This window comes from Pelodiscus sinensis, chromosome 26 (assembly GCF_052426305.1).
Source record: "Pelodiscus sinensis isolate ZL-2025 chromosome 26, ASM5242630v1, whole genome shotgun sequence".
Lineage (NCBI taxonomy): Eukaryota > Metazoa > Chordata > Testudines > Trionychidae > Pelodiscus > Pelodiscus sinensis.
The window spans coordinates 3,966,561-4,204,982 of record NC_143077.1 but is presented as its reverse complement, the minus strand read 5'-3'; the positions used below and the strand labels follow the sequence as shown (position 1 = coordinate 4,204,982).

At 53.9% G+C, this 238,422-nt stretch overlaps 8 protein-coding genes across 24 annotated transcripts; 4 read left to right on the top strand and 4 right to left on the bottom strand.

Moving 5' to 3' along the window:
- Positions 1-3,120: 3,120 nt before the first annotated feature.
- YARS1 (tyrosyl-tRNA synthetase 1) lies at positions 3,121-16,878 on the bottom strand. The gene is made up of 14 exons (XM_075908643.2): positions 16,745-16,878; positions 14,852-14,942; positions 14,002-14,148; positions 13,641-13,816; positions 13,176-13,305; positions 12,721-12,801; positions 10,434-10,526; positions 8,986-9,121; positions 8,260-8,345; positions 6,829-6,964; positions 6,180-6,277; positions 4,954-5,147; positions 4,675-4,816; positions 3,121-3,800 (listed from the first exon to the last, which is right to left on the bottom strand). Exons 2-14 carry the CDS (start codon positions 14,906-14,908, stop codon positions 3,690-3,692), a joined length of 1,587 nt encoding a protein of 528 aa, XP_075764758.1. The 5' UTR covers positions 14,909-14,942; positions 16,745-16,878; the 3' UTR covers positions 3,121-3,689.
- Positions 16,879-16,893: 15 nt separating this feature from the next.
- S100PBP (S100P binding protein) lies at positions 16,894-71,842 on the top strand. Of its 5 annotated transcripts, none has more exons than XM_075908641.2 (6): positions 16,895-16,991; positions 31,108-32,524; positions 32,853-32,947; positions 34,311-34,417; positions 39,449-39,548; positions 71,638-71,842. In XM_075908641.2, exons 2-6 carry the CDS (start codon positions 31,268-31,270, stop codon positions 71,717-71,719), a joined length of 1,641 nt encoding a protein of 546 aa, XP_075764756.2. In that variant the 5' UTR covers positions 16,895-16,991; positions 31,108-31,267; the 3' UTR covers positions 71,720-71,842. The 5 variants fall into 5 exon arrangements, with proteins under 5 accessions (XP_075764757.2, XP_075764756.2, XP_075764754.2 ...); XM_075908639.2 differs by lacking the exon at positions 71,638-71,842 and adding an exon at positions 41,012-42,726 and having other exon boundaries at positions 16,896-16,991; XM_006117527.5 differs by lacking the exons at positions 16,895-16,991; positions 71,638-71,842 and adding exons at positions 23,042-23,192; positions 41,012-42,726.
- Positions 42,845-94,978, bottom strand: FNDC5 (fibronectin type III domain containing 5). 5 transcript variants are annotated; one of them, XM_089773460.1, is made up of 8 exons: positions 94,827-94,978; positions 88,872-89,007; positions 84,688-84,901; positions 66,862-66,973; positions 64,930-65,128; positions 62,195-62,284; positions 55,025-55,158; positions 42,845-46,458 (listed from the first exon to the last, which is right to left on the bottom strand). In XM_089773460.1, exons 3-8 carry the CDS (start codon positions 84,789-84,791, stop codon positions 46,450-46,452), a joined length of 648 nt encoding a protein of 215 aa, XP_089629586.1. In that variant the 5' UTR covers positions 84,792-84,901; positions 88,872-89,007; positions 94,827-94,978; the 3' UTR covers positions 42,845-46,449. The 5 variants fall into 5 exon arrangements, with proteins under 5 accessions (XP_089629586.1, XP_089629585.1, XP_089629583.1 ...); XM_089773459.1 differs by lacking the exon at positions 42,845-46,458 and adding an exon at positions 48,711-52,544 and having other exon boundaries at positions 66,862-66,977; XM_089773457.1 differs by lacking the exon at positions 42,845-46,458 and adding an exon at positions 48,711-52,544.
- An 18,728-nt stretch (positions 94,979-113,706) lies between these two features.
- Positions 113,707-132,898, top strand: HPCA (hippocalcin). The gene is made up of 5 exons (XM_075908736.2): positions 113,707-113,859; positions 115,980-116,016; positions 127,348-127,745; positions 130,304-130,409; positions 132,232-132,898. Exons 3-5 carry the CDS (start codon positions 127,368-127,370, stop codon positions 132,327-132,329), a joined length of 582 nt encoding a protein of 193 aa, XP_075764851.1. The 5' UTR covers positions 113,707-113,859; positions 115,980-116,016; positions 127,348-127,367; the 3' UTR covers positions 132,330-132,898.
- Positions 132,899-134,715: 1,817 nt separating this feature from the next.
- On the bottom strand, positions 134,716-144,194 carry TMEM54 (transmembrane protein 54). The gene is made up of 6 exons (XM_075908735.2): positions 143,978-144,194; positions 142,115-142,308; positions 138,894-138,953; positions 137,980-138,168; positions 135,878-136,009; positions 134,716-135,011 (listed from the first exon to the last, which is right to left on the bottom strand). Exons 1-6 carry the CDS (start codon positions 143,988-143,990, stop codon positions 134,919-134,921), a joined length of 681 nt encoding a protein of 226 aa, XP_075764850.1. The 5' UTR covers positions 143,991-144,194; the 3' UTR covers positions 134,716-134,918.
- A 3,798-nt stretch (positions 144,195-147,992) lies between these two features.
- Positions 147,993-203,347, bottom strand: RNF19B (ring finger protein 19B). 3 transcript variants are annotated; one of them, XM_089773481.1, is made up of 17 exons: positions 203,192-203,347; positions 200,526-200,651; positions 198,695-198,805; positions 198,458-198,552; positions 196,804-196,876; positions 196,387-196,582; positions 189,384-189,386; positions 175,327-175,347; positions 166,641-167,199; positions 158,081-158,286; positions 156,243-156,387; positions 155,749-155,911; positions 154,632-154,746; positions 153,877-154,017; positions 153,294-153,501; positions 152,298-152,429; positions 147,993-148,724 (listed from the first exon to the last, which is right to left on the bottom strand). In XM_089773481.1, the coding sequence occupies exons 1-17, from the start codon at positions 203,264-203,266 to the stop codon at positions 148,280-148,282; spliced, it is 2,814 nt and encodes a 937-aa protein (XP_089629607.1). In that variant the 5' UTR covers positions 203,267-203,347; the 3' UTR covers positions 147,993-148,279. The 3 variants fall into 3 exon arrangements, with proteins under 3 accessions (XP_089629607.1, XP_075764847.1, XP_075764848.1); XM_075908732.2 differs by lacking the exons at positions 175,327-175,347; positions 189,384-189,386; positions 196,387-196,582; ... (3 more) ...; positions 200,526-200,651; positions 203,192-203,347 and adding exons at positions 170,072-170,130; positions 171,692-171,786; positions 188,708-188,781; positions 190,925-191,020 and having other exon boundaries at positions 166,641-167,203; XM_075908733.2 differs by lacking the exons at positions 175,327-175,347; positions 189,384-189,386; positions 196,387-196,582; ... (3 more) ...; positions 200,526-200,651; positions 203,192-203,347 and adding exons at positions 188,708-188,781; positions 190,925-191,020 and having other exon boundaries at positions 166,641-167,203.
- AZIN2 (antizyme inhibitor 2) lies at positions 170,469-226,245 on the top strand. 7 transcript variants are annotated; one of them, XM_025181889.3, is made up of 12 exons: positions 210,934-211,093; positions 211,353-211,467; positions 214,859-214,950; positions 215,780-215,951; positions 216,911-217,084; positions 218,408-218,580; positions 219,264-219,398; positions 220,956-221,121; positions 221,286-221,448; positions 221,815-221,927; positions 224,606-224,820; positions 225,861-226,154. In XM_025181889.3, exons 4-12 carry the CDS (start codon positions 215,850-215,852, stop codon positions 226,003-226,005), a joined length of 1,386 nt encoding a protein of 461 aa, XP_025037674.3. In that variant the 5' UTR covers positions 210,934-211,093; positions 211,353-211,467; positions 214,859-214,950; positions 215,780-215,849; the 3' UTR covers positions 226,006-226,154.
- A 5,156-nt stretch (positions 226,246-231,401) lies between these two features.
- NDUFS5 (NADH:ubiquinone oxidoreductase subunit S5) lies at positions 231,402-237,265 on the top strand. Its single transcript, XM_075908667.2, has 3 exons — positions 231,402-231,559; positions 234,806-235,023; positions 236,942-237,265. Exons 2-3 carry the CDS (start codon positions 234,808-234,810, stop codon positions 237,044-237,046), a joined length of 321 nt encoding a protein of 106 aa, XP_075764782.1. The 5' UTR covers positions 231,402-231,559; positions 234,806-234,807; the 3' UTR covers positions 237,047-237,265.
- The last annotated feature ends 1,157 nt before the right edge of the window (positions 237,266-238,422 follow it).

Here is a 238,422-nt window from a genome sequence, read left to right as displayed (position 1 = left end):
GCCCTGCCCAACGGCCTCCCCTCGTGGCCAGGAGACGCCCCCCCAGGGCCGGAGAGGCCCCGCGCAGCTGCGGAGGGACAGCAGCAGGCCCGAGGCACACGGCTCCGCGCGGGAAAGGCCCGTTGCCGCGTGGGGGCAGCGTCAGGGAGACCGAGCCGGGGGTGAGAAATGGGGCCCAGGCCCCTACCGGGCTCAGAGCTGCTACAGCCCACAACCAAATCCCAGCTCCCTCCAGCGCGGTTACGGGGCAGGGGCAGTGTGAGCCCTGGGGAGAGACGGTGGGTCTCCCACTCTGCTGCTGAGGCGGGGGGGACTCGGCCCTGGGGCCAGTGGTGTGTAAGCACCAGACCCCACCAGCAGAGCTGGGCAAGGGAGCTCCACCAGGCTGTGGCGGGGCCCTGGCTGTACTGGAAGGGCAATCCCTTGGCAGTGCCAGGCTGGGCGGAGGGGGCTCCACCAGGCTGTGGCGGGGCCCTGGCTGTACTGGAAGGGCAATCCCTTGGCAGTGCCAGGCTGGGCGGAGGGGGCTCCACCAGGCTGCGGCGGGGCCCTGGCTGTACTGGAAGGGCAATCCCTTGGCAGTGCCAGGCTGGGCGGAGGGGGCTCCACCAGGCTGTGGCGGGGCCCTGGCTGTACTGGAAGGGCAATCCCTTGGCAGTGCCAGGCTGGGCGGAGGGGGCTCCACCAGGCTGTGGCGGGGCCCTGGCTGTACTGGAAGGGCAGTCCCTTGGCAGTGCCAGGCTGGGCGGAGGGGGCTCCACCAGGCTGTGGCGGGGCCCTGGCTGTACTGGAAGGGCAATCCCTTGGCAGTGCCAGGCTGGGCGGAGGGGGCTCCACCAGGCTGCGGCGGGGCCCTGGCTGTACTGGAAGGGCAGTCCCTTGGCAGTGCCAGGCTGGGCGGAGGGGGCTCCACCAGGCTGTGGCGGGGCCCTGGCTGTACTGGAAGGGCAATCCCTTGGCAGTGCCAGGCTGGGCGGAGGGGGCTCCACCAGGCTGTGGCGGGGCCCTGGCTGTACTGGAAGGGCAGTCCCTTGGCAGTGCCAGGCTGGGCGGAGGGGGCTCCACCAGGCTGCGGCGGGGCCCTGGCTGTACTGGAAGGGCAGTCCCTTGGCAGTGCCAGGCTGGGCGGAGGGGGCTCCACCAGGCTGTGGCGGGGCCCTGGCTGTACTGGAAGGGCAATCCCTTGGCAGTGCCAGGCTGGGCGGAGGGGGCTCCACCAGGCTGCGGCGGGGCCCTGGCTGTACTGGAAGGGCAATCCCTTGGCAGTGCCAGGCTGGGCGGAGGGGGCTCCACCAGGCTGTGGCGGGGCCCTGGCTGTACTGGAAGGGCAATCCCTTGGCAGTGCCAGGCTGGGCGGAGGGGGCTCCACCAGGCTGTGGCGGGGCCCTGGCTGTACTGGAAGGGCAGTCCCTTGGCAGTGCCAGGCTGGGCGGAGGGGGCTCCACCAGGCTGTGGCGGGGCCCTGGCTGTACTGGAAGGGCAATCCCTTGGCAGTGCCAGGCTGGGCGGAGGGGGCTCCACCAGGCTGCGGCGGGGCCCTGGCTGTACTGGAAGGGCAGTCCCTTGGCAGTGCCAGGCTGGGCGGAGGGAGCTCCACCAGGCTGTGGCGGGGCCCTGGCTGTACTGGAAGGGCAGTCCCTTGGCAGTGCCAGGCTGGGCGGAGGGGGCTCCACCAGGCTGCGGCGGGGCCCTGGCTGTACTGGAAGGGCAGTCCCTTGGCAGTGCCAGGCTGGGCGGAGGGGGCTCCGGCCCCCTCTGCCTTCTCCAAACCAGGCTCAGGCCGCTCCAGGTTGTGTGTGGCCGAAGCCCAAGGCTTCAGTATTGCTGAGGAGCTGCAAAGCCAGTGCTCCCCCCGAGCAGCCAAGCACGCGGTTAACGGGGCAGGCAGCCTGCAGGGCCCCGCAATGCCGTGGGTTACCCCAGGTGTCCCCTTCGGGCTGTGGGAACGCACCCCCCCCCCAGGCGGCCCCGTCTGGCGCACCGGGCAGGGGAGGAATCGCTCTCTGGTGTGTGCTACCCTCGCGTCGCAGACAGCCTGGCCTGTGTGAGTGGGGGGTGGGGAGGAGGGCTCCCCTCCCATTGCCAGCCTCCTGGATCCAGGGGAGGAGAATCGGGGCTGAGTGTCCAGGCCCCAGGGGCCTCTCCAGGCACCTCGACTTCCACTCATCTTCCCTGTATTCCAGAGCTGGGCTCTTTCCCCTACCCCAGCCAGGCCCTGCGTCTGCACTGGCAGCTCCTGGGAGGCGAGAGGCTTTTCAGATGCTCCACCAGCTGCAGCATTAACTGAGCCCCACAGCCTGGAGTTTTACACCCAGCCCTGCTCCCCAGAGCCAGGCACTTGGATTTCTCTTCCTTTACACGGGGGCTGGTGCTTTGACTGCCTCCGTTGTGAACCCAGCTGCCTTGAAGCTGCCGAGAACCGGCCCAAGCTCTGTCTGTGTCTTTGGTTAAAGATGATGATTGAAACTGGCTGTCTCCTTTGGTTTCTTGGGGGGGGGGGGTTGCTCCTCTAGGCTGGCTGGAGGCCCCCACTCTTACACTCCCTCCCCCACTGCCCGCGTGGAGATGGGGCCCTCAGAGACACGAGCGGTTCAGCTTCTCACCCTAACGCAGGAGAAGGGCCAGGCCCCTGCTGGAGTCCAGGGGGCAGCAGCGCCCTGTTCCCCCGCTGCCAGTGGCCATGGAAAGCCCGGGGTAGCTCCCCACCTCCCCCTCCAAGCTAGCGCTGCTGGCAGCAGACAATTGCCTGGCACCTCCCCTTGCAGCCAGCTAAGGGCTTAACCCCCTGGCACGTCCCCGCCATTCACCTCCCTTGCCCTGCCCTGGAGAAGAGACCTCAAGGTCCCACTCAGCTGACGAGGGCTCTAGCAGCGCCCCAGGCAGCCGAATCCACGTAGGGGCTTAGTGACAGCCCAGCCCAGGGGTCTCAAACTCCCTGCCCAAGGAGTTTGTACAATCAGGTCTGGGACTCGGGGGGAGGGGCACCTGTCCATTACTGGCCTCCAAACCCTGCCCCTTCCTGCCATTGGCCCACCCTCTCCCCCGTGGCCCCCCGGCCCTGTGGGGATCACGGGGAGGGGAGGAGACCAGGCACCGCGTGGCCCCACCACACCTGCTGAGTAAGTTTGACACTTTATTGGGGATTAACAATGACAGATGATTTCAGACCCAACATGGAAGGGGGCAGACGCCACCCACAGCTCCAGCTGCCTGGCCCTGGAGAGCCCGGCGCAGAGCCGGCAGGAGGCAGAGGCCGGGTTACGGCAGGATGCCATGCAGTCCCTCTTCCCCGGTACGCACCACCCAGCTTTGCCCAACGTGCCTCTCGCCAACTGGCTGCACCGAAAATTAACGAGCTTTCCTCAGGCTTGCAGCCAGCTCCGGAGCAACGTTCAAAGCCACTGGCCTCCGCCCCGCCAAAGCAGGAGGAAATAGCACAGAGCACGACAACAGGCTGCAGCCCTGGCTCCTGTTGAGGGCTCCGTGTCCCGCTGGATCAGGCTGGGCCTTTTCCAGAGACCCGCTAGGTGGGAACAGGCCAGCGGCGGCTCTCGGGGACACAGGCTGTTTCCGGAGGCGAGGTGTGCACCGTCTACCGCAGTCAGCCGTGGCGGAGGTGGGGGAGAGAACCCAAAACGCAGCAGTGAATGGCTACAGGCGGGGAGAGGAGCAGGGCGCGGGCGGGCCCGTTAACTGATGCTCCCGCCCTTCAGTGTTTTACACGAGACGTTCCCCAGCTTGGTCATGAAACTCTTCTGCTTCCACTGGGCGACGCCGTCCTCGGAGATGCGGAAGTCAGCCTGGGGAGAGGCAGGGGTGACGTGTCAGACCAGCTGGCCAGTGCCTGTTCCCTCGTTGTACCGGCCCCACGTGGCCTTGGGGCGGGGAATCCTTGTTCGGGGCCCTCAGCCCCCATGTCCCCGGGGCCAGGCCGGCTATTCCTGCCAGGCCCGAGGAGGGCACTGTGCCGTGCTACTTCCAGGAAGGGCGCAGGGGACTCTCCACCTCCCTGGCGGCACCATCGGTCACTCAAACTGGTGGCTGCACACTCACAGCCTGCTGCCCCACTGCTCTGCCGCTGACTTCACCAGCTGGTACCCACGTGCTTTCCAAGCAAGGGGCGCACAAGATCCCCCTTCCATGGGGGAAGCAGGCCCAGAGCGGGACTGGGACTTGCCCAAAGCCGCTCACCGTCTCTGGACAGGACACGGCCCTCGGGTCCCCTCTGTAGGTCCCAAGTGAGGCCAGCTGCTGGGTAACAGGCTGAGATGGGCTGGGTCTGAACGGGTCTAGCCCAGGAGTACTGCCCCCGTCCCCATGGCCAGTTGGCAGGCGCCCGGCTAGCCAGGATTAGGCAGTGCTGGCCAGCTGGGTTTGTCAGCTCCGCAGGCCGGGGGTGGAGACAGGGCAGGACTGGGAGCCAGGAGACGCCAGGTCTAGGCTCTGCCCTCTGTGACCTCCCGTGAGTCACCGCCGCGCAGCGTGCCTCGGCCCCCCTGGAACGGGAGCCACAGCCCTGTCTCACGCAGGGGCTGGGACGCCTTCTGAGCCTGGGAGGCTGCGTCAGGCCAGTGAGGAGCCTGGGGGACCCGAGGGCTCAGCTGCCAGAGCGGATGGGGCCTCTCAGCGTTGAGTCGGCCCCGGCCCGGCGGGCACGAACCTTCCCCCTCTTACCTGCAGCTTCTCGAAGACTCTCTTCTTGGGCTTGAGCTCCTCGTCGGGCTGCCCGCTCTCGTAGCCGTCCACGTAGACCCGCTGCCCCGGGCAGGATCCCGCCGGCGGGTCCAGGGGCTCCACGTGACGGGGCTCCCCCACACTGCGGAGAGGCATGCAAGGCGGGGGAGAGTGAGCAGCTGGGACTTCAAAGGGGCCTGTCCTAACCCTCCCCCGAGGGAGCAAGGACCCTGGGAAGGGGGACAAAGAGCCAGGGGGCAGCCTGGGCCCCAGCCTCACCTGGAAGCGCAGAGCAGCATGCCCTGGGACTCCACGCCCCTCATCTTCTGGGCTTTCAGGTTACATAGCAGCACTACCATCCTGTCCTGCAGCTGATCCCTCGGCAGGAACTGCACCAGGCCGCTGACCACCGTCCGGGGCTCCGGCTCGCCCACGTCAACCTTCTCCAGGTACAGGCTGTCTGCGTCGGGATGCTGCCGGCACAAGGGCCCGTCAGTTACCGTGGGGGCGGGGCTGCGCACACGCAGGCCGGCTGGCGCCCGTACGGTTGGCACGCGGCTCTCCGAGCGAGACGCTGCACAAGGGAACAAGTCTCCCAGTGCAGCCTCCACCTCTGGAGGAGCCAAATCCACAGCCCCACTGCTCTTCACTGGCTCCCTCCCTCCACATCTCGGGCTGGGAGGTGGCAACCACCAGTGCCAGGAGGGAGAATTTCCCATGGGGCAATTTCCTTCATAGTCCCCGTTAAGTGAGGTGACCGGGAGAACGTAAGAACGGTCTGGTTCCCAGGACACACCGGAGACCAGTGCTGGCTGCCTTTGGGGACAGGTCCCCTCTCCACAATACAATCCCATTAATGAAGAGTTCTAGGGACGAGGAACTTTCTTCCTGACCTCAGCAGGTGCCCACCTGAGGCACTGGCGCATTATGACCCCTGGCCCTGCTAATCTGCTTTGGTTAGCTCTGTGCAGCGAGACTGCAGCAGCGTTTCCTTTTGTTAAAGCATCTGATCTTTATGTAAACTAAGCTGCTTGTCTCAACGTCCTGCAGAACTGAGTTCCGCAGGTCGGCCTTGCCGTGTTAACAGTACAGAGCTGTTTAAAGGGAAAGCACGCTGTTTGGGGGCAGGCCTCATCCCCAGCACCATCTCGGCTCAAACATGCCTCCCAGCAGGTAGTTTCTAGATCCCACACACCTCACGCAACTGCCCAGAGATGGCATTTTGCAGTCAGAGCTCCTGCCAGACAGGACCCAGTTTTCTCACTGCCTCCCAAGCCTGGTCCTCCCGTACGGGGCCTTCCCAGGCACAGGGTGCTCAGAAACCCAAGAGAAGGGCTGCAAGGCCTGGCCCTGCAGGGCAAATGAGCGCTAAGAGCGCAGAGCGACCCAGCCCGTTCTGCCAAGCCGGGAAGGGTTTCCTTTCCTTGAAAACCACTGGTCTCTCCCCCTCCTTCTTTGCCATCCCTGCTCTCCCCTTCCCAGGACGCTTGCTAAAGCTTCGCTACCTTTTCCACGCTGATCACTTTGCCAACGCGGATGTCCAGCTGCGACGGCACCACGTCCTCGGGGTTTGAATTCTTGGTGGAGTTCTTCACCGAAGCCTCTGCATGCGCAAAGGAGAGAGCGTGAAAGCAGCCTGCACTGCGAAGAGCTGTGCCCAGCCATGCCACAGCGCCCTTGTGGGAGGGGTGCAGGGTCTAGGAGAACACGAGTCCTGTCCAGCAAAGGAGCCACGGGGTCTTGTTTTCTAGGAGTGCCCAATTAATGCAAAAACACCCAGCAGACTGCAGCCACTCGCATCTTTAATACAGCCTGTGGGGCCCACCGGTCCCAGCATGCAGTGCTTCAGCTTGAGTGCAGCTCGGCAGGACATGCTGCACTGCATGCTGGGATTTGTAGTCTCTGGGATAAGCACATAGCCCATTATTTCCTCACCCCTCATTGCTGGGGGCAATCCAAGTCAGAGGGGAGAGATGCTGGCCCAGGAGAGGAAGGAGAAGGGCTTCCCTAACCAGCGGCCGAGGCCAGCATTCCCCCAGACTTGGCCATTGCTGGCTTGGAATTCCAAGTCCAGATTCTTTCCATTTGCTCTTTGCCCCACTGGGAGGCCTGTGAGAAGATCCCCTCCCTTGGAAGCTCATGGCATTTGCTTACTGGCTTTGGAAGGGTCAGGATACGCTGCGCTGGTCAGTTTCTTCAGTTCTGGAGTATGGAACTTCTCTCTGATGGGGTCCAGCAGCTTGTTCAGGGCCATTTCCACGGAGCTCTTCAGGTCCCCCGGGTGCACGACCTGCCACGGGAGTAACCAGGGTGTGATTCGGGGAGTTTCTCTGGGGGCAGGGGGAGACGTAGACAAATGGACAATTGAAAGCTGTCCCAAGGGGCAGCCAGTGTCTCACGCTGGGAGTGAAGGGGCTCCCATCCTAAGACGGGCAGGGCTGGGTCACTAGTTGGATGGGAGACCCGCCCCGTTCGGAACAGCTGGGAGCTGCAGGGTGTGGACCGGTGACTCAAGCAAGCTTCCTTGCGAGTCAGCGCTGCACCTACTGCTCTTTGGTGCTGCTAGGGGGCGCTGTGGCAGCGGAGATGTAGAACGTCAATGGTGAGACTTCAGTTGAGAGAGCTCATGGCTGTGTCTACACGGGCGGGTTGTTGCGCCAGTGATATGCAAATGAGGCTAAGTGTGGAATATCGCCGAGCCTCATTTGCATACCTAATGAGCCGCCATTTTTGCGGAAGAGGCTCTTGCGCTAGAAGGAGCTGTCTACACCGCCCCTTCTTGCGCAAGAAAAACCCTCTTGCGCAATGCTGTTATGCTGATTATTTTCAGGAAGAACAGCTTTGTGCAAGAGGGTTTTCCTTGCGCAAGAAGGGGCCGTGTAGACAGCTCCTTCTAGCGCAAGAGCCTCTTCTGCAAAATGGCGGCTCATTAGGTATGCAAATGAGGCTCGGCGATATTCCACGCTTAGCTTCATTTGCATAGCTCTGGCGCAACAACCTGCCAGTGTAGACATAGCCATGGTGTTTTGCCTGCCCTGGCCAGCAAAGAGCAGAAACAGGACACCACCATTCTGGTCAAATTCTGTTTTAATAATGATATTTCATCTCCCTTCAACTTCTCCTCGAGTCTTAAACCGGAAACAAATTCTTCTCCACTTGTTATCTTAAATTGCTGGGCAGTGTTACACTGTGTTGTTAACTATCCAGCACTTTTCCACCCAGACACGGCTGCATTTCCCTGGGCGTGGTTTGCTAAATTTGTAGAGTGCCAGGAGGTGAAAGGCACTGCCCGAAATGACAAATTATTAACCAGACCTACAGACAGGCAGGCAACAGGGAAGTTACCCAAACCCGCAGGAATGCGCTTCCCGAAGTCTCCGCACCAGTCACCGATTGTCGGGCCAGAATCCCCCTTAATGATGCCCCATGCAACTTGACGGACTTACACACGCTGCGAGACACCAACATTTGCCCCGCAATCAAAGCCTGTGGCAGAGGACACCGCATGGCTCTCTCTGCTTGGCTCCGGGGGTGTTCCAGGCGCACGGCACCGTGGGCACGCGGGAGGCGAAGAGAAACTGTTACCTCAGCAGCAAAGTCCTTTTCCAGCTCGTCGTAAGCCGTGTAGGTTTTGTTTCCTCCCCATTTTGCGTCTCTCAGTATCACAAACTCTGTGCCACAGGGAGGGGTTAGAGGGTCAGGTTAACAGCGATAAATGCAAATCCCCCCCCCCATCCTTCCACAAACAACCGACGAGCGGCGTATCAGCTGAGACCAGAAATCACGTCATCGCTGGGAGCAGATGGTGCCTGGCTCTGGAAGTGGAGAGGCAGCGCCTGATTCTGGAGCCTACGCCAGCGTTCCTCTAACCTTTTCCATCCACGTGCAGAATCATTTGTTTTATGTGCACTGAGGCGTGTGTGGGTGTGCCCCACCAGTGGGTGTCCCTAGCCTCTGCCAGAAGCTGGGAAGGGGTGACAAGGGGATTCCTTGTTCTGGTCACTGCCTCTGGGGCACCTGGCATTGGCCACTGTCGGCCGACAGGCTGGGTGGACCTTGGGCCTGGCTGTTCTGATGTCAAACGCAGACTGAGCGGTGGGCGCTCTGCTGATCAGCTGGGCAGCATGGGAATCTCTTCTGAGTGGCCGCACAAGCGCCCAGCTTACGGGACCACTGGCGGGTGCCTCGTGCGAACGTGCAGAGCACAACACACTCGCTTTCACGCCTCTCGCCGACATTTAAGCAGACGCGGGCCAGCAAGGGCTCTTGATGAAAGCTCCACCCCCACCTCCCAGGCCTGGAGACAGTCACCTGACTTGAGCGGGAAGAGGACGTGTTTGATGAAGGACAGGACGCCGTTGTTCTCCACGTTCCCCGGCTCACAAAACGCCTTCTTCAGCTTCTTCTTCACATCCTCCTTCCGGTCCAGAAGGTCGATCTTGGATTCCTAGGAGGTGGGGGGAGACCTGTGAGCTGAAGCAGAAGGGAGCAGCGCGGTCCCTCGGGATCCTGCACTAACGTAGCCTCACCGTGGACACAGAGGAGTTTTACTGTAGCTCAGTCGGAGGGTGCAGCCGAGCTACCTGCGATGAAATCCAAAGGCAGCTGTCTCTGTTCTGGGGCGCTCAGCATCTTTTCCGGTCTCTGCCCCAGGAGAGGCGAGGAGCACTGGAGCTGGTGCTGCCCCTCTCAAACCAACACTAGCAGTAAGGAGAGAGAGGGGCACCCAGGACTTAGCCTACCGCCTCGAAGGGGGGAACTGCTCACCCTGCAGGGTGGCTGCTTAGACTGACTGGAGGAGAGTCACAGTTCATCAGCCTACCTGGGAAGAACTTCAAAAAGATCTCACCAAGCTGAGTGATTGGGCAACAAAATGGCAAATGAAATTTAATGTGGATAAGTCTAAAGTAATGCACATTGGAAAAAATAAGCCCAACTATACATAGAATATGATGGGGGCTAATTTAGCTACAACTCATCAGGAAAGAGATCTTGGAGTCACCGTGGATAGTTCTCTGAAAAGGTCCACGCAGTGTGCAGGGGCAGTCAAAAAAGCAAATAGGATGCTAGGAATTATTAAAAAAGGGACAGAAAATAAGATGAAGAATATGTTACTGCCCCATATAAAACTATAGTACTCGAATACTGCGTTCAGATGTGGGCTCATCACCTCAAAAAAGATATTTTGACATTAGAAAAGGTTCAGAAAAGAGCAACTAAAATGATTAGGAGTTTGGAACAGGTCCCATATGAGGAGAGGTTAAAGCGACTGGGACTTTTCAGTTTAGAAAAGAGGAGACTAAGGGGGAATATGACAGAGGTCTATAAAATCATGAGTGGTGTGGAAAGGGCGGATAAAGAAAAGTTATTTACTTGTTCCCATAATAGAAGAACTAGAGGACACTAAATGAAATTAATGGGTAGCAGGTTTAAAACTAATAAAAGAAAGTTCTTCACACAGCGCACAGTCAACCTGTGGAACTCCTTGCCAGAGGAGGCTGTGAAGGCTAGGACTAAAACGGAGTTTAAAGAAGAGCTAGATACATTCATGGAGGTTAGGTCCATAAAAGGCTATTAGCCGGGGGTAAGGAATGGTGCCCCGGCCTCTTTGTCAGAGGCTGGAGAGGGATGGCAGGAGACAAATGGCTTGATCATTGTCTTCGGTCCACCCCCTCTGGGGCACCTGGCACTGGCCACTGTGGGCAGACAGGACACTGGGCTAGATGGACCTTTGGTCTGATGTGGCCGTTCTTATGTACCTCTTCTGAAGAGCTCATCTTGCTGCCAGTCAGCCCTGGGACCATTGGGTTCATCAGATGGAGGCGCTTGGTGTAGCCCAAGGAGGGCAGGTACTAGGGAAGGAAAACAAAGAGTTAAGCAGCCTTTAAGCAGCCCATCTGAAGAGCAGCTTTCACCCTCACTGCCCAGCGTGCTCTCTCCTGGCGGTGGAGCTCCAATGCAGGGCAACTAGCTCAAACCATGTTTCTGAACCCCAGGAGGAGGCTCTGTTCTCGTCAGACCAGACCCACGCCCGGCAAACAGCAGGGTGCAGCGAGCCACAGGCTCAGGAGCGGTGTAAGGCGGGCTGCGGCAGCTGGCGCCCCAGGCAGAACGCGCAATCGGCGCCCCCGCCTTCAGGGCTGTCAATGGACTGACGTCATCATCGGGCGCCCCATGACATCATCATCAGGCGCCCTAGGCAGCGGCTGAGTCCACCTATAGTCACGGGCCGCCCCCACACAGGCTGGTGCCGAGACAGGAAGGAAAGCAGCATTACTGTCACCCCTGGGTGGGACAGGGCTCCAGCAGCAAACACCGACCGAGCCTCCTGGCAGGGAATCCCGGCAAACGTCAGCTGCCTCAGCGCACTATAGGGTGAGGTGTTGACAGAGGTTTGGCTGCGGGTGTGTCCCCTCTGTGTGCTGCCCAGCCCTGCGCAAACAGCTGGCAGGGCAGATTGTGAGCAAACTGCCCAAGGACCACACGATTCATGAAGGGATGAAGGCACAAAGCCACGTTCAGTGTTGACAAAGCCCAGAAATAGCACCTGGCAGACTCTACAGCAGTGGTCACCAACCAGTCGATCAGGATCTACCGGTCGATCTTGGAGCCTCTGACAGGTGATCCTGACTGGTTTGGCCAGGAAGCTACCAAGTGCTGGCACTTCAGTTGCCCCTCCACCCACTGTCCTGCTGCTCCTGCCCTCTGCCTTGGAGCTGCCCCCCAGGAGCCTTGTGCTTGCTGTGCAGGGTGTGGGAGGGAGAAGGGGGGCGCCGAGGTCAGGGTGTCCCTGCTCCCCCCACTCCTGTTCCCCATCTCCACACAGAGAGAAGGGGATGGAGGGAGCTTGGCAATGCAAATCTGTCACTCGCACACTGTGTCTGTCACTCTCACAGACACGCACTGTCCTTCCCTCCCGACACGGACGGGGGGTTGTTACTACTTTTACTGCTTGCAAAGTGGGTCATTGTTGGGTTTTGACTGGTCTGTGCATTCCATAACTTGCATTTCTCTCCACGCCTTACAGTTAGTTCTAAACTGCCGAACCTGGCACGTCTGAGCAGGGAGTCTCCACGTGCTGTCCTTGCCAGTGGACACCAGGCCTGCAGCCCCCAGTGATCAGTAACAGAGAACCGTGGCCAATAGAGGCTGTGGGGTCAGTGTACCTGTGCCATCCTGTGTTGGCTGTTTGGTTGCTCCCAAGGTGGTCAGAGGAGGGAGGGACTCAAGCCCCCAACCCTATGCTCCCCAGGCAAATGCCCTAGGCCACACCAGAGCCCACCCCACCTCCCTACCTTCAGGGTGTCCCCTCTCGCACTGCGAACCCCTTGGCCCAAGACCAGAGCCTGCACCCAACCCTCTGCCCCAGCCTGGTGAAAGGGAGGGAGGATGGGGGAGGGGCCTCAGAGAAGGAGGCGGGGCAAGGGTATTGGGTCTGAGGTAGATCCTGGATTGCACTTGAATTCAAAAAGCGATCTCGTGCTTAAAAAGCCTGGAGACCCCTGGTCTACGAGGATGCTAGGACAGGTCTGCCAGGGACAATGGCCGTAGCTCAGTCAGCAGCAGTCACCTGCCCCTCGGCTGGCCAAAGAGACTCATCTTTATACGCGGATACAAACACATTAGTGCTCCCTACTGCTGTGACCTTGTATGTGCTGGTTTGCTCAGAACATTTCTAGTGTCACCCTGCCTGTTTCTCAGCGTGTTCCTGTTATCCCCGGGCAATGGCTTTGTACCATCTTGGATCCCACATTGGTTTGGTGCTCCTTGACACCGGGATGTTCTGCGGGAGCGCGCTGTGACTAGCACGTCTGAACGGCTTCGGCCTCCTACCCGGCCTCTGACACTAGAGCTTGTCTCAGGCTCCCTTCTGACTGCAGGCAGCCGCAGGAACCCGAAGACAGGTCTGGCTGACCCCACAGCCGCCCTGTATAACACAACGCTGGCCACCCCCCTGCAGGCAGAGTTCAAAGGCCGAGCCCTGGACCAGCCGCCTGGGGAGCCTCTCACGTTTCTGGAAGTTCAACCCCCCGGCCCCGTTCTAACCTTTTCCGCAAAGGTGAAAATCTTCCTCTGATCCACTCCTCCAAACTGAGCATCAACCTTCAAGTACTCCTCGTCCAGGGCCTGCGGGGAGAACCCCCACAAGCGTGAGGCTGCAGCACAGGGAACTCACACCCCTGCTGACTTTTGGCATTCCCAGCTCTCTGGGCTGGGAGTCCCAGCTGAATCCCCCCCACACTGGGGCTACGTAGGGTGTGTAAACTGGTATGAACACCAGTGAAAACAACCAAGCAAACCTCCCCAGCATCGGCACCCTGCACTGACACCGGGTGAAGTCGCTGGCATTTGGGCTGCGCATCAGATACTCCTGCTGATTAGGGAGAAAGACGATCTGTCCTAATCAGCAGGCGGGGAAGGAGGATGGCGACTGGCCCGGTCCAGGCATTGTAGTCTTCCAGGGGAAGGGCATGTGTGGCTGCCCCCCTCTCCAAAGGTACCTGCAGTCCTGGGTAGAGCAGACCGCTCAGCAAGGGATACTCCACTTGCTTCACCACCTCTGCTCCAGCTTTCTTGGCATCGTGCTGGGTGACCAGGGAGGAGAGCCTGTAGACGTCCAACGTGTATTCCCTGGGGGGAGAGAGCAGGTTGATACGGCTGCTGAAACCAGACAAATGGAAGCTTCAAGCCTTCCTCTTCTATAGCCACCGCACAAAGGGGGACGCTGGCTGGAGCAGAGAGAAATCAGGGGTCTGGGCATCTCCCCCCCCCCCCCTCGGCTTTCCTGAGAACAGGCCGATCCCCCAGCTGGCTCAATATCCCACTTGTCCCCCCCACCCTGATTCCTTCCTGGAGCTTGTTAGCACCTGAGCTAGTGGAGCCTCACTCCTTTCACGTCGCTCCTCCCCGATCCAAACCCCCCGGCAGTCCCTGAGAGCCTCTCTCGGCTGCTCCCACCTGCTTACCTGCTGAGCTGAAAGTCGGTGCCGCGGATGAATCTCAGCTTGTCGAGAGGCACGCCGATGCTCTCCAGCATGGCCTTGATCACGTTCTCATAGTATTGGGTGCGCAGCTCCAGCAGCTCCCACGGAGCCTTCATGTTGTCCAGATAGGCATGGAGGTCAGCAAACAGGATCGTCACCTGGCACAGAATGTGGGGGACGAGGGGTCAACATACTAGTGTCACACAGTGCTGCAGGCTCCCTTCTGCCACCCAGCCTGGAGCTGAAGGTCTCTCCTGCTTCCTGTCTCTGAGTGTGAAGCCCCCCCACCCTCCACTCCCCTTTGGCCTCCCCAAGGCCTCGGCATCGAGGCTAGAGCTGGTACCTCGCATCCGGCCTTCAGGAAGTCTGCAATCTTGGACATAGGGACGAAGTAGGCGACGTGAGGCTTGCCTGTTGTGGCCGTCCCCCAGTACACCTTCAGATCTCGCTCCTTCAGGATGGCCATCAGCTTATCCTCACCGAGAACCTCCTGCGAGGAGACCAGAGGCTGTACATTACACCGCGCCACACACTCGGCCCGCCTGCTGACCCGGCAGAGCCCACGGCAGCCGCAGAAGGAATGCAATACGCTGGGCTCATAACCCCAGGAGAGGAGGGATGGTTAGGACTCCGGCTGGGGGATCAGGTGTGATACCTGGCTCTCTCTGTCCTGGGTTTAGCCTCTCTAGGCCTCAGCTTCCCCATCTCCAGAACAGGGGCACTGATATTAATCTACCCCACTGAAGTGCTCAGTTGGTAAATCCATTAGTGGCCGTGAGGCACCTGATGAGCACTCTGGAAGAGCCAGGAGATAAAGAAAAGCCCCAGCAAGGCAGCTCTGTAGTCTCCCCATTCTGCAGCTGGGGAAATGGAGGCACAAAGAGGTGGGCACTTCCTCGAGGCAGGAGCCAAGCCCAGAAGTGCAGTTACAACAGAAACCCCATCAATCACTTAAAGAGGGATGGGGGAGGGGGTACCAGGAGCACTCCAATCCTCTTAGATCAGCTTCCTGGTCAGGAACCGGCTTGGTGTTCGGTGTCCCAACAACCCCGATGCTGCAGGATTTTGGGCTTTGACGGGGGCCCCCAGGCGCTATGCAACACGAGTAACCGCTAGGTAAGCAGAGTGAAGCCTGTATCCTGGGTGTTTCTCGTCTCAGTTATGGTCCAAAGAAGGCCCCGCTCCCAAGGTACCTGCAGGTTCCGGGTGATCAGGTGGCATTTCTCCTTCGGGCTCAGCTTGTCCCCCATCGTGTCAGCCTCGAACCAAGCAAGCCTCCACAAACTGTGATTAAATAGAAGATGCGTCACAAGAGGAAGGGGGGCGGGAAGGGGAAGGACTCAAGAGGCCCAATCACCCAGGGCACACAATTTGCTGGTCCTGTGTAGAGGGGGAGGAGAAGCTGGGCAGGGTTCACCTCCTTGCTGGTCTCTTGGCACAGCTCACCAGAGTACTCCCTAACTTCTGATTTATTACTATCAACTTCCCCTTTCTTCTAATTTTTTTCCACCTGCCTTTACTTCCCCTCTAACCCAGATTTCTGTTTCTTAATGCAAGGTGACCATCTTCTGGATTATGGCTTTTTGGACCTCTCAGGTGTTCTTAAAACAATTCCCAATTATTCTTCACATTTCTCTCATTAAATTCTTCCTTACAGGTGATTTGGCTTAACATTATTTTCAGCCCTGTGATACTAATCCTATTAAAGTCCCAGATACGTATCTACATATCACTGGTCTGGACTTTATTCTACTTGCACACTGTATATGCGATCTTAAAATAAGATACCTAACTACCATTACCTTTTAATTCTCTGATCAGGACTAAATATGTTCAGAGCTTTATCTAATAAAGCAAGAGCCAATAAAGAATGCCTCTGCACTGGCTGCAACACTGGTTGAGTTATGATGAAATTGTCATAAATTGTGTTTAGAAATTCCAAGGATGCTTTAATACTGGTAGCAGGAGACCTCCCTCCAAATGTGTCATGCAAACTGAAGTCCCCCATGATCCAACAGCTTTTTCCCCCTTACACATTATAAATATGGGCTTGCCTCCTGCTCAAGATATTTGCTGAGCTGAAGCAAATACCAACCAACATCCTGCTTTGTGGGTTATTCTGGACAACAATCCAGAAGTATTCGAGATAATTTCCTTGAGTTTTCAGGGGCACAGAACCAGCAGATGCGGGTTCCAACAGAACGCCACTCCCCTTCCAGTCCCCAGCTAGGTTCCTCCCATCGATAAGTAAACATTCCAGTAGCGGGAACCCCCCCGCCCCCCCCAGGAACGAGGAATTCATGTTCCTAGGTCAGCTAGCTAGTCCAATTCCTCTGGGGGCGGGAGGGGCAACTATTGCTTCTCCCTGCTATTTGGCTCCTTGATTAATTGTAGTGTCACCATCACAAAACCGCTGGTCTCTTCCCCTTAAAATCATAGTCCGGGAAGGGATCTCCAGAGAGCATCAAATCCAGCCCCCGTCCTCCAGGGCAGGACCCAGCGCGCCCCTGACAGGTGTCTGTCCAGCCGGCTCTTAAAACGCTCCAGTGCTGGAGATGCCACAACCTGCCCCTTCCCCCCCCCCCCGCTGTCACATTGACGCCCCCCCTTCTCCCTCCAGCCCTTTCCCCGGAGGTGGGGCCCCTCTCCGCTGCTCAGCCCCCCCTCCCAAGAGCCACCCCCCCTCACACCCCCCTCCCTCCGCCCCATGTCCCGGGGCTGCCGCCGGCGCCCGCAAGCTGTGGGTCTCGCCAGGCTGGGGCGCTCAGGGCGGGGAGGGGCAGCTCTGAGGGGGGGGGGCCCGGAAAGGGGGGGCAGGGCGGGGGGACCCCCCGTGGGGCAGGGCTCGGGGGGCCCCTGGGGGGGTGGATGACGGGGGGGGCCAGGCCCGGTGGAGAGGGGCCACGGGGGGGGGGGGCGGGAGGGGGGGGGGGGCAGGGGACCCGGGGGGGGGTCACTGGGGCCAGACCCGGGGGGGGGCGCTCGGAGGGGCCAGGGCAGGTTCCCGGCTGGGCGGCCCGGGGGGGGGGGCAAGGCCGGGGGGGGGGGGGCAGGTCTAACCCCCCCCCCCCCCCCCCCCCACTCACCGCGCGGCCCGTCTCCAGCTCCCGCTTGCATCAGCCCCGCGCGCCGGACTGAGCCTCCCCGCCCCGGGCCGGCGCTTCCGCCGCAAGGACAGGCCGGAGCAATCGAGCGCAGAGCACGTCGAGGGGGCGGGGCCTCGCCGCGGCTGGGGGGCGGGGCTTATTACGCGCTCTCACCCCCCCCCCCGCTCCCCCTCCCCGTTCACACGCCGTCGAGCGGTCCCCGGGGTCGCGTCCGAAATGGCGGCGGGTAAGTGAGTGACTCCGCCCCCCCCCCAGAGAGCGAGACGGGGGGGGGGGTTCTGACCCCCCCCACCCCGAAGTGGGCAGAGCTGCCCCTCCCCCACCAGGTGGGCTGTGAGGGGACGGGGGCCACCCAAACGCCCCTCCCCCCCGTGGGTTGTGATGGGGCAGGGCTGTGACCCCTGCTGCCCCTCCCCCCACGTGCACTGTGAGGGGGGGGCCTGTCTCCTGCTGAGATGCACTGGGCAGGGGGGTGAACCGAAGCACCACAGTGGATGCTTAGGGACTAATCTGCATATCGGTTAATTGGGATAACGAGAGATCTTGCTCCAGAAAGCTCCCCGGGAGGAGGGGCGGCTGTTATAGCTTTGATTTTTTTTTTTTGTCCACTCCGGAGGAACCAATCTGAAAGCGGAAGGCGAAAGTGATGGCGAAAGGAGAGAGAAGGGATTTCAAGAAGGCTGCCCCTCGCCCGGTCAGGGAGTTGGGGGGGACGGTGCCATTGGGAGCAAGTCAGAGGGGAAACAGTTGAAGATGGTTGGCAGGCTTTTTTTTAAAGAGGCGTTATTAAGGGCACAAGATTGAAGCTCTCTAGTCCAGCACCCTCGGGACCTGACCGATGCCGAGCCAGAGAATTTGCCGGACCGGGGAGGTCAATATTGTCTAGCAGCATCACCAACACTTCCACAGGTTGTAGGGCTTTTAGAAGGCATGTAGGAGTAAATTAGAGCTAAATAACAGCACAGAACATTGAGCTAGGATTGTAAACAAACTTTACAGCAGGGATGGGGAGCCTAAGGCCTAGGGACCAGATGTAGTTCCCGGCTTGCCTGGATCCGGCCCCTGAGGTTCAGGGCTTCTCCCCCCCCCCAGCATTGGGGCGCACACACTGGTACTGCCCCCCCACCCTCCTGACCCAAAAAAGATTTCCCACCACCACTTTACAGGACCACGGGAAATTTGGCCACACCCATGATAAGTGGACATCTAGCAAATGAAAATCATGCCGGACCACGGATGTTGCCAGACCAGAGAATGCCGGATTAGAGAGGTTCAACCTGTACTCCACTGCACAGGAAAGCTAGGAAGTCTAGGAGGAGGCCACCCTGATGTAACGAGGAGATCCTGACTGATCTAAAAATCAAAAAGTTGTCCTACAAAAAGTGGAAACTAAGTCAAATTACAAAGGATGAATATAAACAAATAACAAAAAATTACAGGAGCAGAATTAGAAAAGCCAAGGCACAGAACAAGTTCAGACGTTACAAATACATAGAAGCAAGAGGAAGGCCAAGGACAGGATAGGCCCATAAGAGGGAAAAAGCGTACCAGAAAATGTGGAAATGGCAGAGGTGTTTCGGTTTGGATGCCTACCATAGTCAATGCCAGTGAAAATGGGGCAGGTTGAGAAGCTAAAATAAGAAAAGAAAAAGTTAAAAATTACTTAGCCAAATTAGATGTCTTCAAGACACCAGGGATTCTAGAGCACTCAAGGAGCTGACCTAGGAGATATCTGAGCCATTATCTATTGTCTCTGCTACACTTGCGCCCTCTTTCGAGAGAGGGATGCAAATGCAGCTGAGAGAAATTGCAAATAAGCGCAGATTTGAATTTCCCATGCCTCATTTGCATAATCGCGGGCCACCGCTATTTCGAAAAACCCTATTTCGAAATACCAAACGCTCTGTAGATGCTGTTATTTCGGGAGAAAACCCTTCTTCCGAAATAACCCTTATTCCTCATACAACGAGGTTTACCAGTTATTTCAGAAGAAGGGTTTTCTCCTGTAATAACTGTGTCTACACAGTGTTTGTTATTTCAAAATAGGGTATTTCGAAATAGTGGTGGTCCACGATTATGCAAATGAGGTGCAGGAAATTTAAATCCACACTTCATTTGCAGTTTCGCTCAGCTGCATTTGCATCCCTCTCTCAAAAGAGGGTGCAAGTGTAGACATGCCCTTTGAAAAGTCTTGGAATATGGAAAAGATTCCAGAAGACTGGAAAAGGGCAAATGTAGTGTCCCTGTATAATAAAGGGAATAGGGGCAATCCAGGAATTACGGAATAATCAGCTTAACTTCTGTACCAGGAAAAATAATGGAAGCATATAATTAAGGAACCCATTTGCAAACATCTAAGGCGATAGTAATCACATGGATTTGTAGAGAACAAAGCTTGTCAAATCCGCTTGATAACTTTCTTTGACAGGATAAGGAGGGTGTGGATAAGGAGCAAGTGATAGGCATGGTATATCTAGACTTCAGGTATTTGATAACTGTCTCGCGTGACCTCATTAAGAAAGTAGGAAAATATAGTGGCTCCTCTGGGCTATAAGGTGGGTACGTAACTTGTTGGATAACTGTTCCCAGAGAATAGTTGTGATTCACAATCATGCTGGAAGCACATAATAACTGGGGTTCTCCAGGGATCAGTTCTGGGACAGGTTCTGTTCAATATCTTCATCAACAATTTAGCTAATGGCAAAGAGGGTATGTTTATAAAGTTTGCAGATGATACCAAGCTGGGAGGAGAACAGGATATAATTCAAAACGATCTGTACAAACTAGAGAAATGGTCTGAAGTAAATAAGGACAAATGCAAAATACTTACCTAGGGCATGTCTCGACTACGTTTTACTTTCGAAAGAAGATATGTGAATTCGGCGGCAATTTGCATATCATCTTCCGATGGCTTTTTCGAAAGAACCTGTAAACCTCAATTTTTGAAGAAGAAGGTTCTTTCGAAAAAAGGGTTCTTTTTTTAAAAAAAAGAACCGTGTCTAGACTGCTTGCTTCTTCGGAAAAAACCTCTTTCGAAAAAGCGATCGGAAGAAGATACGCAAATTGCTGCTGAATGTGCGTATCTTCTTTCAAAAGTAAAATGTAGTCTAGACGTGTAGAGAGGAACAATCAACTGCACGCATACAGAATGGGCAGTGACTGTCTAGGAAGGAGTACTGCAGGAAGGACTCTAGGGGTCAGAGTGGACCGCAAGCTAAGTATGAGTCAACAGAGTGACACTTGCAAAAAAAAGCAAAACTGATTCTGGGCTGCATTAACCAGGAGTGACATGAGCAAGACACAAAAAGTAAGTCTTCTGCTCTGCTCTGATTTGGCCTCTCCCCATCTTATTGTGTCCATTTCTGGGTGCCGCATTTCAGAAAAGATGACAGCAGATGTTGCCGGACCAGAGAGAGCCGGACTAGAGAGGTTCAGCTGGTATTAGCTCAGTTTTACAAATACAGCTTAGCCACTCAAACACTACCTGTTTGTACCTTCAAATTCATCCGGCATGTCAGGGGTGAGGCTGGTCCTCCGTCTCTTAACACCAGGCCTTCAGGGAAGGGGGTAAGTATGCTAGGGTAAGAAGTTCTTTATCTTCAAAATGTTATCTGTGGGAATCCTAGAACTGTAGTATGTTATTAGGAGCCATAGGGTTGCAAGATCTGTTATTCTTTCATTTGTTCTAATAAGGATTTTAACGAGCTGGCTTTGTCCTCAGTTTAAGTGCGCTCGCCACACATCCCGAGAACCCTTTTCTGAGAGAGAACTTTCTGGGTTCTCTCTCACTCAATGGCCTGAATTGGGATAAGAACCTAAATACCTTCATGTCCGTCCGATGCGGCCAGTGGTGAGTCATAACCCCTAGCCCAGGGGTGGGCAAGAGGCTGCCAGCGGGCCGAATCCGGCCTGCCAAGCCACCAGATACAGCCCACGGCCCCCTCACTGGAACCCTTAGGCAGGGATCAGTTCACGTTTTAGAAAGCCAGTTGCCCTCGGCTCCGGAGGGTTGGGGAGGGAGGAGGGAGACTTCTCATGCTGTTCCCACCCCCAGCAAAAACTCCTAGCTGCCATTGGCCAATCTCTCAGTTTCCGGCTAATAGGAGCCAAGAATTTTTGCTGGGAACAGGGGCAGTATAGGAGGCCTCCCTCCCTCCTCGTCCCCCCTCCTCCTTCCCCTCCACCCGAGCAAAGCCACCTTCACCCAGAGTCTGCCTCTGGCACCCCAGCTTCTCCCTCCCCCAACCCTCTGTCCCCCCCACACATACCCAAACCTTCTGCTCCCTCCTGCACCCATATCCCCTCCCAGATCTGGCACCCCAATCCCCTACCCCAGAACACAAGCCCTTCCTAGTTTAGGTCACATCCCAAAATCCTGCATCCCACTCCCCTGCCTTAGGTCACAAGCGCCTCTTTCACCCAAATTCCCTCCCAGGCCCTGTTCTCCCTCCTGCAGCCCAATCCCTTATCCCAAGCTCCCTTCTGCACCCAACCTCCATCCCAGACCCCTCCCCTCCTCCATTAATATCCTGGAACAGTGCGGCCCTCGACCACTTTCCAAAATCTTGGAGGGGCTCTCCCGTCAAAAATTATTGCCCACCCCTGCCCTAGCCCATGAATTCAGGTCAGCAGTAGGGTGCAAGAGGGAGTGCAGGATCTGGGAGGAACAGGGGTGTAAAAGGTTTGAGTTATGACTAGGGATGTAAATGGGTAACCAGTAAGCATCACCCTAACTTGATAATGCTTACTGTGTTACCCTTAACCTGCAGGGGCTGACGCAGACCCCCATGAGCAGGGAGCTGTTCCGGCTCTGCAGATCCCACCATGGACCCAGCCTGGTGCACTGTGGGCAGAAGCGCTTCAAACTGGCTGGAGCATCACGCATCCACAGTGGAGGGGCGGGGGGCTGCTCCAGCCCGTCTGTGGTGGGTGTCGGGGGCGGCTTCAGCCTACTTGGCTCCCCGATAGGTAGTCGACTAGTTGCTTACATCCCTAATCCGAGCACTGGATGTGAGTGGAAACCAGTTACGTGGAGAAGGTTTTGGTTTTTGGTGAATTTCCTCGTAAGAAATGGCCTGGGCATCGTAAAAGAGACGTCACGCGTTCCTTTGAGTGTGCTCTCGAAATGGAAAATAAACATGGCTGTGGTATTTCAACCTTGAGGCTGCCTTTAGAAATGAGAGCGCTGGCAGCAGGAGAGGAGGAAAGCCAAGTTTTTAATTGGACGAAGGCAGGGGGAGGCTGAACAAACGTGAGTTAACGATGAAACAGAAGCTGTTCAGATGAAAGGAAAACTAAAAAGGGAGACAGCATGTCCCAAACGTGCCAAGTGGAAAAATAAGTCAAAATTAGGCAAAGTATGGAGGAGGAGGGAAAAACTGAGTTTGTTGGAGCGAGTAAAATTTAGCAGTAGGTTGGAGACAGTAATGGAAAAATCAAAGTTGGAGAGGACATGACCTAGGGTTGTGACTGGTTTCAGCAGAGGTTTTTAATGAGTGTTTTTGAGCGTTGGGAATGTTTTGTTAAAATGCTATCTGTACTGAGAGCACGGGAAGGGAATTGTGCAGATGTTAATTTAATGTGTAATGTAAACAGCCAACAAAGAGGTGGCAGAATGTGAATATGGTAATAGATAGATTTAATGTTAATTAGTATTTTAATGGGTTGGAAAAGGCATAGTCTTGCTAATTTGGGAGAGCTCCAATCAGCACCAAAAGGTTGGTTGCTGTGAGATGACCTGATTATAAAGCTACCAGAAGATTTACACGCTGTTGCTTGCGTCCTTCAGGGCTCGGGGCGTGGGGGGTGCGGGAGTCAGGGCAAGAGCTTGGGATGGCGTGTGGGGGAGAAGAAATAGTCTAGTAAAAAGATATGAACAGAACTGAAGTCTAGGCTAGGGAGTTGAAGGTCATTGGAGCTGCATATAGCTTTGAAGTAAAGGAGTTGGATTTCACTTTATATAGCTGCTAAGCTGTGCCATTCCAGTCCACATTGGTAATTAATATTCGGACAGTTTATTGTTCTCCAAGTTTACTAACAGGTAACATCCGGCCAATGTCTCCTCCAACCTTTTTCTTGCTTTACTAGGACCTAGAGAGATGGAGACTTGTAACTTTTTTTTTTTTAAACTTTGCCCAATGGAAGGTATCTCCTACGACGTAACTCATGCTTCTACTCTGAAGATGGACTCTTCTTAACTCAGTGGGTGTACTCTCTGTGGGTAGTCAGTTGGGTCTGCTTTACTAATGAACATGTTTATGTTTTGCTTTAGCTAGTCCTGCAGAGCCAGCCCAGCTCTGGGACCAGGAGCTAGATTCTGTTCTGGCTCGCGCATCAGCAGTAGCATTGTGACTTCAATTCTGATTACACAATCTTTTGAGGTGTGATGCAGGAAGCACAGAGCCCAGGTTGGCTTTCCGAGGGAAAGGTGAGTCGTCAGAGGTGGCAGTTAAAGAAACTGCTGTTTATTGGTCTAATAGAGTAGCCCACCACAGAGCGATAATCTACGGGTTTCAGTCTCATTTTTAGTTTCTTTTCATTTGCTCTTTTTCTTCTGTTAAGATATGTGTGCAAAAAATGGTGCAAATTCTGACTGGTGGGTACCCTGTACCATATCAGGTACCTTCTAGGGGTGTTGGATATCAGGTAATTAAATAGTTGGGTAACCACATGAAATCTTAGTAGTTACACAACTATGTTACCCCATTCTTCTGCCTCTCGATCAGAGAGGTAGCAGCTTGGGGAGGCAAGGGGCATTGGTCCGCGAGGGGAGCCGGTTTAAAAACCTCCCCTCAGGGACCGGCTGCCTGCGCTGCTGCCTCTGATGCAGAGGTAGCAGCATGGGATTGTAGCAGCCCCTGTTTGTGGGGGTTCCAAGCTCTCCCCTCTTCCCCCCCCCCACCCCCCGCAGACAGAGGCTGCTTTGTGGCAGCCTCCTGTGCTCCCCCTCCTGCCCGTTGTTGCCTCTGATAGAAGCAGCGGGGCAGGGTGAGGGAGGCAGCACCAGGGAGCCAGTGTTGGGGGAACCAGCTTTGAAGTCTGCTCCCCACCTTGCTGCCTCTGATTTAGAGGCAGCCGGGAAGGGGGTAATACAAGTAGTTGACAAGATTAATTGATACATCTAGGCTTATCAGATTAATCGTATCGTCGACTACACATTGACATCCCTAGTATCTTCCGCTTTTTCTTTATGTATTGCTGCTTCCTTCTGTCTGCCCTTTCTTTCCTGTGTTTGGACTGTCCTTCTGGAAGAGCCTCAGATTGGGATGGCAGAAGGTTTTCTACGCAGCAGGGCTGCCTCACTTTCTTCTGTAGACAGTGTAGCTCCCTAACAGACCTCTCCTCATTAGACCCAGCAAGCAGGCAAACCACTAGAAAGTGTGGAGAGTATGGACAAAAGGCGTTTCTTTAACCCAGTTGGTCAAAGGAGACAGATAATCTCTCCCATTGTTGAGACTCCCTGATTGAAGAAAGTCAGATTAATCCTGGTTCCCAGACTAAGATACGTTTTACAGAGTAAGAGTTTAAGAAAATCAAGAGATGTACAGGAAACTACTACAACTTTGTTTGCAGGGTATTTTGGCTAATGGGGCCTGTATGAAGTATGTTTCTAAAAGGGATATAAAATCCCATTAAAGTAGTTAACCGATAAAACAGGGACAGGCAAGGAGATCGCTCAAGACCCTGCGGGTTAACGATAACTACTAAGCATCACTTGGTGAGGTGGTGCTTCCCAGTTAACCTGTTAACCATTCACATCCCTAGTTTCTATCTACTCTTCTGTTTTAATAAGTGTATGTATTTGGGATAGATTCTGGTGGAGTAGCTATAGAAAGGGGCTAGCCATCTGCATGGCAGACATAGGAAGAGAATGGCATTACAGCCGGTCCCTGAGTTACGAACACATTGACTTACAACCGTTCGTATTTACGACCAGCCTCCTATACAGCTGGTACCCGAGTTAGGAAAGAAATTCGCACTTACAAACAGCACGGCCGTACGTAAGTGAATGTAATCCGATTTACGAACAGGTTGAGTTACGAACTACTGTTTGGTATGTAGCTTGTTCGTACGTCGGGGACCGGCTGTATTTTGTTGTTGTAGCCCATTTAGGCTGGCTTGCCTAAATTAATATAACTACAGAACCTACAGATCTGTGTTCTGTAGGATAGTAGCTCTCAACTTTTCCAGGTAACTGCACCCCTTTCAGGAATCTGATTTGTCTTGTGTGTCCTTAACTTGACCTCACTTAAAAACTTACACAATCAGACATACAAATAGAGAAGTGTCACAGTTCACTGTTATTGAAAGTTGTTAACTTTCTCATTTCTACCATACAACTATAACATACATAAACTGGAATATAAATACTGTACACTGAAACATAAGTACAATATATGTGTCAGTATAAACGCCTCATTATTGGTCTGAAATGTTAGTGTGTATGGGCTTTGCTAGTGCTTTTTTTGGTAGCCTTTTGTAAAACTATACAGTATTTCCTCATTTAACATTATAGAGATGTTTCAGAAAATGATCGTGGTAAGTGAAAACGTGTTATGCGGGGTCAATTTTCCCATTAAAATAATGGAAAAGGTGGGGGTTGCATTTCAAGTGGTGGTGTCTGTTGGGACCGGGACATAAGGTTGGGGGAAAAAGGGGACTGGGTTACAGCAGGGAAGGGAGGTGTTTGGTTCTAGGGAAGAGAAGGGGAGGGGAATTGGGTTGGGAGTATGTGACGGGTCTGCCAGGACCCGCACTGCGTCCGGCGAGAGGGGGGTTGCTGGGGAACGGCGTGGCGAGCGGCAAACCCTCTGCCGCTTTGCAGGGAGGCAGGGGAAGCCCCGCACAGCTGCTGGTGACGTGCCGGCTGGGGAAACCCAGCCGTCGGCCTGAAAGCAGGGGCGGAGGAGAGGGGTCAAGGTGTCCGGCAAGGGGGAGTCAGTGGGGAACAGCACGGTGAGCGGCAAATCTTCCGCTGCTTTGCAGGGCGCTGGGGGAAGTCCCGTGCAGCCACCGGCACTGGGCCAGCTGAGGACATCGTGTTATTCCAGGGACGGTCGTGTAATTAAAAAAAGTTCCCTAAAAAAAAAAATCGCGCTATTGTGAAAACGTGTTAAGCGGGCACGTGTTAAATGAGGAACTACTGTACAAATATCTGTATGAGTTAATGTACCCGTTGGAAGACCTCTACCTACCACCAGAGGAAGCTCTGATTGAGAACTGCTGCTGTAAGACATTAGCTTAAACAAATTAATGTAAGTATAGTAAGTCTGTGACCTTTGGCAGAGTTAATGGCCTGATGATTCCCCTTAGATTTTTGGGGAAATAGGAATAGCTTGCTCCATGGCAGCAACTGAAACCGAACAGTGAATGGCAACCTAAGGTACATGGAATTGATAATCACCAATCTGCTTGAGCAAGAAGGGATGGGTATGGTAGTGAGCACAATGGCGTTAATACGTATTAATGTGCTAACCTCTGGCAGGAGGACAGCCCAGTATTATGAGGGGGAGAACATAAGTCTTAGTCATGGAAGTTTGAGCATTAGCATGAATATTTGTGATACTCAGGCCCTGTTATAGGACAAACTAGTATCTGGAATCAGTGGTTTTGTGCGTCATTTGATCCTTCAGTTCTATCCTTATTGTAGCCTATAAGGCTAGCCTGCTTGCGTGTCTATATCTCTTTTCTTATGGGTTTCTTATTTTCTTATGGGTTTGATTATTTGTTGTATTCTATTAGGTTTATCTACTATATATTTGAGAGAGTGAGTCTGTCTGTCTATTCAAGAACTTGTCCTAAGCAGTAAGAGCTAGGACCACCAAATTTGGTAGGCAGCGTCCTCTTCTCATGTCTTACAGCAAAGTAAGGGTTTGCTCATGCCAGCACAATGGGATGTGCCTGGAATGGGATTGAGGCTTCTCATCAAACCATGCAGAAAAGAGACAGAATCACAAGGCAGGTAGAAGGGACTGGCTAGGGGTGCCTCTTTTAGGGGGGGAGGGGGAAGGGGCTGAAGTTCCCATTCGTACGGGAACATTGCTGGGTGTTTCCCTTTGTCAGGGAGCGAGGGGAAAGTGCCCAGTTTGCTGCCTTCCTCCCTCTGGCTGTGGAGCACAAGGAGCAGACAAACCTGGACCTGTCCCAGCCTAGGGAGATGTGCCTGCTGGAGCTGCAGCAGCCATGGAGAGGCACGTCTCACCTGGCTTAATTGAGTTAAGGACCCGAGGAACACCTAGTAAATCCTCTAGTAGATTTATAATAGAGTGTTTTGGTTGTAATGTGAGGGAACCACAGGCCACATCCTGACTGTCGAGCTAAGGCAAAGTTAGCATGCGTATGCTTGGGACCTTTCACCTAGATAAGTGGTCATGAGCTAAACCATAAGTTCCACATATGGTTGTGACCTTGATCGTAGACACATCACAAAGAACTTGATCTGACCTCATGTCTACTCTATAGGCTGGTGTGTTTGTATGTAAGTGTGCCCTAACGTTTTGTGGGTTAGGAAAGTAAGTTTGGACATAGGAGGGCTTAAGTGTTCAGGCTTTATAGAAGAGGTGACCCATCATGCCAAAGAAGGCTCTTTATTCTTGGTTTATTATCCTTTTGTTTATTAATCTGTTAGTTCCTAATTGCAAGTTTTAAGTCAGTTAAGTAAAACTCTAGTTAGCCTCTTTCGTTCTTTAGCCTCTCCTGAGCGCTGCGCCTTCCCCTCAAGAATTGAGGAAGCTGGACCTAAACTATCTTGGCGTGCTAGCGGCGAGGCTGGTCCTTTGCCTCTTACCACCTGGTTATCCAGGAAGGATGTGAGGATATTAATCAAAAACTTGTTAGTGCATAATATCGCATGCACCTCTAGAACAATATTCTTGCCTTTGTAACTCTGATTATTTTACCATTTGATTACTAGTTCACTTATCTCAGTGAAAGTGTTTAAGGGTACGTTTGTCTGTGTGAGCATCTGCGTCTCCTTTGTAGCCTGCAAGCCTCTATACTCTCTTAAACCTTTCGCTGTTTTGTCCTATTCTAGCAATAATGCAAGGACCTCCAGGAATCTTATCCTGTTTAGAAGTTGGCTTTAGCAGTAGTATGGATTGGTTCTAAGTCAGAGTTAATATGTGTGATTTTTTAAAAGGAATTATAGTTAGATAATAGTGTGTGGAAATTTCCAGCTAGGCCAGAGGTCAAACCACAAAAGACCAGTGTGTTGACACAGAATGAATCATTCTCTCATGAAGTCCCAAAATACCATGACCTGCCAGACTGAACATCCTGCTTTACCAAGCAGGGGCAGTGAGCGACTTGTGGTATTTCTTGGTAATTAAGCCACAAGTTCCCTTTTTACCCATTTTAGAAACTTGTCCACAAAGGCGTGAAGTGATTTTTCATGTCCTGGTTTAATGCTCCAATCAAATGTGTGCCCTCTCCAAAGCCTTAGGGTGTGGAAATCTGTTTTGGCCTTGGCCATAGGTGATGCAAGAATGCCTATGAGATCCCTATGTACAGGTAACCTCATGCTTCATCCTGTCGTCACCTCAGAAGGGTGTTATGTCAGTAGACGCAGCGGGAGTTGCTCTGAGGGCCATGAGATCGTAGGCATAAGGGAATCCCATTTGCGCCCATTGACATCAACCAGTTTCCTCAGCATCACCTTTAAGGGTCGATTGGTTCGCTCCCCCATCCCAGATGACTGTGGTCGGGATGGGAAGTGTAGTCTCTGCAGGACTCCCATCAATTTAAGACAGTTGGAAAAACTGCTCTGCTCTGCGATCCCTGGTCTGACTCCATTTTCGCAGGCATCCCCTGGCGAGAGAAGACATTCTACCACCACCTTGGCTGTTGGTTTTCAGAGGAAAAGCCTCTAGCCATTTGGAAAAGGGAACCACAAGATACTGGTTCCCGTTTGGGGTGCACGGTAGAGGGCCTATGAAATCAATCTGCCAAACCTCCCCTTTCCCTCCTCCGCTGGATCCTCGTACACTTGGGATTGTAATGGTGCGCTCTGTTTGACTGCATTCGGGGTAACCTGAGCACAGGTTAAGCAGGTGTGTCGGTACTACAGCTGCATATCTAATCCCAGAAGTGGCCACCCATCCACATTCTGGAGACATTGGATGGTTTTCCCTACTCCCTGGTGTCTTCCTGTGGGAGTATCATGAACCATGTGGATCATTTCCCTTCTCAAAGGAGTAGGGACCACCTGTATATGATAGCAGTTTTCAGGTATCTAAAAGGGTGTCACAAGGAAGAGAGAAAAATTGTTCTCCTTGGCCTCTGATGATAGGTCAAGAAGCAATGGAATTAAATTGTAGCAAGGGAGGTTGAGGTTGGACATTACGAAAAACTTCCTACCTGTCAGAGTGATGAAACACTGGAATCAATTGCCTAGGGAGGTTGTGGAATCTCCATCTCTGGAGATACTCAGGAGCAGGTTAGAGACACACCTGTCAGGGATGGTAGACAGTACTGGGTCCTGCCGTGAGGGCAGGGGACTGGACTCGATGATCTCTTGAGGTCCCTTCCAGTTCTAGTGTTCTATGATACAGGGAAAGGAACCCCCTTATACAAGAGGACGTTGTCCACTCCCTGTAATTGCTGTCTGTATCTCCCGTAGCGAGGATTTGATTTGGGCGGCCATTCCCCATCTGTCTTTGAAAGTTCTTGAATTATTTCCATGGTTTTTTTATCTAGGGCCTGCAACTCTTTGAGATCAGGCACATCAGTCTTGACGGCTGCAACAGGACATTTGGGACCAAGAGTAGCAATGAGGGTTTTTAAGGTTTTCTCTTCCCAGGGCTCTCCTGAACAGGCCCCTTCACAAGCTAATCTATCAGCTTTCTCGTTTTCAAGGGCATACGGGTTGGATTTGGAATGAGCTTCAACCTTTTTAACTGAGATTAAACATCCTGAAGGCATGACTTTGGGAGCCAGGTGGCGGATGTACTTTAACAGCAAAGCGTATTTAATCACATCGGTGGATGTGAACTCGTTTTTCTCCCAACAGGGGAAGTACTCGGAGAGAGAACTGCACACCTAGGCTGAATCTGAGAACAGACTAAGGTCCCGATATGGAGCTTTGGTGGGGGCTTGCACAGAGTGTTCCAACACGCAAGCTACTGCTGCCCATTTAAGGCCTTGTTCTAAGCCAAAGCCTTAAGATATAGTCCATGTTGGGAATGTGTGAGAACTCCAGTGTGGCTAACTCCAGTGTAGCTACTGGGGTGTGCATGAGTTTGCCCTCTTCGAGGCTCTTCTTTTCCCATAGAGGGAATGGCATGGATCCCATATCCTGCATGTGGAGTACCCTAGCATAGAAGCTAGACCCAGCAACAGAGTAGATAACTAGTTTACTGGCTGTAATTCTCTAGCTGATATTTGAATAGCTTGAGCAAACTCTCCCTGTTATAACATTTAATAATATTTATTTAGAATCATAGAGCTGGAAGAGACCTCAGGAGGTCATCATGTCCAGCCCCCTGCCCAAAGCAGGACCAATCCCACTACATCATCATTTAAGTCACAATAGTGCGAAGAGAAGGCTCTGAAGATCGAATGCCTTTGGACATTGGGTTACTTGCTCCGGGGTGAAAGTTGAGAGACACTTCCCTTGTTGCTACACTGAGAAGGACTGCACTGAAGAGACACTAGGTGCAATGCTTCTTGCCCTTTAAAAGTTAGCCTGCAGGATAGGGATGCGAACGATGAGTCGACTATCTGATAACCATCTGATAAGCATTTGCTTAACAGGCTAGTCGACTAGTCACCCCCCTTGCTGTCCCTGTCAGAAAGAGGCAGTAAGGGAAGGGGGAAGAGGAGGGAGTTCTTCAGGGTATTTCAAAGCAGCAGGGCCGCATGGAGCCCGGGGTCAGCTGGGGGCTCCACCGATGACTCAGGCTCCATGCAGCGCTGCCACTTTGAAACACCGCAGGAAACACGGGGCCGGCGGGGGACTGACGAGTTCCCCACTGGCCCCGTGTTCCTGACAGCTTTCGTCTTTGAAGTGTAGCAACAGCCCCTTGCTACACTTCAAAGGCGGAAGCACCCTTATGGACTAATCGAATAGTCGATGCAAACGGCATTGACTATTCGATGACCCAAATAACTGAAATTTTACATCCCTACTGCAAGGTGCCCTAGATAGCAAAGTGACCGGCATTTCGAAAGCAGGTCAGTCAGAGGATAAGCTGTTCTAGGCCAGATGAAAATCCCACCCTGGCCTGGCCCAATCAGGGGAGGTGTACATCTTTGTCCAGAGGAGACTGCGAAGGGAGTAAGTTAGCTGAGACAGGAACAGGGGAGAGACCCTCCTTTACTTTGCTTACGTTGCTTTCTCTTTGCAGGTAAGTGGGATCCAGTCCTGTGACTGATGAATTTTCTGGAAGAGTGAAGCACGTTCCGGGTTGATTAGAGGCTCAGTAAACGCTGGTACTTGTGCTGCCTGGTTTTTAGTGGCCAAAGCAGAAGCAGTGAGGTCACTTACGTACCGAGCCCCAAAGCACCATGGAGGACAGCTCTCCGCATTCCTTTGGGCTTGATGTGCTTCATAATCTTAAAGTGACTCTTGTTAATGACACAGCCCCCAGGGCTAAGCGGCACTTAGGCTTCCTGGAGGAGGATCAGCCCCTGCAGTCCCCTGCTAAGAAACTGTGCCACCTGAGTCATTACTGTAGCACTCCGTGCCCATCAAAAAAGCTACCACGGTGCTCCTCAGATTCTCCCTGCTTTCTAGACTCCTCTGCCTGTCTGGATGATACCCAGTTGGAGAACATTGTCATCCGAGTGAGTCTTCCAGAAGACAGCGCTGTGGCCCTTTCTGTGGATAGAACCAGATGTTTTGATGATAGTGAGCCAGATGACACTCTGCTGGAGCCCTCGGATGACGAACAAGGGAACTCTCCCTTCAATTACACGGAGGAAGAGTGTAAGGAATTGTTAGCAGATGATAGCTTAGAGGACCAGCACTCTACTGGAGAGAGTGCCTTGGTGACTCAAGATGTATGGAGCCCAAGTGAGAAGGAAATGAGCAGCAACTATACACAGGAATCAGTCCACTCTGAAGACACCAAGGCGTCATTCAGAACTATAGATGAGTTTGTAAGTAACGAGTTTCTGTCTCAAACTGGCTCTTTTGTTAATCCTGAATATCATCCAATTCTTGAGACTCAAACGGCCCCTTCTGTGGGGGAAGGAGGCCTGGCCGGGGACTGCTTGAAAGCCGGTGAAGCCATTGGCACCCGGTTGGACTGTGACCTTCAGGGGCTTCTCAATCTTTCCCCGACTGATGCAGACTCAGTAGATCAGCTGGAAGGAGATGATGGCTTGGAGGAAACCGGCGGAAAAGCTTCACGAGTAATAAGACACGACCCGCTCCAAAGGGCAAGCAAACTTAGTGCAGGCTATGATGAAATCAGCTCAAATAGCTTGGATGTTGAAGAGGACCCTGAGTGCCTGGCTTCTAAGGAGCCGCACAATGCAGGCATGGAGAGCGTGGAAAAGCTGCTATCAGAAATCAAAGAGCCATCTCCTTTTGATGCGCACTTTAAAATTGCCTCGTATTCTCCTGCCCCTGCCTGTGGCCACAGTAAGGATGAAATGGAGAATCCAGTACCTCTGTTGCAACTGCCTCTGAAAACCTCTGATGTCTTAAATTGGGACCCTTCCAGAGGAGCTGGCAATGGATCATCAGGGACCTTTGGCTCCCCAAAAGATTTGAACCAGGAGTCCACCTCTGTTGAAGAATCATCAGACACTGTTAAAGTAAACACACACGTCTCTGTCTCTTTCCGGTTATAAATCAGCTTGGCCTTGGTGGTTTTTACAAGAAAATGTTTAATTTTAAAAATGGTTAAAATTGAAATCCTTTTGGCTTTCAACAAAGCAATCAGCTGGCGAAGCAGAACAAATGGGCAGGAGGGTGGATGGGTGAGACGTGATTTTATTTAAACGTCGCTCGGTGGGCAGTAGCAGTATCCGGGTGTGTCCGTGGCTTTGCAGCCTTGCACAGTCAGTGAGTTTTTCTGCAGGCAAATAATGAACACAGGAGTGTCTTTTGTCCACCTCATCCTCTTTCTCCTCCTCTCTCCAGAAAAACGCGGTCGTCTTAGACCAGAACCGTGGAGAAGAGCCCGCCTGCGGGAAGAAGCTAGGCAAAGTCATTCCCGTGCCGCAGGTGGAAGAAAGGTAATATGTTAGGCATTCCTTGGCTCCGCAGTTCTCGCACTGGTCTGTGGAGCACTTGCTGGGGGCCTAGAGACCTGGCTGCTTGTGAGGTTAATAACGCTTCTCGCTTCCGCTTGCTGAATTGCACAGAAAGGCGGGGATTTATAGACTGCACTGGGAGGCAGTATTCCCATGTGAACGATTGCTGTAGTTGTCCCAAGGGTTACTTGTGAAAGGTGGGATCACCTCCCCTCCCACTCCTGAATCTGACAGCCTGTGTCGGAGATGTTCTTAGGCTAGGTCTATGCTACGCCAGAAATTCGACTTAAGAGACGCAAGTCCAGCTGCGAGAATTGCAGAGCTGGAGTCGTTATAGCATAAACCGAATTTCAGGGCCGAGCCCACTCTGGGAGGTTGACAGGAGAATCAACTTCCCTTAGTCCTTGCAATTCTAAGGAGTACCAAGTCAACAGGACGCCCTCAGCGTTTGATTTAGCTGGTCCTTACTAGACCTGTTAAATCGAACCCTGGAAGATCTGCCTCCGAGCATGGATCTTCCTGGAGTACTGCTTGAACCTCTCTAGTCTGGCACCCTGGGAACCTACCCGGTGCTGAACCAAAGAATTTGCCAGACCACAAGAGGTCAGTATTGTCTAGCAGCATGACCAGCACTTCCACTGCTTGCTGAGCTCAATTAGAGCCAAATAACAGCACAGAACACTGAGAGCCAGGCTACTTTTTCGAAAAAACCCTGTAGTCTAGCCACACCCTGCGTGGTCACTGGTCCCCTTTATCCCTTGGGCTTCCAGCAGATGGCAGCAACAGTCCACTGAGGAATGAGAGGGAACAGTGATAGCTGTCAGAGCAGGCCGTGCACAGCGCTGGTGTAGCCAGGCCTGTTCCCGGATGTTAGGGACAGGATGGGGGAGCAATGTCTTTTATTTAACAGAAGTTGGTCCGATAAAAGAGAGTCCCTCGCCCACCTCGTGTTTCAAGCTGGCAGTGTGAGGTAGGGAAAGATTCTACCATGATCTACTCTTACTCCTCAATGGACTGTTGCATCTGATACTCTAGATTTGCCACGCCCTTCCCTCCATCTTCTTCTGCGCCCAGTCCCGCTCCAACCCGGCTTTGTGGTGCTCTCTGTTATTGTCACGGCTAATGGGGACAAGTGTCCGCTCCTCCCACAGGCTGAGCACGGACTTGTCGGCTGTCCTGCTCCTAGGAGTGGCTTGCCACGTCTCTCCTCACGGTTAATGTGTGCCGAAAAAAAAGGCACTTTTGTCTGAATCAGCCACACAGAAGAGCCTGCTGCTGTTTGTTACACGGAGCTTTACTTCCCAGGCACGTCCGACAAATTAACTTTCTTTTTCTTTCTCTTTAGACCAAAACGCCGGTTATGCATTTCCGAAGTAGAACTCGAACAAAAGAAGCATATTTATATCCAATGTGTGCGTGCCCATATACAGAATTCCATGGATCCTGCACCAGGTAACCGGCAGTGAGGACTGGGACAGGGTGTTGGGCAGAGGGGACGGCACAGAGCAAACCCCAAGGGCCACGTTTAGTTTGTTGGCGTTCAGCAAAGCTGGTTCAGATCTTGTGGTTTTTAGGCAGCAATAAGAATAACGTCGCCTGCTCCGCTTGCAGCAACGAGGGGTCCAATATGTCACCGGCCTTACGGTGGGACTAAGCAGTTTCTCTGACTGCAGTAGCTGAGATGGACCGAGAGTTTGAGGCACGTGCTCGGGTGGCATGGACAACGCAGGCACGCTGAAACACTGGCACTTTGGGCAGCGAGGGCTTTGCACTTGCACTTCGGTCGTAACGTGCAAAATGGGAGGAGTGCTCATGGGCCCGTGTCTGTGGGGGCGTTGTAGCTGTGATCATTCCTCCAGGAATCTAGACCAAAATGCCCACCGGATCTGGGCTCTCCCCCTGCCTCTTGCTGGGAAGGGGAACCGAGCAGGGGACTGAAAGAAATACCTCGGTATGCCACCCCTTTGGTTAGCCTACAATACAAAAAAGCCTACCTATCACTTGAACGGTTAGGTCTTGATTTGATTTAATATCTTTAATTTATTAAAGGTCAGCTGTCTTTATTAAATATGTCATACTTGTCCATTGGCAGCAATTTAACGTCATTGTTCACAATCTGCTGCGTAACCTCCCCATCCCTCTCACCTGCCCCGCTTCGCTGTGGTAGCATAGCTCTCGTCCGTCACTCGTATGTTGCCTGTTTCGGCCGGAAGCTAGTTTGAGATGGGGACTGTCTTTTTACCTGTCCAGCCCACCGCTACACATACAGCTTTTCTGTGCTGTTGGTGGCGTTTATAGGCTAAATCACTTAGTGTCGCTAAGCGGGTTTTGCCCACGAAAGTTTCATGATGCAAGATTTATTTGTGTTCGTCTCTAAGGCGCCATAGGACTACTCGTTTTTAGTGTAGCCAATTCCTTTAACTGCCAACCATTCAATCTCGATGGACACTGTCTAGTTGGGACGGAGTCCATTTTCTGAGCTAACTTTTCCTTGTCTGGCAAAGTGAGTGGACCTATGGCTTTGAGTGTCTGTGGGTATGTCTACACTACCCCGCTAGTTCGAACTAGGAGGGTAATGTAGGCATACCACACTTGCAAATGAAGTCCGGGATTTGAATTTCCCGGGCTTCATTTGCATAAACTGGGTGCCGCCATTTTTAAATCCCTGCTCGTTCGAACCCCGTGCCGTGCGGCTACACGCGGCACGAACTAGGTAGTTCGGACTAGGCTTCCTAGTCCGAACTACCGTTACTCCTCATTCCACGGGGTTCGAACGAGCAGGGATTTAAAAATGGCGGCGCCCAGTTTATGCAAATGAAGCCCGGGAAATTCAAATCCCGGGCTTCATTTGCAAGTGCGGACTGCCTACATTACCCTCCTAGTTCGAACTAGGAGGGTAGTGTAGACATACCCTGTGTGTCCTTCTGCAACTAGGGAATGGAATATTTCCAAAGAAAGACATTTGCTTGCGGCTTTCCACGTGCATCTAAATGCTGCAGAGGCTGCATCCTAGCGGATGTAACATTGAGATGCGCTTTGAACATCTGTTTCCAAGTCACTGGCTGAAACTGTTCATAAACTGATCACTAAAGAGATCATCAGGCGGCTCACTAGTTGAGCATTCAGTCTTCATTCAGCCATCAGTGGAATGAAATCCTCTTTGATGAGAGCCTCACCGTGGGTTCCGTCTGGCCCTGAATCCACTGCCGCTAGTGCCAAGACTCTCTGTTCTTACTTCATCTCCAGTGATGTGGCTTGCAGCACCGATTGTTCACCCAGTATTGGTACTTCCTCTCGGTCTGTAAGGGAGAGGTCCCACAGAACAGCTGCGACCTCCCTTGTTTTAAAGGGGATGTGAAGAACAAATGCAACGGTGAGTTTTCCCCTTCCCTCTATCGATCCTTCTCTTGCCGTTTGCAAGGTGGTTCAGTAAATGGGCCGTCACAGGATACTGACGTCCTAATTGTGCCTGTTGAACAGCAGGTGGAGCAAGCACTGTTCAGACAACTTCCAGGGCCTCAATCGTAGGGCTCTTCAGTACCTGGCATGCAGGTCGCTAATAGGGTCTTTCCTTAAGAGCGTCTCTGCTAGTAAAACTGTCCCAGGTGTGTGTCCAGGGGCAGATCGACACAGCATGTTACAGGGCTTCTTCCCCATGAAGGTGACATGTTTATCACCGGTCTGGAAATGCATCGTTTGCATAGTAAGGCTTCCCAGCTGGGTTATGCCGTTGGCAACCGGGCTGAGATGTGACGAAGCTGGATCCTCTGGACCAGAGGGACAGAGAAGGCAACTTGTGAAGTGCCACAGAGGACAGTTAGGACCAGATTTGTGTTAACACCTTTCATTGAAGGTCTTTATTAAATAGCAGGTCCCACGGTTCTGGGAAGCATTGCAGGCAAGGAGGGTTCAGTAATACAAGGGGCCTAAGGGCAGCTGTTGGCTATGACTTAGGGGAAGATCTAAGGTGTGGGCTGAGCTTTCCTGAGGGAGGAATCCTAATCAAACCAAGCTTGGGACCGAGGCTTGAACAGGGGTATGGGCTGTTTGTGCAGCAGGTTGGGAAAGGTGCCTGTTCACAGTGAGACTTAGTTGGGGCTTGGGGAGGGGAGCTTCTGGAAGTCAGCTGTTTCGTGGTAGCATCATCTCTCCCTCCCCCCTCCAAGCCGCCAATGTCCATGGATAGCTTTTCTCCTTTTTACTGGTTTGGGAGGATGGGAATGTGTCTCTAGGCAAAGGGAAATAATCCAGTGCTTAGGGAACATACCTGGGAGTTCAGATCCACATCCTGTTGACTCATGCAGACTGGCCGTGGCAAGTCACTTCGACTTTGCCTTCCTTCCCCTTTCTCCGTCCGTAGACAGTGATGACTATTCTTCCTGCTTTCTCTGAAGCGCTCGGAGGTCATTCGATTAAATAAGGCTGGGAGCACAAAGCGTTCTCTAACTGGCCACGTTTTCAAAGAGTCCAAATACTCCAAGGAGACCAGATGCTGCTTACGAGTGGCAAGGGATTTTTTTCTACAGCTGGGCATTGGCTTTCCACTGTGATCCAGGACCCACTCATAGTGTGAAGAGGTGGCAGGTTATGAAGTGTTGGCTCTTCTTTTTAGCTACGGATCTTAAAGCGATTGCTTAATGGCCCTCTTCTAGGGAAAGAACTGCTGTGCTTGCCAATGGAAAGGGACGTTTTCTTATGTTTTTGTGAATGGGCGGGAGAAATGGCCAAAGACCATCTTGAAACCTAGCCCATGCTATGACACTTTTGAGACGTTGCACTGTAGGGAAAAACCCCGCCCTGTCCCTGAGGGAGTGAGGGGTGGGCAGAGGAGCCGTATGGAAAAGATCAGTCACCAATTTCTGTCTTTTATAAATAAAACTGATTCTGAAGTTTTCTCCTGGCTTTACATCACGCTGGGGCAAAGCAGGAGGAAAACCAGCTGAACAGACAATTACATTCCCCTAATCTGTGGTTGCTGTACACAAAGCTCCACCGCGCTGCACCTGTCCTCTGTTACGGCTCCAGCATACTCAGGCTTTTGGTGAGTAAGGAGATCTGGCCGGAGCACCTCTGTGATCTCACCCAGCATCTGAGAACAGCAATCAGCTGTCAGTTGCCTCAGCCCTGCTTGGCACATGGTTTTGGGGGAGGAGATAACAGGGAAAGAAGAAGACACTCAGTGAGGGGCAGGGTTTTCTGTAAGCGTGGTGCTTGTGCGGCCACTCAGGAGAAATTCAGATGCTGCCCAGCTGACTAGCAGAGTGCTCACAACTAGGTTTTGTATTTCTACTGGTGGTGCACATTCGCACATGCTTCAGTGCAGGCAACAACATTTATTCTGCACATGGATGGGAAAGATTGGCAGGAACGTTGTCAGGGGTAGAAAGAGTAAGAACTTGTGGTAGATCAACTGGGAGAAATCACAAATCTTCCAGTGACTTCTCATCTACTCTAAATAGATTGAAATGCTGGGTTGCTGTCTGAATTGAGCGGCTCGGCAGCTTATGCCTGATGGGTCTCTGCATTTTGTCAGCCCTCTTGGCGCTTTGGCTTGAGCGTGGACGTCCAAAGAGTCGTCTTTGGGAAGTGTGCTGTTGAAAAAGAATGGCCCTTGTCCGACTCAGGACAGGTCTTTGCAAACAGAAGCGAATGTCCCAGTGGATGAAGGAGAGGTGGGGCTGGTCTGTACAGAGGCCCTCCGTAGACAGTTCCTTGCTGGGGAATGGAGGAGGGTACCCGGTCGAGCCACTTGCAGTGTTAGCAACATGGCTGCAGTAGCTAGATGGAAAACTACCAGTGTTCACATTGGCTGAGGAAGGCCACTGTTGTCTCTTGCTAGCAACGTCATAACGGACTTCCACAGTAGCGTGTGTCGCAAGGAGTGTGCAGGAGTCTCACTTGCACGTCCACGCGCTGACACATGCAGTGGGCAAAATACAAGCGTTGCAGATACGCTTTGAACGGCTGACTTCCCCCTTTTGTGATCTGGCCACGCACGCTCACGGACCTTGCCAGACTGTCCGTTGCATTCTCTTGCCGAGGATTCCTGGTGCAAGGCCATTAGAGAATGCCTGATCTACTGAAAGGGCTTGTTCTGTGCGGTAGGCTATGCGGCTGTATGATCAATAATGTTACATCCTTGTCAGAGCTAAGTGATGGTGGATAAAGGTGTCTCTTGCTACACTCTGCTCATAGATGTGCAAATGGATCCGTACAGGGAGGAGCGGAGTTTGCTACTTGGAAAGCTTCCTAGCAAGTAATATTCTACTTATGTCAGGAGCAGGTGTCTGCAACATTTCCGTGGAAGCTCGAGTGCCCTTGAAAATGGACATGTCTTTCTGGAAGACTCTGTCTGCCCCATGGTGAAAGACCAGGACCCACATTAGGAGCTGGGACCAGAGTTCCCACTCTGCTACTGTCTTTTATCTAGCCTCATGTGGCATGCCTGATCTCCCATTAACTCCTTCCTTTGCTGAATTGCAGATGCTTTACATGAGTTGTACGCTCTGATGAATAAGGTTGCCAGCAGAGAGTACCAAACCCAGGATCACAGATGGCAGCATCCATCCGACCTCACCATGAGGTATGGTATCAATGTTTGTGAGGGTGGGGGAGCAGAGGAAAAGCCCCTCTTAAAATGGGGAAAGGAAACCGACTTCACAAAGACCCTTGTCCAGGAGCTCATAGCCACGGCCGGTGTTTTGTTTTGTCTTTGTTTTGAAACTCATTTAAGAATGTGAAGTAACTAAGGCCTGAACGTGGGCTCTTGTTTGAAATGGTTATAGCTTGAGAGAGAGTCTCCTGGATTCTAACTATCTATCCAGAGAAATAAAACGCCGCAGTGCTCACCATGCCTGACGGATGCTGTGGGAAACAAAGCTTCAAGCCAAATCAACATGACAGCACAAGTGTCCGGTAAAATGCTTCTATGATCTCTTGCCAGTGAAAGTTACTACGAAGGTTTTCCTCCCTAGAGGAGGCTCCCCTCTTCCATCTCATCAGAGAGGAAACCAGCACGGGAGCGAGTTGTGTTGGTGACCCCTGATACGGACGCCAGTCTTTCCGGACTGACGCTGTCCAGTCACGTTGCTGCGTTAGGCCTGCTTAATCATGATACCTTGTGCTGACCTGCTGACGTAGAACTGAGAAGCTGCTGGCGTGAATAGCCCGAGCCAGCCAGATGCTCTTTCTTCTAAATAACTGTATTGACCGTTCATTTTGTTTTTGTAAGCATGACCCCACCCAGCGGCTTCCTCTTCACGAATATTATTTCCTAGCCGTGTTGAGATCTCGGCCCAAGCCAAAGTGAAAGACTGAAGAGGAGCCCGCTCTGTTCCTAGCAGACGGGGGGATGCAGCATCTGACAGCAGTATGGAAAAGCTTTGTTTCCCTGCATCTGAAAGTGTTACAAACAAGTTCACTAAATGGAATTGGATTGTGGGATTTTTGTTTAGTTGTTTTTTTTTTTATTTGAAATCATTAAGAATACGAGTGGCCAGACTGGGTCAGACCAAAGGTCCATCTTGCCCAGTGCCCTGTCTGCTGACAGCGGCCAATGCCAGACGCCCCAGTGGGAGTATTGTAGGAAGTGTTTTTGAGGGGGTTTGGTTTTTGAACAAAGCCAGCAGCTTTTGCAGAATGTGCTAGCTCCCGGCAATGGCAATATTTGCATGCCAGCAGCTCCTTCTTTGGGAATTAAATGAGAAGTAAACTCTCATGCACTGAGCAACTTTCAGACTTTCCTGGCAGGCCAAGGAGAAACAGATCTCTGCAAGGAGGGTGAGAGAACAGAGAAAGCACTAAAGATAATGCACCTGGAAGGACTCTTCTTGTGCTCTCAGGCTGTTACTTAACAGGCAGCATGGCTAGATCGTTTTCGTTCAGAAATGTTGGCATAGAAAAGTGTCTGCAGACTTCCAGTGCAGTGGAACTAGGGAGGGCATTTTGCAAATTAGCCACTGATCCTGCTACGCTTGTATGCATGCTCCTGCACTCCATGTTTGCCTTAATTCTCCTGTTACCGTTCTTCCTCTTCTGTTCTTGCAGAAAATACCCAAGGTTCTCCAAGAAACCCAGCCAAAAGTTCAGCCTTACGCAATGGGTGAGCAAGAACTTGGCCCACTACCGTCGCTTCCAGGACATTCCTGACCACTTCCGGCGTAGCTCTGTCACCGCGCCCCCCAGTGTCTGAGCTACATGGTACTGAGGGACTGTGCTGGGTTTTTTTTCTCCGTTTAGTTTTTAGTGATCCTGTAGCATTAGCAGTTTGTCTCGTGGTTGTTTGCTCTGTGGATTGTTCTGTTTTAATAAGGCCAGTTCAGGGATTTTATGTGTGTTGTGTTTTTGAGACCTTCAGAACCTCCTTTTAAATACAGGTTAAATATGGTGAACTGTTCTGTACAGGTAACATTGTAGCATTTCTTCTCGGTGTTTTCCATTGAAACAAAAGTAAACTTTCCAGGGAGCAGCTGACAAGCAAAGGTTCCCCACTGTTCAAAAGGAAGACTTTTTGTTGGCTGTGACTTAATGGATATAACACTTCAGCTACCGGAGCTCAACGATGCAATTTAGAATCAAAATCTTTTCTTCAAAGCCTGGGCCCAGAATAAAGCTTTGTGGTTTTTTTAGATCGACTACTAGCTTCCCTTTGGACACCGCTGGCGATGGAATCACCTGCTTGGTCCATGTCCCTTTGTGAAGGTTAATACTGTCAGTATTCTCGGGTGACACATCAAGTTGGCATAAATTAAGAGGCAATTGGAGAACAGCCTGTTTTCCCTCTTCCTCAGATTTACTCGCCTCCCTTATTTGTCATCTTCATTTGTCCCTTTTATTTGCAAACTGTTCCATGTAGATTTGCACTTGGGAGTGTTTATAAATATTTTGCACTTTCTAAAAGTCTCTTGGTTTTGATATTACCCAGGGTGCTGGGGATGTGTGTGAGCGGACCCTTTCCTGCCCTCTGCCCTTTCTGGTTTCCTACCCGTGTTCTCGGAATAATAACAACTGTGACTAAAGGAGCCAGCTGTCTCTCGCCAGAGAGCTGGTTGGCCGCTCTGAAGTGAAAACAGCAGAGAGATCTGAACGAACAGCAAGGGGAGAACTTGAGCCATATGTTTAAGAAGCGCCTAGATGCAAAAGCTTCCTTAGCCACTTACCTGTGTTCCGAGGAGTCTGTTTCCTTGTTGGTCTCCGGCAGCTTAACAAAGTAACACAACCAGCAAACCGACAACTGGAACCCGCCCGCAGGCCCTGCGTCGTCACTCCGTCCTCTTTCCTACCTGGGCATAGTAGCTGTCTCTTATGTTGGGGGGGGGCAACCTGTCGCCATATTGGCTCTTCTGCCCCTCAAGGCCTTTCTTGCACCCCATCAACAGCTTAGGGGATGTGTGCTAGTCTCATGTCCCATTATGATAAACACATTCTTCAGGGAGACGTTTTATTTATTTTAAAGAGCAAGTTAGCCTGAGTTATTGCAGTGAAGGAAGATGAAGCATTCATGAGCACTAGGCATTTGACCGATTAACCGGCAAGCATCACTCTTACCGGGTGATGCTTAGTGGTAACGGTTAGCCAGCAGGGACTGAAGCAGTCTCCCCGCCTGCCTCCATTTAACCGGTTAACCACAATGTTTGACTGGTTGACTAATTCAACGGGATTTTACATCCCTAATGAGCACCTATCTAGCAACTGCTCAGAACATGAACTCGCATCAGTCCTTGTATAGGGCAAAGTGGATCGTATGATTAAGAGTGAGCTTTGTGGCTCTTGTCTCTTCAGCTGTCTCAGTGTAAATAGCAGCTTTGCCAGCTACTTTGCCTTGTGTAGTTCTAACCTAGTCCCTAAGGCAGAACAACATCACATTGCAGAATCCACAAGTGAAAAATGAAGGTCCTTTATTGAACGGAATACATGTATTATTTCCATAGTCACTTCTGGAAAGTTAACGGGACGTGTGTCTCATACAAATGACGTCAAGGACTTGAAAAAGCTCAACCAGCCAGTGCAAGCTGCTCTCTGTGCCTCAGGGGAGGGACTTCATATTGCCGCCTTTGGGGTTTTAGTACAACATGCTGGGTGAAAGGAGAGGCCCTTGCTGAGCTTAGCACTGCTTGTCTTCGCTGTGCTTCCACAGACCTGTCCACGAGTAGCTGTGGACTGAGTAATGGGAGTTGTTCCATAATGCATCGGTTGGCGCGGTGGTAAGTACGCCTGTGGGAATCCCGTTGTGACGAGGCACATCCCAGATCTCTGCAGCTGTGGCAGCTTCACCGGAGCTCCTCCAGGAGGCAGAGGGGAATGAGCTCTCTTGCAACTAAAATCAACTTCCCTGAGAAGGAGCAACTCCGTGACTGCATGGTTCATCTCTCCGTGGACGCCATAGCCTCAAACGCCTACAGGGTTGCCTTTAAACTAGGGATGTTAAAAATACTAACTGTAGCCGATCCCAGTTTACTCGGCTACCCACTTAAACACCAATATTTTGAACCCACCGCCAGCCCTGCGGGCTGTTGGCACCTGCCGTCCACCCGCCTCACGGGCTCCTGGCTCAGCTGGCTGCTAGCAGCCATGGGAGTTGAACCGATAAGCATCAGCTGATCAGTTAACTGGTTACATTCTTACATTAAACCTCCAGCTGTGTTTGCTCTTCTTGTTCTTGCTAGTTACTCACCCCTCTAAACCAACTTTTTATTGGTGGGTGGGTGGGAGATTATCCTGTTATAAAAACTCCTAACGGAAGGGCAAATGTACACCATGGAGACAGCTGGGTCTAAACATTAGTAATATAACTCCGATTGACATAGATAAATTCTACTTACTGCGGGGTCCACACCACACTGGGCCAACTGGAAAAAAAGCTCTTCTCGTTCTGGTGGAGTGGCAGAGTCGACAGGAGAGTGATCATGTCTACACTAGATGCAATAAATTGACCCTGCTGGATCAATCCAGCCCCTAGTGGAGACCTGCCCAAAGCGACCGCCTCAAATATACAAGGGTCCGCTTCTGTTCCACATCCCTTAACCAATTTTTGTCCAGCCATAAGTGTTTGCGTCAGGCAGGTTTAACTGAAAACTAGAATGAATTCAAACATTTTAAATGAGAAAAGGATCCGTGTAGTCGCCGGTATTTTTGTGTGTGACAGTTAGGGATGTAAAATCCCATTTAATTGGTTAACCGGTTAAACATGTTTAACCAGTTAACTGATTAAAGCCCAGGGGGACTAGAGCAAAACTGTTCCAGCCTGGATTTGTCCGCGGAGAGCCCAAGCCCACCCGTTAAGGGTGATGGTTACTGGTTAACCTTTCATATCCCTAGTTAGTCGTTCTTTTTTCCTGTGTTAAAGTATCACTAAGCACGTGCTGTAAATCTGTTTCACTAAAATGCTCTATGTAAAGCATTGGCAAAGCAGTCCATCAGCAGTGGGTGACAAATAATTCTTGAGTACAGTACATGAAGTAATAGCAACATAGAGTCAACTTCACGCCCTGATTTTCTCTGGCAGCTGACAGGGAAAATGACAAGAGCAAAGCATTGAATAAATCAGAAACATTTGGCAAATTTCACACGGTCTCTCCTTTTATCAGATATTCTCATGGCAGCTTTGGCTAATTTGACTTTTAAAAAATAGCACTGTGCCTGGGTTTTCTTTTTCAGTGTGAACGTGTACTCTATTTTGCCCTGATGTAGCACCTTTCGATTCTGGATCTGTAGAGGCTTAACAGTTTACTCACCTTAGTAAGCATCATTTTGTAACTGCAGTGTCTGTGGCACAGAGAGGTTAAATAATTTGCCCAGAGTCCTGCAGTGGAGCTAGAAATAGAATCTGGCTTTGCCTGACTCCTAGCCCCTGGTCTGACTACTGCAGAAAGTTGATCTACAGAAAGTCGATCTAAGCTACACCATTCCAGCTATGTGAATAACATAGCTGGAGTCATTGTACTTAGGTCTGTAACTGCGGTGAAGACACCACGATTAAGTCGACCGCTGATGCTCTCCTGTTGACTGCACTTACTCTGCTTCTGAGAGAATACAGGAGTTGATGGGAGAGCACTTGCGGTAGATTTAGCATATCTGTTGCTGCTGGTCGATCCAGTCTGTGGTGGAGACATGCCCTTACTCTTGAGTAGAAGGGTTGAGTGCAGCATGATCTGCAGTCAATTTGGTGGGTCTTAACTAGACCCACTAAATTGACCGGCGGGTGGATCAATCTGAGCATTGATCCGGGCTGTAGTTCAGACATCGTCTTGATATACTGCATTTGTTAATTAAAGAAAACATTTTTCCAGCCACTGTGGAGTCCTAGGAAGGCTGTTGTATAGGTGTGTCAATTTGCCATTAGTCTGTAAATGCTGAGGTGGGAGTGCACCCAATTTTTAAGGCTATGTCAACAGCTGAAACATGAATCTTTTAGAAAAATCTCAATCAGAAATGTCCCCAAACCAATAGAACATCTCTTGTGGTTTTACCACTCTAGATCTTACTTGTTGGGAGCCTTGCATAGAATGGGAAAATAATATCACTTGGCAGCTATTGATTGGGGTGGTGAGATTGTTAGCACCATTCTTAGAGTGGCTGTTGTTGTGTAAGCCGATGAGTCTCAGGGATTTATTTGGCTGTACGTCTCGACAGGGAGTTATTTGTGTGCGTCCCTAAAAGATAGATCCCTGCGCTGAAGATTTTGTCTCTAGAGCTTACCTGCTCCTATTGCTTGTCTAATAAGGAAGGGGCAGGGGCTCTCTTGGATTCATCGTTTCCTAGGCTGTTTGGAAAGCAAAGCGAGAGGAAGTAGTGTCCATCGCCGTATGAGTTACATTGCAGAGTTCATTCCCCTTGCAAAGGCCCCGCTGCTGATGAGCCTTTCCTCCAAAGCCTGAGAAGTATCACTGGATTGGCTGATGTTGGAGTCTGACCGAGATGAGAGCAACTAGGCTATTGAGGGTCACTAACAATCAGCCCCGTGTCACGTCAGAGCTGGGGCAGAGGGAGGGAAGGACACGAGCAAGCAGTTCGGTGCGACTGTGGATGCTTCGCTGTTGTGCTCCTTTATGCATAAAGATGTCGAACAAGATTTTTCATACTAGTCCTCTTGGCTTTTATGTGTGTCTTAGAAAGCAGCTATTAAACTATACACGGCAGTCAGGAGACGATTTCGATTAGCCTTTTCCTACACGAGTGACTCTAGTACCAGGTAGCCATGCTGAGACAATGAAACTGCTCTGAACGAGGAACACATAGTAAGGTCTTTCGCGGGAGAGGGCGGTGGTGTCGGTACAACATGTGCTGTGTCTAGGGCGGGCTGGAGAAGAGTAGGTGGAAGTGGGGGAGCTTCCTTCTGAATCTGTGCTATATGATCTTCCTGTTTCTCCCACATGCAGCGGCGCTGCTGGAGGGCAGCTCTGCGTGTTCTAAAGATTCCAGGTTCACAGGCAGCCTGACTGATAAAAGATCTCATTCTTCAGCATTACTGCAGTTAATAGCGTACCTCAGAGGGGCTGCAAGGGCAGAGAAAGAGAGAGATTGTATGCTCCTGGCAGGACAAATTACATGGACTATAGGTAGGGGCCTCATTGCAATTATTTCCACCATGGTAATGCCCTCTAGCCTCAATGCGGATTGGAACAGTCCATTGTGCAAGGCACCCCCCTCCCCAACATCTGAACGCTGTGAAGAAATGATTTACAACTTGCAGTGTAGTAAGAGCATTTACCATTGGGTTGCACTCTAATAGCAACAGCAAGACGACAGTGATCCCAAAAGCTAGCTAGCTACAAGTCCTAGCTGTTCTCCTCTCAGCAGCTGATTGGATCTTCCTGCCAAATCTCTTTGCTGCCGTGTAATTTTAAAAGGATGGAGATAAAATATGCACTAAAACCTGACCTAAAAGCTGATCAATTCCCTCCCTTATCTACTCCCTCCCCCATGCCAGTTATACCTTCTGAGGAGGGGGATAGTTATTAGAAATAAGCCATGTTTAGCAATTGGTTGTGTGGCTGAGTTTCTCTGTCCGTTTTAAAGGACAGTGATGTGCTGAAAAGTGTACCATGGTATCTTGGGGTCTGTCATTATTGTCTTTCTCTGTGGCTCCACGTCAGACTCATTCAGCTTGCGAGAGGAAAAGATGGCTGTTCTAGCTGCCAGCCCTGTGACTCCATCTGGGATCTGAAATTCAAGCTGTGCCTCTCCTGGCTCTATCACTAATTACAACGCTTCTGCAGTTGGAGCGTAGTTAAACAGAACGAATGGTGATGCATGAGCTGGAATAGAATCCAGCTCGCTTGCCCATGGGTGTGGGGGCTAAGAGGACTAAAAAGTTGGAAAATGTTTTTTAGTCTGTATGGTCAGCAGATATGACTGAATTCACAGCCGGGGGAGCCCCATGGAGAAAGTAGATAACTTTTTAACAGCAATTTTAAGAAACAAGGCAGGCGCCACAGGTAGCCGGTCGGCCTGTCTGCTAGTGGTCTCGATACAGATAATTCAGTGGTAGGTTAGGATGTCGCAACAGTAAGCCTTATTGCCAGTCTGGAGGAAATTACATTTGGCTCAGTGTGCACTTTAAACTCCATTCCCTGTTTGTCTGCTAGAAACTGAAATCTGCTAATGCATACGAGTGCCCACCAGGGATGTAAACAAGTTGTTAAATACTAATCGTGTAACCGATTACAATTTAGTTGGTTACACGGTTAAACAACGGCATTTTTTAACCCATCAGTAGCTCCGTCAGCTGCTGACTACCCCCTAGGCAGCCAGTGCCTGCCGGCTGCTGGCCCTACGGGCTTGCTGGCCTCGCCATCCCATGGGTTGCTGGCTGCAGGCTCCCAGCTGGCTGCCAGTGCTGCGGGCTCCCTCTGGCTGCTGGCATCGCGGGCGTTTAACTGGTAACTGGAATCTGTAAGCATCAGCCTATCTGTTAACTGGTTCAACTCTTGCATCCTACTGCCCACATTTTATATCTGTGCAATGCATGTGCCACTAGGATACACACTTTTGAATGATGTGACCTTTGGTATCTTGGGCAAATGCTAGAATGAACAATCTGTTTCTCCCCATTTACAGCTCTTCCAGTGAGTTGTTGTCTGCTGGGATTGTAAGAACGTTGTCAGCTGTGGAGGTGTTTCCTCCTTTAATGAACGATGTCCAAAGTGCATAAATGTTCTCGTTTTTTCTCAGAGAACTGCGGGAACAGAGTTTGTGCTGTTGGTTAGGGTAGGAGGGAAGTGACTGGGAAATTGATGGCAGTTACAGTTGTGAATGTAAGGACACCCCGTGTTGAATTGTTCACTCCACGTCGCCCTCTGGGTACAGTTTCACTAAACCCTCATGTGGGGGAGGAATATATTGACTAAATTGGTGCCTATAAGCACAGGATTATGGTGCTTTTTAAGAAATAAAGGCAAGTGGTGCTTAACTTTAGACATACGTTGGCCTGGAGATAGCGTTCTCTCGTTGTGCACATCGACTATGCGTAATTGGTTCCTGGAAATCACTTGAATTAGTCCCCAGTGACTGCACACCATCCTCACAGCCACTTGGATGTTTGCTGCATTTTGTTTTTATGTTCAGTGGAAAATCATTTATTGTGGGGCTCTTTGGAAGCCCTTCATTCTGGTGCGCTCCTGCCTGCTGCTTAGCCCGCAGCAAACACGGCACTTTGCAAACCTCTCCCTCCCACACTTAGCTAAAATGCAGCGGACAAGCCCAATCACATTGGAAAATCTTGGCATCCTTTAAGGTGATTGCAGATCGTACGCCCCCCCCCCCTTTTTTTTAAATGCTTACATGGTTTGTTTCTTAATGCAAAGTCTTTTCTCTGATTAAGGGTAAAACTTCCAAAAGTGCCTAAGTGATATTGGCATCTCTGTTCCATTTTCAACAACAAGTGCTTAAATTAAATATAAATTAATGGAGATGCCTATCTCCTAGAACTGGAAGGGACTTGGCAAGGTCATCAAGTCCAGTCCCCTGCCTTCATAGCAGGACCAAGTACCATCCCTGACAAATTTTTGCCCCAGATCCCTAAATGGTCTCCACAAGGATTGAACTCACAACCGTGGGTTTAGCAGGCCAATGCTCAAACCACTGAGCTATCCCTCCCCCCTTAGGAATCTACATTTCATTGAGTCGTGGGCATCTAAGCACCGAAGATGCTTTTGAAACTAGGACTTAGGATAATTTTCAAAAGGGCTGTGTGTGTCTTTGGGATATAAGCAACTAGTCAACTACCCAGTAAGTTGCTTCCCTTCCCCCCCCCCCCCCCCGGGTACCTTGCTGCCTCTATCAAAGATAGGCCGGGAGGGGCGGGGGAGCAGGAGCTAGTGCTGGGGGGAGCCGGCTTAAAAACACAGTCTCTGCAGAGAGGTCAGGAGAGGCAGAGGTGTGGTGGGGGGACTGGGCGTGAGCCAGGAGTCAGCTGATTCCTGGCTTGCGCTTGGTCCTCCACCGCTGTTGTGCCGCTTCCTTTGAAATGTATTAAGAGCCTGACCGCTCTTAATACATTTCAACAGCAGAGCCACAGCGGATTTAGCTCCCGGGACTGGGAACTAACACTGCTGCATCTCTGCAGTTTCCCCGTTATCGACTAATTGAGTAGTTGATAGAAATTCCATTGACTCGATTAGCTGATTAAATGCAATGTAACATCCCTAGCGTGTCTGTCTCTGCCTCTCTTCCTTTCATAGCACTTCTTTAGAAGAAATATATTCTTATTCAATCCCTTCAGTTTATAGTTCCTGAAAAATGTCTGCATTAGCGAGTCAGCTGCATTTGATAGCTTGGCATTCCTTTCTGGTATGAGTGGATGGTTCCTAGCCTACATCTGTTTTTTCTCGCTAATAGCATTATTACTGTACCTTTTAACACCTGCAGTTATAGAGCGTAATGATACACTCCTTTGCAAGCTGCCACATCATGGCCTGAATACTTAACTGTGAACAAAAAGCTGTGCCTCACATTTCAATTTCGCATCTCTAACAAACAAGAAGTGCATCCCTGTTGGAGTGGAAATAGCTAATAACCTGCCACTAGGAAACAACAATTACTGTCAAAAATGGGAAATGCTCTCTGCATTCCCATAAACATTTTTTTTTTGTATAAAAAAACATAAGCCTGATAAATTACCCTGACTGAATTTCCTCAGAAGCAGCTAGGGTCCAGTTTGGGGCCTGCTCGTTTGCTTGTCTGCGTCAAGATTATGATAGAACATCTCTGATCATTTTGTACATACCATCCCAGCTGTTCTAAATCTTCCTTTAGAGATAGGCTGTGGATTTGGAATGACGGGTCTTTGCCATACGATGCCTACTAAGCCAGAGAGTTACACAGCAGCGCTATTTTGGATTAACGGCCGTTATTCCGAAATAACAATGCAAGTGTCTACACAGCAATTCTGTGATTTTGAAGTAACGGACGGCTTATTCCGACTTCTGTGAACCTCATTCCATGAGGAATAACGCCTCTTGCGAAATCGCTGCAGTGTGGATGCTCCACTGCTGCTATTTTGAAATAGTGCCTCCCCAGGGCCATGCAAACTAATTACTCCCCAGTGCCTCCTGGGGCTCTAAATCGAGGTCTCGTGTCCACATGAGGGGAGCCTGCCTCGGACTCATTTTGAGGCTTCTCTGTAGTGTAGACGTGCTATTTCGAAATAAGCTTAGTTCTACATGTTACAGCTTCTTTCTCACCTTAGCTCACAGCCTGATCATAGTTAACCCTCCTGGACCTTTACTTGCTGCCTGCAAACAGAGGCGGGGCAAAACAGCCACATTCATGATTGCCCCAGAAATGGGAGTAAAAGGCCGTCCTCTTCTGGTTCATGCATTCTGCCCCGGTGTGGACCAAGAGGAAACATCACCCAACTTCAGAAGGTACAAGGAAAGCTGTGCCTTTAATCTTTATTGTACATTAAAAAGTGGTTATTGCTCCAACTGTGTCCGAGGTATTGACCTCTCCCTCGCGGGGGTGGGGAGTAGCTTTTGGCAAAGGATCCAATTTAGAAAACGATAGGAGGGCTGGCTGCCTCCCTGAAACTGGCAGTGGGGAAGCCCTTGTTTATAAGATGCCTCTGCCTGCGAAGCTCCCGGCGCCTTCCTCCTGGATGGACTACCTGAGAGAGGCGAAGGGGAAGATGTCCGACCTCAGTGCCTGCCAGCCTGGCTTTGTGCTGTGGCTTTTGAATCACTGTCTTGCCTGAATGCAGGTTGCTTTGCCGTGAGAGGAGTTCAGTCTTACTGGGGCTAACCCGTGATGGAATGATCAGGGTCTTATGTTCTCCCCCAGCAGGTCGGGAATGGCCTTGCAACTAAACAAAGATAAAAACCTGATGGCAAAGCGCTGGTTCCATTTGACCTCTCACCTATCTGCCTCCAAACCATGTAAGTCACAAGGGAACCTGTCAACTCCTAAAGCAGAGAGGAGACTCCTCATGTTTGTGGAGGAGGAACTCTTCACAATCGAGTGTTGTGAGGAATAGCGGAGACAAGAGATGAGAGGGGAACGCCACTCATCAAACCCCAGTAAAAGAAGTAACTGGGGCGTCATGGCCTTGACTATCCTTGGGCAGCAGTCCCTCGGCAGTGATTACGATGGCTGTCAGCACTGGGAACCGAGTATCCTTGCATAGCAACTGTTCTCATCCTGACTTTGTTTTGGGGATTTTTTGCACTAACTGGCCACACTTTATATGAACCATTTGTTCCACTGTCGGTGGAATCAGTCAAGCAAATATAATAAAGAAAACAGTCCAAGTTCTCCTGGAATCCAAACCCTGGTTGGCTTCTGGTCTCTGTTGGTCTGTGGCCCGCAGTGCTGTGAATCCCGCCTTGCTTGTTTTAGGTGGATTGCAGCATTGCGGAAGAGAAGAGACGGCAAAAATCAAGACACACACTGCAGGTCCCAACTGGAGAGCAGCCAGCAAAGTAGTGACCGTCCAGATGGAAACTGTAGTTTGCCATTGTTAAAAACACTCCCCCTCCCCCTCCCCCACCTGCAAAAATGTCTCACCCCACAAACATGAGCGCTATGGAGTGAGGTTAGTGTACACAGCAGCCCAAATCCTTTCCTTTGCCATGGGGTGAGGTTTCTTTCTCTCCCGAGGCGAAATGGCAAATGCAGCCTGAACCCATGTGGATGCGGTTGACATGTGGGGACAGTGACGCAAAACAGAACTACAGTGACATTTTGTGCATCTCCAGAGAGAGGAAAATCCTTCCAGGAGAGAGAGAGGGGAGCGGGGATGCTAAGTCTGTTGGGATTTGTTACAGCCTAGGTGCCTTGTGAGTCTGATACACAATCGCCTGAAGGCGTCAATTTCACTGCAGCTTTTTCTTCTCAGCCAGTGGCTTATGTGGGTTTTTTCAGGATTTTTTGCTTTCTCTCCAGATGTCTTGTGCAGAGCAAGGGCAAGGAGATTTACGTCAGAAATTGACAACCAGTCGGTCTCTCCAAACCACTCCGATAGTATTTCACGTCCCCAGTCGTCAGGGCTCAGAAGCAGAGAGGGAGAGCGAGAAATGGAGTCCATCTATCAGATGGCAGGCTGTCATGCTTCGATGATATTCACCGAGGGCTTGTTTTTTGGAAACTAGAAGAAGGGGAGAAGGTGGAAGAAGGAGAAATGGGTAGGGATCACTAAGGAAATGCCATCGGAGATTTGTTCAGGGCAGTGGGGCTTTTTACATGATCCTGTCACCTGCAGCATAATGAAAATGGGGCAGTGATGGAGCTGGTGTTCATGCTGGCTGCAAGTGCCGGGCAAAGAAACAGTCTGAGGACTTCCCTCTGGATTTCAGGGGCCCACTTTATCATCAGCATGCACCTCGGGCAACAATTGACATCTCTGCAGAATGCAATAATTCTGCTTTATTAGCATTTCCTCCCCGCCCCCCACTTTGCGCAGATGGAAATGACTCCACTGGGGGTAGAATCGGGACCAACTGGCCCCTAGTAATCCAGGGGTATGTGACTTAGTATCATGCGCGTCGTTTCTGAAATGCAGAATCTGCATGGAACCTCCAATTCAGAGGCCAGTGATGGCGCTTGCGACCGTGTTACTGCAGCCTAATGGAGATCAGAATTTTATCCTGTTTCTTTGGACAGCCTGCTGCTCAGTTATGGGGCACAGCCCACCCAGCCCACAGCCCCCAACTGCAAAATCCACACAGGCTGGCGCTGGGGCACATGTTTGACCCCAAAGGATTGCAGGCGGATACAGAAGATTCCTTAAACCTGGAGCTAAGGCTGTCGCTGTCATTAAATATTCCTGCACTGGGCAGGATGAAGGAACCAGGACAGGAGACAGGCCCACAACAGCAGAGTTAATAAATGTCGAGCAGTCCTAAGCCAGATCTGTTCATCCCCATGAAGGGGGGCAGGCTGCCAGAGCTGGGAAATAAAGTGTCATCAGAAATCACAGAGCCAAGTGAGCAGAAAATGTTAGGCTGCTAGATTGCATCCCAAGCCCTTTCCGTCTGTCTCTGAACTCCAACGCAGAGCTGCTGTCCACCTTCCAAGCCATGGGTATCCCCCTCCATCACCCTGGATATTCAGGACTATAGAAATGAAAGTGGAGGGAAGCATTTGAATCTGAAAGGGAAGCAGCATGTTTGAACAGGTGCCTCACCGAGGAACCCCTGCTGTTATTTTGTTGAGACCTGATCCTGCAAGTTACTGGATGGGGAGGGATTCCTGTGCTCACAGAGAATCCCATTGGTTTCCGTGAATTATTGTGGTTGTGCCTGCAAGCCCTAGGATCACTGAGCTAGGTGCTGCACAAACAGACCAAAAGGTTAGTCCCTGCTCTGCTGCAATTCCAGTTCTTGTTGGCCTCATTCAAACCGCTTCCACGTCCACTTCGACATCCTAGCAAGGGTCTTTATTGAGAGAAATGGTCATGGGATGGCTTTGGTAGAATGTTTGTGCAGAGTTTTGAATTCCTAACTGACTAGTCACCCCTCACATCTGCTTCTGCAGAGTTTCACTCCCAGGGAATGTCTTCACACCTAGGGAATGTGACCTATGTGCCCAGTCAGAAGTAACTAACACAGCTCGGCCTCTGCTTGCAATAAACCGCTCACAAATGAGCAGCAATTGGTGAATAATTTCAAATGATAAATAAATGGAAGGCAATTGGGATCTGCTCCTGAGCAATTTGGAAACAGGAAAAAAAAAAAAGTTTGAGTAAATGACTGGGTATAACTTATTTGCCCAGCTCTAGTTAAATTACGCTGTGGAAAATGACATCATATCTTACACCTCATAGCAGCTCCTTCTCTTAAATAACTGATACGCTGTTAGCTGAGAACAGCTCTCACATCCCCTCTGCCCCTCACGTTTGGGAACGTCTATGCAGCAGCGTGATTCCGGAATAGCGGATGTTATTCCGAAATAACAAAGAGCGCGACTATGTGGCAAGCCGTTATTTCAAAATAATGTCGAGCTGGAGGACGTCTTACTGTGACTCCCATAACCCTCATTTCACGAGGTGTAAGCGAAATCGAAGGAGAGTGCTCTTCCTTCGATTCCCTGCTGGGGAGACAGCGCCAAAAGCCGAATTAAGCTATTTCGACTTCAGCTACGCAATTGACATAGCTCAAGTTGTGTAGCTTAATTCAACTTTTGCCCTGCTGTGTAAACGTGCCCATTCTGACCTGTAATAACAGCTGGGGGGTTCTGAACGTAAGAGTTTTGGCTCCCGTGTTCAGGTGACAGTACATCGCCTGTAAACAGCCCTTTCCATCCAAAGTTCTCAAAGGGTTTTACGAATGGGGGTTGATATTATTACTCTAACTTCCCTGAGGGGGGAACTGAGGGATGGAGGTTAAGTGATCTGACCAAGGTCACTTAGTGAGTTGGGAAAAGAACCCAGGACTCCTGACTTGCAGTTATGTTTTCAAGCCACTAGACCATGCTGTTTCCTCCTACTGTGAGGGACCCACTTCTGTGCATTGGCCCAAGAGAACGAATGAGATCGCTGGGTTAATTCAGCTGAAGCCCAACTGGAACCTGATTGGCTGCTCCTCCCCCCCCCCCACGAAACCCTCCGCCCTGTCGACAACATTTTACCTTACTGCGCAGCAGCCCTCCGCCCTGGTGCTCAGGCGTGCTGCTCTCTGACGGGCTCTTGGCTTTCTCCTTGTTGTTATTTGGTTCGTTATCTTTGATGATGTCATACTGCCTGCAAAACAGGGCGATCACTCCTAGCAGGAAAAAAGGGGAGAGGTCACATGGGTGAGCCGAGCCGCGGGAGCCTGCGGTGAGCTGAGCCCGGTGCCGCTCTGCGCTTTCTGGCAGATCTGAGCCACCCTGACACCACGGCCCGCAGATCCTTTTCGAACACAACTGCTGGCTGCTTTCTTCCCAAGTGCTAAATCCCACTCTCCCCCGGGCAGACACGAGCAGAAGATCACGTGCATTCCCACTTCCCTTTCATGAAGCAGGGCAAGTGTTTAAGCTTCCTGTTTGGATAGCAGCTTACACAGGGTTGGAGAATCCTAGAACTGGAAGGGACCTCGAGAGGTCGTCAAGTCCAGTCCCCTGCCCTCCCGGCAGGACCAAGCACCGTCTAGAACAGTGGTCTCCAACCTTTTTACACCCAAGATCACTTTTTAAGTCTCAGAACAGGCAAAGATCTACTGCCCCGCCCCTTGCTTGAAGCCCCGCCTACATTACATGAGGAAATCTAATGTAAATGTACTGCACAGGTGCGCAGTTCAGAGAGGGCTCAAGAGCTACTCTTAGAGCCCCTGAGATCTACCGGTAGATCGCGATCTACTGGTTGGTGACCACGGGTCTAGATCATCCCTGACAGGCGTCTGTCCAACCTGCTCTTCAATATCTCCAGTGATGGAGATTCCACAACCTCCCTAGGCAACTTATTCCAGTGTTTCACCACCTGACAGGAAGTTTTTCCTAATGTCCAACCTCAACCTCCCTTGTTGCAATTTAAACCCATTGCTTCTTGTTCTATCCTCAGAGGTCAAGGAGAACGATTTCTCTCCCTCCCCTTATAACAGCCTTTTAGGTACTTGAGGTTTAGTATGACCTTTGCTTTGCAAGCACAGGGACCTATTGGAATTCCCATTCCTTGGAAATGCACCCTCCAAATTTTCCTTTTCTGAAGCCCAGAGGGGAGCAGTTGAGACCTGTGCCTGCCTACAGATGAAAGAAACCAGGCTCAGCAGGACAACATCTGCAAATATATGACAGCTACAGCCGGATGAGCTGCCAACGGCCTCGCACATTGTTTAGGTGTGTAGCGAACAAAGCAGAGGTAGCCATGACAAATGACAAAGGGTGAAAAAGTCTTTCACCGCAGTTTGTTGTGTTCTGCCCAAATAACCACCTCTCTGCCTCCCAGGTTCAAGCACAAAGTAACAGCAGTGCCAGAAAGGGCGATTGACAAGCCCGTTGCTTCTTGCATCCTGGAAAAGGATCCAACTCCCATAACAACAGTTGTCTGCAGGTATATAGGCTACGTCTAGACTGGCATGATTTTCCGGAAATGCTTTTAACGGAAAACTTTTCCGTTAAAAGCATTTTCAGAAAAGCACGTCTAGATTGGCACGGACGCTTTTCCGCAAAAGCACTTTTTGCGGAAAAGCGTCCGTGGCCAATCTAGACGCACTTTTCCGCAAAAAAGCCCCGATCGTCATTTTCACGATCAGGGCTTTTTTGCAGAAAACAAATCTCAGCTGTTTACACTGGCCCTTTTGCGCAAAAGTTTTGCGCAAAAGGGACTTTTGCCCAAACAGGAGCAGCATAGTATTTCTGCAAAAAGCACTGATTTCTTACAGTAGGAAGTCAGTGCTTTTGTGGAAATTCAAGCGGCCAATGTAGACAGCTGGCTAGTTTTTCTGGAAAAACGGCTGATTTTCCGGAAAAACTGGCCAGTCTAGACACAGCCATAGAGTTTCCCACCTGTTGGTCTCAAAGCGCTTAGGAGTGATGGGAGTTGGAATGGGTGTTGTCCCCAGGTAGTGCTGTTACACGAGTGCTATCTTATGTGCCAGCAAATTGTCAGCCTTGGGAAGATAGGCTGCATAAAAGTATCCTCCTTTTCAGATGAGAAACTTAGGCAAAACCAATACTAGAGCCCAGACTTTGACACCAAGTCTTGTGTCCTTGGCAATGAGCCATCAGAGAAGTTCAATGTCTACATTGAACACACATGTACATTCAGGCTAACTGTAGTTTCCATTCACCAGTAATTAATTCCATGCTTGAGTCTCAGGTGGCTCAGACACAGGGCTGGGAAAAGCCATGGTCTGAATGAAACTTTATCAACAGCTTTGGTGAGGTTTTCCTCCACTACCCATGTTCAGTAAGTGACAGTCATTTTGTCTAAAAGGGGAATTTACAAGGCCACTTTCAGAGCATTGGCTGAGTCTGTGCTCACGCTAGGAGCTAAATTTCAGAAGATGGAACAATCTCTTGTCTGGATTAACCCTTTTAACGATCTCATTTAATTATTCTACCTCAATTATTTTCTCAGGCAGGAAATTTAGCTCTTAAGATACAGAGGCAATAACTTCTTTATCTATTTTAAAGGATCAGGGACTGGAGACACTGGGTTTCCCATTGTGTGTGTTCAGCTTCTGATGTGGTTATTGTCAACAGTGACAATCTCACACTGCAGAAAGCGGGTATCAATGCATGTACCAAAACTGCAGATTTTTCTAATGGGAAAAATTATATATGACTCTTGTCTGGTTGCTGCTAGTCCCTCTGGATTCACTTACAGTTGGAAAGCATCTCTGGGGAGCAAGGCAGGACACCAATAAGCCCCCCGGCCTTTTTATTTAAATTGCTAATAACCAAGATTTGTTGCCAGATCTCAGAGTTGTGACCCGCTGCCTTCTCCATCTATCTCTGGCGGGCTGCCAAGTGGTGTCCTGTTTAGCATATATGGACCAAATCCTATGCTGGTGTAAATTTGACACAGCGGCACGGAAGTTGGCAGTTTACACTAACAGTTTACTGTCTCTTCCAGGCCTGATTTAACCCTTCAAACTCTATTAATCGAGGGCTCTAAGGAAATATGCACACATGCAAAATTACCTTAATATGGAGGCGGTTAGTCTTATCGAAGTTTGCGGGGTCGCCATGTTAGTCTGTAGCTGCCAAAACAACAAGGAGTCCTGTGGCACCGTAAAGTCTAACAGATTTATGGGGGCATCAGCTTCTCTAGTTTGGTGAGGTGGGTTTTTGCCCACAGAAACTGATGCCCAGATGTCTGCTAGGCGTTACAGTGCCATGGGACTCCTCGTTGGTGCTGTAGTCTCGTGAAAGCCAGGCAGTAAGCTCAATCCTGCTGGGATCAGGGAATCGTAGGGTGGAAGGAGGCGACCTCGGGAGGTCGTCGTGCAGAAGGACTGTCAAGTCAGCTTAATCGGTCACCGAAGGGCCCCCCACCATGAGGAAATCCAAGGGTGGCTAGAAGTGACCTTGCAGACTATGCCAGCCCTTTTCCAGCTACTGGCGCAGAGCGCATGGGCCAGGGGCTGGGGCTGCAGCGCATGGGCCGGTCTCCATATTTCATAGGGAAAGTCTCCAGTCTCCTACAATGAACAGAATTATCACTCGTTGCTCTAACGCTTAAGCCAGGGGTGGGGAATATCAGGCCTGGAGGCCGGATGCAGCCCCCAGCTTGCCTAGATCCGGCCCTCAAGACTCCCCCCAGCATTGGGGAGCCCCACCCCCACCCCTCTACTGGAGCACACGAGGCTAGGCCCCCTCAGATTCTGATGTGCAAGGGGAATGTGAGGAGGGTTTCTCTCCTCAGTCGGGGGCCACATTAGTGAGGGGTGGGGTTGTTTTGTTTTGGGAGGGGGGGTTCTTTTCACGTGTGTGCGCCCCCCCCCCCCCCCCCGACTGATTTTTCTGTGGGTGAGTGGCCCCTGACCCAAAAAAGGTTCCCTACCCCTGGCTTAAGCAAAAGGGCGAAACCTTTTCCCATTTCCTGTGTGAGCCCCCCGGACCTGTTCTCGGAAGGGAACTGGGGCTGTCCAGTCAGCCCCACATCTCTAGCGTGGTTTGGTTGCTTCCCCACAGTAGCACTTTTTCTCTACACGCAGTAGATGCAGAATGTTCCTGTGAGTGGGACAATGGGAGGAAAAATCAACTGGAAATACCGGCTTGGACTCGATGGCTTATATAATCCACTGTCCCGTTAATTCCCTTGCATGCCAGTTCCCTGGTTTCACCTGAAATAGCTTCCCCCAGCCAATGTGACTGTGCAGCTCACGGGGAGAACATCGTGCTGCTTCATGAATGTTTTATGCTGCAGCAGCAGCTGCGGAACGGTGGCCGGGGAAGCTGGGGCGCTGTACAGAAACCAACAGGCACAAACTTTCTCTTCCATTAACTCGTGGCATGCTGGCCCCAGCCTGGGCCGCTGGCTGCTGAGGATGCTGAACGCTCCGGGCAGATGGAAGGGGTAAGGGCGTACTCCCCTTACATATTTGCTGGATGGGCCTGGTCCTCAGGGGCAGATGAGAGTTTTGCAGGGTGCAGGGCCGATTGAAGCGCGGGGCCGGGGGCAGCACAATTTCACGCATGCGCCACGGCCACAGCCAACAGGTAGTAGCGCGTGCGTGGGACCTATTGAAGCACGGGGCCCAGGGCAGCTGCCCCACTCGCCATGCCCTATATCCGCCGCGGCTGGTCCTCCTTTAGGATAAACTGCTGTAGCTCTGTCGAGGCCAGCGGGGTTATGCCAGTTTACACCAGATCTCAAACTCATCATGGGGAATTCTTTGCTTTCCTGAGCTCTTCAGGTGCTTGGTTTCTTTTTTAAAAACTGTACGGAAGGATTTTGATGCCAGGGTGGGGTCATGGGTGGTGGGTAAAGGCCCAGCTGGGGGAAAGCAAGCCCCCAGCCCCTCCCCTTCCTCCCAAGGCCCCGCCCCTGGAGCCAAGCCCTGCCCACCCCCAGCTCAGTCCCTTCCCCATAGCCAATTTTGGGAAGTCTGTGCCTTCTCTTGCCTACATTACCGGACACCCATGGGTGGTGTATTTATTGACCTGCCTGTTAGCAGCCCCTTCCAAGCCACTATTGTCTAAGACAGTGTTTCCCAATTTTATTTGGCCACAGAATCTTTTTCAGCTTAAAAGAATTTCAAGGAATTCCTAGGGTTGCCAGGGTAAAATTTGTCAAGCAAAAAAAAAAAAAAAGCAAAGCCGCAAAATAGATTCTGTCTCTTTAAGAGAGGTGCGGGGGAGTGCTGCGTTCTTGGAACCCCGGGGTTCTGTGGAGCACCAATTGGGAAACACTGGTCTAAGGAAATCCCACATGCAATCTTCTAGGCCCAATCCCACTGCAGACTGGTTCCGGGATTGAAGAGAGCAGAGGGAATCTTTGCTCTGTCAACGGTGGGTCTGACCCTACAGTGTTGACTTTTAAAAGACAAGGGTTCCAATCCTGTAGGCCTGAGACAGCAAAGCTCCCACTGAGTCAATAAAAATTACCAGGAGTTCATAGTCTTTAAGGGGCCCAACAGACTTGTTAGGACATAAGCTTTGGTGAGATGCAACTCACTTCAGCAGAAGTGTCTTTTCTGCCCACGTATTGAGGAAGTGCATTGTATCTCACATTGTATCTCACGCCCTAATACAAGTGTTAGTGACGGCTTTAAAGGGCCACCAGACTCCTGGTTGTTTTTGTTGAAACAGTCTAACACAGCTACCCCTCTAGAACCATTGAATCAAGGGGATTTTAGGTTGCATGAGGTCTGCAAAATCAAGCCAAGTTTCTCAAAAATTTGTTTTGGTTCCAAGTCCATTCTTAGGATGAAAACACAAGGCTGGACTTTCCAAAGGGCTAAGCATTCGGCTGCTACTTTTGGCATTTAGTTTGCTTGTAGCTGCTACAGATTTTCCCCTTTTCCTCCCCTGCCCTTGGTCTGTCTCACTCATCGGTTCATACATTTAAAGGCTAGAAGGGACCATTAAATTGTCTAATTTAGATTGATGTTACTGGAGCGCTTTAGTGGGAATCTCTCTCTCTCTCTCTCTCTTTTGAGACTGGGGCATTTCCTTCACACGATACACAGTCAACCTGTGGAACTCCTTGCCAGATGATGTTGTGAAGACCAGGACGTTAACAGGGTTCAGAAAAGAACTAGATACATTCATGAAGGATAGGTCTAGCCATGGCTATAAGCCAGGGTGGATAGGAGCTATATTTTTAGCCTTTGTTTGTCAGAAGCTGGTAATGGGTGAGAGAGGAGGGATGATTCCCTGTTCTGTTCAGTCCCTCGGGGGCACCTGGCATTGGCCACTGTCAGAAGACAGACTGGACTGGATGGACCTTTGGTCTGACCAGTATGGCCATTCTTATGTTCATCCTGTACCACGCAGACCTTTGCAGATTGGTTGCTCACAGAGTTTTATCCTTCCATAGCCTCATTGGTGAGATTCCATGCAGAATCAGCCAGCTTTGCTCTCCTCTGTGCAGGAAATTTGCTCTTTAAACAATTTTTTTTTATTCTTATACCAGATTTTAAGAGGTTTCTGGTTCATTGCTGGCCTGATATTTTGAGTTTGGCTGCTCCAAATCCTTTGTTCTTTTAACAATTCAATTGTTTTAAGAGATCTCGACGTGGATTTTCATAACAATAGAACGGTGGATGCTCGAGAATGAGACAGGAGGTCGTAACTCACTCTTAGTTTGTGATGTTTGTCTTTAGAATCTCACCACACTTCCCAAGAGCTGTTGGCTTGTGTGTGACCTGCCGGCACGTCATGAGCCACGTATAGCGAGAGTGACAGGTTTTACTTGGGCTGTGTCCTGTTAATGAGCCAGAAGGGGCCAACGGGTTGGTATCAGGTGCGGGGTTCAGTTGTTGTCTGGAAGGACTGAGAATGTAGATTTTGCCTCAGTCGATCAGACAATTGGTTCATTAAATCCATTCTCCTACCGCCTGCTGTACTAAATGAGATTACTTCAAAGCCTGCCTCCAGCAGCGCCAATTCCTGATACTACAGAGGAAGGTGAAGTGTACTTGTATCCAAACATGCAATGCTGCATGAGGGGCCAGGGTAGGGATTTTGTGTATGGACACACACAGACACACGCACACAGATATGCGCACACAGACACACACACATGTACACGTACACACAGAGACACACACAGACAGAGACGCACAAGCACACACAGAAAGACACAGACACACAGACACACACACACTCTCCCTCTCTTTCAATGAGCTCGACTCTGGGACGTTTACCAACCTGCCCACATGAACAACACCACGACAATGATGAGAATTTCCCCAGCTCGCAACTGCTGGTTTTTCCCCATCTCCTTCATTGTCACCTCATCTGCACAGGGGAGAGAGAGAGACACAATGAGATTCATTTGTGCAGCGAGCTCAATCAGACTCTGCTTCTTCGCTCCCCCTCTCCCTCCTCCTCGCTCTCAGACCAGTGCGGGGTGGCCGTCGGTCTGAAAGGTTTGGAAACGTGAACCCCAGACGATTGCACTAAAATCGCTCACTGGACACCCGTTTAATTGTGCCCCCGCCTTGCACGGTGAGTGCACAAGAGCCACAAGCAGCATGAATTGTTCAGAGGCGTCACACCTCTGGCAGGTGGTAGCACTGTCACTTCTCTCTGTGCGCCGGGTGCAACAGGAATCCCTGTGACAATGGCATCTAAGCCCTGTGCATTCGAGCCGCCGCGTCGCTGTTCCATGCCGAGTTCCTGCCAGCCCTCTCCAGATTGATGCCGGGCAGCAGGCAGGGCGGCATGATCTTTCTCAGCAGAGCTGCGGGATGCAGGCCATATTGGGCCACCCTGGCCTCAAAAGACTAAGAAGATTGCAGATCAGAGCTCCTGGGAAGCCCACGATGCTCTCCTCAGTGTTCTCCGATGAGTGGCAATTCGCTATTTACAGACTCCAAATCACTGCAGCAGAGTCAAGCACTCCCGGCAGCCTAGGAACCCTGGATGAAAGCCCGGCGATACAAAATGGCCTAAACTAATCACCCGGGAGCCCTTTGTCACCTGTTCCTCTCATCGCCTGCTCGTTAGAGGGCCCCGGGAGGCAGAACATCTCTCTGACCTGCCTCGACACCATCTCATTGTGGCTGGATGATTGCTCAGATGATAAGGCCCTTCCCTGACCGGCCGGCAGTTGCTGACTTGGCAGAAACATTCCAAAACCTTTTTTAAAAAGCAGCGTCTCCATTAGCTCCAAGGGTAGGGCAGGTTAGTAACTCTCCCAGCCTTGCCTCAATGCTGCTGCAGCGTCCCTGGCACGGACCCCTGGGGTTCTGTCCCAAACTGCAAGAATTTCCCCCACCATTCATCATGCTGATCGCCATGCTCCTGCCTGGTCCCATTTCATTTGCAACCACCACCAGGTAGATTTGAACCTGGGAGCTGAGTATAGGAGCCTCTACCTTCTGAGCTAAAAGCCAGCTGGCTCCCAGCCCCTGTTGTAGAGGTCTCGTGATCTTAACTGTTGCTGTGGTCTAGGTACCACTTGCATTGCTCAGTAACCACACTAGGGCTATGTCTACACTCGCAGCTTCTTGCACGAGTACAGAGCATCCACACTGCCCGCCCACTCTTGCACAAGGAAACTTACAGTATGGTGTGGTAAGAGAGGGCTCCTTCTGCAAGCGCTATGCTCTTTTTTTATCAGGTGTAAGCCTTCTTGCGCAGGAGCTCTTGTGCAAGAGGGCAGTGTGGACGCTTGGCTGGGATTTCTTGCGCAAGAAAGTCCTCTGGCTAAAGTGGCCATCAGAGCTTTCTTGCACAAGAAAGCGTCCACACAGCCATGGGTGCTCTTGCGCAAAAGCACAGCTCGCACATGGCAGTGTGGACGTGTTCTTGCACAAGCCTTCTTGCACAAGAACCCTTGCACAAGAACGGCGGTACTTTCGCAAGAAGCCGCCAGTGTAGACGTTGCCTAAGTGTGTGGGTTACATCTCCACCACCCCCAGGGGAAAGAGGGATGGAAACGCAGGTGTCGGCAGCCCTAGCGGCTGTGGTTCTAGGCCTCGCTTTATTGGAACAGGCCGGCCTGGCTGCGCTTAACGGGTGAGGCAAAAGTCACATTATCAGTGGGCGGTCGCGTCCTTACCAATAGGGTGGGGGAGAGGGGGGAATACGCAGCCCACAGGCCGGACGCAGTTCGCCAGGGTTAGCCCCAGCACTTTATTTACCTGCACGCCCGCAGGTACGGCCACTTGCAGCTCCCATTGGCCGCGGATCGCCCTGCCCGGCCAATGGGAGCTGGAGGAGCAGCGCCGCTCAGGGTTTGGCCCGAGGGGCTGGCTGGCCTGGGGCAGTGGGACGGAAGGAGGGTTTTAGCTCACATCCTGTTTCCAGTCTGGCCCTTGTTCCTTTCCTTTCGGTCCCTGCACGCCCCCCAGTCGTGGGGAGAGAGGGCGGGGGCAGCACCCGCTGCCAGTGACTTTCAAGGGCAAGTAAGGTCACGGCCACCGGTGCGTCTGACCCACAGGTGGCTCTTGGTAGCATGAGGCAAGTGCCCCGCTCCCCCTCCCTGCCCTTCTGGTGGCCCTTCCTGCACCCCCCTCCCAAGCTGCCTCCAGTCTGACCCCACCATGCAATCTTCAAACACTTTCGCTAACTTTCTATTTTTGCCTCAGGGCGCTGAACCTACCAGAGACGTGTCCCCGTCACAGTATTTCCGCCAGCTCCTAAGCCTTCGCTTTGGGCTCCCAACCGCTCCTATGGGACAGTAACTCTCCCCTGGGGAAGGGTCCCGGAAATGCCAGGACTTGTGCGTAACGCGTAGGGGAAGAGTCCCGGGACGCCGACGTGCTGCCTCTGCACGTCCCCCGGGCCGCTGCCGCCTGCAGTTCTGTAGTCTGAGGCTGCTGACTGCAATGGGTGTTACTTCGGCTGGCCTGCCTTTCGGACGCACCAGGCACTGTCCCTCACTTCCCCAAGCATCCCCTGCCCCCCACGCATCTGGGCATCTTGCCCCCACTTGCCTTTATTTTTTGAGGCCAGCTTCTCAGCTTCCCGGGGGGTCTTGAAGAGGACCGGTTCGCTGGCCGGGCTCTGGCCCTGGATGCTGATGGACTGGACATGCACGATGTACTCCGTGTCCTCCTCCAGGTCCCAGAGGGCGCATGAGCGGGTGGTGGTGTTCACCTCTTGGATGAAGCGCAGCATCCGCACGTCCTTCTTCTGCAAGGCCAAGGCAGGAAAACACAGGCGCTCAGGCAGGGCTCTGTGTCTGGGTGATGCTTCCCATCCCCCCCAGGGCCCCGGGCAGCTCCTCCACATAACGCTCCCCCGGCCCGTGCACAGGAGGAAAGACACGTGCTCTGCTCGGATCACCCAGGTGCCTCGAGCCGCGAGAGCAGCTCCAGCAGCTTAAGCAAGCAGGCACCAAGGAACGGCCACTCGCTCATCCGACAGGCCAGCCCCCCCACCACGGACACAAGCGTAACCCCACTGCCTTCAGCGGAGAGACACCTGGTTGATCCTGGAGGGATCTGGGCCAGGATTTGTAGAGGAGGCGACTTAGCGAAGGCTTGTCGGAGCAGGGCTGCCTCCGTTTCATGCAGTCCACGGAGATTTGGAGCTGGTGGCATGAAGGGTGCAGCCGCTGGCGCTCTCTAGTGTGTCCTCCCCCTAAGGCCCAGGGCGTGAACGCCGGTCACACGCTCCGTCTCCCGGGAGCTTGCTTGCTGCAGCTTGTGTAACTTCACAAGAAGCAAGGGGCGTTGAGGAGGGACATGAGGAAAAACTTCCTACTTCTCAGGGGGGTGAAACACTGGAATAAGTTGCCCAGGGAGGTTGTGGAATCTCCATCTCTGGAGAGATTGAGAAGCAGGTTGGGCAGAGGCCGGTCAGGGATGCTCTAGATGGTGCTTGGTCCTGCCGCGAGGGCCGGGGACTGGACTTGACGACCTCTCGAGGTCCCTTCCCGGTCTAGTGTCTCTGATTCTATGCCTCTATGAACAGACCAGGAGCCACAGATTCCACTCCCAGCAGCTGTAGCTCCGGGCTTCTGGGTGAAATTCCCCCTGGGCAGAGCCCAGCCCGAGGCCTTGGCCCCTTGAATGTCCCCGGGAGGTCTCAGCGACGTTGTGGGGCCTGTGCTTCATGCTGGCCCCCGAACAGGTGACTCTCGGCCTGGAGGAGTGAAACGGCGACCTCCCCGCGCTGGCTCTCAAGAGACCCGCTCTCCCCTTCCCCACACGGCGGCAGCTGACAGTTCTCGCTCTGCACGTCCTGGGGGCCAGAGCTAGTGCTGAGATTTGGGGCGGACGCTAGCTCGGGCAGGTCGCACTTTCTGCCTCGTCACCGGTGGGCCCTGGAAGCACGGTGGCATGAAATGCTTCGGCCCGCCCCTGCTCTCAGTGAAACCTGCAGCAAAACTCCCAGCCCCTCTGCCCCTGAGCAGGTTCCTGAGCGTCGTTATAAGGGCTTTCCCTGCCTTGAGGTGGGACAGAGCTGGGCGGGGATGGGGGGAGATGGATGGGGGAGTCCTGGGTGCAGGTGGGGTGGAGGATGGGCAGGGGAGGCTTGGGGTGGGGACAGGTTGGAGAGTCCACCGGCCTGTCCCTTCCCCGGTCTCCAGAACTGATGAGTTTCCTCGGGGCATTTTACGGCGGGAGCAATGCCCCTGCTCAGCCCCTTTGCTATGAAGACAAGGGCTTGCTTGGCACCGTCACCCTCCCCTGTCAGTGGGCCGTTCTCTGTCCCCGGGGGTACGCGTCTGGGCATCGTTCACGGAACCGGGTCAGGGTGAACAAAGAGGCTGATTCAGAGCCCTGCAGGAGCCTTGGGAGAGCTGCGGGCCGGGCCGGCTGCACCCTGACACATCCCGAGTTTCCCCTTTCCTCCCTGCCGGCAGAGCTGCGGGGGCCCCAACCCGTGTGCAGAGGAGGGGGGCGAAATGCGGAGGATACCTGCTGGGAGATGGCAAATCCAATAACCACTTCATCCTCCAGCACATCCCAGGTCACGACGGCCGAGTTGGCCTTCAGATGTTTGACGGTGACGTTGACGGGAGCCGACGGGCTGTCTGAGGAGACAAAACACACGTTTTACCGCGGCGGAGTCCCTGGCGCAGGAAGGAGCTGGAGAGGGGGGGCCCTCGGTTCCTGGAAGGGAGCCAAGATGGGTTGCTGCAATAAGAGGAAACAGGGTTGAACCCGAGTCAGCCACTGCCCCTTCGCTAGGGACACGGGTACCCGTATCCTCTCCAGACTCAGTCCCCTGGGTGAGTTAGAGCCGCATTCAATCTGCATGGGAAACATTGAACCCTTCAGACACCAGCCCAACGCCCGCCGTGAAGCTGGTCTGCCACAGAACCCCCTCCCACAGTCGCCATCTAGCGCAGGGGTGGGGGCCGCACACAAGTAAAAACCCCCCAAATCCTCACTGACGTGGCCCCTTGCTGAGAAGCAGAAAGACGCTCCCCACATTTCCCTCGCACACCAGAGCCAGGGGGGCCCAGGCTGGTAGATTTTGCCAGGGGGCAGTGAGAGGGGCTGGAGTGTGGGCTCCCCAATTCTGGGGGGGAAGAGCCGGGCAAGCCGGGGCTGGCTGTGGCCCCCGGGCCTTGGGTTCCTCATCCCTGCTCTAGCTGGTCTGTGAAACTCCCCTCCTGCCCCGCTTTCTCCTGGAGCGCTTGCCCAGCCTCTGGGACGACGGGCCAGGCCCCCAGCCTGCGGGACCTCCGCCGCAGAGGGCGGCCTGTAGCTGCAAGCATGGAAATGCTGGTGGCCCCATTAACCCCCTTGTGGGTTTGAAACCCACGTGCCGTCCAGGGGGGTGTTTCTTTGATGCGTACGGCCCCCTTCCTGGGGAATGCTGGTGTGTTTTGCGGTGCCGCGAGGCCAGGCAGGGCAGAGGTGAGGCCTCCTCCCTTTGGGCTGGCTGCTGCAGGGCCGACTGACCAGGGCGCTTCAAAGCGCGGGGCCTTCTGAGCTTCCTGGCTTAGAACGAGCGGGAGAGACCCCTGGCCCCGTCCAAGCAGCGCTCGGAGCTTCCGTGGTCACCAAGGGTTCGGGGCGGGGGCTGGACACTATAATAATCGGCGGCTGGAAGAGTTTGCAGCCGGAAGACCCTTTGGCCCGAGCTCAGTTGATCAATGTCAGTCAGAAATTGTCGCCGTCTCTTCCCACCTGCGATCTCTGTCCAGTTCCCAGCAGCCAAAAGGAAATCCCTTTCGTTACTGTCAGTAAATGAACCTCCAGCTGGCAGCCTCATCAGAGAGGCCAAGGACCGGGCCGGTGGACCCCCTTCAGGACTCAGCGGAGGTAGCCCTGGGACTGTACCCTGGGCTACAGAGAGGCCCTTCCACTATTCCCTGCACCGCCCCCCTTTCAAAACCCAGTAGGGCAAAGAACAGCAGGGTCTTAGAATCATAGGACTGGAAGGGACCTCGAGAGGTCATCGAGTCCAGCCCCCCGCCCTCAAGGCAGGACCAAGCTCCGTCTACACCATCCCTGACAGATGTCTATCCAACCTGTTCTTAAATATCTCCAGAGAGGGAGATTCCACCACCTCCCTTGGCAATTTATTCCAATATTTGACCACCCTGACAGTTAGGAATTTTTTCCTAATGTCCAATCTGTGCTGCACTTTAAGCCCATTACTCCTTGTCCTGTCCTCAGTAACCAAGAGGAACAAATTTTCTCCTTCCTCCTTGTGATACCCTTTTAGATATTTGAAAACCCCTATCATGTCCCCCCTTAATCTTCTTTTTTCCAAACTAAACAAGCCCAGTTCATGAAGCCTGGCTTCATAGGTCATGTTCTCTAAACCTTAATCATTCTTGTCACTCTTCTCTGCACCCTTTCCAATTTCTCCACATCTTTCTTGAAATGTGGCGCCCAGAACTGGACACAGTACTCCAGCTGAGGCCTAACTAGTGCAGAGTAGAGCGGCAGAATGACTTCACGAGTTTTGCTTACAACACACCTGTTGATACAACCTAGAATCATATTTGCTTTTTTTGCAACAGCATCACACTGTTGACTCATATTCAACTTGTGGTCCACTATGACCCCTAGATCCCTTTCCGCCATGCTCCTTCCTAGACAGTCGCTTCCCATCTTGTATGTATGGAACTGATTGTTCCTTCCTAAGTGGAGCACTTTGCATTTCTCTTTATTAAACTTCATCCTGTTTACCTCCGACCATTTCTCTAACTTGCTAAGGTCATTTTGAATTATGTCCCTATCCTCCAAAGAAGTTGCAACCCCACCCAGTTTGGTATCATCTGCAAACTTAATAAGCGTACTCTCTATCCCAATATCTGCATCATTGATGAAGATATTGAACAGTACGGGTCCCAAAACAGACCCTTGCGGAACTCCACTTGTTATTCCTTTTCAGCAGGATTTAGCACCGTTAACAACAACTCTCTGACTACGGTTATCCAGCCAATTATGCACCCACCTTATCGTGGCCCTATCTAAGTTATATTTGCCTAGTTTATCAATAAGAATATCATGTGAGACCGTATCAAATGCCTTACTAAAGTCTAGGTATATGACATCCACCGCTTCTCCTTTATCCACAAAGCTTTCTTTGATAGGATAACGAGCCATCAAATTAGTTTGGCATGACTTGTTCTTCACAAACCCATGCTGGCTATTCCCTATCACTTTATTACCTTCCAAGTGTTTGCATATGATTTCCTTAATTACCTGCTCCATTATCTTCCCTGGGACAGACGTTAAACTGACCGGTCTGTAGTTTCCTGGGTTGTTCTTATTCCCCTTTTTATAGATGGGCACAATATTTGTCTTATTTCATCTTGCAGAGATTCACCCAGCCAAGGTCCGTGAGTCATGCCTGATGAATTTGCTCCAATGCATTGAGGATACGACTGAGCCGAGAGGTGGGGTGGGGAAGCAGCCGGCACAACAGGCTCTGACGGCAGCATAGAAACAGCACATGGAGCTAGGGGTCTGCCCCCTTCCAACGTCATAGAATCCTAGAGCTGGAAGAGACCTCAGGAGTCATCAAGTCCAGCCCCCTGCCCAAGGCAGGACCAAACCCAACTCAATCAACCCGGCCAGGGCTTTGTCAAGCCGAGACTTAAACACCTCTAGGGATGGAGACTCCACTACTTCCCTAGGGAACCCATCCCAGTGCTTCACCGCCCCCCTAGGGAAATAATTTTTCCTAATATCCAACCTCAACCTCTCCCACCACAACTTGAGCCCATTGCTCCTCGTTCTGCCATCTGTCCCCACTGAGAACAGCCTCTCTCCAGCTTCTTGGAACCTCCCTTCAGGAAGTTGAAGGCTGCTCCCAAATCCCCCCTCACTCTTCTCTTCTGCAGACTAAACAGACCCAAAGGTCCAGCCCGGCCGTTCAATCCCGGCACGGTGCTGAGAAGTGACCCCGGCACGGGGTGACTTTGGGACGGCGATTGAAAGGGGTGAATTACTGGCTTAGTACCCAGGACCAGAATGCGGAGGCTAAAGACCATTCAGGATGGGGAGAAGGAACGTGGGAGGCACCAACACTGGCATCTCAGTCCCTTGTGTTTCGCAGGGATATGAATGACCTTGAGGAAAGGAGAACATGGAAAACGCCTTCGTTTTCTGACGGCATGAAATGGGGGGCAGGAGGGAAGAGCCGGGAGAGCAAACCCCGTTAGCCCGAGTAGGGTAATACTGGCTGTGATGTGCATTGCAAGGCGGCAGCCCCCCGAATCTGTGTCCACAGAGACGGGAGGGAACCTGTAAAGCAGGAGTCACAATACGGAGCAGGTGGCAGGGGATCACGGGGGCGTCACTAAATCCATCTGCATAATAGAAACCCCCCGAGACTGAGGGGTGGTCACAGGCTGATGCGCTGAAATGGAATGTAATGGGCCGGAGGCGGCTCTCCCTCTCCCCCAGCAGAATTCAGGGCACGCTCCGCTGGACGCAGTGGAGTTAATCCAGCCTAAAACCGATGGGAGAGAAGAATCAACTGTGAAGCAAGGCAAGTGAGTTCTCTGCAGGCTGAGCCGAGCGAACCGTTTGCGGGGAAGATCGGCTGGGGTTCTGCTTTCCTCCAGCCTCGCTGCCGTTCCGGTTTGTTCCACGGACGTCCGGACGCGCTGGGCCAATCGCGCTTTCTGTGCCATTCCAGTCGTGTGGCGATGAGATCGGTGCCATCCGGTTCCTGCTCTCTGACGGGTCCTGGGCGATCATCTCCAGCGCAAATGCTTGTGCGGGCAAAGCTGCTCGTTGGATTCTCTGACGCCGTGCGTGCAGATCTGCGTGTCGCTCGCTGCCAACGCTTGTCAGCAAAACTCACAGTGTTCCCAGAAAGGGACCCCAGAGGGGTAATGTTCATCTGGCCTCATTTCATCAGGCAGGATATCTGGGGAACAGGCTATGCAATCGTCACCCAGCACATTAATTTCTGATGCTCCGGGGACAGCTGCATCGGTCTTTTAGTCAATAAGAGGCCATATGTTCCTGGGTTTGTGAGTTAGCTGTTTAGCTTCATTCCAACACAGGCCAGAACCCTGCCTTGCTCTGAACTGCAAGAGCATCTGTGTGGCAGTGTTTGAGTGAGCGACATGCACACACATGCAGAGATGTTCCCCTTTTTGGGCCAATGACTCTCCTGGCCCCAGGGGGGTGGTTCCACTAAAATCATGCTGGTTTCTCATGGGGAACGGCTGCTGTGAAACAAACCGTGACCCCTCTTTTGTTTCCTTCCCGCAGGGAGCTTTCACAAGGTGGACCCCAACCCTGCCCACCGCAGGCGCTGCGTGTCGCAGCCATGCCTCACCCCTGCGGACTCTGAGCCCTTTGGAAAAGAGCAGGGCCCCGCCGTCTCCGCGCAGCAAGGGGGTGCGAGCAGCGAGGAGAGCCGCCACTCTGCGCGTCATGCGGAGAACGCCCATTAAACGCGCTGCCGATGACTAAAGAGCCGTTTTTCTTTAAAGACAGAAGCACTTTTATGACTTTGGACTGAGCTGGCGCTGGCCTCTCGTCCGGCAGCCGGCGGCTCCTTGTGTCAGCCTGTAGGATGGGACGCCGGCGCTGCCCGCCTGCCTGGTAGCGTGCTGTTGCCTAGGGATTGATATCACCACCCTTGCTGGGGTCAAGCAGCCATCAGTTAGCTGGGGAGATTGACTAGACCCTGGGTTCCCAAACTGGGGGGCGAGCCAAGATTCCAGGGGGGGCATGAGGCAACTCAGCCCCCCCATCAAGTTTTGCTGCCCCACTCAAGTTCCTTTTTTTTTTTGCTTAACAAGGGTTTTTTTTGGGGGGGGTGAGGGTTTTTCAAAAATCAGAAAGGGGGGGTGATGCTGAAAAGTTTGGGAACCACTGGACTAGACACTACACCATGAATGGTACGTAGAGAATCCCTACCCAGCGCTAGAGTGGTACCCAGCTGTGCCTACTAGCTCGTATCTACCTATGGATGTGTACCTATAGGTACCCTGTGCCTACCTAATACCTAATACTCTAGATTACCCTATCAGAGCTAGATTCAACACCCTATGGATAGTATACCTTATACCAGGGCGGGGCAAGATGCTGCATCTGGCCGTATTCTAGTTCTATCCTGCTGCCTGTGCCACCGAATTTCCAGGCGGTGACTCAAGCAGCAGGATCTGGCTCACAGTTCATGGTCGCGGTGCTACCTGGCAAGGGCTGGAGCCACGAGCCTTTTAAATAGCTGCAGCAACCTTGGGCGGCTGCCAGGCAACGCGGTAGCAACAGGGCCAGGAGCTGCAAGCTATTTGCTGTGGTTTTAATTCAAGAACTACAGAGGCTAGTCCCCACCCCCACCCCTTTCACCCAGGCCCCCCCACAGAGCAAAATTCATCAAGTGCCCCCCCCCCCCCCGCAAAAAGTATTGCCCACCCCTGCCTAATACAGTACAGGTTGAACCTCTCTGGTCTGGCAACATGTTGCCGGATTAGAGAGTCCCTGGACCAGAGAGCCCCAACCGCAGAGGTTGAGAGCGCCTGGGTGCGGAGCTGGTCTGGTGGGCTGGCAGCCCGCAGGGCTAGTGACCTGGGGGCAGGAAGCCCGGCCAGCAGCCTGTGGGGGCCAGTGGCTAGGGCCAGCGGTGGGCCGACAGCCTGTGGGGCTGGGCAGCCAGGAGCAGACCCAGGAAGCCAGGAGCAGGGCCAGAGGGAGCAGAGCAGGCAGTCCACAAGGCCGGGCGTCCAAGGGTGGCTGCTCTCCCGCGGGGGATTGGCATCTGGGAGCAGAGTCCCGCGAGTGGGGCCGGCATCCTGCAGGGCCAGGTGGCCAGCAGCAGAGCCCCACCGGTGGGCCAGGGGCAATACACTGGCCAGGGTGGCAGCCAGGAGGGGAGCCCCAGGAGAATGCGAAGACCTTACCTCCCTGGTCCAGCAAACTCCCTTGTTCGGGCCCGCTCAGGTCCCGAGGGTGCCGGCCCAAGGAGGTCCGATCTGTACCCCACCTATAAGTAGACTGTGCCTGCTTCTGACCTCCTACCTAATCCAGCTGCTGTATAGTTAGTGTCATCTCTGTGTCTGAGCCATGCCTGTGTAGTGCTACGTGCAGTGCACACTACACAGTCTGTCCTTAATAGCTTGCGGGTCGCTAACACTTTCACTGCACCCGGTGCCCTATTGCTAAGGGATCCAGCAAAGCCAATACAAGAGACCATCCTTCTTAGCCAGGACCTTGCCTGCCCCAGAGTAGCCTTGGATGCCGCGCGTGTCCTCCTGCTCCATCCAACTGATTTTTGTTTGTTTTCTGGAGTGTTGCTTAAGAAAAATACCCGACCCACCCAAAGCCCTTTGTCTGCCCTCCGGCCAGGTAGGTAGCCTGGGCTGCAGGGCTCCCAGACGCTCGTCTGTCCTCTGTGCCCGAAATATCCTTCGCCTGCGTCAGCATGAGGGTTTCCCCGCAGAGGCCGATCCCTTTGTCGTCCACTTTGATCAGTTTCCGTTCCATCTCCTGCCCCCCGTGCTGTGCAAAGCATCAGCCGCTTTCCGCACCGCCACCTCTTCCTGCTGCCTGCCAACTTTCCTGGATCCGGGGCTGCTGAAGTCTTCAAGTGGGGTTTCCAATAGCTCCCAAGTGACTTAGGAGCACACGTCTCCCTGAAAGGGGGCGGAACCTGGGTTCCTAAGCCACTTTGAAAAGCCAGCCCTGTGTCTCTCTCCACTTGCCTCCTTGCAGGGAGACACTGGGCGCTTTTGGCCAAAGATCAGATACGGGGCGTTAGACTCTGGGCGAGAAAAAAGAAAACCTGAGATTTGCAGTCGAGCCAGAAGACGCAGGGCTGCATGCCTTAAACACACGCTTGCTCTCTGCAACGGAAGCTGCTGGAATTGGGGTGTCTGCTCCTGGGAATTGACAGCCTTCCTGCAGGAGTCACAAACGTGGGGTGTGCCTGTGGGAATAGAAAGGACTAGCCTCTGGAAGGGGAGCCGGGCCCAGGCTCCTATGGCGTCCTCATGGAGCTGGGAATAGGCCCCTACAAAGTTAAACAGAAATAGACTCAGCAGTCCTTGGCTGTCCCTTGCATAGGATGTGGTAGGGATGTAAAATCCCATTTAACTAGTTAACCAATTAAATGTTAAGTTTAACTGGTTAACTGATTAAATGGGGGTTGGGAGGGGGGGTCATTCCAGCCCGATTGGGCTACAGCGCCCATCCCCCACTCACCTGTCCACCGCCTCCAGCTGCTTCTGACCCCTTGGGCTGCCGGCTCCCAGCCTGTGTGGACTGGGAGCTGGCAGCTCTGTGCAGGGGCCCAGCGGTTCTGAAGCAGCCCTCTACCTGTGGCAGCCCTCAGGTGAGGGGCTGCTCTCCAGGTACCTGGTAAGCATCACCCGTTAAGGTAACCAGGTAACCAGTTACCCATTAACCAGTTATCCACTAACATAGGTCTTGTATTCCCATTGCACTGGTGGGCAAACTGAGGCCGGCATTAAATGAGGTGCCCAAGGTCACACAGAGTCAGTGTCAGGGGCTGGCTGAGCTCAGGAATTCCTGGCTCCTCTGCTCGAACCACACCCCATGCTGTTGCGAATCTGTCTCTGGAAGCCTCGCTGAGTTCGCAGTGCCCCCGCTCTCGTCGTGAGCTTTGACTGTGGCTGCCAGCACAAGCCCATGTGTGTCCCCTTGGCCGTGCCGGCTGCAGAGAGCGGGAATTAAACAGAGGACGTGAGGCTCTGTGGCCCCATCGCAGCCTGGGAGGTCGCTTGCCCGAGCTGAGTATCTGCGCGGCAGGAGGATGCGGCCTGCGAGCCCATTTCTAAGCGTCGCCTCCCCCGGTTTGGGGTGTGAAGCCTCCTGAGCAATCTCCGCTTTGAGCTCAGCTGCGAGAGGCCTGTGTCTGCACCGGAGCGCAGATGGGGCCGCGGCGAACTCGCCCTGGATCGGGGGCCATTTCCGACTCGCTTCGTTCCGCTTCGGCAGGCAGCTCGGTGACGGGCTGAACTGAGTCCGACCCTCCAGCCAGAGGGCCAAGAACCTAAGCGGCGGCCGAGGCTCTGAGCTGGATCCACCTTTCCCATCGCTACCTCCCCGTTGCCAGCCCTTTCCCAGGGGAGGCGGGAAATGTCAGGCTGCCACCGGGGTGGCTATTTGTGACCTTCGCGACGGAAGCAAGTGGCAGAAACACCCGGCCCATGGGGGAAGGCTGCAGGGTCCTTTCTCCGCAGAGCAGAGAGCGGCGCGAAGGGCCTGGCTTTCTTCGCTCTCCCGGGGGTGCTTTCTTCCAGGTGTAATGGCTCGTGGGCTTGCTGGGGTATTTTGCGAGGGCTGCAGCCGCCTTCGGCATTTTAACGCCCCGAGCCTGCGGAGGGCGTGGGAGGGAGCAGGGACCCCTCCGGGTGCCGTGCAGGCTCTGAGTCACATGAGAAAGGCGAGCCGGCAGCTTCAAAGGACAAGGAGCCCGGCGGGGGAGTCGCTAGCGCTGGAAAGGAGTCAATTCTTCCCTGCAGACCACCCCACCCCCTTGCGCAACGCTACCACAATGGCCCACACGCCCCCGCACCTCAGAGCCATGGGGTGCCCAGGGCCTGCGGGAAGGGTCGCCGTTGGGACTAGGCCGTTTTGTGCCATTCGGTCGGCACAAAGGAGCCGGACGCCGGTGCCATAACGGGCCAGCTGAGAATCGCGCTGGTGGGAGGAGCTGGCAGGGCCAATCCTCAGCTGGGAGAGCGCATAGGTCCGGGGAGTAGAGGTGTGGGGGGTGCTGCAGCACCCCCAGGTTCTGCACCTGGCTTCCCTGTGCCTGGGGACCGGCCCCTCCAGCTCTGGGTCCCAGCCTCCAGGCACCCCCTCCCCTCGGCCCCGCAGGGTCCTGCCAGCCCATGCGCTTTGCAGCTGCCCCGGGATCCTATCTCCATGGGCTTTGCTGGCCCTCCAAGGTCCCACCTCTCCGCAGGCTCCCCTCACTTACCAGCCCCACGGGCTCCACCAACCCTCGGGGTCCTGCCACCCATTGGCCCTGCCGCAGGCTCTGCAGCCCACCGGCCCCACAAGCCCCGGCATCCTGCCTTTGGCCCAGGACTCTGCAGCTGCCCCCAGCTATAGCCCCAGCCTGGCGCAGAGACGGCTGCCAGCTCCCAGACTGGACGAACCGGACGCCATTACAGCGATGGAGTCTGGGCCGGGAGAGCTGGCACCCTGATCTCAAGGGGTGTAAAGGGGGGTTCAGCTCAGCACCCCCATCCCAAAAGTAGTTCCAGCCCCACTGCAGTAGCTCCTAGGCTGCATTCACCGGCACTGGTCCCTGTGGCCCCCCGGTCTCCCGAACGGAGGCGCTTTCAGTCGCAGGGGGCCCTGCCCCAGAACCCGGCTCACTGCTCTGAAGTGAGCACTGGGAATGACCGAAGGGTTGGGCCCTAGCTAGTGTTTGCTTATAAACCCCTAATCTCATTAAATCCTAGCGACAGGAAGAAATGGGGATGGTTTGGGGGGTCGTTCTGCCATCCGAGGGCCAGACTGTTCCTGAGATCGGTTTAATCCAGAGCCCACCTATGCAGCTTTGAGTAAAATGTTCTGGTTTGTGGCTCCCTCGCTCTCTACAGCTGAGTAACACAAGAGACGTGTTCTTAGCCAGCCTGAGAGTGTGAGGTCCTTGTGCGAGGCACGTGGGGGCCAGAGTTGTTAAAGCAAAAAAAACCCAAAAAACTGCATGGTGAGGCTTTTTGGCCCTAACAGGCTGCTGGCGGCCGCCCGCCGTCTTGCCTCCCTGAGCCAGGCCAGACAGCTCCCTGGTAAGCACGAGGGTTGTAAAATCAGAAAGTATCGGACATTTTAGCTGTCCAGTATTTTCTGTATTTTTATACCGGACAGGAGGCGAAAATAACGGACTGTCCGGTTCAATACCAGACACATGGAACCCTACTCAGCACCCATCTTTGCATCCAGATTTCCAGACGAAATCTGCGCCCCTCTAGGCCCCCTGAATAAAGACCAGATTTTTCAGATGTGCAGCGTTCCCAGCAGCCCACACCCTGACATTTACGGCCAGGCTTTTCCAATGAGAGCAGGGCCTACTCTGCCGCGCTCTTCTGCAAACCTGTCCCCAGTTATGGGGGCTGAGTCTTCCGAACATTCTAATTGTACATTTCTCTGTGCTTCCATTTCCCCGCCTGTAAAATGGGTGCAATACACCTGCGGGCCAGGAGGGTCGTGCCAAACAATTATGAGTCTAAAAAGAGTTTCAAAATATCGGGGTAAAGACTTACATGACAAACATGAAAGCATGGGCAGTGGGTTTGCTAGGCGGGGCACAGCATTGCTTTCCCAAACCGCCAGGCGTGGCCTCGCCAATGCACCGCCCCAGAAGGGATTCTGGGGGTAGAGAGTCTGGGGCCTCTCCCTGTGCTCCAGGGCTGAGAGCCTGGGGCCGCAGCGCCCTACCTCCCCCGTGATGCTGAGGGGGTGGGGCCTGGGCACAAGGGGCGGGGCTGGGGGTGGGGTTGAGGGCTTGCCTCCCCCAGCCCTACATTCACCCACCACCCATGCGTGAAAACGGTGTCCCTAGCCTCTGTTTGTCTGGAAATGGGTGACGGGAGGAATCACATGAGGATTCCCTGTTGTGTTCCCTCCCTCTGGGGCATCTGGTATCGGCCACTTTGAGCAGACAGGACTAGATGGACCGTTGGTCTGACCCAGACTGGCCGTTCTTCGTATGTTCTAAAGCTTGTGCTCTAATGTAGTGTTTGGCTAATGTTATTACTACTGCTTCATTCACATCCTTTCCCCCTAAAATTAACATCCCTCACAACTTGTTTGTCTTGAGCTGCCCCATAACTAGGGCTAAGTGCTGCTACACTACAAATAACAACAATCACCCAAATAAATCAAGCACAGGGAATTCCCAGATCCCTGTGAGAGAGTTAACCCAATTAGCTGCGATTTACAGCCACGCCGGACAAGGCATTAGAAGATGCACTGTAGGGAACCTTGCTGATTCTCAACGCTGTGGGCCTAGGATTTCTGGGCCTCTAGCTTTTAGGCTTCTGTAGAGTAACGGGACTGGAGCGGCTATTCTTTCAGCTTTGATTTGCTCAGAAGTAGCCAAGCGGTGTGTTTTCATTGCCTCGCCGTTCAGCGTTCCATCACGCCGCTGAGCACGTATGCAAACGGCACCGTCCGCTTTCCAGTCGCTCGTACGTACATTAACCAGCCCTCGGAAGTACGATTTACGATGGCGGTTTGACAGATGGGGAGATAAAGACACAGGCAGGTGAAATGGCTGGTCCAAGACCAGACAGGGCATATCTACGCTGCGATTAAACCCCCAGGGCTGTGTTTGGTCTGCAGGGCTATAAAACGGCAGTGGAGACCAGCTTCAGCCCAGCGTCTGGGACCCATCCCCCTTGTGCCTATACAGAATAATGAACAGTTATCTGCAGCCGTGGGGTGTCAATCCCTAATGCACTACAGGGGCCTTTGCTGTCTAGATCTACATTTGCCCCTGTATCAGATACTCAGGGTTTCACTATGCATGTAAAATTTGCATGCTTCGGTTCTCAGCTAATTCTTTTAATCGAATTATTCTTGTGTCAGGCGTTAATTTGGCTTCCGGGTACTTCCTGACATGGGAGGTTTTTACTTGACAACCAGAAGTAAAAACACCGGGTCAAATTCAGCACCAGCTGAAATGGGAGCAACTCCACTGCAGGCTGCTTATGCAAGCCGCCAATTTTATCATTTGGATGCAAGCAGGGTGAGTCCCCGGGTCCGCGTGGTTTGCACAAGGACATCACACTTCAGCGGCAGCGCGAGACTAGAACCTTGTGGGCTTGTCTTCACCCAGGCAGCCGCCCTTGTAGCGCGGGAGGAAGAGGGGTTAATATGGGTGTGACCGGAGCCTGCTTGTCTGTGGAATAAATCCCCATGTCAGGGCACGCTCCGGCGGGCGGGACACGAGACTACCGTGGCTACTTGAGATCAGATGTTCCCTGTGCAGAGGCTGGCGCTGAGGTTAGAAAGCGCCGCACTTCAATTAAATCCCATTCATGCCAAATGCAGAAATCAATCGAGTGCTTATGGAATTCAGCAGCGGGCCAGGAAGCGCCGAGGCGGTAGTGAGGGGGGTCGCTCTGCCATGTGTAATCCGGTGGGTCCGACAGCTCACTGCTTTTTCCCCTCCTTTCACGGCTCGCTCCGGTTCTGATAATGGGCCGGATGCTGTGCGGTGCTGAATGCCATCGGCGTCCATGGGACTCAGGGTGTCAGCACTGTGTAGGATCAGGGACAGCTACCCCCACCCCTCCCACCTGCACTTAGCTGTATCTCCTCTGCCCCTTTGTAGTCAGCGGGGCTGTGTGGGAGGAGCTGAGGGCAGACTTGGGAATTACGGTCATTACATAGCTGGAAGTGACGTATCTTAAATCGCGTTTTCGTGCCATCCACACAGTGGGAGGGGGACGGGCGTGGGGTGGTTGGTGAAGGTAGCACTGGGAGAAGCCCTGCCTGCAACCCCACCCCTTCTGACCAGGCTCTGCCCCAAACCGTGGGGAGGGAGGAGGGCGGGAAGCCCCAGCCTCCCAAGCCTTGGAGCATGGGGAGGGAGGGTGCTAGGCACAGCAACACTCCACCCCCAGTATGTCTACAGCAGGCGTTCTGGGAGCGGAGTGTGGGCGGGGCCAGACGCACGGTTTGGGAAGACAGAGCCTCCCCCGCCTCGCACACCCGCCGCCCCTGTCGACAGGAGCAAACACTCCCGTCGGCTTCTCTTACTCCTCGTGAGGAGCAGGCCTACCAGCGCTGATGGGAGCACCCTTTGAGTTTGATTTAGCGGGTCTTCACTAGACCCGCTAAATCGAACCCCGAAAGATCGACCACCGCAGCGTCACTCTTCCGTGGAATGTCGACATGGCCCACATGTCCGGTGACACAGAGAGCACTGAGCGGCCCTGAAGCAGGATCCAGCCGGATGTTCTTTGATAGGGCACGTGGATGGCACAGAGAGCCTGGCTCCCTGAATGTACAGGACTCGGGGCCCTGCCCGGCTTCCATAGAAATCACTGACAGTTTTGCTGTTGGCTTCAGCAGGAGCGGGCCCTGTGTTGCACTGCAGGATGGCTCTGTCTAGCCCCCGGGATGTGTCTCTTTCCCCTCCCCCTCCTAGGGATAAGCCCGCTTTGAAACGCCTGGTGTGCCGCAGCTGGCAGGCGTGCTGTTGGCACTCGGAAGTGGCAATGGCTTTGGCCTATTTTGAAGTCTTTTATCACCTTTGCATAGCGCCCTCCTGCTGCCCCCGCAGTCCGCATGGGCTGCTCAGCTCCCCTCCCTCTTCCGCTGCCTCTGAGCGATGGGGACTGGTCCGATGCAGCTCAGGCCGGGCAGGGCAGACCGGTCAGGCTCCAAGCTGACTGCTGATGCAAAACCGAATCACATTTCAGCCCCACTAAAGGACTTGCATATGTTCTCAGCCACCCCCCTGCGCGGCCAGTATCAAAGTTAGCTGGGGGGCTTTGCTAATGCAATTGCGGCTCTGAGCCTGACGGCTGTCCGACAGCATTACAGTACAGAGGACATAGTACACGTCTGCCTTTCCCTTTCAAGGCTCCCCCCCCACACACACACATACACACATTTCTTCTCGGGCTGTGGCCTTCGGCTCATGTGATAAACCCATCCCGATCTGCAGAGGAGCACGTCCCCTGCACGGACACACCTATGGGTGCATGACAGGCCCCCTTCTGGGCCTGGCTCCCTCACCCTTCTTTGCTCAATCAGCAGCAGACATTTCCAATATTATTCTCCGGTCCTTTGTCAGGAAAAAGTGTTTTTAAACGGTCTGCTGGAGCCTGGGCCCCCAAGGTAGATTTTTTGGGGGTGTCTAGACATCCTGTGGAGGGCCTGGCATTGCCGTGAAACCATTCCCAGTGCATCGGGCCAGCCAGATCCTGCCCATGGGAGGGAGGGTTGGATGCTAATTCAGAGACAAAAAACCTTGGAATTGATTCCAAGTCTCTTTTTTCCACACTCTGGCAGGGCTGGCGACAGACTTTGTGTGGGGGGGGGGGGGGCCCATGGCAAGCGTCCCCTTCTCCCTCCCCACATCAGTGGCCCTGCACTCAGGCAGGCACACCCACACCCAGCACTCTGTCCTTGCTGACGAACACACAGGGGTTCACACAGGATGTGTGTTCCCAGGAGTGTCAGAATCTATAGGCTCCATTGATGGAGTGAACCCCTAGCCCATTCAGATGATGATTAATAATCATCTATTATTAATCACATACCAACACTGCCTGTCTCACACGTCCCAGCTGAGGATCTCTAAGCACCCTGCTGACACTGACAGGTTGCTCTCTAGGAGTCTCCTGTGAAGCCAGGAAATAGCATCGTCTCCATTTTACAGCTAGAGCAGCCAAGGCCGTGGAAGAAGGATGCTCTTGTGGTTATGCCTCGGGGCTCCGAGGCTCAGCCCTGAGCAATCACAGCCTCTCTGTGTGACCTTGGGGGAACGTCTTCATCTCCGTGCGGCTCCCCTTCTGGAAAATGAGGGTTGCTTAATAGAGGCCCAGCAACAAACAGACTCACTCAAGGTCAGAAAGCTGGAAATAGAACCCAGATCCTCCCGGGGCTCTGCTTTCACCACTAGGTCGTGCTGCTATCCTCATTTACCTAGCCCCGCCGCCAAGACGCCTGGGCCCTTTACAAGGCACAAAAGAACGACGAAAAACAGACTCTGTGAAAACCAAACTGCCAAAAACTCCTCGTGTGCTCCCAGCCTGCCGACTCTGCGGTGACTCAAGGGCGAGGAAAAGAAGAGGGGATTGTCCTAGTGACAAGAACCCGGGAAGGGCACTGCAATTGCAACTGCCTTCATCGTGCTGTCTGTATTTCCCCGTTTCAGTCTTCGGGTACCTCTAGACTGCTCTGCACACTGCAGATCTCATTTCGAATTTATTTCGAAATAGGCTATTTCGAAATTTGGCGTGTCTCCATGGCACCAAATTTTGAAATAAAGCACGATTTTGAGGCATCCCTTATTCCTCGGGGGGCGAGGTTTACAGGGAGGCCGAAATAGCGCATCCGTTATTTCGAAAATGCTTTCAAAATAGCGGCACGCGTTCCTTGGACGCAGGGTAACTATTTCGGGACCCCGGAGCGATCCTGAAATAGCTTTGTAGTCTAGACGTGCCCTTTTAGCAAGCTGTGTGATTCCCACCACGTCTCCCAGCCTCTCATTTGTGAAACAGTAACTTCAGGGTGTCAGTGTCTGCTGGCAACACAAACAGCGGCCAAGGACAATTGTATCAAAACCAAAGGCACCTTTGGGGGGTCCCTTCTGTTCCAGCACAAACAGGACAAGGACTGGCAGAACGACAGCAGCTAACCCGTGTGGATCAGACACGGGCAGTTTTACCCCCTGGAACCAGGCACCATCCAAAAACGCCGAATGCTGAAATGCAAGAGCCTCTTGTGATCCGCCTTTTGCAAATCAAGGCAGCTGCGTTGCTAATGCCTTAACGCCACAGTTCCTGCCCTGTCTCGGGCCCTGTGTAGGAGTGGAGTGAGTGTGTCGGCACTTGTACCAATTCTTTTAAAATATAACCGTGGGGGAGCGGGCGAATCCCGAGCAAGGTGGCAGCGAGAGGCCTGTATGGGGTGAAGACTGGAAGTTCTGCAGAGGGGGGAGAACACCGGAGGTGGTTTTAACATGAGAACGAATGTCGTGGTGACCCCCTCCGTTCAGAACGCTTCCCCCTCAACGTCGCCAAGGAGCCGGCCGCCGAACGCCCCTCAGAGGAAAGGGGCCTGGTTGTGTGGGGGCCAGTGCACAAGACACCCCAGCAAGTCAAACAGCTAGTCTCTCCCGTACGACCTCCAGCCCCTGGTGGCTTCCTGGCTCCTGAGGGAGGCTGGTGTGTGTGGAGGGGAAGGGGCTGGAACTGCAGAGCAGGACAGGAGCCAGGTGGACCCGGCTTGCCCTTCCCTGTGGCACTCGAAGCTGTTCGAGGAGACGCATGTACTAAGGGAGGTGGCGCTGCCTTGGCCGGGTCCCAAGAAGGGGTCGCAGCTTAAGCACGTCTGTCCTGGTGGCCGCATGGTTATTACTCAAGTGACCAGTGTCTCTGGGTGTCCACCTGGAGACACCCCTGAGGGCCCTGCTGGTCAGCGAGCTAAAAGCCAGGCTCCTTTCTGGGGTGCGAGTTGGAGCGCTGACCCTGAGCCCGAGCTGCATGGGGCTGGACAGGAATCACAGTCCGTAAATGAAAGCTGTTTCCCACGGGAACAGAGTCCTTGGTCTCTAGCGCTCGGGGTAGATCACACAGGGAGCCGCCTGCCCGTGCTCACAAGACACACGCACTCTGCAGACTCCGACATGGCTTCATTTCCTCCAATGTTGTTATCAAACCATCTTTTTAGTGAGTCTACACAGCCTCCCCCTGCACACACAGACACACACACAGCATCCCACACACACAACATCTCCTCCACAAACATAGACACACACATTCTCCCCTCCACACACACACACACACACACACACACACACACACACACACACACACACAGACACACAGCATCCCCTCCACACACACACACACACAGCATCCCCTCCACACACACACACACACACACACAGCATCCCCTCCACAAACATAGACACACACATTCTCCCCTCCACACACACACACACACACACAAACACACACACACACACACACACACACACACACACACACACACACACACAGCATCCCCTCCACAAACATAGACACACACATTCTCCCCTCCACACACACACACACACACACACACACACACACACAGCATCCTCTCCACACACAGACACACACACAGCATCCCCCCCCACACAGCATCCCCCACACACCACATCCCCTCCACAAACATAGACACACACATTCTCCCCTCCACACACACACAGACACACACAGCATCCTCTTCACACACAGACACACACAGCATCCCCTGCACAAACATAAACACACGCATTCTCCTCTCCACACACACAGAGACACATAGCACCCCCCCCACACACACAGCATCCCCCCCAGACACACAGAGCATCTCTTCCACACACAGAGAGACACACAGCATCCCCTCCACACACACACACACACTCTCTTGCCCCTCTCTCGGCCCGGAGGCCAGGCGGTCCGTCTGGGCTCTGGGGGGGGGGGGGGGGGCAGTGTCGCCCCAGGCTGTTCCGCGCGGGGAGCCCCGGGAAGTTTGAAACGACCCTGCGGGGGAGAAGGGGCTGGGGGGGGGGGTCCGGCGCCAGAGCCCTCCCGCCCCCCGGCCCCGGCCCCGGCCCCGGCCGCCCCTTACCTGCCTCCACCAGGAACAGGCCGGCGCAGCTGCAATAGACCAGCAGGGCTGCGCCGAGGGGCACGAAGCAGCGACCCGTCCTCCGGCGCGGGGCCATCCCGCATCGCGCGGCCGCAGGCTCAGGCCCGGGCTCGGCGGCGGGCGCCCGGCGCGGGCATCTCAGGACCGCGGGCAGCTCCCCGGCGCGGCTCCGGCGTCAGGGCTGGCGGCCGGGCTGCGGGGAGGGAAGAGCGGAGGCGCTGAGCTCCATGGGGCCGCTACCGCAGCGGGGGGACGTGCCCCGGCCGCCGGCTCCATTCATGGAAAGAGCCGCCCCCCCCGTCGGATCCCAGCCCCTCCTGCGCGTCATCAGCAACCTGCCCGCCCCGCCCGGCAGGGGAGACAGCGCCTGCCCCCCCCGTGGAGAGACCGCCCCTCCCAGCCCCCCCTCCCCGTCTGCTCCTGGCTAGACCCCCCCCCCCCCCCGAGGAGAGACCGCCCCTCCCAGCCCCCCTCCCCGTCTGCTCCTGGCTAGACCCCCCCCCCCCCCCCCGAGGAGAGACCGCCCCTCCCAGCCCCCCCCCCCCCGTCTGCTCCTGGCTGGCTGGACCCCCCCCGAGGAGAGACCGCCCCTCCCAGCCCCCCCCCCGTCTGCTCCTGGCTGGACCCCCCCCGAGGAGAGACCGCCCCTCCCAGCCCCCCCCCTGTCTGCTTCTGGCTGGACCCCCCCCCCCCCCGAGGAGAGACCGCCCCTCCCAGCCCCCCCCCCCCCCTGTCTGCTTCTGGCTGGACCGCCCCTCCCCCCCCCCCGCTGGACCCCCCCCCCCCGGAGGAGAGACCGCCCCTCCCAGCCCCCCCCCCCCCTGTCTGCTTCTGGCTGGAGCCCCCCCCCCCCCGAGGAGAGACCGCCCCTCCCAGCCCCCCCCCGTCTGCTTCTGGCTGGACCCCCCCCCCCGAGGAGAGACCGCCCCTCCCAGCCCCCCTCCCCTCCCGTCTGCTCCTGGCCGGACCCCCCCCCCCCCCCGAAGAGAGACAGCCCCTTCCAGCCCCCCCTCCCGTCTGCTCCTGGCCGGACCCCCCCCGAGGAGAGACCGCCCCTCACAGCACCCCCGTCCCATCTGCTCCTGGCCGGACCCCCCCCCGAGGAGAGACCGCCCCTCACAGCCCCCCCCCCCCTGTCTGCTCCTGCCCGCCCCCCCCAACTCCCCGGCTCACTCTCCCTGCTCCGGGCTGGACCCCCCCCGAAGAGAGACCGCCCTTCTGAGCCCCCCCTCCCACCAGCCCCTGGCCGGTCCCCCCTCCGCGGCCCCTGCAGCCTGCCCAGCGTCCCGAGGGTTGCAGCGGCAGCACCCAGAACCAGCCCGGGCATAGGACCCGGAGCTCGCTGGGCAGGCAGCCCGACCCCCACAGGGCGCTGGGAGCCGGGAGCAGGAGGCTGCCTGGTGGAACTGCAGCCCGGCGCGCTGCCCCCTGCCCCGGGCTGCTCCGATCCGAGCCCAGGCCGCGCCTGGACAATTCTCCGGCACCGGCCGACTCCTCCGGCCCTGGCCCAGCCTGGCGAGAAGGGCTGCGGGGCTGGAGCAATGAGCCCCCAGGAGCGGGGGGACGTGGCCCGGCAGAGCGCTGTGACTGCAGCCTCTGGCTGGAGGACAGCTACATAACCCCCCCTGCATGCCCCCCCATGCTGCCAATTACAGGCCAGCAAAGCCAGCTTCCCTCCCAGCACAGGGCCTGGAGCAGAGCAGAAAGCCCCCGGCTGGGGGTGGGGGGCGAGAAGTCACCTCTGGTGGAACCGTCCCCTCTCGATTGGGCTCCGTGCGGTGGACAAGGCTGAGCCGGAATCCGGAGCGCCTGGACTTTCAGAGCCCTTGGCCAGCTCCCTCTGCCAGCCAGACGCCGAGAACCAAGGCCCTAACCACTAGGGACCACTGCACCTCCCCCCTTGCTCCTGCCACAATCTTAATAGAGAAATGGAGCCCCTGCACATGCCCCTCCCCGCACCCCCCTCCACGCAGGCACCAGACACCCCTGGGCCTCACCAGGAAGAGGGTTAATCCTGGTGTCCTGGCCAAATTCAGGTTTTCCCTCCCTGCCTTCCATCTCCTTAAACTTACACGGGCAGTTTCAGTCCTAGCTTAGCCTGCTGTGGCCTTGTTCAGCAGAGGCAGGGTTTGGCCCCAGGGGCAGGCAGCTGCAGTGAGGTGCCCTGGTGCAGTGAGGATTGTGATGCATTTCCTGCTAACCTTTCCCCCTCTTCCGAGGACAGCGGGGCCTCTCTGAATTGGGAATGGGGGACACGGTCGGTCGCTGAGTCCCCTCCCTCGAGCGTAGCCCAGCAAATCTGACTCTGCCAGAAAGGGCTGGGCTCGTGAAAAGGGGGCGCCGACTTGTCTCGCACCCCAGCTGTAAAATCCTGCAGCAAACGCCCTGTGAAGTCAACGGAACCTTCTACTGGCAGACGCCAAACGACGTCCCTAGCATGGGGGTGGACTCACTACCTGAGAACCGCACGTGAAGAGGGACCGGCTGGTCGCCCTTTCCTTCCCGTTGGCCTGAGGACGTGCAAGGATTTAGCCAGATCACGGCTGGCATGTAAGTGCCATGCACTCTCCTTTTGCGTTGGGGGAGGTTTGAGAGGGCATTGGGGAGAAGGCTGGGCGCAGGGTCAGCTGTGAGCATCACCCCCCCCACACACGCACATGCACACGCACATGCACACGCACACGCACACTGGCATGTCTTGGTCGGTCTTTCTCCCAGGCTTCCTTTCCCATATTACTAAATTCAATTCGCACGCTCTTATGCACCGGGCACCAGAGAGGGGTGTTTCTATTTCAAGCGCTGCCAGTCCCCTGCTGCATGAACCTGTCACTTCCCTCTCTGTGCCTCTGTCTCTCCTCCTACCCTGTGTGTGTCTTGCCAGCGCAGGCCGTCAGCCCTTTAGGGGAGGGGCTCTGTGTCTGTACAGCACCGAGCACAACGGGGCCTTAGTCTGGATCCCAGTTTCTGGGCGCTGCTCTATCCCAAATCACAATTGTACATTCCAGATCCATGCCTGGCGAATTGCCACAGCCTCCCATAGAATTATGCCAGAATCACAGCTGGCCTCTTGCAGCCTAGGGGGACGCAATGGGATTTTCTGGCTTGCTCTGTACCCGCAATGGTTAGCTATCCAATACCCTCGCAACAGCTGGTACTCGATGGCAGTGATGCTTTATTACCAGGGCAGGCCCATATGCAGGAATTTCTGTGTGTGTGTGTGGGGGGGGGTGCTTTCTTGTAAATGTGGACTGCCAGGGTGTGACTGCACCACCCCGCCATGGTCCCCCAAATAAGCATGCTCTGGCCGGCTAGGGGAAGACTGGGGCTGATCCCCCCCATCCCAGGAGCAAGACCTAGCCCTGCCCCCAGCCTCACTCCTGGGGGGCGGAGAATCAGCCCCAGCCTTCCCTCAGCCGGCCGGACCATGGGGGAACATGGAGGGGGGGCGTTCGCACCCTTTGCACACACCCCCACGTACAGGCCTGCAGGGATTCGCGTAGTAGCCAATATAATTGTATTGTCTAATACTCCCCAGATCTGAATGTAGAGCCCAGCTCGTGGTACTGCCTGCGAGGCTAGAATTAGATGTTCGTTTCGGTTAACGAAGCTGGCAGGGTTCTGATGGAAGGCGACGAGTGGAAGGGAACAGAGGCAATTTTCCCGACTTGGACCAAGCCCACCGGCCAGATGTCACTGAATAGGCAGGCCCAGCTCTTGGCAGGGATGACGGGCACTGTCGCAACCCCAGGAGCTAGACAAACACGACGCCTTTGGTCTCTGTTCCCCTCCTGTGCTGCGCCCGCAGAAGAATGGAGCCAGTAGCAGCAGGCACCCCGGACAGAGGAGCAGACTCTGTCCCCATGTGGGTGGCCCTGCGGGCTTTGAGACCCCCACAGCAGAGCGAAGTCCTGCTTGTGTGGACAAGCGGCTCTAAGGGGGGTGGCCAACGCATACTCTAAGGCGCCCATGGAATTACCCAGAGTATCCCCTTGGCCAGACCTGTTTTCACTGCAGCGTTGCGGCTTGCAGAGACTACAAGTTCCATCATGCAATGCTCCAGACGCTGCATTTGCTATGGGCCACACCCCTGGAGAGCTGCAATCAGCTGCTTTCTTTTCTAGCTGCCTGCTAAGGTTTTCATGGAGCATCAGTCACTACCATACCTTGAGCCTGTTGCCAGCTCAGGCTCCTGGCACGTTGTCAGTCGGAGAGAGTTCACTTTATAGGCCGGCCGGTGCAGCAAGTTGCAGTTACACCCATGCGATGGATTTCCCCAGGGACTGGCAAGCAAACTGGGCCCTAAGAATAATGATAGAAATGTAGCCGTGTTAGTCTGGGGTAGTTGAAGCAAAATGCAGGACAATGTAGCAATTGGGCCCTAAGAAAGCAAATGCGCCACGTTCTCTGTTGCTTTCCTCCCTCTGCCTCCTTTCAGAATGGAGGTGAGAACCCCGTGTCTGGGAAGAGGGCAGCAGCAAGTAGCCCTTTATTGCAATTCGCCATCTTGGATTAGTCTTTGTAATGCAGGAGTGTCTAGGCTGGGCCGGTTGTGTGCCTCACATGCCCGTCGTAAGTGACGGCCCCTGCTTCGAGTGATCCCCTTCCTACAGAGCCATCCTTCCTCAACTTTAAATGATTATCTCCAAGGGCCGAGTCTGCATTTATTCACTAACGGTGTTTCCTGGCTGTCAGCAACACTCACACCCCTCCACCACTGGGCTCTGGGTTCTGCATGGATGAGTCTCTCTTCACCTGGAATGTTTGTGAAGGAGCATATCTGAAAAGAGCCTTTAATCTCCCTCCACGCGCTCCTCTTTGATTCACAGCTGGGCACAAGTGCTTGGCTCCTTACAGAAGCTGATTGCTCTGCAATTAAATGGCTCGCCCAGTTAATGCCTTCGCCTTTCATCTCCTGGCTGGTAACAGATTAAACTTCCAAACGCGCCAGACAAAGCGAAGGCGTGAAGGAAAGCAAGGGAGGGATGGAGGACGAGCGTGAATGAATGTAAGAGATGACAGAGGATCCATTCCTGACTGGTCGCTATACTCAGTCTGGATGTGCTGTATGTCCATTATTCTTTTCACGGGCCTCTGAGGTCTACAACCCCTACTGAACTCAATAGGGGTTCAGGCACTTAGCCTGAGAAACTGATCCTGCCAGGAGTTATGTCTACACTGCAGCACTATTTCAGGATAGCATATCTTATTTAGAAGTTATTTCAAAATAGCTTATTTCGAAATCTGGCACTGTCTACACAGCACTTATTTTGTAAGAAATCACTATTCTGAAATGTCCCTTACTCCTCGTAGAATGAAGTTTACAGGGATGTCAGAATAGCGAGCCCCTTGTATTTGGAAATAATGGATGTGCTCCAAAGACGTGGAATAGCTATTTTGGAATATCTCCGGTAGCCCAAAATAGTACTGCAATGTAGTCGTAGCTTTAGGGACTAACAGCTTTATTAGGGAATGAGCTTTCATGGTAAACCCCACTTCATCGGATGAATCGGAGTGGAAGTTACAGAAGCAGGGGGTATATTTAAGGAAGAAGTTACTTGTGTGAATGAAGCTAATCAAGTCAGGGTGGAAGTGGCTCATTCACAGCATGTGGGGTGGAGATGTGAATATCCAGAGAGGAGGAATTGCTTTTGTAATGTGGTAACCAGTTGAGATCCTAATTCAGTCCTAACTTGATGGTGTTGAATTTGTAAATGAATCCCAGTCCAGCTGTCTCCCTTTGTATCTGGGTTTTGAAATTCTGTTGTAGAAGAATTTCCTGGAGCTTAGGCCCATAAAAGGCTATTAGCCAGGGGATAAAATGGTGTCCTTGGCCTCTGTTTGTCAGAGGCTGGAGAGGGATGGCGGGAGACAAATCGCTTGATCATTGTCTTCGGTCCACCCTCTCTGGGGTACCTGGTGCTGGCCACTGTCGGCAGACAGGCTACTGGGCTAGATAGACCTTTGGTCTGACCCAGTACGGCCGTTCTTCTGTTCTTATATTCTTAAGAATGGCCACTTTCAAATCCATTACAGACGGTACAGGGAGCGTGAAGTGTTTCCCTACAGGTTTGTGTGTTATCAGGGCCGGACTAAGGGGTGGGCTAGCCAGGCAGCTGCCCAGGGCGTCAACCTATGTGGGGAGCGCCCGGCTCCCAGCAGGCTGCAGTGGCCACCCGGGGCGGGGGCCATGTTAACCCCTGCAGCACCAGCCAGCAGCGCCTTTCCCCCCTCGGCCACAGGGCCCTGCACAGCCAGGCACAGCCCACCCCGAGCTGCACGCCATCGGCGGTGGCTGGGCCGACTGGGCAGTGCATGCACCATGCGTCCGCCCACGTGCCCCGGGAGCGGACCTGCGCATGTGTCGTGCACCGGAGGCAGGGCCGCATGTCCCGGGGGCGGGCCCGCACATGCGCCATGCGCCCGGAGGCGGGGCCATGCGCCCGGAGGCGGGGCCGTGCGCCCGCACATGCGCCATGCGCCCAGAGGCGGGGCCATGCGCCCCGTGGGCAGCACCACACACCTGGGCTCGGGCCGGCCCTGTGTGTTATCATTCCCTGATGTCTGATTTGTGTCCAATTATCCTTTGGCGCAGAGACTGTCCAGTGTGGCCAATACACGTGGCAATCCTGCTTCTGTAACTTCCACGCCAGCGCAGCTGATGAAGCGGGTTTTACCCATGAGAGCTGATGGCCTGATAAATCTGTTAGTCTCTAAGGTGCCACAGGACGACTCATTTTCCAAAGGTTGTAAATGAATTAGTGTCACCCTGGTAGGACCTCTGGCCTCTGAATTCCATTTGCTCCAACCCAGGCCCCTGTTATAGATCAGGCACCAGACTTGATCCTGGACGGCGCCTCAAACACCCCCCCCAGCAAATCAGTCAATGCCTCCCCCCGCTCTGAAAGGACAAGCACCTGCCAAAGGACCTAACAGAGAATGTCCATTCCCTGTAACACAGCTGCCCTATCTAGTATGGGGTAATGGTGTGTGCGCGCGCGCACACACGCACACACACACACACACACATGCACACACGCACATGCACACTCATACATGCACACACTTGTGCACACGCACACGTGCAGACATACACACACATGCTCAGTACAACACTCTTTTGTTTAAATCAGATTCTACAGCGACCTTTGTAAGCCTCATAATCTTGCCCCTCCCCAGCTCTCGCTCATCTGGACAGTAGCCTGAGTAGAGAAAAAGTGCCCGGGTCATTGTGCCGCTTGGATACCCCTTTATGCTGCTGTCCCCTTGTATCCACCCCAGAAGGAACCAGAAGCCGAGCTATTTCCTACCTCACATTTCAGTGTGTCACAGGATGACTGAAAGCAGAATTAAAAACACCCTCCATTAGCACTAATAATTACCACCGAAAACCAATGTAGGTCGCCCAGGGCCCGTACGGCCAATCTTTCTGACAGAAGCACTTCGGTGGCCCGCCCGCTGCCTTTCATTAGGTGGGCTGATAAATCCAATATTCTTTGCAAGACGTGTCGTTTGGGTTCCTTGATTGTCAGGCAAAGCTTTCCTGGGACAGCTGAGCCGGATGGAAGCGCCTGTCTCTGTTGTTTAGCTAAGGCCGTCTGGCACGCCGGGGCACAGGCGATCCAGAGCGGCGTGGAAGCAGGCGCGCTGATGACAGGTTCCAAAAGGAGAAGGGGTGAGAATTCCAGCCAGCTTAGCGTGGGGGCTTGGAAGGGCCGTGGCTACTTATTGCCCCAGCTCAGGAGGCGAAAAATAGCAGCCCCGCCTGTATCACCAAAAGAAGGGCCTTATTTAAGCAAGCGCTGTGGGGAGGTTGCAGGGCTGGAGAGCCAGTGCTGGCTCCCTGGTGCTAGGGGAGGGGACGCCCCGAGGCTCAGGGGCCGGATCCAGACAAGCTGGGGGCCGTAGGGTCCCTACCCTTGCAACAGAGCGTTCTGATTGAGAGCCGCTCGTCAGTGGGCGAGATTCCAGCCGTTCCGGTCATGCCCAGAAGAGCAGGTGTCGGGGGACCTCAGAGGCAGTGAGCTGGGCTCTGGGGGGTGGCGTGTCCAAAGCCCGGCTCCACCCCAGATGATGAAACTCCCCTGAAAGCCTGGGAGCTGCCAGTCAGGGCAGAAAGTGACAAATTGAAGTCAGGGATTGATCAGATTCACTTTGGGACTTTCTCTGCCCCTTTCCCATGCCCCCCCCGCCAAGCCCTGGATCACTTCCTGGGGGGCAGGGACTACTTCCTCAGTAGCTGGGCAAGGATAACATGGCAAAAGCTTATCGGTCAATGCTGTAGGCCACATGCATTTCCTTCTCCCGGCCGCCAGGACATTTTTTAGGAGGCTGGCCAGAAGCCCGGCTCAGTCCTGGCTCACACCAGGCCTGGGACCTTCCCCCGCTGCGGTTCTGCATTTAAAGTGTATTCGGAGCCAGGCAGGCAGGCAGCCCAGCTCACACCAGGTCTGGGAGCTCAGACTCCACCCCCGGACAAGGACTACTGCTACCTCGTGCTGCTGCCTCTGTATCAGAGGCAGCAGCGTGAGGTGGGAGGCAGCTGGTCCATGGGGGGAGCTGGGTTTTAAACTGGCTCCCCTTGTGGACCAGCTCCCGCCTTGACACCCCACGCTGCTGCCTCTGATAGAGATGCGGAGTGGCCGGGGGTGCCCCAGGAGTGGGGCCGGAGCGCACTGGCTGCCGGGCCTGCCCCCGGGACTACAGAATAGTTGAGTAACCAATAAGAATTCATGAGGTTAATCAACGATTCAATTAACCGATATTTAACATCCCGGGAGCCACGCTGAAGCAGGGGGCGGCGTGTGAGTGGGGCCAGGCTGGCACTTTGGGAAGGCAATGCCTCCCCCTGCCTCTTCTACCCACTGCCCATGGGCTGGACTGTCACAGGGTGCTGCGGGCTGGCACTTAGGGGCACTGGTCAAGACCCGTGTAGGAGGCTCCAGACTCGGAGAGCGGGAGGAAGTGCAGGTCAGGACAGAGGGGCGTTAGCAGAGCGTGCGGAGGAGTCTTGCACAACAGCTGCGCACTCCCTGGCTAGACCCGGCGCAGGTCAGGGGAGCAAAAAATCCAGCTCCAGAAACCGAATGAGAAACCCCCCAACCGGCGGGACGCTGGCGAAAGGAAAGTGGATTTAGCTTCGTTCCTTCACCATGAAATTGGCTGGTTCGAGCACAGGGAGGATGGAACGCACACATGAGTTCCCAGAGCATCTCCTGAGGCACGCGCTCCCTCCCCGTCCGCACCAGGGCTGCGCTCAGCCCCGGGGAGCTTAGGAGAATTCACGATTGTTCCCGGGCCAGCGCAGAGAAAGAAGATGCTCTGAACTCACAGCGGCCCCCGCCGCCTCCTGTCTCCCTTCCCTAACCAGCGAGGAAGGGGCCTGCAGCCGCAAGACGGATGGGTCTGTCTCACACAGCAACGAGGCACAATTCATCCAGACTTGACGGCTGCCTCTTCTGCGGAGTGGCATGAATGGGGCTGAGACACAACTGGCAGCTCCCACTCTCCTCCTGGCAGTTTTATGATAATTGGAAGGGGAAGGAGAAGTAATTAACAGGCGCCTGACACAAGGAAAATTAAATACCTGGGCCTTTTCCCCTTCAGTCACACTGAATCCTAAAGACTCAGCAGAAGGCCCAGTCCAACAGCCCAGAGAAAGAAAGGACCCTTTTGTCCGCTCCATTGCATGACATCCACACAGCTCACACGCGCACACACACACACACACACACACACACACACACACACACACACACACACACGCCCCACGTGCCACACACACACACACACCCACGTGACACACACACACACACACCCCACGTGCCACACACCCCACGTGCCCCACACACACACACACATACACACCCCCACGTGCCACACACACACACACACACACACACACACACACCCCACATGCCACACACACACACACACACACACACACACACACACACACACACCCAACGTGCCACACACACACACACACACACACACACACCCCACGTGCCACACACACACACACACACACACCCCCCACGTGCCACACACACACACACCCACGTGCCACACCCACCCTGCCCACGTAGATACAAATTGCATAGTCCCAAGGCCAAACTCACCTGCCTGCCTCTCACGCCCTCCTGGGGACTCTTCTGCTTGGAAGCCAGGCAGCTTCTGTCTCCCTCTCTCTGGGGCAGGGTCCCCCGTCGCACCCAGGGCTGCCGGGCTCTGTCCTGAGCTGCATCAGGCATAGTGTGGGGGGGGGGGGACAGCTCCACCCTTGCGGACATTCCTCCCCCCCCCCCCCGCAAAGTCCAGCTGCCCGGCCCAGAAAGGAAAGTGACACCAGACACGGCTGCGCCCGTCCCTTGGAATGCAACGGGGCCTCCTGGTGGGACAAGCTCTTGCCGGCTGCTCAGCTGCCCCGTCCTTCCCCAGGCCCTGAGCTCCCTCTGCCCCACCCGGCTGGCCGGGGGATGGGCGTTCCCAGGCAGGACAGAGGAGCGGCCCCAGGGACACAATGGAGACACTGAAGACTTTTAGGGCAGACAAGGCAGGAGGCCCAGAGGACACGTCTCCAGCCTGCCTGCAAGGGAGCCCCTGAGCTCCAGGCAAACTGCCCACCAGCTCAGGGCTCTCTGGAGGCCCCCGCAAAGCCACCCAGCAGGGCACCCCCAAGACTCAGTGGGAGACGACCTGGCCGTGCTCAGCCCCGCCGTGGAGACGGGAAGCCGGCGCGGAGAGCCGCAAAGGGAGCCCTGCCAGGGAGGGCTCTGTGCTAAGAACTCCGCCCAACCTCGTCATTCGGCCAGAGCAAAGGCGGGAACCCGCTGGCGGGGACAACAGGGTTTGGGGCAGCGTCCGGGTGACGGGGGCTGCGGAGGTGAGGAGCTGCAGGAAGCTGGCGAGCACCAGGAGGCAAGAGGTTAAAGAGAAACAAGGGCTCAGCGTCTTTACCCTGCTGGAGGCAGGTGGCTGCTGTCAGGAGCCATCTAAGGCCCCTGTTTCTTTCAGTGGGAGTTTGGTGCCTAAACCCTCTGGGCCTTTGTCCTCTAACTGGAGCAGTTTTAGCGCCGAAAGTCTCCGGTTCAAACCCTGCTCTGGCCAGTCCCGCACACCCCAGGAAAGGGCGTGGGCTTCAGCCCAGTGACCCGGGACCCGCGGCACAGCCGCCGGCGGGCAGAAGCAGTGGTCTAGCGGTCTGCGTGCCAGGGCCGGCCGGGGCTGTGACGGGACGTGGGGGGAATAAAGCCAGCGGAGGAGGGACCTGGACTCAGTTCTAGACAGGAGGGGAACGTTCCTGTTGCCGTGCGCCCCGCCCCTGGGCCAGCTGTGGGGGGGCCTTTGCTGGAGCGATGCGGGCACCCGCCCACTCACCCAGCCGGGCTCTGGCGGTGTGGAAAGAGCCGCGGGTCGCTCAGTGACTTGGGAGCCTCTGCTCTTGTTGTGTCGCCCATCACAAAGGTCAGCCGCTAGCGCATCGACCGCGTGGGCCTTTGCCAGAGACTCTGCTCCCAGGGGCCTTTAAATGCTTCAGGCCATGAACCTGCTGCTGCCTCTGGCGGTTTACGACTCTCCGGAGGGGGACGGACGGTGCTGCTGCGAGGCGCAGGGACGTGCCAGCCGGGGGAGATGCGCAGCCGGGCGCAAAGTGCACTGCGCTAAGCAAGGCAGAGGGGACGTGAGCTGACAGGCAGGCCGGTGCGGCAGCCTCTGAGACCTACATCAGCGCTGCTGTGTGGACAGACACGCTGGAAGTAGCCTGCACACGGTGCCCAGGCCCCCAACGAGGGCTCACAGCAGCTGCCCTCGCCAGAGATAGGCAGGCCCAGGGGGCAGATTTTTTTTTTTTAAACAGGCGAAACGCCCCGCGAATGTCAGGGTACTGACTTGGGAACCGTTATGATGCCAATACAGCCTACTGGGCCATCCAAGTGGCTAACACAGAGCCACCCCTGAGGGGGGGAGGAAGACGTTTTCCTCCTGCACCGACTGGGCTTGGAGGGAGGCCGGTGGTCCAGGCTCGCTGGGGTACAGAGCGTCTGCCTCCCAGAGGGATAAAGCAGAGTGAAGGGGCCTATCTGTGCGCACCCCCGCTCCACAGCGAGCCCCACAAGGCTGGGCCGAAGGGCTGGCAGCCAGCAAATGACTGATCTTCTTCCTGCCTGCCAAAAACTTCCTTCTCCCCCCGGCTTCCTTGCTGCCGCCCAGCAGCCGGCAGCTCCACTCAGCATGTGTGTTTGCAGCGTGGCCACCCACTGGGATGGGGATGTGGGAGGCGCCCTGGGCCCAGAGCTCCGCGTGCTCGTGGCTTCCCCTGGCTGTGCGCACTAGCGGAGTGATGCAGCGCAGAGGCAGTGTGGGAGACACAGGGGAACAAAAGCCACCGCCCAAAGCATCGCCAGCCCCTCGCTCCGGTGCAGCGCCTCCCAGGGGAAGGATCTCGACCCCTGCGTAGGCACGGCGGAGCCCAGCCGCAGAGCCTGTCAGCTCTGCACCATCCTTTGACGGGCGTCTGCCCTGCACTGGCCCTTTAAGGGCAAAACCCAGCCCTGAGGGAGGGCTGCTATTGCTGATTAGGGCCCAGCTGGGGGGCTATATAAAGAAGTTAGATGAAGCCTGGCTGTGGGTCACTGAGGCAAGGGGGGAGGAGGAGAATGAGAACTAGAACTGGGTGCTCCCTTAGGAGGGGAGGAACAATAAACACCCCACCCCAGAAAGGGGGGGGACAGGACTGAGAGTCACGGGAGTGGGTGCTGCTGGAGGGCCGTGTCCTGAAGAGGATGCCGTGGTCTGCAGGCGCTGTGACTCCAGGAGGGAGCACGTGGCATGAAGACACAGGGAGGCACCAGCCAGAGGGAGGTGCCTGGTGGGCATGTGAGCTCATTCCCAGGGCTGCCAGAAGGAGGCGCCATGGTGGTGAGTCCGTCCTATGACATGTCCCCATTTTACAGCCTGGAAAGCTGAGTCACAGGGAGGGGGCTGGGCCAGGGAGGGTTACAGTCCCTCAGTGAGGGAGCAGCAGAACTGGGTCTAGAACCCAGGAACACAGGCACCCGGAGCTGCCCACTGGTGCCCCACACCATGCTCCCACCCGGGGGCTAATACCCTGTGCTAGAGCCATGGCCACTGATGGCAAAGGCTTCCCCCTCCCCCAGCAGTGGGCCTTGGTGTGGCCTAGGCCAGATGGGGCACCCAGCCCCGCCCCCCGCCCCGGGGCATGAGCAGGAGGCGCCGTGATTAAAACTCCTGGGGGCAGCCCCCCTCTGCTGCAGAGCCCTGCCTGGAAGGAGGGAGGGGTAGGAATTTGCTGCCACCTGCTGGCACTGCCTGTAACTGCAGCCCCCTGCCAGGTTCCTTGGGATGCTTTTCGCTCACTAAGCCGGCGGGTTGCAAACTGCTTCTCTGGTGACCCCGCTGAAGAAAATCGTCGATGGCGCGAGCCGCCAGAATGTGACTGGAGTGCGGGCTCCGGGGCGGGGCCGAGGATGAGAGCTTGGCGGTGCAGGAGGGGGCTCTGGCTTGGGGTGGGAGGACTGGGGCAGGAGGGGCTGTGGGGCAGTGCAGGGACTAAGGCAGCTTCCTGCCTCTCCTGGCCCCCAGACCATGCTGTGCCCCAGAAGCAGCCGGCAGCAGGTTCCCGGCCAATGGGAGTGCGGAGCTATGCCCAGGGTGGGGCAGTGGGCGGTGCCCTAGTGCGCTCTGCCCCACACACCTAGGAGCTGGGCCTGCTGTCGGCCACTTCTAGGGCGCAGCGCAGTCTGAGGGGCAGGACAGGCAGGAAGCTGCCTTAGTGCCCCACTGGTCACCTGATCCCTCTGCTGCAACGAGACCAGCGCCCGACACCCCACTCCCGGCTCTCAGCCCATAGTTTGAAGACCACCGGGCTCGTGCTCCAGCCAGAGGCCCTGCGAGCACAGGTTGTTGGCCAGGCCCTTGTGAGCCGGCAGTTCGGGCCGCAGCTGCACAGAGGGGGAACAAACACGCAATGGGACACATCCCACCGAGCCCAGCCCGAGCCGCCAAAGGGGCAGGAGGGGCCCCGATCAGCCCTGTCACCCAGCCGGCGTCGACCCGGCCAGGCTAGTCCTGCGAGCCCAAGAGGCAGGGACTGGGTGAAGCTCTTGGCTTCTGGGACAGACACAGCCGCCTGGCAGCCAGCCTGCGGGCATGGCTCTGGCAGCCCCCTGAAACCTGTGACCCTTCAAGCCGGGCCCGCCCTGCGAGCGGAACAGGGACACCCAGACTCACCCTTATGCCCCGCGGCTGCCCTGATGGGAGGGGGAGGGCTGCCCAGAGTCCCCGGTGCCACCTGCGTCCCTCCCCGGTGCCACCTGCGTCCCTCCCCATGGCCCTGGAGAGCCGCGTGCTTCCTGACCAGTAGTTGACACGTCGGGGGCAGCCCCATTCAGCACAGGGGAGCTGCTCTCCGGGGAGCCGCAAAGGGAGGCTGCTGCGGGGGAGGGGGATGCCCAGGGGTGCCCCACCCCCACTTTGGGGGCTGGCCTGGGTGTCAGGAGGCCCCTTCGGGGAAGATGTCGGTTCCCTGCCGGGGGTGTCCTGCTGCCAGGGCCGGAGGCCTGGGCGGGGGTGAGTCCGACTCACAAGCGCCCTCGCGCGGACACCCTGGGCCTGTCCCTGCCCACTGCAGTGGGGAGACGGTGGCCTTGCACTGGGGTGAAGGTCCCAGCTCCCTGGGGTGGGGGCAGTGGGCCGGGAGGGGCTGCAGCCCTGGGACAGCACGAGTCTTCAGTCCCTAGGAGCCAGGCGAGAGTGAAGGGGGGGCAGGCCTTTCGGGGGGGGCACCATGCACCTTAGCAGAGGAGTGCGGCGACGCATGGCCCCAGCCCGGGGCAAGCGCTGTTCTTGAGCAGGGGGCTGACTTGCAGCGAGGCCAGTCCCTCCCAACCCCCCCGACTGGGCGCTGCAGGGGCCCAGCTCTTTAGCCACCCGGGGGGGGGGGCATTAGGGCCCCCCCTTTGCGCTGCAGCCCAGCTCCACGCCCACAGCGCTTCCTTTGGCCACAGGCCGGCTCTGGCTGCCTGCTCAGCCCCAGGGGACAAGCCCTGACCCGCTGCCATCCCCTGAGCTGCCGGAAGGGGGAGCCCTCAGCTCAGGTACTGAGGCCGGGGCTGCATTTCGCCCTGGCTGCTCTCCTGAGGGCGGGGGGGCCTTGCCCCGGGTCCTTTATTGCCCTGCAGGCTCCTGGCAACATGCAGCTGCAGCCAGGGCAGGAGGCGGGTGGCAGGGCTCTCTGAGCCGGCGGGGGGCAGGAGAGGCTGTGTCAGAGCCCCACGTCCGGAGAGGGCAGGGTCTCTGTCTGGGGTCCCCGGGGGTCACTAACCTCTGGGAAGCGCCTGTCTGCCCCCCGGCTGCGTGGGCACGGAGCCGTCCTGGGAGGCCTCCCTCCCGGCTGGCCCCAGGGCAAAGCAGAGGCCACCGCAGAGGGACAGGGGAGTCCCTCTGTCTCTGGAGTGACACCCCGGGGTTCCCTCGACACCCTGCAGCTCCCACCCGCGCGCCAGGCCCCGGCTGCGTATGTGCTGCTGCAGGGTGAAACTCTCTTCCCCGGGATTCTCTGGGCCGGCGCCTTTCATGGTGCAGCACGGCCGCTGCAGGACCAGTGGAGGGCCAGCAGCAAGGATCCCCGCCGGGCTGCAGGCAGGGCCGCCCAGCGTGTGGTAGTGGGGCTGGGAGCTGCGGCCATCAGCTGCCCGGCAGGTCCCAGAGCCCTAGCGTGGGGCTGCCCAGTGGGGCCAGGAGCCAAGGCAGCAATGGCTGCCCAGTGGGGTCGGCAGGGGGTGGGGAGCTGGCCAGGAGGGGTCCAGAAATGACCTCCCCAGGTCTGGCAAAATCCCTTATCCGGGACCAGCCAGGACCGGGGGGGAGCCGGACCAGGGGGAGGGGGAGGGTCCAACCTGTAGCTATGATTTTATTTCTGAAAAATATAATATAAAAAAAGCCCAAAGGCAAGGCTGTGGGCGCGGTGGGCCAGCCCCAGTGCTGGGCCGGGTGCTCCCGGTGCCTGGCCAGGACCAGCGAGATGCCTGCGCCCACGTCTCTGGCGTGCAGGTCGCTTGTCGGGCTGCGCCGCCGCATGGGCCCGCTGCTCCCCACCCGGGCTGTGCGGGGTCAAAGGGGCCGGGCGGGGTTCCCATGCGGGGTAAGAGTCCCCCTGCCGCATCCAGCCCTGGCTGGGGGCAGAGCAGGCCCCAGAAATCTCCTGGGACCAGGCCTGCCCAGCACCCAGTCCGGCAGCTGGGCCGTGGCCTCAGGACCCAGCCCAGCTTGCCCCTGGCAGGGCCGTGCGGGGAGCGGTGGCGAGTGTTCCGGCTTTGGAGGCACAGCCCCTCGTTTCCAACCCAGAATGGCCCTTTCCCCAGGGCGTCCCGCTCCCAGCCCCGCCTGTGCCAGTGGCGTGGGAGGGCGCGTTCCCCGCGGTCTCCCCAGACCCCGGCTCCCAGCACGGACGAGCTCGGGAGGGGGGACCCGAGGCCGCTGCTCTGCAGCGAGCTCCAAAGAGCTAGCAGCCCGGCGTGTCTCCTGCACCGACGAGCCCCCAGTCATGCCTCTGGGTGCCCCCGGCAGACCCTCTCCTGCCCCCCGCTGTGCCCCACACCGGCAGCTCGGCCCCTAGATGAGCCTCAGCCATTTCATCTGCGGGTCTGAGGCTCAAGTCCCGGCTCACGCAGAGAGGTCTCGCACAGAAGAGGGGCATCAGGTTGCTTGTGTTGTCAATACACCCCCCCCCACTCTCCTTCACACCCCCAGGCCAAAGCTACTGAAGGGGCCGCTGTGGGGCTCAGACTGGGCCTGGGTGTCTAGCTCCGGAGCCTCAGGCCTGGGCTTTCTTGATCTGAGCACGGAGACTCGTCTCCAGTCCGGCTGGGCTCTCCGGAGGGACCTGGTCTCCTTCACTTGGGCCACCCCCCTGCTGCGCCCCAGGACTATCCTGGTACCCGCCAACAGGCCCTCGGTCCCCCTGTTATGGGGCAGGGAGTCAAGGGGCTATTGCCGCAGGCCAGCCCTGGGCAGTGCAACGAGATTGGGGGGGGGGGGGGCCTTGAATCACCTCCAAATCCGGTGAGTTGGGGGCAGCCTCCCTCCGCCGGCACAGCAGATGCAGCAGGGAGCGCGTCCAAGCAGCCTCCCACGCCTTCCTTCCGCGGCGCCCACTTGCCGGGTGTTACCGTGCCGGGTGTTTTCCCTGCGCGAGAGCCTCGGCCTGGGCTCTGCCCCCGTTAGAAGGGGCCCGAGGGAGCCTGACTCCCTTGGTCAGGGGAAAGGCCCCGGGGCCGGGCAGGCGGAGCTGCTCCCAGCAGAATGCGGATCCCAGCCGGGTGGCGGAGCATCGATTGTGCTGTGGCGCCAGGCTGCTTTGGCCAACCCAGCTTGGGCTGCCAGGCACCAAGGCCCAGAGCTTCAAGGAGCTTCAGGCACCTCGTTCCCCGTGGATCGGGGCCGTAAGATCGGCCAGGCCGGGTCAGACCAAAGGGCAATCTCAGCAGGTGTCCTGTCTGCCCACAGTGGCCAATGCCCAGTGCTCCAGAGGGAGTGAACAGAACAGGGAATCATCCAGTGACCCCTTCCCTGTCACCCCTTCCCAGCCTCTGTCAAACAGAAACACCCTCTCTTCCCATCCCTGGCTAACAGCCATTGATGGCCCTATCTGAAGGAATTTATCTAGCTCTTTTTTAAACTCCGTTATAGCCTTGGCCTTCCCAACATCCTCTGGCAAGGAGTTCCACAGGTTAACTGGGTGTTTCATGAAGAAATACTGCCTTTAGTTTGTTTTAAACCTTGCTGCCTATTCAGTTCATTGGGTGACCCCTAGTTCTTATGTTCTGGGGCCAGAATGGCTTCACTCGTGCCCCTCAGCCATAGCCGCCTCCTTGATGTCCAGCTTCTTCCTGCAACTTGATCCCATTCGCCGACAGTCGTTGCAAAGGGGCTCCTGGAGCTCTGGCTGGAGTTTGAGGTGCTGCATGGGAAAGGCACAGACGGCTGTAGTGCAACAGCCAGACAAGCCCTTGGCTTCTTTTGCCCCCTCGTGCAATACACCTGTGCTCCCCCACCTGCTCACACCTGCGCCCTGGGCTGTCAGTACCTGAGAGGGGGTTGTCGGCTTTTAGGGGCTGGCTTTCCTGTCCCGTGCCGTGGGGGCTTTGCCAACGTGCCCCTGGCTTTCCCAAGGTGACTCTTAGGTGTTTGAGTTCAGGGAGGGACCCCAAGGTAAAATCAAAGTCAGTGCACAGTTCCTTCAAAGTCTAAAAGCAAAACGTGGCTGGCGTGTGCCGGGGTATGCACATGTACACGTGGCAGCCTACATGTGGACACGCACATGCGTGTCAACATGCATGCACACATTTGTCGCCAGGGACCCCCCCCCCCCCCCCCCCCAGCTCTTGCTCTGATTTTCGCCCTTGCTGCATTCACGGCTCGCTCCTCCCTGGTTATTGCAGCTTTCCCTGCTAGGGCCAAGGGGCTTTTCCTGCGGCAGCTGGGCAGAGCCCATCTCCACACCCGGCCTGCCGGCTCCTCCTGACCTCGCCTTCCCCACAAGGTGAGCGGTAAGCACATTTAATGCACCAAAGTGTGTCGGGGGTGGGGGGATTGTTCATTACGAAATGTCCCGCCCGCGCTAAGTCTAGATTTAGTGAGTACAGCTTCCCTGACGGATGAAACAGGGACAGCACAAAGGGCTTTGTATTCCTGGAAGCCTCATTAGAGATTTAAATTACACAAATGGGCTTTTTCCTACCGATCCTCGTTATCTGGGCATTTGCGTTTAATCCCGCGCTCTTCCACGAGCCCCTCTCCCCATCGTCCCCCCGGGGCAGGCTGCGTCCTCCAGCACATGGCGTTGGACTCCCATTGCCTTGACGTGGGCGCTGGGCATTGGGGGGAGGGGCATGCAGCGGAGCAAACGCCCAGCGAGAATAAAGGGGGGATTTGGCAGAAGGGCCAGGGTGGGAACATGGGGGTTTCCCAGGGATTTGGCCCGATTTTCCTGTCTTCTGTTTAAAAGACAAGAGGCTAGTCCGAGTCTCCTCTGGGAACGGACAGGGACCGGGCCGAGCTCTTGCTAAGACTGGTTCTTGCAGGGTTTATAGGGTGAAACACAAGCTCAGGCGTCTTCACTAGCACCTGCCACCCACACCTGTTCACTAGTAGCCACTGCACACGCTTCTCTACATCAGTATCTTCCGCCCACCACTATTTACTAGTATCTGCTGCACACGTTCCTATTCACCAGTACCTGCCATACAGACCTGTTCACTAGTGCCTGCCACACATCTGTTCACCCCGGCGCACGGATCCGTGCGGGCGCACTCACCCCGGCGCACGGATCCGTGCGGGCGCACTCACCCCGGCGCACGGATCCGTGCGGGCGCACTCACCCCGGCGCACGGATCCGTGCGGGCACGCATGCAGATTAAGGTCTCATGGGGCTCTGGAGCAGAACAAGTGGGGAGCCCTCTGCCCACTGTCCCACCCACATTCTGCCTCTTCCGCCTTTGACTCCGGTTTGCTCTTTTCTGCCCCCGCCCCCTCCATGGCCCCAAGGCCGGAGAAGCTCTGCCCTCCAACCCCGCCAGGGCCCTGAGGTGCTGGGATTTCCCAGACGGGTCGGACGTGGGAACCCACTCCATTGTGCCCGCCCGGTGCTGCTGCCAAGACACGGAGCCAGAGCATGGAGCTGTACCCCACTGCACCCTGCCTGGGGCCCAGGGCAGGGCCCAGGTGGACCCATTGGCTGATCTGCCATAGCCCCTGTGCACCTGCCCATGGGCCTGTGAACAGACACAACCACACACTGAGTCCTGTGACTGCTCTGGGTTTGCTCTTGTGATTTCCAGCAGGCCAATGGGGTGTGTGTCCGTGCACGTGTGTATAAGTGCACGTGTGTGTGTGCGTGTGCATCCGTGCATGTGCATCCGTGCATGTGCATCCGTGCATGCGTCTGCATGTGTGTATATGCATGGGCGCCTTTGTGTGTGTGCACACAGAGCTCTGCTGCCTGTGTGCGGGTGTGTGCCTCGGGCTCCTGGCTCCCGAGGTCTCTTTGCACAGACACAAGCCCCCCCAGACCTGCCTCCGCAGAAATTCCGGCTGCTGGTGAGAATCTGGAGCCAGGCTGCTCCCTGCCGCAAAGGCTTCCCTGCTGCCATGGCAACTGAGGAAATCCCTGCAGAGTTCCCTGGGGAGGAGGAGAGGAAGAAGCTGCTGCACCCCCAGGCCCTGCGGGCGCCTCGACGCCGCTGCAGCCAGCAGGGCCCGGCCCCCCCACCAGAAGGGGAGATGCCCCCAGGAGACGGAGAGGCAGGGAAAAAGCAGAAGGGACAGGATCAGGCGTCTGCACTGGGCTGAGCAGAGCATGGAGGCTGTCTCTGCAAACACAGCTTGAGCTCCCGTCCACAACTGGCCAGCACCGGCTAAACCCTGAGAGAGACCCGGGTCCGCGATTCCCGGGGTTCCCAAGAACCAGCCAGCGACAACGGGTGTAAGCACCTTGAGGCAGGACCTAGGGAGGGCACTGCTGGGAGGAAGCTCACAGCGATGGGCCTCGCAGCACTGACAGGGCACTGCTGGGAGGAAGCTCACAATGATGGGGCCCGCGGCATAGACAGGACATTGCTAGGAGAAAGCTCACAGCGATGGAGGCCTGCAGCGTTTACAGGACACTGCTGGGAGGAAGCTCACAACGATGGGCCTCACGTTCACAGGGCACTGCTGGGAGGAAGCTCACAACGATGGGCCTCACGTTCACAGGGCACTGCTGGGAGGAAGCTCACAGCGATGGGGCCCGCAGCACTGGTGGCATTGTACTCTGAAGACAGAGTGGTGCAGAGGCCTGTTTTTTCCCCGGAGAGCCTTGCAGTCCGGCGCGGGAGAGGGCCCGCGGGTGGCGAGTGGTTCTGTATCCGAGCGTCTCAGCCCCGGGGCCCGGCAGGCTGTGTAAATCACTTAGCGTTTTATGGAACAATAAAGTCCCTGCCTCGCTGCGTCTTTGTGCCCCGCATCCCGTATTATCCTCCTGGCAGAAAGCTCCATCTCCCTCCTGAAATCCATTCCAGCCCGGGGGATTAGCATGGTTTTAGGGAAGGGTTTTGAATCGGAAATGGGTTGCTTTCAAATCATTCTGCGTCAGCTGCGGCTCTGTCACTCACGCAGCCGTGGATTAAAACAGATATGAAGATTATTACGGAGGCGGGGCGGGGTGGGGGGGGGAATCACCTTCTTGGGGAGCCGTACGCTCTGTCCTCGCAGGTCTGATCCCTCGCCGCCGGCCAAGCCGCAGACCCTCCTTCCAGAGGCCTTGCAGAGTCTTAGATCAATTTTCAAGTGCAAACCTAATCCACATGGCATGAGACAGGCCAGCCCTGGCATTACCAGCCCCAGCCCTTCAGGTGCCTTTGCGCCCCCGAAGAGATGCTATTAATCTCGCCCAATCTATTTTAAATCCCTTGCTATTTCTTGCCCTTGTTCCCCTCTTGAGTGCGCCCAGCTCTCCACCTAGACGAGGCGTTAACCCCGCCCATGCGTGTGCTCCTTTTTAAAAGTGGCCGGGAAAGCGGCAGGCCGGGGGGATGGCTCTGAATCTCTGGGAGCTGCTTTATGGGCTTGAAAAAAGGCCAGACGGGCTTCTGCTTGCTCCTTGTGTTATCAGGCCTGGGTCCTGATGTCCCAGCTTTGCCACGTTGCGCCTTGGAGAACATCTGGAGAGCTCGCCCCCTGAAACAGAAAATGTCAAGCGTTCAGGCTGCTATTTCCGAACGTGCCCCTTGGATGGAGGTGCCCGACTCCCGGGAGCGGTAGGTGCCTAAATGCATTAGGTGCTGACTTGGTTTTATTACACTCTAACTAGAATAATAGGGGCTTAAGCTCTGCAGGGCAGAGACCCCCTCCTTGTTCTCTGCCTGTACAGTGCCGGCACAACGGGCCCCTGCTCCATGATAGGGATGGAATAGTGTAGTCGATTAATGGATAAGCAAAACTTCTCGGTTAATGCTAAAGACTACACGTGTTTCTCCCCCACAGCCAATGAATTTTTTAGCAGCCTGGCTCAGTCCTGGCTTGCGCCAGGTGCAGGACCTACCCCCGCTACTGCTCTGCATTTGAAGCGTATTAGGAGCCAGGTGGGCAGGCAGCCCAGCTCAGTTCTGGCTCGGGCCAGGCCCGGGAATTCAGACCACCCCCTTGGAAAAGCGCTGCTGCTACCCTATGCTGCTGCCTCTGTATCAGAGGCAGCAGCATGTGGTGGCAGGCAGCTGGTTCACGAGGGGAGCTGGCTTTTAAACTGGCTTCCCTCGCAGACCAGTTCCTGCCTGGCACCCCCCATGCTGCTGCCTCTGATAGAGACGCAGCAGCTCAGGGTGACAGGGCGCTCCCTGGGAGTGGGGCCAGAGTGCACTGGTTCCCAGCCCCACCCCTGGGACTGGAGAATAGTCGAGTAACCGATAAGAATTCATGAGGTTAATCAACTATTCAGTTCACCAATATTTAACATCCATGACAGGGCTCCTAGGGGCTACTGCAGTACTAGTAATAATATTTAACTCAAACACCTAACAGACACTTGGGAGAAAAGCGGCAAGGAGTCCTGTGGCACCTTATAGACTAACTGAAGTGTAGGAGCATAAGCTTTCGTGGGCAAAGACCCACTTCGTCAGATGCACAAGTATGACGAAGTGGGTCTTTGCCCATGAAAGCTTATGCTCCTACACTTCAGTTAGTCTATAAGGTGCCACAGGACTCCTCGCCGCTTTTGCAGATTCAGACTAAGACAGCTACCCCTCTGATACTTGGGAGAAAAGTTCATGCTGTAAAAGTTCAAACCCTTCAATGGAGGGCCAAGAAAACTTCCAGTATAAATCCTTGGACACCTCCGGAGTTCTCCAGTGAAAAACAGGGAGGGCAAGACTTGATAATCACATTTAAAACACTCAGGAGGAAAAAAAACACTGTAATCCCAACCTTGGGGCTGGCCTACACAGGAAAACAGACTGGCATAGCTGCAGTGTAATAATATTTACAAATCATTATAATTATTGAATATTCTGCTCTAGCTCTGCTGGTCAGTTTCGCCATGTAGACAAGCCTCAGAGGCGTTCTCTGTTTGCTACAGTTCAAGAGGACACAAGTCAGCTGTTCTCTTTGCAGGGCATTTTTAAGGCTGTTTTGAAGTTTTATGCCCCACTTTTGTACCATCCCCTGATTAAATCATCTTCAAGCAGCTCCCAAAAAACAGCCCCCACCACGTATGACAGTTACTCAAATGCGCCTGGAGAGGAATCAGTCATATTTCCATCTGCTCCTCTGGGGTCTGCACATTTGCAGCTTGTTGGCAGGTGTCTGCATCGTCACAAGGGACGAGTGATTTGCGGATGCCTGGGTGTTTGGGTTCCCATCTGCGAGACACAGCAAAGGGGTCTGAATTTTCATTCTCCAAAGTCCAGGCCCTTTAAGGCGTCTCATGTTGGAGACCAGAAATCAGCCTTGTTTAAGCTTCTCAGTTCAAAGCAGCAGCTGGCTCTGTTCGCGTTGGAGGGGGAAATGAGCGAGACATTTTGTCTGCGTTCATCACTGGCATTGCTCTTCATATTGGCCATATCCCTTTTCTATAGAACCTCTCTGGCCTCCTTGAGCTGTGCTCGATACAAAACCAAACCAAAGAGCTGCTAGGCACATGGATAGAGTCCCACCCCTGGCCTGCCCTTTGCATGTGGGTCAGCGTAGGAGATTTTGATCAGGACTCCTGGGTTCTCCGAGGTGTGGAGCACCTGCCGTTCCCACTGCGTTTCAAGAGCATTGAGGTCACGCCTGCCAGACTCCAAGGGAGAATTCGATTTCCTCATGCCAATGCTGAACTGGCTTCCCTGCCCCTTCATTGTTTTACCCAAGAATTAAAAAAAAAATGGGGCTGTGATGTTAATCACTTTATAAATGTTTGTTTGTGTAATTTAGAGCGAGCAGGCCTCTTCCTCCCATCTGTCTGGGCCATCTGCTCCCTTCGCGAGTTCTAAGCAATCCTGGACTTTGTAAAGTGATTGAGCTGGTGCAGAAATAGAGGGAAACCTGCTGTGCATCTCACCTTGTTATCAGAAGCATCTGTCTGTACAGGCGCCTTTTCCTGGTCTGTGGATGGGGAAAGTGCCTTACAATGATCAATAACCATGTGGAGCAATGACCTCTAAACAGCTGGCTGTCCAGCGTGCTGACCATCTGGAGAGCTTGGTTGTTCTAGCCACTTACCACCCTCATAGCCCCAAAAACACCCAGTGTAAAAATGTCCCTTTCTAGGTTACCCACAGAATTGGGCAAAACTTTTCAACCGCAACTTTTTGGTGAAAAAATGCAGATTTAGTGACACTGAAATGTTTTAAAAATTCAAGTTGATTTGGCTAAATTGGTTCAGTGGGGGAAGGAAGAAGAACACATTGAAACATTTGGTTTTGATGGTTTTTAACTGATACAGTTTGATTTTGTTGGTTTGAAATGACTTTGTGTTTCTACCTTGTCTTTACGTTTCTTTTTTTTAATCAAAATGTTTTAAAATGGCTGAAATCAAAACAAAATATTTTATTTATTGTCAAAAGGAAACATTTCATTCAACCCCAAATGAGTTTTTTTCAACTTGTCAGTTCACAGAAAATGTTAAAAACTCATTTTTGGTTCAAACCCAAAATGTTCATATTTTTGAATAATCAGAATAGCCAATAAACCAAAAACGCCATTCTTTGCCCCACCGCAGTTACAAATCACACCCTCGTGGAGATTGTTGCAATACAAAGAACTGTCACGTGCTCATGGTCTTTTCTTTCTGGATGCTGCTTATTTTCATCTTTCATTTTGCTCAGCTTTGGCAATAGGAACATAAGAACGGCCGTACTGGGTCAGACCAAAGGTCCTTCTAGACCAGTATCCTGTCTGCCCACAGTGGCCAGCACCGGGTGCCCCAGAGAGGGTGAACCAAAGACAATGATCAAGCGATTTGTCTCCTGCCATCCCTCTCCAGCCTCTGACAGACAGAGGCCAGGGACACCATTTCTATCCCCTGGCTAATAGCCTTTTATGGACCTAACCTCCATGAAATGATCTAGCTTCTCTTTAAACTCTGTTATAGTCCTAGCCTTCACAGCCTCCTCTGGCAAGGAGTTCCACAGGTTGAGTACACACTGTGTGAAGAAGAACTTTCTTTTATTAGTTTTAAACCTGCTACCCATTAACTTCATTTGGTGTCCTCTAGTTCTTCTGTTATGGGAACTAATAAATAACTTTTCTTTATTCGCCCTCTCCACACCACATCTCTAAGTTCGTCTTAGTGCATCTCTAAGGTGCCACAGGACCACACATTATTTTTAAAGTTACAGACTAACCTGGCTCAACCCCTCTGACATATGCCCATAAACACAATGGGCCTCATACATGTACACACACTCGCCTCTAAGCACATGCTAAGATACACACACACAGATGCAGACACATGCCCCTTCCCAGGACACGTACCCATTCACCCTCTAAGATCTGCCCTCAGACAGGTGTGCCAATGCTCACCATCCTTAAAGGAGCTATTGGCCTTCTGTGTGTCATTCACCTCCTGGGGCCCTGGGAAATGGGGGAGAGGCAGAAGTGTGGGGGAGGGATGGGACCCAGTGGAACTGCCTGGAATGAATGAAGTTGAGCTAGTTTCATGAAGGGAAGGAGCAGCTCCCAGCGCTGAGCCTGGCTTGCATGGCACCGGGCTGCTCTCCATTTGCCAGAGCGCGAAGCCATCTCACTGCCTGCGCACATGGCTCCTCCTGAGCCTCTCTCCTGCCCCCTCCGTAATCGCTCCCTCTGAGCGGACGTGCCAGGACACGCTGCCTGCGGGCCGGGGAGCTTTCATATCAACAGAAACACACCTGATGGCGAGATAGAAGCCAAATCCCAGGGGGATCATCTGGAATTAGCTGCGAAACTAAGAAGCTTCAATTTGAAGCTTGGAGGTGTGTGTGTGGGGGGGGGCTCAATTTGAAGCCTGGGGTGGTTGTGGGTTCAAGCCCCCCACCTGCCCCAGGAGCAGCAACGGTGGGCAGCTTCCTCTGGAGCTGCTGCCAGGATCGGAGCAGTGGGGCAGCCCACAAGTCCCCAGCCAGGGTCGGCCCTAGCGGCGTCCAGATCACAGCAATTTGGGACCTGCTGGCCAGAAAGGAGACAAATGAAATTAGCGGCAGTGTAATTGTGGCTGCAGTGTAATTGCGGCTCCCTCTTGCAGGTGGCCCTGGCCGGTGGCTCTCTGGCTGAGGCTGCGGTTTTCCTCCCGTTTTCACTGGCAGACCCTTTACCCATTTCAAAGGGCGGCACGGCCCCTTCGGAAAACTTAGACAGGGGTCTGTGGACCACAGTCTGAAAACCACGGCGCTAAGGGGCAGAGCGGTGTGTCCTGAGACATGGGTAACTCAGTCCTAACCCTCCCTCCCACCGAACCCCTGACTCCCCGCCTGTTTCTCTTTGCCTCTGTCCCCCGTTAGGCTCATGAATAAGCTAGTGAAGGTCCCAGTCAGCCCTAGTTCCACCTTTCCCAATAGCAGCTCCTCTTTGTTTCCAGGCCAGCCCAGTGCAGTCTCTGGGGAGGGAGGTGCCCAAAGCAATGCAGAAGGATTAAAAGGTCTCAGCGGGGGACCCCTGTTAGTCTGGACCTTTAAAAACAATGAGTCGTCCTGTGGCACCTTAGAGACTAACAAAAAACGATCTAGGATCACGAGCGTTCAGGTGAGTTGAGCAACAACAGGGGACCCTCGGAATAAGAAGGGAGAGGGAGAAAAAAAATTACCTGTCAATTCTAGTCCCGGGGCTAATTGGGTGGGCTGGCAGCGTCCCATACTTAGCTTTGATGTCAGTCGGGTGTTGCATGTAAGGTTGTATAATCCTTAATGGCTTTGTTCAGGCCCAGGGAAACAGTGTCAAATTTGCATATAAAGGTCAATTCTTTTCTTTCTTTTTCTTTTCTCTCTCTCTCCCTCTTGTTGCCTTGTGAAATTCCTTTGAAGAAGAATGGCTACTTTTATACCCATTAACGAGGGCCCAGGCAGGTTCAAATATTCCCCTACAGCAGGGTGCAAAATAATTTTTGATGGGGGGGGCACTCCAAGATATTGGTAAGTGGTCAATGACCGCACTTTTCTATGGAGGGAGTGTGGGGTCTGGGATGGAGATTGGGGGCAGAAGGGAGCTCAGGGTAAGGGACTGGGGTGCAGGAGAGGGTGAGGGGTCTGCAAGGGAGTGTGGTGAAGGAGGGGTTCACAGCATGCAAAGCTTCCCCCTACCCCCAGCGCAGGGAGGTAGATGGAGCAGCCAGCTGCTCTGAACCCTGGGGCTGCTCCCTGCCTGTGGGTCCAGTGGGGTGGGCCACTGGCCGGATAGAAAGGCTTGGCGGCCGGATCCGGCCCCTGGGCCATGTCTTAGCCACCCTTGCCCTACGAGTTTCTGTGTGTTCCCATTTCTGGTATCTGTTTTGTGTCCATTAACCCTTTCAGACTGTCCAGTTTGTATTGCAGCCGCTTGTGCTGCTGGCAGCCAGGAGAGGACTCGGAGCCCCGGGTGCCACAGGAGCAGAAGGAGAATCCATCAGCGTTTTCGGGGCTCTGACACAGAGGGGCAGGTTCTGGATCCCTCCAGTAGAGTGCAGCGGCGGCATGTGCGCTGGCAGGCCGGAGCTCCGCAATCTTACGCCTGCACTGCATGCGTGTAACATACATCGTACCCGCAGAGCATTGTCACCCCGGGCCAATGTCGCAGGGCCCGTGCTGCCCCACTCCACAGCAGCAGCATCCGCCCCTTGCGGCGCGGCTCTGCACCATCCTCTCACCTTGTAAAAAGTTAGGTTCCCAAGAGGGTGGCAAAGAGGACCTGGCTGACAGACCCCAAATGGCTCATGGGGGGCTGGCAGGCTGAGTCCACCGCCAGCCTGAGACCGCTCGTCCTTAAAAAATGAGGTTTACGCGGGTTTTTTTCCGAAAAAGAGGTTTTTTTCCGGAAAAAGCCATGTCCAGACTACTTTCGCTTTCGAAAGCTCCTCTTTCCAAAGATATGCAAATTCTGTGGAATTTGCACATCCTCTTTCGAAACACCCCCCCCTAGTTTAGATGTACCGGGGGCTGCGAGAGGTGAACGACTGCGCTCCCCATACAAGGAGGTGAAACGGGGCGCAGGGCGATCCAGTGGGATCTCACTGGGGATCCCTGCAGCAGACACCCCCAGCTAGTGGCCTAATCCCACAACACCACGCAGCCCCTCCCTCCCCATAACTCCCCCAGGCAGCTTCGGTGGGGCACCAGGCCTGGGTGGGAGCTGGGGGGGCAGCAGGCTGCCATCCACAACACAGGGGGCTGGAATCGGCTTTCTGGGCTGCCCCACTGGCTGCCAATGTAGGTGCTGCACGCCAGCCCCTCCCCCCGCAGCCTTTCCTGCCCCCCAGGCGTTGCCACTTTGCTCCCCCCCCCCCCAGGCATTGTCCCAATCAGCCGCTTCCTCGGGCCTCTCATCTGGCTGCAGCTGGGGCGTCTCCCCGGGGAGTCTCCCCTAGCGGGCGGGGGGGGGGGGGCTGTTTTTTGGTCCATTCCTGGCTGCTGCCTGTGTTTTTAAAGCCCGCTCTGAATCGAGCCGCCTGGTCGGCGAGGCGTCCCGGAGCGTCCCCCTCGCCCCCTCCCCGGCAGGCGTCCTGCGGGAGGCGGCTGTCAATCACCGCTCCAGATCCCATTCAAGTGTCGGGCTCCGAGCCGGACTGCACCAAGCCGGCCCAGGGACGCGGGGGTGGGGGGCAGTGGGCGCCGGCAGCCAGCCCCGCCAATCGGGGGCGCAGCGCGGGCGGGGCGCGGGCGGGGCGCGGGCAGAGCCCCCCGGCGCGGTCAGGGCAGCTGCCGCGGGGATTTGCTCCGGGTGGGACCGTCCCCCCCGCCCTTTCCCGCGGCGCCTCCCCCGGGCCAGTTTTGCAGGAGTCCCCCCCCCCCCCATTCACCGTCCAGCCGCCCCCGCCCCGAAGTTGCTGGGCTCGTGCATTGGCGCCTGCATGGAGCAGTAGCCGCGGCAGGGATGCGGCGCTCGGGCGGGCACTAGGCGGACACGCAGGGGGGTGGGGGGAAGCAGCCGCCGCTTCTGCTCGCCGGGCAGGTAGGCAGCCGCGGGGGGCAGGAGCCGGGCGTGGGGGAAGCTGCCCCTGCGGGTGGGTCTCTGCCCCCTTTCCCGGGGGGATCGCCAGCTCCTGCCGCGCTGGGGGCCGGGGGGGTTAAGGGGGGGGCTTTGCAAGAAATCAAACCCTTTTGCCCCAAAGGCAGCGGCCCATGGCTCTGCGGCGGGGGGGGGGGGCATGGCTCGTCCCCTGTCCCGTGGCATAGGGGGTGGATCCCCCCGCCCATCTCCCGCTCCATGCAGCCCCCCCCCCGGCTTCGAGAGCTGCGGGGCTCGTTGCTCCCCCCCCCCTGCGGCTGCGGAGCCGGGGAGCCGCATGCAGGTGCCCCCTCCCGGGGCAGGAGCGCGCGGTCCCGCTGGAAGGGCGTGCGATGGGGGGCAGGGCTGGGGGCGAGCCGCCTGCTTTGCTGCAGTGGGACTCGGCTGCTCCCAGGGGGGACCCACCCCTCTGGCCGGTCGGCTGCTGTCCGTCCCCCTCCCCCCGCAGATCTACAGTGCCCCCCCCCCAGCTCTGTGCCGCAGCCGCCGGCGCTGAAGCGCATCCTGCCCGCCGGCCGGCGGCGGGGTTCCCCGGCTCCCCTCCGGGGGCTCGCCGAGCTCAGGCCCGCCTCCCCTGGCGGCGCTGCGCTCTGCTCCCGGGAGCCGCAGGGAAGCTGAGAGCTGCCGCAGCACTGGGGCCGCCTGCGGCTGGCGGAGTCCGAGCGCTCCGAGCCGGGGGGGACCGTGCGCTCCGAGCCGGGGGGGACCGTGCGCTCCGGCGTTGTCCCTGGCTCCTGGGACCCCCAGCCCCTTCCTGACACAGGGCGCCCCTGGGCTGGGCGCTCCTGGCTCCAGCCCCCCTGCTCCCTGCTCCCTGTGACCCCAGGCTCCGCTGCTTAATGCGGAGGAAATGGGCAGCATGTGGTGGAGAGGGGGTGGGGACAGGGAGGTGCTGGATAACATACCTTGGAGAGCGGCCCAGCGCTGCTTCCGGGGCGCCGCATCCATCTGGGCTGCTCATTCAGCCTCTTCCCCAGGGAGAATGGCAGGGAGGCCCCTGAATCTCGGGGGAGCCCCTCCTCTGAGCCTCTGCCCCACTGCTGCTTCCACTGCCCCCCGGTCCACGGCCAGGTGCCAGGTGCCCAGGCAGGGGGCTGCTCCAGCCCTGCCCGGCCCACCACGGCCAGGGGCTGCTCGGGCCATGGCCATCCAGAGTAGCCCCTGTCCGTGTGGCACGGGGGGGGGGGCTGCCCATCTGCCCTCCCTCCTTTAATTGGTTAACCAGTTAGACATCACAATTAACCAATTAAACAGGGTTTTACATCCCTAGGCAGGACAGGGGACGCGGGCAGATGAGGTGACTCTGAGGGCCAAGGCCTGCAGAGCCAGCAGGGGCCTGAAGCCAAAATAGTGGCCGGATTAGAACCCGGGGAAGGGCTCTATGGACGGAGACCCCTGGGAACGTGGTGGGATCTGCTCCCGGGCTGGGGGGTGCTGAATGGAGGGGTCTCCTCTGCTCGGAAAAGGGACGCCCAGGGAGGAGGCTTTGCGGGGATTTCCCCTCCCTTTGTGCTCCCCTTCCAGACGCCTCCCCCTGCTGAGACCTGCTCGACACGCGGGCGGGGTGCTGGCCACGGCTGGGAGGCTGGTCACCTTTTCCTGAGCACTGTTGGGGGGGGGGTCTCCTCTGGGGGGAAAGGGGCTCTCAGAGTGAAGACCCTCCCCTCTAGAATCTGACACCCGGTTGGATTCTCACCCACCTTGGGGTGCAGCCCAGGACCCGGCTGCTCACCGAGCCTTTGCCGGACGGGCTGAGAGTGACGCTTGCTCTGAGCTGGCGCTAGCCCACTGAGGCACTAAGCAGGCTATTGGGGGCTCCTTCCGGCACTCAGACTGGCCAATGTGTAGCATAAAAAGCAAAGCGGGGATCCCCTGGACTTGCTCGGGGCCCGAAGGAATTTCGTAGCCGGCTTATGCCCAGCGTGGCTCTGAGCGCCTGTCAGCGGAACTGGGGCCCGCGCCCGTGACTTCCAGCTGCCATGGGGCAGGGTAGCTGCGATTCAGGAATCGAGTGTCGGGGTGCGAATGGATCGCTGACTGTCCCTCTACGTTCTTCTTTCCAGCGCCTGAGTCTTCCGTGCCATCTCTGTGCTCCTGTGGGTGAGTAGAGGATGGAATCCAGGCCTTGTGTGGTGAGGCTGTGGTGCATCTGGGTAGCTCAAGAGGGGGTAGGGCTGTGTGTGTGTGTGTGTGTGTGTGTGTGTGTGCGTGTGCACATTTAGAGATGTTTTAAGTGTGTGTTGGGGGGGGCTACAAACGAACGACTTCCAGCGTAATCTCAGTCCAGGCGTGATTTCTGCAAGCCCTGGGTGTCTCGCAGGATGCTGCGCGTTCCAGTTGCAGCGTTAGATCATTGCTCCTCGCTGTTAGTGCAGCGGGCAGGTGTTGAGAGACCCAACCTGGAAAGGCAGGGAAATCCCTTATTAATTGACTCTGCCTTCAAGGCCTCATTTGCAGGCCAGCTCTGCCTCGGGCCATGGCTCAGACTTGGCCAGGCAGCACAATGCAGGCCGGGGCGCGTTCTGGACGTGCGTTTGTTCTTGGAAGGGGCTGACAGGGCTGGCCGTCTCTCCGCTGAGCAGCGACAGTGATGTCTAATGGGAAGCGCGTGAGCTGCTCTCTGCTCTGAGCAAAAGGGTGGGGGAGGAGGGGCTAAGTGTGAGCACTGCTGAGCCCTGGGGAGGATCGGTTTGGTGGGGGGAGTTTAAACGGGCTAGGATTTGGGAAGGAGTCTCAGGGAATTAGGTGCCCTGCTGCTTTTGTAACTGAGTGGAAGCCTGATACCGAAGTGCCTTGGAAAATGCCGGTCTGTGGTCTGCCCAGTCGGTCGTCCTGTGGAGCCGCACTGGGACTAGGCGTAAGAGGTTCCCAGGTGCAGGGAGGAGTCCGGGAAGGTGCCAAGCAAAGTCCCAGAACTAGTGTTCCCCGTAAGCGGTGCGCTTGGGTAGCCACTCAGGAGAGAGTCCAATGCTGCCCAGCTGATTAGCAGAGCCGCCCACAGGCAGCAGCGTGTGTTTCTACTGGTGGTGCACATCTGCTCATGCCTCAGTGCGCAGAACAAAATTTATCCTGCACGTGGATGGAAAAAATTAGAGGGACCATTGCCCCGAACTGGGAAAGACTCTGCAAATTGACTAGACCCGGCTCTTCTCTCTCCTTGCGCACCCAAGCAGGGAACAGGGCTGCCTTGTGCCAGTGCATGGGCAGGTGGAGCTTCCGGGCTGGGATTCTGCAGCAGCCATGCAGGCTGCCGAGCATCTGAGCCTTCAGAGTTCTTGCCACGGCTGCTCTTTGCTCAGCCTGCTGCAGCGGCGGCAAGTTCCCGACGTTTTCTGTGCAATCAGTCAAACCCTGCTCGGGAGCGTTTGCTTCGCGCAGGGCAGCGAGAAGGGGAGTCGTGCGCAGAGAACCCATGGGGATGCCTGTCCCTCCCCGGGCGCCAGGAGGCGAGATGCTCTTGTGCCGAGCACTGGGGTCTCTTCCAAGCTCTGCAGCAGGGCGACCTTTGCGGCTGTCTCTTCCCTCCTCCGCGAAACGGGGGAGGTGACGCTGCCTCGCCTCCTAGGCGAGGGCTGAGGCTCCGCTATCCTCCTGGCCCCCCCTCCCGAGCTGTTAGCAGCGACTCGTGGCCTGTCTCCTCCGCCCCGACGAGTGCCCGTGTTTTGCTCGTGAAGACCCGTCTCTCGGAGTGGGCCTGGTGTCTGCCCGCTGGGGGAGGTGGCGCCCCCAGGAGAGGCGATGAGGCTGCAGGACGTGGTGGGGGAGGTCGAGGAGGCGGTAGGAGGAGAGCGTGGCCCGTAAAAAGGACATTGGAAGAGCGTAGCCGGGTCTGCCGGCAAACAGGAGCTTGCCTTGCTGGGATACAAACTTGGGAACGGCGTCCCCTTTGCCCTTCCCGGAGAGGGAAGCACTGAGCTTCTGTTATCTCGCTACCTGCCTTCCTACCTTGTGCCCCTCCCCTCAAACATGGGTAGGAGGAACCCGTCTTTGCCCATCCTCCCTCCCCCTTTGGCAGCTAGTTGGCATCTTCCGGCCTGGCCTCCCTTGGGTGGGTGGGGAAAGGTCTCTGACCCAGTCTGCAAGCCCCCCCCCCCCCGAATGCCTGCGTGCTTCGCTCCGCGGGCTTGGATTGCTAGGACTCCAGTGCCAGGCAGAGGCTGGAAAGCATCGTTTAAATATTAATGCCAAGGCAGGCAAAGCCGCTCTTCCTGCCTCTCTGCCAGGCCCTGCGCGCCCCCCTTCGCTCTGTCAGCGCGCCGAGCTGAAAATAACCCGTCTCTCGAAAGGGAGCTGACCCAGTTCCTTTAGCAGGAAATCTCCCCCCCAAGCAGAGCTCTGCCCTGGGCTGGGTCTCCCCAAGCCAATGGGGGATTTAGCGCCTGTTCCGTGGCAGGAGTTTTCTCCTTAGCCCTGTAGGCTCCGGGTCGGGCGCGTCCTCCAGCAGCGCCGGCAAGGGCTGCAGCCATGCGCCTAAGCATGCTGGGGTTCTCCACCTCCCCCTTCCCATCTCCAAAGCCCGGGATTTCCAGTGGGTAGGTTCTGGGAGGGGCGTGTTGTGTGTGCGGCAAAAGAAGCCAGCTGCCGACAACATCTGTAAGACGTACAGGGGAGGGGATGGCTCGTCGGAGCCTATCAGGGAGGAAAGAAACCCTGCGCCACGCTCTGCGGTTGGGAGAGGAGGGCGGAGAGGCAATGCGGTGGTGTGCGACACAACAGGAGGCGAGTTTGCCGCTTATCGAGAGTAGTCGGACCTAGAGAAAACGATCCTCACTCCAGTAGGGATGTGAGAGAGTAGCCGTGTAAACAGGGCCGGATTAAGACCGTTAGAGGCCCTAAGCACTGAAAAGATGATGGTGTCCCCCCCATATGGAATTCAAAATAAAACCAATACTATACCGTAAAATCTCATTTTTGGGGTGCCCCTGCTTTGCTGTGCCCTACGCACGTGCTTAGTCTGCCTATTGGGTAATCCAGTCCTGCGTGTAAACAGGTAGCCAATAAGCATGAGCTTAGCAGTTACCCAAACAGCTGCATGCGGCTCCTGTGTCAGAGGCAGCAGCGCAGGGCAGCAGTCAGCTCCTTGGAAGCAGGGTGGCAGGCAAGAGCTGGTGTGCGCTGGGAGCCGGTGTGTGCTGTTCCGGGAGCTGGCTTAAAACCTAGCTCCTGGAGCGCACCAGCTCCCAGGGAGCCGGCTGCTGCCCTTCGCTGATGCTTCTGGTACAGAGCATGCTGGCTCCCAGGGAGCCGGCTGCCGCCCCCCATGGATGCCTCTGGTTCAGAGAACACCGGCTCCCAGGTGACTGTACCCCACTGAAAGTTTCAGCCATGACACGATTAGAAACTTACACAAATTGTAACTTCCCTAAACTCCAGCGGGGCTTCACCAAGGCAGGGGAATGGACACCCCATGGAAGCTGCAATCCAGTTGGCAAATGCAGCCAGGCACGTTGGACAGAATAACACGAACACGCGTCGTGCTGGGCTGTGGAGGAACCGACGCAGACCCTGCGCAGGGCACGAGGAGACCTCCGCTCCCTTGCGTGGTGCCCGTGAAAAAGGCGAGCCATGTCCAGCCGTGTGAGCAAGAGGCTAGAAAAGAACATGGGCTAATGAGAGAATCAGTGACTTGAAATGGGCGATAAATCCTGCTTCTTGGCACAATCCAGCCCCTCCCTGACATCTGGTAATGAACAGCAGGGCCATCAGCTAACCACCTGCTGCCAGCCCTTGGAGCTGAAGGATGGGCTGCAGAAAGAGACCGAGGGGCAGCTGCTCTGCCAGGGGAGGGTGTTAACTGAGAGAGGCCTGAGGACAGGCCGGGGACCAGGCGGTTTTTCCTGACTCCCACGTTGCCCCCCTTTGTCGCTTGCTGCCAGTACGAAACAGGTTGTGAACCCGGGGGGCAAGTCTGGGCCTGGGAGCCGGAGGCCTTGGTTCTGATCCTAGCTAGGCCACAGATCAGCTTGGCAGCTCGGGGTGTCAGTTCCCTGTCTATGAAAGGAGGGAGAGCAGTCGCTGCCCAGCAAGGGTGCCTGAGGCTTAGCGCGCCGACTGTGCGCCGCACTCTGGAGAGGGGGCGCGTGCACGTCCCAGCCGTGCCGACGACAGAACGAGTCGTGGACGGCGACCGTGGTCGCCCAAACAGGCCAGTGAAAGAGCGAGTTCTCCCTTGTCCGCCTGGGCCTGGACCCACGTTCCAGAGAGAGCTTCCTACTGGAGTGGTCCCTCAGGGTTAGCACAGAATCACAGGACACTAGAACGGGAAGGAACCTCGAGAGGTCGTCAAGTCCAGTCCCCTGCCCTCGCGGCTGGACCAAGCACCGTCTAGATCGTCCCTGACCGGTGTCTGTCCACCCTGCTCTTCAATATCTCCAGGGATGGAGATTCCACCCCCCCCCCCAGGCAATTGATTCCAGTTTCACCATCCGTCGTCTGGGCGACTGCTCACGTCCTGCAGATAAGTCTCTGGGGTGCTCCAGGCCACTGGGCGCATGGCGCTCCATGTCTCCTGCTTGCCCTGTGTTTCCGGCAGACAGCTCCGGCCCCCCCTTCGTCACTTCCTAACTGAACAAGTGGCTCATTGAGCCAGACGTGCACTGGCAGTGGGTGAAGGTAGGGCCAGGGAAGGCAAGCTCCCAGTCCTGCCCTTTTTACCTAGGCCCCGCCCCCATGGGAGTCAAGTCCCGCCCCCAGTACCATGGGGAGGGCAGGCAGTGTGTGGCCCCAGCTCCAGAGCACAGGGAGGGCGGGCGCTCGGGGGCAGCAACACTCCGCCCCCAATATACCTACAGCAGGCGTTCTGGGGGCGGAGTCTGGGCGGGGCCAGACTGGTGGTTTGGGAAGGCAACACCTCCCCTTGCCTAGGATACCTGCCGCTCCTGCGGACATGCAAGGTGCCGTGGACAGACGACGTGGGCCCCTTGAGTGGTGGGAGCCTGGCTAGCAAAGCCAGGCCAGCGGGAGATGACGCTAATAAGCCCCAATCTCTGTCCTACTCCACCCCCGCCTTCTCATCCACTCCTGGAGTCACAAGGGCTTCTGGGCCTGCTCGGCGCGTATTACACGAGTCTCCCCCGTGCGCTGCTCCAGCAAACAGGGTGGGCCACGTTTTTCTAGAGCGTGGCTCCCATTGTTCTCTATCCCGGTGCACAGCGCACCACTAAATCGCACGAGGGGCCCTGCCGCTCTGGGGAACGACGCGTGTGGCCCAAGCGACGTGCCTGCTGGAATTCGGTTCAGCGCGGGGATTGCTTCCTTTCCAAGCTGTGTCGACAGCCGATCCCTGCCCGAGGGACCCTCGCTCTTGCCTGCGGCTGCCTTTTAGTTCTTCGAGATGAGCCCTTTTAGTGAGTGCAGAATGTACAAAGCGTGTTGAAAGCCCCTTTGCATTGTGCCAGGGAAACCGCCCAACCATGAGGTCTGCAGGACAGAGCCAGCCTTGATATCATTTTCCTTGTGCAGCTGTGCTTGAATGGAACATTGTGCAACCATCGCGGCTGGAAACAGGCGGCGAGGGGAAATGAGTATGCTCAGGAAAGCTTTTGCTCCCTGCCCCCCTTGAAAGGAAAGGACGGCAGACAGGGTCTGGTTTAAAAGCTTGAATCCAGCGAGGGACATTCCACGGAGAGTCTGTGCTCTTTTCGGGTAGAATTTTTCAGACTGATACCCCTCCATCAGTACGACGGTAACCCCGATGGAGATCAGGCCGTGTGGCGCTCGGGGCTGTACAACCCCTGCTGAGACAGTCCCTGCGGTATAACTAGACGGGGGAGGAGACAGGAAACCGGTACAGAGATTAACCGGGATTGTTCAGCGGAACCAGGGATAGAACGATCCAGCTGTTTATCTTGCACCTAATCAGGGTTGCTTAGAAATCTGTCCTCTTAGCGCATGGGAGAGCCTGTCCCCGAGAGCCTGATGTTAATGAAACGCACCCCGGTGTCTTTTCTGGCCTAACAGTGCAGTCCAGACAGCCAGGAGCATTTCTCCTCTGGTTCTGTGTCTAATAGTCGCCACAGCTTGCTGTCACGGGCGTAGAATGCGCGCCTTGTCGGGCTTACAATGCGCGTCTTGTCAGCCGTATAACGCGCGCCCCGTTGGGGTTATAACCCACGCCCTGTCCTGATTATAACGCGCGCCCCGTTGGGGTTATAACGCGCGCCCCGTTGGGGTTATAACGCGCGCCCTGTCCTGATTATAACGCGCGCCTCGTTGGGGTTATAACCCACGCCCTGTCCTGATTATAACGCGCGCCTCGTTGGGGTTATAACGCGCCCCGTTGGGGTTATAACCCACGCCCTGTCCTGATTATAACGCGCGCCTCGTTGGGGTTATAACGCGCGCCCCGTTGGGGTTATAACCCACGCCCTGTCCTGATTATAACGCGCGCCTCGTTGGGGTTATAACGCGCGCCCCGTTGGGGTTATAACCCACGCCCTGTCCTGATTATAACGCGCGCCTCGTTGGGGTTATAACCCACGCCCTGTCCTGATTATAACGCGCGCCTCGTTGGGGTTATAACGCGCGCCCCGTTGGGGTTATAACCCACGCCCTGTCCTGATTATAACGCGCGCCTCGTTGGGGTTATAACGCGCGCCCCGTTGGGGTTATAACCCACGCCCTGTCCTGATTATAACGCGCGCCTCGTTGGGGTTATAACGCGCGCCCCGTTGGGGTTATAACCCACGCCCTGTCCTGATTATAACGCGCGCCCCGTTGGGGTTATAACGCGCGCCCCGTTGGGGTTATAACCCACGCCCTGTCCTGATTATAACACGCGCCCCGTTGGGGTTATAACGCGCGCCCCGTTGGGGTTATAACCCACGCCCTGTCCTGATTATAACGCGCACCCCATTGGGGTTATAACGCGCGCCCCGTTGGGGTTATAACCCACGCCCTGTCCTGATTATAACGCGCGCCTCGTTGGGGTTATAACGCGCGCCCCGTTGGGGTTATAACCCACGCCCTGTCCTGATTATAACGCGCACCCCATTGGGGTTATAACGCGCGCCCCGTCGGTGTTATAATGCGCACCCCGTTGGGGTTATAACGCTCGCCCCGTCGGGGTTGTACTGCGCACCCTGTTGGCTCATTGCTTCCTTTAAGACTGTGGTTCTCAACTGGTGGTCCATGGTGACTTTTTTCACGGGAACATTGTCCAAAGTCACACGACGTGGGCAGGCACCAAAAATCCGTTAGTAAGAAATACATTTCAAACCAAAATGTTCGTTTTCTGCTCTTTTTTATCATGTCTCAAAAAGGAGGTGGTCCACAAAATTTTTTTGAATGGCCTGGTGGTCCGTGGACTGAAACGAGTTGAGAACCACTGCTTTAAGACTTCCCCGTGGAAAGGACGTGGGGTTGTCTTCTCTGCAGAGGGTGTGTTCTGCTCTTCGGTCCCCCTCTTGCCACGTAACGACCTTGCTCGCCCGGTTAGCTCGGCAGCTCCTGCAGTATTAACCCGGAGGGGCGGCGGCCTGGCTGTGCTGCCAGCTGCTGTGGTCAGTAACTCTGGAGAGGGCACTTTGCTGGCTGCCTGGCTCAGGGTCTTGGAACACGGAACTTGCTTCTCTCTCTCCAGCTCCAAGGGAGTCGCCTTCGGCGCAATGACACTCCCCCTCCAAGCCAGCTCTCAGGACCAGTGTTTAAGCTGAGCAGTTGAGCGGCCACCCAGGAGAGATTCCAATGCTGTCCATCGGGTTAGCAGAGCACTCACAGCCTCCCACAGCCAGCAGCATGTGTTTCTGTGGGTGGTGCACATTCGCACATGCCTTGGTGCACATAACAAAATTTATTCTGCACACAGGTAGAAAAAAATTCGAGGGAATCTTGCTCAAGACCTCTGAGCGCCCTGTCCCCGGCAGCAGGTACCCCACTTGTCTGCCCCCTGCTTTCACATGGGGAAGGTGGCCCCAGTGGCTCTTACTGGTGGGAGGGTGCGGAGCGGGGGGACCTGTCCCTGCCAGCACCTGAGGAGTGTCAGGGGAGCCATGAGAGCGGGTAGAACTGAAATTCCTTGCTGGGAAAGAGGCAGTGGGGGGGGGGGGGCTCTGTTTACTTGGGCTTTTTCAGTAACACCTGTGCTAGGTGTGGCTTGTCAGGAATTCCCTAGAGAGCAGCTGGGGGGAGCCCAGCCGAGGAGCGGAGGCAGAGGGATGCGAGCAGAGGGCAATGGACCAATCTGATCTCCCTTGTCACTGCCAGTCTGGGTAATAAAGCCAACGCTCTGGATTTCCCCTGGGCCTTCCCCAAGCCAGTCTCAACACTGTACAGCCAGGGGGTTGCGCCTCCCAGCTCTCCCATTGGGAGGTTGGTATGCCCCTTGTTTTGCAGATGGGGGAAACTGAGGCACGGAGTACACGACTTGCCCAAGCACGTCCAGTAAGTTGGCAGCAGCCCTGGCAAGAGAGCCCAGCGTCTCTGAGCATCGGCTACGCGCCCACAGCCAGCCGAGGGTTGCAACTGGCTCCTGGTGGCACCAGGCTGCTTTCAGCCTTACCCTCTAGTAGCACGTTTCCCGGCATTGCTCGGGTCCTGAACTCAATTCCGTCAGTGCACGTTCCCCGCGCTTCCTGACAGTGAGGACAGGGACAGCTGGCAACGTTCCCGTACAAATCGGGGGGTAGAGGAGAGCTTCAACCCTCCCCATCCTCCTGAAACGGTGCCTGGAGGGTGGGAGCTCAGGGCTGGGGCTGTCCCAGATGGGGGAGGGCACCGTCCCCCCCAGCCAGCCCCTTTCCCCTGCCTGGTGACTCTGTGTCTCTTCTGCATGGCTTGATGAGATGCCTCAGTCCCATTCCAGGCACAGCCCGTTGTGCGGGCGCAACCCAGCCCTGGCCTCGCCGGACGTTCTGGGACGAGGAAGCGGCGTGTCGAATTGGGTGGGCCTGGCTCTTCCCGTGGAGGAGGAATTTTTGAACGGACGGACAGACGGACTCCAATGGCTGCTGGTCGAGCGGGTCGGGGCGGGGGGATCTGAGTCTCGAGCCTCCTTATGGGAATTTCTCCTTGCTCCCTCGTCCCTGCTCTGTGGGATCCCTCTGGACCCCCCCTTGTGGGGTTGGCAGCCTTCTCCACGCAGAGCTTGTGCCTCCTAAGCAGGGCTGATCTGTTTGCAGGGCTTTGGCGCGTTACAATGGCCATGATTAATTACTTGGAAAATCCCTGCAAACGCTCCCGGTGCCCCCCCGCCCGGCGGTCAGGGGAATGTCAAATGGCACAAGTGTCCCCTGAGGACTCACCCAGCCCAGCACTGGGGGGGATTCACTCGGCCGCCTTCTGCCCGGTCAGCCTGAGTCGCTGCCTCCCCGCTCCCAGCAGAGCCCTGCTTTCCCAGCGTGTTAACGAGCTGCCAATTAATATTCAAACGAGGGGGTGGAAACAGCCGGGGGTTGCTGCAGCTGGGTTACACCAGGGCATGGCCTCTAGTGGCCATCCTTCCCCGACCTCTTCTGCTCCCGTCTCCTTCTAGCCACCGCGGGGGGCCCGGAGCCGTCGTGCCTACCAGGCCGCTTGGGCAGCAGGCTTGGAATTGTGACGGGGACCAGAATTCCCGGGGCGGGGACTGTGGCGCGAGGGGCTAAAACCGGCGCCGAGCGAGGCAGCCCCCGCGGTCACATCCTGGGGAGGGTGGCTAAAGGCTTGGGGGGGCGCGAGGCCGGGGGAGCGCGAGGCAGGGGTTGTACCTGATCCCCCTGCCCACACCCAGAAATCCGGGGGTGGGAAGCAACTGGAGAGCGGCCGCTGTCTAGACCGCGTGGCGCGATTGCGTAGATGGTTGCGGTAAACGCCCGCCCCAGGGGGCTGCCCAGCCAGGCTGCGTCACCTGCCAGCTGCAGCTGCCCCCGGGCCGGTTCCAGGGAGCCCGGCAGAGTGCAGGGGACCTCCCGGCCCCAGGCAGGGCGCTGTGGGGCGGACGGGGAGTGGCCGGTGCCACTGCAGGGTGCAGACCTGCCTGCGCACGGCGGGAATGGCTTGTGTGTTGGCGCTCGGGGCTGCAGCTCCACCGGAGAGAGCGGGACGCGCTGTGCTCCAGCCAAGCCCGCCCTGTGTCTAGTCTGTCCGCCTTCGCTTGCAGGGAAAAGGGGGACCCGGGGCTGAGGACCGCCTTGGTTCTCTAGCGGGGAGGGGGCCGAGGTGCGGGCTTCCATGACAGCTCCATGCTCTGCACATGGGGGCTCATTGGCATGGTCTCTTGTGGCGATGGGACAGGGGCGTCCTACGGCGAGTGGCACCCTCGCCGGGACTCGGGGGGAGACCCCGTCCCCAGGAAGCCCAGGAGGAGGAGGAGGCGTTAACCCCAGGAGGTTATTCAGAGCTCCAGACCGGAACCGGAAGGGCAGAGATTGGGGCGCTCTCCCCTGGCGGCTGCGTTGCTCCGAGGGCAGCCATCCGCAGGGCATGTGGCAGGGATGGGGAGTCGAGGGAGCTGCGGGGGGCGGCTGCTGGGCGAGGAGCCATGGGCTAGGTCTGCTCCGGGAGCAGCAACGGCTCCAGGGGCCTAGTGGCTGCCGGCCTTTGGGGTGTGAAGGCAGGAGATGCCCGCGGTGCTCTGGGCTGCGAGGTTTGGAAAGGAGAATTCCCCTCCCTCTCCCCAGCGCATCAGCACTTCTCCAACCTGCCCCGGCCTCCTGGCGCGTAGGCCGTCCCAGCGAGGCGTGTGCCGCAACCCCTTGGAGCGCAGCCGCGTTGGGAGTGGCGTAACATTGGAGCCCCTGGCCCCGGGAATAGCCGGTGTGAAAAGCGGCCACGCCCGCTGCCTCGCCGCCTTCCTAAGGCGCCTCCAGGTGCCTGGTACAAAATGGAGGCTGGGTCGTGGCTCCCCCACCCTCTGCCTCTCTCTGATAGATGCAGGAAGTGGGGGGGGAGGGGAAGCAACTAGTCGAGTTACTAGTCAACTATCCGATAAGCATTTGCGTGTCAGATCGTCGACTAGTCGCTTAGATCCCTAGAAGTCCCTGTAGCGCAGTGTTTCTTAAACTGTGTTCCACGCACACCGTGTGCCACGAGGCAGTCGGAGGTGTGCCACGGAGAACAGAATTCAAAATGGCCACCCTTAAAGGGGCAGGTGACTTTTTTTCTCAGTCTTTCCCCCAACCCTTTTTTCCTCAATAACTTTCCCCCAACTTTTTTTTTTTTAATCTCAGCCAAAAATCCTCGGTGTTCCTCATAAAAAAACATTGTTCCTCAGTCTTAACAAGTTTAAGAAACACTGCTGTAGTGGCTACTGCTGTTGCGAACTAGCCACGCTCCACCGGCCAAATAGCCACACGTGGCTCGTGGCTAGTGTGTTGGATGCCACGGCTCTAGACATTTCGCGCTCGGTATTGAGTGCTCGTAGCTGGGGAAGGAGCGGGGCCGCTCACCCGTGCAGGGTGGCTGGAGCTGGAGAGGGACTGACCAGATCTCGTCTCTTTGGCCCCTGGGGCCCAGGTGAAGGCAGTGGAGTGACCATGGGGAAGCAGAACAGCAAGCTGCGTCCGGAGATGCTCCAGGATCTGCGGGAGAACACGGAGTTCTCGGACCTGGAGCTGCAGGAGTGGTACAAAGGCTTCCTCAAGGACTGTCCCACCGGCATCCTCAACGTGGAGGAGTTCAAGAAGATCTACGCCAACTTCTTCCCTTACGGCGACGCCTCCAAGTTCGCCGAGCACGTCTTCCGCACCTTCGACACCAACGGGGACGGCACCATCGACTTCCGAGAGTTCATCATCGCCCTGAGCGTCACCTCCCGCGGCAAGCTGGAGCAGAAGCTCATGTGGGCCTTCAGCATGTACGACCTGGACGGCAACGGCTACATCAGCCGGGAGGAGATGCTGGAGATCGTGCAGGTAACGCGGCTTCCCGCGCCCCTGGGCCACCTGCCTTCCTTGGGCCTGGGCCTGAGCTTGGAGTATTGCCCTGCCCGGGGGGGAGAGGGGGCTCGTCCAAAGTCCACTGCAGTCCAGGGAAAGACCCAGCTGGCTTTGGAGCAGGGACTCAGCTGGGCAATGCCCCATAGGGAATAATCCTGCATTCTGCCCAGGAAGCCAGGACTCGCCTGGATGGGACCCTGCCCCCGATTAATGTGTGAACCCCCTTGCTCTGAAGGCGAGTCTGGCTCCTCCTCCCGGCCCCGGTGCCAGCGATCGGCCAGGCCTCCTTCATTGGTCCGCCGGCTTCCTCCTCCCTGTGTCCCAGCCTCCCTCTGCCTCTCCGCTGAGCAGCGATGCCTAGTGGAGAGCAGGCGGAGGGGAGGGATGTGAACGGATGGTCATGTGCACGGTTAACCAATAAGCCTCAGCACATTGGCTAACTCACATGGTTACACACCATCCCCTCTCCCCCCCGCCCTTCCGCTGTCTCTGTATCAGAGGCAGAGCTGGGAGCCGGTGCACGTGGGGAGCTGGCTTTTAAGCCGGCTCCCTGAATGTGCTGGCTCCCACGGAGCTGCCTGCCCCTGCCCCGCTGCCTCTCCCACCTGCATGTGACCATGTAGCCGCTGAAAAGGTCGGTGGTTGAACGTTTACAAAAACAAACGTTTAACATCCCTCGCGGAGGGTCGGACTGAACGGGCATCGAGGCTGGGCCGGGAGGCGAGAAGAGGGCAGCGATTGACCATCACGGGTCTCTCCCCTGGCTGTGTGGGCAGCCGGAGGCAGGAAGGGCGCAGAGTCTGTGCCATGCTGCCCAGACCCCAAATCTATGGCCCTCTGCAGCCAGGCTGCTGGTCAGCGGTGTCCGCTTTCCGCTGTCCTAGAAGCAGAGGGGTTGCTCTCAATGAGACGAGCCTCCCAACTGGTCTCTGCTGCTTCGGCTGATTTAAAACCTGCCCTGGTAGCCCATGAGGCGTTGGCGTTGGGCTTGCGGTGAAAGCTCCCATCTGGCAGGGAGCTGTGGCTTTGAATCCCAGGTCGCAGCTAACAGCTGACTGGTTTCCCACCGGGATGCAGGAAGGATCAAACTGGTCCAGGCAGGGTTTTAATGCACTGGCTGCTGTGAGCCAGGTGGGAGCGGGGCAGGAGGCAGGAGCCCAGCACCCACATGGCTTGGAGGGAAGCACCTGCAAGGCAGAGCCCATTGCACGTCCTCTGCAAACCAAATCCGTGAAGGGCCCACGGCAAGGAGTCACTGGAAAGGGGGGGAGGAGCATGCTTTGGCCTGAGGGAGCCCAGAGCCTGTCTGTAGGGGAGAGAGGAGACCCAGCATTGCTCGGAACAGGAGCCCTGACATTGAGGAGCTGGGGCGAGGGGGGGGGGAGTCTATGCGAGCATAACACCCAGAGGCAGAACCGAACCTGGAACCTCTGGCGCTTCCTGCATCAGCCTCCACGGCTTGAGCCACAAGCCAGCTAGCGCTTGGTGCGGGCTGTAGAGCGAACTCATTCGCCCTGGCTGTAGGTGGTCTCCGTGCCCCACCCGCAGCGGCTGCGTGGACACTGAGATCTGGCACCGTCTGCTTCCCTTCCTGCCTAGGCCCGGCCCTACGGGGGGGGGGGGGGGGGGGGGGGGGCTGCCCTTGCTCTCAGCTTGCTCTCCGGGGATGGGGAAGCAACCGCGAACATGGGGCACTGCCCTTCGGGAACCAGCAGGAGTCCTACCTAGCTCCTCTCTGCCCCCTGCTGGGGATGGCCAATTACTGCAGGGTGTTTGCACTGCACATCTGAGCAGCCAGGGCCAGGGCGGAACTGCAGCTGCTTTTCCAGGAAAGAGAGAGCAGCCTGCCCCCTGAGCTGCGGCAGCGGCGCATAGGCCCCATGTAACGGACTTGGCCGTGTAGGGAGAGTTGCTTTGGTGGGGTGTCTTGATGGGCTGGGGTGCAAATGACCAATTCTGTCCCCCGAACAGCCACGCCAGGGCCATCTGCAGATCCCGCCGTTGCCAGGGGTCCAAAGAACAGACAGGAGCCGGGACGGGGGGGAAAGGGCTGAGTTATTGCTGTCCAACGGAACAGAGGGCGCAGGGAGCACTCGTCAGCCCCTCCCCTCCCTGGCCCCAGGTCTGGGTCCAGCTTTGGCATTAAAACCACAGCCCTTGCGCTCTGGGTCTTAGTTACAGATGCCTCCCTGCCGCCGCCGGGCCCCTCCTGGTGCAGCGGCCCAGTAGCTATTACACTGATCTCGTTTAATCAAGTCTGTTCCCTTGTATTTCCCTGCTGATGTGCCGGGAGTTGATTCCACTAACAGGTTTATTCCACTGGGTTTGATTTTTTTTTTTTTTAAGACGACGCTCGTCCTCTAACGTAAAACCAGACCCCGTTTGCAAAGCCGAGCGAGGCCTCGTGGACGTAGCTCGGGGCCAGCCTGGGTCTCCCCGCTCCTGTGCCCAGCGCCCTCCCCTAGGCACGGCCGTTGCAGGCTGGAGTCATCAGGAGTCAAGACTCCCCGTCTGTCCTCTTCTCCCTCCCCTAGGCCATCTACAAAATGGTTTCCTCGGTGATGAAGATGCCTGAGGATGAATCGACTCCTGAGAAGAGAACGGAAAAAATCTTCCGCCAGATGGATACTAATAATGACGGTAAATGAGAGGCGCCGGAGGGAGATTAAGAAAAGGTCTCATTGCTAAATCCGGGGGGTTTAGGCTCAGGGACACGCAAACTGATTAAAGGCATCGTTTTTGTTTGGCGTGCGTGTGGGGGGGACCACTGTGGGAGGGGCTAGGAGAGACTGACAGGACTGCCCTCCAGTGGCCGGGCCAGGGTATGGCAACGGCTTCTCTAGGCCTGGTGCTCCAGGTCCTTGGAGGGGCTGGGTTGATTTTGTTTAAAGCAAAACCAGGAGTGTCCTCTGTTTATGTGCCCTCGCACACAGAGTTCCTGGGCCCTGTAGGTAAGGGGGGAAGCTGTTTGGCTCTGCCACAGATTCCATCGCCCAGGGAAAGTCCCTTCATCTCGCTGTGCCTCAGTTTCCCAACGGGGATAAGAGTCGTGCCCTGCCTCACAGGGGAGCCAGAACAGATACCACAAGGAGAAACTCAGCGGTCCCTGCTCCTGGCCAGTGGGCTGTCTGTCCAACTTTCCACTGCCGGGCCAGATTGGGGGTGGGGCGAGAGACCCGGGCCGGGGAAGACATCTGGCCTCCACTACTGGCCTCTTGATTAGCCAGTCTACTAACCTCTGCCCCAGGCAAGGTGCTGTGGTAGGAAGAGCAGCTCCACTGCGCTGGGCCCATAGTTCGCATATTCTGCCGACAGGGGAATTATTTCATGCTCCGGCCGTCTCCCCTCCCCCAGTGCTAGGGAGCTCCCCATAAGAACGGCCAGACAGAGTCAGACCAAAGGTCCATCTCGCCCAGTGTCCTGTCTGCTGTCAGTGGCCAGTGCCAGATGCCCCAGAGGGAATAAGCACAACAGGGAATCTTCAAGCAATCCCTCTCCTGTCACCCATTGCTAGCTTCTGACAAGCAGGCTGGAGCCACAATCCCTGCCCATCCTGGCTCATAGCCATTGGTGGGCCCATCCTCCAGGAATTTATCTAGCTCTTTTTTGAACCTTGTTAGTCTTGGCCTTCAACATCCTCTGGCAAGGAGTTCCGCAGGTTGACTGTGCGTTTTGGGAAGAAATACTTCCTTTTCTTTTAAACCTGCTACCTATTAATTGCATTTGGTGACCCCTAGTTCTTGCGTTGTGGGAGGGAGTAAATAACGCTTCTTTATTCATTTTTTCCAAACCAGGCATGATTTTGTAGCTCTCTATCATATTCCCCTTTAGTTGTCTCTTTTCCGAGCTTATTAATCTCTCCTCATCCGGCAGCCATTCCAAACCCCTCATCATTTTTGTTGCCCTTTTCGGAACTTTTTCCATTGCCCATGTGTCGTTTTCGAGATGAGGCAGCCACATCTGCACGCAGTATACAAGATGGGGGCGCACCATGGATTTATACAGAGGCACTAAGATATTCTCTGTCTTGTTCTCTCTCCCTTTCTGCATCTAACATTGTTTGCTTTTTTTGACTGCTGCTGCACAGCGAGTGGATGTTTTCAGAGAACTCGCCGCCATGACTCCAGGATCTCTCTCGAGTGATACCAGCTAATTTAGGCCCCATCCTTTTGTACATAGCGTTGGGCTTGTTTTCCTATATGCACTACTTTGCATTTTTCATCATTAAAATTCATCTGCCGGTTCCCCCTAGTTACAGAGCTGCGGCAGCGAGAGGGAAATGATTCCAAGTCATGCGTTTTGGTCCTGTTTTGCAACCCCCACGCCTGCTAGGCTGTGAGGGAGATTGGTCCTGACCTGGACAGAGTCACGTTGCTGCTCTCCGTAGCTCGAGTTCAGCCGCAGGCAGCGTCCCCCCGCACCCTGTGTTTACACGCCCGGTCTCGTTCTCTCCTTTCCCCAGGCAAACTGTCCCTGGAGGAGTTTATCAAGGGTGCCAAGAGCGACCCGTCCATCGTGCGGCTGCTGCAGTGCGACCCCAGCAGCGCCTCGCAGTTCTGAACCCTCCCGGGTGGAGTGGGGGATGGGACCCCCCTCGCCAGAGAGCACTGCCAAGACACCTGACTTCACGACATCACCGTCTCCACCATGGAGGCCAGCTTCCCCATCTCCTCCGGGTGGACGGACGTGCTCCCATGAATCCACAGCGCTGCCACTGTGTTCTCCACTCAGCCACGCTGCTTCCCTCACGCTGAGCCCGCGGCCACGTCGCTGGCACCAGGCTGTTGGTTCTAGAGCTGGTGGGGAGGCAGACAGGACAGGAACCAGCCGGAACCCCCCTTGGCTCAGCCTACTGGCTAGTGCACAGGGCCTGGTGCAGCAGCATCCTCAGGGAAACCTTGGGAGGTTGGGCAGGCCTGGGCGCAGGGTCTCTGCCTTGGAAGGCTAGACAGTGCAGTGGAGACCTTGCATTGCTCCCTCCCCTGGCTGGGTTGCTGCAGGCGGAGTGACAGCAGGGAGTGAGAAATAGCTGCTCCTCCTTTCTGGCCACCAGCTCTGCCCCGCTGCAGGGGGAAGCAGTCGCTGCTAATCTCAGCCCCCGACTCCTCGGCTGCCCTCGCAGCCTCTGGTACCCTGAAGAGGGGCTAAGCTCTCGGCCTGTCCCCCCCCAGGAGGAATCAGTGTTCCCTGTACGCTGGTTACTTGTGCGGCCGCTCAGGAGAAAGTGAGATGCTGCCCAGCTGATTGAGAGCACCCACCACTAGGTTTTGTGTCTGTATGGGCGGTGCACCAGGCATGTCTTGGTGCACATTAAAAAAAACTATTCTGCACATGGCTGGGAAAGATTAGGAATGTTGGCAGGAACACAGGCAGGTGCTCTTATCCCTTTCGCTGCCCCCCAGATCCGAGCCCTACAAAGTGGGAAGGCAGCAGAGCTGTAGTGACGCTTTCCTGACTGTGGCTGCCGGCATTCCAGGCTACCTCTTCCTGTTTTCCCGGAGGACTGACGGCTGCCTTGGGGCACTAGCAGGGGCCAAGAGGGGATCCACCCTGAGCTAGAAGGAACAGGCTGGTGTCTCCGCGGTGGGTGGTGTTCAGGGGATCCCAGCTAGGGCTGTAGTGGGCGGTGGGCAGCTCCTACAGGGAGCAAGAGAGCTGGGTATGTGCCCCGTGCAGCTCAGGAGAGGCCACGCCGGAATTCAGCCCCGTTCTGGCTTCGGCCAGGATTGGCCATCGCGTCAGTTCCAAACGCGGCGACCACCAGAGCGAGCCAACCCCCTGGCTTCTGCCGGCTGCTGCTGGCCCAGGGCAGGGCCTGGAGCCCTTTAAGCTGCTGTTGCGGGCGGGCAGGCCTGAGAGGGCACAGCCAGCTGAGAGCCCAGCCCTGGGGCCAGGCTGTGGCTGAAGCGAGTGGCTCATTGGAGACACTGGAGTGGGCAAGATCATTCAGCAATGGGAGGGGTTCTAGCCACACCCCCACAGCTGCTCATTGGGCCACACCAGGCCCAGTGGGAGGGGCAATGAGCCAGCAGTGGGGACTGGTCCTCACAGCTGGTATGGGAAGGGGAGTTAAGCCCCATCAGTTCCCAACCCAGCTGGGGAGGGGGATAAAGGCCGTGGGGGAGGAGGAGCAGAATTTGGCCATGGCAGGGTTGCTCGCTGAGCCAGAAGTTGGACTTCCTGCCCTCTCCCCGCCCCACAGATCACACAGGAAGCCATCCTGACAATGTCCTGAGGATGCACCCATCGCTGCAGCCTGCACCAGCTGCAAGGCAGGGGCTGAGGGAGTCCCCGTGGGGCAGAGAGACACAATGGCAGCAGCCTCAGCTGTGGGTCTGCCCCCCACCTCGCAGCTGAGTGTAGCCTCCTCAGCTTAGCACAGGTGTGAGGCAACCCACAGAAGCCCAGCCCTCACATCAAAGGCCACAGGTGTCGGTCACATGATTTTGTTCGTCAGTATTTTTGTTCTGGCTGCACAGATTCCCCGGGGAAGGGGAGGGGGCTCGGTAGGGCCCCCCCACTCCACACAGAGGCAGAAGCCCTCTGTCAGCACAGGCACAGCACCCCTTCCACCCCCCTTAATGCTCTCAGCCCAGGTGTGGAGATCGGTGTGGAGATCAGCGTGGCCGGCATGCTCCTGCGCCCTTTGGAGCAGACACTCGCTCGTCCCTTCCAGAACCGCCAGGAGTGCATGGGGTGGGGGCGGGAGGGGGGGTTGCTTTTGTTCTTTTAATATCTTCCAAATAAAGTTTTTGTCTCTGTGCAGCTGCATGGGGGATGATGTCAGACCAAGGCATGTTGAGTGCGAGATTTCGCCAGTTCACAGCCAGCAACGTCCAGTGCCTTCCTCGCTCGCTCGCTCCCCACAGCTGGGCGAGCAGGAGAGGGCCAGGAGTAAGGCAGCAGGTAGGACAGGCGTAAAGCAGGGTGGAAAATCCCCTCCTCTCATTACAGCAGTGGGTCTGGGATACTGGGGAGGGGGAAGAGGAGGCACGTGGCCAGTGCCGCCGACGGGAGGGCAGTGGGGGGAAGGCAGGCAAACCACGGAGCTTGCTAGGACCGCAGAGCCTGGGCGGGGGCCTCTCCGTGAGGCTGAGGTGTGGAGCTGGAGGCTTGTCACCCTGGTGGCAGGGGGCTGCTCAGTCCTGTTCAGAGCCACACGGACTCCAGTCTTCCCTGCCTCAGGAGGACATGGCCCTCCCTGGCATCTTGGCCCTCGGCTGGGGCAAGCTGCAACATGACCTGAAACGGACACGGGAAGCTAGTGTGGAAAAGGCAGATCCAGGCGTGAGTGCGCCCCCTAGTGCAAGGCACTAGGCCTCTCTGCTTAGGCCCAGGCCCCAGGGCGCCCCCTAGTGCAAGGCACCGGGCTCTGCACTAAGGCCCAGGCCCCAGGGCGCCCCCTAGTTCAAGGCACCAGGTCTCTGCGCTAAGGCCCAAGCCCCAGGGCGCCCCCTAGTGCAAGGCACCAGGTCACTGCGCTAAGGTCCAGGCCCCAGGGCACCCCCTAGTGCAAGGCGCCGGGCTCTGCACTAAGGCCCAGGTCCCAGGGCACCCCCTAGTGCAAGGCACCGGGCTCTGCGCTAAGGCCCAGGCCGCAAGGCTTGGCTGAGCAAGCCACGCTGCGTCTCCATTCCGAGAGCCACCCAGGTCTCTTGCACGGGGCGTGCCTGGTTTCTAATGGCGGTGGGATCCCCAGTTCCCATTTGGGGCCATCTCAGGGGACAAGCCGGGCTTCGGCACCCAGCAAAGCTGCTCAAAGGCAGGAGTCATGGTTGAGGAAACCCTCTGCCCCAACGCAGCCTCTGCAGAGTGATCCCCTCGGATCAGGTGCCTGGGTGGGGTGGGGCTTTGGGACCTGCCCAGGTGAGAGCCCAGCCCGCGGTGAAGCCGGAGGGACCAAGTGGCATCTCCAGGACAGTAACCGGCATTACAAAGGTCAGCCTGACCCAGACGCCGCCGGCATCCCACGGAGCAGAAACAAGCCCGGGATTCGGACACAGGGAGCAGCTACACGTTGGAACACGATTCACGACCTTCTAGGGCCTTGGAAGGGGGACACCAGGGCCCCGGTGCCAGGGTGGGGAGACCGGACGCCGCAGGGTTACCTTTTTCTTGCGGGTCGCCCGACACAGCCTCAGGTTGAGGAGCGCGAGGGTGAGCAGGAAGCACCTGATGCTGAAGACGATCTCCACCGCGTCGAGTACCAGCGACATGGTCCAGAGGGACAGGGTGGAGCTCTGCAGAGAGGGCTGGGTCAGGAGAACTCCAGGGGCCGGAGCCAACGGGAGCTGTTCCATTGGCCTCCGTGGGCCTCCGTGGGCCTGCTCCCAAGACCGGCACACCAGGGTGGGCACAGGCGGCAAGTTACATGGGCCCGAAGTGCTCAAGCACCACGAATATACAGGGCCAGGCTCCAGCAATGTTTGGAGCCGGGTCTCTCCACTGCCTGAGCGTGGCCACTGCCTCTCCCCAGCACGCTGGAAAGCTGCCCTGGCTGCTGTTCTGGGCGGCAGGAGGGTGGCCATGATTGGCAGCCCCCCACTTGGGGTGACAATAAGGGGGTTTCCTGTCTAGCAGGAGAAGACAGACCTCACACCTGACCCGCTGCTGCTTGAGGGGGCTTCTTGGGCGAGTGTCTGGCAGCTATTCCATCCGCCCCCAGCCACCCCCCTGCCCCACACAGAGCAAGAGGCAGTCCCCTCCTCCCCTCCCCATATGAGGCTACGGTGAGGGGCAGCAGCAGGGGAGGAGGCACCCATGTGATGGCAGCCCCCCCCTGCCCCCCCCCGGAGGCAACTTCATGCACCTGAGAGGGGCCCAGGAGCATGTGCAGAGACAGTGGAGCAGGGGGAGTGGGGAGATGGGAGCGAGGGGGCAGCGATGAGCAGGGTGGTAGGGGGAGTCCCCTCTGCCCCACGAGCTGGAGTCACGCACAGCGTGGAAATCCCACCAGGGCGGCCGGGGGAGCCATTGCCCGAGATGGGTACCCCCTGGTAAGTGTGCCACCCCCACAGCCCTTGTGCACTCCACTCCCTCCAGAGCCTGCACCCAGAGCCATCCTGTAGTTCGGGGCGGCTGCTTGGCACAGGGCAGCAGCGGGGATCGGCCCCAACCCGCCGGTGCTCACCATGGGGACAGGAGCTGCCACAGCCCAGCAGCCTGCTCCGGCCACCCACCCGCTGCGCCCTGGGCCCCTCTTTCCACCACCATGGATAAGCGGAGGGCAGGGGGCTGGGAGAGGGCGGCGGGGCGGGCAGGAGGATGCTCCAGCTCCTGTCGCCATGGTGAGTGCGGGGGGAGGGCCCAGCTGCTGCCCCAATGCAGGCCCCCAGCAGCCCCCAGCTTGTGTTGCTTAGGGGAGGGAGCTTGGGGGAAAGGGTGGGGACTGTGGTGGGGGGGGTGTCCTGAGGCCTTCACCTGAGGGGGGACAGCCCTGCTTGTACCCCCTCCCATTCCCCGTAGAGCCATAGGCAGGTGGGGGGGGAGAGACATTTGGAGGTGGGGGGGGGACCACCAAAATTTTGCAAATCCCCCCGGGAATGGGCACTTGGTTCGATGCCCAGCTGCGCCACTGACCCATGTTGGTCATTTCCCCTCCTCCCCGGGCCTCGGCCTCCCCATCTGTACAGCGAGGCTGCGACGGCCTCTGCCCCAAGGCTGCCGGGCAGTTTCCCGGAGTGCCCAGAGCCCGCCGCGGAGCCCGGGGGGCAGGTGCAGGGGGCCGGGCCCCGCGGGGGGGCTGGTGTTACAAGCAGCAAGGCGGGCAGAGCATTTCAGCCCGGAAGGCCCCAGCCGATCACCTAGGCTGGCCCGACGACCGTTCGTTTTCACCCAGCACCAGGGCTGGCAATAGAGTTCACCAGGCCCCGGGCAATATGGGAGGGGGCTCGGCTCCTGGCCCCCCAGGAGGGCAGGGCCTCGGGCGGAAAAGGCCAGGCTGGCAGCCAAACATCCCCGAACGGGAGAGGCCGCAGCACACCCTGCGCTCGAGGCCTTGCCATGGCAGGGAAAGCATTAGGTCCCGCGCCCCGTTAGCTCAGCCGCTCCCCCATTGCTGCAGAGAAAGGAACCCCCCCAGCCCCAGAAGCCCCCTGCCTGCCCCCCAAGGCTCGGCCACGGCAGCTTCAGCCCTTGCTGAGCGGGCGCCGGGGCGTTCCTAGATACGGGCTCGGTGGGGTCTTCCCCTCCCCAGGGCGTCGGCACGTACGTAGATGCGGGTGGGGTCGAAGGGGCACTCGTGGGAGATCTGTATCAGCTCCATGTTGGCGAAGGTGCAGGCGGCCAGCAGGGTGTTCCCTTTGTTGGCAAAGGTGAAGATAATGGAGACGGCCAGCCCCAGGGAGCAGAAGAGGGCGACCAGGGTGCTGCTGATGCTGAGGGAGAAGACGGCCCACTTCTGCGGCGAGGGAGAGACACCGTTTACAGCCAGGGCTGGGGGGCAGGCAGCCAGGAGCCACCCACGGAGGCTGCTGCATCCCTCCCACGGCCGGGCCCCAGGGAATGCGGTCGCCCCGTGGGCACGTGGTGCGAGCACAGGCCTGGGAGCCGCCTGCCACTGGCCAAATATCTTCTATGCAACATCCCTGATTTGCCACCCGCTGTCCCACCCCACCCCTCCCCCCAACAGCCTTCCCGCGCGAGTGAGTCACCCTGCACTGCGCCCCTGGACAGACTCAGCCTCAGTTTCCCCGGATGGAGAATCACGAGGTTCATTTCAAAGTGGGCCAGTACGTAGGCCTCCCCTCCTGCAGCCCCAATGTTTTCCTGGGGTGGGTCCTCCATCGCCCCTAGACATGGGGGCCACTCTCCTCCCACTTCCCCAGCCCTACAGCCTGTTCTGGGCTTTGAAGCTGGCGTGGAGCCACTGTACCGTGTGTGACTAACCCGGGCATGCAGCTCCCTCTGGGTGGGGCTCGGAGCTGCACCCTCCCCAGGCAAGCTCCCAAGCCGAAGTTCAAACAAATCTGTCCCCTGGATCCTGCTAGAGGGGGAACGTGCAGCGAGCCGAGAGGCTGAACGGGCTCCTCCCTAGACAGGGCGAAACCAGGGCCCTTTCCCCAGCAGAGTGCTGCCTTTTCTGGGGCACGGCGGGACCTGGGGGGAGAAGGGAGCCGTCCTTACCAGGGCAGTTTGGGAAAGGTATCGGGACAGCACAATGGCCGCGATGCCGCAGGAGATGGTCTGCAAAGGAAGCGGAGAGAGCAGTGGAGGGGTGCCCTGCTAGGTTAGGTATGACAGGCCCGCAGAGCCGCGGGGGCGGGGCGGGGTGTGGCTGTCGTCTCACCCCCCCCCCCCTTTCCCCTCTCGGCCATTCGCTCACTTGTGTCAGTTCCCTCCAAAATCTCAACTTCCCAGCCCTCCGTTATAGACGCATGGCCCCCGAGATGGCCCCCCTGGGACACGGGGGATCCCACCTCCATTAGAAACCAGGTTCAAAAGGCCCAGGGGACAGCCTGGCTCGGCTTGAGGTGTGAACTAGGCACGGCCCCTCCAAGAGACCTGGGTGGCTCTCGGAATGGAGACGCACAGCGTGGCCTGCTCGGCCAAGCCCTAGGGCCTGGCCTCAGCGCAGAGGCCCAATGCCTTGCACTAGGGGGCGCCCTGGGGCCTGGTCCTTAGCACAGAGGCCTGGTCCCTTGCACTAGGGGGCGCCCTGGGGCCTGGTTCTTAGCGCAGAGGCCTGGTCCCTTGCACTAGGGGGCGCCCTGGGGCCTGGTCCTTAGCACAGAGGCCTGGTCCCTTGCACTAGGGGGCGCCCTGGGGCCTGGTCCTTAGCACAGAGGCCTGGTCCCTTGCACTAGGGGGCGCCCTGGGGCCTGGTCCTTAGCGCAGAGGCCTGGTCCCTTGCACTAGGGGGCGCCCTGGGGCCTGGTCCTTAGCACAGAGGCCTGGTCCCTTGCACTAGGGGGCGCCCTGGGGCCTGGTCCTTAGCGCAGAGGCCTGGTCCCTTGCACTAGGGGGCGCCCTGGGGCCTGGTCCTTAGCGCAGAGGCCTGGTCCCTTGCACTAGGGGGCGCCCTGGGGCCTGGTCCTTAGCGCAGAGGCCTGGTCCCTTGCACTAGGGGGCGCCCTGGGGCCTGGTCCTTAGCACAGAGGCCTGGTCCCTTGCACTAGGGGGCGTCCTGGGGCCTGGTCCTTAGCACAGAGGCCTGGTCCCTTGCACTAGGGGGCGTCCTGGGGCCTGGTCCTTAGCACAGAGGCCTGGTCCCTTGCACTAGGGGGCGCCCTGGGGCCTGGTCCTTAGCGCAGAGGCCTGGTCCCTTGCACTAGGGGGCGCCCTGGGGCCTGGTCCTTAGCACAGAGGCCTGGTCCCTTGCACTAGGGGGCGCCCTGGGGCCTGGTCCTTAGCACAGAGGCCTGGTCCCTTGCACTAGGGGGCGTCCTGGGGCCTGGTCCCTTGCACTAGGAGGTGCTCTCACGCCTGGTTCCGCCTTTTCCACACTAGCTTCCCGTGTCCGTTCCAAGTCTTGTTGCAGCTTGCCCCAGCTGAGGGCCAACACACCAGCAAGGGCCATGTCCTCCTGAGGCAGGGCAGAGTGGAGACCGTGTGGCTCTGAACAGGACTGAGCAGCCCCCTGCCACCAGGGTGACAAGCCTCCAGCTCCACACCTCAACCTCACGGAGAGGCCGCCGCCCAGGCTCTGCGGTCCCAGCAAGCTCCGTGGTTTGCCTGCCTTCCCCCCACTGCCCTACCGTCTGCTTCACTGGCCTCGTGCCTCCTCTTCCCCCCCCCCCCGGTATCCCAGACCCACTGCTGTAACACGAGGAGGGGATTTTCCACCCTGCTTTACGCCTGTCCCACCTTCTGCCTTACTCCTGGCCCTCTCCTGCTCACCCCTACAGAAATCCATTCACAGCCACCCTTAGCAGCCAGCCTCCAGGAGAACCATCGCATCGGCATTCACCACAGTAAGGTGCCAGCTCGCAGGGCCCGCTGGGACCGTTTAAATGCCGATGTTATTAAAAGCAAAAGGAGCCATCGATTCTCCCTGCTGCGTCACCATGAGCTTCAGCGGCCAGAGTGTGCTCTAGCAGTTAGAGTTCGACGCGGCTCCGTGAGCCCTTCCGACGGGCTGGCTCGCAACAGGGGCTGCATCTTGCCTGGGGCAACCTGGCTCCGGGGAGTCTCTCCCACCCCTCATTATGGAGGGAAGCACAACACCGACTGTTCTGCAAGGGCCTGGTATCATCCACATCACGAGGGTTACCAATCCGACTGGCTGGTGCTGGCTTGACAGCGGCTGAGGTCAGTTTAAGAGCGCGCGGAGGGTGCGCGAGGAACCCCCTGGCAAGGAGAGACTGCACAGACAGTCCCTATCCCAAATAGCCATCTGCCTAGGATCAGGCTTCGGGTGTCAGGCTGGGGACCCGCAGGGAGGGAAGAGACCCGAGCGCTCAGGCCTGGATGTGGCAGCGGAGCGGAGGGTTTTCTGATTCAAGATCAGAGGCCGGATCTGGTTTCCATAAAGAGCAGCAATACACTGAAGGTGGGAGCGGGATCTCTGGCCATGCAGGGGCCAGGCTCAGCCGAGTCGGGCACTTAAAGCCAACTGCCTTCCCCCCGGACAGCCCCTCCTGAGTAACTTGGTCAGCCCTGGGAGGCAGCCAAGCAATGGCTGCTGCTCCCCTTAGGGGGAGGCGTTAACCCCCCACCCAAAAGCAGGCTCAGTGTTAAGGGAAGAGCCGTCTTTACACGCACGCTCCGCTGGTCCCAGAAGGGTCTCCCATCAGTCGGCCTCTGCTTCAGCCAGGGGCTTCCCAAACGCCTGCAGCCTGGGAAAAGATGGGGGTTTCCCTGTCCCCAGCTTTAACCTACTATATTCCCTGCCTGACCCTAAACCCACCGAGGGGGCCACACCAGTGGCCCTCCATCATCCCAGTGGGCTGCGAGATTGTCACCAAGACGGTCTCCCAGGACAGGATCGTTTTGCTCACTGCACCTGCGCACCTCGAATTTAGGGGGGATGCCGATTGCACCGTAGCGGCGCTGGGATTGGCTGTGGAGGGAGCCCCCGGTGCTCACAGCGCTGGGTGCAATCCACACCCAGCTCCCTTCACGGGCCCTGGCTTTACGGGCGGGTCACTTTAGTGATACCAGTAGGAAAAAACCTACATATATGGAAACCGGTGGAACTGGCAACCCTGCACGTGGGCAAAAAAAGCCTCGTGGGCCGCGCATAGAACCCCGATGGGCTGCAGGTTGCCCACCAGTGCCCTAAACTGCATCTTATGGGCCATCCACTCCCCTCCCTCCTAACAAGCCTCCTCTGCCCCCATTACCCACTCCGCCCCCTAGCCTCCCCCTGCCCGAACGTCGCAGCTCACGCGCCAGAGGAGCCGTACCAGGAGCGCCGAGGTCACCGAGACGATGTTGGAGATGGCGTACTGCAGGGAAATCACGTCCTGCGGGTTGGCCACGTAGCGCAGCACAGTCCCGTGGACGAGGGCGCCGGAGATGAAACTGAGGTGGCCGATCACAATCAGGATGAGCCCTGTCTTCATCAGGAGCTTTTGGTAGCCGCTGGGATCGAGGGTGTCTGTGCCGGAGAGAAGGGAGGGGCTCAGGCTGCTGCAGCTCCCGGTAGGTCCACGCAGCCCCATGACGGGCCCACACAGAACACAGCCACGCCGGGCCCTGCCCCGAGGACCTCGCAGCCCAGCTGACCTAGCGCTGCCAGGGACAGAGGCGGCACGGAGGCAGGCAGAGGCCACAAGAAGCGCTATAGTTTCAGGCCCTTGCAGAAATCCTCGCCGGGACTCTGGGGCAGCTGGAGGAGGCTGTCCCAGAGAACTCGCCCGTGGGTGGCAGGGCACAGCTGGGCAGCACAGACAGGACCTGCCAGAGGAGTCTGAGGGCTGGGACCTGTGCCCACGGCAGTGACATACCCAACTAGCGCCCGGGCGAGCGGCGCCGCATTCTGAGACAAGCGAGAGCTTCCGACTGGGCTCGGGTCCTGGAGCCGAGCGACACCAGAGGGCATCGTTCATTGAAGAGAAGGGGGGGATGGAGGGAAGAAAGCAAGGCTGTGTGGGGCTCAGTGCAGCCCCAAGGCACAGAGCACCTGCACTGCCTAGAAAGGCTGCCAGAGGGGCCCCGAGAAGCAACAAGAGAGGAGCGGAGCTGTACTCAGGCTAAACTCTGCCAAACCTCCCTCCACCTCGGGGCTCCTTATCTGTTGGAGCGCTGAGGCCTCTCCGACTCCATTCCCTGTCTCTCCCAGCGGGACGGGCTGTTGGGGGAGCTCAGGTCCCCGGGGCTCCACTCTGCCCTTGGAGCGGGGAGCAGCACTGGCTAGAGCAGGCCCTCCCCAGCTCCCTGACCAGAGACCCCGATGTCTCCAGAGAGCTCTGGCAGGTGGCTCTGGGGCCCCAGAGTGAGCGAGACAGAGAGGGACAAGGAAATGGTCTTTTCAGATGCTTTCTACAAAACAAACAGATTTCTTTAAAGATTAACCACACGTTAACCAGCCAGTGGCAGGGCATCACCGCCCCCTCCCAGCCGGAAAGGGTGTGTGCCAGAGGGTTCCCAGGCCTGCCATAATCCCAGGAGCTGCTCTTTGGGGCAGGGCTTTCTTACCCCTGTTCCTCCGGCCCTCCCTTGTGCAACACTTCAGTGCGGACGGGAGCGCTGCTTTCTGAGCTCACAGAGGTGGGATTTGGGAAACTTTGCTTCTATTTCCAGCACAGTCAGAGACCTGGGGGCCTTGGGCAAGTCCCTTAGCTCGTCCCCACCTGTAGACTGAAGAGGCAAGTGCCAAACTTCTGGAGCCCTGGGGAGAAGGGGCCGGAGAAGCAAGAAGCGCCACCTTGTGGCCTCCGGTGACCGGCTCAGAGGGCTTCCCCTGGAATCCTGCAGGCAGAGCCTGGGCACGCACCACAGCCCTGTGACCTGGACAAGATCTGAGCTTTGTCCCAGGCTAGACCGTCCCCCGGCCTCATCCCTGCAGTCACCTGGCAACCCCCCCAGGATCCTGCCCCAACTGCTGGGGGGGGGGGGGAAGAAGGGGCTGCTCTGTTCCAAGCTCTTAGGAAGGCCTTTGAGAACGAAACCAAATATCACCCTATGCAAATCAGCCCCACCAGTCTCCAGCCCGCCGCTGCCCGCCCCCCTGCAAACCAGCCCACCCGGCAGGACAAGGGTGTGAAATCCCTCCCCCTCCCTTGCACTGGGGTGGCGGGAGCAGGGGGGAGTGGAAGCAAACTCACCCAGTCGACACATCTTGGCAGCTCCTGGATCAGGCCATTGTTGCTTCAGAGAGAATGCGGGTTACAGAGTCTGTTTGCATCCCGGGGAGCCCAGGGGCAGGCCAGCTCCTGGCACTCCCAGCGCCTGCCCTGTGCTCTCTTCCCGCGCAGAGCCCCTCCCGCAGCTATTTTCAATCTGCTCTTCCTGTTTGACTAGCTCCCCCGGCCAGAACAAAGAGCTCAACTCCACCTTTCCCCTGCCCTGGAAAGGTGATTCAGAGCTCAAACCCCACCCACCACAGCTCCCATCTCCTGGCTACTGTGCTTAGCTATGGAAGGTAGGCCTCTCCCACGCACACGGGCCAGACACCACATGCCTCCCTTGTGATCCTGGGCTCAGGATTCCTTGGGGCAGTCTACAGCGCAACAGGACACTGGGGCGAGGGAGCTGGTCCCCCCGAGTAAAGTTAGAACAGAAGCCGCTGCTTAGGGGGTTTATGCCAAGGCAAGTCATTCCTTACAAGGGGCATTTGCCTCCCACCTACATTCAGCTGTAGATCTCTAAGACTACATGGTCTTTTTGCTTGGGGATGGGGAGGAGGGAGATCCAGCCACCCTGCTGACTTCTCCATCTCAGAGGGAGTAACCCTCCAAACCCTATGCCAGGGTGGTAGTTCTATCTACATAGGGCACCATGCCATGTGAGTGCCTGTCCCAGCAACGCTGGCCAGTCTCTCCACTGATTTGCAGCAGGCTGTCCTCAATCACTCAACATTCCTCAAGGAGTGCTGGCTTTAAGGCTCCCCCATCCCTATTACAGCTGAAGTCATGCTAGCAACAGCGTTGCTACGAGGGCTCTACCATGGTTTCCCTGAGATGAGAAAGGATTCATCTCAGTCCTCCCTGGGGGCTTAGGACTGCGGCTCTCAAGCCTTCCTTTTGCACTCGGAGCACAGAAAACCTGCTAGAGCTGAACGAGCCTTAACCACGCTCAATCCCACCATCAATTATATCACCAGCACTCCCGTCCATCAGCCAGGGCTGCTGCAGAGATTCAGTGCTGGGTATTCACAGCACATTTCACACTATGCCTCTTGTGGAGGAAAGCTGGGTGGGCCGGATTGTATGTTTCATGGTCACATCCCCAAACTGCAAGGCAGCCAGGTGGGGTTGATGTACCCAGACATTTTAGGTGACTCCGCTCACTCAATTTTAAGCTGTTTTCCTGCTAATATTCTGTGGATTTCTCCTTCCACCCTTGCAGATGGCGAGGACAGCCCTTAGCGAGTCCAGCGCTCAAGAGAGCCTGCACACGCTTGTTTCACAGCACAACCTTCCTACTCAAAGGCCTACGGTGTCTGCCATCTCTCAGGGCTTAGACGTGACAACACGTGTGTGCGTGCTCATCAGAGAGATCTAGCATTCAAACAGTGCAGAGAACAATCCCAATCAGAACTCATGGGGAGAAACATCAGAAAGCAAGTCTCCAAATGCAGGGCCAAGACTTCACCCATAGCCGCCTAAATCTACAACTCCCATTGGCTTCATGAGACCAGGATTTTCTCTCCCATGTATTCTCCACACCTTAGAACCCACAGCCAAGCTGTGAATGAAAGAACTCAGGAGGTAGCTGAATCCTTTGAAGTGGCATAACCCAGCGACAGACCTAGACAGGTGCCACCATGGAGCCAGACAGACGTGGTTAATTTCTCCTTGCAGGCCTACGTTCCCTGCCCACTTCTTGCCCTACTCAATCATTAGGGACTGTTCCCTTATTTTGTTCGTACAGCCTCTCTCCTACTCCACTGCAGTGACTGCCCAGGCCCCACTGTGTACTCTTTCCTTCGTCTGGGATGTCTCATTACTGCTGGCCTTGCTTTGTGCCCCATGTACGGCTTTGTTCGGTCTCTCCTTATTAGGGGTGCTTGAGTTGCCTAACAGAGACCACCTTTCCTTACCAGGCAGTCACCTGGCACTGTATGGTCTCCTGGGCGAGGGGTGTGGAAATAGCAAAGGAGATGTGCATTGAGGTGAAGGACACCACCTCTCCATGCTGACAGGAGAAGACTTTCCAACAGAGGTTGCTTCTGTGCCAACAAAACCCAAGCTCTACCTAGCCAGCTGACAAAGGGAGAGCCGGGAAGAGGGTAGGCACACACCTTGTTTCCGGGAGTGAACTCATGACCAAAGTGCTCCTCATGTCTTTTCTTCACTAGCAGTTGCCCACTGTGCACTTGGGCTACAAGGCTTGGTGTAATCCATGCCCCCCACATCCCCCCTTTTACTCTCAACTCTAGGCTATTGTGCAGTTACTCCTCACATCCCCGATGCTGCCTTACCTAGTTCCTAGATCTGCATTTGCAGGTCTCACATGGCTTCCCCTTCTCCAGACAGGTCCTTCAGGGATGCAAGACATGCTGCAGACTGTTTGCACTGCATGGGAAGCGGAGCCTTACCAGCCTACACAGTCTTAATCCAACTCAAGGTTTGCAATCTACTTTCTAATCCCGGGAATCCCCACCCATCCTCTAAACCCTGCTACCTGCTCTCTTGGTCACAGTGTTTGCCAGCAACTCTGTGCCTCTCCAGTTGTGGCTGCCAAGCTACATTCAACAATCCTAACTAGAAGCGACTTTCCGCAAAGATCATGAACACAGGCTACTGTGTAGATCTGAATACAACTGTGAGCTAGTTGTGACTAAATGAAGATATGAAAAGTTTCCTCAGCTGAACACAGTATGGGCACATCCCATCATGTTTTCTATATTGCTCGTGTAAGGGTTTTGTAATCCTCACTCCCAACTTTATCATTCCCTTTCATCTACTGCTGTTGGCAGTCACTACTGGTAGGGGGCGCTGGAGTATTATATACAGTATTTGCTTCACCGCGCCCCATTTCTCCTCCGCCTGTCGCTGGTATGCTGCTAACATGAGTCAGCCTCAGAGCTGCAATTTCATTCCTTATCAAAATCCTGGTCCCTCGATCAGTCTCTTTCTCTTCTTTAGGTAGCTACTCATCCTCAAGGTGGGAAAATGGTGAAATATTCCTCTTGGTTTGTAACACATTGGCTGCCTAATGGGTCGTTTAGCCTGCTGTATTTTGTACCACAGTGAAGTGGTGGGCGGATGCTGCACTCTTTCCATACTGTCCCATCCAAAATAACAGCATCAAAACCTTACCTTAACCTTCCATTAATGACCATCGCTCCTGGCTCTGCAGCTCACTCCACACACTGGGAGAGGAAAACAGGTCCATTCTCAGTGACGGTAGCAAGCCACCTTCGCTCACGGTAAAGCTCAGCTAGGAGAGCATTCGGCTAGTTCCTCACCATCCTCCATTGACTAAATGGCACCTTATATTTACAAATGCATTGAACAGTAGCTGCTTGGCCAGCTGAGGGGGGAGAAGAGAGAAGATGGTGCTGGAGAAGGCTTGAACGTGTAAACCTGCGTTAGAAGTCTGCAATACTAGCAGGTAAGTGCCAAAAAGCTGGATAGGAAGTTGCAGGAGCCATCACGGCTTTGTAATGGAACATGGAATTGTTCTACATCTCATTTTGATTCCTTCACAGCTTGCTGGAGACTGTTTACCTCCAAAGGGTTTCTCCTGTCTAGTGCAGCCCTATTCTTCACTCCATAGCCTCCATGGACATAGTAGTATTCATCGGGGTACAGCGCATAACAGGCTGGCTTAGAAGTCCCCTCTAGAATTACACTAATGTAGCAATTTCAGAAGTCAGACAGTGGCCTCTAGAGGGCAGACAATACACAGCAACCTTCCCCCCACCCTGCCTTGCCCAGATTTCTCAGTGACACAGGAATAACACACTGATGGAAAATAGTGCCTCCCTACCACGACCCAGTTTCACACCCAACATCTGAACTATAATTACACCTGCTTGCACAGAAGTCTGCAGCTACTGTGCTAATTCCACCACTAGCACCAACAGAGGAGCAAAGAAACAAGTGAAGAGAGTCACTGAGCACAGGTTTGTCCCCTTCTTTAAATCTCTGACAAGGAAGAAATGGAGGCAAGTTGAATTACAACAGAAATCTTTATTAAAACAATTCCGCAGCAGTATTTTTGCAGACTCACAGTATACACGCACACATACATATGTACACTCAGACACCTCTCAGAGCGCTTGAACCAATAAATTAAAAATGAGAGGGCAGGGGATTTTTCTTTTTATCGTAAGAAATGGCATTTTGCCCCTCGGCCAGACCGGGGAAGCTGGCAGAATCAGAAACAGAAGCCAACAAAGGACACTCTCAGCCCCCAAGGATGCAGTGACAATAAGCATGCTTCTCTGGAAGGCAACTTCATACTCTGGCTTCAATGCACTCCAGTTTAGAGACTGTTTCCTCTGGCCTGTGCCCTTCTTCACGGGCACACTGGCTCAGATGGGCACTTGGGCTCTCAGCACCTCTGGCTTTTGGGGTCTGTGGGCAGGCTACAGTCTGCGGGTGGGGGGAATCATACTCGTCCGAGGTAATGTCGGGCACATCATCCGACTGGCTGTCGGAGCTCTCCAGGTCACTCCGTATGCTCTCAGGCTGTGCCAGGGTGATGTCCCAGGTTTTGCTGGCAATGCAGTCCTTCCGCTCACAGCTTTGGTGTTTGCATGTCTGCTCCTGCTCCTCCTCCTCGTTTTCTGCCATCTGGGCATGGACATGGAGCGAGTCCTCTGTGCTGCTGCCACTAACGAGTTGGTAGTGACTCGGTTTGGCCTCTATGTCCACTTGGATCTCCATGTTATTGCACTCTCTGTGGAAACAAGCATCATTTTGGTCAGTGACCAGCTACAGCAGAAGTCTTGGGTTATTCAGCTTAGCAAGTTACCTTGAGTTCTCACTCAACAGCAAGCTTCATGACAGGCACATATGGGAACGCCATTCACCGCACGCACCATGCTGACAGGACAGGCAATGCTACAATAATTAACTCTCCTAAGATTATCCCCCTTTTGTGATTAGAGAAACAGAGGCAGATTCTGTGGCACAACTAGAAACAGCCTGAGTCCTGGATCCAAATGCCTATCACTAACTTCTAGTGAAACAAAAAACAGGACTGTGTAGCACTTTAAAGACTAACAAGATGGTTTAATAGGTGATGAGCTTTCGTGGGCCAGACCCACTTCCCTGGCCCACGAAAGCTCATCACCTATTAAACCATCTTGTTAGTCTTTAAAGTGCTACACAGTCCTGTTTTTTGTTTCAGCTACACCAGACTAACACGGTTACATTTCTACCACTAACTTCTAGTGAACACAGTTTGCTTCCAACAGTCCCAAATCTTTGTTCTGTGCAAGACTAAGCCAAGGAAATGTTCCCTTCCGGTGAGACCTTGCTAGAGGAAGTATGTCATAATTTCAAGAAAGATGTGACACACCAACAACTCCAGACAGAGGACTGCTTAGCAAGGCAGGGCTGTGACCAACTGGTTTGACGGGTTACTGTCCAACGATACATCGTATTAATAAGCACACTTAGCCAGACTCTGGAACCCATGCATGTTTAGTGGGTTTCCACATGTATGGGTCCCACTGTTTTCAATTACCAACCCTTAAATCATGCCCTATAATGGGAGGACCTACTGAAGCTACCTTAGAAAATATGGCAAAAGACCAGCTTGGCTTAACAAGGAGATCTTGCATGATCTCAAAATAAAAAAGGAGTCATATAAAAAATGGAAACTAGGACAACTAACAAAGGATGAATATAGGCAAGCAACACGGGAATGCAGGGGCAAGATCAGAAAGGCAAAGGCACAAAATGAGATCAAACTAGCTACAGGCATAAAGGGAAACAAGAAGACCTTTTATAAATACATTAAAAGCAAGAGGAAGACCAAGGACAGGGTAGGCCCACTGCTTAGTGAGGAGGGAGAAGCAGTAACAGGAAACTTGGAAATGGCGGAGATGCTCAATGACTTCTTTGTTTCGGTCTTCACCGAGAAGTCTGGAGGTGTGCCTAACGTAGTGAATACAAGCAGAGAGAGGGTAAGTTTAGAAGATAGGATACACAAAGAACAAGTTAAAAATCACTTAGGAAAGTTAGATGTCAGCAAGTCACCAGGTCCTGATGAAATGCATCCCAGGATACTCAAGGAGCTGATAGAGGAGGTATCTGAGGCTTTAGCTATGATCTTTGAAAAATCATGGCAGACAGGGGAGATTCCAGAAGACTGGAAAAGGGCAAATATTGTGCCCATCTATAAAAAGGGGAATAAGAACAACCCAGGAAACTACAGACCGGTCAGTTTAACGTCTGTCCCAGGGAAGATAATGGAGCAGGTGATTAAGGAAATCATATGCAAACACTTGGAAGGTAAGAAAGTGATAGGGAATAGCCAGCATGGGTTTGTGAAGAACAAGTCATGCCAAACTAATCTGATAGCTTTCTTTGATAAGATAACGAGCCTTGTGGATAAGGGAGAAGCGGTGGATGTCATATACCTAGACTTTAGTAAGGCATTTGATACGGTCTCGCATGATATTCTTATTGATAAACTAGGCAAATATAACTTAGATAGGGCCACGATAAGGTGGGTGCATAATTGGCTGGATAACCGTAGTCAGAGAGTTGTTGTTAACGGTTCTAAATCCTGCTGGAAAGGGATAACAAGTGGAGTTCCTCAAGGGTCTGTTTTGGGACCCGTACTGTTCAATATCTTCATCAATGATGTAGATATTTGGATAGAGAGTACACTTATTAAGTTTGCAGATGATACCAAACTGGGCGGGGTTGCAACTTCTTTGGAGGATAGGGACATAATTCAAAATGACCTTAGCAAGTTAGAGAAATGGTCAGAGGTAAACAGGATGAGGTTTAATAAAGAGAAATGCAAAGTGCTCCACTTAGGAAGGAACAATCAGTTCCATACATACAAGATGGGAAGCGACTGTCTAGGAAGGAGCATGGCGGAAAGGGATCTAGGGGTCATAGTGGACCACAAGTTGAATATGAGTCAACAGTGTGATGCTGTTGCAAAAAAAGCAAATATGATTCTAGGTTGTATCAACAGGTGTGTTGTAAGCAAAACTCGTGAAGTCATTCTGCCGCTCTACTCTGCACTAGTTAGGCCTCAGCTGGAGTACTGTGTCCAGTTCTGGGCACCACATTTCAAGAAAGATGTGGAGAAATTGGAAAGGGTACAGAGAAGAGCGACAAGAATGATTAAAGGTTTAGAGAACATGACCTATGAAGCCAGGCTTCATGAACTGGGCTTGTTTAGTTTGGAAAAAAGAAGATTAAGGGGGGACATGATAGCGGTTTTCAAATATCTAAAAGGGTGTCACAAGGAGGAAGGCGAAAATTTGTTCCTCTTGGTTTCTGAGGACAGGACAAGGAGTAATGGGCTTAAAGTGCAGCAGGGGAGGTTTAGATTGGACATTAGGAAAAAATTCCTAACTGTCAGGGTGGTCAAATATTGGAATAAATTGCCAAGGGAGGTGGTGGAATCTCCCTCTCTGGAGATATTTAAGAACAGGTTAGATAGACATCTGTCAGGGATGGTGTAGACGGAGCTTGGTCCTGCCTTGAGGGCGGGGGGCTGGACTCGATGACCTCTCGAGGTCCCTTCCAGTCCTATTATTCTATGATTCTATGATTCTACCTGCAGAGATGGTGCAGTTCCGAACACCATGCACATGGTACAATTGTCCAACTAGAGCAGGGATGGGCAACCTAAGGCCAGGGGCCGGCTGCAGCCCTGCCTTGCCTGGAACCAGCCCGAGGTTCAGGGTTTCCCTCGGCATTTGGGGGAGCCTGTGCTAGCTCTTGAGCCCCCTTGCCATCTCCCCGCACACAAAATCTATTAGCCTGGGCCCCCTAGGCTCTGGTGTGAGTGGAACGTGGGTCTTTCTCCTTCTCAGTTAGGGGTCATGTCAGTGAGGGTTTGGGGTTTTTTTTGCTTCTCACGTGTGGTCCCCCGATTGATTTTTCTATGGGTCAGCGTCCCCCAACCCATAAAAGGTTCCTCACCCCGATCCAGAGAGTTCCAAGCGAGAGGGGCACAGAGTCACAAATGCTGCTTTGCTAGAAAGAGAGATTCTCTGCTGAGTTTGCAGGACAGAAGAACTGGAGTGAGCGAGCTGTCCCGGGGATCTCATCACCTAGTGGTGATGCATGAGACTGAACTACACATACAGTTGCAAAGGCAGGTGGAGGAAGAAAGCTTCCTGAGCTAACAGTTGCAAAGGCAGGTGGAGGAAGAAAGCTTCCTGAGCTAAAAGAATCAGCATACAGTTTCCATCATTAAACTCCAATGTGCATTCTCCACAGCCTCCCACCAGCACACCAGTTGAGCCACACTCTTGTGCAGTGGCAGCATATATACCTGTCCTGTGGGTTGTACGAACTGATGATGGAACCAGCCATAGCCCGAGTGCTGGCGTTGTCACTCACTGCTCCAAGACTGACGGAGTCCTTAGGGAAAATCTCCTTCTGCACATCTGCTTGCACTTCCAGCCTGGGAAGAAGTGGGAAACATCCAGAATCAACACCACAGCAAGGGCCACAGAACAGCTTGGCTTGTTTCTTAAAACTGCAGGAATAGTCATTTAGTAAGTGAGAGCTGGTGGGACAAGTGACCTTCTGTACTAATCCAGGTCTGTACCAAGTAGTTTAAAATCAGATGAACCTTTTAAGTTAGCCTCCTCTGTGGCTCCATTTGGCTGAGCCCTTTCCTTGGTCTGTTTTCCATATCAAAGTACGTTGTTTATATCCATGACTCACACAGTTCCTGTGCAAGGCAGATTTCCAGATCCAGCACACAGCTATGATTATATTCTGGACTATAATTTTGATGCGTGTCTCCATTTACATGGCCAGAATGACTCAGAGGCAGGTTCAGAGGAAAACTGGGGCGTAACCTTATAACTGGAGGCAGGTTTTCCCGTTCACTGAGTGCTATTAGGAAACAACAGACTTTTGAAGCACTAGGCTAGATCAACAAGATGATTGCAAGAGCCTTATGTGGCAAACTGGTACACATCTGATGCACTTCCATTTCTGCTGCTTCTAAAATCAACCCCAAATCCTATTTCTTGCCATTAAGAGGCTAGAAAAGCTGAAGGAGGAGCAGAAAGATAACCAAACCAAACTAGATTGTGTTGTGCCTGCTATTTACTTGGTGTTCTTGCAACAGGGACAAAGCTGAGTAACAGCTGAAGCCTAGTTTTTTGGACCTGATTAGATCCCAAATATCAATGATACCACCCACCAAGAAGAACAGATCCCTGGCAAGCTAACAAGCCTCCGTGTTCCTCACTCCAGACCAGGCCTTGTGACCCTTCAGCCCTTGTGTTGCCATGAATTGGGTCAGTTCACTTACCTGCTGTACTTTCCTTTTCCCCCGGAGAGGACTCCGCCGCTCAGGGTACCACCTGAAAGGGCAGCAAAGCTGGCTGTCTCGCTGTAGTTGCCCTGCATGACACTGAGCCCATCCGTGGGGCTCCCACTAGTGCTCAACACACTGGTTAGTCCCTCGATGCTGCTCTCACCAATACTGGGGTTCTTCAGGGCTCGCCAAGCATCTGCCACTGCAACAGGCAAAGATGACACAGTGAACCATGAAAAAAAACCCTCGGCCATTGGACTTCAGTAAGGGGTTATGGTCACATGTCAAATAGCATCACTTTCAATACAGATTTCAGATTCATTGTCCAGGAGAGAAGAGGGCTGGAGATCTTCCAAGAAAGGCATTCTGGTGCTTCCCACAAACTTTGTGTTCAAGTGTAGGGTGTATGCTGAAGGGTTAGCCTCGAATCAATGGCACAGAAACGAAAGCTGGAAATCACGACATACTGAAAAGGGCTGATTATCCATCCCAATTAATCCTAAGGGATTGTCCTGCAGTGAGGCCCTGCTTGCTTCCCCCCAGCCCTTCAGACTACAGTCAAAGGTTACTTCATCACCTGTAATGGGTCCATCATCTTCGTCAAACTCTATTTTCACTCCCTTCCCGTTGGCTGTGCTGACTCCACAGCCACCTCCTCGACAGAGAGAAATTGGCACAACACCATAGACATAGGCCAGCATGATGGGGACTCCAATACCTGGAACAGAGGACATTCAAGAGGAATATCAGATGACAGTGAGACGGAGGCAGCATGAACTCTCTGGTAGCAGGGGCCACCTGTTTTGTGTTTGCACAGCGCCTAGCGCAATGGGGTCATGGTCCATGACAGAGTTCCTAGGTGTTACCATAATACAAACAACAGCTGTGACCATCACACTACAGCACAAGGGAACCCACTTCCAAATAGAGCTACATTATAAGCCCTAGGAAACCTGCAGTGGAACAATCCAGTCTTGGCATAGGATAGGGCCAAAGAACAAGTTGACTCCATGAAGGCTACAGTGGCGGCTTGCCAGCAGGTCAAACTTGCATATGAACCAGTTTCTCTGAGAGAACTGTTAGTACTAACTCTACAAGGGAGCGGTATACACAGTGCTCAGTCTTGATCCACAGGCACCAGGATTGGCAGCCTCTGGAGGCAACATGCTAGATGAGCGGGGAAGCATCCAACAGGGATAATACTGGAGTTTGTGGGTACCCTTTGGCCAGATCCTGCTTAATATCTGTCAGCACAGTAGCAGAGCAACGAATGAGGAGCAGAGTTATGAATGACTAACCACAAGGGGGAAAAACCCAGCCTTGTCTACTTACCAACACTCACAGCAGCAATGACTGGGGATGCAATGACAGATAAGGTGACCCCGCCAGTGATGGCCAAGTTCCTCTTGTGCTTAGAGGTTTTCTTTCCCTCATAACGGCTATGGATCTGGGAAGAGCAGAATCACTACGTGAGGAAACAGACAGCCTGGCCACTTAGCATCCTTTAGCATGAAAAACTAATATGCTTTGCCACACACACCAGTCACATATAAACACCCATAACCACCACTGATTATAGGTTCATCAATGGCTATTAGCCAAAATGATCAGTCCTGCATCTCCACACTCTGGGTTTCCTAAGTCCCTGACTTCCACATGCTGGGACTGGACAGTAGGGGATAGATCACTAAAAATTGTTACTCTGTTCATTTCCTTTGAAGCATCGGGCATTGGCCACTGACAGACAGGATACTGGGCTATGTGGACTATTGACCCAGCATGGCCATTCTTATGTACCTCCCTCACAACTAGAAGACGTTCCCAATCAGATCTAATGAGTGCATCTGCTCAAGGGTAAAGATAAGCTGAAGATACAATGCTGCACATGAAACTTTTTCCATTTTTACCTAAGGCCTATCCAGCAACAGAGGCAGCAAAGGGACTGGAAGACTCAGGGAACATGGAGCCTCAGACAGCTGGTCAGCGATACACATCTAGGACTGACAGGCAGTCATTACTATTAGAACTGGTTGGTAACTTGTGTGAAGCACGGCGAGGGATCAGGGTTCAGTCATTACTGGACAAGCCCATGCCACGAGAGCCATCACAGAGGCCAAGAATTAGATACACAGTTGCCCTCGCTACAGGGAGTTCAAGGCCGAGGCATACTAGCAGAGCAATGCAAACTGTGCACTGTCAATGTCCATGAGGCACCTGCTCATTTGACTGAGAACTTCAGTGTCCAGGGCTTTCCACACTTACCAAGTATGAAACGCAAGAAACAGTGATCTTCAGCTGGGCTAAGAGCCAGCTGGGTTTCCGGCAGCTGTCTGGGAAGATCCCACTCTTACCATTAACTTAAAGTCCTTGGAAAACACCTAGGACTCCCAACAGAGACTGTTTCCATCTGCTCATTCCATTAATTCTCATCTTAAGCCCCCTTGCTTACCTTTCTCCCAACGTACACTGGGATGCCAATGACCATGGCAGGAATGGCAATGCCAGCAATGAGGGAAATGCCAACAGGGGCACCAATCAATGTGCCCAGCTGCCAGAGAATTTTCTTCTTGCGACTCCATGGCTTCTTGCCCCAGAACGTGCATCCAGAGGGACTGTAGGGGAAATAAGTTTTCTTTTCAACATCCATATAAAAATAAGACTTGTGGGAACTGGGTGGATGCTCTGCAAGAAAGGCTTCTTCTCCCAAATCCAGCTGACCCTCAAGAATGGATGACCCCACCATGTGATGAGGATTACCACACTTGATATTCATCCCATTAAGAACTTCCTTGCACTGTTCCATCAGAGGAGGCCAACCACCCTCTAGACTGTGCACTGTTGGGAGGAAACTCACAGCTTCAACAAAAGCCCATTTTCACCTACTCCTAGTGATCATCACCATCTCACAACAAAGGGTCCAGAGGATTCTGCTTCACATCTCACCTGAGGTAATGCAGATCTGAGATCTCCTTCATACACAGCCAGCAGAATTCACAGCCACACACTGCGCAAGTCATGTGATTACAGCTCCCATCGTTCATCTTGATAATGTAAGCACTGCAACGTGGACATGGCTTAATGTCATCGGCTTTGGGGAGGAAGGAAGGGACCAAGTCAGATGCTATACACTGTAGCCATCTTCAGGAATGTAATGGGGTTCTTGTTTGGGGAGGGCAGGCTCGGGAACACAACACATGTCAAATTCTGTCCATCTAGGCTAGCAGATTGATTAATGAGAATAATAAAGAGATAAAGCAAAGAAGTCTGGTTCTGACTACATCCTTCAGTACTACAGGATAAGGGTAACGGCACTTAATTCCACTAAGACAAGTGAGCATTGTTTGTCAATGTACACCAAGTAGGATGGCATTTTAAAGAGTGTTTTCTATATCATAAAATGGAGCCATTATGAAAGGAATTGTACACCTGTGCCATTCTAGCCAGCCAAGATCTCCAACCATTTTAAAACTCTACCACTTACAAGATGTAAGGGCCAAAATGTTCTCTATAGTCTTCTATCTGGAGGACAAGACAGCAGAGAAATTGTGACAGACGTTTTCGGAAGGTGCATTCCTCATTGTAGGGGTAAGTTATGTCTGTGATTACAGACACAAATCTTAGTGGGTACAGTACATATCTGATCTGAGCCTGAAGGTGGGTACTTAGTCATTTAAAGGGAATGGCATCCACCAGCTTCTGCCCCATTATATCCATTTAAAAAAAATAAGTCATTCTAAAATGTCATCTGTGATCCAAGTAATGCAATGGCTCCCTGCCAGCAACATAAGGAACTGCACAATCTTTAAAGCCCTGAATAGTCTGGGACTCCGCTGCTCAGAGATCAATTTATACTAGACAGAGGGAACCTCTCTGGAGTTGATCTCCCCAGGGCTGATGGTTAAGCTCTGTTAAGGGCCTCGTTTCCATGAATCCCCTTTGGCAGAAAGCAGAGATCAAAGATTGCTTTTTGGTTTGTGTTGGAAATTGTGTCTTGCAGTGGTTGTAGTGTTTATGTTGTCCGTTATCAGGACTCTGTACATTTCAGACATATTTTAGTCTGGAGTAACAGCTGAGCCACATCTAACATATTTATAATCTTACATAGAAGCCAGCTATTGTTCAAATGGAACAATGTGTTTATAATGAGTAGCATGCTAGGAAAAGAAGGAATCTATTAACTGATCTTAATTGCTCATTTTCTGAATTGCTGATTTTTTAAAGAGCTCTGTAAGTCAGCAGATATTCTGATTAAAGAGTGCACTAAAGAGGGCAGCTCCAGCCAACACTAGAGCATGTGGTATAGAATCTCTCTCCGATAAATAATGGTATTACCAATACTTAGAGCAGGTAGCTAAACTCCCTGTTCTGGGTTAAATACTTACAGCAACAGAAAAAACAAAATCCATATTCTGAGTAAAATTTCTTAGCAAAAAGTAGCTGCTTATTGTGTGTAATGGGTCAGGAGGTAATACATGCAGAATAAGGTGACCATATGCAACTGGGTCCTCCAACTGTGGAGCCTCAAATTTTAATTTTATTAGTAGTTTGTGTAAGCAGCATGTCAGACCACACCATTACTGGTTCAGAAGGGAAGCTGTGCTGTGTATCAGAGCTGACCAGATCCAATGTTACTGGTGTCCATCTGTGCCAAATAGTTGTACTCTCTGGCAAGAGTTAACACCCCACTTTGATTCCAGGAAGTGTTATAAAACAGCCTGAGCTCTTTCCTGGCTTTACAGATGTAATTAATACTGGCTAATGAGAAGCTTGTTAATTCATACCAGCTCCAGATTCCTGTCCATAACTGAGGCCTGAGGCGTGCTTCGTCCGTACCCGCAGCGTCTGAGCCCTTTGCTGACGGGCCATATCGCAGGTTTGGTTGGGATGCCATATCTGTTTGCAGTGATAGCAGAACTCAGTCTGGCAGCCTTCTCTCTCACAAGTCAACTTGGGGCAGCTGGCACAGCCGTAGGCAATAACAGCGTAACTGAGGAAGACAAAGATACCAGGAGAATTAACAAAGCCAGAAAGTTATCTTAGGAATTCAGTCTACAAGAACACTTCCATGGTTCATCTGTTGAGTAACACAGATTTGCTGTTGAAGAGAGACAGCCAGTCTACCTCCGAGGCAGCTAAATTTTAGTAGTGGATAACGGATGGATCCCTAGCTAGTTCCCTCCTGTGCAAATATAGCCTTTTCAGGACAGAGGCATATTCTTTGTTTGGCATAATACATATTTACAGACTACATACACCTACTTTAACGACAAATCTTATCAACCTAATGAGGATGTGGCTGACTCGTTCATAAAATACTTGACATCCACTTTGGCTATAACATATCACTATCTAACTAGATGGATAACAATCCTTTCCCCTACTACGCTACCACGATAATTCAACTGAGCAATCCTATTATGGATGTGCATGGGGATGAAGATATGCAAAAAGAAGTAGTTCTCCTTGACCTCACTTTGCAACTTTACACCAATGTTTCCTCTAGCATTTTCCATCCATGTACAGAATACATTTTGTTATGGGCATTGAGGCACGTGTGGATGTGCACCTCAAGTAGAAACACATGATTTCAGCTGTGGGCACTGCTAATCAGCTGGACAGCATTTGAATATTTCCTGGGTGGATACCCAAGCACACAACTTACAGAAAACAATGCTTTACGCCATGAAGCTCGTGACCATATATCCTTGTCATTTTAACCTAGCTAGGATCTACTTAGAGATGCTATACTTTCATAGCTGTTTTTTCACTGTAATATTGAAAATAGATGTTTCTGGAGCCTTCAACAGCAAGTTAAAGATGGTTACTCTTATACAGTGGAGATTAAAGCAATTTTGGACTATGGGACAGGTAAATCATAATGCCTGACTAGAGCTCACTATCAAGTCCTCTTGCTGGGCTCCTTTCCAAATTCAGCTTTTCTATTTCTCTTGATATGGAACCTGCTCTTTCTGTATAAGTCAGCTTTAAATTCTTGGTTTCTTCAATTCCAAGGATCTTTTTTATTATTGGTTTTGAGATTAGGTGACTAACATTACGGCTGTGTCTCGATTACATCCCTTTCTCGACAGAGGGATGTAAATTAGGCACTTTGAAATTACAAATGAAGCTGGGATTTGAATTTCCCATGCTTCATTTGCATAATCATGTTATGGCGCTCTTTCAAAAAAGCACTCTTTCTAAAGTAAAACCACAGTCTAGACAGTTCTTTCGAAAAGGGAAAGCTTTTTTGAAAGATCCTGTAAACCATAACATGATTATGCAAACGAAGCTCAGGAAATTCAAATCCCGGCTTCATTTGCAATTTCGAAGTGCCTAATTTATATCCCTCTGTCGAAAGACAGCCTTCTCTTGCAACCATGACATACTGAATAAATTAATTTCTTTATAGATTCCAAGGCCAAAAGGGACCATTCTGATCTTTCAGGCTGACCTCATGTATAACAAAGACCAACTTCCCTGAAAAAATTCCTAAAGCATCATTTTTAGAAAGATATCTAGTCTTTATTTAAAAATTGCCAGTGATGGAGAATCCACAATAACTTTTGGTAAATTGTTCCAATGGTTAATTACCCTCACTGATAAAAATTTACTCATTATTTCCAATCTAAGTTTGTCCAGCTTCAACTTCTTGACCTACTGTCAAGTCTACAAGTTCTGTTGCTTCAGTGAATGCAGCCAATTCACACCCTGCTACCCATGGCCAACTCAGCTTGCTCCTTCCATTAACTTCCATTTGTCTGTAAGGACATTCATCTGCTAGTTGTACTGATATGCTTCAGTTAGTAAAGCCCAGAAAGAGGCATGAGGAGATCCAGAAAAACCCAGTGAAACTAAATTGTATCTTTGTTTTGTCATGTGACACAGTGATTGGCACTTGAAAAAATGTACAGCGCTGCAGCTACTTCAGGAAGGGAGCTCTGGGCCATCTCTAGAGGAAAGCATCTTTATGCAAAACAGTCAGCCTCAGAATTTAACAGGAACTACAAATGAAAGGATGCATTGGTTTTCTGCAGCTTCTATCAAAGGTCAGTCTTAAATGGAGCAAATACAGAAAGAACTCAGATTGAGAAGAGGAGGAGAGAAATGAGAAAGATAGCCCAAACACATGGTTGAAAAGACAAAGATTCAGATGGCACATCCACAAGGAAACTCACCTGGATGAGCTCCAAATGGCACTACAGAGCACTACTCTAGAGAAGCTCAGCAGTAACACTGACAGAAGGGCGAATTATTCTGATTTCTGCAGCATGTGTGTTAATGGTGAGAGAATATCCGCACTTATGGTTTATTTTTAGGGCTTGTAGAATTCAAGTTGCATTGAGGCAGCAGCTTTTGAGACAGCAGCGTGAGAAGTGCTGAATGTGTCATACCACAGTGATTCATACTCCCATGGGAGTTTCAGCAACTTAATCCTGCCTGGGTGCAGCATAATTGTTAAAGACAAACAATGCCTCCCTGCTGACGATCAGGGACTGAAAGACAGGACTGTAAGGCCTCCACGTGGAAAACAGTTACTGTTCTGGCATTCAGGACCAATGCTAGAAGAGAGGACGCAGACAATCTAGGAAAGATAACAACTTAACTCAAGCCACATCTGATTATTGAACATTTTGTCAGAGGGATATTTTCCATATCCTCACATCCTGCCAGTAAACTGCAGCACACTCCTTAACAGAGATACATTCAAGAGGTAGGACATTAACAGCTTCTAAAGAAATCACTTTGATGCCAGCTGTTATAGGAGATGTTGCCATTTTGGGTTCTGACAACCATACTACCAAGAGGGCCAGGAAAGCTCAACATGCTACATTAAGTATGTACTGGCCCTATATTAGAGAATTCCGAAGCTTTACTGGCACTTTTCTGACCATCTCAGAGAGTACTGTTCTCTCTTTAAAAAAACAAAATGACAAAACCTCCAGGCCAATTACTAAGCACTGAATTTTAGTTGCCATTTTAACTCTAGCACTAACAGCAACAAGCTCACTGTTGAATAGTAATAGAGAGGTAGCCATGTTAGTCTGATCTTGCTAAAACAAAAGGAAAAACTATGTAGCACTTTAAAGACTAACAAGATGGTTTAATAGGTGATGAGCTTTTGTGGGTCAGACCTACTTCCTCAAGAAGTGGGTCTGACCCATGAAAGCTCATCACCTATTAAGCTCACTGGTGTGAGTGAACTATGTGCTTTTTAGTCAGGCTGTGAATTCTCAAGTCCAACTAGAGAGGCAGATTAAATGCTCTATCCAGAATATGAATGGCATATGGCTAGACCCAGCACTCCAGGGCTTGAACAGTTAACTGCAGGGATATGTCAAAGGCCAGGTGAAGAAGGATGCACATGTATACATCCTTCTTCACCTGGCCGTAGACACATCCCTGCAGTGTAACAATTACTCACTTCCTGGTATAACCACAGCTGCTGGAGTGACAAGGAATATCCTGACCTTTCCACATTGCAGGTGTGGCTCCAAGCCTCTACATTAAACCCCAATATTATTAGAGAGAGTGCTACTCCTAGCCTACCCTGACACAGCCATAGAGATGCCTGCCTCCTCCATTTGCTCAGAGGGAGCAAAAGCTGTGCTTGCCTCATCACAATCATGTTCAGCCTCCTTCACGCTTAGTTCAGCCTACAGAGTGCAGTTGTTTCCCTAAGCCTTTGGTAGATATAGCGAGACAAATACCAGAGAGCAGCTCCAGCTGATTGCAATGGGGGGACAAAAATCTGTATTTGTATGAAGAGCTGGTGGAGTTCCAACAGACCAACATTGCCATGGAAACAGATTCCAATGTTATGTCTGTATTTTACCTCTCTGGAAAGCATAGCTAAGTTTGCTCACTTATGAAGTTGTTAGGAACAAGGGTGGGATGTAGAAGTATGTCAGAATGCTGCATGCCATGGGGCTTATGTTTTGGAACATCTGTCCAGTAGACACTTGACACAACTACTCTCTAAACCGCTCAAAACTGCATGGCTGGAGATGAATGAGTCGAAGCCCCACATTCTTGAATGGAATGGAATGTGGGAGAAGAGGAGGTAACGTTCATCAGAACTCCTGAGAACAAGATTGCTCATCAGTCCTTTGTACTAGCCCTTCAAGCTCAAACCCCAGTACTGAAGGCTATTCAGGCACTGTCAGTAACCGGTATTCCTGGTTTCACAGAAGGATTGGCAAGTTTGCCAGGAAGAGAGCATGTAGGGGAAATAATCTCTCTTTCCAGCTCAGGACTGATTTTGACTGCCGTTGTTAAAATGTCACTAACAAGGAAGAGAGCAGGGATGTCCTGGCTACTAGCAGAATTTCACAAAGTGATCCATCCCAGCTTGATGGTTTCGAAGAGGAAGAGAAGGGGACATCAACTCTATATTTCCTTTGAAGCCTTTTGTAAGCTGCCTCTGTCTATACTGTTAGCTCGTTGGGCAAACAGGACAGCCAGGTGGCATCAACTGTTTGTGCAACAAAGACCAATGTTACACAAGCCTTCAGAAGCCTGCCACAGCAACTTTCAGGTATATACTGTAGACTACTAGTGAAAAAGTAGTACCTTTGGGGACAGCCGAGGGACATCTTTATAAGGCCAGGCAGTCTCAATTAGCTTTGGTGTGTTACCTTTTAAACCAAATACTCTGATAAACATCACATCAAGTAAAAGAGAGAAAATGTAGAACAGAGTTTTCTCTAACTGATCAGTAAGGCAGATTCCAAAGGCATGATGATGTCAGGAGTATGATCTGATCTATCCCTGATCTGATTCCCAATACCTACGAGGACTGTTTTAAGCTAACTTATCCTTGATCTCCCAATGAACAAGCTTTAACAGTAAATAAATCTGTACACAGCAACTGTGTACCAAACACTCTGTGTCTCAGGTAACCTGAGACAAAGAGGTTAAGCAACTTGCTCACAGAGTTTGTGATTAGATCTTAGAAATCTTTCCACCTTTGTTCTGAACACAAGGACAGAACATCCCGTAACTTCCTCGCTGCTTGGGATTGTATTTTAAGACTCCTGTTTGTTTCTGCAGCATTCTCATATACATAAAATACAGAATCCCCTCTGCCAGCCAGCTTGTGCTTATCCTACATCAGAAACCTAGATGAGCTTCCTTTAAAGAAAGAAGAGAAAATGAAAGCAACAACTGGATAATCTAGAAAGTTTAGGATGGACAGTTTTGGCCAGTTAAGACAGTTCCTCACTTAAGCAACTAGTGAATGAGTCAGTATGATTCAACATTATTCTTCCATGAGTTAGCTTCAACGTCCTAGTGCCAGCTTGGTAAAGATCTTCCTCACTGAGGAAAAGCAACATTCCTCCTTCAAGTGAGGAAATAATTTCTATCACTCACCAATTCTATTTGAGCTCTTACCAGCACACATAACAAGAGAAACACTGTACTTCCCATTATTTCAGGATAAAAATAAATTAGAGAAACAATGATGTGATCACAACTGAAACCCCCTAAGAATTCATTCTGAAACATTCTCTGGAAAGGTGGAACTTCATATCAATACTCCAACAACTCATGGTTTCACATCCCTTAGTATGTAATATCAGTTTTATAGTCAGGGAGCATTGTCTAACAACCAGTTATTAACTGACACAAACTACAGCTTATCTACCTGGATCTATAGGAAATTGTCTAGGTATCTGCAAGACATGGAAAAGAATGGGCAGGAAGAGAATTCCGGCATGCTGGAGCCTCTGATTTAATTTAATATTTCATACTTTTCAGAACATTTATTTATTAAGACTCAAAAAAAACGTCCCCAGTTCAAATATACATAGGTCTAGTTCCAACTAGCTAAATAGAGGTTAAGTGACTTGGCTAGGTCACAAAGTGAGTCATTGGCAAGGTAATAAAAAAATCATTTAAGTCACTAGAACATGCTCCATTTTTTACAGAAGTGTGCTTCTAAGGGATGAATAGGCTTAAAACAGAAGAAACAGTCCTCTGTGTCACTGAATCTACTATATATTTGAGAGAGTTTGCACATCCAATTGTTCAAGAACTCCTTCTAAATGGTAAGAACTAGGATCACTGAATGTGGTATATAGAATCCTCTTATAACTTAAAGCAAGGCAAAAGTTTGTATCAAGAAAATGGGCTGTGCCTGGAATCGCATTGTTTCTTATAAAATCATTTAGAAAAGAGAATCACCATGCATCTAAAAAGGGCTGGATGGGGGCGCTCCCCTCCATCTAGGACTGCCCCAATTCCGAGTTTCCCCACTCTTAGTTGCCCTTGGGGGGAGAGGCTGCAGCTTTTCCTCCCCTACTCCTACCAGAACATTGCTGGCTGTTCCCCTTTGTTGGGGAGCAAGGAGAAAGCACAGAGTTTGCTGCATTCCTCACTTTGGCAGGGGAGCACAAGGGGTAGATGAACCTGGACCTGCCCCAGCTGGGGGACATTCATCCCTCCTCCATTTGTGCCCACTGGAACTGCAGTGGCCATGGAGAGGTTCTTCTCACTTGGACCCCAAGCTGCTGCAGTGAGAGGGGGCTGGGTAGTCCTCTCTCCCTGGGGAAGCCTGCACACTGAACCCCTCATCCACAGAGTGACCCCAGAGCAATTGTTTAAATGAAGGATGTACATTTTCATTTCATATTGCAAAAAAAAAAAAAAAAAAAAATTAATGCCCAACTTATATAGGGCATTTCATCAAAAGACTTTCCATGGGTAGGTAAGCAGCACCATCCTTATTTTAAAAAGACAGGAAAAAAGTGTGATTAAGTAAGGGCAAATGACTTGTCCCAGTGCAAAGTTTAACATGACAGTTTTATAGTCTGACCCCATACTCCCAAACATTTACACTGTTCAGTTGGGCAACTTTAGCTTGCAATGACTAATACATCTCCAGTGCTGTGGTCTTACAACTTGGTTGTTCCTTACGGTGTCCTTTAAATAAAGGAACCTACACACATAAGAAAAGCCGCATGCCCCTTTCCTTGTCAAACAGCTTAATAATGAATGGCTCTGAGGAGATGAATTGACAAACTATTACCTTTACTAGCAGCATTATTAGGGAAAAAGGAAGGTTTTTTTCTTTGCATCAGCTTCACAATTTCTCCTGCAAAGGTTTCAGTTAAAAGCCCAGGGTCCCTTCCCACATTACCAAGTCAGCATCTTGGCAGAGTCACAGCAAACTCAAGACAAACTCAACTCAAACCCCACCCATTCAACAGGGTCAGTAACTCCCTTCAGCAACTCCTGACAGATGGAAAACCCACCCAGGAGAGAGAGCCAAAGCAGCCTCCACTGCCTGTAGCAATGTCAGTTCCTTCCCCTGACAGATTCCAGGAGAAAGGCAGGATCCCATCCCTCTCAAATTAGAGACAACTTTGCACTTCCACAGTTCATCCCCCTTTCCCTGGGAACAGAATCCTTGTTCCTCCCCCGGAGTCAGTCCCACTATCCTCAGGGCTCTCCCAAAGTCAGGCAGCCCCCCAAACCAGTCCCACCCTTTCCAATGAGGAGGATCAGACCTGCTGCCCCTCTCCCCAGGCCAGCTTCCCCCCAGAGAAGGTGTGGGATCAGAACCCCCAGCCCTCCCACAGACCAGACTGCTCAGAAAAGGGGGGGGGGGGTCAGACCCATTGCCCCTTTCCCCATGCCAGAACCCCCCCAGAGAAGGGAAGAATCAGACCCACTGCCCCTTTCCCCAGGCCAGACCCAGCAGAAATAGGTGGATCAGACCCATTATCCCGCTCCCCTGGGCAGACCCCCCCAGAAAAGGGGGGGAATCAGACCCGTTGCCCCTCTCCCCAGGCCAGACCCCCCACAATTGGGGGGGATCAGACCCATTATCCCGCTCCCCTGGCCAGACTCCCCTCCAGAGAAGGGGGGATCAGACCCCCGCTCCCCACAGACCAGACCCTCAGAAAAGGGGGGGATCAGACCCGCTGCCCCTCTCCCCTGGCCGGACCCTCCCCAGAGAATGGGGGGATCAGACCTCCGCCCCCCACAGACCAGACCCCTCAGAAAGGGGGGGTCAGACCCATTATCCCGCTCCCCTGGCCAGACTCCCCCCCCCCCCCCGAGAAGGGAGGATCAGACGCCCCCGCCCCCACAGACCAGACCCCTCAGAAAGGGGGGGGTCAGACCCATTATCCCGCTCCCCTGGCCAGACTCTCCCCCCCCCCCCCCGAGAAGGGAGGATCAGACCCCCCCGCCCCCACAGACCAGACCCCTCAGAAAGGGGGGGGTCAGACCCATTATCCCGCTCCCCTGGCCAGACTCCCCCCCCCCCCGAGAAGGGAGGATCAGACCCCCGCCCCCACAGACCAGACCCCTCCGAAAGGGGGGCCGAGCGCTCACCCGCAGTCCGGGGCCGGGCACCAGCGGCAGTCGGGGTCGGCGGCCAGGCAGCGGCGCAGCATGAACTCCTCGTACTTGGCGACGAGGTGGGGCGCGTCGCGCAGCAGCAGGCGGATGTCGGCCGGGTTGAGGCGCTCGCTGCACTCGGGGCAGCAGATGTTGACGCGGGACTCGGTGATCTCGATGCGCAGGTACTGGCGCAGGCAGGCGCGGCACGAGCGGTGCGGGCAGGAGAGCAGGCGCGGCGCGTTGTCCGCCGGCTGCCGCACCAGGCACAGCGGGCACTCCAGCTCCGCCGCCTCCTCCTCGGCCGGCGGGGCGGCGGGGGGGGCCGGCGGCGGCGGCGGGGCCGGGGCGGGCGGCGGCGGCTCGGCCTTGGCCCGGCGGCGGCCCCTCACCCCGCCCGAGGCCGAGGCGGCGGCGGCCGAGAAGACGCTCTGGAAGGAGAGGCGGCGGCGGCGGCCGGGCTTCGGGCACTTGGGGGCGGCCGCGTGGATGGACGAGGAGCGGGGGGACTCGGCGTCCTTCTCGGAGCCCATGGCGCCGCCGGCCCCGCGCGCTGCCTGAGGAGACAAACGGCTTCCCCTCAGGAGGGGAGCGGCCGCGGGCGCCTCTCCCCTCAGCACCCGCCCCGCGCCCAGCGCGCAGGCGCGAGGGGGCGGGGCGCCAACCGCCCCGCGTTCGTCACGTGGGGGCGGCTCGCCCGCCGGAGCGGCCATTTTGGATGCGGGCACAGGGCCAGGGAAGTGGGCAAAGGCTGCGGCAGGCGGGAGAATCAGAACGCCAGGGCTCTGTCTACACTCGCGGCTTCTTGCGCGAGTAAAATGCAAATGAGGCTAAGCGTGGCATATCGCCCAGCCTCGTTTGCATACCTAATGAGCCACCATTTTTTTCAGATGAGGCTCTTGCGCCAGAAGGAGCGTCTACACGGCCCCTTCTTGCGCAATGCCGTTACGCGGATTATTTCCAGGAAGAACGGCATTGCCCAAGAGGGGTTTTCTTGTGCGAGAAGGGGCCGTGTAGACGCTCCTTCTGGCGCAAGAGCCTCTTCTGAAAAAAATTGTGGCTCATTAGGTATGCAAATGAGGCTCGGCGATATGCCATGCTTACCCCTCATTTGCATATTACTCGTGCAAGAAGCCTTGAGTGTAGACATAGCCTAGGACTGGAAAGGACCTCGAGAGGTCATCGAGTCCAGTCCCCTGTTCCCATGGCAGGACCAAATACTGTCTAGACCATCCCTGATAGACATTTATCTAACCTGCTCTTAAATATCTCCACAGATGTGGATTCCTCAACCTACCTGGGCAATTTATTCCAGTGTTTCACCACTTTTTCCTAATGTCCAACCTAAACCTCCCTCGCTGCAGTTTAAGCCCCTTGCTTCTTGTTCTATCCTCAGAGGCCAAGATGAACAATTTTTCTCCCTCCTCCTGATGACACCCTTTTAGCTACCTGAAAACTGCTCTCATGTCCCCCCTCAATCTTTTCTTTTCTAAACTAAACAAACCCAATTCTTTCAGCCTTCCTTCATAGCTCTTGTTTTCTAGACCTTTAATCATTCTTGTTGCTCTTCTCTGGACCCTCTCCAATTTCTCCACATCTTTCTTGAAATGTGGTGCCCAGAACTGGACACAATACTCCAATTGAGGCCTAACCAGCGCAGAGTAGAGCGGAAGAATGACTTCTTGTGTCTTGCTCACAACACTCCTGTTAATGCAGCCCAGAATCATGTTTGCTTTTTTTGCCACAGCATCACACTGCTGACTCATATTCAGCTTGTGGTCCACTATAACCCCTAGATCCTTTTCTGCCGTACTCCTTCCTAGACAGTCGCTTCCCATTCTGTATGTGTGAAACTGATTGTTCCTTCCTAAGTGGAGCACTTTGCATTTGTCTTTATTAAACTTCATCCTGTTTACCTCAGACCAGTTCTCCAATTTGTCCAGATCATTTTGAATTATGACCCTATCCTCCAGAGCAGTCGCAACCCCTCCCAGCTTGGTATCATCTGCAAACTTAATAAGTGTACTTTCTTTGCCAATATCTAAATCGTTGATGAAGATATTGAACAGAACCAGTCCCAAAATAGACCCCTGCGGAATCCCGCTTGTTATACCTTTCCAGCAGGATTGTGAACCATTAATAACTACTCTCTGAGTATGATTATCCAGCCAGTCATGCACCCACCTTATAGTAGCCCCATCTAAGTTGTATTTGCCTAGTTTATTGATAAGAATATCATGCGAGACCATATCAAACGCCTTACTAAAGTCTAGGTATACCACATCCACCGCTTCTCCCTTATCCACAAGACTCGTTATCCTATTAAAGAAAGCTATCAGATGGATCTGACATGATTTGTCCTTTACAAATCCATGCTGGCTGTTCCCTAACACCTTGCCACCTTCCAAGTGTTTACAGATTATTTCCTTAATTACTTGCTCCATTATTTTCCCTGGCACAGAAGTTAAACTAACTGGTCTGTAGTTTCCTGGGTTGTTCTTATTTCCTTTTTTATAAATGGGCACTATAGAAAAACAGCAAGGACTATACCAACCCCCAGGAGGGGGAGGCCTCAATGTATGTCACTGGGGTGTAACGGCAGGGGGCGGGCCCCACCGTTCTCTGGAGGGGCTTGGAAGTGGGGCGGCGTGGCCCCAAACTGGCAGAGGCTGCTCGCTGACAGCTATGATGTCATCATGCCATGACATCACTGTGTTACTGACTGACTGTGACACCTTGGTGCCACGCCACGACAACGTGCCAGCGCCAGGCACTGCCTCCGCAGGCTGCAGTTCCATGTCACGGGCCACATTGGGACGGAGTGCCACAACATGCCAGCGTGCCACTAACACCTCGTGCCCGGTGGCACCTTTGTGCCGTGTCATAGTCACATGTCAGTTTGAGGCGATGTGCCATGAAACCTTCCCACCACACGACGCCCGATGATCTCTCTGCTTTACATCCGATCATCACCATTCTTGGCCACACCTTAGAGCCACATGTCAAGACGCTGCCAGCTGATATGCTGTTGCCCCCCACATATTAAGCAATTGCACACCTTCTCTCCGGGGTGTTTTGGTGCCATCTAATCAAAGCTTGGGGGCTGTTAAAAATGATGATAAGACCAGCGTCTAACACAACAAAACAATGCCATTTACAAGCAAGATGATCCCCAAAATGGCAAGACCTCCCTAGCAGGAATTTGAGGGCTATTCCAAGCATGCATAAAATTAAGTATATCACTGCCATCCTTGTTTTAAACAACTGCTGGGATCAATGTGAGATATTGTACACTGACCCCTATAATTCTGAAGGGCGCATTCTTTATTAGAGATAAGCACGTCTGTGGGATGTGCTGAAACACTCCTTGGACCATTGTTTCTTTTACATAGTTCTTAGAAAGAATAATGAAGGGATTTATTCACCCTGTAACTCTTCTCCGAGGCGAAATGTAGCCTGCCGTCTCTATCACTCCAGCACAGAACTGACAGATAGATAAAAGAAGACTTTATATTGCAACTCATATTCTTATCACATCGACGTGGAAGGTGCAGCACTACCATTTACTTTTGAGTATGGGCGTATGTTTCCTACCCTGGGGCTCTGCCAACATTGTCTCCCATTAAAAGGCAGGTCAACCAGCAGGAAAGACATTGCCTCTTATTATACTGGGGAACTGGAGCAGAAAAATCTGACATGTCTATGAAGTGCACATCAAAACAGCATGGAAAAGTTTGGTATTTCCCAATTGACTTTCAGATTGTAACCAGACTGACTACAATAATTATCCATCTGATGGGAAGAGTAGAGCTTCGTCAATACCTTCTAGACAACAATCATACTGTAAGTATCTTCTAAATAGCTGTGCTAAATTTGCATATTTAGACATTTATTTCTCTGGATATAGGCCTCATTTGCTCCTCCCTGGATAAGCAGCAAGGCTTTGTGAGACAAACCTGGGTATGGCGGGGTGAAGCAACCGCGCTCTTACCCGGAGCCGGAGGAGGCTCGGGAGTCAAGGCTGGCCAGCACCCGCCATAGTCAGGAAGCAGTGGGGCTGGATTTAGAAGCCCAGGTCGGGGAAGAGGGAGGGGCTGTGCGGGGAAGAGACTCGGACGGCGGAGGTAGGAAGTGGCCCAGGGCAGGGTCGCGAAGCCCATATGCAAACGAGTTTAGGGGCATCACCTCCGTTTGCTAGGTTAGGGAGTCATCCTCCCTACCTTAGGGCCATGGGCCGGGACTCAGGAGAGTGGGTGGGCCTGGGTCCCCCTACTCCGCTGTTGGAGGTCGGATATTGACGCCCAGGCCAGTGCGATTGTCCACTGGGTGTAACTGTCAAGCGAGACCAGATGGGAACATACTCTGTGGTGGGTTATAAAGGTAACAGACATCACAGTAAAATGGGTGGTTGAGTGAGATACGAGCCAGAACGTCTTACACTGGGGCTGGAACTGAGAGCCCCGAATTCAAATCCTGGGTTTGACTTCCATATATCCCTCTGCACTTCTTTTCCTTAATAGCCTGCCTTGAGGATCTCAGTTATCTGTCATCCCGGTTGGCTGCTGCAGAGCTGCCATTGCTCACCAGCCATACGGCCAGTATTTTGAATTAGCTTCACTCTGGCCTCTCTGCCATAAAGACCAAACCCATGACTTTCACCTATTCACATGGCTTGTATTAAACTCAGAAGTGGCTAAGGGAATTCAATTACTATGTGGGAACACAAATCCTTGTATTAAGATGGCAACCTAGCATGAAAGCCAAAGACATCTCGTCTATAAGTAGGAAGTTGAGTGTGAAGGATATCTGCTAACATAACTAAGAAAGGGTCAGAGTCAGGCAACCTGCCTTTTACCAGGCTTCTGCACAACAACAACAATAATATTTATTCCCATTTTATAGATGTGGGGACTGAGGTACAAGGAAAGCAAGTTACCTGCCTTAGGACAATCAATGAGTTAGTAGAAGAGCCATCACAAAAAGCAGGGGAAGGAATCAATAAACAGAAGGGATAAAAATCATCTCTCTTTGGAGCAAAAACCAACCTTTAGCTGAAAGACACCAGGAAGAAACTTCTAAGTGTAGGTCACTGCATGATTGCTCTTTTCAAGCTTTCCTGTGCAGCAACTGGTCCAGACTGCTGAGGGAGGCAGTATATTGGACAAAATGGATCACAGGTCTGATTAGCTATACTATAGCAATGTCTACAGTCCTGAATACATATAAAATTGTACCACTATAATTATAGCAGCGTAGTTAAACCAGTACAACCCCTAGTCTAAATCCAGTTATATTGGTACAAGAAGATTTGCCCGACATTGCGCGGGTCCTTCACTCAAATAAGTTTTGTTTATTGAAATCATTGTTCTGGGGCGGGGCTGGGGAGGAGGGGCTCAGGATGCAGACTGCCCTGGGGAGAGAGGACTACTCAGCCCCCCCCTCACTGCAGCAGCTTGGGGCCAGGTGAGAAGCATCTGTCGATGGCTGCTGCAGCAGGCAAAGCCGGGGCAGGGGTGCATGTCCCCCAGCTGCGGAACAGACAGACAGACACACAAACAACAAACTCTCTGAAATATATAGTAGATAGCTGTTGCTTTCTCCTTCCTCTGTCCCCTGCTGCCCCAATGGGGTTATAGGTGTCCCAGTCCCCATCTCTGGCCCCTGCTGCCCCCAGTGGCCATTCTACAGTATACCGTCTCTCCTACCAGACCCCCTTTCCATCTGATGAGAAACAATCACATTCCAGGCACATCCCATTGTCCTGGCACAACCAAGCCCTTACCTATCTTTAAGTTATGATAAGAGGAAGCTGCATACCAAATTTGTTGGTCCTAGCTCTTACTGTTTAAGAGGAAAAAACTGAAAAAACAACAAATGGTCCTGCAGCACCTTAGAGACTAACAAAAAATGTAGATGGTATCATGAGCTTTCGTGGACATAACCCACTTCATCCGAAAAAGTGGGTTGTGCCCACGAAAGCTCATGACACCATCTACATTTTTTGTTAGTCTCTAAGGTGCTGCAGGACCATTTGTTGTTTTTTCAGTTTTTTCAGTTACAGACACACATGACTACCCCTCTGAAACTGCTTAAGAGGAGTTCTGGAACAAACGGATTCACAGACGGCTGGACAGACAGACAGATGCATGTTTCTAAAATAGATGGTAAAATAAACATGCCTTATACCAGTATAGCTACTCTCATTTGGGAAGGGAGATAAGTTAAGACAGTAGAGCTGAGTCCACATTCATTGTGGCACTGATTTAAACTATTTTAGTAGGAAAAAATCACACTCCCAACTGAAATAGTTTAAGCAATACAAGAATTGTTGTAAGCCAGGGCTCAGATCCTAATGGGATACTGAGCTCCCGCTCTCTTCTACAACTCAGTCATGTTCCCTTCCTTCGTACAAGCTATATACTGTACCTGGAACATAGACAATTTCATCCCTGTTACTGAAAATTACAATGAGACAGGCCTGATATCCCTGTGCTAATACAGGCACAAAGAGAATCAATGTGAAACACATCAGCTGGCCACCCACTGACTTGGCAGAAATGGCTCTTTATTCCATATGCCAGAAGCCATGACACAAACAGAAAGGAGAGAAGCCAGGGTGGATTTGAGCAGATTTTCAAGGGGATCCTTTCATGTATTTTTAGTTGGTTGGCCATGTTCCTCTCCCCCTCCACCCTTAAAATCCCTCAGAATCTTTGCCCACCTTTATAGTCCAGAAGGGATTCAGCTATTTCCTAATTCTCACCAATACTAGGGACTTTTGATGCCCCGGAGCCTGCCATGGTCCAGATATGCCATCTATTTGAAACTAAAAGACTAAGACAGGGTCAGAGTCATGTACCCTACTTTTTACCAGATTTCTGTATAAGAAATAATAATTAATCTGCTATCTATTTGAGAGAGTTTGTGCATCTTTCTGTGTGTCCATTATTCCGTTGGTGAATCTGTTTGTTCAAGAATTCCCCCTGAATGGTAAGAGTTAGGACTACCAAATTGGGAAGGCAGATTCCTTGTATCATAATTTAAAGCGAAGTCAGGGTTTGGTTGTGCCAGGAAATGGGATGTGCGTGGAATGTGATTGTTTCTCATCAAGTGGAAAGGGGGGAGGGTGATAGCAAGAACAGTTATATTGTAGAAAAAACACAGGGGGCCAGCAAGCAGGGGGGAATGACAGTTATACTGCCAAATGACCACAGGGGGCAAAAAACGCCCCAGACCTAGGAACCAACTGGCAGGTAGGCTACACAGCCTCTGCTTCCCCAGGCTGGCCCTAGGAAGCAGCTGGCAAGTCAGTTGCACGGCCCCCTGCCCTCACCCCAGTCCTGTTTCCTGCAGCCCCAAATCCTCAGCCCAGGCCCTGAACCCCACTCACCCGCAACCCTGACTCCTGCACACTTCCAGCCTCCTGCCCTGAGCCCCCCACATCCCCAAGCCCTTGCCCTGACCCCTGCATCCCCACACTCCCAGCCTCCTGCCCTGAAGGACCCAAGCAATGCCAGGGTCAATCTAGTATTGAATAAATCAGCATTTCCAGAGCAATAGAGCTGTTTCTTTGTGGAGAATTTCCTCAGCCTTTAGGAGTTCATAGACTCCCCTTCGGCATATTCCTGACCCAGGAACAGTTTAGACCCAACGGTTTGTTTTTATTCAAACGGAAAATAATCCTTGTTGGGAAGGAGTAAACAAGGAAGTTTGCTGTTAAAGGAGGGAGCTAAGGGGAAAGTCTCCTGGATCTGCAGATCAGCTTATCTGCACCTAGGAAGTTCTGTACAAGAAATCACATGGCTTTCTTGGGAGTGGCCTCCAGTTGTGGCTGTTTGATATAGAAAAGAAAATTAGGGAGATTTTAAAAGCCTCAGTGACACAGACAGCCAAACCCATACGAGAGGGTCAAATTCTGCTCTCAGTTACACTGGCATAAAACTGGAGTGACGACTGACTTCAGATCGTCCGTCTCTTCTCTGCTTACATGGACGTAGATTCTCGTAGCTGCCTTAAAATGAGACCTCTCCCATGGAGCCATAAACCAGCAACACCCTGCAGTGCTGTTGTACTGACCCCTTTGCCGTGGTACCATCCTCCACGGGGCTGCGCAGCGTGTGGGTCTCTCTCTCTATTACTGTACAGCACCGCACACAAGTCAGCGACGTGGGGGGGGAAACGCGGTAGGTCTGACACGTCCCTTCTTCCACCCACCATGTTGTTTTCCTGGGTTCCGATGAACTCACACCCAACGGAGCGATTTGTCAGAGTCACAAGGCTGCAGGGAGGAAAGCCTGTGAAAAATCCCCCTTTGTAAGACAGAGAGTGAAAGCAGAGCCAGCCTGCCAGGAAATGTGCAGCTCGCCGGGTTAGGCTGCACTGGGGGGTTGCAAAACTCCCCTATCGCGGTGGGGCCGGTGCTGCCGAGGGAGCCGGGAATGCCAAGGACACCTTCCCACCAAGCCGGAATAGTCGTAGCGGGGCCTTGTCAGACTGCCCCGCCAGTTTGGCTTTGTGGCATGGCGAGTAGAAACTCCGGACCCCGCCCCCCCTCCCTGCCTAGCCACAGAGTGCATGGCTGGCCTGAGTGGCAGGATGGACAAAAAAAGTCATTAGGGCTGAAACCTGCGCTTGGCTCCAATGGTGTGTCATGAGCAGCACTCCTTTCCTGTAGGCTAGCGTGCGCCCTCGGGGTTCCGCCCTCCTCCCCCGCCCCGGGGCTGGGACAGCTACCAGACGGTCACAGCCCGTGTCCCCGTGTGGAAGAAGTTCTGGGGAAAATCCTTGCTTATTCATGAAGGGACCACAGAGACTAACTAGGATCTCGATGCTGGGTCTGCTGCCGGCTTCCAGCCTGCACCGGGGCAGCCCCTCCGCCCACAGCAGCCACAGTAAGGCGACGTCTATACTGCTTCCTTCTTGTGTAAAAGCTCATGTAAATGAAGCGTGGATTAGCATATTGCCGTGCTTCATTTGCATAATTAATTAGGGGCCGTTTTTGCGCAAGAGGCTTTTTAGACGGCTCCTTTTTGCACAAAAAAACCCTCTTGAGAAATGGCTCTTGCGCAAAAAGGAGCTGTCTACACAGCTCCTTTTTGTGCAAAAGCCTCTTGCACAAAAACGGCCCCTAGTTGATTATGCAAATGAAGCGCAGCAATATGCTAATCCGTGCTTCATTTGCATAATCTTTTGCACAAGAAGGAAGCAGTATAGACATAGCCTAAGAGCAATGCTTACTGGGGAACTAGTTTCCCGTTCACACCCCTAGCACAAGGGTGGTTTAAAAGCTCGTAGGAGCACAGCACAGAATCTCGCCCAAAGTCCCTGTCCTAGAGAGTTACAATCTCTGCTGTCTTGAACAAGCCACTTCTCCTTTCTTTAAACAGGAATGATAAAACTGACCTCCGGGGGCGGTTAGGAAACGTCACTGTTTGTAAAGGGCTTGAGGAGCCTTAAGAGAAAAGTGCTTTGTAGGTACCAAGTACCAGTAGCAGTTATAAGAGTTGATGCACGATGGGGTCACAACCTTGTAAGTCCCCCAGGAAGAAACCCTGCATATAGATGACCGGCATACTGATCATTTCAGAGAGCGGGCTGACATCACAAGGCCATTGTCTTTTCCTGGACAAGGACAGGGAGAGAACTCTGTGTACCATTTCTATACGAATATGCTGTCTCTTCCAGTTGTTTCATGTCCAGCTTCCCTCCCATGGAACTTTTCCACATGAGCAGATGACTCTGTTGTATCCTCCTGCTATCTGTTCAACCAGGATTTACGTTCTTTTAAATGAGGAACAAAAGGTGGGATGCAGGCACCCTGGGATCAGCAATTCAAGGCTCCTCAAAATAGCCTTCCTTTGCCTTCCCTTGCAATTACACGCCCTCTCCTGCATAACGCGCACACAGCGCAGCGAGCTCTTCACGCCCCTAAAGAAGATGCTGTTGTCGTGCAGTCTCCTGGGAGACAGACACGCCACCGGGAGAAGGGCTGGGAAAGCAGTGTAATCAGTGTTTACAGATCAGGCCTGCAGACAGAACGCCAAACACTGCCTACCTTTTTGCTGATCCCAGAATTAGTGGTCATGCCAGGGGACATGCAGTGAGCCCCCTCAGCCTACCTGGAATGAACAGATCTTTCCTCGGCGTTAGATGGATGAGAAAAGAGTAGGGCAGACGTGCTGCAAAGTGTTGGGAGCAAGGGAGAATAATCTCAGGAGGGCAGAACGAGGGGGCGTTCCGAGTGCTGTCAGCAGCTGATCCAAAAAGTGGGAGGTGGAAGGGTTCTGGGTGGGAAGACCACGGATAAGAGGCAGACGTCTTGAGTTGCACAATTTCCTCCTGGGCTGCCTCCCCAAGATCTGAGCTAGCGAGGCAAGTCTGCCTGGGGGTGCCTAGGTGATCAGTGTAGACATGTTGAAAGGAAACTGGAACACAGATTCAGAGACAGCAATATTCTGTTCTGTCTGGCATGTACAGATAAGGAGCAGCAAGGGGCTGTTTAATAATTTGATATTTTACCTGTGTCTGTAAAAAAGGGTTTCCTTTGGGAACGAGAGCACAGGTTGTTCCGATTCCTGTCTATGTGTGGCTCATGCACTGTCTGGGTGGGGTGCAGTGTCCTGTCTAGCAGCAAGAACCACTTACGAAGAGAAGAGCGAGTCTGCTCTGTGGGCTTAACTGAGAGCCAGCTGATTTGTAGCTCAAGCAGTAGCGGCTCATGGACTAAGCTCTAGAGGGCCCAGGTTTGATTCTGCTTGCAGGTGACAGAGATCTGCCGGTGTTACATATATACCTGATGTACTGTAGAAATAGCATAGCCTTCCCGCTTGATTCTCCATTGCTTTGTGAGGGATTATTCCCATTATACGGGATTATAGGCAGAATGGTTTAACCCAATAGCAATCTACCCTTGGAAGCTAGTCTGATACAGATAATACAAAGGGAGCAGCGAGACAACCCTCTGACCTAAATCATTGCCTGGACAAAAGGATGGATTGGTGACAGCATGAATACATGCCGACTAATGACTTGAGCAAACCCCGCATGCCTGTTGCAGCTGGTTTTGGCTAAAACAGGCCTGCACAACATGCGGCCCAAGGGCTACATGCAGACCTCAGGGGCTCACTGTGTGGCCCGTGCCGACTACGGGCGGTGCAGCCTCATCCGATCGGCCGGGCAGAGGAGCGGAGCGCTGCCGGGGACGGGGGAAGCATGGTGATTCTCGCTGCCGGGCTGCCTGCATGCAGCTCCGGCACGAGGAGGCGGGGGGCGGGATGCCGGCAGACGCCAGGGATGCTGGCGTGATGTGGCATTGTGATGTGACGACCGCTGAATTAAAAAAGGCTCCAGCAGCCCTGCAACCTAGAAGGCAGAAGCCAGGTAGGGGCTGGGGGCAGGTCAGGAGAAAGGGGAAGGCACCAAGGGGCAGGGTGCAGGAGAGACAAAAGTGAGGGGGCCAAGTGGAGACTTGTGTGATGTTTTGTTTGTTTGTTTTGTGCTCTGCTCGGTATTTTTGGGAGAGCATCCCTACTCGTTGCCCGCAGCTGTTTTCTTTGGGTAATATGGCCCTCGCTGCTTTCCGAGTTACACAGGCCTGGGCTAAAAGCAGGTGGGGATGGCAAACCTCCTCTTAGCTCAAGATGAGGCCAAGCCACAGAGAAGGCAGGGAGGAGCCGGGCCATTGTTCAGCTCTTGTAGTGCGCGCTCCAAACCACCTGACGTCAGAAGCCTTGCATGTAGGCAAACTGCCTGGGGCCAATGCCTGAAAATACCAGGACCTGCTCAAGGAAGCCAGAAGAGGCCTCCTGGCTGATGTAATGCTGGGTTTCACAACAGGCTGCAATGCAATAGTGGAAGGAAAAGGGGGAAAACGTGCCACTGGGGATCGCAACAGAGACCCGGAGACAGAACAACAGGGCATGAGCTGCGACCAGCCCTCGGCTCCCATTAATACCCCAGGAGCTGAGAGCAGTCGGCACCTCGCAACCTCAGGCCCCACACAAGTAGGGGAGGCCAACCAAGAATCAACAGGTGTATAGCCTTAGAGGGCTTGCTGTGTCCACAAGGACCAGGGAGCACCAGGCGCCAGGACAAACACACGGATTGTCTTTACCCATGGGAGCACACCAAGGCGACGGCCTGATTTCCAGGAAAGGAGAGACGTGTGTCAGAGAGAACCCATTGAAAAGACCAAAGGGTTTTGCCTCGGCGCTCTGTCTCGCTCACAGAGAAGCCAAGCGCTGGAGAGTTCAAAGGACTCAGCAAGAGCCTGTCCCAGAACCCAAGGCAGTGCAGGAAACTGTGGGTCGGGCAGCTTGACTAGCAATATGCAGACAGCAGAGCGCTGTTTGCTTCTTCTGGGGGCGCAGGAACAGCGGAGCGGCTCTCTGCCTACGCTAGATCAGAACCGACGGGGGACAGGTTAGCTCCCAGCAAGACCCCAAGCTGAGAGTTCACAGCACCCTGACGACACAGATCAGGGCAGCTTTTATAGCCAATCTGATTCATTAAGGCTAACAAATACCAGCAGGGTCAGGAGTAGCCCTGAAATTCTGCCCTCATCCAACACCTTCCTTTCCATTCCTACTCTTCTGGAGATATGGCACCCCGAGGGTTAATCCTGCACTCCTCTAATCTAAGATGAATTAGCAAGCCCCATCTGTCCTTTTTCATTTGCTGATGCACGACCTATTTTGCTGGTTAGTGGAGCAGGCGTGGCTGCTCTGGATCTCTGTACTGCAGCGCTGTGTCTGGCTCTGCACAATCCAGCCCCTTGCAGTGAGCTGTGAGTGATCCAGCAGAACTGGGCAGGCTGACGGAAGGAGGCCTTGTGAGACTCACTACCAGGAACCCTGCGCGGGAAAGTCCCCAGCATGGCCCCTTCTGCAGAGTCATGTAGCTGCAGAAAGAGCTTTGACTCCCCCCTGCAACAGATTCCTCTCCACAAAGCAGCAGTTCACATCTGGAACGAGAGGGCACGGCAGACAGAGGCTTGCAAGAAACAGGAAGCAGGGAGGAACGCACAAGACACCCAACCCAAAGTGCTTCTACCCGCAAGCACCCTCGTCGCAAACAGCCAGAGGAAAGTGACTTCGAGGGTTTGACTCAAGGTGATATCTTCCCACGATGGAAAAGATTAATTCACATCCTCTGCAGTCTGAACGTAAACATCACTGCCTCGCATTAAAGAGAGCACAAGTGATGCCGATTAGAAACAAAAGCAAAACAGATGAGTCTGTTTTCACCCTCCCAAACCGAGTATAATCATAGAATCATAGAATACTAGGACGGGAAGAGACCTCAACAAGGAGACTTGTTATTTAATGGGGAAGACTCTCACTTTTGGTCACCTGCAGTGAGGAGTGTCCTTGCATAGAGGGGATTGGAACCTGACACTGTCTCTTCCAAGCCATCTGAGGGGAGGAAATCAAAGTTGAGGATAAAACCTCATCACAGTCCTATGACTGGCTTCCCAGAAATAGCACCCCTGAGAAACAGCCATTGAAGGGTTCCTGTGCAGCTCTGCCTCGGAAACATAAGAACGGTTAGACTCAGACCAAAGATCCATCTAACCCAGTGTCCTGTCTGCCGACAGTGGCCAATGCTAGGTGCCCCAGAGGGAATGAACAGAACAGGGAATCAAGCGATCCCTCTCCTGTTGCTCAAACAGGCTGGGGACACCATCCCTTCCCATCCTGGCTCACAGATGGATGGTTTTCAAAAGTCAGCAATACTTTGAAGAAATAAGAGCATTCACAGGAGCTTCATAACAAACAGAACATGCTTGTCATGGGCAGGGAAGCGTTGATAGAACTCGTCGACAGGGGAGAGAAGTTTTGCCATACGGATCAATCTCGTCTTCTGTTTTGCTTCAGACAGTAATCTATACCAGATGTTTTGGAGGAAAATGATCTCCTCTGCCCTTCAAATTAAACCCAGCCCATTGTGTGGTGCTGTCCATGCTGGAGGATGGGTGAAAGGCATTAGAGGATTCCTTCCTGATTGCTAAGGAATCAGCTCATGTCCTCTAATGTATAACTAAAGATGTTATTAAAGGTCATAAAATCACCTGGACCTTTTTCCAACACCCCCCCCCCCCACCATCCCCACCCTGTGGTGTTTGACTCAGCAAGCTGCTGCAGCACATTCCAAAGGTTAACACCTTCCCAGGTGCAATAGCATTTCCTCCTGAATTGATCTGCCACTCCTTTCATTCATAGAATTATAAATGACAATGCATCATAGAATTCAGCTTGGCTGGCTGAAATGTTCCCTGTGCCTTGACACAACGGGTGGGGGTGGGTTCCCCCCCAAGTGTGGTTATGGTCAGAAAAAGAATATGGTAAAAATGATGGAGTGACACTGCAGGACCTACGGAGGGCTCTGCTACCTAGAATGCTCTCCAGCTACTGCTGAGCTACTGCCGAGAGTTCAGCCTCGTATCTGAAAACTGAGCTGGAATTTTTCAGCTTCCAGCATCACTAACACCATAACTATTCTCATCCTGAAAGCGGAATAGAGAGTGGACGCGTATAAGTGACTGGTGCCAGGAGGGACAAGGGATGCGGGGAAGGCCACCCAGAGGAATGGGGGGAGGAGGGAAAGCAGGAAGGGGAGCCCCAGTTAGCAGTTAAAATTTTGGTGGGGAGGGAGAGGCGCAGTGCACCTTCCAAGTGCTACCATGAGTCACCTATGTGGATGAGGGTATCCAGAATTACATTTGCATTGACAGTTTTTTACTGATCAGGTAATATGCTCTGAATTGGTTCGTCCACCACCCCCAACCCACTCGCTGCCACCACCAAAGCCATAGGCAAACCAGCAAAAATACCACCAGCAGATGGGAGTTAGCTTTACTTTTCTTACATCCAACCCTGGATTTCAAGAGCCACCACCCCTAACAAACACTAACTTTTCCAGCTGTTTGAGGGATCCGAAGTTGTTTAGTTTAGCTAACATAGTCATTAAACTGGATTTCCCAGTCAAGAAAACTCTTCAAAAATATAACAATTTCACCATTCGGTCTTTGCATTGGAATATGGTTCTGATCCAGTCCAGCAAGTCCTAAGGTCCATGTATCACAGTATCTCCTCTTTGGCAGTGGCCAGCCCCAGATGCCTCAGAAGAGGCTATAAGAATCCCATAGCAGCAGAGATGGGGTAATCTGCTCCCTACATTTGGTCTCAAGGTGATCGCTAACTAGTAGAGATTGTCTTAAGCCCGGGAGCATGAGGTTTAATATCCCTTGTGAAATAGTTATAATCGTTTTGATAACTCTGGATAGTCTAAGTATCCATATTAGCGTTGGACCATTTTTTAATCTTGCTAAATTGTAGGCCTCCGTGACTTCCTGTGGCAATGAGTTCCGCAGTGTAAAACCATTCCTCCTCCTGCCTTCTTCTCTGAGCTCCTTCTGGTGTCTCATGGTATATAGTGCACATGCTTACTCCTGCTCTGTCCCTCTGACATTTGCTACAAGTTATAAGCTTCCCTACCTATGCCGCAATGATGATGTTCGCGCTCCTTCTGTTAGGGTGGCTGTGTCCTTGCATGCTTGGGGAAAGAAGGGCTGTACGTGGCAGCAAAGGCCCACAATATGGGTAAAAGCAGGGTCTGATTACAGGCTTGGGGCACAAAATCCTGCTGAGGGTTGACCAGCAAGGTCTCCTCCAGTATTTACGAACGGAACGTCTCTTTGCTTTGGGAAGCAAGTCGACTCAAGAATGTTGCTGGTCCAGAGCCAAGGAATAAACATCCTCTTTGCTGACCAGATCTGCAGACCTCTCTCATTAGCCATGTGACTAACGAAACGGGGGGGAAAATGAAACTCAGCAAGAGCAAAAGATGTCCCTAGAGACAGGCGCGTTTGGAGCTGTGACAGCAAGGGGAGAGGAAGGAGGAGAGAGGAAGGAGTGGCCGACGTGGCCATTTCTGGAAATGAGAGGGCAGCTTTTACTGAGAATCTGTCGGGGGAATGTTCCCATTTTCTTAACCAGCAACAGCTGTGAGAAAGGGAAAGAACAGCCTTCCTGGAACTGAAGAGGAACACCTCAAATCTGACTGGCAGAGGGAGGAGGAGGGCGGGGCAGGCCCCCCCAGTAAGGAAAATATATTTAATTTTCCAGGGGAATGAGCCAGTGTGAGCCAGGTGGAAAACGCATGGAGCTTTCCCCCGGGAAACTTGTCTCACCCCATCACGCCGTTACGGAGCAACTGATTTGGGGTCCCCACTGCATAGAGTGGAGTCCATTAGAATCCCTTGATAGCTGTCCCTGTGGGAAGCCAGCTGCCGTCTCCTATTCTGAGAGAGACGAGGCGTGGGGGAGGTAATACCTTTTATTGGATCAGCTTTTGTTAGTGAAGGAGACTGGCTTTCCGGCAGCACGGAGCTCCTCTTCAGAGCTCGCCCCCCCCGCTTCTCTCCTCTCCTGGGACCAACACGACTACAACAAGGCAAATAAACCTATGCTGTCAGCCCCTTGCACAGCTTAGTAGGTTGGGCGTGGGGGGAGGGGGGAGGCAGAGTTTTAGCATCCTCCTTAGCTCCTGGGCTGGCATGGAAAGATGAACAGGGTCGGCCCTGCGTTCCTGGCAACTCTGATTGTTTGCCTTGGAGAACAGAGCACAGCTTCCACGTTCAGCCATGGAGGCACAGTGAGAGATCAGGGCAGCCCTGAAGAAGGCGAAAGGGGGTGAGCCGTGGCCTGCTGGAGGATTGTGCTTCTTGGGGGAGGAAGAGCTTGAGGGGGAAACGGAAGGTTCAGCCTGAAGCTGTCATGACCCTCAATGTCTGGACTGTCTCTTAGGGGTGGGGTATTTTGGGAGGGGCCCAACTCAATCTGCTGGCTGAAAGCCCCCAAATAAACTGATATAGGGCAGGGCTCTCCTACCATCGTGCTGCATCTGCCACCCCTCCATAGGGCTATTTTACACATGGGAAACTGAGGCACAGAGAGATTCAGTGACTTGTCCAAGGTCACACAGGGCATCAGCATGTTACCTACAAGACCAGTCTCCCTAACGTCCCGTACGACACTCAACTTGGTGCCCCGACAGACACGCAACATCTCCCCTTTGCTCCCACGCCAAGACTCCCGTTACCCGCTTGTGACACTCTTAAGGCCTGTCTCCCCTTAAAATGCTACCGTGGCACAGCTGAGCCGCTGCACCCCTTCAGTGCAGACACTATCTGTGCCTACAGGAGGGTCTTCCCATTGGCACCGTTCATCTCCCTACCACAGAGACAGTACTTTAGTCAACAACAAAATACATCCATTGACCTACCTGAGTTAGGTCACCTTCACTACGCTGCTCAGGGGCATGGATTTTCCACACCCCTGATCGAGTTAAACTGACCTAATGTTCTAGAGTCCATGAGGCCTAAATACCCTCTTTCCTGCTTTGCTGTTTACCTCAATCACTGGGATGTGTTTCCCAGACCCACTGCTTAATCGCCCTAAGGAAATCTAGCTCCGATGGGACTGACTTATCTGCACCCACTGAATTCAATGGGTGAGTTACCATTGCATTCAGCAAGAGCAAGCCCCACCCCAGATTGGTCCCTTGCACACATTAGTCGTTCGTTCTGGCGCCTCTCTGAAGGCATGGCTGTTTGTTTGTGTCTTACTGGCAGTCAGGTGCCCCGAGTGGAATGGAGCAGTCAGGTGTGGTTAGATCAGATCTACCGAGATGTCGTCTCTCCCCGCTTCTGACTATGTTGCTGTTTCCATCCAGTGCGCTACACTGGTGCAGGGGTTGCCTTGAAAATAGCAAGAGCTGCTGGGTCCCATGGTGTGTCTGAGATCCGGCAGCTGAGCTGACTTGTAAGGCCGGTGGCAGGATCTCGGAGGACGCTCGGGGGTAACTGCTAGCAGATGCTGACTTTTGTTTAAAAGCAACCGCTGCACTTTATTGGTCTCTTCCACGTGTGGAGCTTCCCTGCTTGCTAGGCCCCAGTCACGGACGTTAGGAAGAAGTCTCACAGCATCCCTGGGGACTGCAGCAACGCCTGCTGAAATGTGCTGCTCTGGGTTGACTCTGGAGTCACTCAGAGTCACACAGTCCATACTTCCACTCCAGCGTTTCCAGCGGCCTTTGCCCCCTCTGGACAGGCTCCAGACTCACACAGAATGTTACCCAGCTGTCGTTCCAGAGGAAAGAGGGGTACCTCCAGATCCATCTAGGAAGGGGAACGCTTCACATGTGACCAGGACCAGAAACAGGGCATGGCAGCAGCTGGGAAGTCTGGCACTGAACACAGGACAGACTCCTATCCCCAGCCAAGAACACAGAGTGCGTCTTTACCATGTAGCAGGACAAAATCCCGAAGCCCCGCCAAACCTCAGTGTTTGTTCCTACATCTGGTGTGCAAGGGGCGGTCAGGAGAGCATGTCTGTCTGAGAGAGCTCAGGGGAAGGGAAAGCAGATTTCCCATGGCTCTCGTTGTGGAACCATGCAAGACACCACCGTGCCTAGAGACACGAATGCTGCAAAGAAAAGGAGATTTTTCATTTCAGTCGCCTGTCAAAAAGAACAGTCCTGCTGGCTACCTGCCACAAAGCTTTGCACACCCGTGCCAAGGCCCAGGCTTACCATGTTTGGTGCTTGGAGCTAGCAGAAGGTTTGTGCTGGGGACTCATTGCCATTTATTGATCAGAATGAACATTTATTTGTAATCAGGGAATGCAGTTGCTGTCTGCTTGTCTTCCCGGCTTGACCTCTGCTGTAGACTTGGAGAAAAGGCCCTGTTCTTGAAGGGAGATTTGTGTGCTGCTGGCATTAACAGACTCAAACGCCACTGCATTAATTGACTTGGACCCACTTGGTGAATTTAGCTCTATGACGCATTGCAAATCCCATGAATCTCGCCCCTTTCCCTCATTGTATTTCTAAGTGAACAGAATGAGGTGCGAAGTAAAGGCATAGGCCAGGTCCACACTAGACCTGGAAGATCGGGTTATGGTCCGCAACTCCAGCTATGTAAAATACGTAGCTGGAGTCGGCTTACCATAAGCCAAACTTGGCGCTGTCTTCACAGAGGGAGGCTGATGGGAGCAAATGGTCCTGTCAGTTTCCCTTACTCCTCGCAACTGCCAGGAGTACCAGCCCCAACCAGAGCCACCCTCAGCATTTGATTTAGCAGGTCTTAACTAGACCTGCTAAATTGAACACCAGAAGATCAATCTCTGGCACAGCACGTGGAGACTTGGCCTTAGTCTTTACAAGCTCAGGAATTGGCAAATCCTCTTTAAGAAGAACCAAGCAGTTTTGGTGGCAGTGCCAGCAGGAAGAGAGCTGGCTAAAAGAGTCGGGCAAAGCGGCCTTTGCTGCCCATTCACGACCTTTTATCCCCTCGTACTCAGCCCCAGATGAAATAAGTTAACAGCAGAAGAAGGAAAGGAGGGGAACAGAGCTTTTCAGAGTGGGACCAAGAGTTTCCAGGGTTCCCTAGGAAGTGGAGAGGGGATGGGGCCAAATTTATAACAAAAACAGCAGAGGACTTTTTAACCAGCATTCTTGTTACAATGCTGATAGCTCCTGGCTGTCTGCTCACATGCCCATTGGCATCTGGAAGCATGGATCTCTCTTCCCTTCAGCAAAGAAGGAACGCCCAGGTGATGTGTTATAAGGGGATCTGTGCTCATTCCAGCAGCACTGGGAACCAGAGGTGACTCCCTCTTTGCTGACTTTCCTTTCACATGCCTCTCTCTGGCACAGCTCTCTCCTGACGTTAGTTGCCAGGTAAAGAGGGAAAACAAATAAGTGTGACACATGCCTGTGACAGTGCCTGCTTGTGTCACTGTCAAATGACCTGAGAGAAAGGAATAGGACGGAAGGAAGGAATAAAAATCACGGCAACCAGCCTGCAGATTAGGAAGGAGTAAGGGTGCTTGACCTGCAGGGCTTAATTTGTAATGAAAGAGGTGCTGGAGCTCAATTTTTTTTTACTTCCACAACTGCTGCAGCAAGCCCGGAGGGGCTATGAACTGCCAAGCCAATACCCCTCTGGCGACAAGCCGCTGAGCTAGCTGCATTAAGCAGCCGCTCTTTGGATAACGAGACACCCTTTTAACAGACGTCTCAGGGGGGTTAGTCTGTAACTTTAAAAATGAGGAGTCCTGTGGCACCTTTGAGACTAACAGATATATCGGCTCAGGAGCTTCTGTGGGCCATTCTTCCACAGAGAGATTTCACCACCCGATTACAGAGAGAGACCGCCACACTGGAGTTCATGTGAATGTTTGACACTGTCTCCCTGGGCTTCAATAAAGATATTAACTGCTTAATGCACAACAAAGGCAATTTCCCCTGCCTTTGACATTTGCCTTTCACAGCAATAGCTATGAATGGGACTTATCCAACCCACTTAATTAGCTTCATTAATAAGGATCTACAATTGACAGATAAGTGTTTTTCCTGTCATATAGATCTTGGATTCTGTATTTGCACTCCAACTCATCTGATGAAGTGGGTCTTTCCCACCGCAGCTCATGATCCGTTACCTTTGTTAGTCTCTAAGGCTACGTCTATACTGCACAGTTATTGTGGAATAAGCTATTCCGGAAGAGTTATTCCAAAATAGCTTATTTCGAAATAGCATATCTACCTTAGGGAAGCCTGACTAATTTTGAGGCTTCTTTGCAGTGTAGACGTGCTATCTTGCTTTAGAGCCCCAGGAAGAATAACTTAGACTGGCCCTGGTGAGGGGCTATTTTGAAATCGCAGCAGTCGAGTGTCTACACCTGCCTTATTTCAAAATAGCTATTTCGGAATAGGCGTTATTCTTCATAGAACGAGGTTTACAGAAGTCGGAATAAGCCATCTGTTATTTTGAAATTATTTCAAAATGACACAATTGCTGTGTAGATACTCGCATAGTTATTTCGGAATAACAGCTCTTATTCTGAAATAACTTTGCTACGTAGACACGCCCTCAGGTGCTACAGGACTCCTCGTTCCTTTCAACAGAGACAGAGTCCCCGTTGCAACCTGCAACTCTGCAGACAGGGCCGTGGAACAGGCTGTAGAAGACTGTCTCTGTGCATGATCATGCCCTTTGATAACAGTGTGTTACTTTGCCAGTGCATCTGTTTTCTGTGTCTCAGACAGCCTGGGCTTCTTGCTTAGCTCTTATCTTCCAGAGCCAAGATCCACCACAAATCTCAGGCCTAGCCATTCATGCTGCAGAAGACAGCTTGGGCCATCTATGCCTTAAGAGCCATCTATGCTAGGAAATGTAACGTGGCTGCAGAACATGTTACCCCAGGAGAGACCTCCAAATGTATGAGCACCTGACTTGGTCTTGCCTGGGCACAAAGCACCCAACAGTCATCTGGTCGCATTGCCATCCGCTTTCTAGTGAAGAGAAGTCATAAGAAGGGCTGGTGAGAAGAATTCAGTCAGAGATAAGGGGGCATTAGCCTCTTTTCTGCCTGTTTAACTCCCTTTCTCCACTGGCTTTCGGACTGTGCTTGGAAGTCAAGTTGACGCAGGAGTCAGAAATCATTCTAGCCACGTGTTTTTAACGACCCTTTGGCCAGCTCGCGCCTCGGGAGCCCGAACTGCAGGAGAACAGGATTCAAAAGGCACCTGAGAAGTTTGGTTTCTACTTAGACGAGCCTGGTATTTCTGGCCTGTCTGCACTGAACAGTCCAGCGTTGGTGGATCCCCGTTTGGCTACCTAGCCAGGCCTCACCTGTACGTCAAGCACAAAAGCCAGCCCGGAGCTCCTGCCGCCTGTCACCACCACATCAAACACTGAAATCCAGCTGGGTGAGAGCACCAGCAAGAGGCCAGCTCCTAAAAGGCCAGCAAGGCCTATCAAGCTGGGGGCTTGGACCCAACACTAGCTAATGTAGTCATAGGCAGCGCTGTTCGTTAGCTGTTTACAAAATAATCTGCGCAGTAGCTCACTGTGAGCCTTCCCCCGGTGGCTCTGTATAGAGCCAGTGTCTCTTATGGAAATGAGGGTGAGGGGCAATTTCGCAGCTGAGCAAAAAGCCTTGTTACGAACCCGCCCACTCTCTCTCTCAGATGTTTCTAAGGTTCGTCTCTCCCAGTACCTGTTATACGACGCCGGCTGGCACATGTGTTGCTTTCAGGCCTGCAGCCTTTCAATAGAGTATTGTGCTGCCACCTACACAGGAAAGATTTTTAAACCATTTTAATGAGGCAAGCGTAAGCCGATGCCCCTAATTTTGCTGGCACACCTCCCTTCCTGCATTTTAAGTGGTGTATCCACGTTCTCACTGAGGCTTATGTTTTCCACTGTTTCCAATCCCTACTTTTTATTTTCTAAGTTGCAGGGGAGATTTTAGACATCAGCCTCCCTTGGCTGACAGCCTGCTTCAGTCACGGCTCCTACCCCGGCTGTCCTTTTCCCAATCACATCTACGCTGTCGACATTGAAGGACTGGCAGAAACAGACAGAGCTAGCTACATTTTATCATAGCTGCTTTGTTTCTTCGGCTGACAACACCCCCTCTACCCTTCCCCCGGCCTCTATGTCTCTAGCCTACCTGAAGGAACAAAATCGGCACTATGCTGTGCCCTGGAAATGGAACTGTAAAACCATCCGTAGCCCAGCCCGGAGGTTATAAACACATATCAAGCCAACAGACCTGGGTTGTTGGCAGGTGGGATTGAAATTTGGGATCCTGGGGCTAAAGCCATCAGCCTCTACTGCATGAGCTGAAAGCCAGCTGGCTCTTAGCTAAGGCTGTAGAGAATTCGTCACACTCCCTTTCTCAGCGGTCTCAGTGCCTCTGGGTTACACGCAGATGAAATTTGCCTCTGTGCAGCAGGCCAGTGTTAGGACCCACGTAAGTCCAATGGGACTTGGGAGGGAGGGGGGTGAATTTCACTATTTTTTCCACAGGAGTTGAACATGTAACCCAGAGGCACTAAACAAGGGCGAGTGAAGTCTGCTCTACAGCCTTAGCTAAGAGCCAGCTGCTTTTTAGCTCATGTGGTAGAAGCTCATGGCTTTAGTCCCTAAGGTCCCCGGTTCAATACCACCTGCTGACGACCAGGGTCTGTCAGCTTTACACACAGAGGCAACTGCTCTTTGGCAGAGCAATGGGACATTAAATATTATTTTGAGGCCTGTCACTATCCCGCCTCCCTGACCTGCAGGATTAGCGCCCAGTCAAAACTAGATGCCTTCTAGAGAGAACAGGAGGACTGGCCGCTCTCTCTAGAGCAGTGGTTCCCCACCAACGCTTCCTGGCCTCATAATAGCATCATATTGGCGACCAATAATCTAGGCTCTCCAATGCAGATTTTTTAACTGGGCTCCACTGCACCTGCATCAATCCCTACCCTCTTATTTCACTGGGGGGGGGGGGGGTGTTGTGGAGAGTAGAGGTCTATAAAATCATGAGTGGTGTGGAGAGGGCCGATAAAGAAAAGTTATTTATTAGTTCCGTAAATAGAAGAACTAGAGGACACCAAATGAAATTAATGGGGAGCAGGTTTAAAACTAATAAAAGAAAGTTCTTCTTCACATAGCGTGTAGTCAACCTGTGGAACTCCTTGGCAGAGGAGGCTGTGAAGGCTAGGACTATCATAGAGTTTAAAGAGAAGCTAGATAATTTCCTGGAGGTTAGGTCCATAAAAGGCTATTAGCCAGGGGATAAAATGGTGTCCCTGGCCTCTGTCTGTCAGAGGCTGGAGAGGGATGGCAGGAGACAAATCGTTTGATCATTGTCTTCGGTTCACCCTCTCTGGGGCACCTGGTGCTGGCCACTGTCGGCAGACAGGATACTGGGCTAGATGGACCTTTGGTCTGACCCAGTACGGCCGTTCCTATGTTCTTATATTGGATTGTTCCAAATCTCAGATTCACTTGTTCAGCGACACACCTGGCCCCCCCAGAGGCCCCTGCTTCCCACTGCAGTAGCAAGGGTCAGAGGACTCTAAGCCTCTCCTGGCCCGCCCCTTTCCCTACTGGCCATTCAGCGGCTGCCCTTTCCCAACCTTGGGGTGCTCAGCAGCTTCCCTCCCCCTCTCCCCTCACCAGGTCTGACCTAGCATGGATGGGAGCAATGCAGAGCTCTGGAGTAACTCAGTGTCAGGCCAGCTGCTACCAGCACAGGTGCCCAGAACAGTTGGGGAACCCTAGATAGGGAGCAGGACAGAGAGCTCAGATACCAGGGTGATGGACGGCTTATAGAAACGTGGCTGGGTCACTGGACCCTGAGTATCTTCCCATTGGGATAGCCCTTCCCACGCCCCTAACAGGGGCACCTCAGGCTTTGGGCCAGGGGACTCTTTCTTACCTACGGTGGAGTCCCCCCTTCTTTTCTAGGCTTCGCTCACTCAGCAGCTCCTGCGGCTGCGCTTGTTTGCAGCCCTGACCTCCCAGCCAATGGCTGCCTCCCCATCACGCTGCTGGTCCAGGGTTGCAGTGTTTGGGGTATCGCTTGGAAACGGTTGCCATAGTAACAGAAGGGGAACTCCATCCCAGGGATCTCGTCCCACCAGCTCATTTCACTACGCAACGCTTGGCAGCAATCAAGAGGAGCAGGGCTGGGGTGAGCACAGCAGAAAGGCAGGGGTGGTAGGAAAAAAATAATGGTGTGGCTTTAAATTCCATTACAATACAAGGACTGGAAGGGGGGCACTATGGGGAGGGGCAAGGTGGGAACCCTAATCTCCCTCAATAGGCAGTTTGCCATCCCGGTCCCCCGGGTGCAGAGGGGCCAGGTGGTCTCTGGGAACACAGTGAATGGGACATTATCTAGGCTGAAGCGGGGCGAGGCTGGCTGCCACTAGCTAGAGGTTTTATCATCGCCTGGGAATACCACCCAGAGGACGAAGCTTGTGGCATTCTCCAATAGCTCCAATGCCACCCGAGCCCTGCAGCTCTGCAGAGATCTGCTCTGCATCCACCCAGGTGGAGGCAGTTTTCCACCACTCATTTCTGTGGATAAAATTTTGTATCTAGACCCTTGCAAATGTGCAAGTATCTGCTCTGTAGCGGTGGGTCTCCGCAGCCAGACACACAGATATCCACGTCTCATTGGTGTAGAAGATGCGGATACCAGTTTTGTATCCGGGCAGGGCTCTCCCATTGAGGTCCGCAGCACATTTCAGAAGGGAAAATAGATTGATGCATTCGGCAGCCTACACGACACCGCTGCAGCTCCTGAGAGACTGCTGCCTTGGAGAATAGTTCACAGCACATAGGATGGCCGGGGGATGCAATGTCCCACACCACGCTGGTCCTAGCGCTGCACATCAGACATGTTCTCTTTGCCCACGAATGCATGACCATACCTTTAAAAAGAGCACAGCCTAAGCAGCGTGCAGGGGTGAAGTCATTTAACAGGAACAATTTGCTACACCAGCAAAGCCCAACCTAGAATCATAGAACACGAGGACTGGAAGGGACCTCGAGCCGTCATCGAGACCAGGCCCCTGCCCTCAAGAGCCATCTGTATCAGCCCTGATAAATGTCTAACCTGCTCTTAAATCGCTCCAGTGTTGGAGATTCCACAACCTGTTACCCTCGTGAGCCTGCCTCCAAAAGGTGAGAAAACACTCCCCAAAGCCCTAAGAGAAACACTGGGGAAGCACAGGACAGGCCCGAAGAGAAATACTGAATGGGTTAGTGAGCAGGAGTCTTTCCAAAGGAACAGACCGAGGGGCACGGGGGCATACTCTCTCTGCTTGTACGGTGCCTAGCAGCAGAGGAGCCCACAAATGGATTGGGGTTTTTCTGCTACAAATAGCAACAAGGGAAGACCACTCATATAGTTTACTGCCACACCAAGAAAAGTTTCAGGAATCACTTCAGCGAATAAGCTGCAAGGTCTGAGCAGGCTGCGATAAAGGGAGATGATAAATGTAATGCCATCTACAGTGCAGAAGCTACCGTGGTGGAAGGGGAGAGGGCAGGGTATGAAGGGGATAGTCACAGGCTACGGTGAAGGAATAGCTACGCTCAAAAGCAATAAAACTAGACTTGCAGTCCAGGGGAGGAGGGGGAAATATGAGACCTTAGTAAAGTCACACACCACCAATGGACGTACGGTGCTACTACAACTCTTAAGGTGTGTCTACACTGCCCCCTAGTTCGAACTAGGGAGGCTAATGTAGGCATTGGAGGTTGCAAATGAAGCCCGGGATTTAAATATCCCGGGTTTTATTTGCATCTTGAAATTTCACTAGTCCAGACTAACTGCCCGCAGCTACACGTGGCAGGGACCCGGTAGTTTGAATTAGGGGCTTTAATTCGAACTACCGGGTCCCTGCCGCGTGTAGCTGCGGGCAGTTAGTCCGGACTAGTGAAACTTCAAAATGACAACTGGACAGGAAGATGCAAATAAAACTCGGGATATTTAAATCCCAGGCTTCATTTGCAACCTCGAATGCCTACATTAGCCTCCCTAGTTCGAAGTAGGGGGCTAGAGTAGACACACCCATAGAGACTGTGTCATCTATGAAAACACACAGGTGAGTTCTAGCCAAGAGTGGGTCAAAGCACAAAGGAATTTACTTCTTGTTTCTACATACACAGAGTAGAGAGCAGAGCAGGGTCAGCACCTGTAATGATCGCTTCCATAATAAGGAGGCTGATGTGTACTTAGGTAAGAAAGAAAATGGCAGGGCCTGTTGGCTAATTGCCCCAGAGTGGAGTTCTCCAGCTGGACTTTCTGGTCACCCTCGACCCTCTCAATTACTGGAAGATCGAGTCTATGCTACAATCCACCCCTGCCAGCCTGTGTGGCGTGCAGGTCTGAAAGAAAACACAGCTGGACACGAAATGTGAAGTATATTTTATTGATTCAGAAACTAGACAAAGGCAGCATTTGGTTTGTAAAAAAGGCAAAAAATCCAATTCATTGTTGCTTCCTCAATCAAGTGGGAGGGGGTAAATTCCTATGGATTTCTCAGCATTTTAGGAAGTTTGGCTTGATCAAGATCAGAAAGATGGAAGGCTTGGGCTAGAGCTGATGGTATCATACAGGAGCAGAAGGCTCCTCAGTCCATCTTTGCCTTGTTTCAGGAAGGCCAAATCATCTAGGAAACAAGGGAAGTACAATGGAGCCAGATCTTGTCTCCATGACAGAGCTAAGGAGTCATTTTGTGCATTCATTTTGGTCCTGTAGTAGGGGAATTACGTTTAAGAAGCAGAAAAACGAATTTGACAGCGTCCTTCAGGAAAAACAAAACCACACAGAGCTACCAAGCAGAGGCAGCACCAGGAGTCCCGTTTGAAAGCTTGAAATAGCACCAAGTCCAACAGCAAGGCCAAGGCTCAGCAGGCTGATCTTTGGCACAGAAATCCATTTTCATACAGCACAATGTGTTCTTCCTCCCCAAATACTTTGATTCTTTAGTATGAAAGGAAAAGATCAATCTCCTCTTGAACATGATTCTGGTGAGAAACAAACCACTCTGCCTTCTGTTTCTTCCCCCCCTTCCTCTGCTCAGCCATGACCCCCCCCCCCTTCCCTTCCAGCCTGCCCCTTCTCCCAAGGGGAAGGGATGGAGTGAGGTGATGGAGCATGCAGCCTTTGGTGGTGTCTCGTCTGGTTCATGGAGTCACTGAGCTGGAATAAACGGGAAACAAAAATGAAAAAAAAAAAAGCCCCCACACAAATTTAAGAACTAAAACCCAAACTGAATCATTGCTACCAGCAGAATGAGATTGACATGTAGGACAGATGCAGATCGCACATGGGGGTGGGATGAGCTGTTTCCCAAATCCAGGAGCTGTATTGGGAATCTTCCATTTGATCACTGCTGCCTAGGCTCTCCTTTTCTGTCTCAAGAGGTTCAAGCAGGAGCCGAGATAAAAGCTGATCACACGCAAGGGAGTTTCTCTGTCATTCTAGGCAATTACCCAGCCGTGGCTCTGACTCTCATTTCCACTGTGGTCTATACCCAGTCTTGTCTATTCCTGAACTGACTGGTGGGTCCCATCTGCTCTCGCCAGAGAATCGACACCCAGAATCCCACCAGCACCACCACCCCGGAGTGTGCTGTGGTGAAGCAAGAGGAAATACCACAGCAACACTGCAGCAGTTAGGGAAGACCCAAATAGAGCAGCCGATTCTCACCTTCCGTTTCCCCCCCAAGCCCTTTCCCACACAGTCACGTGCTTTCAGAGAGCAGCTGCAACAAGTCTACTTTCAGTTTCTGGGGTTATTTACAGACTTTTGCAAGGGGAGGGGGTGGCTGCACTTCACAGGAAAGAGCGTTCGGGAGCAGAGTGTGATTAACAAGAAATCATGAACAAGAGGAGAGACGCGCATGCCTCCTGGCTGAACCCCCAGGGAACGGGCCCATCCCTCCGGCCGCTCAGCGCACAAGACTGCACATCCCCCATGCACAGTAAGATTGCACAGCCTATTACACCAAATCAGCAAAATACACTGACAGTTAAAGGGCACTCACCCTCATCTGGGCCAATAAACATTTATACCAGAAGCTTCTGTATACTGTTGAGATTTCCACACAGATCAGAGATCGTTAGTTTCCTAGCAGCCTTGTTTCTTCTGAGAGGGCAGCATGACCCCTGTCATGTTAAAATCTACACTCAGCAGCACGGTTTCTGCACAAGCACTTGGGCTTGCTTGAGAAACTCCAAGTGCATTTCCAGGATATCGTAAGCCAGGTGAGAAGGGTTCAAGGACATTTGAAGTGTGGGCTAGAGCTTTTATCCCACGCTCCTTGAAGAATGATTTGTTTGGAAACAAGGCTCTGTTCGGAAAAGCTACACAGAGGGCTCACGAGCCATGATCGGGGGATGAGGAGAACATCAGAACGGCCACTGAGTCAGACCAAAGGTCCATCTAGCCCAGGATCCTGTCTTCCGACAGTGGCCAGCGCCAGGTGCCCCAGAGGGAGTGATCAGAACAGGGAATCAAGTGATCCCTCCCCTTTGACCCATTCCCAGCCTGGGACAAACAGGCTCAGGGCACCATTCCTGCCTACCAGCCACTGAAGGACCCATCCTCCATGTATTTATCTAGCTCCTTTTTGAACCCTATTATTGACAGCAGAATCCATGGAATCCCAGCCTCTCCTGTTGTCTACACTCCCCCTGCCCCTTGAGAGTCAAACCCACTGGAATCCAGATTCTTCTCCGAGAAAACGGTGCTGTTTACTGTATTGCTCACACAGTAGAACACACATCCGATCTGCACCACCGGGTAAAGGTTTCTGTTCTAAAATGGTACCAAGCAGCAGATTCTCCGCACTCACATTTTGCATTCATTCCTCCTCCCACACAGACAACACACACTTCCTGCAAGCAGACAGTGCTTTATTTTCCACAGCTGTAGGGTGAGGGAGGGAAGACCCCTTCTCTCCGCCTACACAGATCAACCATGACCTTCAGCACTCCTGTTACTTCCGTGCCTGGACCCGGCCAAGCAGACTGAGCAGTAGAAAGTGCAGTATTTTCCCGTTAACTAGGACTCTAAGAAGCAAAACTTTCACTTTTGACCTGATTGGATATAAACATGTTACTAATGGGAAGTGGCTGGTGTTAGCTCATTGCGCCCCCTACAGGCTATGCACACACACACACGGAAACATACCAACATGTTCAGGTGCCAAAAGAGAGCCTAGCAAGTGCTTGTTTAATTGACACTTGGCACAGTCCTCTCTCAGGATGTCATCCCCCTCCTTCCACTCTCTTAATTGGCCAGTCCCTCTCCCTGACCCCAGAGCAGCAGAGAGAGCACGGCACTAGAAGAGCCCTAAACAAACATAACCAGGTCTTTACATGTTGCTCTGGAGAAGGCTGCCAAGATGCTGGCAAACACCACATCCGGGGACTGGGAGGCGTCCACAGCCGCATGGATTCCTCGCTTGGAGTAGTAGTCTACCAGCGGGGTGGTCTGGGTATGGTAGGACTTCAAACGAGTTTTCAAAGCCACTTCGTTATCGTCAGAACGGCGGATCAGGGGCTCCCCGGTGGCCTGATAAAGGAAGACAACCGTGAACAAGACAAATCCGCAGCTTGTTACATTCCAGCTGAAGCCCTCCACCCCCATCGGCGCAGCTGCCTCAAACGCCTGTCTAGTCAAAGGAGGCGACAGCGGGTGAAGATAGGGCAGTAAAAGCGTGGTTACTGCTCAGACTTTGAATTGAAGATCATTTAAGTAAGATCTCAGGGGAAATGTATTGGTAGCTCACATACATCATCCTTCATGTGCTCTTTCGGGGGGTTGAACTCCTCATGGTACGAGCGGCCACTTGCCGGGTGGATCAGCCTGAAACCGAAAACAAGGTTCAGCAAGGTGTCTCAGCTCAGGATAGGAGGACAACCCAAACTCAGTCAGCACAAGAAACAGCCGCAGCAGCCTAGATGCTTTTCACTCCGGCAGAAAATTTGCTAGAGTCAATTCAACCAAGCAGCTCTTTAGAGAGCTGAAGAAAAGGAGCGGTACGGAGGAGAGAGGAGTATTTTGTACAGGACTGAGCGAGGAGTCTTCTGCAAATCCAGCTATTAGAGGGCTGGATTGTGGAATGGAGAATTTCTGCTGGACCCACATGGCCATCTCTGAAGCAGGACTAGGGATCACAGAACACTAGGACTGGAAGGGACCTCGAGAGGTCATCCGAGTCCAGTCACCTGCCCTCATGGCAGGACCAAATACCGTCTAGACCATCTCTGATAGACATTTATCTAACCTACTCTTAAATATCTCCAGAGATGGAGATTCCACAACCTCCCTGAGCAATTTATTCCAGTGTGACCACCCTGACAGTTAGGAACTTTTTCCTAATGTCCAACCTCAACCTCCCTTGCTGCAGTTTAAGCCCCTTGCTTCTTGTTCTACCCTCAGAAGCCAAGATGAACACATTTTCTCCCTCTTCCTCATGACACCCTTTCAGATACCTGAAAAATGGATGTTAAGCATTTTTCTGTAAACATGTAACTGCTGAATTTTTCAGTGGTTACATGTTTACATGCAGGGAGGAGAGGTGGTTTCATGGGAGCTGGTACATGGGGAGAGCCAGCTCCCCACGAGTATCAGTTCCCACACAGCCGCCTTTCCTGTCCCCTCTCTCCGTGGTGCTGCTTCTGAATCAGAGGCAGCAGCATGGGAGGACAGGTGGGACCTATTATGCACAAGGAGCTTCATGTGGGCCAATAAAACATGTATACCAGAAGCCTCTACATGCTGGGCTGGAGAGAGCGGTAACTCCATGTGCATACCGGCTCCTGCTTGCCCCCATGTAATCCTGCCTCTGTATCAGAGGCAGCAGCATGGTGAGACAGGTGGCTCCATCGGAGCTAGTGTCGTGGGGAGCCTGCTTAAAAGCCAGTTCTCACGAGCACTTGCTCCCGCCTGCTCCCCCCACCCTTCTACCTCGGATACAGCTGCAACATGGGGCGGGGAGTGTGATTTGCATGTAACCATGAGAATTAATGAATACACAGATGCATCCCTGTGCAGGGCGAGGATGTTTGGTGGCACTTCCTCTTGTAGGGTAACACAATGAATCAGCAAGAACACCAGAGAAGATGCAACATAAAAGCATTAGCATTTAACATCTTCCCCTGATGCTCACGCACATCACCAACCGCTATCCATGGCACAGACAGACTCGGCTCAAGGCAGGCCCAAGATGGGAACAGCAGGGTGGGCGCTGAACTGTGGCACCAGAACCCTATATGCATGTGGAACAAAAACTGAACACAGCAAAGGCCGAAGCAGGCCAGGATGCAGGTGCATTGACACAGCTGGCTCCACACGGTGCTAAAACGATCACAGGAACCAGAACTCTCTGCCTTCTCCCAAAGCCTTAGGAAACCAGCGGACTAGGAGAGGAAGGAGAATTATTACCGTCCAGTGATCCTCCGAATGAGCAGGGAGTCAGGAATGCTGAATTCAATCACAGAATCTAGCTTCTCACTTCTCTTCTCCATGAGCTCATCCAGCTGTAACAGAAACCGTCTCCCTTAAGTACGCAGATACAGTCACAGAGAGCGCTCCCCCCGCATCCCGTCTCCTCTAGAGACGTGGCTGGAGTGGGAATGGAGCTGTAAGAGATACGGAGCCAGAGGAGCCGAAGTCACGTACCATCTCTGCCTGCTTCACCGTGCGAGGGAAGCCATCCAGCAGGAAGCCATTTTTGCAGGGAGGAGACTCCAGGTTTTTCTCAATCAGCTCCACCACCATCTCATCGCTCACCTTAGAGGAAAGTTCCAGACAGCGCATTAAAAAAAAAAAATTAATAGGCCAGACTAGCCACCATGGTCCACGCTGAAGCATGATGGGTCATGGGGTGCTCTCATTTACACCCCGGCAACTCAACTGACTTCATTGAAGTTGTCTCCGTACCTGCTAGTCACTGAACATGCAGAACCCAGGGACCCTAGTCTGCACCTACTACAAAGTGCAACAAAACCACCACAAAATAGCAGTTTTCCCGGGGTGTTGTGACAGCCAGGCCAGAGGGCTGCAACGGGGCGGGGAAAGGTAGCAGGTCAGTTAGGATCAGCTAAAAAGGGGTTGTCTCAGGCACCTGAGACAGGACTACATGGGACCAGCTGATTCCATTTCAGGGCTGCCCGAGACCTTTTTTAAACCCTCCCCACGGGTTTCTCTCTGCGGTACAGACATACTCTTAGAGGCAAACGCCTTAGAATGGAGGTTGCAGTAGACACTAGGTGGTTTGGTTAAAATTTATGGTGATTTCCTTGATTCTGTGTAGCTCTTGCAACCCTTCATTCCAGGGAAAACAACATTGTTTTTTAAAAGCAAACATGCAGTCCAAGGGTGGGCGCTGGGAATTGCTGTTCTGCCACCAAACGGAGTTATCTTGAAGCCCAAATATGCTCCTACAATGCAGGGCATGGGTCCCAGGAACAGGCACGTGGAAGAGAACGGCCGGTCTCTCTTGATAGGGCCTCTCTCTTTCACAACCAATTGTGACACTGCAGGCGGAGTGATGCAATGCAAGCACCATGTGAAGGCTGAGGATAAGCAGTCTCCCAGCTCTATGACAAAGCCTTTAGGGTCCTAACGCCTGCTCTTGACAAACAGCATCATTCAGTGGAACATGCAGGGCAGGAAGCAAAGGGAGGAGACTTGAAGTCTGAAGTTGGGCACAAGTTATGCATAAAAGGAGGCAAAAATGATGCAATAGACAGAGAACCAGCATGGGACTCAGATCTCTGCTCCAACTGTTATTTGGAGCACGTTACATCACCCCTTGCCTCGGTTTCCCCACAACAGGTTTACCTACCTGGACAAAATGCTTTGAAGTCTACGGATGAAATGTGCTACAGGCACTAAGAATAGCCATCACTTGGGACACCACACCCAAGCCGTTTGCACACTGACGTGTTTATTGCTCTCTGGGGTGACTGGTCTTTAAGGCTTTGTCTTCACAAACTACAGGTGAAGCACAATTATTTGAAGGACTCAGGAGACATATGAAACTTTTGGATCATTCGAATTTTCTCTCTGCGGGGCTTAGGAGCACCTGGCTTGGGAGTGTCAGAGAGACAACACCTGTTCCTGCAACCCGAGACATAACTACCCTTTGGGGTAACTAGGAGTGTTTATTAATCAGGATTTAGTCAGTGAAACTGGATAAGCCATAAGGGAAAAGTAGAAGCTAAGAAAACAAGAATTTTCAGGGGGAAAATTCAGATCTATGCAGAAAAGGAAGGAATATTTTTACAAGACATCTTTCCTGCGGCATTAAGGGGAAGGGGAATCCCATATTTCCCTCACAACTTGTTCTTCCTTTTCTGGCCTGGGTTTGTCATTGGTCTCAATGATTCTAGATGAAAGACAGTGTTCAGATCACCACAGCCCTGTATTTTCTTAAAACACTTTTCAGTCCTCTCAATAAACCCAGACAATTGGCACTGTCATTAGCACCACTTGCCACACTATTCACCAGCTTGCCAGCATCCATAGTCGCCTTCAACTTTTTACCCAGCTCCGATCCTGAAGCCACCATGGCCCTCAGCATGTCACCTGTTGCCAGGTGACACACGCAGTAGGTCTCAGCAAGTTTAGGAGCCTATGACAGGAGAAAACAGAACCAGAAGTGACTTTCAGGCAACTTCCATGAAGGGATCCCACCAATTCTCCACAGGTGAAGCTTTTATCACAAGGAAGCAATTTCACCTCACAGTGACAGAAGCGAGGTTAAAACAGTAAGGCTGTGCCTACACTGACGGGTTCTTGTGCAAGAAGTCTTGGGCAAGAAAACGTTCACACTGCCATGTGCAAGCTGTGCTTCTGTGCAAGAGCGTCCATGGCAGTGTGAACGCTCTCTTGTGCAAGAAAGCTCCAATGGCCATTTTAGCCACAGGGCTTTCTCGAACAAGAAACCCCTGCCGAGCATCCACACTGCCCTCTTGTGCAAGAGTCCTTGCACAAGAGGGCTTACACCTGTTAAAAAAGAGCATAGCTCTTGTGCAAGAAACCGTCTCTTACCACGCCGTACTGTAAGCCTTCTTCTGCAAGAGAGGGTGGGCTGTGTGGACGCTCTGCAGATTCTTGCACAAGAACCTGCCAGTGTAGACATAGCCTAAAGGTTAAATCCACGTAGTGATTGGTCAAGTTAGGCCAGACCAAGGGTGGGTACATTTTTTGGCCGGAGGACCACATCAGGGTATGGAAGTTGTATGGGTGGCCATGATGCTCATGAAATCGGGGTGGGAGAGCACGGTCCCAGACAGCACGAAGGGCAAGGAACCTGCAGAAGCCAAAGGGGCAGCTTAACTAGCGATCAGCTGATGCAAGGAGGCAGAGAATTCTGTTCTTTCGCACGGGGGAAATCATTTCTCAGGCAACCAGAGAGCTACAGAGAGTTCTAGGGGCTCTCAAAAGAGCATGGAGCTGCTTCCTTGGAATAAGCAGTTGCCACATGGCTGAGTGAGACATTTGTAGGCATTTGTAGCACATTTTGAAGACAAACACTACGGCTACGTCTAGATTGGCATGATTTTCTGCAAATGCTTTTATCGGAAAAGTTTTCCGTTAAAAGCATTTTCGGAACAGAGCGTCTAGATTGGCACGGACTCTTTTCCGCAAAAGCACTTTTTGTGGAAAAGCGTCCGTGCCAATCTAGACGCGCTTTTCCACAAAAAAGCCCCGATCGGCATTTTCGTGATTGGGGCTTTTTTGCGGAAAACAAATCTGAGCTGTCTACACTGGCCCTTTTGCGCAAAAGCTTTGCGCAAAAGGACTTTTGCCCGAGCGGGAGCAGCATAGTATTTCCGCAAGAACATGGACGATCTTACATGAGCTCGTCAGTGCTTTTGTGGAAATTCAAGTGGCCTGTGTAGACAGCTGGCAAGTTTTTCCGGAAAAGCAGCTTTTTTTCCGGAAAAACGGGCCAGTCTACACACAGCCTTCATGTTACTAGAGTCCATTGGCTGGCTAGAAGGAATCAGTTACAACCAGATAGAAAGGGGGGGGGGGGGGGGGGAGAGTGTATTCTGGGAACAGAAAGGGCCAGGGAACCAGGGCTCCAGGTTCCCGTCCCCCTTGTCCCCTGTGAGAGGAGATGGGAAGGGAGAGGAGCTAGGGCTCCAGAGTCCCCCCCCCCCATTAGAGGAACGGGGGAGGGGGAGGAGCCAGGGCTCCTAGCCCCCCCCCCCCGGAGAGGGGGAGGAGCTAGGGCTCCAGGGCCCCCCCAGTAGAGGAACGGAGGAGGGGAAGGGGGAGGAGCTAGGGCTCCAGGCCCCCCCCCCCGCGAGAGGGGAGGGGAGAAGTAGGGGCCAGGGCTCCAGGCCCCCCCCCCCGCGAGAGGGGAGGGGAGAAGTAGGGGCCAGGGCTTCAGGCCCCCCCCCCCCGCGAGAGGGGAGGGAAGAAGTAGGGGCCAGGGCTTCAGGCCCCCCCCCCGCGAGAGGGGAGGGGAGAAGTAGGGGCCAGGGCTCCAGGCCCCCCCCCCCCGCGAGAGGGGAGGGGAGGGGAGAAGTAGGGGCCAGGGCTCCAGGCCCCCCCCCCCGCGAGAGGGGAGGGGAGGGGAGAAGTAGGGGCCAGGGCTCCAGGCCCCCCCCCCCCCGCGAGAGGGGAGGGGAGGGGAGAAGTAGGGGCCAGGGCTCCAGGCCCCCCCCCGCGAGAGGGGAGGGGAGAAGTAGGGGCCAGGGCTCCAGGCCCCCCCCCCCCCCCGCGAGAGGGGAGGGGAGAAGTAGGGGCCAGGGCTCCAGGTCCCCCCCCCGCGAGAGGGGAGGGGGAGGAGTAGGGGCCAGGGCTCCAGGTCCCCCCCCCGCGAGAGGGGAGGGGAGAAGTAGGGGCCAGGGCTCCAGGCCCCCCCCCGCGAGAGGGGAGGGGAAAGAGTAGGGGCCAGGGCCCCCCCCAGGAGAGGAACGGGGGAGGGGGAGGAGCTAGGGCCCCCCCCGCGAGAGGGGAGGGGGAGGGGCCAGGGCTCCAGGGCCCCCCAGGAGAGGAACGGGGGAGGGGCTAGGCCCCCCGCGAGAGGGGAGGGGGAGGGGGGGTGGGGGAGGGGCTAGGCCCCCCGCGAGAAGGGAGGGGGAGGGGCCAGGGCCCCCCAGGAGAGGAGCAGGCCGGGGCCGGACTCCTGGGTTGGCCGCCGCGCGCCCCCCTCACCTGCGTGCCCTTGCCCGCGCCGGGCGGCCCCAGCAGCACGGCCCGCGGCCCCCGGCCCTGCGCGCTCGGTGCCATCGCCGCGGCCTCTGCCCTGCTCCGCCGGACGGACAGGCGCGGCAGCCTATCGCCGCGGCGCGAGGGGCGGGCCGCGGGCTGATTGGGGGGATTCGGCGCCAGGGGCGGGGCTTATCCTCCGCCCGGGCTGCCGCGTGGTCGCCTGGCTGGGTGCTGCGTGGCCCCACCCCAGGGAGAGCAGCACCCAGGGGTGCCCGCTCGTCTGTGTCCGTGCCACTTTAGAGTGGGGGGGGGAGACCTCAGGCCCGCGGGCCGGATCCGGCCCCCGAGCCCCAGGGCTCCCCCTAGGTGGGACCCCCCCAGGCGGGACCCCCCCGGCTCTGGGCTGCCTTTCTCAGTCGGGGGCCACGTGAATGAGGGGTTGGTTAGGGCTTCTTTGGGTGTTTTATTCACCAAAGGGCCCCCAACCCTAGAAAAGTTCCCCCTCCCGAGAGGCTCGGGCCATTGGCAGATGGAAGAGGAGCTGCGGGTTTGGCCCCAATAAATCCATTCGTCCTTAGGGGGGCCAGATGGTTTCAACAAAACCACCGGCCCCGCTGGACATGACGTCACAATCGACATTGCATCTTAGTTAGAAAACACCCGACGGTTCTATCGGCTCGTTTCTATTTTCTCAATTTGTTCCCTGAACAGAAAGCTCAAAGACTGGACTGTCGGGTTCAAAACCAGACACCTGGCCACCCTAGTCATCTTTAAGTTACCGCCTGCTGTGGCTACTGAAGACTTCATAGAATCATAGGACTGGAAGGGACCTCAAGAGGTCATCGAGTCCAGCCCCCCGCCCTCAAGGCATGGTTGTCACTGCTATCCGGGCCACCATTCTCCTTGCATTAGAAGTAACGCCGGTGCAGGCAGTGTGTGCCAACGGGAAACCCCCAGGAATACACCCAGGGGAGCTGCTCCCTTTCTGAGCACAGGCTGACCCCTGGCATTTTCCTTTCAGCAAGGCTGGCTAAGACAAGCATGTGGCCATTGGGGGTCAGCATGGACCCCCCCACTCAGAAGCAGCATCCCCGGGATAGAAGGAAGTCAGGTATGTTTCCAAACCCCCTTGGACTTTCCCCAAAGCTCTGGAGATATCACTGCTTGCTGCTTCTGTACTTACTGGGGCTGGGATAGGAATTTCCTGTGTGAAATAAGCTGCTTTTCCATTTGGTAGCTCCCAGGCCACCCACTTCTGCCCTGCCACCCTCTTGCTAAGTGTTAGTATAACTATGAATAAGTGATCAGAAGTACCCTACGTGTGTTATTTCATTCCCTGAACCCGTTCACCTCCACAATTTCACTGGGGTTTGTTAGCGACATGGCTTTATATGGAGGCAAACAAAATATGAGTTTTTATTTCCATACGTCATTCAGAACCTTTTGCTGTCTCTGCAGTGAGGGAAGTGGCCGACAGGGCCGACTTACCCAGTAGGCCCAGTGCCTAGGGCCCACGATACTTTTAGGGGCCCACAAAAATGTTTTAATTTCTTTTAAAATCAGAAGGAAAAAAATGAAACTTTTAGGGCCCACGAAAATCTATTAAATTTTGCCTAAAACAGAAAAAAATAAAATGTTGAAGTATTTAAAGTTATATACAAAATAATTTTTAATTTTTTTTTTATGGAGGAAGGGGCCCATGAAGGCAAAAGTGCCTAGGGCCCACGAAAGTCATAATGCAGCCCTGGTGGCTGAGTCTGAATTTGGCTGCGACCAGAGAGGGAGGAGTTTGTACCCGTCTCCTGAGCCTTTGGGTCAGCAGGAGCTGTGGAGAGGAGAGCTAAGCGGGGAGGATGCCTGCAGAGTTTGGGAGGAGAGGGAGATCTCTTAGGGACTGTAGAGCCCAGTGTCACCCTGAAAGTCTCTGATAATCTGCAACGACTGTGCTAAGAACTCTCTGTTCTGCTCCTAGCCACCCGGGCATTTGAGGACAAAGCACTTTCAGAATCATAGTAACCCCCCATGTGAAGGGGAGGCAGGTTGTTCTGATGAGTGCCGTTTTCCTTCTGCTCCCTTGTTTGTCCCCACCTCTTCTCTCTTGGATAAAGCTTATTTGATTGTAAAATCTTTGGGGCAGGAGCCGGATTGTACATCACCTGGCCTGAGGGGTCCAGATGGGGGATGTTAAAACAGGTGTAATTAAGTAACATTGTAACTGCTGGAAATTTCAGTGATTACGCGCAGGGCAGAAGTTAGCTCCCTGGGAGCCGGAGTGCACGGGGAGCCAGCTCTTGCCTGCTGCCCCGCGCTGCTGCCTCTGTACCAGAGTTAAGAGTGCAGGGTGGCAGGCAGTTCCCGGAGCTGGTGCGTGCGGGGAGCTGGCTTTTAAGCCAGCCGCTCCTTGCACACCGGGAGCCTGCGTGTGACCATGAACGTTAACTGATGAGCGCAGGCTCTTTGGTTAACTGTTTACACCTTTACATCCCTTGTCCAGCTCCATGGAGGAGGTTCCTAGGCACTAGCACAATACAAAGAATACAGGCTGGGTTTCTAAGGCTCTGAGAGGGGTCCTGGTTAATGTGGTGAGTCAATGGCAGAGCCCCAGCTCCCAAGCTTGTGCCTCAAACATGAAATCAGCCTGCCTCTGTGCATATTGTCACCCATGAGTGAACGCGCTGTTTAATTCTTAAGAGGCTGGCTTATGGGTGCCTGTGCATCGTAGACACTACACCTCACCTGATGAGCAGGCCGGATGAGCCAGAGGAGCAAATACTCATCTGCCCTGAAGTCAAGAGCTGCTGTGTGCGTATTGGAGGGCCTGGCTTTCTGGAACAGCCTGGGCTGGAAAGCACCTGGCAGATAAGAAAGCAGCTGAGAACTGTGACCATCTGGCTTAGCAGCAACTGGCTAGGAAGGCAGGGGGGCGAGGAATGAGAGAGCTCTCGCACCTGTGTTCATATGGCCCTTTGCCACATGGAGGTAGAGCTCTGGACCAGTCTGTCCAGAACAGCTCTCTGTTGTAGCAGCCAGCTTTGCTTTATATTGGCAAAGGCCTGATCATAGGTAGGCAGGCCTCAGACCTCACACCAGGCCTGTGCTACGTGTTTCAGGCTCTCATTTTACTACATCAGTGTTATTCAGCATGGCAGAGGAACTGAGTAACTTGCTGTGTGGGAGTGCGGGGGACGATGTCTCTTTCTAAGCCTTTTTCTTCTAACTGGGGCCTGAGCCGTTTCCATGGCCCATGGGGGCTGTACTGGCCACGTTTCTGACACGGAGACAAGTGTGATGTCTGGCCCTGTCTGGGTTTGAAGGGGCTGTTGTCAATTGTCACCGCTTTGCAGTGGGCTCACCCTCTTATTCAGAGCAAACCAAACGGCTAGTACAAGTTGCTTTCGTCTGAAATGTACTGACGAACTAGCTTGCAAGGAGGGTTCCTCCAAGGCTAGAAATCACCATAATCAGGGCCTTCTGTTTATCTCTCAGCTGCATTTCAAGGTCCCCAGGCAGGAGAGAGGAGAACAGAGTCACTGGGAGATAAACGGCTAGCAGAACTTCCTCGTATTTTCGTCTCCACTTCCCTCGGGTGCAGATTCTCCTCGACTCGGGAATGGTTTGAATTTGGAATGAGCAGTTTTGGGTTTCCTGTTAGTCATAACCACTGGCCTTCCAGGGAGAGGTCAGGGCTCATATGGAGCTGGAGGAGAGGAAAATAACTTAGACCGGATAACAATATTTGGGTGTCTGAGTATGCACCTTAGCAATGTTTCGGGCTTTGAAAACACAGATGAGCAGTTCTGTATCTGCATCTGTAGTCCACCTTCGTGGTCTACTCCGGGCAGCCCATCTAGGCTCTCAGCTCTGCATTCGTCACCTCTCTTGGATAGAGACTAGTGTCTCTCTCCCTCCTGACCAGGTTTTTTCTGGGCTGCACAGTTATGTGCCTACACTTGGACATCCCCAGCAAGCCAGACTGTCTAAACCAGTGTTTCTCAACCTATTTTTATGAAGTACCCCTTAAAAAAAAAGATAAGTACCCTGTTTTTTTAAAAAAAATTTATAAGTACCCCAAGTACCTACATTTTTCAGACACACACATTTTTTTTCTACCATTGCAATACATTTGTTTAAACTACTTAATCGTAGCTAGGTGGGCGCTGAAAGTTTTGGGTGTAAAAAATAAATAAATAATAAAGCGCTGTAAAACTTAACACAAAAATTCAGTTTTCTCCAAATTTCAGTTGTGTTGACATACCCCCCAGACTTCTCTTGAGTACCCCTAAGGGTACTCGTACCGCTGGTTGAGAAGCACTGGTCTAAACAGCTAGTGTCTGTGTTTGGCTTTCTCTCAGAAGGTTATGAACAGCTGTAATTGCCGGCTGACCCAGGTTACCATGCAGCTCTTTATGAACTTGGGACTATGGGCCTCTATCGCTTGAGTTAAAAGCCAACAGGCTCTCAGCTAAGGCTGTAAAGCAAACTCATTCTTTCTCTCTGTAAGTGGTATCAGTGCCACTACCTGGTAAAGTACTCTACTAGTTGTGTGGGTCACATCTTCACTTAATTAAGTAAGGTTTTCCAAGGAGATGGTTGCATCTGTTACAGAGCCTATCCGTCCAACGTGCCTGGGAGGCAGGGAAGTATTTATATCCCCAGTGGGGAAACTGAGGCATAGAGGGGGATGGCCACAAACTGAGTCAGGTTCAGAACCTACACGAGGCCTTGAGATTCCCCGTGTCTCTATCCTGTACTTAAACAGCATTTCATTCTTTGACTGTGGAGAGAAATGGGTGTCTGCATTCCTTCCACCCAACCTAAGGTAAACCGCATGCCTTGGCTAGAGGGTTTATTATGAAGTCACACAGCCATAATTGGATGCCTTGGCTAGAGGGTTTATTATGAAGTCACACAGCCATAATTGGATCAGAAGGTCCACCTAGCCCAGTATCCTGTCTTCTGACAGTGGCCAGTGCCAGAGGTTTCAGATGGTAAATTGTCCTGGTTTGTTCATTCCAAGTGATCCCTCCTCTATCATCCAGTCTCAGCATCTGGTACTCAGAGGTTTAGGAATAAGCAAAACATGGGATTTACATCCCTGATGGGCTTGGCTAATAGCGATTGGTGGACCTATCCTCTATGAATTTACCTAAGTCTTTTTAGAACCCAGCTATACAGCTGAGCTTCATAACATCCTGTGGCAATGAGTTCCACAGGTTGACGGTATGTTGTGTGAAGAAGTACTTCCTTATGTTTAGGGCACTGTCAAATTCATGGTCCATTTTGGGCAATTTAATGATCATAAGTTTCAGAGGTCACTGTGTTAGTCTGTTTCAGGAAAACCAACGAGGAGTCCTGTGGCACCTTAAAGACTAAGGGTATGTCTACACTAGCCCCCAGATCGATCTAGGGAGGCTAATGAGGGTGACCGAAATTGCAAATGAAGCGCGGGATTTAAATATCCCGTGCTTGATTTGCATGTTCCCGGCCAGTCGTCATTTTAGAAATTGACTAGCCTGAAGTAACCGCCTGTGTCTACACGTAGCAGTGAAATGGGATTCTGAAATAAAGCCCTAAATCGAATTAGCTGGTAAGCCTCATTGCAGGAGGAATACCAGCTAATTCGATTTAGGGCTTTATTTCGGAATCCTGTTTCACTGCTGTGTGTAGATGCGAACAGTTACTTCGGGTTAGTCAGTTTCTAAAAATGGTGACCAGCTGGGAACATGCAAATCAAGCGCGGGATATTTAAATCCCACGCTTCATTTGCAATTTCGGTCGCCCTCAATATCCGATCTGGGGGCTAGTGTAGACATACCCTAACACATTTATTTGGGCATGAGTTTTTGTGGGCTGGAGCCTACTTTGACAAAGTGAATTCCTGCCCATGAAAACTTATGCCTAAATAAGTTTGTTAGTCTTTAAGGTGCCCCAGGACTGCACATTGTTTTTAATGATCACAGGGTTTTAAAAACTGTAAAAGTGGTGAATATAGCGATTTAAATCGGAAGTTTCACAGTTGTGTAATGGCAGAGGGTCTGGCTCACAGAGGATTTGCGTGGGGGGCATTCTGCGGTACGGTTACCCTGCTGCTCTGCTGCTGGCGGTGGCACTGCCTACAGACCTGGGCAGCTGGAGTGAGGCAGCTGCTGGCCCAGAGCCCAGCTCTGAAGGCGGAGCCACCCACAGCAGCAGTGCAGAAGCAAGGATGGCGTGGTGTGGTATGGTATTGCCACCTTCGCTTCTGCGCTGCTGCCTGCAGAGCTGGGCCCTCCTCAGTCCGCAGCCAGTACGGTCCAGCCACCCAGCTCTGAAGGCAGCACCAAAGGACTAAAGGTGGCATGATATGGTGTTGCCACGCTTCTGAGCTGGGCACCTGGCCAGCAGCCACCATTCTCCAGCTGCCCAGCTCTGAAGTCAGCCCAGAAGTGAGAGTGGCAATGCCACCGCACCCCAGAAATTAGCTTGTGACCCCCCCACCCTGCAACTCCCTTTTGGGTCAGGGCCCAAAACGCTGGTTTCCCTTGTGCAATGGGAAGGGTGTTGGGTAAAAGCCCACGAAAGGCCAGATTTCATAGCCATGAATCTGGTAGGGTCCTAAAGCTTAGAGGACCAGCTTTTTACGTTTGAAAGGTTGGCGGCAGCTAAGAGAGGTCAGCGTCAGGGAGCCGGCAGCACTAAGTGGGCGTAGAGGGACATGGAAGGATCTGTCTCTGTCCTCTAGCTGCATCCCTAACACCTCGGGCCGATGTGACACTAACACAGAGAGGTTTGGTCCCGGCGCAGACTGAACGGATTGCAAAACGCCGACCAAAGCAGGAGCAGAGGAATCAGGCTTGAGGGAGCCTGTCCAGATGGCCTGGGGGCCAAAGGTGCAGGGATGGATGGGGGAACCTTTTGGGAGAGCTGGGTGTTCGGGGAGGAGGACAGTTAAGGTTGCTGGGTGCCCAGTAGTAACAGCAGTAAAAACTGAGGATGGGGAAGGACCGTGCTGCTCTGTGCATGGCCGTGGCCCTGCTTGGTAACCAGCTGGAACTTGCTCTTGGAGCTCCCGCAGCCAGAAACGCCCTTCGGACAGGGAGGGTCGTGTGTTATCCCGAAACACCCGGGAGCTCGTTCCCGGCGCATCCGGGGATTTTTGAGACGCTGCCCCAGGGCTGGGAGGCTCCGAAGACTGGAAGCAATCCGAGCCCAGAGAGATTCCCTCGGCGTCAAGCCACCGAACTCAACAGCATTACAGCACGGGTGCAGTCAGCCCACGGAGCCGCGCCCCTCTAGGATGACTCAAGGCAGCACGTTGTGATTCAAAGAAATACCATGCTGGCGGATGCCCCGGGCTTAAGCTGCAGAAGGCCTTTGTCCCTCCCCCTCCCCCCCCAAGCCCTCCTTGGCCCAGTTCCTCTCCCCCTGGGACTTTCCAGTGACCCCTGCTCCTGCTACTTCTGCACTAGGGCCGGGTGAGCGAGTGGCTTCTTGCCAGAGCTTTGCTGCCTGCCTGCTTGTCAGGCAGTCGGAGAGATCAGCTGACAGCCTGTCAGCAAATCGATAGCTGGGTGCAGAGTGAGCAGAGCCTGGTCCTCGTGCCCCATGGGCAGCCTCCACTCTGCCCCCCAGCAGCCTGGGGCCCGCCCAGCCTCCTGCTTGCAATGGGGATGCCATAGAGAGGGCTTTGTGTCCAGCTCAGCCAATAGGATAGCTGGGTTTGGTTGCCAGGGCCACTCTTGTGAGTCAGAGGTGGGCGGGAGCTGTGGATAGATGGGGTGGCGGAGGCTCCCCAGGAGGGCAGGTTTGGTTGGTGCTGCCTGCATGGTGTAGGCTTGGGAGTGGGGGAGGAGGAACAGCCACCGCAGAAGCCAATTCACTCTCTTGGGAGACCCATGGGCAGAATCCGTTTAAATGCTTTTTAAGGTAACGGAGGAGAGGCCGGTGTCCCGGCAGAGCAGAGGAATCGGTGTGATGGAGGGGTGGGAGGGAGCAGCCCTGGGGCAGCTGGACTGGCTGGGAGGAGGGGGCGATGGGTGCCTTTCTGGGGAGGAGGATGACTAGGGTGCTGAATGCCAGGTGGGAGCAGAGGCATAGGGACGGATAGGCTGGGGACTGCTCTGCTGTCTGCATGCACCTGGCCCCTCTCAATAAGCAGCTGCACCTTGCACTCTTTCCCCTGTAGAGATCTCGGATCCGCAGCAGCACCTGCGCCTCGGGGAGTTGCCAAAGCTCCGAGTTCACCGGAGAGCCCCCCTGGCATTACACCTAGTGCCCCAGGAAGGAGGCTTTGGAACGTGGTAAGGAAAAAAAACCGCATCTGGTAACGGCGGGGGGAGAGAGACAGCGTGTTCCACATGATCGCTTGTATCCAGTGCGGACTGGGCGATCCAGCGCCTGATCATTGGTGTGTTTGGGTGAGGAGAAACCAGAAGGATTCTTGTCCCCTCTCAACTCTCCCTCCCCTGCTGCACAGTTTCCATTATTTCCCCGCCACATGTATTTCCTCGAAAGCCCGAGACGCATGTGGTTTCTGAAACCTGCATGTGGTTTGCCCCTCCATCCTGCGCTCGCCATTTCCCAAGTCAATCTCTGCAAAGGGTGAGAGATGCTGTCCAGTTCTCAGATGCAGAGTCTGGCAATTATTTTGATCACGGGCGATAAGGCTGGCAGTGTTAACCCAAAAGATGAAGGATGGAAAAGGGACCAGAGTTAAAGCTGAGACTAGAAATAGTTCCTGCAAGACTTTGTGGTGTTTTAACATTCTTAGGTTATTGGCTGGAGCTAATTACATGGCAAGAGATCACTACAGCTACCCAGTTCAGCATTCATGTTGGAAAACATCAGATCATCACCTTAACTCTGCCCCTAGGATGCATGCACTATGCCACAGGCAGCTCTCCAGCCGGCGTACATTGGTGTAGTTCCATTGAAGTCAAAGGAGCTACACTGATTAATGCCATTAAAGGGGTCTGGCCTGTCATGTCACGACTGGTTGGCAAACCAGGTAATCTCATACTAAGGTTTTCCGAAGGTACGTGTGCTGCCACATCGTTTTAGTGGCATCCCTTGGTTTGTGCGTGCTTGGGAAACGAGGTCCATGAAACTAATCTCCTGGAAAACGACCCAGAGAATCCCTACTGCAGTGGTCCCCAACCATTAGAGGTTGCCGGGCGCCAGGGGGCGTGGCCGTTCGCCCGCCGGGCGCCAGGGGGCGGGGACACTTGCGCGCCCGGGGGCGGCCCCCCCCATAGCCGCATGCCTAGGGTTGGAGCCCCCCCATAGCCACGCGCCCGGGGCCCCCTCCAAGCACCACGCACCCGGGGCCGGTGCTCTCCCCCCACCAAGCGCCGCGCGCCCGGGGCCGGCGCCCTCTGCAAACGCCGCGTGCCTGGGGCCGGCGTTCCCCCCCCCCCCCAAGCCCCCCGCCCCCCCCCCCCCCCCCCCCAAGCGCCGCGCGCCCAGAGCGCGGGCGGCCAATCCGCGGCGCTCCCGGGGCCGGCACTCACCGTGCGCCACATGCCCGGGTCCAGGCCAGCCCCGAGCACTTGGCGGGTGCACACAAATGGCACCGTGTTGGGGACCATGACCCTACTGCATAACACACGTCAGATTAAGCTCTGTATGCGAGTGTGAGGGAATGTATTTGGCATACAGAGTCAATTTAAGTTTACAGGTAAATTGGCTTTGTCATTAACTTGTTGCCTAAGACTACCTGAGGTAGGTCAGGCTGTTGGCTGCAGATGAAACTATTAAACTGAGTCCCTTGTAGAGGCAAACTTATCCCCTGAAAGGCCTGTCACCTGAGAGATACTGGCCCATTGCCACACTGATTTCATTGTCACTATACAGGAGTAAAACCGAGACACAGAGCTCCCAACATACAGAATGGGAAGCGACTGTCTAGGAAGGAGTCCTGCAGAAAGGGATCTAGTAGTCAAAGTGGACCACAAACTAACTATGAGTCAACAGCGTGACACTGTTGTAAAAAACCCAGACATGATTCTGGGTTGCATGAACAGGAGTGTTGTGAGCAAGACACAAGAAGTCATTCTTCTAGGCAGTCCCCGGGTTACGTACAAGATAGGGACTGTAGGTTTGTTCTTAAGTTGAATTTGTATTTAAGTCAGAACTGGTACATATTATTGTAGGGGAAACTCTAGCCAAACCTTTCTCCAGAGCTCAGTTTTATTCTCCCACACCTCACTTCCCTCAGTCCTTTATTCTCAAGCTAAGGTGTCTGCTGAGAAAAGCCGCTCCACTTCTCCCTGGTCTGCTGGGGGAGGGGGGGGAGCGCTAGCTTCGCGTCTCCCTGGTCTGCTGGGGGGAAGCAGCTAGTGCGGGGTTGCCTCACCCCGTTTGTAAGTAGGGATCCGATGTAAGTCGGACCCATGTAACCCGGGGACTGCCTGTATTGTGTCCAGTTCTGGGTGCCGCATTTCAGGACAGATGTGGAGACACTGGGAAAAAAAATCCAGAGAAGAGCAAAAAAATGATGCAAGGTCTAGAAAACATGACCTGCAAGGGAAGATTGAAAGAACTGGGGTTTGTTTAGTCTGGAAAAGAGAAGACTGAAAGCGGACAAGAGAAGAGTTTTCAAATACCTAAGAAGATGTTACAAGGAGGAGGGAGAAAAATTATTCTCTTCTGAGGATAGGACAAGAAGCAAGGGGCTTAAATTGCAGCAAGGGAGGTTTGGGTTGGTGTAACACAGTGTTTCTCAACCAGTGGTACAAGTACCACTAGGGGTACTAGAGAGAAGTCTGGTGGGTATGTCAACACAACTGAAATTTGGAGAAAACTGAATTTTTGTGTTAAGTTTTACAGCGCTTTATTATTTTTGTACTTTTTACACCCAAAAATTTAATTGCACGCCTGGCTGCAATTAAGTTGTTTAAACAAATGTGTTGCAATGGTAAAAAAAAATTGTGTCTGAAAACTGGAGGTACTTATAATTTTTTTTTTAAAGGGGTACTTTATAAAAAAAAAAGTTGAGAAACAGTTGTGTAACAGTCCGTGACTCACTGGTGTGGCACCTCCTGCTGGTCACACTGGGAATTAGCTCAGGCTTCAGCAAGGTGCCCCCTTGCAGCCAGTGCGTCTCCTGTCCTTGCTCTGTGTTCTCTCCACCGTCTGCCGAGCAGTTCCTTATAAACACAGCTGTCCCAGCAAGCCATCCTCTGATAGGTTCCCCTATGAGCCCTTTCCTCATTGGCTGGGGCATTGTGCGGTCTCCCTCCAACCAGCTTTAACCCCTTCTGGCCAGAGTGGGCCAGCTGCCCAAATACAGTTAGATATTAGGAAAAACTTTCTAACTGTCAGGGTGGTTACGCACTGGAATAAATTGCCTAGGGAGGTTGTGGAATCTCCCTCACTGGAGATATTTAAGAGCAGGTTGGACAGACACCTGTCAGGGATAGTTTAGACGATGCTTGGTCCTGCCGTGAGCACAAGGGACTGGACTTAATGACCTCTTCAGGTCCCTTCCAGTCCTACGATTCTATGTATGTGCCTAAGTATTTTGAGAAATGTGATATTGAATCGAAATGTGATCAAAGCATTAAAGACTCATCTGCTTCATATTTGAGAGTCTGTCTGTCTGTGAGTCTGTCTGTTCAAGAACTCTTCCTAACAGATAAGACCTAGGACCACCAAATTCGGTATGTAGCTTCCTCTTCTTCTAACTTATAGCAAGGCCAGGGTTTGCTTGTGCCAGAAAAATGGGCTGTGCCTGGAATGGGAATGAAGCTTCTCAACAAAGAAAAGAGACACCGAATCACCAGGCAGGTGGAAGGGGCTGGCTGGGGGCACCATCCCCTCCCATCCTGGGCTGCCACAGTGCTGAGCTTCCCACTCCCCAGTTGCCCTTTAGGGAGGGTGGTGGGGGGGACGGGGACCTTAATTAGCCGGGGAACTGCTAATAGGTCATCAAATGTCTGTGCTGAGAGACAAGGCTCTGGGCTTGTTCAAACACGGAACTTCAATTTAACTTAGTTCAACCTAATGCGGTTTTTGGGTGTGAACGCTCATGTTTGTTGAAAACTGGCTTATATCTGTTTAGCTCACGCCTGTCACTGGCACAAGCTAAACTGATATAAACCCTGTTTGATGTTGTATCCGAGTAGAGGCGAGTGAAAATTTTCGCACAAAATACTGTTTTTGCTAAAAAAAAAAATAAGTTCAGGAAACTGAAGAGCTTCATGAATGTCAATTTTCAGCAAATTGTTTCAGTTAAAAAAAAATCCCCCCAAAATCAAAATGTTTAGAATTGTTTGGTTTAAAACGACTTTTTTGCTTCAAAATTCCATCTCACATGAGCAAAAATCAAAACACTTAAAAATGGTCAAAATCCAAACGAAATGTTTTTGTCCCAAAAGGATTCTTCAGCTTTTTGACGTGGCCAGTGAATGTTTAAAAAAAAAATCTGTTACTTGCTCAGAGCCCACATGCAAACGTTGCAGCGGTTTAACTAAATCCATACAAAACGGCATCTTTCGTTACAGCAGTACACGTTTGTGTATAGACCAGGCCGTAAAGTCCAGGATGAGGAAGGTGTCGGTGGAGGGACTCCAAAGAAGTCCATCACTAACGCTTTGCCTTCTTCCGTCACAGTGTGTTGCATACTTAGAAACTACTTCCTACTGAAGGAGGCCTCAGAGCTAGCAATTCTCCTTAGATCTGGATGATGAACGGGTACTTGGACGAATCCGACTTTATGATGGTTGAGGAGGGCTTTACCACCCGAGACCTCCTTGACAACCTCCTCATGGAGGTCTCCCAGACGGTAAGTGGCACTTAGCTTCTACGGGCCCTTCCTTCCCATCCACTGGCCTCCCGTGGAGTCTAACTGTATTTCATGGAGCTCCCCGGCTCACCCTGCCTTCCCACACCCAGCACTACTCTGTCCATAGTATCTCAGGTAGTAGGCAGCTAGGTCCTTCTCCCTCCAGGGCTGGCGTGAGTGTGCACTCAGGGTACGACTAGACTACCGGGTTTTGTCGACAGAAGTTTCGTCGACAGTATCTGTCGACAAAGAGCGTCCAGACACATTGAGTTCTGTCGACAAAGCAAGCTGCTTTGTCGACAAAACCCTGTAGTCTATACGCAACCCTACAGGCAATAACACCTTCTGTCGACAGAACTCTGTCGACAGAAGGCGTTATGCCTCGTAAAATGAGGTATACCAGCGTCGACAAAACTGCTGAGTTCTGTCGACGTTATGTCGACAGAACTCAGCGGTAGTGTAGACGCAGGTATAGTTTTGTCGACAAAAGTCCACTTTTGTCGACAAAACTCAGTAGTCTAGACACACCCTCAGTCTGGCCAGCCATCTCTTTTATACAGCCCTCCTGGACTCTGATTGGCTGCCTCCAGGCCCCTCATGATTGGCCCCCAGCTACAGTCCTCTCCCAGGGCTGTTTTAACCCTTTTTGTGACCACCCTGCGACACTTGGTTGTTGGGTGTCATTAGAAGGCTTCACTGTGTTCAGCAGCCAAAAGTTTGATTCTTAACAAGCCCCTGAATTGGAGGGACCTTGATCATTGGACACTTAGGGCCTGATTCTCCCCTTTCGTGTGCGGGTGTAAATCAGGAGTAAGCCCACTGGCGTCACTGGTTTGAGTGGAAAATCAGGCTCTTCCTTTCGGGCATCGGGCCTTTGCTGCTCCACTCGGAAGATTCTCTGCTCCTCCTTTGGGGGAGGAAGGGAGGCGCAGCTGCCAGCTCCAGTCTCTTCCCTCTAGACCAGCAAAGGGGCCTTCTTTGTGGCGGACCTGGGGGATGTTGTGAAGAAACACCTGCGCTTCCTGAAGGCCTTGCCCCACGTCAAGCCGTTCTACGCGGTGAAGTGCAACGGCAGCAGAGGAGTGGTGCGGACGCTGGCCGAGCTGGGGGCAGGGTTTGACTGTGCTAGCAAGGTAGGAAGAAGAACTCGAGAGCCCCACCTCCTTGGGGTGCTGTAGCTAGATCTGTCCCCCGGACGGTGGGGCGGGAACCAGCCACGCCAAGCTATGAGAGCACAAATATTAAACCCGATGGCAGTCTCCACAACGTGTCAGGGACTTCCCAGGCTGCATTTCCACGGGGGAGTCTCCCCCTTCTGGCAAAAGAGAAATGGTGCATCTCGGAAAATGGGCTTCCAACACGATCAGTCCCTTCGCTCCCATGTCTGGGTTTCCCATGTTTCCTGGAGAGCAGGCTCCATCAGGGGGCTGGTTTTTCTGGGGCGTGCTGCCCCACTGCACTCTGAGGCGGTTCGGGGCGGAGTTAAGAGCTCCTTCCTGTGTCCTTTAACCATAGCCTGGTTGCTGAGGGTGGCTCAACGCAAGGCTACTGCTGTCTGTGTGAGTCAGGGGAACACGTTGCTAAGGTGACATGTATTTATAGGTCTTGAGAACAAAGCTTCAGGGGAAACAGGCAGACCCCCGAGGCCAGGCCAGTGAATGCGCTAAAGACAGCCGGGGAGGAGATGCTTATGCCTCCCTGCTCACACCATGGGAAGCGGTTTGGCCTAATGCCGGGGGCGGGGAGGGGGGAACCTTTTTTGGGTCAGGAGCTGCTGACCCACAGAAGAATCAGTTGGGGGCCACACACAAGTGAGATGCAAAAAACAAAAACAAACAACCCCCCCAACCAAAAACACCAAACCTCTCACTAATGTGGCCCCCAACTAAGGAGAAAGACCCTCCCCACACTCCCCTCACACACCAGAGCCTGGGGAAGCCCAACCTGGTGGCTTTTGTGTGCTCCAGCCCCATTGCGAGGTGGAGGGGCAGGGGGCTGGAGAGCCAGCACAGGCTCCCCAATGCTGGGGGGGAACCCTGCACCTCGGGGGTCAGATCCAGGCAAGTTGGGGGCCACATCCGGCCTCCAGGCCTTAGGTTCTCCACCCCTGGCCTAATGGATAAGGGCTGGGGGGCAGTGTTTTTATTACATCTCTTGTCACCTGGTCCAGCCAGCTCGTCTCCTGCCCTTACAGACCGTCCTTGGTCTTGTGTTTCTAGTGATGTGTTTACTGCTGAGTCCACCATGACCCTGATGGGCAAACCCACCTTTCTTCATCTGTCTGCTCCCCAGCAGAATCCCAGGCCTGAATGCTGATGAGTTGATGAATCCACAACGTGCTTTAGAATGCCCCAGGACTGGAGCTCTTGGGTCCATAAGAACTTGCGTCCTGCCACACGGAGTCCCCCGGGGGCTGATCCGTACACCCTGCTAATGCTCTTTCTCTGCCCTTGCAGGCGGAGATGGCGCTAGTCCAGAGCATCGGCGTCCCACCTGCCAAGATTATCTACACCAACCCCTGCAAACAGATCTCGCAGATCAGATACGCAGCCAGTCACGGGGTGCAGCTGATGGCCTTCGACAATGAAGTGGAGCTCGGGAAGGTGGCAAGGAGCCACCCACGTGCCAGGTGTGTATACAAACCAGCCGTGGGCAACCGAGGCTAGCGAGTGGGCCGCAGGAGCGACCCTCCTTCCTCTCAGCAGCTCACGAGGGTGTCGTAACCAAAAGGGGTATTTTGTAACTGCACGTGCGCACCTAGAACTTGCGGGCTGGGCTGACTGCGCCATAGCAGCGCTGGGATTGGATGCAGGGGGAGCACCCAGCTATCACAAGTCTGTGTTGTGTGCAATCCGCACCCCCTTCACTTCACCTGTCTTGGTTTTACACTTCAGTAAAAGTGTCGCTTTAGTAATACCAGTAGGAGAAAACCTATGCGGACAGACAGCAGTGGAACCTGGCAACTCTGTGCATGGGCAGCGGGAAACAGCCTCTCTTGTGGGCCACACGCAGAACCCCAGTGGGCCGCATGCAGCCCTCACGCCGCAGGGTGCCCGCCACTGATCCAAACTCTGGGTATGGAAGAAGGATACTGTTGAGGCTGGGAAAAGAGACGGGTCGAAGGCCGGTCTCTAAGTCTCATCCAGAGGATCAGTTGTGGCCAGGGCCTCCGTGTATTTTCATAGCACGTTCATGTTCCGTGCACGAGGGCTTCCGTAAAGAGCTGGAGCGATCGTGTCCCATGGCCTGCCTGGTAACGGGAGTGGGAGACAAAGATCTGGGACACCGACCTGGTGTAACTTCATTCCACAGGATGGTTCTGTGCATCGCCACGGACAGCTCCAGACCCTCTGCCAGTCTGAGCGTCAAGTTTGGGGCCCCCCTTAAGTCCTGCAGACGCCTGCTGGAAATGGCAAAGGAGATGAATGTGGAGATCGTTGGCGTCAGGTACAGGGTGGCACCCACATACCATGAAGCCCAGTTCTCCCTAACCTGAGAGACATAAGCACAGACCCTGCACCCTAACTTTACTTGCACTGCACTGTGTGGATCTGGGAGGGCCTGTCTGATCCCCCAACCCTGGACAAATCAGTCGTATTGATTCTCTGGAGGGATTTCGCCTCTATTTCTGGTCACAAATAGCCCAGAAAAAGGCAGCAGAATTCCACATTAATTATCACACTCTTCCCTCCCTGCTTTCCTCAGCCAAGGATTCCTGGCTACAGGGTTTTTTGCAAATTGCAAGTGTTGAAGTTCAAACTGTTGGTTGGGTCTCCAAGTCACATGGTATCGTTTCTGTTCCTTCATTGGTGGACTTGGGGAACTAGCCAATAACCAAGCCAATTTTGCAGTGAGTATAAAACAGAAAATTTGCACTCGGGGATTTTGGTTTCATAACTAAAACTATTTCAAGCTAAATTGTGACCATGAAACGCAAGAAGATAAGGAAGGGGTCATGGGTGTGTGAGCAAAATTAGTTCGATCTATCACAAGAGTGAGCCTCTGTAAGGCCTTTTCTTCCTATGGATTTAAGGCTGATATCTTTCAAAGGATTCTAGGGGAGTTAGAAGGATCACTTCCTATTGAAAGTCATTGCAAATAGAGACCTAACATCCTGGAATTCCCAGCCTAGATATATAGGGCCTTGCTGGCAGGTCCGGTTTAAGGAGGGGGGCTAGCCGGGCAGCTGCCCGGGGAGCCAACCTATGGGGGCGCCTGACAGCAGCTGTAAGGGGTGCCGCATGCCTGGCCCCCCTTAGAGCTGCCATCAGGCGCCGCACGTCTGATTGCAGCTGTAAGGTGCGCAGCGCGCTGGGGGGCAGGGCCATGTATGCGCCGTGCACCTGGGGAGCTGCACGTGCGTCGCGCGCCCGCTGCCTGGGGCGCAGGAATGGCTCAAGCCGGCCCTGCTTGCTGGAGTCACTTTCTGTGCGTTCACTGCAGCCTGCCTAGGAGAAGTCACACACACCGCGCTCTCCTCTGGAGGCTTTATTGTTGTTTTTCTTTAGTCTGAAAGGTTACTCTGAGGCTTTGCCTACACTACAAGGTTTTTGCGGCAGAGAGTATGCTAATGACGGACTCATTAGCATGAGTTGTGATGTCATTAGCATATTTTCTGCCGATGGTTTTTGCGCAAAAAGAAGCAGTGTAGCCACTTCCGTTTTGTGCAGAAAAACCCTTTGGCGCAAGATCCTTATGCCTCTCCCAGAGGATATTGGAAAAAAGGGTTTTTGTGCAAAAGGCATCGGTAGAAAATATGCTAATGACATCGCGACTCATGCTAATGAGTCCATCATTAGCATATTCTCTGCCACAAAAACCTTGTAGTGTAGGCAAAGCCTGACTGTAAATCTCTCTCCTCTCCATGTTCGGGCCGTGCATAACTCTCCTACGATGATCTGAATAACATTTTGCACTCGTTTCCCTGCTCTCAGCCCTCGGGGGTTAGAAGAAACCGGGAGACGGGGCTGACCCCCGACTAAATTACCGATTCTTCCCCCTTAGTTTTCATGTCGGCGGTGGCGGCATTGACCCTCAAGCCTTCACTCGGTCCATAGCAGATGCTCGGCTGGTATTTGAAATGGGTGCAGAACTGGGCTACAAGCTGTGCTTATTAGACATTGGAGGTGGATTCCCTGGCACCGAGAATTCCAGCGTGCGGTTTGAAGAGGTACAGAAATGTTAAGCTGCTCTCTTTAGGCAGAGACGGTAGATGGGAGGGAGTCCTAGCTACTGTTGAGTCTCTGGCCTTTATTTTGAAGGGGTGGTTAACTAATACATGTTGGAATAAATGTTTGAGGTTTCTTTTTTTTCCCCTTCCCTTCTATCCATCAGATTGCAGTCACCATAAACTCCGCCTTGGACTTATATTTCCCAGAAGGCTGTGGGGTGGAGATCATTGCCAAACCAGGACGTTACTACGTAGCTTCTGCCTTTACCTTGGCGGTCACTGTTATTAGCAAGCAGGAGGTTCCCTGGGATCTGCTGAGCTCAGATGGTAGGTTGGGCAGGTGGGCGCTGATGCTGTACCAGGTTGCTGGGATGGGTAACTGAGCTGGGGGCAAAAGCTTTTTGCTAGCGAGTTGAGAGCAAACCAGAGCAGAACTGCTCAGGGGCTTAGCACTTGCTAGTCCCAACTGGACCCGTTTTGACCCTGGAGGGCTGTAGAGACCGGCAGAAACGGGAGGGAGTTCATTCGGGCCTCAGTTCTCGCTATCTGTTGCCCTCAGCCATGCCGGTGTCTGGTCACCCCTCAAAAGCCACGTCAGGCCGACAAATGGGACATCCGTGGCCAGGCCCCATAAGTCAACGTCATAAGCTTGACACACAACGTGACCCTTCCCTGCTCTCTCCCATCCCCCAGACGAAGAGCCCAGCCGCAAGAAGAGCTTCCTCTATTACATTAACGATGGTCTCTACGGCTCCTTCAGCTGCATTTTCTTTGATCACACCTGCCCTACGCCCGTCCTGCACAAGGTAAGGAGGGCTGTCCTGGGGCAGCTTTCAGGTGCAACCTGAGAGGGAGCCCGAGTCAGTGTCTCTCCCAGCCAGGGGGAGAAGGAAATAACTTAGCACTCTGTGGAAGGCCTGATCCAGGCCTGCGGTTGGTGCCTTTCCTTTGGGACACACTCCCCCACGCTCTGATTGTAGCCGAAAGCCCCTGCCCAGGGCGTGGAGGAAGATCTCTGGGGTTTCTTCGCTTGCATATCGGAGCTCGTGGAGACCCCCGGCTGTAGCTCCCTTCACTGCCGCCCTGCCTGTCTGTCTTCACTGGAGAGCAACTGAGGCACGATCTGGGTGATGCTCCCTGGTGCCCACCATGGCCTGAGTCTCCCTCTCTTCCATGTGCATCCTGCTCTGAGCTGGAGCTCAGCCGGGGCGGCAGGTGTAAAGGCACTGCCTTGCCAAACCACCAGCCTGGCCTCACCCGTCCCCTACCCCCAGACTGCCTACCATGCTCCCGCAGAGGCTGGAGCTACGTGTCCCGGCAGGTGGGGGGCCCTTGGCTCTAGTGGGGGGCAGGGCTAGGGGCAGAGCTGGGGGCTTGCCCATGAGTTTCGCCTGTTCGTGACCCCGGGGAGATCAGAGCTGGAGCTGTTCCCTGCCCAGGATCCCGCTTTGTCCGTTAATTGATTAAACGGGATTTTGCATCCCTAGTGGGGGTGTACAGCCAGCTCGATCCAGGTCCATTTGGGTGCCTCTATGTGGGCTTAGTCACCTCGGACAGCACTAGAGGCCCACCCCGTGTCTGTCTGCTCCTGAGGAATGGAGGAAAGGGACAAGCACAAGTGACAGACAGAGCTTTCCACGATGTGTCTAACAACTGAGGATTAAACCAGAATCCCATTAAACCAAACCGGTCGTCACAGACCAATTCATTCTTGCTTTTCACTCCGGGAGACAATCCAGCCAGGTCGAGTTCCATTTCTGTTCCTTTACTCCCTTCTTTCTGCTGCTTAGGCACCAGCGCTGCCTTGTCCGGAGAGGTTAAAATCCCAACAACTGCTCTCTCCCCGCTCTCTTTTATCTCTTAAGGCTGTTAAAGGACTAATATTTTCTTCTGTAAAACTCCCTTTTTGCAGTGTGCATTTTGGGTCTGCCCTAGTCGATGGCTAGACGGCTCAAGCTGGATTCGTTTTCCATGGAGTTACTCCAGTTTTGGGTCAAGATCCTCAGCTAGTGTAAATCCACATTAGAGAGGTTAAAAAAAAATCTATAAACCAGGATTTGTCATGGTGACATAGTTACTATCGGTTACATGGTTAACGGTATTACCTGGGGCTGGGTGGAACTAGGGAGGGAAGGATAGTGCGGGGGTGTCTCTGTGGTTCCTGGGGAGCTGGCTGCCCTGAGAGTGGGGCTAGCAGAGCCTGCAGCATGGATCAGCATCAGGCTCCCCGGAAGCAGAGCTGGGAGCCGGTGTGCCCTGGGAGCCTGCCAGATGGACTGCAGTCAGAGCCAGCAGCTGGGAGCCGGCACATGGCAGGAGCCTGCTGGCTGTACTGAAGAGCCCACAGTGCAGGACAGCCTGCTCCCCAGGAGTGGGGCTGGCAGCAGGGAGCCAGCACGATCCGCCTGCTCCCTGGGAGTGGGGCTGGCAGCAGAGAGCCAGCACGATCCGCCTGCTCCCCGGGAGTGGGGCTGGCAGCAGGGAGCCAGCACGAGCCGCCTGCTCCCCGGGAGTGGGGCTGGCAGCAGAGAGCCAGCACGATCCGCCTGCTCCACGGGAGTGGGGCTGGCAGCAGAAAGCCAGCACGATCCGCCTGCTCCCCGGGAGTGGGGCTGGCAGCAGAGAGCCAGCACGATCCGCCTGCTCCCCGGGAGTGGGGCTGGCAGCAGAGAGCCAGCACGAGCCGCCTGCTCCCCGGGAGTGGGGCTGGCAGCAGAGAGCCAGCATGAGCCACCTGCTCCACGGGAGTGGGGCTGGCAGCAGAGAGCCAGCACGATCCGCCTGCTCCCCGGGAGTGGGGCTGGCAGCAGAGAGCCAGCACGATCCGCCTGCTCCACGGGAGTGGGGCTGGCAGCAGAAAGCCAGCACGATCCGCCTGCTCCCCGGGAGTGGGGCTGGCAGCAGAGAGCCAGCACGATCCGCCTGCTCCCCGGGAGTGGGGCTGGCAGCAGGGAGCCAGCATGAGCCACCTGCTCCCCGGGAGTGGGGCTGGCAGCAGGGAGCCAGCACGATCCGCCTGCTCCACGGGAGTGGGGCTGGCAGCAGAGAGCCAGCACGATCTGCCTGCTCCACGGGAGTGGGGCTGGCAGCAGAGAGCCAGCACGATCCGCCTGCTCCCCGGGAGTGGGGCTGGCAGCAGGGAGCCAGCATGAGCCACCTGCTCCCCGGGAGTGGGGCTGGCAGCAGGGAGCCAGCACGAGCCGCCTGCTCCCCGGGAGTGGGGCTGGCAGCAGGGAGCCAGCACATGCCTTCAGAGCCTGCAACGCAGGGCAGCTGGTGCCCTGGAAGCGGGCAGAGTTTAACTGGTAACAGCTTCCCAGTTAACCAGTTAACTGGTTAAACTCTACATAGCTCCATTGTAAATCCATTGGTGCTAGAGGAGAAGTGTTGATTTAAGGCGGCTGAGGATCAGATCTTTAATCTGATTATGTAATTGACTATCCTGGTCTCCTGTGATCTCCATCTCCTTTACCCGCCACTGCAGAAACCCTGCCCAGATCCCCCCTTGTTCAGCAGCAGCCTCTGGGGTCCTTCCTGCGACGGGCAGGACCGCATTGCCGATGGCTTGGAGCTGCCGGAACTGCAGGTTGGCGACTGGCTGACGTTTGAGAACATGGGGGCCTACTCCATAGCAGCCGCGTCCTCGTTCAATGGATACCAGCAGCCACAGATCAGCTACGCCATGTCCCGGGTGGCCTGGTGAGAGAACTTCCAGGGAAAGGAGGGGAAGAAATCGGAGCTGGTGACTAGTTGCCTTGGGAGCCAGACTGGGGCGGTGTTGTGGGCTTTGAAGGAAAAGGGCCACTTTTCGAAGCAGGCCCACCAACAGCAGTTCTTGGCCACAGGCATGGGTGGTTGGTGAAGGTAGGGCAGGGGAAGGCAAGTGTCCAGTCCCGCCCCTTCTGCTGAGGCCCCGCCCCTTCTGCGGAGGCCCCGCCCCTTCTGCGGAGGCCACGCCCCTTCTGCTGAAGCCCTGCCCCCACCATGGGGAGGCGGGGCAGCACTCTGCGCACGCGTCCCCCTCCCCATGGGAAGGGGAGGAGGGAGGGCGGGCAGGCGATCTGGGGGCGGAGTGAGGGCGGGGCCAGGCTGGCGGTTTGAGAAGGCAGAGCCTACCCCTGCCTAGCACCCGCCCCCATGGCCCAAGGGCAGAAATCAGTGGGACCCCCGCCCACCTCCCTTAGTCAGGGCCACAACCCCCCTCCTTGCCCTGCCAGAAATGCCCTTGGCTAGCCAGCCCGATGCCCCATCTGCTGGGATGAGCCACAGCCCTGTCCTTTCCCTCCTCTCCCTTCCCTGGACCCAGCCTGCCTGCTCTAGGGAAAATCACAGCAGCGGCTCTTGATTCCAAGATGCTTTTGATATGCCCCATGCAGGAGCCGGGGGCAGCAATCCAGCCCCAGAACCTGCGCAGGAAATATCAAAAGTGTCTTTGAATCAAGAGACGCTTTCCTGCAGAGCGGCTGCGGCTGGAGCCCTGGGCTCTCTTAAATTGCTCCATTTGCCCCCCGCCGTCGGCGGGCCTCCCGGGAAGTTTAGGGTTAAACCCTGGCCCAATGGCAAATTTCCACTGACTTCCATACAGCTGTGATTTCACTCTACCTATCCCAAGACTGTCTAGACCTGAGCCAGCTTGTCTTGGGAGAGCCGGGTCTGGGGTCCGGCGGCGCATCCGACAGACGTCCCTGCTGGGTTTCAAACGGGCTCGAGAAAGGCTGGTTTGTTTTTCTTGCTTACAGGGAAGCTCTCCAGCTGCTTCCGGGGAAGCTGGCGCAGCCTGAAGAGGAGGACCGAGTGAGGGTGTGTACCCCTCTCTCCTGTGGCTGGGAGATCGCCGATATCTTGTGCATCACCCCCGTATTCGCTCCAGCTAGGATCACGTGAGAAGCACCAGTAATGACAGGGGCAGATCCTTCCCCCGGGGGACTCTTGCATCCGCTCCTCATGCCCTCCCAGAATTCTGCCCCGCAGTAGGACCCGTTTTACATTCACTGTGGGTTTTTAAGTATGCAACATAAACCGTTCCTCCTGCCTGTGTGGTGTTGCCTGCTGTGTGCCATCGTGAAGGGCAGAGCGTTAGCTTTGTGGGTGATTGGATGCCGATTGGGTTTACATTATTTTTGTAAGGGATTCGAATAAATTTGTTTTTAATAAATAACCAGGTGGGTTTTCCTTCCCTTCCTGCTAAGGGGAGGTTTGCAGGGCACAGCCAGCCGGTCTCTAAGCCCTTGTCTACTGTAGGTCGTGAAGCTAAGTTACACATCTTCAGCTACATGAATAACGTAGCTGCGTAAAAACAACGAGCGGTCCCGGGGCACCTTCGCCCACTTCCTCAGATGAGCTGGAAGCTGGACTGGAAATAATAGGAACCCAGAATGTATAACAGAAGAGGAAGGGGGGGAAATTACTGGTTGATAGTAAGGCCAGTGCTAATCAGGCTAATTGAGTGGGCTGGCAGTGCCCTGTACTTAGCCTTTGATGCAAATGAGGTGTTAAATGCATGGAAAGTTGGCTTTATAATGCGACACCCAGTTGATGTCTTTGTTCAAGCCCAGGGAAACAGGGTCACATTTGCATACGAAGGTCAATTCCACACTCGCTCACTGCAGTTAGCTTGTGAAATGACTTTGCAGAACAATGGCTGCTTTTAAATTAATTACCATGGACGAGCGCCCAGGCAGGTTAAAATGTTCCCTTCCAGGTTTATGTGTTGCCACTTACCATATCTGATTTGTGTTCATTTGCCCTTGGCCGTACAGACTGCTGGGTTTGGCCAGTATCCATGGTGGAGGGGCACTGCCGGCACTCGATGGCCTGCATCACAGTAGCATGCGCTGAGTAAGTTGACAGCTGATGCTCTCCTGTGGACTCCGCCTCCTCTTCTTGTTTTGGTGGAGTCCCGGGGAGAGCGCTTAGCGACAAATTGACCTCCTCACTGGGTCAATCGCGGCCTGTCAATCCCGTAGGTAGTGAAGACATGCCTTAAGACAGTGTGTCCTCCAGACACGTACAAGCTAGAGAGGGAACAAATTATAGTGATTGTGAGAGAAGCAGGGCATTTGATGCTCCTCTTGCACCATCTACTGGTAGACTATAGGCCAGCGCAAATGCCTGCCCAGTGCCAAAGCCTATCCCACTTCTGCTTGTAAACTTTTATCTAGGCAATGGTTAAAAACCCCTCAGCACAAAGCCCTGAGCCAGCATGAGTCAGGCACGGTGGGCTATGAAATATCCCTAAAGAAACGTTTGTTCTCATGGGGGAAGTAACTCCAGGGTTAACGATTAGGGATTAAAACCAACCATTGATCCATCTTGGGCCGCTGCCTGTCTCTTAGGCAAATTTTCAGAAAAGCTAAGCTGCCATCAAGGTCCCTAGCCGGACAACAGGACAAGCTGGATGCTGCACTGTTCTAAAAACCTGGGCCTTGGTGTTCTTGCCATGCCGTGGCCTGGCTCAGACCCACGCTCACTTGTTGGTTGTGTATGTGGCAGCCAGGCATCCCTAGTGTGGGTGTCCGGACGGGCCTCCTGCCCTGACAGTGATGCTGACCGGTCAGCTGCATAGTTGGCCCCTCTGTGAATCGTGTTGGTCTGCACAAGTAGCTAGCACAGCAGGCTCTGAGAGAGCGCCCCCAAAACCACAGAATCAGATAAGGATCAAAAGCACCAGGCCAGGTTTACTGTGTAGACAAAGCACGGTCCTAGTTTCCCCAGACTGGATGTCAGCAGTCAGGCTAACACGTTACGAGGAGGAGGGAGAAAAATCGTTCTTGACCTCTGAGGACAGGACAAGAAGCAAATGGGCTTAAATTGCAGCAAGGGAGGTTTAGGTTGGACATTAGGAAGAACTTCCCAACTGTCAGGGTGGTGAAACACTGGAATAAATTGCCCAGGGAGGTTGTGGAATCCACATCTGTGGAGATATTTAAGAGCAGGTTAGATAGGCATCTCTCAGGGATGATGGTGCTTGGTCCTGCCGTGAGGCAGGGGACTGGACTTGATGACCTCTCAAGGTCCCTTTTAGTTCTAGTGTTCTCTGACTCTATGTACGCTCGTTACAATGGACAACTTAGTCAGTGATAAGGGCTTCGCCACTGCCCCCATGGTCGGACCAAGACAACTCCCTTGGGGTACATTTTTATAAACAGGTACAGACAAGTTGCATGTCACTCCTGATGTATTAGGTTGCCACCCCCTGATGTCACCTAGTTATCACCCATCACCTTGTACATGGGGGTTTGCTCACTAGCTATCATGCAGTCAGTTTAGACCTTGTCGTGAACCTGGGTCGGCATGTCTGCTATCTGCAGGGGGCGTATGGTACCGAGCTGTTTCTTCATGATCCTTCTGGAATTTACTCACGGCCTGTGCCTCGCACCTCTTAGGTCTGAGTGTTTCTGTAGGTGGAATGAGACTGAAGTGAGTCCTCCTTCAGTCTGCCAGCACATGGGAGAGAACTGCCTGGTCTCGTCAGGGTGTCCCTGTTGCTGATCCTGTTCCTGTTTTGCTCCTGCCAGCTTGACAGTTACAGGACTTGGATAAGGTTAGCTCCTTCCTGGAATCTTTCTTCCCCCAAGCCCACCCGACTTGAGGGATGGGGTAGCCCCATTTGCATCTATGCATCCATAGTTTAAACTGGCACTCGAGGCTGATGCCTTGCTAAGCAGCGACTACAATGTTGCACTGGTTGATTCATGTTTAAGCAATAACGATCGCTGGAGATGCAGGCGCTTTCCTGGAATTAATCCCTGCTCTCGGAAGGGGATCCAGGAATATCAAACAGAAATGAGATCAGCCCTAAATGGACGATTACCAGGACTTTGAGCATTGCTAAGCACAATCACGTTCAACAAAACTAACACAAACTGACAGTGGAGTACTGTGTGCCCAGAGGACTGGAATAAATGTGGGGGATGCAGTGGTTGGAAGCACAAAGCAATGAGCTGGGAGCTAGATTTTTTCTGGATACGCTTACACCATTTCAGGCAGGATCCAAGGTCTAAGGAATTGTTACATTGCCCCATCTCTGACAATTGATGGGATGATAGGTGGGTTTCCTCCGCTGCTAACTCGGGGAGTGAATGGGTAACTGGCTACCCAGTAAGTATCACCCTCAATAGGTGTTGCTTATCGGGTATATGGTTAACCATTATCTGTGTGCAGCCGCCTGCTCACAGCCTGCTGTGGATGGAGGGCTGCTCCAGCTTCATGGGGCTGCTGGCTCCCTGCCCGCATGGGCTGGGTGATTGCAGCCTCATGCAGGGTGGAGGGGTGGGGGCAGAAGTGGCAGCATAGAGTGGGGGAGAGGGGTGCCAGCTCCCAGCTCGTGAGTCCATGCGGGCTGGGAGCTGGCAGCCCCCTCCCCCACCCGCTGCCTCTTTTGGCCCAGTGTGAGGTTGCTGCCTCCTAGCCCACAAGGGTTGGGACCTGGCAGCCCCAGTGCAGGGTTGGAAGCAGCTGGGCTGGAGCAGCCCCTGCCCAAGGCGTGGGGGCCACTCCAGCCTGGCCATGGTGGGCGGGGGTATGTATGTGTGTGTGTGCTCCAGCCTAGTGGGCCAGAACGGTCCCCCTGTCTCCCCCATTTAATCAGATAACTGGTAAAACAACATTGAACTGGTTAACTAATGAAATGGGATTTTACATCCCTACTGCTAACACGGTGTCTGCTGGCCCATGGGCAAGCCCAGCAAAGAGCAAGCCAACCCCCAGACTCTCCCCTCGACGTACCCATGGATACACAATAATACGTGATGTCGCTCTACCTCCTTCCAGCTAAGCCACACCAGGCACTTCTCAACCCTTCCCCCATCTTCTCAACATGCCTGCCAAGAAGGAAACTTATCTCCCTTTTATTGACGAGAAAGAGAGATCAGGGTGACTCCGCCAAGGGCACAGAGCAAGCGAGCAGCAGACCCAGGAACCGAGCTCAGCAGTCTGCTCCCCCCCCCCCCGCCCCATTCCAATCGCCCCTACGTTCTTCCCACATCAGGCACTAAAACCCAGGAGTTCTGATTCCCAGCTTTTGTTGTTCTGACTGCTGGATACCTGCCCCCGTTCAGTGCACTGAACAGAAGCCTTTAGTCTGTGTCCTAGAGAGCTTAGCTCAGAGGGGGGGTAAACGATGGCCCATGGGCCACAGGCAACTCTTCAGTCTAGCCCCCAAGCTCCTGCCAGGGAGCAAGGTCAAGTCAGCTTTCCTGAGAGGAGCCAACCCAGCTTTCCACAACCTCAGTTCCCCCAGTGCTCAGGTAAGAGCTCTTCAGCCTTACCCAGACTGATCCTCGTTGCTTAGCTGCTTCCCCAGCACTGCCCCATGGACACCCCCACCCATGTCACGCCCCACGAGACTCCCTTCCCCCCTCAGTAACATCCACATTCATGACCCTCCGTACCATTTCCACACCCAGATGGGACCCTGGGTTTGCCATTCCTGGCTTAGCTCAGACTTTTAAAAGCAGAGGGCCAGAGGCGTGTCGGGCCGACGTGGCACCGGTCATGGGGGTAAGTGTGAATCAGAAGGGACTTGGCATGGGGGGGGAGCCCACGCACTGGTGAGTGCCCCAGGCCACACACAGAGGGTGCATCTAGACTGGCAAGATTTTGCGCAAAAGCAGGTGCTTTTGCGCAAAAACTTGCCAGCTGTCTACACTGGCTGCTTGAATTTGCGCAAGAACACTCACGTTCTAATGTAAGAATTCAGTGCTTCTTGCGCAAATACTTTGATGCTCCCGCTCAGGGATATGCCCTCTTGTGCAAAAATACTTGCGCAAGAGGGCCAGTGTAGACAGGCACCTTAATTTTTTGCACAAGAAAGCCCGATGGCTAAAATAGCGATAGGAGCTTTCTTGCGCAAAAACGCGTCTCTACTGGGCAAAAGCACCTGTGCCAATCTAGACGCTCTTTTGCGGAAATACTTTTAACGGAAAAACTTTTCCGTTAAAAGTATTTCCGCAAAATTAAGCCAGTCTAGACGCAGCCAGAGCGTTTGCCTGTCACATGGCGCTGGCCAGTGAGTGATGGGGGGGAATGTGACGCCCCTCAAAGTCACAGGGGACTGCGGAGGGGAGGGTTCAGCCGCTTCAGGGGCAGTAGGGCCCCGCCCCCCTCTGGCCTGCAGGAGGCCCCAGGGAGCGCCCCGCAAGGGCGGGGGGATCCGCACTGCAGCTGGGCAAAGCACGTGTGCGTCTGTGCAGAGCTCTGCCCCAGCGATGTCCGCCCTGCAGGAGACACTGGGGAAGTGTCACCCTCCAGCCGGCAGGTGGCGCTGGAGGGGTCCTGGGGAAGAGACGCTCTCTCCTGCCTCCGTGGCGCCTCCCTCGAGAAGTGGCTCCGCGAGAGCCGTAAAGCAGAGCGCGGGTGTCGTGCGCAGGGCGCGGCGGGCGGCAGCGAGTGTCGTAAAACTCCTGACAGGACGAAGGCGGAGGGCGCGGGGCCGCAGGTGAAGCTCTTGGGTTGGAGGGTGGGGCCGGCCTCGGGCCTCGTCTCGCCTTGGCTCCCCGGGGGCCGCGCTCCGGCTCTCCCGCCCCGGGCCTGCGGCTCGGCGTGGGGGCTCGTGGGGCCGCAGGCCCCGCCCCTCAGGGTGTGGAGGAGCCTGGGGGTCGCCTGGGGGGGGGCTGCTCCTGCCCCCCCCGCCCCCGGGGGCAGTACGGGGAGGGTTACCCCGCCCCTCCCCCTGCCTGCTCGCTGGAGGGTATCTGGGGGGAGGGATTGCCCCTCCCCCTCCCTGCCGTGCCCAGGGCAGTACGGGGGGGTTGCCCCGCCCCTTCCCCTCCCCCTCCCTGCCGTGCCCAGGGCAGTACGGGGGGGTTGCCCCGCCCCTTCCCCTCCCCCTCCCTGCCGTGCCCAGGGCAGTAGGGGGGGGGTTCCCCCCAAGCAGTTTCGTTGGTTCCCGCCGCCTCCCACCCCGGAGGGGCCATTGGATTATTTCCCTGGGGGGGCAACTTGCGGCCCCTGCGCGCGTGGCTGCAGCTTTCGGGTTGTTGGGAAAACTTAAAAAAAGGCCCAAAACACCTCGTCGTGCGGCAGCGCGCGGGGCTGCTGGAGGTTGGGGCGCTTTTCCAGTTACGGGCTAACAGCCCCCCCCCCCCTTGACACTTTCAGGTTGTTGTTACTTATAATTAAGTAGCGCGTGGTTGATTAATCGAATAGTCGATGCACTTTTGCATCGACTCTTCGATTAGTCAATAGGGCCGTGCTGCCACTTGGAAATGCTATGGGGAGCCCAGGGTCAGCTGGGGAGTGGCCAGGCGCTACTGCTTTGAAATACCCCCTTGTTTCTCCCCCCTCTTCCTGCCTCTATCTGGTAGAGAGGCAGCAAGGGGAGGGGGGAAGCGACTAGTCGGCTATCCTGTCAACTATCTGATAAGCAAATGCTTATCGGATAGTTGACTAGTCCTTAACGTTCCTAGTTGTTACTGCTAATACTTAGTAGTGCCTGCCTAGATTCGCTAGTGGTATTCCTTGCTGCTTTTTGCTGCCTTCAGCAACTCCTGAGCCTGTACTTCAGAGATAAAGAAATCCTGTAGGATAATGGCAACTTTATGCACATTTGGAATTTACTTTTAATTACATCTGTTAAACTATTTCCCATTAAGGAAGAAAATTAAGTCTACAAGGGCATTTGTTCCTGGTACACTAAGTACAAAAGACACAATTGGGAACATGGCTTTTCAGTTTTTATTTCCAGGCCATTGAAACAAATCCTTCGCTTTTTGCTGACAGATTTGGAAATGAAATATCCTGATATTTCAGTCACATTTTAACTAGTTTAGAACTCATACAGCTGACCCATGTTTATGATTTCCTTCCTTTTGGGTGTTTCCATTATGTTCTTAAGGTTTGAAAAATGAAGTTTCTCAGAGGCCAGTGGTCTTAATGTTCACATTATGTTGTATGAAGAGAAATCAAACCGTTTATCCATATACACAAACAAAGGTCATAAAACTTAATGGAGTTATGCTTTTTGCTCACTTTCTATTCTGGTCATATTTTTTCCATCAGTTTGGTGTGGAATATAAAAAGAACCCTACTTTCCAATTCAGTATCTTCATCTTAAAATGGCACACTTTTGTATGCACGTCAGTAATGCATAGTTACAAGTTACACGTCATCACAGTTTATCAAACACAAGGTACATGAGGTGGGGAGTAGTGTTCCTGTAAATTTCCAAAATGCAGGTATATTTTCTTTGTTTCTGGGCAAGCGTCTTCTAATGACTTGAAGCATTTTGTAATTGTGGGACATTTCTCAAAAGGGGGGCAACTGCTGGGTTAAGGCACAGTCATCTGCTCACATGTCTCAAGTACTTCTGTCCATGCAATTTCAATCAACTCAGGAAAAACCATTAAGTTTTTCTCTGCACTTTGCAAGCAAGAAAAGGTGGTTGTAAATTTTCAACACAATTATTTCTATGCCAATTGACAGCAGGTTGCTAGCATGTTTTCAGGTCTCTTGGGTTATGCGTGCATTTGTTGATTTGTCATACCTTTGGTCTGTGTGCTTTCTTATATGTCCATTGTTAATTGTGTGGAGCCTTAGGTCAGTTTTGCCCCTGTGCTTGACAGTGAATTCACATCAGCAAAAAGTACAAAAGATGCTACCAGAAATCCTATAAATGTCAAGGGAATGCTTAAGTGTTAGTAGGATTAGGATTTTAGGCCTTGCCTAGACTAAGGATGTTAAAATGCGATTATCTGGCTAATCGTATAGTCGATAAGCACTGCTGTACAGAGCCACAGCAGAGAGAGCTCCAGGAACAGCCTCTGGAGCCACACTTGCTGGGCTCTTATTACATTTAAAATTCAGAGGCGCAGCACTGAGACCAGCAATTCATGGCAGCCAGGGTTGGCCCAAGGCAGGGACTGCTTATCCCTGGCTGCCGCGAACAGGGGTTGATGCCTGAGGAGGCTCCTGCCCACGGCCAGCCCTGGCCACCATGAACAGGGGCTGTTTGGTGGCAACAACCCCTGTCCACGGGGGGCCTAACTCCCCACTGGGACCCCTGTGGACAGGGGCTGCTTCCCAGCAGCATCCCCTATCCCCCCTGCCGCCTCTGATTGAGGCAGCGGGAGGGGTTAGGTTGCACCCTGAGGACGGTGCTGGAGGGAACTGGCTTTTAAGTTGGCTTCCCCCAGCATTGGCCCCTGTCCTTCACTCTTCTCCCCCGCCCCCGCTGCCTCTCATATAAGCTGCAAGGGAGGGTGCCACAGAGAGCATGGGCAAGTGGGGACTGCTTGAGTCCTTGCTCTCTCTGCTGCACTTCTGTTTTTGAAATGTACAAGAGCCCCAGCAGAAGCAGAAGTGCCAGCAGTGGGAAGTGGCGCCAGTCGGGAAAGAAGCAGTTTCCCGTTGTGCCTCTGCCTTCCCAGCCCCTTGCTGAGATGGTGCTGGGGGGAACTGGCTTAAAGCCAGGTCCCCCTAGCACCGGCTCCTGCTCCTTCCCCTCTTGCTGCCTCTCTCTGATAGGTGCTAAAACAAACAGGTAATGTGTATTGGATGAATGTTTAATTCTTGCTTCTGCTCTTGTGAAAGTAAAACAGATTAATCACTTGGGGAAAGTATTAAATTGTACACTAAAAAGCTTTGTTTGATATACTTGCTTTCATACACTTCTGTTTTACTGAGCTAAATCTCTGGACTAGCCTTATAATACCCGTTCTTGATCTCCTTCCTCCCTCTTGCTCAGCCATGCCATTTTGGGATCTCCAAGCTAAGCTGGGAATCGATGCGGACAAATGGATGCTGCATCAGAGCTCAGAGCAGCCCCACAAACGACCATCTTCGTGCCATGCCTTTGAGAAGGAATGGATTGAGTGTGCTGATGGCATTGGGCAGATTCGTGCAAACAGGGAATGCAAACCGGAACTTGAAGACTTGCACGAGTGTATTAATAGGTTCAAAATGGTAAGAACATAAGAGCTAGAAATGTTGGGGAGTGAGTTAGGGAAAATGTGTATGGGATAAATAATAAGGGCTGGACACAATTTTCAGCTTGGTACAAAAATCACTAATCCCGAGGGCCCAAATTCTTCCTCCAAATACACATGTGCAATTTCTTAGTGACTTTAGTGAGTACCCGAGAGCAGAATTCAAACATGGAAATGCATGGTGAGCATCCAGTGAGAGATTTACTATTGTGTAAAGATAGCAGGATAGGATATCATCAGTGGATTACTGGAAGACAAAGTAGTCCTATGTCTGACTCTCAGAACGTGTTTTTTTTCTTGGAGATTTTTGTTCCTAGGCAGTGCCTGGATGGGATGTTAAGATGAATCTGGGACGAGACTCAGCAAATAACTTGTAGTTAAAATTCAGACATGGAACTCTTCAAACCCTGACAGTGTTATGTTCATTTGTAAACAAGACATGCTTTCAAAAATGCTCTCTTCCGTGGCCTCAGCAAAAGAGAACTGATTGGCCAGCTCAGCAGGAAACAGAGGATGTTAGGTGGCTGTTTTGGCTAACAGAGCTACAGAGCTTGTGGAACGCCACCACATGCTGACTACTTTTTAAGAACTTGAGCTGTGGTGCACCCAACTTCCCGCTCCCCAGCACAAATAATTCATGACGTTCCATGTTTTCCTTATAGAATGATTTGGGATCTTTGATGGGCAGACCTGTCTTTTTAAAAGTGTGCCAAGGACCATACTAACAAGGGATAGCAGATAGACAAACTGGAAAATATACTTCAGACTGGCCTTACTGTTTTCCTGTTTCCTGACTGCAAGGTCCGCTGTAGTCACAATATGTTCATACCAGGGAGTTTTTATAAACAAAAATGTCACCTATTATACTGAATCACACATCACATAGGATTAATTGATTATGTAGCACAATACATTTTCAACATGGTTTACAAACATGGCTTAGATAAGGTTAATTCTCCCTGATCTTATGGGAACACGGTGACAGATAAGTTTGAGAGGTCACCATATGTGTAATGGAGCCATCAGGGGCAAGTTACTGGGAGATGGCAGAAAGAGACTTCAGGAGAGGTAATAAGATGAAAGGAAGTTTAGTGTTACTGCTTATTCAGAGCGTTGTAAGCAAATAACAAAAGAGGTGGAAGGCTGTGGGGTGAACCCTCAGCTCTCAATTTTCTCTGGGGTTTCTATGAAAATTGTATCTAGCCATATGATTATTAGTAATACATTTTTTATCACATGGTAGCTGAAAGACCACAGTGAGCACTGGAGCCACATTGTGCTAGGTGCTGTGCAAACAGAAAAGCGACAGTCCTCATCCTGAAGGGGTACAGGATAAAGGCAAGACTTGTTAGTGGTTGCAAGTGTGTATGTGGTGCCTTGTACTTGGGCATATTAGTGACTCCTTTCATGGAGAAGTCTCTTATGATGCAATTTTCATTGCAATGCAAAATATTCTGGGTTTCTCAAATGTCACCCTTACTGTGGCCCACTTCACTTATTTGTAAAGCTCATGTAACTTTTTCTTTTTTATAACTAAAAAGCCTCAGTGCTCCTAAACACTATATGCAGCTCTTCATCTGTAATAAGTGTGTAACAGGTATGCATGTGACACATTAAAGTGTTCATGCATGTATGTGGTAGTACAGCCCCTTCAGGCTGCAGCTGTTGTGGGGATACATGGCCAGAGTTGGTTGTTTGGGTTTTCCATTCCCTCCAGTGGAGCAGTGCGCACATGCTCTGTTGGAGAGAACGTGGTGAGAATTTTTGTACATTGTACATTTGTGCCAGGGTCCTCACATGCGAGGCCTTGGAGGAAGATTCACAGTTCCCACTGCATCTCTAGTGGCCTCATTTCCTGCCTCACAATCTTCATTCCTTCCATTTGTCTTTGGCAGATAATGCGACTGAAGACAATTGTGGCGCAGAAGAAGAAGCTAATGAAGGAAGGGAAATATACACCGCCTGAGTACCACAGTGGCAAAGAGGAGGCCAGGCCTTGATCAGCTGTTGGTGACGCTGTCTCCCTGCCAGCAGAGCTAACCATCCACCACCTTTTGTGTGTGTGTTGCAGGCATGAAACAGTTCAGTAAAAGTTAGCCCAGTTATGCCCCATGTGGAATTGTTCTGTTGCTGGCTGTGTTTCTTGCAGGCCAGCCCTGGTGCCAGTGTCTGTAATGGATCAGTTCAGAAATTAAATTAAATATCTCCTTTGGAACCTTTCTCTTTGCTCTGTCTTGGTTTTCCCGAGGAGCGGCGTATGGTTTAGTATCCCAAGTTTGAGAGGGATCTTGGCACTAGAGCAGCACGCAAATGCATTGTAAAATCTCTTGTAGTGACAGTTGGGGCATGATCTTCAAAGACTTAAGCTGTCTGCCATGCTCAACGCTCCTGGAAATCAGGCTGAATCTAGCTGCCTTCCCTTCATTACTTCCGTGTTGTTTAAAAGCCCCTGCCCCACATCTTAATGTAGCATCAACTAGGTGGTCTGGTCACATCTGTGATTCCAGAGGATTGTTATCTATCATCAACATTATTCTCTTTGGAACATCTTTACAGCTGTATCCCATACTCGTAGTTCTACCAGAAAGCTTCAGTGCTCAAATCAGAAACTCAGTCCAATAAGTCATATTTGGAACTTCCTTTAAAGTTCAGCACTTTGGATCCTGATCTCTGAGGCAGGTTTGTATCTCTGCTTTCTCCATGTGCTGTTAATTGGCCACAGCAGGGGGAGCAGGAGTAGAAATTTAGAATCAGAAGGAATCTGAAAGATTGCTCATTGTCTTGTTTCTACATAACATAAGAACGACCACACTGGGTCAAACCAAAGGTCCATCTAGCCCAGTATCTTGTCTGCCAATAATGGCCAATACCAGATGCCCCAGAGGGAGGGAACACAACAGGTAATTCTCATGTGATCCCTCTCCTGTCACTCAGGGTATGTCTGGAGTACATAGTTCCGTTGACGGAACCATGTAGATGAGTTTACTAGACATAGGAAAATTAAGTGGCGATTTAAATAATTGCCACTTCATTTACATCAAAATGGCCACCGTGCTGTGCCAATCAGCTGTTTGGTAGCACAGCGGGGCAGTCTGGACGCGCTGCAGTTGACAGGTGAAGCCTTTGTCGACCGCTCTGTTATGCCTTGTGAAATGAACCCTGTTAAAGTCCTAGTCTTTACCACATCCTCTGGCAAGGAGTTCCACAGGTTGGCTGTGTGCTGAGTGTAGAAATACTTCCTTTTGTTTGTTTTAAATCTGCTGCCAATTAATTTCATTTGATGACCCCCTAGTTCAGTGGTCCCCAACCTTTTGGGGATGCCAGGGGCGGGGGCATTCATGCACCACGCGCCCAGGGCGCAAGAATGGCTTGGGCC

Excerpts from the sequence above, each read along its gene's own strand:
- YARS1 (XM_075908643.2), bottom strand. The coding sequence starts at position 14,908 with ATGGGGGACAAGCTGAGCCCGAAGGAGAAATGCCACCTGATCACCCGG. Across the intron at positions 13,306-13,640 it reads ACCGACTTTCAGCTCAGCAG|GGAATACACGTTGGACGTCT; the intron begins GTAAGCAGGTGG and ends CTCTCCCCCCAG. Across the intron at positions 8,346-8,985 it reads CCTCTTCCCGCTCAAGTCAG|AGTTTGTGATACTGAGAGAC; the intron begins GTGACTGTCTCC and ends CCTGTGGCACAG.
- S100PBP (XM_075908639.2), top strand. The coding sequence starts at position 31,268 with ATGGAGGACAGCTCTCCGCATTCCTTTGGGCTTGATGTGCTTCATAAT. Across the intron at positions 32,525-32,852 it reads AATCATCAGACACTGTTAAA|AAAAACGCGGTCGTCTTAGA; the intron begins GTAAACACACAC and ends TCCTCTCTCCAG. Across the intron at positions 34,418-39,448 it reads TTCCATGGATCCTGCACCAG|ATGCTTTACATGAGTTGTAC; the intron begins GTAACCGGCAGT and ends GCTGAATTGCAG.
- FNDC5 (XM_089773457.1), bottom strand. The coding sequence starts at position 84,791 with ATGCGGGATGGCCCCGCGCCGGAGGACGGGTCGCTGCTTCGTGCCCCT. Across the intron at positions 66,974-84,687 it reads CCTGTTCCTGGTGGAGGCAG|CCCGTCGGCTCCCGTCAACG; the intron begins GTAAGGGGCGGC and ends CTCCTCAGACAG. Across the intron at positions 65,129-66,861 it reads GATTTGCCATCTCCCAGCAG|AAGAAGGACGTGCGGATGCT; the intron begins GTATCCTCCGCA and ends TTGGCCTTGCAG.
- HPCA (XM_075908736.2), top strand. The coding sequence starts at position 127,368 with ATGGGGAAGCAGAACAGCAAGCTGCGTCCGGAGATGCTCCAGGATCTG. Across the intron at positions 127,746-130,303 it reads AGATGCTGGAGATCGTGCAG|GCCATCTACAAAATGGTTTC; the intron begins GTAACGCGGCTT and ends TCCCTCCCCTAG. Across the intron at positions 130,410-132,231 it reads GATGGATACTAATAATGACG|GCAAACTGTCCCTGGAGGAG; the intron begins GTAAATGAGAGG and ends TCCTTTCCCCAG.
- TMEM54 (XM_075908735.2), bottom strand. Across the intron at positions 138,954-142,114 it reads CGGTGACCTCGGCGCTCCTG|ACCATCTCCTGCGGCATCGC; the intron begins GTACGGCTCCTC and ends CTTCCTTTGCAG. Across the intron at positions 136,010-137,979 it reads TCGACCCCACCCGCATCTAC|AGCTCCACCCTGTCCCTCTG; the intron begins GTACGTGCCGAC and ends CCCTCTCTGCAG.
- RNF19B (XM_089773481.1), bottom strand. The coding sequence starts at position 203,266 with ATGGCACCGAGCGCGCAGGGCCGGGGGCCGCGGGCCGTGCTGCTGGGG. Across the intron at positions 198,806-200,525 it reads CTATGGATGCTGGCAAGCTG|GTGAGCGATGAGATGGTGGT; the intron begins GTGAATAGTGTG and ends CTTTCCTCTAAG. Across the intron at positions 167,200-175,326 it reads GCGGAACCCCGAGGGCGCAC|CGCGCGGGGCCGGCGGCGCC; the intron begins GCTAGCCTACAG and ends CTCCTCAGGCAG.
- AZIN2 (XM_075908504.2), top strand. The coding sequence starts at position 215,850 with ATGATGAACGGGTACTTGGACGAATCCGACTTTATGATGGTTGAGGAG. Across the intron at positions 221,449-221,814 it reads GGATCTGCTGAGCTCAGATG|ACGAAGAGCCCAGCCGCAAG; the intron begins GTAGGTTGGGCA and ends CCCATCCCCCAG. Across the intron at positions 221,928-224,605 it reads CTACGCCCGTCCTGCACAAG|AAACCCTGCCCAGATCCCCC; the intron begins GTAAGGAGGGCT and ends CCGCCACTGCAG.
- NDUFS5 (XM_075908667.2), top strand. The coding sequence starts at position 234,808 with ATGCCATTTTGGGATCTCCAAGCTAAGCTGGGAATCGATGCGGACAAA. Across the intron at positions 235,024-236,941 it reads GTATTAATAGGTTCAAAATG|ATAATGCGACTGAAGACAAT; the intron begins GTAAGAACATAA and ends TGTCTTTGGCAG.